The sequence below is a fragment of the Maniola jurtina genome, chromosome 10 (genome assembly GCF_905333055.1).
Source record: "Maniola jurtina chromosome 10, ilManJurt1.1, whole genome shotgun sequence".
Lineage (NCBI taxonomy): Eukaryota > Metazoa > Arthropoda > Insecta > Lepidoptera > Nymphalidae > Maniola > Maniola jurtina.
In genome coordinates, this window is record NC_060038.1 from 13,762,232 (window position 1) to 14,031,694 (window position 269,463).

A 269,463-nucleotide genomic window follows, 5' to 3' on the forward strand; every position below is an offset into this window, starting at 1 on the left:
GCAGTACCAGAGGAACCCGCGCCGATGCGTTGCTGACCTTTCAGGAATTTGTCTGATTGGAATCCCTTTTGCATCCAAAGATATTTTAACCCCCGACCCAAAAAGAGGGGTGTTATAAGTTTGACGTGTGTATCTGTGTATCTGTCTGTGGCATCGTAGCGCCTAAACGAATGAACTGATTTTAATTTAGTTTTATTTTGTTTGAAAGGTGGCTTGATCGAGAGTGTTCTTAGCTATAATCCAAGAAAATAGGTTCAGCCGTTTGAAAGTTATCAGCTCTTTTCTAGTTACTGTAACCTTCACTTGTCGGGGGTGTTATAAATTTTTAATTTACACTTGTGTCATTAGAATTTGTCACAAGTTAACAATGTAACCTTATGCCAACGTTATGTGGTTGACATTATAATAATTACGCCAGCCCTTATGTAGGAACATAATATACAGGAAGAAAGTTGAAATTATTAAAAGTATATACTTAATTTAATCCATCACTTCCGATGTCAGGTATTGAGGAAGGATGGTAATTGATCAAAAGTTCTAGTCTTTATAATAACCGGATTCTACTTGCCTTTTATGATTTTATGGTGTTTTATTTATTGTCTTTAAGTGTTGACCTATTCACTCTTGCTTTTAATGAACGAGTAATCATAGTGGATTCTTAAATACTTTGTGAGCACTGAAATAGACATATTATTCAAGTTATTTATGATCAAAATTTCGAAAAATCTAATTTTTAGGGTTCCGTACCTCAAAAGGAAAAACGGAACCCTTAGAGGATCACTTCGTTGTCTGTCTGTCTGTCTGACCGTCCGTCGTGTCTGTCAAGAATACCTATAGGGTACTTCCCGTTGACCTAGAGTCATGAAATTTGGCAGGTAGGTATGTCATATAGCACAAGTAAAGGAATAAATCCGAAAACCGTAAATTTCTGGTCCAATCATCAAAAAATTTTTTAAAAGAGTTTAAATTTTCAAAGTAAGAGTAATACCAAGTAGGGTATCATAATATGAAAGAGCTTTACCTCTACATATAAAAAACAGATTTTTATTTATTTTTATACATAAAAGTTTTTGATTTATCGTGCAAAATGTCGGAAAAATTACCCGAGTACGGAACCCTCAGTGCGCGAGTCCGACTCGCACTTGGCCGGTTTTATTAATGAACGAGTAATCATAGTGGATTTTTAAATAGTTTCTGAGCACTGAAATAGACATATTATCATACAAGTTGTTTATATTAAAAATTTCGAAAATCTAATTTTTAGGGTTCCGTACCTCAAAAGGAAAAACGGAACCCTTATAGGATCACTTTGTTGTCTGTCTGTCTGTCCGTCCGTCCGTCGTGTCTGTCAAGAAAACCTATAGGGTACTTCCCGTTGACCTAGAGTCATGAAATTTGGCAGGTAGGTAGCTCATATAGCACAAGTAAAGGAATAAATCCGAAAAACGTAAATTTCTGGTCCAATCATTAAAAAAAAAATTTAAAAGAGTTTAAATTTTCAAAGTAAGATAACTATACCAAGTGGGGTATCATATGAATGAGCTTTACCTCTACATTCAAAAACAGATTTTTATTTATTTTTATGCATAAAAGTTTTTGATTTATCGTGCAAAATGTCGGAAAAATTACCCGAGTACGGAACCCTCAGTGCGCGAGTCCGACTCGCACTTGGCCGGTTTTTTTTTAAATATTTTCTTTAATAATGAATTTTGTCCCCATAAACTACCACTACACGAAACATCACATAATTTTATTCTACAGTCCAAGACTCTATTCCGAAAACAATGTTACCTTAATCGATCGAAGCTAACCATACCTACATCAAACATTACTTTCCATTTAGTAGGATTTAGGAATTTAAGTCTATGACGAATGTTTATAATTTTTCCGTGATGGAAAAAGACATCAAAGTGTTCGAAAGTGGTTGGGTTTTAGTCTATAACCTTTTTTGCTAAAAGTTGAAACATGGAAGAGAGAATTTGCTGACGTCATTTAAATATAGTGACGTCTCAGTTAGATATACTATACCTGAGTGAATAGATGATGCGCCTAAGGCAAAGTTCACGAGAGTTAGGCAACTTCTAATAAAACATTTAGGCGTCAAAGTCACTTGCAGGCGTCAAATGTTAGAACATTTGACGCCTGCCAGTGCCATTTCCTGCGTCAAATGTTCTAACATTTGTCGCCCTATTATAGCCCTATTTTTCTATGATTTCCCGTCACCACAGTCTAATATTTGATGTATCGTCGATTCAGGGTCAAACCGAGAGTTCCCTCACTCTTCCTAAAGTACAAAGTATTCGAGCTGAAAGGCATTATACTTAACGGCATTCCGAACCAGTGGTATATTATTTTGACGAGTTCTTGTAAAAGTTTATTTGAATAAAAATATGTTCTACTAGAGGATGCTCCCGACCTCGTTCGCGTGGATTTAGGTTTTTAAAGATCCCGTAGGAACTGTTTGATTTTCCGCGATAAAATGCCAATGTCAATTACAGGGACGCAAGCTACCTCGGTACCAAATTTCATACAAATCGGTCAAGCGGATGGGTTTTTAGGAATTCCGTGGGAACTCTTTGATTTTCCGGAATAAAAAGTAGCCTATGTCCGTCCCCGGGATATAAGCTAACCCTGTACTAAATTTTGCCAGAATCGGTTAAACTGTTGGGCCGTAGCAGACAAACAGACAGACAGACACACTTTCGCATTTATAATATTAGTAAGTATGGAAGTATGGATTCTATTCTTGGGTAAACCTAGGTTCACTCTTTTCGTAACATAAACGTATTGATTTATATATACATTGCCGGTACCATATAGGCTTTGAGGATGTTTGCTTCGAAAAAAAATTACATATATCCCCGCTATTGACATTGATTTATGACTACTTCCGATTACCAATATTATTCTTAGTAGGAATGTTTTGATCGGCCTGCCTAGATTAGACTGTAGAGTTTAAGGTCGCGCTTTAATGTTCACAATGTCAAGTACATTTTTAGCGGTTGTCGTGATACACAAACAAATTGCGACGATATATTATATCGGCACTCGTATCCCGATGGCAACTTAGCGGTTAAAGGCCGATTCACACCAACTGCGTACACGTGACACGTGCGTAGTGACGCACGTAAACCCCTAACACACCGGGTTACGCATACGTCCACGCTTTACGCAAGCTGTGTGCCATGTTTAATACAGTTTCATACATTACAACGCAATGGTACGCTTTACGTCTACTCTTACGCAATGCTTACGCAGCCTGTGTGAACGAGCTATTAGCTGCCTACTGATTCGCACCGTGTCTCCTACACCAGACAGAGAATCGAAATTTTCACATAGGTCAAAAAATGGCATGGTAGGTTTTTATTTAATAACTAGATGATTACCGCGACTTCGTCCGCGTGGATTAAAGTTTTTTGAAATCCCGTGGGAACTCTTTGATTTTCCGGGATAAAAAGTAGCCTATGTGCTAATCCTGGATATTATCTATCTCCATTCCAAATTTCAGCCAAATCCGTCCAGTAGTTTTTGCGTTAAAGAGTAACAAACATACACACACACACACACACACACACATACAAACTTTCGCCTTTATAATATTAGTGTGATATTTTTTTAATTACTTAAATAATTTGTTATTTTAATTAGGTAACCATATATTTACGTAAAGCTGTAACTGTCAACAGCTCTTTTATTTTTATTTCTATAGGTAGTTTATGTATCAAAAGTGTAGGTAAGTAGGTACATACTTATTACTTAGTAATAAATGAAGTGGACTTTGGAACAGCTTAGGAACCTCCTACCTGCCTCTTATAGAGAACTAATAGAGTTACGCAAATTAATATCGCATAAAACCCTAAATATGGGAGATATGCTTTAATACACTTGCTGGCAATGAATACGATACATATCGTAACGTAATATCACGTTTATAATTATTATACTTAGCGTGAGGAATTTAGATTGCGCTTTAATATTATGTATAGGTATTATTTATCTCTTAATTTTGATGCGATAATAATTATTCGCGTTGTAAAAATATTGCCTACATAAAACTACATTGATTTTATAGTTTATCCCCATATCCTCTTTTTCCCGCGACTTCATCTGCGAGGATATAGGTTTTTCCTATCCCGGGTAAATCCCGAGGGAACTCTTTGGTCTTCCAGAAAAAAAAGTAGTCTATGTGTTAATTTAGGGTAAAATCTATCTCCATTCCGAATTTCAGCCAAATCCGTCCAGTAGTTTTTGCGTGAAAGAGTAACAAACTTACAGACACACAAACTTTCGCCTTTGAAATATTAGTCTTAACTGTGATAGCTTTTGCTCGCTAATTTGTCTTCGGCACATATCTATAGGTACCTATATATGGTGAAATTTTAGTGGTTAGATTTTTTTAAATCCTGTGAGAACTAATTGAATTTTCCGGATAAAAAAAAGCCTAAGTGAATGTCCGTCTTAGTGTTATATCTGCCAATACGCACTTGATCCGCGCGATAGACTATGGCCTAAATCCTGGGTCTAAATCCCAAAACCTTTCTCATTCTAGAGGAGACCTGTGCTTAGTAGTGTACTGGCAATGGCTTCAGATGTCAGCATTACTTAATATTTAAGTTATTTCATTAAAATCCACCAGTTACGCGATAAAACTGGCGTTATGATTATTATATTAGGTTTACAAACACGAGGTGGCCTGCTGTTGCAACTGGTTACGAAAGACACCGGTTAGCGCGATATCGTCAAACAATCTAACATGTTCCGAAGATAGGCTTCAAATACGTGGACGTATGTATAGCGGTAATAAATTAGAATAGAATAGATTTTTATTCAAATAAACATTTACAAGTGCTTTTGAATCGTCAAAACAATCTACCACTGGTTCGGAATTCCGTTCCTACCGAGAAGAACCAGCAAGAAACTCGTTGGTTGCTCTTTTCAAGTGTTCAATTTACAATAATATGCCATACTTATACCATACAAGCAATTGAAGCCCCGCGCATTGCTGGAGCGAGTCCAATCCATGCTTTTTTGTCATTTACATAATCTTCGATTGTATAATATTATGCTTTTTTCAATAGCATACTTTTAATATTTTTTTTAACTTGTGTAAAGGCAAGTCTAAAATTGACTGGAATTTTGTTATAAAATATTATATTACACAAATTGCGACAAATGACATTACTGAGGCGGAGCGTAGGATTTGCGGTTTCTAGTTTGCCTGTCGTGGAAATCACCGATTTTTTGTAAAATAATTGGTAATAGCCATGGATGTATAAATACTCGTGATAGCTTAGTGGTTAAGATCCGTCAGCCTCCTATTCGAGAGTTCGATTCCGAGCACCGATTGCCATTTCGACCTGTGTCGTGGACTATAGTTGCCAAGTCTTTGATAAGATTGATTGCCGTTACCGAAATTCGGTCGGGAGGATCACATCTTTCCGAATGTTGTGGTTGTAAACTTAAAGTATCGTTGTATGGAAGCGTATTTCTAGTACTATGGCAAGTATAGTGGCGTAAGTAAAGTAAAAACCCCATTAACGATGTCCTATGTACATGGAAAGGATGTGGAGTTTACAAACACTGCGCAATCTGAACGTCGAACGGTGGATTTACACAATTTGTCCTAGAATTTCTTAGATTATCACCCGTATCCCTAATGTTAGGATTTTAATGAATGAATTAAATATATTAGGTACCTACCTACATACTAACTAGCTTATAAATTATATGACCTAATTGTGTATGCACTATTGTTGGCAACACCTCGTTCTCGCGTTCGGTGTTGCTTGGTGTTGGTGGTTATGCTGTGGTCGTGACGTCAGAGCCCCCTCCATCGAGACGAAAAAGATGGCGCTAGGGCGAGGACGTGGCGCGGAACGACAAGCTTCAGTTGCTGTTTGCGCTCCGACCGATTTACATTGCATTATACGGGTTGATTTAACTATCTGAGAGTTTAATTGATAACATCAGAAGTGTGTAGTAACTTACGCTTTGAGGAAAAATCGGTCGAAACGCAAACGTACTTTTCCACCTAGAGGTCTTCAAGTGCCAGGACACCGTCGGCCGCGATGGAAACGTAATAAGGTATCTCGTAAAGATACCGAAACTGTGAGTACTTTGAATAATTATTAAAGATTAAGTGAATATGGTTTAAATTACTAAATCGTATTCTCAAACTTTTGTATAGTCAGGTGAGATAATTCGTTACTAAACTAAGTTGAAGGTATCAGCTAAAAGTCTGGCACGATTTAATATTGCGTACAGTCTATAAGTGGTCCTCGTGGGAATAGTGATCGGTAAACGAAATTGTCTTTTAGTTCCAAATTCAAAGGAATATGTTTTTTAAAATGGTTAATTTTTAGTTTGTTCGAATTTTATTTTGGAACTAAATGTTAAATTCACGTTTGTCTCAACTTTTTTTTCGAACAAAATATTATTTAAATTATAGTGGGTCAATTATTATAGTAGCATCAGTAATATACGCCCTTAGAAGATAATAATTTAAAAACGTGTGACGATTGAGCTAGTTATTTACATAGAAGTTTTTATAATAAAAATATTAAACATGTGGGTAGTATACGTGACGAACAAGTTAAAATGTTAGTGGTAGTGGTAAAAGTAATCGAAGAATGTCTTAGGTTAGTCAAACTTCACAAGTGAAATGTTAGCTCAGATATAAATCATGATAACCAATCCCGAACTCGTATACTGAAATGAAATGAAATTTATTTATTTGCTGAATATCAGTTGTTGAGTTCAAAATTATAACTAAGTAGCGACCTTCATATTCTACTTCATAAGTATGCAAATATTTAATACTCATCAGGAATAATCCGTACAAATAATCCTGATGAGACCAAAAAGTGAATTAATTTCTATGGTAACATGTCTCTTAATTAAATGTCAATATTAATATTATAATAAGAAGTTATTATATTAATTGTAAGTAAATGTTACATAATATATGGGGTTAAAAAGTGTATATTTTTGATACATGTCACGAGGCGTTTATAGATACCGGAAGTAGTTGTCCGCGCATATCAAAATCGTTAGTAAAAGGATTTCAGTTTAAAAACATTTATTTATCAATAAAGAGCATAACAGTCTTTTAGATATCAGGAATTACAGCTATTTACATTTACAATGGTAGGTACATTATAATATATTTATAATGGTAGGCACATGATATCAAGTATCCATTTTAGTACTTCATATTATCTACATTGAATAATTGTGTGGGTAAGTAATAACATCCATACGTTTATAATACTAGTTTTTAGGGAAGTTTTCGTAATTGTTCTTCTTTTAAAGCATAATTGGGAGTGTATATATCCCGTTATTATTTTCCTGATAGGAATACAAGTTTGAAGCGCGTACGAGTGACTTATATTTAGAATTTTCGTATCTTTATAGAGGTAATTCTTTATTCTTTCTTTATTTGCATTCATGTCTTACATCATAAATATAAAAAAAATCATAATATTACAACATGAAGCCCCGTTGGGGCGTTGCAAAGTAAAACATATGTAAATAATCAAAGGTAATATTACAATTCTTATGAAATATGAAATATGAAATATGAATAGCAAAAATTATGAATTTATTATATGGTCATTAAATAAAAATAAAATAAAAAGGTCACACATAAAGAAAGATTATGGGAGTTTTCAAATTATGTCCTATTATAACTAATCAGACTTTAAAAAAAAGTACTAACAAATAAAAAGTGGTTAACAAAGTTATTACAATCTTCTTATATCGTATTATCATATTATTGAGGTATATTCATTCAATAGTTCATGCACACTGTAGTAACATTTTTGGATAAGCCATTTTTTTTAGTTTTGTTTAAATATTGTTTCTTTTGTTTCATCTATTATTATTGCTATACAGGTTATTTAAATCAGTAAATATTTAAAAAAGAGCCTTTGTTGCAGTTTTAAATAAGTACTGTACAGGTTTACCTTAGTGCTACCTAAGTAAATAATTAATTAGATAGATAATAACTTTAAATTATTACAGTAAAGATTATTTACATATGAAGTTTTAGTTTTATTTTTTTATATTCTGCGTGCTCATCGACATAGGCATCCCCTTTTCGATATACTATTCAATATACAATAGAATAGAATAGACTAGACTAGAATAGAATATGATATAATAATTCAAGTAAACTTTTACAAATGCTTTTGAATCGTCAAAATAATTTACCATGCATTACAATATGATGTTTGACTAGATCGTTATAATATTAGGGCGTACTTTTGGCATACAAGATGAATAATTTTACGTAAGGTTTCTATTTAAAGATAAAGCTGAATTTTTTTGTTGATACAAGGGTTTTTAGCAGAATTACAAAAAGGTAATAAAAAACAAAATGTGTTAACATTCCTTTTGATTCAATTGCGTTAAGCGAATTTATTTTTACGTTATAGGTATGTACCTATTGGGTACTAGGGAGTAATAACTTGCTTGGACGGAATGTAACAGAGTGATCCGATTTGGTTTATCCCCGAGAAAAGTAATGTAATAGTAGTAGACTCGTATACACATTGACCTCTGAAAGCATTTTAGCTATTTTTTGTCCATCCAAACAGAGAACCGTTTTGTATACATGTACAAGTCGATTAGATTGAACTAGAACGAAGGTAAAAGGATTGTACATTATATTTTAATAAAATAGACACAGACAGACTAGTAACGATGAAAGTAATATTTCTCTTCAGAGTTAGAACTATTACCTGTAGTCTGTTCAATTCAAAAGTTTTGTTGCATTTGTTGGGTACCTGCTTCAAAAACAAATAATAATTACGGATTGTGGTGTGTATAATATGATAATGAAGCTTTATTTAGTTTGTAAAGTCATAGTATATCATTAATAATGCAAATTAGAATAATATTTAAAAAAAAAATAACTATGATTTATGTTGGTAGTTAATACCTAACATTACAAATTTGGGTAAAAGCTTCACATTTGCGTTGAACAAAGAAATATTCTTGTCCGGATAGCTAAGTGGGTATTATTAACTTGAGAAATTCTCATTTAAAAGATTACAATAAGAGGGTAGACAAATGCAACATTTTTATGCTCTCAGCTGCAATTCTGTGCTATAATCAGGACAGGCCGAAAATAATAAAGAGTGACAGTAAGAGTATATTGTGCGAATAGAAATATTAGATTTATAGCATACAGTGGCAGTAGATGAATTCCCTGCGTGAATGGACAGATGAATGAGTTAAAAAGAAAGTCTTGGTTTTGGCAGTGGCATGCATCGGTGTCGCTCATAATCCATGACTCTCTGTTTATCATTTTTAATTAGCCTAATAATTATTTGAGATAGCGTAATTAATATTTGCATATATGGAATATGAAATACCAATTATTATTATTGCTTGATACTAGAGTAATTCATGAATTAAAATAGTTTGTGGGTTATAAGATTATATTTGGTGACCAACCCTCGTAATTAATAATGCAGTGAACTAGTGAAATCATTAATATAACTGCAGTTAAGATATTAATTAGTTTAAAAAGTGATAGTTTTAGTATGATAATAATTATTTAAAGTTAACTTTGATAGCACCAGCTTTACAATCAAATGATCCGTTTATAATAATAAAGCATTGATAGTTAAAATAAAATGGATGAGATCAAATATGATTATTATGAGATCAAATACCTTGTATTATGGTGAACTAGGCACCGGTGATCCCTTGCGTGGATGCGCGGTAGATAAAGATAGTGTGGTGATTGCATACGTGGATGAATAGTGTCGGAGCACTGTGTGGGTGCACGATGCTATGGCATTGAGTATGTGTTCAGAATTTAGTAAAGAATTTTGAGATTTAGTAAAGAGGTATGATCTGATTTTAATCGTGAGTGCTAATGCATTGCTTCTTTAAAGAATATTCATGGAGTATTAAAAACCGTGTTGGCAAGGCTACCTTGTGTATTATGTTGAGTAATCTATTTAAAATTAAGTATGTATAGCAACATAATTGATACAGCGAGCCGTGATAAAATTTTGGAAGATTAATTAGTTGGAATATTGCACCATGGATATAAGATATCACACTGGAATACGAAGCTTGAACTTTGATAAAATATTCGAAAGATAATTGGGAATATTGTACCATGAATATAAAATATCACATTGGAATACGATGCTTAAACTTGAAGGCGAACTTGGTACGCTTAAGTGAGTGAAATGCTCTTTAAGTGCAAGTGGTCTTCAAGTGATCTTCTACGATGCTTGACCTTGATGGCGAACTTGGTACGCTTAAGTGAGTGAAATGCTCTTTAAGTGCAAGTAGTCTTCAAGTGGTCTTCTATAATGCTTAGAACTTGATGGCGAACTTGGTACGCTTAAGTGAGCGAAATGCTCTTTAAGTGCAAGTGGTCTTCAAGTGGTCTTCTATGATGCTTGGAACTTGAAGGTGAACTTGGTACACTTAAGTGAGCGAAATGTTCTTTAAGTGCAAGTGATCTTCAAGTGGTCTTCACCAACTTGGTACGCTTAAGTGAGCGAAATGTTCTTTAAGTGCAAGTGGTCTTGACCAACTTGCTGCATTTAAGTGAGCGAAACGCTCTTTAAGTGCAGTTGGTTTTCAACTACGACAAATCTGGTCCCCTAAGTGTGGCAAAGTCCCTTTAGATGCGGTTGTTTTGTTCTTTAAATTGAAAGCTGTTGTTGTGATGAGTGATAACGAATGGACAATATTCCTGGATCTTACGAGTACATAGTGGAGGTGTCTTGTTAAGTTGCGAGCTGTCGTATGATTGTGAAGTGATAAGTGACAATGATTGGGCAATATTCCTTAGGAAGTTAGGAAGGATCCTTACAAGTAGGTAATGTGAATCAGGTGTTAACGGTTGTTTATTTTGCAGTAATTTTATCCCGACTCGTGGGGTGCCCGGGGCAGGGCACCATGCAGCATGGCCGTGTTGGCAACACCTCGTTCTCGCGTTCGGTGTTGCTTGGTGTTGGTGGTTATGCTGTGGTCGTGACGTCAGAGCCCCCTCCATCGAGACGAAAAAGATGGCGCTAGGGCGAGGACGTGGCGCGGAACGACAAGCTTCAGTTGCTGTTTGCGCTCCGACCGATTTACATTGCATTATACGGGTTGATTTAACTATCTGAGAGTTTAATTGATAACACTATCCATATTCTTAAAAAAACAATTGCCAATTATTGTTAAAGAGTGTAGAATGGTTCCTATACTACCTACCTATATACACACACACACACACATTACACATACAAACACACACACACAGACACACACACTACACAAAGCTCTTAGAATTCTAACTATCTATCTTTGAATATTAAGTATATCTTTAATTATTATAAGTGGTTATATTATAATGTGCTGTACACTATATTATGGGAAGACACTGCCTCCTGAAACACAGTTTTCACTTCATCAGGAGGCAGGGCCTCACACCAAAGTCTGTAAATAATGTTCTGCTAAGATAATAAAGATTTATTTATTTACTAGAGGATGCCCGCGACTTCGTCCGCGTGGATTTAGATTTTTATAGATCCCGAGGGAACTGTTTGATTTTCCGGGATAAAAAGTAGCCTATGTCCGTCCCCGGGATACAGGCTAACCCTGTACCAAATTTCGTTAGAATCGGTTACACTGTTGGGCCGTGAAAAGGTAGCAGACAGACAGACAGACAGACACACTTTCGCATTTATAATATTAGTATGGATTTATTTATTTATAGTACGCGACAATGACATGGGGAATGAGGTGGGTGGAAGCCCCATACACCCGCACGTCACCTGCGCTATCCCGCACTGGGTGAGCGCAGGGGCTGTTCGGGTGTGCGGGACGTTACCACTCCGATTGCCATCTCGACCTGTTGCGTACTAGGTATTCAGTGTTGAATGCGTTTTATTTCAAACTTTATTACTCAGTTACTGGCTAGTGCAGACGCCTAACGCTTAATCTATACCGACTAAGCGTCGCCCGGATGTTCGGATGGGTAGTTGTGTGGTCAACAAAGTCAGTCAGTCATACATCAATTTTCAGGTCTTGAAAACTTTCGCATGATTGGATTGACGTAGCCTCAACGCTGAGCTTTCTTGGTGGTCCGACCTTTAATTTGTACCTATTTGTCGACCTCATTGTCGAATGTTGACCTCACAGATCAGGGAATTTCCCTTCTGTGGTCGACCTCTAACCATGAATGAGTCATTGGCACTCAGGATTGGCACACTTCACACAACTTTGAAAATATTATTGGGAACTCTCAAGCATACAGGTTTTCTCACAATGTTTTCCTACACCGTCCGTTCGAGAGACATTACATTCGAAGAAAGTGATATTTAATTGCCCTCAACCTTCCTAATAGGAGGCGGTGCATACCTACCATAAATTCAATCAATCACAACAAACGACAATTGCAATTTTTAATAATGATTGTTGCAGGTTTTCCGGGATCGACAACAGGTCGGCAATCGCAGGTCCAGCGTCTAATATTAGCAGAGGTCATTGTCAATAAATAAATTGTTTAACATGACGTCAAAGTTTTTTACGTCGAGAGCATATACAGTTGTCACTAAAGCCGTTGCAAAAAGATGAAAGATGAACTTCTGTTGTTTTCCATGCGATTAGCTTCGAGGACAAAAACTTGCATTAACCAAACACAATGTAACAATTCTAAGACTTCTTCTGAATCACTGAATTGACGCAATATGAATTTAGCCAGATTTTCCTACTGGTAGTTCTTAGGGATCCGTAATCCGTACTGAAGGGAGCCAACGGGACCCTATAACTAATCCTCCGCGTCCGTCCGTCCATCCATCTATCTGTCAGCGGGCTGTATCTCCTGAACCGTAATAGGTAGAGAGTTGAAATTTTCACAGAATGTGTTTTCCTATTGCCGCTATAAAAAAAAAATATTTCAAAATGGCCGCCATAAAAATTAAGAAAAAAGCGATATTGTATTATGCACCCGTGGTGTGCGAGTCCAGCTCGCACTTGACTGATTTTTTTTAGAGTTCCGTAGTAGCAATCCAGCTAGATAGGTCTAATTTCAAGAAAGAGGTTAAGCGCCGAATTCAGCTCAACTATGCAGCATTGTTTTATAGAACAGCTACCTAGTATATTGTAAATCGAATCTTTACAAAACTCTTTTCCACTGAGTTTCTTGCTGGTTCTTCTCGGTAGGAAAGGCATTCCGAACCAGTGGTAGATAGATGCATTTGACGATTCAAAGTACTTGTAAAAAGTTAATTTGAATAATAAATACTTATTTATATTCTATTTTACTCCATGAAAATCATGTACCTACTTAAATATGATAAATAAATTTTCATTTTCATTTTTTCATTTTCATTCTGATGGGCAACTACAGAACCCTACACTGCGCGAAGCCCGACTCGGAATTGACCGATTTTTTTGCAAGGAAATTCGCCTGAGTTAACGACAAACGTCAATTCATTCAGAACAATGAATCCATCACCATTCATAGATTTTTTAACCCCCTACCCAAAATGGGGGATGTTATAAGTTTGACGTGTGTATCTGTGTATCTGTCTGTGGCATCGTAGCTCCTAAACGAATGAACCGATTTTAATTTGGTTTTTTTTTGTTTGAAAGGTGGCTTGATCGAAAGTGTTCTTAGCTATAATCCAAGAAAATCGGTTCAGCCTACTGTGAGTTCGTTGGAATATTCTGAAACAACAACAGTTGTGACAGCAGTGAGACAAAAATGCGCTATTGGTGGACTTTTGTCAATGATTTTTTTTCACTTTCTTATTGAGCTATGACGTCACATTACTTGTCCCGTGAAAACAAAAGAGTCTAGCGGTTCTTTTATATCTTACTAGCTGATGCCCGCGACTTCATTCGCGTGGCTATAGGTTTCTTGAAAATCTCGTAGGATCTCATTTTTTCTGGACTAAAAAGTAGTCAATGTGTCAATCCAGGGTATAATCTATCTCTATTCTAAATTTCAGCTAAATCCGTCCCGTAGTTTTTACATGAAAGAGTAACAAACATATACACATACGCACAAACTTTCGCCTTTATAATATTAGTGTAAAGTGTGATAGTGTGGTTGGACCTTTATTATATTTACTAAAGTTCTTACTAAAAGAGTTTTTGTTTATTGTCTTCCCAACCAATGAATATAGAAACTTAACCTATTTTCCCTATGGTCTTTGTTATTTCTGTAAGTTCATTGGCATATCCTGAAACAACAAAATCGAGACAAAAAAGTGCTATTCTTTCGGCGACCTTTTGTCAATGAATTTTTTCCACTTTTTTATTGAGCTGTGACGTCATGCGTGATCCGTGGATACAAAGGAGCCTAGCGGTTTAATTTTATTCTATTGTACCTATAAGCTAGATTAAGGTTTTTCAGACGTACCTACTACAAGACTGTCACAATCCAACCACCACAACGCGTTGAAATTCTCTAATCACCCCTTCCAAAATTCGAACTTTCTACTTTTTCTATGCTTCTTCTATTTCAGTATGTATGTACTTTTTAGTACTATTTTTTTTTTCTATATACCTACACACATGTTATGTTTATTTACTTACTAGCTGATGCCCGCAACTTCGTTCGCGTGGATGTGGATTTTTTAAAATTCCCGTGAGAACTCTTTGATTTCCGGGATAAAAAGTAGCCTATGTGCTAATCCAGGGTATAATCTATCTCCATTCAAAATTTCAGCCCAATCCGTCCAGTAGTTTTTGCGTGAAGGAGTAACAAACATACACACACACACACACACACACACATACAAACTCTCTCCTTTATAATATTAGTGTGATAATCATATTTTTACGGAATAGCGGAGTCTTCTAGTACTTCATAGTGTATTTTTAAATGGGACTATATGGGTAAATCCAAAACCATAGGAGATACAAGGAAACCGTTTTAGGAAACATTGGTCTTTTTTGTGAAAACAATTTTGGCACAGACAATTTTTTAGTCAAGCGTGAGTTCTCTGAAAAATCTCAGACTCAGTTTCATGTTAAGGTTCCCAGAAGGAGAAGTCACATTTAAAAATCTGTAAATATAGGTAAAGGGTCCATTATACCATTACACACCCTAAAAGCTTTAGACTTTAGCTTTTAGACAAAGAACTGACCATGAATAACATAAGATATTTGTCTCCGAAATTCACTAGAATATATAGTAAAACACGTAATCTACGTCAGAGAAACATTTAACATTCATTCAGTTAAAGCTTAATTAATATTTAAACTACTAGGAACATGGCTGGGGAATATTTATGTATTGTTATACTTAAAGTTAGAATAACCACATTCTTAAAGATTTATCATGCTACGCAGCTACGTCAATGGGGAAGCATGGTAAAGTCATACTATATCTCTAAAAGTTTGTCAAGTTTTAACAGTTTATATACGATATATCAATGACATTCTGATTCAGTGTTTTGCGCGCGCGCAGTATGTTTGCTGCCTTTCGCTTAAACCGATGGTGGTTTAACTTTTAAGACGGTTTTGTATTTTGTGGACGGATTTTGTGTATTAGTGGGTTTATTATTGAACTGTGGTTTAAAATTAAATGTAAGTTGGATTTTAATTTTATGTGGTTGAATGGGTGGTGGTGTGGTGATTTTTTACCGTGGTGACAATTTTTTTATGGTTATTTAAATTTGATCATTTGCTTTGTTAAGTTGGGACAGAATTATATTATCTAGGTTAGATAAAATTAAAAAGTAATTATCGACGTAGGGTTAGTAAAATTAAATGTTATAATTTAATTCATGAATTTGATTATATCACCTAGTTTATTCGTTATTTTACGGTTATTGTGTAGCATGATATTTATTTTTTTACGCAATTAGAGCGTGCGGAAAATGATCGTTTATTACGAATAAAATAAAATGTTTTTATTCATTGATTTAATTTAAATTATATAGGCTTTATTATTTATTTTGAGTTTTCGTACAGATTTTTTTAGTATTCCGTATATTTAGTAATTGATGTTTTTTCTGTTTCTTCCTTTTTATTAATTATATCATGTTTTGTGTGCAATGAAGTTTTTATCTATCTATATTTGTATTTGAGTTAAGTACTCTAGTTTCTATCCATTTACGCATCCAATAAAATAAATAAATAAATGAATAAGGCATAGGACTTTTATCATTATTTACGTTATTAAAATGTAGGAAAATTAAATGCTGTTAATGCTGAAGCAGGTACTGAAACTTTAACACAATATTCTTTTTTCAATCAAAGTAAGTATGTATTTTATTTTGAATCTAGATAATTTGCTTTTGATTGATATAATCTGGATCATCGTTAAACAATAACATCATGAAAGTTGTTGAGCCTTGGCCAATGTACAAGGGCCATGTTGCCAAATACCAATAGTTATGAAAAATGTATGTAAATCAGAGTAAAAAAGCGGTAATAGCTCAGTGGTTAAGACGTTGGCCTCCTATTCGGGAGGTCCAGGATTCGATTCTCGGCACGCACTTCAAAATCACTTGCTTTAACGGTTAGGAATCGAAAACATCGTAAGGAAACCTGCATGCATCCGTGGTCTGTATCAAAGGTCTATGAAATCTGGTCACTGTGGTGGATTATGGCTTAAGAGGGCTCTCTCTGTCACTCGTTTCATACAATCGTAGTTCCAATTTCATTTGAATATTAAGCAACCAAAGTCCATGAAATTTTGCAGACATATTCTAGAAACTAATATCTATGTCCGTGGTTTTCCAGATTTCTGTTAAAATATTCGGTTTCAAAGTTACGCGGTCTTAAAAATTTTCATACAAATCTTTGAGCCCCTGTAATTTTAAAACTACATATTTTTAGAAAAATCTAAAACACCACAGACACAGATATTAGTTTCTAGAATATGTCTGCAAAATTTCATGGACTTTTGTTGCTTAATATTCAAATGAAATTGGAACTACGATTGTATGAAACGAGTGACGGAGAGAGCCCTGTTAAACCCTTTTAATGTTGAGAGATCCGTCCTCAATTGTTAGCCAGTGAAGGAATGAGAGAATGTAAGTTATCGCAAAACACCAACAAATCTTCCGAATGCAAGCTAAGATTGCAAGCAATATTGATGAAACAAAGTAAAGACGTACCTGTCTTTACTTTGTTTCATCAATATTGGTTCTAAGGTTTAGCCGTGAAAAGGCAACAAACAGACAGACACATATCCGCATAATTTACATTATGTAGATAAATAATAGTAGATACAGCTATCTGGTAAATCCAAGTAAATATACCAATAGTCATAATATTCATGAGGATTGCAACCTTTAACGGTGCGAAATGTATGACAAAACACAAATAGTTACTTAGGAATAGTATGCAGATTGTAGGTACTAAATAGTGAATGTCGGTCAAGTGCAGAGTTACTATTTTTAACGGGGATTTTTTTTTAGCGGGAAAAGCTAGTAAATAATTTACTAGCTTTTCCCGCTACTTCGTCCAAAGTCCACTAGCGAGTTCGTCTCTAGAACTTCTAGATTCTAGAAACTAGATTTCTAGAACATTAAAAATCCCGTGGTTGCCATACTCATGCAAAAAGCAACGTCAATTCGTTGCTTCGTTTCGACGTGATTGAAGGACAAACCAACAACCAACAAAAATACACTTTCGCATTTATAAAAGACGAGCCGATGCCCGCTACTCTGTCCTCGTGGATTTAGGTTTTGGAAAATCCCGTGAGAACTTTTTGATTTTTCAGGATAATAAAAACCGGCCAAGTGAGAGTCAGAGTCGCGCACTGAGGGTTCCGTACTCGGGAATTTTCCCAACATTTTGCACGATAAATCAAAAATTATTATATCCCTTTAAATCCCTTTCATATGATACTCCACTTGGTACACCTCCACATCTTTCTTTGAAAATTGAAATACGTTATTTTTTAATGATGTAACCACAAATTCGCGGTTTTCAGATTTATTCCTGTATTTGTGCTATAAGACCTACCTACCTGCCAAATTTCATGATTCTAGGTCAACGGGAAGTACCCTATAGGTTTCTTGACAGACAGACAGACAGACAACAAGACGATCCTTAAGGGATCCGTTTTTCCTTTTTAGGTACGGAAACCTAAAAAGTAGCCTATGTCTTTCTCCATAACCATGCAAAAAATCAGTTCGACTCGTTGCTCTGTTGCGACGTTGCATTTGAATAATGTGAGTAGTCGTAGCACTTGGGATAATGTAGATCAGTGAAGGAATTTCCAGAATTGTACCGTTAGTTCCAGCGATTACCTTACCCCTACATCCAAACATATACTTTGTTTTATCTCTTTGATATTAGTGTGGGTACATAATTTTATGGGTAAGCAATTAGTTATATTTAACTATTCCTAGCCATTTACAAAGTACATAAATGCGTTTCATATGTGTACAATACAAATATTACTAATTGATTTAAGTTTATAAATAGTAGGCAAATATTAATAAGTAATAGATAAGTAATAACTAAGTCGACTATACTATACTTACTCGTAGGTTGAAATCTATAGAGCGCGCTTTGACTTTGCTTAGACTTAAGTTTCAGTTAAAACGAGACAGATCTATACCAGCGGTATAACGCTGTCTCGTTTTAACAGTGTTTTAAGTCTGAGCAAAGTCAGAGTGCGGTTTATAGATCTCAGCCTTAGAGATTAGTCTAGACTAGAACTTGCGTTTGTAAATAGTAGACAAAGTAAGCAATCAGTGTTTATCCGTAAATCACTCTCCATGTTACAAGTACTAAATGTATGCCTATGTTTGTCCTTCAATTAGCCGCAACCTGCTAAAACTAAATATACAAGTGTAAATTAAAAATGTATAACACCCCCGAAAAGTGAAGGTTACAGTTACTAGAAAAGAGCTGACAACTTTCAAACGGCTGAACCGATTTTTTTGGATTATAGCTAAGAACACTCTCGATCAAGCCACCTTTAAAAAAAAACTCAAATAAATCGGTTCATTAGTTTAGGAGCTACGCTGCCACAGACAGATACACAGATAAACACGTCAAACTTATAACACCCCTCTTTTTGGGTCGGGGGTTAAATAAAAACATATGTACATCCCCCTGCACAGAGACAGCTTGCAGCCAAGCTGTCTCTGTACCAAAATCGGTTAAAGTTCAAAAAATATCGTTAAATGGATTTTTTTTTAATATTCACTATAGGCAAGCGCTTGACCACAATCACACCTGATGGAAAGTGATGATGTGGTCTAAGATGGGACACGTTTACCTAGAAGGTGCCTATTCACTCTTGTTTCAAAGATACCCGGATTGTAATTAGCTAGCATAGTACAAACAAACACACTTTCGGATTTATAATATAAGAATGGATTTAAAAATTATTCGAACCTTAGTTATAACCTAAAATTGATTTCAGTCAGCTTTTTCAGGGTTCCGTACCAGACGGGTGCCAATGGGATCCTATTACTCTGTCTAACCATCCGTTCGTCCGTCCGTCTGTCCGTTAGTGGGCTGTATCTAGTGAACAGTGATTGGTAGAGAGTTGAAATTTTCACAGAATATGTATGTAATGTATATAATCAAATAATAAAATTTTCCAAATAGCCGCCATGTAAATTAAGAAAAAAGTTCATAATCTTATACGATGGTACGGAACCCTTCGCATGCGAATCCGACTCGCACTTTCCTGATTTTTGTTTATTGTTAAAATAATATATTAGCACGTCCAAGTTATCTTGAAATGCATTTATTTGTGCATGTTACGCAATTTCACACGTACAGATACTACAGACCTTGATGTTTCAAAACTTATGCAAGAAACTGCAGACATGAATTCCTCTTAATGCATTTTAGGGTTCTGCAGTAAAATAAGGAGCCCTTACAGTTTCATCCATTTCATCTGCCCGTTTGCTCGTGTGTCACAGCCATTTTAAAAATCCATCTTAATATACAAAGGAAATGGTGACTGACTAGTCTATTAACGCATAGCTCAAACTACTGGACAAAATGTCGGAAAAAACATCCGAGTACGGAACCCTCGATACGCGAGTCTGACTCGCACTTGACCGTTTTTTACGTTACTGCCTAAGAAATAATGACCACCCAAGTTTTTAGCAACTATCTTGCCTTGTGGAGTACGGAACCCTGGCTCATATTATGTGTGTTTCGACACGTACCTACCTACTTAATCAGTTTATGTATTGCTGTAAAAGGCACTGAATTCTATTTTGCAAGACTTGGTTCCAAAATCGCAATAAGTACTAAATTTTATATTTTGGTATTTTTTTTATATTTTTCTTGTGCGTGCGTTTTCTATAAAGAGCATAAGTAATTACCTACTTGCACGATACAGACACTTCAAGGTACTTTATGGCATGCTCTCTTAAGATTTGTATAAATTGTATTGAAAACAAGTGTAAATTAATTTATAACACCCCGACAAGTGAAGGTTACAGTAACTAGAAAAGAGCTGATAACTTTCAAACGGCTGAACCGATTTTCTTGAATTATAGCTAAGAACACTATCGATCAAGCCACCTTTCAAACGAAAAAAAATTAAATTCGGTTGATTAGTTTAGGAGTTACGATGCCACAGGCAGATACACAGATACACAGATACACACGTCAAACTTATAACACCCCTCTTTTTGGGTCGGGGGTTAAAAAATCTCGCTTTATACCTAGATCTTTTATTTTTGGTTAAAAACCCCTTTGCACGCTACATACTTTTTCGTTTCATCATCATCATCACTACCCATCGACAATTCACTATTGATCACCAGCCTTCCAGAATGAGAAGATTAGGCCACTAAGATCATAGCCCACTACTGACTGACTGCACTGTCCAAGCGTGGATTGGTAGATTTTATATACCTTTGGAGACCATTACCATTATGGAGAGCTTTCAAGCATACAGGATGCCTCACAATGTTTTCCTTGACCGTTAAAACAAGTGATATTTATATTAAAGGGCCACTTAAACTTGTTGATATAATGATTTATATTATGAAGTAAGTATGATGAATGATTTAATTAATGATATCATACGGTACAAAATTCATACAGCGAATCTGCGATTATGCGTTTTGTCTTGTGGGAGGCTTCGGCCGTAGCTAGTTACCACCCTACTGGCAAAGCCGTGCCGCCAAGCGATTTAGCGTTCCTGTACGATGCTGTGTAGAAACCAAAGGGTTTGGGTTGAATGAAAACCGCCACACTCCGTCCAGGTTAGCCCGCTTCCATCTTAGACTGCATCATCACTTACCACCAGGTGAGATTGCAGTCAAGGGCTTGCTTATATGTGAATAAAAAAATATCTGCGATTGCACGAGCCACGTTGGATTCAAAACCGACATAAGATCGCCGTACAAACTGCACTTATCAACTATTAGTTGGTAATTATTACCTACATTCATTGATGATTGTTTCTCGCGTTATTTAACTGCAATTACGTTACTGTTACTTACTTATTAGATTACATAAACGGTATTCGTGTTATGCTACGAGACGTTACAATTATACATATTTCACACTAAACTACATATACTCGTATTTGCGTCTTCGTCCGCGTGGATTTCGGTTTTTTTATAATACCGTGGACGTGGGATGTCTTTGATTTTCCTGGATAAATATGTAGCCTAGGTATATATGAGTATCTTAATAGAGTTATAGATCTGTGATAATATTTATTGTTGCCGACGGGACTCTATTGTCCCGCTGTCCGTCCGTCTGTTCATCCTTCAGCAGTATTTCATGAACATAGATGGAGAGTTGAAACTTTCACAAAGTGTATATTTCTATTGCCGCTATAATAACAAGTAATAAAGATTTGAAAATGGCCAAAATGCAAATAAAAATAAATTAAAAAGTAGACACATAGTGAACCCTCCGTTGCGAATCCGACTCGCAACTGACCGGTAACTTAATCATACCAACAATTAAGTCAAGAAAGCACAAAATAATATGTAGTATTGTATCGCCTTCAAAGTAGGCTCTTTCCAAAACAAGTGTAAATAAAAAATTTATAACACACCCGACAAGTGAAGGTAACGGTAACTAGAAAAGAGCTGATAACTTTCAAACGGCTGAACCGATTTTCTTGGATTATAGCTAAGAACACTCTCGATCAAGCCACCTTTCAAACAAAAAAAACTAAATTAAAATCGGTTCATTAGTTTAGGAGATACGATGCCACAGACAGATACACAGATACACAGTCAAACTTAAAACACCCCCTTTTTGGATCGGGGGTTATTCAAATAGACAGTAGACACTAGAGAGGTTTGAAAACTAACTGTAAACTAAGATAAGTTAATGGACCGATTCTTAGATATATAAGTACTTTTATAAGTTTAGGGCTTATTAGCGCTATTCGTAGGCTAGATCGTAATGTTAGCAAAGTGCTGGCTCTGTCGTCAGCACTTTATGATATATATATAAAAAAAAACTAGACAGGTAGTAAGAACTTTATCCTCCTCACATTTTTGCCTACATTTCTACCTGCCTTATTTCTGTGGTTATTTCCGTCCAACAATTTTCCTCATGTTTCCACAACCGCTATGCCACGTGCTTACAGTGTAAAAGGCAGGCCGGGTGTTGCAGCAGACGGGTCGTTGACCGCAATCTTGGGACATAGGCATTGAGAAACACATATTAGAGCTCTTTCGTCTGTCACGCGCAATTTTGTTGTACCTACTTATCTATAATACTTACTAGATGATGCCTGCAACTTCGTCCGCTTGGATTTAAGTTTTATTTAATACTGTGGGAACGTTTTGATTTTCTTCTCCTTCTTCTTATCAACCCCTGATCCAAAAAGAGGGGTGTTATAAGTTTGTGTATCTGTGTATCTGTCTGTGGCATCGTAGCTCCTAAACGAATGAACCGATTTTAATTTAGTTTTTTTTTTGTTTGAAAGGTGGCTTAATCGAGAGTGTTCTTAGCTATAATCGAAGAAAATCGGTTCAGCCATTTGAAAGTTATGAGCTTTTTCCTAGAATTTTGAGTTATTGTCCTTTATCGCACGCTATGTAGGGTCTGCATAACATGTCTTTTTCTTCCACTCACTTCTGTCATACGTCAACGCATTTTCCACCCCTTTTAGACACATCTTCTTTCACGCCATCCATCTACTCTTTCTTTGGTCTTCCTCTCTTCTTTTTTCCTTCCACATGCATTCTTCTAGTGACATGATAGTCTTCCCTCTGCCTCCATTTGCTGTAACTGTTTTCACGATATAAGCTGTGCCCGTATCTTTCCTCAAATTAGGTTAAACGTATCAGATTTGATTGACAAGAATGTAGGCCACAGTCTGCCACGCTGACCCATTGCGGATTGGCAGACTACACATACCTATGAGAACCTTATAGAAAACTCTCACGATGTTTTCCGTTAAACTGTGAAATCAATTTAAGTTTCCCATTAGCTACTTACCAATAACAAATAAATTAGGTAAGCTACATGCAATAAAATATAATTAAGGTCTAGTTGCAAGACAGGCGGTTAAAGCTATGTTTCGGTAACCGGACTATTAAATATTGACAATCAATAAAAGCAAAATGAATTTAACAAGACAGGGTTTGCTAACTTAGGACATTTTTTTGACATTATAATTGAAGTATGAATACTGACTTATTAATTATCCAGTCCGTTCTGCTGCGTGTTGTGAAGTTGAGGTGTATTAGTGTGTAATGGTTAAAAAAAAAGATAGGGTCCCATGGGTCTAGAATGGTGACGTCACACCGGAAAGCGCAGCGGTGGAACCCCCCGACAGGTATACAGATGGGATCAAACGAGTCGCAGGGAGTCCCAGGGTTCAGTGATTCAGGCGACGCAAGACTTTGTCGTACAAAATCCCTTCAAGAGACCTCAGTCCAGCTGTGATAACGTCTATCACACTAATATTATAAAGGAGAAAGTTTGTATGTGTGTGTGTGTGTGTGTGTGTGTGTGTGTGTGTGTGTGTATGTTTGTTACTCCTTCACGCAAAAGCTACTGGACGGATTGGGCTGAAATTTAGAATGGAGATAGATTATACCCTGGATTAGCACATAGGCTACTTTTTATCCCGGAAATCAAAGAGTTCCCACGGGATTTTTGAAAAACCTAAATCCACGCGAACGAAGTCGCGGGCATCAGCTAGTGGGTTGATAATGATAACGATGCAGTCCACTCTGGTTTCATTAGTGGACAAAGTTTAATGGTAACCATAATGTAGCAACTTTAACTGTGTGTCAGGCTACTGGACCTCAGTAAAGATTGACTTATGCAACGTCTGTGTAAAGTAATAACATTCGTATTGTTCAATCAAACCGGTCGAGACGTGCTTCGTATATCAAGCAACAAGAGGCGGTTAAAGTCAACTTGAGTGCATGGTCCTCTCGCTACTAGGTGCTATAAAGCTCAGTGCACAACCGCTGCAACAAAAACCAGCTAAGTGCGAGTCGGCGTCGGACACACAGAGTTCCGTACCACGATACAAATAACAATATATATATGAAGGTGGCTAAATATAAGGTGCTAAAATAGTTAGCGCCTAACAAAACAATTTCGCCTGATAAAAAAACTCCCTCGGAGTATAGGATCGTAATTATTTGTTACTAGCTGATGCCCGCAGCTTCGCCCGCGTGGATTGGTCAGATCCCCTGCAGCATCAGGATTGAGGAGTTGGACTCCAAATTTTTTATGAAACAATGTCTCAAAGTTCCTCTATCGATTAAAAAAGAAATGACGCAAATCGGTTCAGAAATCTCGGAGATTACGGTGTACATAGGTAGAAAAACACAACTCCCTTTTTGAAAGTCGGTTAAAAAAGTAGCCTACGATACTCCCTGGTCAATTCTCTACTTGTCTGTGAAAATCCTGTCAAAATCGGTTCAGCCGATCCCAAGATTGGCCTTTTCAAACAGACAGACAGACAGACAGACAGACAGACAAAAATTTTAAAAACGTGTGATTCAGTTATAGTATCGTTCAAATAACCATATGACCTTAATATGCGGTAGTTATTTCGAAATTACAGACAGACACTCCAATTTTATTTATTAAGTAGTATATAGATTTATATGAAATTGACTACAACCTGAACCAAATCTGAAACAAAAACATGTAGATAATATTATGTAAAAAATGATATTCTCTTTTGTTTCAGCTTCATGTTAAAAACCGTAATTTATATGAATTCATATGTAGTAGGTACTTACTTAATATTATAAAAAGTGTTGAGTCTGTTTGTCTACCTGTTACATTTTCACGACACATGCGTTTAATCGATTTTGGCGTGAGTTGGTAAGAGTGGTCTTTTAAAATCAAAAAACCGGCCAAGTGCGAGTCAGACTCGCGCACTGAGGGTTCCGTACTCGGGTATTTTTCCAACATTTTGCACGATAAATCAAAAATATACATACATAAAAATAAATTAGTAAAAACCTGCTTTAGGATGTACAGGTAAAGCCCTTTTATATTATGATACCCCACTTGGTATAGCTATCTTATTTTGAAAATTGAAACACATTTAAATTTTTTTTAATGATGTAACCACAAATTCGCGGTTTTCAGATTTATTCCTGTATTTGTGCTATAAGACCTACCTACCTACCTAATTTTATGATTCTAGGTCAACGGGAACAACAGACAGACAGACAGACAGACAGACAGACAACAAACGGATACGGACTGACATAGGTTACTTTTTATCCCAAATTGGATGGATCGTGAATTTGACTTTTTCTAAATCAACGATTCCCACGGCATGTTTGAATAACTTAAACGAGATTTTTAAACCACCTAATTCTTCGTGGATCGAGTCCCGGGTGTCACTTCTAGTTAGTAATTTAAAGTATTAAAAAAAACATTTTTTAATAAAAGGCAATGTGTGATCACCCTAATTGCTAAAGTTCTTGACATTGAATAATCAAATCACATGTAGAGCTTCAACGCTGTTTGATAGTAGACTCGATTTGAATAACAATTAAGCAACTATTAATAACACAGTGGGTAGTTAAATTGTTAATAAGAGCGAATTTTTAGTAGTAATCATAAAACATAATCTATTATTATACTTATAATATAAATAGCATATTATAAATAACATACCTTTAATAACTAAAAATCATTAAATTAACATATTATAATAAACATTGATAAAATATTTAGTCGGGCAATAAAATCGTTAATCGAATTTTTGTAATAAACATCATATTTTTATCTCATTGCCCTCCCACTACCAAGTACAGGTCTCCATTTAAAATAGCCTTAGACCATACGCTGGCCAAGTGGAAATTCGCAGATTTTCACACACCTTTGAGGACATTCAAGATTCAAAATTCATTATTTGCAGAAACATTTTTTACAATGAGATGTTATTACATAGTCCAGTAAAAATGTTCCACCTTACACAATCAGGCATGCTAAATTAGTACTAAAACAATTTTTAACCCCCGACCCAAAAAGAGGGGTGTTATAAGTTTGACGTGTGTATCTGTGTATCTCTCTGTGGCACCGTAGCTCCTAAATTAATGAATCGATTTTAATTTAGTTTTTTTTGGTTTGAAAGGTGGCTTGATCGAGAGTGTTCTTAGCCATAAACCAAGAAAATCGGTTCAGCCGTTTGAAAGTTATCAGCTCTTTTCTAGTCACTGTAACCTTCACTTATCGGGGGTGTTATAAATTTTTAATTTACACTTGTAAAACTTAAAAACTTATTGAGCCTTTAATATCTTTCCATTAGCCACTATTTAACTCTTAATTTCTTTTCTATTCTCTAATCGCTTTTGGTATTTAATTGTAAACTATAATTTTACTACGCAGTTCTTTAATAGAATGGCACTTGTACCGGGCATTATTTTTTGTTTGGAGATTTTTTTATGGAAAACTCTAGGTTTCCTCGCGATGTTTCCCTTCATTGTTGAAGCAAGTGATATTTTAGTGATATAAGAAAGATTTTTTGTTCCAATAAACGTTTACAGGTGCTTTTAAATCGTCAAAAGAATCTACCACTGCAGTTCGTAATCTCCCTAGAATAAGGGGTGGCTCTTTCAAAATCAATGGTAATCTCCATCCTTCCGAAAAGAACTAGCAAGAAACTCGGCGGCTGCTCTTTCCAAATATTCAATTAACAATATTATTATAATTAGATATTCATTTAAGACACACCCTCCTCGTGTAACATATAATAAATATAACTGATTGAATTGACGTCTCAGTACTTTTAATTACTTTAAAATATTTCAAATAAGATAATGAATTAGTGCTTTAAATAATATTGCCTGTCAAAATTAGTTAATAGCTTTTAAAGGCATCTCAGATTAAAGAAAAAAATAGACGAAGCCGACGTGCTCATAGAAGTGAAGCTAGAGTCACGTACTTGCTTGTAAGTTTTGTAGATATCTATAGCTTAGGTATTTAAGATGAATTCAGAGGATTGTCTTCTTTTTGTTAAAAATTGGTGTTTCTGAAACTACTTAAACGCCTTTTCTGAAAGTATTTTGTAAGTGAAAAATCGAATTGTAGTGCACCCTTATTGTGTTTAAAGTTAAGGTTTTTTCTAATTCGATCTGATTGGTCCCCTGGACACTAAAAAAAGTGCTGCATTGCTATGGATTTCTTATTTTTATTCCTTTCTATGAATTACATAATATTAGAGAGTATTTTCATGGTAAGTAGATAGTTGTAGGCTTCCAGATGCTTCCACTTTTGACTCAATTAAAAGTACGACTACGATTTCGGTTCATATGTTTAACACAAATTGTATCTACGCCTCTAGTTTCTAGTTTCATTTTTTTTTCGGCACCTTCTATCCGTTACATTACGCCTTATCTGTTACAGTCAGTCTATCTTTATTCTCAAGTCTGTGCCGCCATGAAGGAGTTAAAACAAAAAGTAGGTATTTAATACAAGTTTACACCTAGTTACCACTTAGTATTACTATGACTAAGCAAATAAAACATGATAAAGATCTTAATTTGAATTCTTACTGATTTTTTATGTATATTATTTTAATTTAATGCAAATTAGTTTTTGCCTAGTCTATAAAAAATAAAATAAAAAATAGTTAGTCAAAAAAGACGTCTATTTAGGCGGTTTTTTTATTGCACTTTAAAAGTATTGATATATTAGTTTAGTCTGTTTCGGATGTTTTTTTATAGGTTACAGGATTTTTTAAAACAAACTTAATGGAATTTGCAAATCGGGCTTTTTTGCCATTGATGCCAACGCTTCACTAAGCGTCCGTCAGTCCGTCCGTCCGCTGTCTGTCACCGGGCCGTGGGCTAGTTTTTATCCCGGGAAATCAATGAGTTTTAAAAATGAGTTTGATTTTTGAAAACCTAAATCCACGCGAAAGAAGTCGCGGGTATCAGTTTGTTATAATATCCATGTATACTTGAATTGATGTCATATTTCCCACAAGTCTTCATTCCTGCCTGTAAACAATTAAAATAGTTGTTCAACCGACCCAAAAATTCTTGAATTACATTCTTGCTCGCTTATTAATTGTTCAGGATTGTTGAAGATAAGTAAGTACCTACTTAGTACTTATAACTATCCCGATCAATTAATAAATATAAATAAACTTAATAAAGGGTTGTAATTAATTTTCTCCGAGCTTGCCCTAGAACCATATCCGTCAATGGATGATAAGATAATTAATCATAGGTTTTTTGGATACTTCAAGGTGTAAACTCAAGTAACCTCCATTGTGCCATGTCAGTTGAGTAAATACCTGACCTTGAAACTTAAGCGCCATTAAAACTAGGAAATGTAACTACACTAAAATTAGTGTTATGTAGTTTACCTACTGTTAGATAATAAGTAGAGAAGTTCTTGTATAAGTTATCGTTTTTGAAAACCGGTCAAGTGCGAGTCAGACTCGAACACCGAGGGTTCCGTAATACAGTCGTACTTTTACGTTGTTTTGCACGATAAATCAAAAACTATAAATTATGCATAAAAATAAATAAACACCTCATACCACACATGATTAGTTATCTTACTTTGAAAATAGAAAATACTAATTTTTTTTTTTACATGAACATATTTTAATGTGTAATGTTACCGCAAATTCACGGTTTTCGGATTTTTTCCTTTACTTGTGCTATAAGACCTACGTACGTACCTACCTGCCTTTCATGATTCTAGGTTAACGAGAAGTACCCTAAGTATAGGTTTTCTTGACAGTCACGACAGACGGACAGACGGACAGACGGACAGACGGACAGACAGACAGACAGATAGACAGACAGACAACAATGTGATCCTATAAGTGTTCCGTTTTTCTTTTGAGATACAGAACCTTAAAAATTAAACAGTTTTGCTTTAAAGTTAGTACAAATAGTGGGAGTTCCAAAGAAATTTGTGAAGGAAAGGAAAACCTATTGGCATATAACTCATACCTCCTTGAAGCCTTGTATGTTTTGTTTGTTTGATGATTGACAATAGTGTTTGTACATATTCGTGCAAATTCTATTGCATCCTGAGCAAACGTTTGTTCTGTAAATATATTCTCATCCTTAGGGTTCCGTACCTCGAAAGGAAAAAAGGAACCCTTATTGGATCACTTTGTTGTCTGTCTGTCTCTCTGTCCTTCCGTCCGTCGTGTCTCTCAAGAAAACGTATAGGGTACTTCTCGTTGACCTACAATCATGAAATTTGGCAGGTAGGTAGGTCGTATAGTACAAGTAAAGGAATAAATACGAAAACTGTGAATTTGTAATTCGTTACATCATTAAAAAATATTTAAAATGTGTTTCAATTTTCAAAGTAAGATACCAAGTGGGGTATCATATGAAAGGGCTTTAGCTGCACATTCTAAAACAGAATTTTATTTATTTTAATGTAAGTATAATAGTTTTTGATTTATCGTGCATTTTGCACGATACCCGAGTACGGAACCCTCGGTGCGCGAGTCTGACTCGCACTTGGCCAGTTTTTTAGAATATTTATGTAGTTACAGTTATTTGACCGTGTTACTACTGTACTTCCTATTTCGGAAATATTATTAATTCGAGGTCAAGTACCTCTACAATTTTTATTTGTACATATTAATCAATTCTTTCATTCAAGTATAATATAATGCTTATATGAATATCTAAATCTATCTCTGTTTATGCAGTCTGTCTGTCCTTACAAAATTATCCTAAAATAGATTTTACAATGTATAAATCCATACTAATATTGCAATAAACGAGAAATTTGTTTATTATCTGTTACTTTTTCGCGGCTCAACAATACGGTATTTACTATTTAGGTACCTATGTCAAAAATAAATTCTTTCTTTGTGATTTTTAAATAGAGGGTCTTCCAAATTACGTAAAATCGACGTCCTTTGTTAGTTAACATTTTTTAGTAACCCAAAAAATGTAGTAATTTTGTAAAACACCCAAACGTTGTGCAGAACTCCCATGAAGCCATCGATATATAAAACCAAGATATTACGCGTTAAGTTTTAAAAAAGATGAAATTGTTTCTATTTAAATAAAATTAAGCTGTCAAATATTAAAAACCGAATAATTTTATCGTAAGCAATTTAACCTTCGCCACTTGGGTGCCTGGTGCACTTTGACCGCCCATTGTGCCAGATCCTTTTTTTCCTGTGTGTGGAATCAACTCCCATCGGCGGCGGTGTTCCCAACATGGGGTTATTCAAGGGGCGGACCATCAAACTCCTGAAAGACCGGCAACGCATCGGCGGTACCTTTGGTGATGCAAATGTTTTTAAACAAAATGACTGACATGCAGACAAACGAACGGACAGAGTGTACGCAATTATAACGGCTTAAAAATACGTTAATCAATTGTTTTATTCCGAAACATTAAAAACCTGGCTTATGTTGATCTTTGTTAAGCTTCAGCAACTAACCAAAACGAGTTTGCAATTCATTACAAGTATTTTAACATAGTAACATAGTAAGTTTCAAAATACATAATATGTAACTGGTTGTTTAAATGATCTAACTTGCAAACTTTTTTATAGATAATAAATTATGTTGTGATTTTCGCTACGGGTAATCAAAAAGGTTAACCACCCGTTTTAACAAGTCATCATACTCATATTCATATTCAATATAACATATTATTATAACCATGCCCTAATTTCCCTAAAATTAAAACAGAGTAGAATTTCGTTTTTTTTTTTTCAAATTCCTCACTTATGCTACGTCACGAGCTCTATTACTATTCGGTTCGGAAAACAAATTCCGCAGAAAAGACCCTGCAAGAAACTTTGCAGTTTCTCTAGCAGTATTTGATATTTGTATTTTTTTAATATTCATAATATTACACACTTCGTGACAAATCCAAAGACTAAATTTTTCTCTAGATATTCTATAAAATTTTGCTGCCAATTCCTATAAAAACAGGCCTTACATATATTTTTGTTTACATGCATTTATAATTTGATATTGTTTTTGCCAAACTGGTTGCCTTAAAATGATTTTATGAATGAATGGTGTTCTAGAATTTTCCTATGTCATTGACGACTTAATCCGACTGCTAATTAACTCATTAACCAAAATCGAGGTCCCAGCATCCATTTCCGTTAATCTCAAAACTAAGTTAATATAAATTATATTACTTAAATCTCTTTTGTTAACCCCCGACCCAAAAAGAGGGGTGTTATAAGTTTGACGTGTGTATCTGTGTGTCTGTGTATCTGTGTATCTGTCTGTGGAATCGTAGCGCCTAAACGAATGAACCGATTTTAATTTAGTTTTTTTTGTTTAAAAGGTGGCTTGATCGAGAGTGTTCTTAGCTATAATCTAAAAAAATTGGTTCAGCCGTTTAAGAGTTATCAGCTCTTTTCTAGTTTTCTTGTAGAAAAGAAGGTTAGATAACCGTTAGGTTCATAATATTATGTCAATAGACAACTGTCAAGCTGTCAAGATGGACGTTGCCTAAATACATAATTATTTATTTGAAAATGATGTTTTGGAAAACTCAAATACTTTGGATCGTCGGGGGTGTTATAAATTTTTAATTTACACTTGTTATTTTGAAGAAGTTCACTAACCGCTGCCACTGGTTAGTGCAAAATACCAATTTTATTCCGCATTGACGGAAGGATATCATTAGTTATGAATAAATTATCAATATTTTTAGAGAAACTAAAGTTATTCACCATTATGATTAAGTGAACTATGAATATATGAATAAATGTTTTTTTAAACAAAAAAGGTTCATAATATAGGCAATACAGTATTATCGTAAAACTGTGTGTGGTATTATTAATACTCGTATGTAAAATAAACAAAACTTAACAGAACAACGATTGCGTAGTTTTTATTTGAAATAATAGAACCATTAGGGCTTTTTTGATACATTAGGTATATTAATTAGTTCGAGGGGATTTTTTCCTCCCCCGAGGAAAAGAAAAGGTGTGGTTGCAACTTGCAGTACATCAAAAGCATATACCTATACCTAGTTTTAACAGGGCTCTCTCCGTCACTCGCTTCATACAAAGGTAGTTCCAATTTCATTTGAATATTAAGCAACCAAAGTCCATGAAATTTTGCAGACATATTCTAGAAACTAATATCTATGTCTGTGGTTTTCCAGATTTCTATTAAAATATTCAATTTCAAAGTTACGCGGTCTTAAAAATTTACATATAAATCTTTGAGCCCCTGTAATTTTAAAACTATATGTTTTTAGAAAAATCTAAAACACCACAGACACATGTATTAGTTTCTAGAATATGTCTGCAAAATTTCATGGACTTTGGTTGCTTAATATTCAAATGAAATTGGAACTACCTTTGTATGAAGCGAGTGACGGAGAGACCCCTCTTAAACCTGACTTATTGAACTGTTGTCTGTTACTAAGTGGTTTTGCTCGTATTGTCAAAGACGTAAGTAAGGTAAGTAAGTACTTGATAATAAATCAGACACATAATAAAAAATATAATAGTATCAAATTGCAAAAATTACATACCTACCTATTCATTTTCAAAAAAGTGTCCAAATTATACGCTGTTATATGAGTTCAATGACAAGTAAATAAAAAACTAAACAATAAATAATCGTAACTAATCGACGTGTCTGGCGCAGTATCCATCGTTTTCATTCTGTAAAGAGCAAAAAACCGCCAAAATTGCCTTCTTAATGTATACGTGCATTATCTTCGTCAAGTTAGTAGGTATCTCACTTAAATTCGTACATACTGTTTTATACTTATACTTAGTAACTTTTTCTCACGACTTCGTCGACATGGTTTCACAGTTTAGGCTGCGCGTTGATAGATCAGTCAGTAAGGACAATTTAAAGTCAAAATCAAAGTCATTTATTCAAATTGGGTAGGTACTATTGTACACTTTCTGAAGCTTCGAAGGTTCCAAACGCGTCCAAGTCTGAGACAAGTCAATAAATCAACAAGACAAGTATTTTTCAAGACAAGACAGGTCGACATGGCAATCGAGGTATGAGTGTGCGCATGTGCGAGGGCCGAGTGCCATGTCGACCTGTCGGGAACTTTAAGTAGGCACTTCTATAGAATACACGTCAGTTTTTTTTTAAATTTTGCAAAAACTTACCTAACATTTAATTTTTTGCTTACAATACTACAAAAACATGACATTGTTTTATCCTGTTGAATTATGATTGATTTGACAAAGATATCCTTTGTAATGCCACGGGGGCCGTAGGTTCATAATGTTTCGCCTTTGACCTGTGCAAAAACTTGAAGTTAATTATATTTTACCATTTTATAATAATAATTATTATACTCACAGTTTTATAATTTAAGTTATTATTCAGTAGTTACAAGCATACCTACTGGTTCTTCTTATTGGATTTTTTACATGATAAATTGATGAAGTCTTATATCTTATTGTTACCACCTAAGTAATATTAATGCAAATGTGAGTTTGTTTGTTGGTTCGTTGGTTGGTCCTTCAATCACGCCGCAACGGGCTAACAGATCAACGTGATTTTTGGCATGGATATATTTAATTAAAGACCTGAAGAGTGCTATTTTTTATCCTGAAAAATCAAAGAGTTCTCACGGGATTTTTGAACATAAATCTACGCGGACGGGATTATGAATTATTTAATCTATTGTAGTTATTTTACATAAAAGGAGAAACTGACTAACATATCAACGTACTGGTCAAACCACTGGCTGTTGAATCTAGATCTAGCAACTTAGGATTTTGCGTGTAGTATTTATTAGACAGATTTTTAACCACCGATCCAAAAAAAGGGGTGTTATAACGTGTGTATCTGTATATTTGTCTGTGGCATCATAGCTCCTAAACTAATGAAACGATTTTAACTTAGTTTTATTTTGTTTGAAAGGTGGCTTGATCGGGAGTGTTCTTAGCTATAATCCAAGAAAATCGGTTCAGCCGTTTAAAAGTTATCAGCTCTTTTCTTGTTACTGTAACCTTCACTTGTCGGGGGTGTTATAAATTTTAATTTACACTTGTTTCTCAACGTTTCATGATACAAACCGCTAAGCTGGTGTGGATTACTCTTCCGGCACCCGTTTTTCCTGCAACGTATAACCTAAAAACTTTCAAGGCAAGAGTGAATGGGTAATCTAGGCAAGCGCGCTGCAACCTCGCCTTCATCATTACTTTTTTATGTATGCTTGTCATCAAGCACAAACCTAGCTCGCAAAAAAAAAAACAGATTTCCGAACGTACGGTTCAGTGGGAATCCCTACAAATGACCAATGTCCCTATCCACGGAGAGAAGTTATTATAAGGCTTTCTCTGTTATGTTATCCCATACAAAGATAAACAAGTGTAAATTAAAAATTTATAACACCCCCGACAAGTGAAGGTTACAGTAATAACTAGAAAAGAGCTGATAACTTTCAAACAGCTGAACCGATTTTCTTGAATTATAGCTAAGAACACTCTCGATCAAGCCAGCTTACAAACAAAAAAAACTAAATTAAAATCGGTTCATTAGTTTAGGAGCTACGATGCCACACACAGATACACACGTCAAACTTATAACACCCCTCTTTTTTGGTCGGGGGTTAAAAAGTCAGAGGGCGTTAAGCATTTTGAGTGACCAATCAATCACAAATGAACCTAATAAGTTTTCAAATTGAATTTTGAATTTTTTTTTTTGAAAACATAGGTTCGTTTGTGATTGTTTGGTCACTCGAAATGGTTAACACTCACTGATTTTTCGTCTTTATCATTTGTATGGGATAACGTAACAGAGGGAGCCCGGTAGTGGATAGAGTAATAATTGTGGTAGTGTGGTAGACAGACGATGATTGATGAAATATTATCCTTGTTTCAGAATAAAGATGGTGCTGGGGGCGAAGAAGGCGATGCAGCATGTGCCTAGCAAGGGCAGGATATCTATTATGAGAATACAAAACTTTACAGTACAAAAAAGACGTAAGTTCAGCCACACAGCCTATCGCTGGCCTAGTACCTACTGAGTACAGGTCTCCTCTTAGCATAGAAGGATTACAGTAAGGGCATAGTCCACCACGCTGCCAAGTGCAGATTGGCAGTTTTTAGAAACCGCCGAGAACATTAGTTATAGAGAACGCTCAGACATTCAGGTTTCCTCGCGATGATTCCTTCACCGTTCAAGTAAGTGATGTTTAGCTGACTGTTCAAAAAGTCCGCAAAGTTAGATATGCATGCCCAGAATCGAACTCACCGAAGAGGAGCCCAATATCTACCACTAAGCTGTTAGGTATAATTTATAACAGTCATTATCATCATGATCAACCCATCGCTGCCGGCCAATTACCTACTGGGTACGGGTCTCCTTTAAGAACGAGAATGAATTAGGGCATAGTCCACCAAGGTCGCAAAGTTTAGTTTGAGTGACCTCATCCATCGGATCCAAACAATATGAAAAATCTCAGATTTGCAGGTTTCCTTTGCCGTTAAAGCAGGCCATTTTAATTGCGTTAAAAAGCACATAAATGCGAAAATTAGAGTTGCGTGCCCAGAATCGAACCCTGGGCTCTCTGAAGAGGAGGCCAACATCTCAATCACAAAGCTATCACACCTCATCATTAGAAACTTTTAATTTCAGGCAGTTAAAAACATCCTCTACGAAACTCGTAGGCCTCGTCTACGGAGTTAAGGCCAGGGTCAAATCTAACGGGAAATCGTTAGCGGGGAAACGCACGTGGGATTCCGCTTTTAATACTTAATAGAGCCGTGATAGCTAGTGTAAGACATCCAGCTCCTGTTCGGGAGATCGGAGATTGAAGCGATAGTGTAGAACTGGCATGAATTGGGTTGCTTTAGTTAGACAAACACGTCAGTAAGGAAACGTCTAACCAATCGTAAATGGTCAAGGCTTTGGCGTTACTGGCTCGCGTCAAATGTTAGTCTATTGGACGCAGGTAGCGCTGAGGTAGCCCTATTTTTCTATGATTTCACGTCACCATAGCCTAAGAATTGATATTACATCGTCGATTTAGGATCAAACAGAGAGTTCCCACACTCTAGTTGAATAGTGCATTTTTAGACCTCGCGAATCGCGATGCGTCTCTTTCTCTAGCGGGATTTAAAAAAATAATTAAAAGACAAAGTTAGAGGCATTGTCTTGTAATATATATAATTTTAATTTCTACACCCCTATTCAGGATTCCATGGTTTGAGTCGGACCCTAAAAATTAAGGCCAAATAAACCTCAAATTAAATGCACACTTATAAATCATAATACTGCTGTTACACAACTTAAATAATTCACTGTACGTTAAATAATTATGCAGTGTGGAAACCGCATGTTTATATTATCAAAATAAGCAGTACTTATATAATTTACAAAGTGTTTAATCTAATAATGTCTATGTACTTGAATTGCAGTTGCAAAGGTCATCCGTGCGCATTGACCTTAGCTGCAAAGGTCATCCGTGCGCATTGACCTTGCTACCATTACCTTACCTAACGTATGACAAATAATAAATTAACCCCCGCACGTAACGTACTTAGATATTTTTAGGTTTCCTTACTCATAGCTACACGAGGACAGTCCTGCGGCTAATCTCTCTCCGGTCATGTCAGATTACCGTTCCATCGGACTATGAGGGTGAGGGAATAGAGAGTGGATCTTGGCCTCACTCCCCCAACTGCCACCCTTTAACTCTTAAATTTTTTTTATATAAGGGCGGCTGGTTGCCACGACACAGTGTCTGGCAATGCATGACGCGATTTCTAATACTATTCAAAAATTTTACTTTATACTTGGACGTAAGATTTTTTACACCTTTATTACTTGTTATCTCCCAAAGCCACCATGATCCAAACTTTATAGTCGCTGATCGTTCCTCCCTGTGTTGAGGACAATACGCAGATAAACTTTCAGCTTTTCACACTAATATTATAAAGGCGAAAGTTTGTATGTGTGTGTGTGTGTGTGTGTGTGTGTGTGTGTGTTTGTTACTCTTTCACGCAATAACTACTTAAAGGATTTGGCTGAAATTTGGAATGGAGATAGATAATATCCTGGATTAGCACATAGGCTACTTTTTATCCCGGAAAATCAAAGAGTTCCTACGGGATTTAAAAAAATCGAAATCCACGCGGGCGAAGCCGCGGGCATCTTCTAGTATAAAATAACGACGGTCTGGCATACGCTGACTCTCTCTCTCTAAGAGTTCCCTCACTCTAGTTCATTCTGCCCTTACTCTTAGTCGATTTTTTAAAATTTTGTAAACGTTGTTGTTTTTTGAACACTAAGGCTTCATTCGCACGAGAGCTTTTTTATCGTCCGTTAAAAAAGCGTTCAAATAGAACAAATGCATTCCCAAGTATCTGTTCACACGTCAACGCTTTTTTAACGCGCACTTTGTTTTATTTTAACGCCGCCGGGTTTTAACGCAACGCTTTTTTAACACTCGTGCAAATTAGGGCTAAATGTAATTGAACTGTCGCCCTAAACCATTTCTTGGACGCAGTAACTAGCAATTTATTCTGCTCATTTAGGTATGAATATAAATTAACTGTTGGTATGTAGGAAATCGTTAATATATATAAATATTAACGAGTTATGACTTTTTTCAATTACATTCTTACGAGATCCGGCAGCGTGGTATCCTGAAGATGATACATAAAAATTTATTATACACGATCACTTTTTCATTACCATAACAATTTAGTGGCAAACAGGAAAGTTTATTGTTATAAATGTGCAATTACACTCACTATGAAATTATAATTTTCTGAATTGAGGATGTAGGGGCGGGACGGGCCAGGGTTCTGTCCCATGCACACACTTCTTATCTACAATTCGTAGCTATGTGTGTTTTCTTGGAAGCAATTAAATATTACTCGCTTTAACAGTGAAGTGAAAGATGTGAGGAAACCTGCAAGCCAGAGATCTCTCCATAATGTTCTCAAAGATGTGTGAAGGCTGCCAATCGCATTTGACCATCGTTATGGACGATGGCTTAAACTCTTCTCATGAAGGCAAACAGCATGAGGAAACCTGCATTCCTGAAAGTTCTCCATTATTATTTCCAAAGATGTGAGAATTCTGCCAATCGCACTTGGCCAGTGTGATGGACAATGGCTTAAGCTCTTATCATTCTGAGAGGATACTCAGAATGAGAAGGTTGTAGGGCCAACCACCAAACGGGCTTAACCCGTGTTCAGTAGGGAGCCAGCGATCGGTTGAGATGATGATGATGACTCTTATCTTCTAAAGGAAAAGACGATTGATTGACTGACTGACTGACTGATCTATCATCGTACAATAGCTTTTATTACGTAGACATCCGCTAAAGGATTTTTGAAAATTCAACACATGCGGACGAAATTGCAGGCATTAAATTTTGAAAGACAGAAGCTTCAATGGAGTCACGCCCATAAAACTATTTAATTAAAATGATGTTAGGTATAAAAGCTGCTAAATTAGTGGATTGAGTTGTTCCGTTTTACTACCGAGTTAAAATTAACATATTTATCGCATAACATTTACGTTGATATATGATTAAGTAAGTGCTCATAAAAAATAATGAATAGTTAAATAACGCGTTTAATTTTATATTTATGATTTTTTGTAATTTACTAGCATTTTAATGCATACCTAATAGGGTAAGATTTTAAGAGAGACTAGTGGAAAAAAATCTTAAATATTTTTTAACTAGATTATGATGATTTCGTTCGCATAAGAATCGGTTATTTAAAAATCCAGTGGGAACTCTCTAATTTTTAGGGTTCTGTACGTCTAAAGGTAGAACGGAACCCTTATAGGATCACTTTGTTGTCTGTCTGTCTGTCTGTCTATCTGTCCGTCTGTCGTGTCTGTCAAGGAAACCTATAGGGTCCCGTTGACCTAGAATCCTGAAGAAATTCTTGTAGAAATTTGGCAGGTATGTAAGTCTTAGAGCAGATATAAGGGGAAAAATCCGAAAACTGTGAATTTGTGGTTAAGTAGGTACATCACAAAAAAAAATTAAAAAAGAAAGTATTTTCAACTTTCAAAGTAAGATTAATATACTTACCGAGTGGGGTATCATATGAAAGGGCTTTACCTGTACATTCTAAAAGAAATTTTCATTTATTTTTTTGCATAACAGTTTCTGAATTATCGTGCAAAATGTCGAAATAATATGACTATAGTACGGAACCCATCGGTGCGCGAGTCTGATTCGCATTTGGCAGGTTTTTTAATTATCTTATCGTCGTTTAACTATTTCTCTTAAAAAGTCATTGCACAATTACATTGGTCACAATTTTTCAGCTAACGTTTTTTTTTCAGAATCTGTTATCAGAGCTGTATATGGATCATTCCTAATCGTCTTCGCGGTGGTGCTAGTGGCAGCCGACCCTGCCACCATAGTTACAAATTGGGTAAGATATTTTATCTTTTACTTATCTTTTTGGTCATCAATAGACACCAGGTGCAGGCACAAGTCAAGGGTTAGCAAATGGGATTAAATTTTTTTTTTAATACAATCGATATTATAAGAGGTATAGATATGTATAAGAGGTCGAATAAAAAAGAAATATAAAAAAATATTTTTTTTTTGAGTTCAGAAATATCAGTTACCAATTTTGACGCAATGACAAAGACGAAAAAACGAATAAAAAAGCTCTTAAATAAAAAAAGAAACCTGAGTCTTAGGAGGCGCGGTTTGAGTTTTTCTTGTTAATTTTTTCCAATTTTTTTCGTAAACAAAATTGATACACTAATCATAAATCATTAACGTTTTTTTTTTTTTTAAAGACGTCATAGAGTAATAGTTAAAACAATTTCACACGAGTATTATCTTTAAACTAAAACGTGACTGAATATTTTGAATCATGATATGATAATCCATACTTCAATCCTTCCGTACTAATACTATAAATATGATAGTGTGTCTATATGTATGTCGTTTGCTAGTTCAACTGCATCTTTGGCATTCCAAGCATAGCTCCCTCCATTGCTTGCTTTGAGCTTTCTTATATGGCCCATGATAGTGAACAACCGTGGGTTCGAATTAGAAACGAGTCGTTTTTTTTTAATTGACTGCAATCTCAGTCACTGTGAAGTTGCGGAAGATAGAAGCGGGCTAGCCTGGAAAATTTATTTATTTATTTTTATTTATTTATTATGAGGTACGCCCACGGCATGTCCACAAAACACTTAAAAAATACAATAGACAGTCAGTCTTATTCAGTGTGACACACCACTTACGGGCACACACAACTTATGCGGGTAACACAATGAATAAATGACCGATCGCATAATATTAGCATATAATAAATTTGGAAAAAATATATAGCTCCGAAGGATAATAAAACAAAAACAAGATAATATTAACAAATATTTCCTAAAAATAATGACTGAATTTACTTATTACTAAATATTTATTATCAGTTTTTAATTATTAACTATGCAAATAAATGTGATTGAAATAACTACAAAATTAATAAAATTAATAAAAATGTGTGACAGTTATTATTAAACCCATACTTACCTACCCTTTATCAGTTTCAACACGGCATCGTAACGGAACGCTTAAACACTTAGCGGTACGCAGCCGTGCCGATAGGGTGGTAACTAGCGACGGCCGTAGCCTCCTACCAAATCGCTTTGTACATGTCCGTGAAATCTCGACTACGTACGGGTGCAGACCTTGACGATGCCTTGCAGATCGCCTACCGGAAATCCTACCCGAGCGAAATCGGTGCGCCCAGTCAGGTTTTAAGATCGTAGCTCACTTTCACAGCTCCCGCGCGGTAAATGAATAAACATTCAAACATGGGTTTAAAGTCGTACTCTGTAATACATTTTACAGTGACAACATACAATTGCAATATGCGCGCAGCAAGCGAGCTTGCCGCAATCTAGCTACTCGATGGTTGACGTCTTGCTAAGGCTTCATTCGCACGAGCGTTAAAAAGCATTGCGCTGACAATACAAAGTGCGCGTTAAAAAAGCGTCGACGTGTGAACAGATACTTGGGAATGCATTTGTTCTATTTGAACGCTTTTTTAACGGACGTTAAAAAAACTTTCGTGCCTTACCAAGCGCTTTAAGCGAGCGCGGCGGTCTAAGACGCGTCTACAGTGTTGTTTACAAGCAAATTGTAACGTGTACAGTAGGGAAACGCCGCGCGCCGTACTGCTAGCTCTCATCGCGTGGACAGCGAGCTTTCTGCTAGCTGTCAGCGCGTGGGCAACTAGCGGTCACTCCGATTTGAAGCGGTGTCGTGTAAATGCGCTACGACCTTTAAAATTCATCAGGCTTGGCTTTTGTGCGTCACAAAACTTTAACTGACACAGACTAATGATAATTAGCAGTACGTGTTAACTCTGAACCGTTTATTAGTATGCGATTGACGCATTTTTATTACCTTCACGTTACCTTAGAATTGATTTAACAATTTTGTTTTTTGTGATATGATTTATTGCTTTAGGGTACGGTGCGTAATGAGCCGTAGAATTATGTTTTGTGTAAAAACCATAAATGATTAGGCGTGGCTTTGAAAATCGTGAATTAGTTAAGTACTTAATATGATCCACCCATGTCGGTCGACTACTGAGCGTATTAGAATAGAATAGATTTTTATTCAAATAAACTTTTACAAGTGCTTTTGAATCGTCAAATAATTTACCACTAGTTCGGAATGCCGTTGCTACCGAGAAGAACCAGCAAGAAACTCGGCGGATGCTCTTTTCAGTTGTTCAATTTACAATGATATTCCATACTATACAAGCAATTGCAGCCCCGCGCATTGCTGGAGCGAGTCAAATCCGTGCTTTTTTATCATTTACATAATCTTCGATTGTGTAATATGCTTTTTAGATTTGATTGCTGTTGCTTCTCAGAGTGAGAAGGCTTCAGTTTAGGCTACAGTCTGCCACGTTGGCTCAATGTGGATTGCCAGGCTTCACACACCTTTGGGTACATGGAGAACTCTCAGGCATGCAGGTTTCCTCACGATGTTTTTCTTCACCATTAAAGCAAGTGATATTTAATTGCTTAAAATTTAATAATCAATTACATATATTTAATTACTATTGAATACCCTTGAAATAGTGCCATGATAGTCACTCCTATTAGGAAGGTCGGGGGTTCGATCCCAGGCACGCACCACTAACTTTTCGGAGTTATTAGCGTACTAAGAAATTAAATAACAATTGCTTCATCAATAAAGGAAAAATCGAGAGGAAATTGCATGCTGAGTTCTCCAGAATTTGTCCATAATGTTCACTCAATCTCTATGACGTTTTTTTAAGGTGTACAAATAAAGAAAAAAAAGATGTTTTTAAAAAATTCTGAGAAGAGACCAGCGGTCTTGATGTGATCTTGACTTATAAGCGCACTTAGTTGGCTTATTGGCCTGTGTGAACTGAAATTTTTTTTTCAAACCATTATGACATTAATACTATGGGATTTGATTATTATCTATGGCTATGATTAGCTGTCACATTGTTGTAAAAAAGGCTTATTACAAAAAATATATTACTAAGTATGTTCTGTATCAGATCTTTTAATTTTTAAAAGCTTTTAAAAACTTGTTAAAGTCAAGCTATGGGTAAAAAGTTAAGTGGGTAGGTAAGTATGTCGAATTGCAATTCCATATTGAAGCAGACAAAAACTAACTTAATTTTGTAACATTAAATAAATTTTAGCCGTTTAAAACGCAGTTAAGTTTTTGTCCCGTGTCTTAGGGCTGCCACTTTACTATTTTTAAAAATCATATTATATTTACAGAAATATAATATTAAAAATAATAGGCTTAAACGTACATGGAAGTATTATAGTTATCAGGATTCAATGGTAAATCATTGAAATGTTTGCACGAAAATTTTACAAATGTCAGATATGAGATGTCAAATATGAGTTATTAATAACAGAGGGTAGGATTGAGTTCCTTGCTGGCTCTTCTCAGTGGAATCTGCTTTCCGAAATGGTCCTAGAGTCTTGACTTTTTCTTGTGTGGATATCCTTATGTTGGATACTACCATCTTCTTCTTGGATTCTTCTTACTGTGTTGTTATCCTTATATGTGTTTTTGTGTGCAATAAAGAGTTTCTATCTATCTATCTATCTATCTACCATGTCCGGGGAACAACGTAAGTTAGGGACAACGCCTGGTGGCTGGACTATGGACCAATACAAGTTAGCCCTTGACTGCGATCTCACTTGGAGGTAAGTGACGATGCAGTCTAAGATGAAAGTGGCCTAAATTGGAAGGAGAATGGTAGTTTCATTAAACCCATACCCTGATGGGGTTCTACGCGGCATCGTACCGGAACGCTGCACGTATTGAACGTTTTTCGCTGAACGTATCCTACTAGCAAAGCCGTGCTGCCAAGCCATCTAGCGTTCTTGCACGATGCCGTCTAGAAACCAAAGGGGTATGGGCTTAATAAAAATTATCATACCCATTCCAGGTTGGCCCGCTTCCATCTTAGACTGCATCATCACTTATCACCAGGAGTGATTGCAGTCAAGGGTTAACTTGTATCTGTATAAAAAAAAAGTGCCAACCCTAAGGTTAAGCGACGAGTGTTGATACTCGCAAATATAAAATTCAGCAAATCACTGGTTAATGATACGTTTGTATTACAAAACATTACCTCCATCTCAAAACAGAGGCTATTAAAAAGTATCATATTGTGATATTGAAACTAACCTTATCCCGTGACTTCGGCCACATGATTTCAAGTTTTTTTTCTTTTTGAACTTATAGTTTTTTTCTGCCTGAAAAACCGATCAAAATCGGTTCGAACGGAAAAAATCAAAAACGGTTATGAAGTAGGTGCGATAGTTTATAAAGTACTAAATCTATTCAATAAAGAAAAATAAAACCGACTTCAAAAACCACGAACACTAAAAAGTTAAAAAAAAAAAATCTTTCTACACGTGTAATGTATGTATGAAGTCGAGCGAGTTCACACTTGGATTTCTAGTTTCTTTTATTATGCTCGCTCGACTTCATACATACATTACACGTGTAGAAACAATAAATATTTTTTACTTTTTAGTGTTTGTGGTTTTTGAAGTCGGTTTTATTTTTCTTTTTGCACTATAAGCTCTCGGCGCATTCCTGAAAATTGCCTAGGATAATTGCGATACGCCCATGTTTCGCCTTTAGACTATAACATGATATAGGTACGAAATAATGAATCGGTTTTTAATAGCAGTTTATTATTTACAACTCTATTATAGTGTACCGGTATTGCATAAATTATCAATCGTAAACAAAATAATATAATGCTTGCCTAATTTGTATAGTAGTGTCAGCAAAATAAATAATTTATGACAGGAAAATAAAAAGCTCAAATCGGTAAACTGATTAGGTTCCTTAAATATTGATTTGTATTTCTAGAAGAGTCATCCACACTAATATTATAAATGTGAAAGTGTGTCTGTCTGTCTGTCCTACCTTTTCACGGCCCAACAGTTTAACCTATTCTGACGAGATTTGGTACAGGGTTAGCTTATATCTCGGGAACGGACATAGGTTACTTTTATCCCAGAAAATCAACCAGTTCCCACGGGATCTTTAAAAACCTAAATCCACGCGGACGAAGTCGCGGGCATCCTCTAGTAAAAAATAAAGCAAAAATATCGCTAATCTTAAAATTAACTATATCTTTATACCATATTATAAATGAAAAAGTGTTTGTTTGTTGATTTGTCCTTCAATCACGCCGTAACGTGATTTTTTGGAGACCTGAAGATTGACATAAGCTGCATTTTAATCCGCATAATAAACAGGTTTTTTTAAAACCACGCGAACGAAGTCGCGACCATCAGCTAGTCATATTATAAATGCGAAAGTATGTTTGTTTATTTGTTTGTCATTCAATCACGCCGTAACTAGAAACTTTCGTCATATAAAAATCGGTCAAGTACGAGTTGGACTCGCACACAAGGGGTTCCATTCCGTACCCGACGATAGTACAAGAAATAACCTTTTTTTTTAAATTTTCATGGCGGTCATGGTGAAATTTTTATTATTTACAGGGGATGCCCGCGGCTTCGCCCACGTGGATTTCGATTTTTTTAAATCCCGTTGGAACTCTTTGATTTTCCGGGATAAAAAGTAGCCTATGTCCTTCCCCGGGATGTGTACCAAGTCTGTACCAAACTTCATTAAAATCGGTTCAGCGGTTGGGCCGTGAAAACGTAGCAGACAGACAGACATACAGACAGACGGACGGACACACTTTCGCATTTTATTAGTATGGAAGTATGGATTGTTATAGCGGCAATAAAATACACATCCTGTCAAAATTTCATCTCTCTACCTCTTACGGTTTACGAGTTACAGCCCACTGATAGACAGACGGATGGACGAATGGAGAGCGGAGGCTTAGTAATAGGGTCCCGTTGGCACGCTTCGGGTACGGAACCCTAAAAAGATTTTACTACCTATAGCTATTGCTAGCTACTTTGTAAGGAATTTGTTTCCATGGGAAAATAAAAAGTAGGGTCACTTTATCTTCAATTACATGTAAAAATCTCTTTAATTACGACAGATAGTTAAGAATAGCAAAAAAAAATTTGAAGACCCCCACTTTTTTGGATGTAACATCCGTCAGATCGATTTTTTTCGTGTAAAATGTAGCCTATGTCACCCGAACTATAATAACAAATCGCTTGACACCTCGTTCATAAAAATCTACTCAGTAGTTAGGTACTACGGAACACGCATAAATTCAAACCTACATACATACATAGACTGCTAAAATCATAACCCTTTTGCCGCAGTCGGGTAAAAAATGCAACATTTTTGTCGACGGTACTAAAGTCGTCGTCCGTGACCTAGTGCAGTGCGTTCACTCACCTCTCTCAGATATTACGATAATTCCGTCTTTTTTGTATAAAAGGAAAAGTAAAGTAAGGTAAAACTTGCAACTTTTTATAATTTTTATCACAGTTTTTACTTTTTACGTCACTTTAAAGAAATTTCTAAATATTTTTTTAACACATATCAAAAATTGCGGAACCCGCAGGATTCAAACCTGCGTCTACCCTGGACCTGGAACTTGCAACTTATATCTAACGAAAAGGGAAAAGTTAACGTTAACTTTTAACTAATTTTTAACGGTGTGTAAAATTGTCATTTAGTATGAAGTATGGACGGAAAATAAATGGAAATACGTCGTCATTTAAATCTCCAAATCTGAAATCGGAATCATTTTAAACAATTAAAAGGGGCCATAATATCTCCTATCATCATCATCATCATCATCAGCCCATCGCCAGCTCACTACTGAGCACGGGTCTCCTCTCAGAATGAAAAGGGTTAGGTGGGTGATAGTCCACCACGCTGTCCAAGTGTGGATTAACAGGTTTCACACATCTTTGAGAACATTATGGAGAACTCTTAGACTGCAGGTTTCCTCACGATATTTTACTTCTTACAACATACACAACTCGGAAAAGTTAGGAGATGCGTGCCCGGGATTGAACTCTCGAGCCGCCGTTTCTTGAAAAGAGCAACCGCCGAGTTTCTTGCTGGTTCTTCTCGGCAGGAAAGGCATTCCGAACGAGTAGCATCTAGCTCTTGACGATTCATAAGTACTTGTAAAAGTAACTGAATAAAAATATTTTGAATTTGAATTTGAATTCTCTTATCCTTCTCCTCACCTCCTTTGGAGTGGTGATATGTGTTTTTCTCGAAAGAATCGCGGAAAATTTTCGTGATGTACCGAAGTCAAAATCCGTAAACGCTTCACACTTTTTATTGAAGTGTCAATGTGATAAGTTACATGCGGATATTATGAGGGCTCTCTCCGTCACTCGTTTCATACAATCGTAGTTCCAATTTCATTTGAATATTAAGCAACCAAAGTCCATGAAATTTTGCAGCCATATTCTAGAAACTAATATCTATGTCTGTGGTTTTCCAGATTTCTGTTAAAATATTCGGTTTCACAGTTACGCGGTCTTAAAAATTTACATACAAATCTTTGAGCCCCTGTAATTTTAAAACTACATATTTTTAGAAAAATCTAAAACACCACAGACACAGATATTAGTTTCTAGAATATGTCTGCAAAATTTCATGGACTTTGGTTGCTTAATATTCAAATGAAATTGGAACTAAGATTGTATGAAGCGAGTGACGGAGAGAGCCATGTTAAGCTTTGAAAAAATAGGCACACTAAAGGTGCTAATTTGTTGTATGGACGCATCTGTGTAGATAGCCTACATTCCGTGATGGTCATAATAATTTTATTTAATTATAAACAAAAACAACAAGTACTACTTAATTAAAAAGGAAGATTTTTTTCACATTTGCGTCATAACTCATACAGTCGCCATATTGAATTAAAAAAAATATCAGGATAATATAAGGATTCTATCGGCAACCCATACATCTAAATCTAGAATTTATGGTGGAATGGAATAATAACTCACATACGTGGACTTTAAAAACAAGAGCTTTGAGATCAAAGCTTTGAGAAGAAGAGATCTGTCTGTGGCATCGTAGCTCTTAAATTAATGAACCGATTTAGCTTTTTTTTAACCCCCGACCAAAAAAGAGGGGTGTTATAAGTTTGACGTGTGTATCTGTGTATCGGTGTATCTGTGTATCTGTCTGTGGCATCGTAGCTCTTAAATTAATGAACCGATTTAGCTTTTTTTTAACCCCCGACCAAAAAAGAGGGGTGTTATAAGTTTGACGTGTGTATCTGTGTATCGGTGTATCTGTGTATCTGTCTGTGGCATCGTAGCTCTTAAATTAATGAACCGATTTAGCTTTTTTTTAACCCCCGACCAAAAAAGAGGGGTGTTATAAGTTTGACGTGTGTATCTGTGTATCGGTGTATCTGTGTATCTGTCTGTGGCATCGTAGCTCTTAAATTAATGAACCGATTTAGCTTTTTTTTAACCCCCGACCAAAAAAGAGGGGTGTTATAAGTTTGACGTGTGTATCTGTGTATCGGTGTATCTGTGTATCTGTCTGTGGCATCGTAGCTCTTAAATTAATGAACCGATTTAGCTTTTTTTGTTTGAAAGGTGGCTTGATCGAGAGTGTTATTACGAGTAGGTATAGTCCAAGAAAATCGGTTCAGCCGTTTGAAAGTTATCAGCTCTTTTCTCTAGTTACTGTAACCTTCACTTGTCGGGGGTGTTATAAATTTTTAACTTACAATTGTTATACAGTGGACCCCCGGTAATCCGGCCCCTGTCTAATCCGGCACCCTCTGTAATCCGACATGTCTATTTTTATTGAATTTACTGACATACATAGTGAAGTATGATTTGTTCTTCAGAGTTGTGAATAACATATAGAATCTTATCATTGGATCTGTAATTTGTCGGATTACAAGGTACCCTTTTGTAAAAAATTCCGGACTATAGGGGGTCTTAGGCAGTACTCTATAATCCGACAAATTCGATAGTTCGACAAGGTCCTGCAAAACGTTTGTCGGATTACCGGGGGTCCACTGTATTGTAATTTTAATTACAGGCTTGTAAATTTCGCATAAAAAGTTGTGTGTGTTCTTTTAACAAGTTTGATTAAATCGTAATAAATAACATTGTTATTATTTATCAGGGGGCACGGCAGTGCCCCCGCCAAGACGAGCCAAACGGCGGCCGGGGCGCTACGTACCTTTTTCTCGAAGTGTTTCGCCGTATTTTCGACTCGTCATAACTTCGGTCTGGATGACGCTAGAAAGCTGAAATTTGCAGTATAAGGTGTCCTTAGCAAATTTATCAAATATACCAAGTATCAAATATCTAGCTTTTATGGTTACAGATTTATTGATACCTAAAATACGCCGATTTCGTCCCTCACTGATGATCATCAAAACCTCTACTCAAAACCTCTAAGGTACTTCCCGAAGTCCTAGAAGACTGAAATTTGGTATGTAGACTAAAAATTGACAACAAACTACAGGAAAATTAAGAAATTGGAAATGCCCCCCCTCTACGCCTCTTATGGGTGAAGCAAATTTGTAAATTCTGTCGCTAGAATGCTGATATTTTCAGGATAAGATGTCCTTGGCAGATTTATTAAACGCATTGAGTATCAATTGTCTAGCTTTTATAGTTTCAGATTTATTGACAGTCAAAACTTCTAGTCTAGCCCGGAATAGCTTGTGCGACAATCATGAAGAATAATATAAATTAGTAATTGTCGAACAAACTATTCCTTATGACCTTAATATTATAATATGTTATGACATGTAATAGTTTCACGAACATTAAACGGCCAAGCCGTACTTTTTTAACCAAGATTTAGGGTTTGTAAAATCAGAGCTTGTAAGTAGAGTTATTTGTTCTTTATTGTTATAAATGTGATATACTCAAGAGCATTTAAGAGCTATATACTTTGGACTTGGGATAGGTCCCATGGGCAGCGCAATTCTAAGCTCAGCTAGGGGCTTGGCTCTACTAGAGATCTCATAACTTTTTAACAGTGAAAGCATTATGAACTTGTGAGTCTTGGCAACATTTTACATGAAATGTTTTTGGTGGGATTTCATTTCTTTTTGGCAGGTGCCCTAGATTTTTTTTTTGGATCTATTTTTTGTAGGTACCTACATCATTTTCATGGCCCGCTCTCTATCGTTACCTCTTTTTTTAAAAGCTTTTATTCCACTTGCAATGTATGTAACTATGTTTGTTTGGGTGGAATCTTGCAACTCAATTTTAAAGCAGATATATCAAATTTCAGTCTTTTAGGACTTCAGGAAACACATTTTTTAAATGTACAGACTGGGAAAAGTTTATTTTCCTGTTGTTTGAATGAAATCCCTAGCCTACATACCAAATTTCAGTCTTCTAGGACTTAGGGAAGTACTTTAGAACTTTTGACTAGAGGGGTTGTGAATGGCAATAAATCTGAAACCATAACAGGTAGAGAATTGATACTTGGTACGTTTGATAAGTCTGTCAAGGACATATTATCCTGAAAATATCAGCATTCTAGCGATAGACTTTACAAATAATTTGCTTCCCCCATACGTGGGAGTGGAGGGGGAAAATTTTGAATTTCTTAATTTTCCTGTAGTTTGTATGCAATTTCTAGTGTACACACCAAATTTCAGTCTTCTAGGACTTCGGGAAGTACCCTAGAATAGCCTAAATGTCATATCAGATAAAAGTACCACGAACATTAAACGGCCAAGCCGTCCTTTTTTAACCAAGATTTAGGGTTTGTAAAATCAGAGCTTGTAAGTAGAGTTATTTGTTCTTTATTGTTATAAATGTGATATACTCAAGAGCATTTAAGAGCTATATACTTTGGACTTGGGATAGGTCCCATGGGCAGCGCAATTCTAAGCTCAGCTAGGGGCTTGGCTCTACTAGAGATCTCATAACTTTTTAACAGTGAAAGCATTATGAACTTGTGAGTCTTGGCAACATTTTACATGAAATGTTTTTGGTGGGATCAAGTTTACAAAAAATGTTTACGGCGCAATCAATACTAGTAATTTTAAATGTCGTAAAATATTAGATCCGTGAACAGTTTTTGACGTAGTTGGCTTTAGTAATTTTAATTTACATTTTTTAACAAACACCTAGATCTTTTGTTCCTGTGTCGTTTTATTGATCGTAGAATAAGCTTTGGAATAAAGATTTGCGTTTCTCGGAAAGTGGTGGATATTTTGCGTCAATTATAAGATACAAGATCGGAAAACGCACATGATTCACACTATTTAATCAAAGTATCAATACAATTTTTATGCGGATATATTTGGGTAAATTTTATTTATTGAAATTATCCCTGTAAATTTAAAATAACATTTTATAATTAATATTTAAAATTTACAGGCTAAGGCATATTTTTAGGGTTCCGTACCTCAAAAGGAAAAACGGAACCCTTATAGGATCACTTTGTTATCTGTCTGTCTTTCTGTCTGTCAAGAAACCTATAGAGTACTTCCCGTTGACCTTGAACCATGTGGTAGGTAGGTCTTATAGCACAAGTACAGGAATAAATCTGACAACCCCGAATTTGTGGTTACATCATTTAAAAAAATTAAAATGTGTTTCTATTTTCAAAATAAGATAACTATACCAAGTGGGGTATCATATGAAAGGGCTTTACCTGTTCATCCTAAAACAGATTTTCATTTATTTTTATGTACAACAGTTTTTGATTTATCGTGCAAAATGTTGGACAAAATACCTGAGTACGGAACCCTCAGTGCGCGAGTCTGACTCGCATTTGGCCGGTTTTTAGCCTTATTTCTACTATCTTAGACTGCATCATCACTTACCATCAGGTGAAATTGGAGTCAAGGGCTAACTTGTATGTACTTAGCTAATTTTAAAATAAGTTTGGCGCAAAAATTTCACTAATATTATTGTAAAATCGATGAGTAATAAACCCTATTGCTCAATTCGATTAAAGTTGTATAAAATCAAGCTTTTAAGAGGGCTCTTTCCGTCACTCGTTTCATACAATCGTAGTTCCAATTTCATTTGAATATTAAGCAACCAAAATCCATGAAATTTTGCAGACATATTCTAGAAACTAATATCTATGTCTGTGGTTTTCCAGATTTCTGTTAAAATATTCGGTTTCAAAGTTACGCGGTCTTAAAAATTTTCATACAAATCTTTGCGCCCCTGTAATTTTAAAACTACATATTTTTAGAAAAATCTAAAACACCACAGACACAGATATTAGTTTCTAGAATATGTCTGCAAAATTTCATGGACTTTGGTTGCTTAATATTCAAATGAAATTGGAACTACGATTGTAGGAAACGAGTGACGGAGAGAGCCCTGTTAAAAGTATGCAGTTGGAACTTTGGATCCGAGTCAAGGCGATCTCAGCGGACTGTGTGAGCCCTTGGATGCTTATACTAACATTATTTAAGCCTCTTACTTTGCCCTTGTTTACAATTAATTAAATATTTTCATTCTTGTGTAAGTGTATAAATGAATTGTTATAACATGGGATAGGTTAAAATATTAATGAGCATAATATGTTATTAGGTAGTTTTATTTTTTTGCTAGATTAGCTCAGATCCGCTCGGGTAAAATCTGATATATGTTTTACATAAATATATAATATACACACACACACTGTATGCGGACAGGTAGGTGCTCCGGTAGTAATAATAGGTAATTACATCAGATAGCTTGTATGGAGTGTCGAGGGTGTGGTGATGGAGTATTGAAGAGTCATAAATCGCCTAAATCACTCAAACATTTTTGATTTTTGAATTTCTACGTTTTGTTCACAGTATTTGGACGTGCAAGAAGGCAAGTTAATCTATCGGATGTGGAACAAGCCGACGTACGAGGTGTTTTCTGAAGTATTCGTGTTCAACTACACTAATGTGGACCAATACTTGAGTGGGGACGACAACCAATTGCAGTTGGAAGAGATCGGGCCATTTCTCTTTCGGTAAGTTTTTCATGCTCATATCACGAGTCGTGATAGCTTAGTGGTTAATACGTCCGCCTCCTATTCGTAGGTCAGAGGTTCGATGCATGGTATGCTATATGTTAGAATATAGCACTTACTAAGCTCTTATAATGATCGCGATCAATTTGCTGCTATCCGTTGAGGAGTTCCGTTCTCTATTTCTGAATTTTTTATCAAATCTTCACCAAACTTACACAGTACCAACCTGACAATACAACCTTTATAAAAAACCGGCTAAGTACGAGTCGAACTCGCGCACTGAGGGTTCCGTACTCGGAAATTTTTTCCGACTTTTTGCACGATAAATCAAAAACTATTATGCATAAAAATAAATAAAAATCTTTTTTAGAATGTACAGGTAAAGCCCTTTCATATGATACCCCATTTGGTATAGTTATCTTACTTTGAAAATTGAAACACATTTGTTTTTTTTTTGTATGATATAACCACAAATTCACGGTTTTCCAATTTATTCCTTTACTTGTGCTATAAGACCTACCTACTTGCCAAATTTCATGATTCTAAGTCAACACAACAAGTTTTCTTGACAGACACGACAGACGGACAGACGGACAGACAGACAGGCAGACAGACAGACGGCTAAGTGATCCTATAAGGGTTCCGTTTCCCTTTTGAGGTACGGAACCCTAAAAATCCCGAGCACCCACCTCTAGCATTTTGGAGTTATGTGTGTTTAAAACAATTATATATAACTAGCTGATGCCCGCAGCTTCGCCCGCGTGGATTGATCAGATCCCCTGCAGCATTAGGATTGAGGGGTTGGACTCCAAATTTTTTATGAAACAATGTCGCAAAGTTCCTCTATCGATTAAAAAAGAAATGACGCAAATCGGTTCAGAAATCTCGGAGATTTCGGTGTACATAGGTAGAAAAACACAACTCCCTTTTTAAAAGTCGGTTAAAAAAGTAGCCTATGTTACGCCCTGGTCAATCCTCTACTTGCCTGTGAAAATCCCGTCAAAATCGGTTCAGCCGTTCCAAAGATTAGCCTTTTCAAACAGACAGTCAGACAGACAGACAAAAATTTTAAAAACGTGTGATTCAGTTATGGTATCGTTCAAATAACCATATGAGCTTAATATGAGGTAGTTATTTCGAAATTACAGACAGACACTCCAATTTTATTTATTAGTATTAGTATAGATTCGTCGCTTTAACGTTGAAGAAAAGCATCGTGAGGACTTGCATGCCTGAGAGTTCTCCATAGTTACTGTTTTCAAATGTCTGTGAAGTCTGCCAATTCACACTGGACCACCGTGGCGGACTATATCAATTATCAAGCCTTTCTTAGTCTGAGAGGAGAGCCATGCTTAGTATGCCGACCATGGGTTGTTGATGATGATGATGATGATGACCATAGAGATTTGGAAGAGATTGATTGTCGTCACGCAGACGACTAGTGAAACATCACTGTGCTTTATGATAAGAAACACGGATTTATTTGCAAAGCCTTAGTTTAGAAAACTTAGCCACTTAAGTTTTCCAAGAATTAAATATGCTTGTACGTTTTAAAAACCTTCATGCACTTTGAAGTGCTTGGAATTTAGCAATCATTTTATCTGTATATTCCTGATGATTATGAACTTTGAAAGGTATATGAACCTATGTTATTAGACTGGTATGCAGTCGAAGGTAACGCGTGGAGGCCCTTTTACTAATTTGGCATTGAATTTTATAATCCTCATAATAATTTTATTATAGACTGTAATTATGAATTAATGACATAATAATCTATATTAATTAATAAATATCGAACAAAAGGTCAAAGTTTTAACCGCATTTTCGGCTGTTTTTTTTTCGACTCTAGGGCTTTAATAACCTAGCCTGCAAGCAGTTTAAATCTTCGTTTAAATTGAGTTAATTGATTGAATTTGATTTCTTAATTCATACCATGAATGTCTTTAATGAATGTCTTTAATTTAAACAAAGGCTCGTGCCTGTGTTTAAATTATAAATCCCCAAAAAGTTACTGTTGTAATTGCGATTGAGGAGATAGCAATGGCTACCAATTTTTTATTTTTTTCACAGAGAAATAAGAGAGAACGAAAATATTACAATCGACCGGGACCGGGGGGTGATGACGATGAATCCAACGCTGCGGCTGGAGTTCCTGCCCGACGAGTCGGTGGCCCACTACAAGGATGTGCAGATCATGGTGCCCAACGTCGCTTTACTTGTAAGTTACCTATTAACTCCATTCCATTAGCCTGTATGCGTCCACTGCTGGACATAGGCTTTTCCAAGAGCGCGCCACCAAACACGGTCCTCCGCCTTCCTCATCCACCCGCTCCCCGACACCTTCTTCAAGTCATCGGTCCAACGGGCTGGAGGTCATCACACACTGCGCTTACCAGTACGCGGTCTCTACTCCAGGACATGTCCCCCCATCGGGCGACTCGGTTCTACGACAGACATGGCCTGCCCATTGCCACTTCAGCTTGCTAATTCCTTTCAGCTATGTCGGTCTCTTTTGTTCTGCGAATTTCCTCGTTCCGGATTTTATCCCTGAGAATGATACCCAACATAGCTCGCTCTATAGCGCGCTGAGCGACTTTTAGTTTGTGGACGAGGCCAACTGTCATTGTCAACCTCTCTGCCAGATTTATACAATCCAGACGAAACGTAAAAACCTTTTGTCTTCCACAAATCAACACGAACTTTGGCCATAATAGATTTTTAGTGGGAACATGCGATAAATATAATCAGAAATATGTACTTTTAGACCAATTTCAACACAAAATTAGTAAATTTGTAAATGAACTTAAATTTTTTAAATAATACTTATAAAGGCGTGATTTATACTATATACATTATTCATAACTATTTTATAAATACTTGATAACATACTAACTTCTTGTAATTTAATTTTACTTAATTTAATTACATAGACTAACCTACTAACTCCCGCACAAAATTAAAATTATATAGATTATCAGTGAACACTTCATAGGCGAATGTACCATCTAAGAATAATTAGCTAAGTAAGATTGTAAATATGCTGTATGTGTTCCAAATAAAGAGAAAAAAAAAAAAAAATTCGGCAGAAATAACTTCGACAAGGAGGCTGATAGAAGAATTCAGCTGGGCTGGGCAGCATTTTCAAAGCTACATCAGGTCTTCGAATCGTCAATACCGCAAAGCCTTAAGTCTTCAATGAGGGTGTCCTACCTGTGATGACCTTATCAAATCAGTCCGCTTCCATCTCAGACTGCATCGTCAGGTACCACCAGGCAAAATTAAAGCTATTCGAGACCTAACTTGGTCCGTATGCAGTGTTGTGCAATGTGCATGGATGCGACCAAAATCTCCTCCCTTTTATCATTAAAACGTGTGTGTATACGGTCTTCTTGAGCAACAAGCGTTCTGTTGTTTCGAGACCCGGTCAGTTCAAGGGCTGTTGCGAAAACCATTACATAACTCTTTAAGGGCCATTAATGCTATCTGAATACATTTTATATTACAAGCTTTTATTTTACTTGTCGTAAGATATGACCACATACTACATACTTATTATTTTTAGACCAGTTACCAAAAATTGTTTTTTTTTTTTCATTATTGTAAATTCAATTCAATTCAATTTATTTATTTCAATTAATGCGAAAATGTGTCTGTTTATCTGTCACCTATTTAAGAAATTTGGTGCGTAGACAGCTTGCCCCGGAGATAGGTTACTTTTAATCCCGGATAATCGGAATTTCCACGGGATTTATAAAAAACTCTAAATCTGATTGAGTTAGTGAGTTAATTTGCAATAAATAAAATCAATTTTATTTGTCAATTTCTAGGATCCACGCATATTATTACTTAATTCTATTAGCTGATTCCCGCGACTTCGTTCGCGTGGATATAGGTTTTTGAAAATCCCGTAGGAACTCTTTAAGTTTCGGGGATAAAAATAAAGCCTATGTGTTAATCTAGGTGTAATCTATCTCCATTCTAAATCTCAGCCAAATCCGTCCCGTAGCTTTTAGCGTGAAAGAGTAACAAACATACACACATACACACAAACTTTCGCCTTTATAATACTAGTGTGATGCGATTCTAGGTCAATATCATGACATTAGTTAATGTTAGAAAAGGGCACAAGTTATGCCTACATGATAGACACCACAGCAACATAAGTGAAAGAGCCCTTCAAAGTTCAAATCGTTTCAAAATATAGTATATAAAAAGGTCAATATTCTATACGCAAGGTGATCTGGCGATAACCGGAACAGTTTCTTAACACTTGATTTATCATGTTATGAAGTTACGCATGCCATATGACTACTAAGATAAATAATATTATCAAGGCTTTAAACTTAAAAAAAAAAGTATAAGGATGGTCTAAAAATACTTCTCTTCACATAAACCAGAAACCTTGTATAAAAAAAGATTCACGCCGTCTGTACGCTTAGAGCTTTTAACAACGGATTTTGATGAGATTTTTAATAGAGTGATTCAAGAGGAAGGTTTATATGTATAGTTTAATAGTCTGTTGTGTTAATTTGTTGAAATATGACGATAATTGTTCAAGATGCCGAAAGGAATCAAGGCGATTGAGAGCTTTCATAGAATAGTTTTTAGACGTGTGTAAAAATAATTGCGAAAAATAATAGAAGTAAAGGTAATTGCAGCTATTAGTGATCCATCGAAATTCTGCAAGTATTACCTAGGTACTAGTCCAGTCATTTGGTAGTTTTAGATGGAAAGTTTTCCGGGAGTTTTGCAAATTGGTGGTTTTATAGATTTCGACGTGCTCTTTCCGAATTTTTATTTTGCCACCTCGTATTTTTGCCGCTCGCGCCGCCATCTTGGAAAAATGGCGTCAAAAAACAGTTTTATGACGATAATTTTTTTGGACTCATTTTACGGTGAAAATGGTTATGTAACAATCAAACTAGAGATGATTTCCTACAATTTATGAAGTCACATTTTTTTGTTTTAGCATACGAACGCCACAAAGCCCACTCCAACACTCGTCCCGGAAAACTTTCCAGATAAGCCCCTTTTTGAGCACCAAATGACTCACTATACTGACAAATTATATTAATTTGCATTTTTTTCGGTTTAAGCTAAAGTTAATTAAATTATTTACTATGCTTGTTTATTCATTAAATAATTAAACTTACGTTAGTGGACATGACAGTCCGGGAAATAGATATAATATCTTACAGTGACGAGAAATGGGTCGGTAATACCTGCATTTACCTTACCATTATAATATTTAGATCTATAGCGTAATTACTATCGTTAGCATAAACAATTAGTTTACATAATCGAAGAATTATTACAAGAATTAATTCTATTCTTCGAATAAAAACTTGCTCATAGTTCATGAATACGTGATAATTTGCGTCAAGGGTTTATCACAATTCAAACAAATTGTAGTTAAATTGTAGGAGTGATTTAAGATATGAATAAATAAATAATTGTATGATTAATATCCTTATCATCATAATTTCAACTCATCGCCATTCCACTACTGAGAACGGGCTCCTCTCAGAAATATTAGGAATAGTCCACATATAGCCTAGGTGGTACTCGATTAGCCAACAGGGATTCGACCAGGGTTTGTTTAAAACAACAAAAATGCTTTAAAACAATTTATTTATAAAAATCAGCTTTAAACATGTATTAACGTATTTCTTAAACAATAAATGTTTTGTTTTAATAAAGCTTTTTTTCCTACCCTGATTGCAACGCAAGGCATTACTCAGCATTCAAAATTGAGTCTTCGTTAATATTGTATGTTATAAGTTGAATACTCTTTCTTTCTCCTCTAATCCTCTTATTAATCTACTGACTAATTTTGAGACAGTGGTGGTAGTTGATAAACGGACACACCTAACTGCTCATCACTAGAATAATAGAATAGAATAGAATATATTTTTATTCAAGTAAACTTTTACAAGTGCTTTTGAATCGATTAAATAATTTACCACTGGTTCGGAATGCCGTTCCTACTAGACCTTTCGATAAACGGGAAAAGATAAAAGATATATCATACATCGGATCTTATTCTGTGCTTTTCTTCCACAGGCAATCAGCACGCTTCTCGCAGACAATACAGGGTACTTCGTGAACGTAGGGGCATACTACTCCATCACAGCCTTAGGGTCCAAACTCTTCAGGAATATGACCGCAGGAGAATTACTTTGGGGCTATGATGACCCCCTCGTCTCCCTTGCCAGTAAACTTCTGCCTGGCTGGATTGACTTCGGGAAGATCGGTATTTTGGACAGAGTAAGTAATTTTTCAAATATTTTTTTTTGTTGTTGTTTATTGGCTGAATAAAGGACATTTATTTATTTCAAAACGCAAAACGTGAACATAAATAGGTATAACTTGGGTATATAGCTACGTACTTATATCAATGTAACAAGGTATGCCTGTTAGTCCAGTCATTTGGTAGTTTTAGAAGGAAAGTTTTCCGGGAGTTATGAAAATTGGTGGTTTTATAGATTTCGACGTGCTCTTTCCGAATTTTTATTTTGCCACCTCGTGTCTTTGCCGCTCGCACCGCCATCTTGGAAAAATGGCGTCCAAAAACAATTTTAAATCTATAAAACCACCAATTTTCAAAACTCCCGGAAAACTTTCCAGATAAGCCCTTTTTTGAGCACCAAATGACTAGACTATGTGGGCAGTTGAATGAAAAGTCACTTGCTTATGCAACTTTATAATTAAGAAATTCAGCTTTTAAATATACCTATCAACTTTTAAATATCGTATTTTAGAATTTTCCTATACAGGCCTTTATTATTTAGACTTTAGCGGCATCGTCAACAATAATCAAATATGATCAGCTTTCTTCAATAACTGAAAATGATACAAGTGTAAATTAAAAAATTATAACACCCCCGACAAGTGAAGGTTACAGTAACTAGAAAAGAGCTGATAACTTTCAAACGGCTGAACCGATTTTCTTGGATTATAGCTAAGAACACTCTCGATCAAGCCATCTTTCAAACAAAAAACTAAATTAAAATCGATTCATTAGTTTAGGAGCTACGATGCCACAGACAGACACACAGATACACACGTAAAACTTATAACACCCCTCTTTTTGGGTCGGGGGTTAAAAATAACGATTTTATATTGTTCATTTATAATTTTAGAGTCGAATTCTTGGTTCGCAATAATTTTTGAAATGTCTGTAAATAAGCGTACCTACTTTTTTTTTTAACCCCCGACCCAAAAAGAGGGGTGTTATAAGTTTGACGTGTGTATCTGTGTATCTGTGTATCTGTGTATCTGTGTATCTGTGTATCTGTGTATCTGTGTATCTGTGTATCTGTGTATCTGTGTATCTGTGTATCTGTGTATCGGTGTATCTGTGTATCTGTCTGTGGCCTCGTAGCGCCTAAACGAATGAACCGATTTTAATTTAGTTTTTTTTGTTTGAAAGGTGGCTTGATCGAGAGTGTTCTTAGCTATAATCCAAAAAAATTAGTTCAGCCGTTTGGAAGTTATCAGCTCTTTTCTGGTTTTCTTATTACTTTTATCCCAGGGCCCCCAGAGGTTACGTATTTTCTGACACAGGAAATATGTACGATTGAGTAGTGTTAGTAAGTACTAAGAAAGCATGCCTAGCCTACGTGCTAGCTTGCTTAGACGGCCAATTTTCAGGTATCTGATAATCAAGGTACATAAAACCATTACTTACCTCACGTAAATACTCCAAACTGATTTTTACGTATATTTTAGGCAATATCCTTAAAAATATGTCGCCAATACTTCCAGACACTTCCGGCGTCGACCGTATTGCTTTGCAGACGCTTTAAAGCTCCCAAAATAAGTAATTACTTAACTGCACGTAAATTCTGATGCTCCATTTTTATATATGTCCACCAGACAACTATTTTAAAACCTTTTACAAGAAGACAGACCGACCGATCCAGATCCAATTATCCCCTAAATTCAATTTTAATGCCTCTGTGGGTTTGAGGGCGAGGGCATTATCTACGCGCATGAGACTGAGTAAGACATGTATTAGGATATATTGACTTCTCTCTTACTCTCTTATAGTTTACTTATGTCAATTAATTATTAATATAAAAAAAATCAGCTAAAAATTAAAAAAATTGGAGAATTTACATGACGTAAGTAATGTTTTTATGTACCTTGATTACCTGATACCTGAAAATTGGCCGTCTAAGCAAGCTAGCAGGTCTGTAGGCATGCGTTCTTAGTAGGTACATACTAACACTACTCAATCGTCCACATTTCGTTCGTCAGAAAATACGTGACGGCTGGTGTCCCTGGGATCTTTCACTATTGTAACAGAGGTTCATAATATTATGTCAATTGGCAAATGTCAAGCTGTCAAGATGGACGTTGCTTAGATACATAATTATTTATTTGAAAATAATGTTTTGGAAAACTCCGATACTTTGGATCGTAGGCGCGGAGTTTCTTATTTATAAAATATTATAATCACAGTTAAACGAGAAAACATCAATTCAATTATAATATCCAACAGTCAACCAAAGGCCACGAACAATCAACCCAAACCCAAACCATAGTCAAACTATTTTTAGGGTTCAGTAGGTATCTGTAGAAAAAAAAAGATGTAGTCGCGCAGGTGTGCATGGCACCATTAAATATCGTAGGAGGCGATGACCCTCCGCGCGGCTGAGGTTCCCGCATCGTAGTCGCTTTGTCGCGCAGGTTTGGATGATGCATTAGGCGCACCTTCTTTATATTTTATCTGCTTGAACTCAGCTTATTTACTTTGACAAAATACGTTTAAATTCATCATCATCAGGATCAACCCATCGCCGGCTCACTACTGAGCACAAGTCTCCTCTCAGAATGAGAAGCTACCACACTGGCCAAGCACGTATTGGCAGACCTCACGCACCTTTGAGGGAGCATTATGGCCAACTCTTAAGCATGCAGGTTTCCTGACGATGTTTTCCTTCACCACTTCGTTGTCTGTCTGTGTGTCATCTTTCAAGAGAATCAAAACTTATAAATTGGGTACTTCCCGTTTACGTAGAATCATGAAAGGCAGGTAGCAATATCTTATAGCCCAAGCACTCTACTCCTGTGGCCCAAGTAAACAGAAAAATCCGACAACTGAATTGTCATTACATAATAAAAATTAAATTAAAAATTTAAAAAACCCCCGACACATAAACCTCTAAAAAGTAAAAAAATAATAGGTAAGTATGTATGGGCCCTTTAAGAATAGTATAAATAGTAAAGTTTTATCCAAGCGCTCGTTGCGCCAGGGGACCGCTACCTATCGTAAACTATGAAAGTCATCTGTTGTAGAAAGAATAGTCTTTAGCGGTCCCCCGACGCAACGAACGCTTGGATAAAAACTTTACTATTTATACTATTCTTAAAGGGCCCATACATACTTACCTATTATTTTTTTACTTTTTAGAGGTTTATGTGTCGGGGGTTTTTTAAATTTTTAATTTAATTTTTGATATTTTTATTTTGGCCTGACGTTTTCGCACTTGTTCGGGAAAAACGTTAGTATTATTTTTAACTTTAGCATATTGTAAATTTTACTATAAAGTAATTTAATAGTAATTTGCAGTCAAATGCTACACTGGGATGAAAAAGATTAATCCATTAGAGTGCTACTTTTAACACGATTGTGTCAGACGTCATCAACCTTTTTATGACGTCATTTTTTGGCTAGTAAACTAAAGGCTGTTTTACGCTGGAGCAGCAACATGCGACATGTGGCATGCCACAAACAAAAGATCATGCTGTAGAATTCACATTACAGATATGACGTTACGGTATGACAGTCTACCGACCATTTTGCCAGTTTTATATTATTCCACCATGCGAACCTATGACATGTAACAGTGTCGCACTATGTTGCTCTGGTGTCAATAAAGATTAAGAGATGACTACAAGAGTGCCAGCAACGCTTTTTTAAATTCACACAATGCGTAGACTTCTTTAATAGAGTCGATCGCATCGTGCGCATCGAAAAATGACGCCAGCAGCGATCCGCTCTGACGTATACACTGCTCATGTATCATTCTGCGCTCTTAATGCCGTTGATCTCACTCGCGTATTCGTTACTCAAAAGTGCGCTTTTCAGAAGTCGATTCAAAGATGCTCAGCTCCACTGTACTCTTTCGGTGTGCGCTGTGCTTCTAGTGCCACTTTTAAGCATCGTTTAACCCTTTGCGACCAGAGCGACTACGAAGCCTCGCACACATACACGATTACTACATCTGCGTGTACAGGTTTGCGTCGTGGACGCTCCCCCATCGCGTCCCGCATTCCGCGTTCGTGACGCGAAGGTGTGACCGTAGCTTTACCATCATTGTGTCAGGTGTCATCAACCTTGTTATAACATATTGGGATATGGAGGCCAGATTTGCTAGGCCGTTTAAATTAAAACAGGTACTCTATTTACTCACAAACCTGCTGTTTGGATTACATAAACAATCTAACTTGTCATCCATCAAAAATAACAGGTTGTTAAATTCGCAGATTCATAATTAAACTTGTTTGTTTGCACTTGACAATGACATTTAGTTTGCAAACCAACAAACCACTTAATTATAATTTTAAAATGTATCCTGATTTTTTAATCTCAAATAGCTACTTGTTATTTGAATTCGGATTTGATCAACTTAAGAGCGGTGTGTTAAGATTAAGAGCGCGCTCCACACAAACAAAGTTTGATTTTTATATTTGAATAGATACTGGACTCAATGCTCGCGACTCCTTCCACGTGGATTTAAAGAGAACTTTTAATTTTTTCTAGTTTTCGTTTGCAGGATGCAAGCAATCTTTATACCAAATGTCGGTCGTCTAAATCGTTTAAACAGATAGACCGTGAAAAGGGCAGACAGTTAGACAAGATAGGCATGTATAGATACATTCTGAAATTATCTTATTAGTATGGAAACTTAATGTTTATAGACGCACTCTACAAATTAATTATTAAACTGTGTCGGTGATTTGATAGATTTCTCTTACAAAAGTTACACAGCGGCTCAAAGATACAAAAACTTTAAGCCATTGGAATTTTGAAATTACATATTTAATGGAAATCTGATAAATCACAGGCACAGATGTTAGAATTTGTAAGAGAAAAAGGAAAGAAAGAAAACCGTTTATTCCTTAAATTGGGCCACACATTACATTTTACAACTATGGGTTGGTCATCCCGACGCTTCTTCCACTTGAGCATTAGAGCTTGTGCAAATACATGATTGTGTTTGATTGGTTAGTATTAAAAAAAAGAATCAAACTTCGTTTGTATGGTGCACGCTCTATATACACTCCTCTTAAGATCGACTTAAAGGTTTATTCAATAGCCAAATAAACAAATCCATGCGTCGTGATTATCATTGCTAAGGGTCGTGATTTATAAACTCTTATATTTTCTACAAAGGCGGTTTAATGTGAGGCCAGTGTCACGTTTGTTAACTTGAATTAGTAAACTCAGGGTCCTGAGTACCAAATTTAACTATTTATGTTTTTTAGGTTCATTAACATAATATGTACACAAAAATAAAAAATAGTTAGTAATACATAGAAAAAACATTTAAGTACATTAAAAACTTACTAAGTACGAAATCATTTTTTACCAAAAAATGTACGCCATCCAAGCGGTCTTGAATGGGCATAGCGCACAATATACTGGCGCTATTCAGTAGAAAGGCTTAGCCGTTGAGCTAAAAAACTATGTTTTCAATTTCCATACTAACGTTAAGTGTGTAAAACTACCAAACTAAACTAAAAAAAAAAGGTTGTTTGGCATGTAAAACATGACGTTTTAGTCCATACCACCAATAAAAAGCAAAGTGGTTCGTAAAAGTATTCATACATCCTTAATTAAGATTAAATGTAAACTTTGAGTTGTTTAACAAGCGTTTAACAAACCCTGATTGTACATAACATTTAGCTTCTGAATTTTGCCTTGACACTCAAAGTTCAACACTAAATTAAATTTGAAAAGTTTCACTAAAGCAAAGGTCCCTGAGTAAAATTTAAATTAACGTATCATTCACAGTTCTACGCGCCAAGAAAAGAAGAAGTGGAGGTAGAACTAAAGAACTTGTCGAGGAAGTTTTCCATCAACACGTGGAACGGGCTAACTGGACTCCCGGAGCAGGGCTTCTCTGACTGGAATACCAGGTGAGGTTCATAAAATTTTTAGGCTAGCTTCATCATTGTCATGATTGCTTTCTTTGAAACGAAGTTTTGCGATCGTCATCCGAAAAGCTTCTCTATCTCAAGCCGCCTCTTTTAACATCGGGTAAAGTACCTGTCCAGTACACTAATCTTGGGAATGAAAAAGCGTACTTCGTGCGTAAATAAACCATCATGTAAGAAACTACAAAACTGCTCAATTATTGCCCTTAAGACAAACCTTACTTCCTATTAACTTCAAATTTCTATAGTTTATTACAAAATATTAATTAATTTGCAAAAAATTAACGTACTTAATACCAAACGTTGATTCGCGATGTTCTCGCGTCACACATCTCGCTTATGAGTATGCCCCTCCCGTAAATGTTGATCACTATATGATAATACTAGCAGATGCCTGCGACTTCGTCCGCGTGGATTTAAGTCTTTCGAAATCTCGTGGGAACTCTTTATGGATATTATCTATCTCCATTCCAAATTTCAGCCAAATCCGTCAAGTAGTTTTTGCGTGAAGGAGTAACAAACATACATACACACACACACACACATATACACACAAACTTTCGCCTTTATAATATTAGTGTGACATACACACAATAGCATGCTATCATTCTTGACTTGATGCAATCATGGAGAGCACTCTTAAATAACGGATACACCAGTTTAATATTATAATAAACAAATGAATCGTAAATTGAGCTCGTTGAACGGTTCAAGTCACACTTACCGTATTATTATTACCAACCTCTTATTCTCATTGAAATGGTTAATTTGCTCAATTAACTGATGTTAGAAAAGATACTGTGACTAAAAGGTTGTTATGATCTGTAATTATTACCTATAAATCTCAGAGATCAGGAGCCAAGGCGAATGGCGTTGACCTATGCCACTATTTATTACAGAAGTGCTCCTAATTGATCATTACTTGCTGGTTTTACGATTTTAGGGAAGTTCTAAAATATCTGCAGCTTAATTACGGTAAATTGAGAGCTATAGTGTGCCGATCGTAATTACTTCTGATGTTCTGACACTCGCTCACTATTGGTTACAATGCATTACTGCAAAACTATTTTATTGGCGTTTTATTTTATTACACTTCCATTTAACAGGGCTCTCTCCGTTACTCGCTTCATACAATCGTAGTTCCAATTTCATTTGAATATTAATCAACCAAAGTCCATGAAATTTTGCAGACATATTCTAGAAACTAATATCTGTGTCTGTGGTGTTTTAGATTTTTCTAAAAATATGTAGTTTTAAAATTTCAGGGGATTTGTATGTAAATTTTTAAGACCGCGTAACTTTGAAACCGTATATTTTAACAGAAATCTGGAAAACCACAGACATAGATATTAGTTTCTAGAATATGTCTGTAGAATTTCTTGGACTTTGGTTGCTTAATATTCAAATGAAATTGGAACTACGTTTGTATGAAGCGAGTGACGGAGAGACGATTAAGTTATCGTCCAATTACAGTTTCATTGTAACTATTATAATATGATAACTATAAATTATAGTATAGTATGGAAGTATGGATTGTTTAACTTATTAGAACGATTGTTTGCAGTATCCCTTGCAACCAAGTGAAAGGCACGTACGAGGCCCTGATGCTGACTCCTGGACTGAACAAGGACCTGGAACTCCCCGTTTTCAGGAAGCAAGCCTGCAGGACGTACCCTTTCACCTTTCTTGAGGAGGTTACAGGCCCTAGTGGGTTTAAATTTTATAGGTAAGTCCAAAAAAAATTAACCAATATAAATTCTTACAATCAATTGAAAAAAAGCGGGAGACACATTTCTAAAAACCTCATTTCTGGAGGTATTAGTAACAAATGTTTTAAAATATATTATATAATGTATTGTTTGTCTCACACATACGCACACACAAACACACACACACACACACACACACACACACACACACACACACACACACACACACACACACACACACACACACACACACACACAGATCCATTGCGGAGGTTTCACACTTTCACACATTGTTTTGGAACAAAAAAAACACTTTTGGAAACAAAAAAGTAGACATATTTTTTGCGTTTTATATAATAACTAGCGACCCGCCCCGGCTTCGCACGGGTGGACATTTATTTTATCTATTTTCCGGGATAAAAATATAGCCTATACGGATTCGGAAGAATCCTTCTAAGTAATGGTAAAAGAAATTTTGAAATCGGTCCAGTAGTTTTTGAGCCTATTCAATACAAACATACAAAAATACAAAGGTTTCCTCTTGATAATATTAGTATAGATATTTTCCAATAATTTGCGAATTAGTTTTTTCGGGTTGGGAGCCTGGTTGACTTTTCCTACAGCAACCAATCTTCCACTCTGCCAATTTAATAAACGAATAATTTTTTAATTTTTTGATATGTATTTAATCAGGTATATGATGGCTGAGTCTTCGTTCAACAAAACCTCACGCTACGCTTGCGATTGCACCAAGAATTGTCTACCGGACGGATTTGTGGACATCAGCAGCTGCTATTATGGTAAGTCAATGACTGGTAACGGGCCGTCATATTTTGAAGCATGTCCGTGGGTGTTGTTTTACCCAAAGGTGCGTAACACCGCGCCAACATCCATACAACGTGTTTAATAAATCATGTAGGGAAGTAGTATCAAATGAGTAGTTAGTGCCATAGATTCGTTGTCTTTGCTACTTGACAAACGCTTAATGGTCCTTCGAGTTACCTACTTTGCGGAAGTCCATTATATACAAAGAATCAAAAGCTTAATTTGCTATAATCCGCTGAAAAAGGCAGATTTGTGTGGCGGGTGGCCGCATGCGACATGCACCACCCACCCTTGGCTTTTCCTGGAAGTATGCAGGAAAAGCCAAGCCCCAGGTACCACACAAATCCATCAGAACACACGTTCCGACACCGGAGCATCCTAAGGAGATATGGACCTTACAATGCACAATTGCAAAGTCGCATCAAGATTCAAGATTATTTATTTGCGGAAACATTTTTTACAATGAGATGTTATTAAGTACATATTGTCCATTAGAAATGTTTCACCTTACATAATCAGGCATGCAAAATTTGTACAAAGTATAAGTAATTCATATTTAAACTATTCTTTGAATTTCAAAAATTCATCTATTGTGTAGAAGCACCTTTCTATTAGTCACCATTTAAGAAAAGTTTAATGTAAGTTCTCTAAACGCATCTCCTGCCCGGTTAGCATGGGCAGTAGATAAAAATTATATCCCCGATTATATCCACTGATTTGTATGACATCAGTGGATATAATCGAGGGATATAATTTTTATCTACTGCCCATGCTAGTCGGGCTGAGGAGAGCTTCTGTTGGACGTTTTCTTGCTTTTGACTGGCCGAAATGAATTGGTCTCTGATGAATGGCTTCGAAATATTAAATCCGCCAAAAACGATACGCAGTGATACGATACACATATAAGTACCATATTATACTTTGTATAATACATACAAATTATAGGTAGGTACATATAGCTATAAAAGCTTAAGTGTTGCCGGAAGGAACTCTATCGATTAGATAGGTAAAACGTAAGCTGCGTTATAAACCAGAACTGTATAATTATCATAAAATGGACAGTTTACTGGTCACAACATTATTAGCATCTAACCTTAGCTAAGGGTAACTGGTAATGCAATAAGTAAAGATGAAAAACCCAGTTATGACTTATACCACTGACCTCTAACAAGTACGCTGGAATAGCGATTGCCGATCTGTCTTTGAAGCTACTTGGTTTTTGCCATTTTGGCGCTGATTTTGTGCAGACAAGGAACTTTTGTCCGCCGAGGACAAAAGTCCTCAAAGTGTAGATAAGATGTCCGCCTCGACCTTGAGATGAACTGTCGAGCACTCAACGCGATTTTTTAAAAATTCGAGTTCAAGTTAGCCTTCACTGCGATCTCACCTGGTGGTTAGTGATAATGCAGTCTAACACGGTAGTGGACTAATTTGGAAGGGATAGGTATGGCATATTTTATTAAACCCATAGGTACTCTATATCGGTCAGAACGCTAAATCCGTTGGCGGCACGGCTCTGCCGGCCTTTGTTATTCATTTCATCAATGGAGTTTTTAAGAAGAAATAAATAGCATGCTTAAGTACCTTAAATACCTACTTATCTATAGTGAAACGGTATATCGGTATATCTACTTACCTTCACCAATAAATGAATTACTTAGCCTAGAAAAAGGCATTATTTTAAGTACTTTGTTATTCATTTCATCATGGAGTTTTTAAGAAGAAATAAATAGCATGCTTAAGTAGGTACCTTAAATACTTATCTATACTTACTTAGTAAAACGGTATAAATGAAGTGCTAAGTTTACTTAGCCTGGAACTTAGAAGTGGGTACTTATTACTTTAAGTACGTTTTCATTTATGTTATCATGGGTTTTTAAGAATTAAATAAAAAGCATGCTTAAGTACCTTAAATCAATTACTCATATTCAATAGTAAAACGGTGTACTTACCTATATGTTTATTTGTACAAATGAATTGCAAAGTTTACCTACTTAGCCTAGAATTTGAAAATCGTGGGCATTACTTTAATAAGTAGGTATCTACCTACCTATTAAACTAACGTGAGTTTATAAGAAGAAATAATAGCTTGCTTACCAAGTTACCTTATTCCTATTTATATTGTAATAATAATTTAAATGTAGGTACAATTCTAGAAATACTACAATGAATACTGATCAGTTATGTAAAAAAGATAAAACTATTCTATCAATAAATCATTAATAATTGTTTTGCAAATGATAATTTAATGTTCACGTTTTTGTTACACGCGAGTTTACTTGCAACTTTGTCTGCTATAGTTGATCTCATTGTGCATCAATAATAATAATTATTTATTGATACCCCCTACCTTTACTACCCTTACCCCTAATTATAATTAGGGGTAAAGGTAAAAAAACCGGTCAAGTGGTTCCGTACTCAGGTATTTTTCCGACATTTTGCACGCTAAATCAAAAACTATTAGGCATAAAAATAAATAAAAATCAGTTGATAAAGAATGTGCAGGTTTCATATAATACCCCACTTGGTATAGTTATCTTACTTTGCAAATTGAAACATACTTAGTTTTCAGATTTTTTTCCTTAACTTGTGCTATAAGACCCTACCTGCCAAATTTCATGATTGTAGGTCGACGGGAAGTAGCCTATAGGTTTTCTTGACAGACACGATAGATCGACAGACGGACAGACAGACAACAAAGTTATCCTATAAGGGTTCCGTTTTTGCTTTTGAGGTACGGAACCCTAAAAACCGGTCAAGTGCGAGTCAGTCTCTCACACGAAGGGGTCCGTACCATCGTACAAGAAATAAAACTTTATTTAAAAAAAAAATATAGCGATCCCTAGGAAAATGTTACTGTTTATTGTTGTAAGCCAGGGCGGGTGGCTAGTAAATTGTGAAATTAATTTCTGTGTAATTTTTGTCTAGGTTTTCCCATCACGCTATCAAAACCTCACTTCTTAGACGTGGACCCCGTCAACCAGGGGCACTATAGGGGCTTTTCGCCGGACCCTATCAAGCACAGATCTATCCTGGATGTGGAACCGGTGAGTCACCCAGTAGTAACATTCATATCATCATGATCAACCCATCGCCGGCTCACAGAGTACTGGTCTCTTCTCAGTATGAGAAAGGTCCATAGACCCTGGCCAATTGCGGATTGGCAGACTTCATCATGTATACTCTGGCATGAAGTTTTACTCACAAAGTTTTCCTTCACCGTTAAAGCGAGTGATATATACCTATTAAGGGCCGATTTTTCAATCGTCAAATAAGTTTAACAGTTTTTGTACAGAAAATCTGTCAAAACGTCAAATTCATTCCTCAGATGAAAGTTATTTGACGATTGAAAAATCGGGCCTTAATTTATTAAAATTACTCTAAAAAGATTAGTTCGTACATTCAACGCTCGTCTAGTAAATACTATTTCTTCTGTTACCGATCACATATCACGGATTCGATTTCTCGGAGCCATAGAGATGGTCCAACCTACTCGGAGCTTACCAGTGTAGAGACTACAGAGTTAGCTTTAAAAGTTACTAGCATACTAAGTAATCGATCTACGTCAAACCGGCCTAAAGCGTAAATTCCAAAAGCCTTGAATGTAAAACTAATTTGTTTACTATTTGGATTCGTCATAAATTTTTAGAAATCACACCTGAGTTGTACACAATGAAAAAAAAATGAATTTAGAAACAAAAAACTACCTACGTCAACATGGTACGAGAGATAGGTAGGTATCATTCTAACTATCTTGTTTTTCTTTCAACCTGGAAAGAACCTAGAATAACCTTTTTTCTGGCTGTGACATACAGACGGACTAAACAAAAGTTAGGCGAAGATGAAAGATGCGATGTTAAGACGCCTGCCTCCTATTTTGAGGGTTAGGATTTGATCCTGGGAATTCCTTAGCACGCTCTTTGTTGAACAAAAAACTGTGAGCTAGAGCAACGATGCAAAAATATAAAATTACAAAAACGTGATGGCGAATCACAATCGTTTTATTTTGAGAAATATATTATTGCGCACTAGTGTGGAAACATACCATTTAAGGCATAGTAGGTACGTGTATTTAATTCTGATAACCGCAGAATAACCGTGAGGGATTAAGCCAGTTCTTAGTATTTGTCTATTGGAACCTAATAGGAAAATAGTAACGCAACTTACCACTGTGTGGACTTATACGGCTTATAGGCTTTTATTTAGAACTAGCTGCTGCCCGCAGCTTCACCCGCGTGGATTTAGGGTCTGAAATCCCGTGGGAACTTTTGATTTCCCAGGACAAAAGTAGCCTATCCGTAATAGCCCGTCCCGAATTTATAACCGACAGTTTCTAAATCCCATCAGTATTGATGGTGTGATCCCCTGCAGCATCAGGATTGAGGAGTTGGAATCCAATTTTTTTATGAACCAATGTCACAAAGTTCCTCTATCGATTAAAAAAAAAATACGCAAATCGGTTCAGAAATCTCGGAGATTTCGGTGTACATAGGTAGAAAACCACAACTCCCTTTTTGAAAGTCGGTTAAAAAAGTAGCCTAAATGTAACTCCCTGGTCAATCCTCTTTGGAAAACTTTGTCAAAACCGATTTCGACAGGATTTTCACAGACAAGTGTCTGTGAAAATCCTGTCAAAATCGGTTCAGCCGTTCCAAAGATTAGCCTTTTCAAACAGACAGACAGACAGACAGACATAAATTTAAAAAACGTGTGATTCAGTTATGGTATCGTTCAAATAACCATATGAGCTTAATATGAGGTAGTTATTTCGAAATTACAGACAGACACTCCAATTTTATTTATTAGTATATATATAGATTATATTAACTATAAGCGTTATTTATCGTAAGTAATATCTCTCTCTGACGGATGAATTTACGTGATTAGTCATCTCCTTGGCGTAGCATGCCATGTAGCATGCCGCACTGTCGCATGCTGTTTCATCGGCGTAATACAGCCTTAATTATTGTCATCTCAACGCTCACTATCTAGTGTTAGTTTTTGGTATTTACAAATTGGGGTGAATAGGTTTTAGTTAGTTATAATATTAGTTTCTGTCCGATGAAAATCTCATCGGTAAAGATTTTTTATGACTGCACAAAAAAGGAATGTAATGTTCGTATGTGAGTTCATTTCCACCATAGTTTCTAAACGCCTGAATAGATTTAGATTTATGGGGTATCGTTAAATCCTTACATCATCCCAAAATGACACTGGATATAAATAAAAAAAACCAATATGGTGGATGATTTTTTATGTGATAATTTTTGATATTTTTTTTCGGCAGAGTCGACTGGTTTCGACATGAAAATCTAACATTTTGTCTCATAATGTGTCATTTTCTCTTCAGGTAAGCGGCGTAAACCTGGCGGTGACTAGTAACATTCAAATAAACATCGCAGTCCGGACTTCCGCGGGAAATCCCATCACGAAGCCTTTTAAAAACAAAGTCGTGCCCATTTTGTGGTTTTCATTGGTAAGTTACTTTTCACCGGTAGGCTTACTGAAGGTGATCACATTAATTATTTATATGAGGATGACGTCATCTGTAAAATGAACATTAGGTATGAAGAATTAAAAGGCATGCACTATGCAGTGTGCTTTGCTGATTTACCTTGCTGATGCTAGTGATTTTATACGCGTGGATTTAGATTTTTAAAAATTCCATGGAACTTTTAACTTTCCTGGATAAAAAGTAATCTACACCCATTTCCGGGATGCAAGATTACTATCATTGTAACTTTCGTCAAAATCATCTCTTCTATAGCTTTGAAAAGTCAGAGGTGCGTACCTGGGATCGAACCCCCCACCTCCCGAATGGAGGCCGACATCTTAACCACTAGGCTATCACCGCTCTTAGAAAAACTAAGTATTCTATTCTATTTCAATCTTCCACAGTACTGCAGAGAGGCACCTTCCGAGGTCATCAACCTGCTATGGCTGCGCCTGGTTCTCGCTCCACCTCTAATCATCACGGTTGCCGTTCTGCTCCTAGTAGTCGGCATGATCCTCGGCATCCAAGGGTTTTACCGTATCTGGAGACCAAGGTATACCAATTTACTAGTTGTATATGGGTTTCACCTGTAACTTCGTAGCAATGTAAAGCTTCTATTAACCTCAGAACCACACAATGCGATATCGCAGCATGCCATAGCAGGTAATTTTTAAATGTCGCAAGAATCGTTGGAAGACTGTTTTACCGTAATATTTGAATTCTATGCTTGCCGCATGCTGTAAATTAATGTATTTATTTGTAGCATGCCACATTGTCACTTTTTGTTGCTTCAGCGTAAAACGGTTAATAACTTTTCACTCACTTCTGATTGTGTACCGATTTGAAACTTATGTTTGAGTAACTCTGTAGACAATACAACGAATACAGTACCGTAAATCTTGTTGAAGCTGGGTCTACCCAGCGGTCCCGATGTCCTCTAGGACATCGGGACCCCTGAATGTGCCTGAATGGTCAACATGAAGTTTATCGAATTTCGGCTCATCGAACCATAGGCAAATGACTAAGCCTCGCAATCCTGAGGGAAAATAGCGCCAATGTCTTGGAAACTCTGCCCATAAATCACTATTTGGACGATGTATATTTTTGGTAAATATTTTTTTTTCATTTATTTCCAGGTACAAACTCGTCCAAAAAGAACAAAAGACAAGAAAGAAGAGCGTAGAGAAGAGAAGGAACAGTGTCGTGCTAAATATGTCAGACAACGACGGCTTTGATGAGCAAGAGTTGGCCAAAGAAGCGGTATCCTTACTAGCTATCACGGAAGAGGACGGAGATGGTACATCAGATTTATTGTTGAATGCTGATATGGACAGATATACCTAACGGATAAGTCTATTTAATCTGAGGATTTCTAAAATAAACCGGCAACAAACCAGGCGAGCAGCCTCGCGTGGAAAATGACCGTGTGGCAATTTTCCTGGTTTGGACGCGTCTCATCCAATCAGCCTTTTATGAGCCTTTGTATAACAATACTAGGTTTTGCTTAAGACTTCGCCTATGTAATATAATTTATAGCTTAACCCATAGCATTCAAGGGTAGCTATATTGTATCAGTCAAAGAGTTTTCAGAATCGGAGCATTAGTTCGTGAGGTTAGACAATTTTGTCTGTGTGTAAAATTGGTATAGTTTAAAAAAATGGACATAGTCTCGTATCAAGAATTTCAATTGATGTAGTCGAATATTAAAAATGCGTATCAATTTTTGTGTAATAAATGAAATGTGATTGTTATCAATGTTAACATGTAAAAATCACACTGAATCATTCATGTTTATTCAAAATAATAATCCTAGTTGTTAACGATAAATAGTTGTTAACAGGGCTCTCTCCGTCACTCGTTTCCACTCGTTTCATACAATCGTAGTTCCAATTTCATTTGAATATTAAGCAACCAAACTCCATGAAATTTTGCAGACATATTCTAGAAACTAATATCTGTGTTTGTGGTGTTTTAGATTTTTCTAAAAATATGTAGTTTTAAAATTACAGGGGCTCCAAGATTTGTATGAAAATTTTAAGACCGCGTAACTTTGATACCGAATATTTTAACAGAAATCTGGAAAACCACAGACACAGATATTAGTTTCTAGAATATGTCTGCAAAATTTCATGGACTTAGGTTGCTTAATATTCAAATGAAATTGGAACTACGATTGTATGAAACGAGTGGAAACGAGTGACGGAGAGAGCCCTCTTAAATATTTACATATGAAATGAAAATTCCAGACCGTATGCCTCCTTTCGTTGTTCCGGATGTACAAAACACAGCTGAACTTGGTATATTTTAGCAGTTTCATTGAATTTCTAGCTATTTTAATGAGGTTTACTAATATTTTACTTATATTTTGACCGACCAGTCAATTTGACTACACTGATATGCAGTTTGTACAATAACGGCAAGCTAGAGAGCTAAGGGAGCTACCCTTTACTATATAATTATAATAATATAATTGGTCCGAGGGATAAAAGATGTTGATCTCACTGACATGAAAAAATCATATTCCTTTCGACTTGTCAGTAACTTCTACTATTGGCTAAAGTAATTATATCAAGATAGAGATGATTAGGTACTTACATCGAATCATAGATGTATTTTACATTGTTTCAATTACTTTGAAGTATTTATTTATTATTTACTTTAAGAAGTTATTGCAGTCTTACTTAATACTTTTGTTAAGGAAGTATGGTTTTTCTTGCATGATTTTAATTAACAGAGTTACCAGCTAGTTACCAGCTATCAAAGTAATTTACCTATAATATCTAGGTATTATTTATTATTATGTAATATACAATTTATATTATAATACAATTTTAGACGTAACAATATCCTACTTTTCATGCTTGCCTGTAATTTTAATTTCGTGGTATTATGTACTGAAAATTCTAATCTGAACTTGCTCAATTAAAAGTAGGACACTGTCAGACAATTTATGAAACTATTAGTTTTTCATGTTTAAAAAAAAAATTAAACTACAAGTACATTCGTACAACTAATATTATCTATCCATCTGTCCATCAACTGAATTCGTCCCTGACATCCACGGCCACCGCACCACTCAAATACTGAAGGTAATGCCTAATTTATACAATGGCAGTTCCTGGACCTATAGTGACTTGAAATTTCTGATGAACAGTTACTATCATCGTGTAAATTAGCCAAAATACCTATATTGTGCAACCAACGTAACTCTGTTGGACTCATCGGCGGATTTTTTTTACCATAAATCCATTTAATTTTATATTATGATTCCGAATTCCAATCATTACCATAAGAACTTTGAATGTATCTAACTGTAAATTAAGTAATAATATGTTTCCTGTAGCCTTTGGTACGAGTATTATTAAACGAAATTCTTTACGCTAGAGCAAGCCAGTGCGACATTGAAGCATGCCACAGGGCATGCTGGTAATTAAAAATGCAGCAAGAATCGTCATCGGCAGATTGTCATAACCGTAATGTTCCAATTCTATAGCACAATGTTACCTCTGCATAAATTAGACAGTCGCAATTATTAATATTTCCGTTTGTAGCATGCTGTATTGTCGCATATTATAGTTGCTCCGGCGTAAATCAGCCTTAAATCGATAATTAACTTAAGCTTGAAATGCACGCGTACAAGCGCGCGTTTTTTTGTGATTCCTGCCGTATGATTTCGCCATGCGTCTTTCTTCTGGCATAATGTGTAATTATTATAATTATAGTTACTTACATAATTATGTTGTATTTCAACAATTCCTTAAAATAATCAATGTGATATTACTTTTAAATAATTATAACCTATACCTACTTAGTAAGATTTAGTTTTAAGCACTGTAAATATCTAGACTGAAGGTGTATTGTAAATAAAAGGATATTTTAGAAAATAATTTATTTGTTTTATTTTATAATGTACATTCTATCCCCTATTTTAAAATAATTTTAAACTAACTAAGGTAAACTTTGAGCTACGCGATCGCAACACGCGGCAGTGACGCGCGATAGTTTGCATACGTCGTATACTACAAAGTCTACCTTAAACTAGACTTTATGTTATGCGACAACAACGTGCAATAGCAATACAATGTCGCAGTCATGTAGCTCAGAGCTTATTTTTATAGTTCGTTTCATGTAAAAAGACCACTGGGCGATAGATGACAGTAGAAGACATGAATCTATGCGTAGGTTTGTGTTGTACTGCCCTAACTTCATCATTCCATTGTGCGACGACTATTGAGTACGGGTCTCCTACCAGACTGAGAAGGTCTTAGGCCATAATCCAACAAGCAGGCCAACAGCGAATTGGCAGACTTCACCAGCGAACATTATGGAGAACTCTCATTAAGATGAACAAACCTGCATGGTTTGTTCTTCTTAAGCAGGCAGATTTATTCTTCTCAGGCCTGGATGTTTTTCTTCTTCGTTAGAGAAAATGATGATGATGATGTATTAATCGCCTTAAAACATGCCTGACTCCGAGAAGAAACCGAGTCAGAAGGCTTTTTACGTGAAACTACAATATACATATATCTAAGTACTTATCTATTTGTTGCAAGTAACATAACAGACTAGAAATAATATTTACACTAAATGGTAATCAAATCAAAAATACTAACTAATGGCGTTCTCACAGAAGTTTTTTATGAAAAGAAAATTTTATATACGTGAAAACAATATAGATACAAGAATGGTGATATAATAAGGCTACTTTTGTAAATCATTTGGGTTGCTAATAGGTATATAGCGGATAACTGAGTAGGCTCCTGTGGTAGTGCTAAACTAAACGTTGTAAAGCTTTTGTGTAGATAGGAGATTTTCATAAAATCAAATGATTAAGGATCTTATTCCTTTATTATTTAATTTAATTGAATTGAGGATTTAATTTAATTGAATTTAATTTGATTTAATTTATTTTAATTTAATTTAATTTGATTTGGTTTGATTTAGTTTAATTTGATTTCATTTGACTTAATTTGATTTAATTTAATTTAATTTAATCACTAACATAGTTCATAAGGCCCTGTTACTAACACTATATGGATGAAATGTTCCGAAATAAATGTTTATTATTATTATTATTATTCAGTTCACTTTATTTACAAGAACTGCTGAAACTCCTATTCGGTACTACATTCTTTAAAAGCACACATCAATCTGGCAGTAGATACATCAGACTGGTATAATCATCTCACTCATTTTACAAAAAAAAAAACACAGCTTTTCTTATGATTTTCCCTAGATCGTTTTGATGTCTCTAACTAAAATTGATGTCTAGACCATTCACTTTCATTTTATAATGTAGACAACAGGTAGATACATCATATATACCCCCGACACAATTAATTTGATGATTTTGACTTGCCGTTATTTCTCGTCTCGTCAACCACGGTCAAAATCATCAAGTTAACCGTGGTATGTACCCGTTATCTACATTATAATAAGTCGTTAAACCACGAAATAAGTTTAAAATCATTCGCTTTCAATTTCCTATGCAACCAAAACTCTCAGCTAGCATAAACATGAGCGTAGATCCACGAGACATAATGCGCCACATTGGTGTAGACATCCGGGACACCCATCCTCGCGCAGCCGGACCCGAAGGACGTTAACCCTCGCAGCTCCCAGCGACCACCGGTCCTGCATTGAAGGGGACCACCACTATCACCCTGAAACAGTAAAAAATTAATGTACTTTTGCCACAAAAAAGTCTTTCTATATTAAGTACTAGCTGATGCCCGCGACTTCGTCCGCGTGGATTTAGGTTTTTCGAAATCCCGTGGGAAATCTTTGATTTTCCGTAAAAAAGTAGCCCATATGCTAATCCAAGATAATATCTACCTCCATTCCAAATTTCAGCCAAATCCGTTCAGTAGTTTTTGCGTGAAGGAGTAACAAACATACACACACACATACACACAAACTTTTGCCTTTATAATATTAGTGTGATCTTCTTAATATTATAAAAAGAAGAACTGAATGTCTATCAAAGTACAGCTCAAATAGCTAGGCCTAGAGATTTTGCATAATTTTATAGCTTCTCTCTATAACATAGACTCCCCACTAAAGGCTGTTTTACACCGACTTAATCCGGTTTAACATCATGCGACAATGCGGCATGCTAGAACTGGAAACATTAATTTTGCGGCCTAAAACAGCATGCGGAATATAGCCAACGTCGCACTATAGAATTGGAATATTATGGTACAACATATAGTACAGTTTCTTATGTATCTTGTATCGATTTTCTTATTAGGTATGTGATGCTGGCATGCCCTGTCGCATGCCTCAATGTCCCCTGTTATACCTGTATCACAAAATCCGGATTAAATATCCCGTGGGAACTCTTTGATTCTTCCAGGATAAAAAAGTAGCCTACGTCCGTTTTCGGGATGCTAAACAAGCAATCTCTGCACCAAACTTCATCAAAATCGGTTAAGCGGATGGACCGTAAAAAGGTAACGACAGACAGACACACTTTCACGGGAAGAAGTATTTTTTATTACGAAACACTGACTGTGCAAGAAAAACTTACACTTTTTCAGTATTTTAAAAGCGTTCCCACGTCATCTATACATATAATAAAATTGTAGAAAAGTGGTGTCTGTACAATGGAAATATATAAAAAAAAAGTAGCAGGGGTTGTTATTATATCGATGCCGAACCCGAAATTGTAATTAATTTTTTTTTTGTCTGTTTGTCTGTTTGTCTGTGTGTTTGTGCACGCTAATATCAGAAACGGCTTATTCGATTTAGATACGGTTTTCACTTATATATTGTAGTAAGCTTCACTTAGTATTTAGTGTTTATTTCATGTCAATCGGTTCATAAATAAAAAAGTTATGTCAATTTAAAGAATCACGGCGCCTCGCGCCTGAGCGTCCGTGGCTATATAAAGCGCGAAAAGTCACTATTCCACGCGAACGAAGTCGCGGGCACAGCTAGTTTTCTACTATTGCTATCACAAGCCGAACATCACTTTCGGTTACATTCAGTATTACGTAGCCGTTCGTTATCATCCATCACTCTTATTGGCACAATCAAATACTGAGTAACGTTTAATTGACACTTAGAAGATCATGATCTATTGAATTTAAAGGTGATCGCCCATTTGTCCGCAGCAAAGGTACCGCACGCAACGAATTTTCTGATGGTATCACAGATAAATAGTACTGATTCTGAGAGTAACTAAATTTTTGAGTATTCGCATCTTTTTCTTACCAATATAATAAGATAAGGACAAACAAATTTAATTTAATTTCGAAATACCAAACCTCTTGACTTTAGTCGCCATTAGTCGAGCCTATTGATTAAATTTGTAGAGTGCACTAAAATGAAGTATTTAGCGTCTATAAATTATTAAAATTCATTTTCCGTCCTTTTTTAGCAATATTAAAAAGAAAAAGATGTAACTAAATACTCTAAATTTTGTTTGAATCATTAGAATCGACGCCAATGGCTCTTTCTGTGCTGATGTCAGTTACCTATCCGCCGCCGCTGCGTTGATAACAACGATCGTCAGTGAGAATTAACATACTAATAAACTAACTAAAGGTCTCATGAGAAAGCTCATAACGGGCGATGGAGAGAGCTTATACTTGGAGTTTCTCTATGTGATCAAATCAGAAATGAGGAGACCCGTAGGAGAACCAGAGTAACCGATATAGCCCAGGGGTTGTGATGCTGAAGTCACAAATAAGTAGGGCATAGTTTTAAAAAACCATAAAAGAAAAGGAAACGGTAAATTCCAAGGTGATGGAATTACGACCTCGCACCTTAAAAAGCTAGAAGACAGACAGACCAAAGCGTATAGTGTGATCCAATGTGTACCTACCTTTAAACTACTTAAAGAATAATCTAGACTGCTGTTCATCCTAATATTACAAAAACGATCACAGATAAGAAATAATGATTTGTTTAATTATTGCATTTAAAATGTCTTAATTCGAAAGTTACAGATATGGCAATCAGTGTTTTAATAGATACCTGTCGATTCAGAGATTTCTGGGAATCGAATCACGTAATAGAAGAATATTAAAGCATAATAATTTAGTAATGAGTTCTTTTAGTTTTAATTGTTTTAGAAACTGAAAAACTGTACTCAATTGGCACTAAAATGTATGAGTGGCACTAAAACAAAAACTCAATTGGCACTAAGACAAATAAATATCTACTTTTTAATATTCTAAAGTTTATCTAGTACTTACCACGCATGCACCTGTACTGCCGTCCGTACTCCCCGCGCAAAGATGTCCATCATTCAATGGCAAAGTCAAAGAATATCTATCTCTGCAAAGTTGCAAAGGCAGAACCGGTACTTCCGCTTCCAATAAAACATCAGTCAAAGTTCCATTCGTTTGTTCCCTTCCCCACCCAGTCGCATAACATTCATCTTTGAAGTCTATACCATTATTATCATCTATAAATGGGTCGATTTCTTCACCAAACATCAGTTTTTTATCACTTCTTTTATAATTATTACTTTCTTGTATAGATTTGTCTTTAGTAACTTTAGTTTTGATAAGTTTGACTACGCTATCTAATGAAGCACTATCGTATATAGCGTCTCTATTTTTCTTTTCACTATCTTCTCTACTTGATTCTTCGTCATTCTTTCGTTCTGTCGATCTATTGTCATTAGAAACTCTTACATTATATCTAGTATTTTTATGGTATTTATTTCCTTTTCCTGAGAAAACATTTTTGGTTAGATTATTGAGCTTTTCTAAGTATTTCACTGCAGTGTTTGGGTTAGGTCTGGGTGGTCTTGGTTTTCTCCTTATTTCGCTTTCAGGTCGCCTGTAGAAGGAAGTGCTTCTCTCTGTGTTGTGGATGATAGGTGGTTCGTATGGAGGCAAGCAGATAGCTCGGATACGGCTGCCGGGACTCACGTCAGCGGATCTTATCATCTTCATCAGAGCTGGAATTTGAATGGATCAGAATTAAAACCCAATTTATCGCGATGTACGGTTACAAATTTTTGAATTTGGTACGGTTATAGATTTGGAATTTGGCATAGTAGTTCCTTAAATAACGTAGGTGGGAAACAGAAGGGCTGACGGGGCTTCATGTTGTAATATTATAATTATTTTCTATTATGATGTAAAACATGAATGCAAATAAATAAATAAAGAAAGAAAGAAAGAAGTTTCGAAAAGTAAAATTTTTTGAAAGGATATTAATTGTTGTTAATAATAATTAGGCCTCTATCGGTTAGGGTATAGGTAGTGCTTTTGGAAATTCATTTCATAAGGTAATAAAATAAGGGAAGGTAAAATAAGGGTTGAATTTTCGTTCGAAGCTAGTAACCTAAAGCTAAAAGTAGTCAAGGAGTAACTGAATGATCACAATATTACATACTTACTCAGTCCATTTGATCTAAGAAGTCTGACGCATATTATCGAGAGGAAAAACAAGAAGATGAGACAAGGGAGTGACTTTATACAATTTAATAATAATTACCTATGTCATGCTGATAATTGTGAAAGCGATGATGCAGAACTATCCTCTCTATTGGCACATAGGCACCTCGCTGCTCTGCTCGATCCCACTCGCCCAGCACTGCCGTCCATAGAGCCGGTACTGGTAAGTTGAAGAGCTCACTGGAATGTTAATATTGATTTGTTAAAAGAAGTTTATGGTATAGGTACACTCTTTATTTAGCATCTTTCCCTGGTACTTTAATAAGAAATAGGTAACTATTTCTTATTAAAGTTCTAACAATAATATTCATCCATATATCGCAGCGAAATGGCATAACTCAGTTGAGTTGTTAAAACGACAATTCAATTAGACCATTTCACTAAACAAATCTAGTGATAGCACAGATTACTGAGCATAGTGAAATGTAACGTTTGAATCCTGCCGATTCCGCAATTTTTGATAGGTATTCAAAAATTATTTAGAAAAAAATCCTTGAAGTGAAGGTAAAACGCTGTCATGAAAATTATATAAAATGGTCGAAATCGCACTGAGAATATAAAAAATAGTTAAGATATTGAAAATACCATGACATTACTTATGTATGCAGTGTGCGGTGGTTAAAAGCCATTGAGGGTGTATGAGGACTCCTCCACACCAGTGACCGATCAGGCCGTAGTTCGGATGCAGCAGTTGAAGAGAAACCTGAAAGATTACAACATAATATTTAAATACTTCACTAGCAGACACTAGTCTGAAAAACTTTATCGCATTATCTTCATAAAAGAGCATCGCAGATTAGTTCCTGACGGAAACGTTACTCAAACGTGAATTCGGTGTTAAATTACACTACAATTATTTTATATTTTTATGATCCTTGTAAATTATGAAATTATTACTACATTACACAATAACGCTATAAACATAATTCGTGTAGCTAGTGAAAGTTTTATCGTGAGACAATTGTTGAGATAGACACTTAACTACATCAGATCAAGCATTACCTATGACCTATCAACTTTCAATTAAATTCTTGGATCATTATTGATTTTAAGCTTTTTTCGTGGTTTAACAACATTAATCGTGGTATGTACCCGTTGTCTACATTATGATATGTCTTGGATCATTATTAGTTATAGTGATAGCAAATATTGCTATAATCTCTATTGTTGTGATTGGATGAATTTAGGGTATTATTGCTGCAACAATTCATTTCAGCCAATAGTAAGAGAGTGTCGGCCAATCAGAGGTTACTGTAGTCCTCACGCTGATCGATCCTAACCTCATCTTGTCGAGAATTTACTGATATGGTACCATCGATGTATGGTACTGATTCTATTCATAACAAAATTAGTATAGATTATTCGCATCTTTTTCGTACAAATGAAATAAGAAAAGGACAGACAATCTTAGTTTAGTTTAGAACTGTCAGACGGCGTGACTTAAGGTTGGCGCCAGTCGTGAGCCTATATTTTAAATTTGTAGAGTAGCACTAAAATTCTTCTTTCTTTAGTCTTTAATTTAAAATTAATTTTCCGTCCTTTTTTAGTAATATTAAATAGAAAAAGTTGCGGATACTCTTTCGCTTTAGAGAAATACATCAGAATCGACACCAACTATTATCTTATACCCTGTATATAAAAAAAAATCGAACCTGCCACGGCCAAGCACCTCTCTTCGACTCTCGTCCTTTGATGATGCGAAGTTGACCCACTGACCTCTCCCGAGGCTGTCTTGTATGTCTCCGTAGTGGTACTCCACATTCTGTAATGAAGAAAATCATTCTCTTTATCATCATTCATCATCATCATTTTCAACCGATAGACGTCCACAGTTGGGCATTGGTCTCTCGTAAGAACTTCCACATGCCACGGTCTAGGTCTCACGTAGAACTTCCACATGCCACGGTCTAGGTCTCACGTAGAACTTCCACATGCCACGGTCTAGGTCTCACGTAGAACTTCCACATGCCACGGTCTAGGTCTCACGTAGAACTTCCACATGCCACGGTCTAGGTCTCACGTAGAACTTCCACATGCCACGGTCTAGGTTTCACGTAGGAACTTCCACACGCCACGGTCTAGTGGCAACTGAATACAGCGGCTCCCTACGACTCTTTTTTCATCTGTCCACTTACTAGGGGGTCTTCTAACGCTACGCTTTCCGGGCGAGAGGTCGCTATTCTACCAACTTGGGACACCAACATCTATCAGTTTTTCGAACTATGTGCCCTGTTTATTGCCACTTTAGCTTCGCAACCCTCATCTATCATATCTAGCTATCATTAATAGATAATTAATTATTCAAATGATGAGTTACCAATTTCCTACAGCGTACCACAAGGTAGCATTTTAGGTCCGACTATCTTTTTAGTTTTTATTAACGATCTCTATTCTCTGTAACTTCCGTTTACCAAACCCCAAACAGTACTTTTGGCAGACGACAATGCCATAACTTTTTGTAGTAAGTCATGACCTGAACTATAAAAAAAATAATTAACGACTGGACTGGACATGGTGTTTGATTGGCTACTTTCCCATTCTTTAATACTTAACATCTCCAAAATCAACTTAATTACCTATTCACGACCCATTTAGACCAACCCATTCTGATCGTCTCCTCGTGCTCAGTAGTGAGCCGGCGCGGGCGATGGGTTGATGATGATGATGATATATTATTCTGAAAACTGTATGCTAAATAGGAAACAACACGTGTAAACCACAGGGCTACAATGAACCTGCAATCAGCCGCAATCACTATAATAATAATGATTAATATTCATATTATCATTACATATACGGAACCACGCCGCGCACGCGACTTCACGCTTCGCGACTATGTTGTATTAATGAGCTCCGTTTAGTATAATTTGTTTCCTAACACCACGTTTACACCCTTAAATAAAGTTGAAAACTAAAACCCGACTACGATCGTCTTAATAAACGCTGAAATATTATAGTAAAATTGTTTTTCTGTCGCTTGGTTATTTTAATGTTGTAGTACATTAATATTTTTATGAACTCAAATTTTCTCCTCTTTCATTTGACACCCCACTCGACACAATAGCAAAAAAAAAATTTGAGACCCCCCACTTTTTTTTTCATGTAACATCCGTTTGGTCAATTTTTTTTTTCGTATAAAATATAGCCTATGTCACCCCGACCCTTACGACGAATAGATTGACACCTCATTCATCAAAATCGGCCCAGTAGTTTAGGCGCTACGGTGGAACTCACAGAATCTGGATACAAACATAGATACATACCCACATACATACATACATACATAGACTGCTAAAATCATAACCCTTCCTTTTGACTTGGCCGCAGTCGGGTAAAAAGTACAGCTATTCTATAATATGTCATTGTCTGAATTTAGCTCTCCTCTCAGCATGAGAAGGGTTTGGCCATAAGGGCCGCGATGGCCCAGTGAGGATTTTTTTAAAGAATATTAGCCATTTTAATCATGACTAACATTCCCCTTTCCCCTCCAACTAAGCGTAAAGCTTGTGCTAGGTGTGGGTACGACAATAGTGTAACGGGTGGGGATTGAACCGCCAACCTTTCGGATTTCAGACCGCTTTTATAACTGCTGAGCTATTGAGGCTTCTCATTGGATTGGGAGATTTCACACACATTTGAGTACTGTAGAACTCTCTGGCATGCAAGTTCCATCACGATTTTTTTTTTATCTTTAAAAGCAAGTGATATTTACTAAAGACGCACGTTTTGCTTTTTATGCATTTTCTCTGTACTAATTTTTGTGGTGTACAATTGTAAAAGTACTAGGATGCGTGCGACTTCGTCCGCGTGGATTTAGGTTTTTAAAGATCCCGTGGGAACTGTTTGATTTTCCGGGATAAAAAGTTGCCTATGTTACATGGACGCAAGCTACCCCGGTACCAAATTTCATACAAATCGAGTCTTTAGGAATCCCGCGGGAACTGTTTGTTTTTCCGGGATAAAAAGTAGCCTATATCCTTCCCCGGAATGAATCCTAAGTTTGTACAAAATTTCATTAAAATCGGTTCAGCGGTTGAGCCTTGAAAGCGTAGCAGACAGACAGACAGACAGACACACTTTCACATTTATAATATTAAGTATAGATCTACAATCTACATATTTAAATTGCAGAAGTTAAATCTGTTTCCCGTATTTACGCTACACGGGAAATGTATCGATATATAATAATCTAGCGAGTGGCTAGGGAGGTACCTAGGTACCTATACTAATTAGGTAAGTACTATTATAACGACGTCAAAACTAATACGCCGCTGTCATCGTGTAGGTTTCACTTCCCGAAGTGAAATATTTACTGTGACCAGTGAGCCTACCGGAAGTATGGACTTCTATCGATTTTTCAATTTTTTTATACGATGTCGGCATATATTTTTTTCACTTAACGCCGGAAGGACAGTTTTATTAACATTAAAAATACCGTAAGTGCAAGACGGGCTTGTATACGAAGGGTTCCGTACTATGGTATAAGAAATACTTAACACTTTTTCACTTTTATACCATGGTGGCCATTTTGAAATTTTATTATTTAAAAATACACATTCTGTGTCATACAAATTTCAACTCTCTACCTAGGTATTAGGGTTCACGAGAAACAGCCCGCTGACAGACAGATGGACCGGACGGATGGACAGACAGTGGAGGCTTAGTAATGGGGTCCCGTTGGGTCTACGGGAAGTACCCTATAGGTTTTCTTGACAGACACGACGGACGGATGGACAGACAGACAGACAGACAAGACAACAAAGTGATCCTATAAGGGTTCCATTTTTCCTTTTGAGGTACGGAACCCTAAAAACACAATTGTGTAAAAAGACAAACTCAAGTCCGTAGTTTCAGTATTGCTCGTTAAATGGGTAATTGAGTAATTGCGGGCATGACATGAATAATTTATAGCTCATTACGTCATCCGCGTAACGAGTGTCACTGTGGCATAATGCGCTCGCGCATGATTCCTTTCTTCACTTCGTCTTTTATTTAACAGGGCTCTCTCCGTCATTTACTCCATACAATCGTAGTTCCAATTTCATTTGAATATTAAGCAACCAAAGTCCATGAAATTTTGCAGACATATTCTAGAAACTGCCTATGCCTACTACTATCTGTGCCTGTGGTGTTTTAGATTTTTCTAAAAACATGTAGTTTTAAAATTACAGGGGCTCAAAGATTTGTATGTGAATGTTTAAGACCGCGTAACTTTGAACCGAATATATTAACAGAAATCTGGAAAACCACAGGTATAGATATTAGTTTCTAGAATATGTCTGCAAAATTTCATGGACTTTAGTTTCAACATTCAAATGAAATTGGAACTACGTTTGTATGGAGCGAGTGACGGACAGACCCCTCTTAACTGGCAGAGAACTCGCCAATCTTGATAGCCGCTGTGAACATAGCCACTAGGGTTCGATTCCCGGCTGGTTTTGGAATTTTTAAATCACTGGTCTGGTCTGGCGGGAGGTTTCGGCCGCGCCTAGTTACCACCCTACCGGCAAAGTCGTGCCGCCAAGCGATTTAGCGTTCCGGTATGATGCCGTTTAGTAACCAAAGGGGTATGGGTTTAAAATGAAATTGCCATATCCCGTCCAGGTTAGCCCGCTTCCATCTTAGACTGCATCATCACTTACCAGGTGAGATTGCAGTCAAGGGCTAACTTGTTATCTGACTATATTACGGCATTCCGAACCAGTAGTAGATTATTTTGACGATTCAAAAGCACTTGTAAAAGTTTTATTGAATAAAAATATTTTGAATTTTGAATTTGAATATAAAAAAAAGTATTTCTTCATTTCTAACCATTGACTCATTGTTTCTAACCGAAAGTCCAAATATCGAAAAACTTTACAGATGTCCATTGTTATAAATTAACGATGCAATCCAAACAAAAAATGTATGAACCCCATAAAACTCCGGTTGTTTATGGTGTCGACCGCAAAGAAGTGTCACGTTTTATGGTTTTTATGAAAGAAAGCAAGTTACGCCAGAGTTTAGCGTAATTCACATAAAAATGACTTTTACAAAAAGGTTACACTGACAGAATGCTTGTTTTCATATTGTTATGCAGTTTCACTGATTTAAGTTTGGGGCGTTTGGGATTAGCACGTATTTGACCTGGGACCCTTAATTGCTGAGAGATTCAACTTTTTAATTTGGAAAGGGTATGGCAGTTTTGTACACCCACACCCCATATGGGTTTCTACAGGCATCGTACCGAAACGCTAAATCGCCTGGCGACACGGCCACGGCTGAATCTTCCCACCACACCAGACCAGTGACAATTCTAAAAATTATGAATTCCGTAATTGGTACATATTGGTATCATTTTGGTACCACACACCACGCATCTCATCTTATTTCGAGCCTATATAATATTATCTTATCTCTGTGACACCAAATAAACAGTTTTTCTTTCTTCTCCTTCCTTTCTAATTGCCCCTGCCGGGAATCGAACCGTGGACCTTTCGCTGATAAGAGATTCGCTCACCACTGCGCCAGAGGGATCGTCAAAAGAGATTGCAGATGTGAAAGAACTTAAAAAAAGGTGTAAAATGATCTGATTCAGAATAAGCGTTAATCCGGAACCGGATGTAATAGTTCACGTTCACGCAAATTACGGTTTCAGCAATAATAATAAAGTTACATAATTGACCGCGAAATTTCGAGTTAAGTAGTGCAATTGCAGTAATAAATGATAATGACCAAAATGACTAACCGACAGTGTGGCGAATTCTGTTGTAAACAATCTCTAAAATTAATTGTTTACATAATTAGCCACACGGGCAGTTATTTAATTTTATTCTATCCTTGTCGCGCTGGAAGCATTGAGAAAGGGATAGCAATACATTTAGACCTAATTTTAAAAAAACAAAGCGATAGTATCCTATACATTAAAGGTTTCGACGTTCGGCTCGGTCTCTTACTCGGGGGGTCTGGCAGCTCTAACTTTCGGAAAAACCCTGCTTTGTATTTTTTTTTACTTAAATATAAATAGTGAGCAATAGGGTCACCTGACGTTAAGTGATTACCGCTGCCCATAAACGTTAGCAGCACCAGAGGTATTACCAATGCGCTGCCGGCTTTTTAGGAATTTGGTGATCTACCCATAACCCAGTTAAAATCTAGTGGGAACACCGCCGCGCCGATGGGGGTTGGTTCCACAGTTTACATGCACCTACGTGGAAAAAGCTCTGGCACAACAGGAGGTCGAAGTGCATGGCAGGTGGCGAGGGTTAGACGTGATGAAAGATTGGCAAATTTCTCATCAAAATTGCAGATTTTATAAAAAAAACCGGCCAAGTGCGAGTCGGACTAGCGCACCGAGGGTTCCGTGCTCGGGTATTTTTTCGGCACGATACATCAAAAACTATTATGCATAAAAATTAAAAAAAAATCTGTTTTAGAATGTACAGGTAAAGCCCTTTCATATCCCACTTGGCGTAGTTATCTTACTTTGAAAATTTAAACACATTTTAATATTTTTTTAATGATGTAACCACAAATTCACGGTTTTTGGATTTATTCCTTCACTTGTATTGTAAGACCTATCTACCTGCCCATGATTCTAGGTCAACGGGAAGTACCCTATAGGTTTTCTTGACAGACTTGACAGACGGACAGACAGACAGACAACAAAGTGACCCTATAAGAGTTCCGTTTTTCCTTTTGAGGTGCGGAACCCTAAAAAAGATCTGGCACAATGAGTGGTAGAAGTGCACCCACGTGGAATCGTTACAGATTGACAAGTTTCTCATGGTTTCATACTAGTACAACGTAAACTATTTTCGGGAGCTCTTGAAAATATCCAAGATTTCAACTTAGACATGAAAAAAATAAACCTGTAATGATTTATTAAGTTTTCAATCGACTATTCGTCCGTAATAATTTCGATTGCCCAACGAATTCCGGCGTGACGGACCGACGGACCGGACGGCCAATTAAGATGTCTCTGATAACAATTACTTACTTATGATATTGATTGACGCATCGATAAATAACAATCTGCGCCATTGAGAACTGCCGATGCGGCCAAAGCGTTATTAGTTTTTTTTTTCCAAAAAAATTCTTAGTAGCAGACCGGAGTTGGGAAGTTGGCGCGGTGTTCATCATCATCAACCCATTACCGGCCCAATACTTGGCACGGGTCTTTCCTCATAATCAAAAGGTCTAAGGCCATAGTGTACCACACTGGCAAAATGCGGATTGGCAGACTTCACACACTTTTAAGTAAATTATTGAGAACTCTTAGGCATGCAGGCTACCTCACGATATTTTCCTTCACCGAACATCGGACTCCGGCTCTTCTAAATAAGAGGTCGACATCTTGTGTCTTAACCACTAGGCTATGACCGCTCAGGCAAGAAAATCGCAAATTATACCGAGAAACTCTACCATTATGAGATAGGGGTTCCAACCCTCAAAAATGGGGAATCGGAAACAGAGTTTGAATAGTCGGAGAGAGGATGAATCACACTAATATTATAAAGGAGAAATTTTGTATGTGTGTGTGTGTGTGTGTGTGTGTATGTTTGTTACTCCTTCACGCGAAAACTACTGGACGGATTGGGCTGAAATTTAGAATGGAGATAGATTATACCCTGGATTACAACATAGGCTACTTTTTGTCCCGGAAAATCAAAGGGTTCCCACGGGAATTTTAAAAAACCTACATCCACGCGAACGTAGTCGCGGGTATCAGCTAGTAGGTAAATACCTAGCGCCAATAGACCTCTATGGCTATTGAAGGTAGTTAATAGATTTCCTCAGTAGTTAGTCGGCAACATCAAAGCGTTGCCACCTCATCAGCATCCCATCAGCGGTAATGGTGACTTTCACTGCACCATTCTTAGCATTATGCAACAACTAACGGTTGACGCTAATTATGATTTATCGGTCAAATTCACAGAAGTCCACTCCTTTGTAGAATGAAATCCAAACTCCTGAAGACGATAAATCACAAAATAATAAACAAAAATCACTCCAACGTATTCCATAAACACCTGACTATTGGCTCAAGTTCTAGTCCAGTTGGATGCTTCGGCCGCGAAAGAATACCAACCTGTTCATAAATAGATAGACGACCACAGCTGAGTATAAATTCTTGACTCATCATACCTACTAATTGTCAACTAACTGCCCACTCTGCGCTTTCCCATCATTTCCCATCGCTTGGGATCGCAACATCTATTGGTTCTTTGAACTCTTAATCTGATAGATACAATAAATCTATAACACTTTATAAAAATTGGTTTTTATTTGCGTTTTTGCTTATTTAGAAAAAATTACTTGGAAGAAATCAAGTCCCGTCTTCTAAAGAACATTCCGATTTTTATTTGGTTTATATGACCCATCTAGTGCATAATAGAATTGGTTGCTTTCAAAGGTTGCCTGGTGAAAATTTCTCGGAACAATAAAATCGCCTAGGCGCGCCATACAAAGTGGATTGGTAGTTAAGTTAAGTCAAACTTGCTCTAAAAAGCACTTAAATGGGTTCAGTAGGTATTTCAGTGAGGAATTCTAAGCTTTCTCGCTGCATATCGAGATGATATCGATTAGGAGAGCAATTAGGCGAACGGAAGTCCGCGCTACTGTTAGCGATTAGTATCTACGAAACCAACAATGTCATCGTTACTTGAGCAATGCTTGAAATGTATTAGGTGATATAAAGTTCCCTCATTCTTGTACACTCTGCTATGGGTGATGTGAAATCATGGTGAAATCATAGATACCTAGTCGTTTCATAGTTAACAAGTGTAAATGAAAAAATAACACTCCCGACAAGTGAAGGTTACAGTAGTTCTAGAAAAGAGCTGATAACTTTCAAGGCTGAACCGATTTTCTTGAATTGTAGCTAAAAACACTCTCGATCAAGCTACCTTTCAAACTAAAAAAAACTAAATTAAAATCGGTTCATTAGTTTAGGAGCTACGATGCCACAGACAGATACACAGATACACACGTCAAACTTATAGCATCCCTCTTTTTGGGTCGGGGGTTAATAAAGTTTGGCGGTACTTCACGCCGGAACAGCTTCTAACCTTATAACAGACTCAAATTCGATCGTGCATGGAGGACTGCAGGTACTTACAATACAACGTAGCATGGCTCTGCCAAGTAGCAGCTTGACGCTTTTGACTGGCCACCAAGCACTGATCAATTCTTCAAAGGAACATCGGCGCAAGGTTGCCTGTCTGTCGGTTTTTTACAAAATATATTTCGGAGAGGGGACTATTCAACCTAGTTCCCCCCTCGCCATTTAACAATCGAACCACTAGGCATAGCCAAGGTCAGCATCCCTACATAGTCCAAACCCATGGACCCGTACGAAGCGATTTGCTTCCTCGTTTCTAATACGCACTGCTAGAATATGGAATGCCCTTCCGGCTTCCGTTTTTTGCTGCTAGCTATAATATTGGTACCTTTAAAAGAAGAGTGAATAGGCACCTTCTGGGCAGACGCGCTCAACCTTAGGCTGCATCATCTCCTGCTTGATATGATTGCAGTCAAACGCAAGCCCATTTAGTTAATAAAACAAGTGTAAATTAAAAAATTATATCACCCCCTACAAGTGAAGGTTACAGTAACTAGAAAAGAGCTGATAACTTTCAAACGGCTGAACCGATTTTCTTGGATTATAGCTAAGAACACGATCAAGCCACTTTTCAAACAAAAAAAAAACTAAATTAAAATCGGTTCATTAGTTTAGGAGCTACGATCCCACAGACAGATACACACGTTAAACTTATAACACCCCCCTTTTTGGGTCGGCGCCGAGGTTAAAAAAGCCTTCCTAGCGTCATATATGTAAGGTAAGTAACATTTTGACCCCTGCAAGTGAAGGTGAAGCCATGTTTTGTATAAGTTAAAGAGAAAAAAAAAAATTGGTTGTCTGTAAAGTCGGTTTACTGACGATAGTTGAACGTGTCAACAAAGGCCGATTGTGCTTCTTTGTCGCTCGTTCCGCGCTCTCGCTTGCACTTCAAGCCTTACGTGGAACGCCTCAGAGCGAGGTAACGCCGCATGAGTCATGTTTTTTCGTCTGTGCAGCCGGCTCTATCGAATTATAAGACGTTGTCACGTCAAAAAAGTTTCATAACTGTAGTGAACTGTGATAATAAGTACGTAAGGTTTGATGCGTGTTCCTGTTGAGCGCGGGTTACGTAAACCTTATAGAAAAGCCCGGGTTCCGTACACGTGTAGCAGCGTGGAATGCATTTCACTACCTTAATTATGCCGTGCAAGTTATAGGCGGTAGCGGTTTAAGTGAAATCCTAAAATGTGGTGTAATTAATTTAAACTCAGATTTACCTTGATGGAAATGTTTTCATTGCACTTCACAATCGTATTTTCCTTTTAACAATTACTAAAATGTTTATTGGCTGCAAATAAATGATTAATTGATTGATTGATTGATCGTATAAAACGAGAATTATAAGTAGAGGACTGATCAAATTAAAATTGAACGATCTTCTCAATAGATCGATGAAGGTATGGAGTGATGGAAAATCCCATCAGGTACATGGTTAGTATATAAATTGACTATTTTTCTCATCAGGCACACGGGAATTATTATATCAATTGATTATATTTTTTGAGTCCCTGTAAGAGAGCGTAACTTTACAATTTTTTTAGTAATATTAGAGATGCGAATATTAAAATGTTAAATCAAAGTAAATATACTACTTAGATAAGCGATTTGTAAAAGATAATCAGATTTGTTATGTTTTACAGTTTCCATACAAAAAATAGTTAATATTATTCGTTAAGACAGACGTTTTTAATTTCAGGATCGTAGGAGCTTGTTTCTTGAACCATACTATAATTGCATCACACTGGCAGTAGTTTGTGGTAGCCTTATTATGTTGCTTATGGTGCTTATAGGGTTGCGTCAGATTCCATGGATAGAATACTTGATTGTCTGTCTATTGATGCTAGAGTTGAATGGATTGTACGTTATTGTGAATTGTATATATTTGAGGAGCTGGCGAACAAAACTGTGTAACTACACAGAATTGAATTTTACAGGAAGCTGTTGAAACTTTACTTGTACCGTTTTGAAATTGCGAATTCTGGACTCAATTTCAGCAAAGTTTCAGGCCATTTTGCTAAACCCAAAAAGATAGGTGTAATAAGTTTGACGTGTGTATCTGTGTATCTGTGTATTTGTCTGTGGCATCGTAGCTCCTAAACGAATGAACCGAGTTTAATTTAGTTTTTTTTGTTTGAAAGGTGGCTTGATCGAGAGTGTTATTAGCTATAATCGAAGAAAATCTGTTCACCCGTTTCAAAGTTATCAGCTCTTTTCTAGTTTTTGTGTCGGGGTTTTTTTTAATTTTAAGTTATATATCGAAAAATCAAAGAGTTCTTACGGGATTTTTAAAAACCAATAAATCCACGAGGACCAAGTCGCGGCCATCATCTATTAAACTACTAGATGATTATAACTATAATATTAGTATGGATGGATGGATATTGAAACTGAAAGGTCTAGTTTAGAAAGCGAATATGAAAATTATTACGGCATTTGCTTAATGTCTTTATTAATCCGGTTCTGTAAGGGCTAGTCAACAACCTAGTAAGGACATCCGGTTTGAGCTGCAAACTAATAAAACTGTAAATATAATTTATAAACATTAGATAATTCTATACGTAAAGGTTTCTTGGTTTGTCCTTCAATCACGCCGCAATGGAACAACAGATCTTCGTGATTTTTACATGGTTAAAAACCTGAAGAGTGAGATAATATGTTACATTTTATCCCGGAAAATCAAAGAGTTCCCACGGGATTTTAACTCGCGGAATTGAAATGAAAACAATACCTCAAAAACGAAAGAATGTCACACCATCCAAAAAGAGGGGTGTTATAAGTTTGACGTGTGTATCTGTCTGTGGCGTCGTAGCTCCTCAACTAATGAACCGATTTCAATTTAGTTTTTTTTTGTTTAAAAGGTGGCTTGATCTTATTCTTAGCTATAATCCAAGAAAATCGGTTCAGCCGTTCGAAAGTTATCAGCTCTTTTCTAGTTACTGTAACCTTCACTTGTCGGGGGTGTTATAAATTTTTAATTTACACTTGTAGTAGACTTTATTCTCTTATTGAATCTGAAATTCAATAGATCAAAGAATAAAACAAGAGAATTAGAGAAGTTTAAATTACTTTATACTTTTATGTAATTGATCAAAATCGGTTTTGTTTGAATAATTGATCCGTCAGAGCAGAACAAACCGCAGAATAAATTGTTATTTGTTACTTACTCAATTGCTAAAAGGAATCGAAATAACAAGTGATATAAAGGAGAATTTACAATTATTTTTTAACCACGCGGTTTGATCTGATATATTTTTTATTTTAATGGAGGGCCGTCAAAGTTGTCAGTTTTAGACCATTTTTGTGACGGTGTCTATCTCAAAAACTAAACCAGTTAGGAATATGAAATTTCAGTATATTATCACACTTCACACTAATATTATAAAGGCGAAAGTTTGTATGTGTGTGTGTGTGTGTGTGTGTGTGTGTGTGTGTGTGTGTGTGTGTGTGTGTGTGTGTGTGTATGTTTGTTACTCCTTCACGCAAAAACTACTGGACGGCTTGGGCTGAAATTTAGAATGGAGATAGATTATACCCTGGATTAGCACATAGGCTACTTTTTATCCCGGAAAATCAAAGAGTTCCCACGGGAATTTTAAAAAAACCTACATCCACGCGAACGAAGTCGCGGGCATCAGCTAGTCTACCATATACTGTATTTAAACAACAAATACTGAAAACAACGAATTTTAAAATAGTTTGCAAGCTGTGACCAAAACATACGAACATTTCTTGGGGTTTTCTTTCACGGTTTACAGAGACGAACTCGGAAAAGAAATATTTCCTACAACCAAAATATGATGGTGTTCATGATAATTGTGTTAATTTTTGCATCTCTACATTTTATTAAGGGAAATAAAATGTAGTATTTGACGTCGTCTCAGTCTAGTTTCTTCAATAACATTTGTCCATTAGCAGTCGTTTGCCAATCAAATGTAAATGGCACTTTATATGTCGGTTGGATTGAACAGTGTCCGCTATCGCATCATCTTGGCAGGCGTCGAACCCACGACCCTAGAGTGAAAGCCATCTAGAGTTACCGGAGAGCGGACGGAATTGAATTGATATCTTCCGTAACATCGATCTTGTGATATAAACTGTTTTCCTTACTGCACCATGACGTATTAGGTATTTGCCTGTAGACAGTCGTAGGTAAATCGTAGACGTAGACGTTTAACGAACATCAGGGTATTTATTGCTCGTATTCGATTCGTATTCGTTTTCGTAAAAATACGATACAAAGTGGCCGTCATGCAAAATGTACGTACTACATACTGTGTCAGGTTGAGGTGGCAATCGGGGTATGAGGCGGGGAACGCTCCGCACGCTTGTACGTCACTTGCGCTTACCCGCACCGGTAAACGCGAGGGCTGTGCGGGTATACGGGGATTCCCCGCCCCGGTTGCCATCTCAGCCTGTCGCGAATATAGTATGCACGCTTGTATACTAATTTGATTCGATTTGCACGGATCCGCCACAATTCGTAACACAATCGCACAATTACACAAGCGCACTGTCATTTTGTCGGCCACTTTCGTATTGTACTTTACGAATAAGTACTAATACTTATAATCGAACACGAACGAGTGTACAAATGTCCTTATAGTACGAGTAAAATTCGTGAGTTTTGCGTAAGGTTCCTACTTCTTAAGACTTAGGTCTTCTATTTAAGGGGTCCCGGCATTGATCTCGGGCATATATTATTATCACACTAATATTATAAAGGGGAAAGTTTGTGTGTATGTGTGTGTATGTTTGTTACTTCTTCACGCAAAAACTACTGAACGGATTGGGCTGAAATTTACAATAGAGATAGATTTATACCCTGGATTAGCACATAGGCTACTTTTTATCCCGGAAATTTAAAGAGTTCCTACGGGATTTTTAAAAACCTACATCCACGCGAACGAAGTCGCGGGCATCAGCTAGTGATTACATAAATAAGTATACGGAATTACGAGCATTTTATGCAATTAAAATATAGGTGTCACTTGCTTTGACGATAGAGAAAATAATTGTGAGGAAAAAGGTGTGTAAGTCTACCAATCCACACTTGGCCAGCGTGATGGATTATTATTGGCTTTCTCATTTTGAGAGGAGATCTGTCCTCAGTAGTAGGCCGGCGATGAGCTGCTCATGATCATGCGCATACGTTTTATCGGAAAAATCATAGCAGTGTTAATATCATAGAACTTTCAATATCATCAGTTAAATTCCTTCGATATGCAGTTATGCCGATTATTACGGAAAACACTCAATCGATTCACATACATTTTCACTGCACGCGTTATTTTTGCTGGCTAGGCATGCTGTTATAACAAAAAAAGAATATTATAGGCCTAGAGACTGTTGAAAGATTTCATAGAGAATAAATACCTACATCGAAATACTTAAGTCTCATATTTTGTTGATTATTACAAATAAATATAATTTTTTTATTGAAAAATGACAAATAAGCAAACAAACCAGGTCTAACCATGCCTATTTACGAATTTGTAATAATAGGTAATACTAACTAAAAAAATCGATAGATTTGAGATAGGCTAAATAGGAAGGAAGGAATCATTCCCAAGATTTGTATTGGAAGGAACAGTTAAAGACACAAGGGCTTCAGGTCACCAAAGACACAAATAATTTGGCAATGTAAGGAAGCCAAGATTATGTGTCTTTATATTACAAAACAAGAATGTCATCCAAATCACTGTAACGAGGCAGAACGCTGACTGCGTTGATTGGCCAGACTAATATGCTGACCAAGGTAACTGTTAGACCTCTGGTCCTATGGGAGTAAGGGAGTGAGTTTTCGAAATTCCTATGGGAGAGTCGCGAAGCTTTTGGTAATGGTCTGTAAAAACCTCTCTTGTATAATATTAATTTTGAAAACGATAAGGCATGTTCCAGTGAGAGGTACGAGGTTTGGAATTGCCACGTTTTTGAAGGCAAAGGTCAATTTAACAAAGTAAAGATATTGTTACGTATACTTCGATATGAATCGTAACCGCTGTCTCTCAGTCTAGAAGGGGAAAGGTGTTGTTGTTATTATAACATAGTAGGTAATAATATTTCGAACAATAATCAGATAAATCAACGGAATTGGTATAGAATTCATGTATTAACGTTGCCATTCATTTGTTAGAAACATCTTATAGGCCATTGTTGAATATTATACACATTGTTTAGTTTAGGCTCTTTACGCACTGCAACCGATCCGAATCTGAGAATTATGCTCGATCCGAAGTAGCCGTACTTAATACCTATGTAGGTACTAATTACTTATTTGTATGACGAGTTGAACACTAGGTCATAAATTCCTATTCCAAACCCAATATATCTCCAATTCGGAGCATGATTCACAGAGTGAATTAATAACAATATTACATGACGTATGAACGCTAGTTTAATTTTTTACGTTTGTAGAGTTCAGCGCTTTATCTCGCATTATTTCTATCGCCTTGTCCCAATTACCAAAGGTGTTCTATAAGAGAATACCTCTTGGTATTAAGTTCGCCTCTGTACCTAGGTCCTAATTTTTTATGTGCAATAAAGAGTTTAAAAAAAACAAACGCTTGTGCACTGCATCCAATCTGAATCCGAGCAAGAATACATAAAAAACATCGAAAGTCGGAACCAACGCAGTGTACCTATAAACGACATCTGAATGACATTCGATCCGAATAAATAAATTGATTGATTGGTTGATTGAATTCTGAGTTTACTAGATCCTTACTAGATCTGGATTTTCTCGGATTCGGAGCGGTTGCAGTGCGTAAATAGCCTTTACATTTTATTCAGTAAAAAAGGTTAATCCGATGTCAAAGCACGTTTAATGTGTTAATTTCTACGTCCAGTTTTTCATAATTTAATAGATTAGCACTCGATTTCAACGTCAATTACTGACATCGTAACTCTCTCTAAATCATATTCCTCATTGCTGAGTGTCTTACCCCTTTTCATTATGCGTAAGAATTTTCTTGGGGTAGTAATGCGGTGAGTTCCTAGATGACCTTGAATACAACTGCGCTAAAAGAATGATAATATTGATAATAATTATTTCGAATTTTAGGTTTAATGGGTAATAATCGCCAACTGGGACCGACGGCAGGGATTAGCATGCTCTCTGAGGCACGGAGGAAGGGAAAAGGCAAAAATTAGATCACCCAAATGTCGGCCACCCATCCAGCTACCAACCGGGGTCAACGTTGCATATGCACTGTCACAACAGCCAGGCCATTGGTTGACGATGATGATGACATAAACGAGTTTTCTTTAAAAAAATGTCAAATTCAAAAATTCCACACCAAGAAACTATTTTCATTTTTAACTGAAGGGACCTGTTTTTCATTGCAGTAAAACAGTGCTCCGAAATTATTAGAACAGAAAATTTCTGTACGAGAAAAAGTCACCCAAAACACGAAAATAGGAACAGGAAAAACGTGATGCAATGCATAAAAAGGTAGAAAAGATAACCACGAACCGCGTTAAATCCATTTTTTGTCTGTTTTTGCCAGATTAACTGCATAACTGACCGCCAATGAGATCGAAAACATGAAGCGACGGTGACGCTCAAAATAATGGATTCGTAAGAGTTATGGTTCCATTACATCTATTATGAAAGAGAGATTACTTTACCGGATGAAAGCTTGGATCTGCAAAAAAATGGCGTAACCGCAATGGTGGATGACGTCACAATATTCTCTAAAATTGGTGCCTCGACCATGGAAATAACTATTTTACCTTTTAAGAATGCCATGACATGAGAAAAATCTCTTTTCATGAGAAAAATTATTTTGGCCCAACTTGGCGGAGATCCTGGACAATAAAATTATGCCTTTCCATTTAATAGCAAAGAGAGTACACCAAATAGGAATGCAAGCGCAGTGAGCGCAAAATTATTTGTCTAAGACAGAAAAAATGCTTTCATAAACAAAACGAAAATGCGTTTATTTTAGGTTTTGTTTCAGCCATCGCGAAAATCAAATCAAAATCTTTTGTTTCGAAGTTTTGTTGCTAGTTAAGGGAAGAGACGCCACAATAATATTTTAAATGTGAAAGTGCGTCTGCCTGTTCGGTTGTCTGTCTGCTAACTTTCCGTTTAACCGAATTTGATAAAATTCAGTGCATACATACATAGATAGCTTGCATCTTGGGGAATAAGCTATTTTTGGTCCCGAAAAATCAAAGAGTTCCTACATAACATTTAAAATAAAATCCAGGTTAACCGAAATCCAGGTAGATGAAGTCGCGGTCACCATATTGTCTACTTAGTATTTTCTATGTAAAAGTGTACATTTCAAGGAAAGAATAGTTGTTGTGGGACCTAACAATGTTCAAGCTATTGTTTATCACATAATATCTAAGCTGTATAAGTTTCAACTGTGGAAAGCTTGGGCGATAGTCAACATTATCCACAATAAATTCACGGCTGCAGGTGCTATGGATGTAATGATACCATTTCACTCTGTTTATAACAATATGGAAACAATTTCTAAATATTTGCTTACTACTATGACTAGATTAACATAGTAGGTTTTAACTTTTAATATTTGTATCACGGGAAAAAATAACAATGTGGCTAATTTTGTCGTACACATTCTTTAGAGATAGATAATTTCTTTATATTTTAAATGGAGGATGTCCGCGACTTCGTCCGCGTGGATTGAAGGGTCTTCAGGAATCCCGTGCGAACTCTTTGATTTTCCGGGATAAAAAGTAGCATTATGTCCGTCCAAGGGATATAACCTAACTCTGTACCTCGTCAGAATCGGTTAAACTGTTGGGTCGTGAAAAGCTAGTAGACTTTCGCATTTATAATATCAGTACGGAGTAGGGAAGTATGGATTATTATTAACAACTCGTTGCAACTTTTTTATCCATTGTAATTTCTACACCCACTGATACAGTGTGACTCGTTGGGAGAACATTTTCGAAAAATTCCCAACGAGTCACACTGTTACTCGTTTTTGTGTGACTTGTTGGGAACCCATCAAATATAGAGCTATGATTTTCAATATGCAGAGAAGAATAGCACCTACATGTCAATTTAATTATGAGAATGTGAAAAAAAATTATGAGAATGTGTACAATGGAATTAGCCACAACTATTTTACATAAAACTCCTGGAGCTTTTTTTTTTCTCTCTCGTCTGGCTTTTACAATGATTAGCCAATGTCAAGTTTGTAGTTATTTGTAACAAGTTAGCTAAACTATACAAGTATGGACCCCGTCTGTGCCGGCGCTCGCCGACATACGCACGGCACCCCCTTAGAGTTTCTGTGGATTCACCCCCTTAGAATTAGTTCTGTGGATCGCCATTTATTACTCTTCAACGTATATATGCCTGTTGATATAGAAGATAATTTGCCAGAGTTCACGGACATTCTTGGCAGGATGAGTGCGGTGATTGAAGAATGTGGGATTGAGACCGTATTTATGCTTGGTGACTACAATGCACACCCCTCAGCTAGATTTGGCAAAGAGATGCTGTCATTCTGTGAGGAGCAGACTTGGGTTTGTGCAGATATAGATGTATTAGGAGCAGACTCTGGAACGTTTTCCTTCCTAAGTGAGTCCCATGGAACGACCAAGTGGTTGGATCATTGCCTGACAACTATTGCCGCAAAAAATACAGTTGTGTGTGTGTGTGTGGATAATGGTGTTAGTTGGTCTGACCACTTCCCACTATTTGTTAACTGTGATATTAAGCTAATGACTAAAAAAGTAGATAATAAGGAGTGTAATAATGATAACTTACATAGAGACATAAGATGGGGACAGAGAAATGCAGATGAAATAAATATGTATACTAATTTATGTACTGAAAATTTTAATAAGTTACTCGAATCTAGTCACTGTGATACAAACGACTTAGATAGTTCTAACGATGTTTTAGATTTTATTAATAATTTTTACAATGATGTTATTGGTATTTTAAAATATGCAGCTATTAATAGTAAATATTCGGGATCTGGTGTACACAAATTCCGCCATAAAAAACAACTAGTTGGCTGGAATCATCACGTAAAAGAGTATTATCAAACTGCAAGACTGTGTTTTAAGTTTTGGATAGACTGTGGTAAGCCCAGTAGTGGAGAAATATATAATGACATGACAAAGACTCGTGCTATATTTAAAAAGAAATTAAAATGGTGCCAGAATAATGAGGAAGCTATAAAAATGGACATTTTAGCGACGCATAGAGCTGACAAAAATTTTACACAGTTTTGGAAAGCGACTAAATCATTAAATAAAAAAGAAAGTAGGCCAGTGAGTGTCAGTAACGTACAGGACAGCAGGGAGATAGCCAACATGTTTGCAAAACATTTCTCCGTGAAACCATTAGACGTTGCACATGTGCTCCACTCTCAGCCTTTGTCACCATCACCTAAAACAGTACACTTTAGTCCAACTGATATATTCCGAACGATTAAAGATATGAAACGTGGTAAATCACCAGGCCATGATGGTCTGAGTGTTGAGCACATGTTATACGCTGGAAACAAATTGTATGAGGCCTTGTCAACGCTATTTAATATGTGCATTAAACATGGTTATCTTCCTGCAGATATGTTAAAGACGGTAGTGGTTCCTGTGCCAAAAAACAAGACGGGCGATATGTCCAGTATAGCTAACTATAGGCCCATTTCGCTGGGGACAATTGCCGGCAAGGTACTTGAGCGGTTGTTGCAGCCTGAACTGATGAAGAATGTACAGATTAGTGATGCTCAGTTTGGTTTTCGTCCCGGTCTCTCTACAGACTCGGCAATTCTGTCTCTGAAGCACATCGTAAATTACTATAAAAGTCGTGATACATCGGTGTATGCGTGTTTCTTGGATCTGACTCGCGCATTTGATCTTGTTAATTATAATATATTATGGAGAAAAATGCGCGACTCAAATGTACATAGCAGTATTGTCGGGCTGATGAGATACTGGTATGAGAACCAAACGAACATTGTGCGTTGGGGCGACACAGCCTCTAGTGAGTTTAGACTAGAGTGTGGTGTACGTCAGGGCGGTTTAACCTCTCCGGACCTGTTCAATCTATACGTTGATGACCTGATTGAGGAGCTAAGTGGTACTGGCATCGGTTGTCATATTGACGGAGTTTGTTTTAACAACTTAAGTTACGCCGATGACATGGTGCTGCTTAGCCCCTCAATAAACGGTCTCCGTAAATTAGTATCGATCTGCGAAGGTTACGCCTTGAGACATGGATTAAAATACAATGTACGCAAATCAGAAATGTTGATTTTTAGAGCTGGTAAAGGCCCGGAGAGGATACCACCAGTTTTGTTAGATGGAACACCAGTTCAGGTTGTGCAACAGTTCAGGTATCTCGGACACATGTTAACGGGATCCCTGAGCGACGATTTTGATATAGAACGAGAGCGAAGGTCACTGGCAATACGGTGCAACATGCTCGCTCGCCGATTTGCTCGGTGCTCTGAGGATGTTAAAGTTACATTGTTTAAAGCTTATTGTATGAGTTTTTATACTTCACAACTATGGATTAATTACACCAAAAGATCTTTTAACATCCTCAGGGTACAGTATAATGATGCCCTTCGCATTTTATTAAAAATGCCAAGGTATTGTAGTGCGTCGGGCATGTTCGCCGACGCTGGAGTCCCGGACTACTACGCCATTATACGAAATAGAATTGCGGGTTTCTGGGAAACAGTCCGCAATTCTAAAAATAAGATGCTTAAAGTCGTCGCTCAGGCGTCCCCTGACAATGTGTTCTATAAACACTGGCTACGGGTACACCAGATCCCTAACGTAAAATGACTAACTATTTCATTTTAAACTATTTTAATTTTTATATTATATTTTGTATTTTTTACTGTTTATATGGGTCCCTAACCTGCAATAAAACGATTTTATTTATTTATTTTATTTAGAGCGATTTCCAGTCAGTTTTAACAAAAAAAAAAAAACACTCCAAAAAGTCACAACACGCGCGCCAGCAAACGCCACCACAGACGAAGTCCCGAGCATAAAATCTCTCGCAGTAAGTAATAAGTTGTGAGAGTGCCGCTTATATATAAAGCACTTAAGGAGGTATATTGTAAAAAACTCACCTCTAGGACTGTAAGCTTCACAAAATATAACAGCGTACAACACCAAAATGAAGACACAGTTAAGTACAACTGAATGCCATAACACTGCCATGATTCGAAAGCACCAAATACTGTTTGGTTTTAAACCATCACACCATCAGTCGATAAAGTTTTATAAAGTTTTCAGTGCACTAGGATTTTTCTTGAAGCTGCGTAACTTTCGTGAACTTTTTTACGTAAGCATAGCTTTTATATGCTACTTTTATAAAGGTATGGGTGATACTTAAAACTTTAAGCTTCCCCAAAGCTTATCTCATAGATAAGTCAAAAGTATTCTGCGGACTTTTTGACGGACGCACGTGTTTTTCTCAAACTCAAATATGATTTTGCAAAATAAAAATTATACAACATTTTCAGTCACCAACACGCTGTGCATTTTATCACTTTTTCAGTACTTTTATTGAATTTATAAAAAAAATGTTTTTGGTTCGTCAATTTTCAATTAATTTTGACTTATATTAAACTTATACTTAACACAGTATATTTCGTTCGTTAAAAAATACTGTCGAAAACAAAGTGTTCGTAATAATAGAGTTAAAAAATATTGGATTTTTTCGATTTTCCTATTGGGACGTTATTACACTGGCTTGGTTATTTAGAGCAAATAATTAATATATTTTTTCGCGTTTTTTACAGTGACGTCCGCAACGTCCGGTGTCCGAATAAGAAATGGCAGGAAAAAAGGCGCGCGCGCACCATTGTTGTTATTGGCTAACGAGTTTGTTTTTACTTTTTTCCGCGACGCCGGCGCCTGTATCCCCACTGGGAAATCTGGTCGCGCTCGGAGGCAGATGGCGTTGCCAACCTTCGGTATAGCATTCAAATCGATTTGAAAATGAAATGTCTTTCTTTCATGTACTTAAGTGGGACAACTTATGACAATTACAAATAGTATTATGTCCGGACTCTACCACCAGTTCGGAAAGTAGATTCTGCTAAGAAGAACTGGCGATTCAAAATAAATAAAAGTACTATGCAAATAATGAAAGTAGGGAATGTCATGGATAATAATTTATTATTATCACCGTTGTAATGGTAATCATATCCTTATGGGACACTTGCTTTAAATATTAGAATGAGTGTAATATGTAAATGCTGCCCATTCTAAAAAAATATATGATTACTTACTTAATCTAATTTAAAAAATACGTAAAAGTATACTTAATCTAAATGAAAATTAACATAAAATATATAAATATACAGTGAAATAATCAATTTCTTACTAATAATAATTATAGTATGTCAACGTTGTCAACCCCTGCCTAATAAATGAGAGTGAAATGATGCAAATGGGTGCTTGCAGATGAGTATATTATGTGTTGCAAATATTACGAAGCTGCACTCAGATAAACATGGCAAGGTACATTCAATTATTTTATCGCTGACGCGGACGTCATAAATATGAAAAGGTTGTCATTCCCTGCCCATAGAGAGTGAAATGACTAAGGTAGCGTAGTGAGTGTATATTATGTATTATAGTTGCAGTCTTCAGGTAAACATGGCAAGGTCATTAGACTAAATTGTGCCAAATTATCAAGAACGTCATAAATAAGACAAGTGTAATATATACTTATAACTTTCAAACGGCTGAACTGATTTTCTTGGATTATAGCTAAGAACACACTCTATCAAGCCACCTTTTAAACGAAAAAAACTAAATTAAAATCGGTTCATTAGTTTAGGAGCTACGATGCCACAGACAGATACATAGATACACAGGTCAAACTTATAACACCCCTCTTTTTGGGTAGGGGGTTTAAAATGTTGTCGATCGTAGCCAATAGAGAGTGAAATAACTATGATCGCGTGGGGAGTGTATTATGTATACAGTTGTAGTGCTCAGGTAAACATGACAAGATTGTTAGACTAAATTATGTCAAATTATAAAAAAATGACATAAATATGAAAATGTTGTCAACTCCTGCCCATAGAGAGTGAAATGATTGCGGATTTGTGGCGAGTGTATAATGTGTTGCAGTTGTTATGAGACTGCGTAGAGGCAAATATGTATATAGCAAGGTCGTTTGACTAAATTATGTAAAACTATGTAAATAACAAAATCTTGTTATTATGGTAGAGTCAAATCTAGTAACGAATATCGAGCCTGCCTTTGCTAAGAGGTTTTCGTAGTGTACTCTTAACATACGTAGTTTGGTTTTCATTTGAATAATCACCAATCAAACTTAATAAAAAAAATTGTAGATAAGTTCTAGGAATTCATATATTTTTCTATGATTTCCCAGTTCTCCGTTAAAACATCCAGTTTCAATAGGACATGGTTTCAAAAATTTATATACAAATGTTTAAGCCAGTGTAACTTTTTAAATTACTTAGTCAAATTAGGTAGCTATTTTTACGAAAATTTGGCGAACCAAAGACATAGGATATTTGTTTTTTTTTTTTTCAAACCAACAAGCAAATACACTTTTGCATTTAAAACTTAGGTATGTTTGTGAAGTAGATATTTTATAACTGGATCAAAAAGAAAATTCAAAAAGGTTGATAGCACCTGATTAAAGAGAGTGATTCGATTGAACAGCCGTGTTTAGGTCTAAAGGGGACGCGCATCAAATTATCTCAATAAGACGAGGTCTTTTAGGATTTACTTAGGAAAGTTCGCCTGCTGGGTGTAAAAGTGAAATGAATTAAATTAAATCTATGTTTATTCATCTAAATAAGGGAAAAGATATATAAAATAGATATAAGTACTTAAATGTTGGGTGGCAATGTTGGAAAGGTTGGAAAGACGTTATTTTGCGGACATTTCATGCGGTAGGGCGTCTACTAAAAAGGTTTTTTTTTGGAAATTTCACCCCTAAAGGAGTTTAATAGGGGATGAAACAGGATTTTCACAGGACAGGGTTCGTGTAAAAATCCATCATTTTTCAAGTTATATTTATTAAAATTGGTAGGTATTTGGGCTTTCAGGCAAAAATGAAGAAGTACGTGTTTCGGGATTTTTGGAAATTAAAACCTATTTTATTTTTAAAATTAATCTCGAAGCCTTCTCGAAGCTAAGCAGGGGCGGGTCAGCTAGTACCTATTTAATAAAATCACCATAAAAATAATATTAATCTTTCTATTGTGGCCAGATCATGAACTTGCGTATTTCAGAAAGGATACTTATTTCATGATATGGTGGCATTTCATGAAGTAATCAATAACTGGTCATTTGTTTAATCGCAACGTTTATGTTTTAAAAAAGCATTATTTTATTTCTGACCCAATTTTATGCACCAGTGACATCTGTATCACATATGACACACTACATTTTACTTTGAACAACGCCATCTAACGGAAACTTAGCTTACTTTAACGTAGATCATGGATTATGGGTCAGATGCATCAATACTTAACTGTCACGTTAGTTCTTCATACCACCGCTAGTGCTATGAAGCACTTACTTGACACCCCTGTCTATCTCTTTCGCTCACTTATTAAAAATCAATGAGTAAGTGCGATGGAGCATATCGATGGACTGAATGCAACTTGAAATGAACTTGTTATGATGTCAGACGTCAGTTGCAAACGAAATACCATCGTGGTGAGTTATTTAAGCGAATATTTCGCAATTTACAAAGTTTACGCGTGTTACATTGATGAAAAATAGTTACAAATGTGTCAATATTGATGTAAAAGTGATGAGTTTGTTAGTTTAAGTTGTTAGTTGATAGTTTTTCAAGTGTTTTGTAGTGATGTCAGTGATCTTATAGCTAACGGGATTCCGGTATTGAACTTTTGTCTGAATTTTGAGTTGAGACACACCTAGATGTAGGCTGTAACGCGGAAGGAGCCGGATGTTAAGCCATGCGTGAATTTTGATATTTTACTTTACTTAACGGTAAGCTATGATGAGTTATACAATTTTGGTAATTGCTTAATTTTTATAAAGTTATGCACATTTACAAGATGTGTCAATCTTACAGTAGTGTGGTATGCGGAACAGGAGTTTTATTGTATTTTTAGCTTATTTAATGCATTTAGGTATTATGTATCTTTTTTACCCGACTGCGGCAAAGCCACAAGGAAGGGTTATGATTTTAGCAGTCTATGTATGTATGTGTGTATGTTTATATCCAGATTCTGTGTTCCACCGTAGCGCCTAAACTACTGGGTCGATTTTGATGAATGAGGTGTCAATCGATTCGTCGTAAAGGTCCGGGTGACATAGACTACATTTCATACGAAAAAATTGACCTAACGGATATTACATGAAAATGGGGGTCTCCAATATTTTTTTTGTTATTGTATCGAGTGGGATGTCAAATGAAAGAGGAAAAAATTCTGAGTTCATAAATATAAATGTACTACAACATTAAAATAAATAACTGAATTAGGTAAGTACCTATAGGTGTAGCGATTTTTATTAATAATATTAATTTGAAGGCTTTTATTTTACCTTGCTAAATAAACCACTTATTCTTGTTTATTATAAGTATGACTTTTATGCCTAGGTAAATATATTAAGTTCCTACTCTTATGTTATTTTGTTTTGAATTAATTCTAATAAACTTTTAGGTAGGTACTTTACGATAGAGCTAACTAGGCTTAGATAAATTCCTATGACTCAATAAGTTTTTTTTTTTTCTTCTCTCGTCTGGCTTTACACTGATTAGCCAAGTGTGTAGTTATTTACAAGTTAGGAAAACTATATGTATAAGTATGGACTTCGTCTGTGCTGGCGCCCGCCGACATACACGCGGCGCCCCTCTAGAGCGCTTCTCAGTCAGTTCCTCGGTCAGTTCCACCACCAATAAACACCAGCGGGACACAAAAACCGGCCACTTCTAACAAAAAAACACTCCAAAAAGTCACAACACGCGCGCCAACAAACGCCACCACAGACAAAGTCCACTCAATAAGTTAGAGATTATTTTTAAATTCCATAGAGTAAGCCATAGAGTTTATGTAAGACATATTTCCTTAGTGGCCTGCCTCTATCATGGAAGCATTTTGCATTAACGCTAAGCAAAGTAGATAACTACATAGTAATATCTACTAAGTAGATACTAGATGATTATTATGTACAGACTTAAGGTGCCCACGCACCACAACTGCACTGCAGCGGAACTGCGCGTCGCGTCAGCGCCCCGCACGATTTCTCTCCAGCCGCGACGCGCGTATGTCACTGCCGCGCGGCGCGGCTGGAGAGAATATCGTGCGGGGCGCTGACGCGACGCGCAGTTCCGCTGCAGTGCAGTTGTGGTGCGTGGGCACTTTTAGTTACCCATCGTCTAGTGCATTATAGCAAGCCAAGGATCACTGGTAGAGATCTCTTATAGAGATAAGTGCTTCCCTGTCCACTTTTTTTTTCTTTTTGTCTTTATTGTTACAACTTTCTGGTACAAATAAAAATATCTATAAGTAGAACTTTTACGCGCGATTACAGTAAAACTAAAAGCGCGTGGGATTCAATTTTTGAAAATGTGTCTGTAAAAGATTTTTATCATATTATTATAATGTAGTTATCTAGTACTCTACCTACCTATGTACCTAGTACCTAAGTAAAAGTAGAGCTTTTTTTGTGTTGGACATACCTACCTATTCGGGCTTCGCTTCAAATAAGGCCGCTCCGTTTTTGGCGGCAATTTTCGGCGTAAGTGACGTAGGTACTCGTATGAACAGTGTTTTTCACCCGAATAGGTAAGCAAGTAGGTACTTAGTTACTTACCTAGCAGATAGGTAGTCCAACCTGAACACGAGGAGTATGATTGTACAAAAGCAAATCCCAGTGTGGCGCGTGTATGTTATCCTGTCTATGATCTTTTTTTTTTTTTTTTTTTTTCTCTCGTCTGGCTTTACACTGATTAGCCAATGTCAAGTTTGTAGTTATTCACAAGTTATAAGTATATGTATAAATATGGACTCCGTCTGTGCCGGCGCCCGCCGACATACACGCGGCGCTATTTAGAGCGCTTCCCAGCCAGTTCCATCACCAATAAACACCAGCAGAACTCAAAAACCGGCCACTTCTCACAAAAAAACACTCCAAAAAAGCACCGCACGCGCGCCAGCAAACGCCACCACAGACGAAGTCCAAATGAAAAGTCTATGATCACAGTTTAACGATAATTTAGTAGGTCTAGGTATATTGTTAATCTGTGCTATGACCTGCGCAGACCGCCATGTTGCAACTTCGCATTGGATGTTGTGATCTCACTATTATACCCTACTAGATGCCCGCGACTTCGTCCGCGTGGATTTAGGTTTTTCGAAATCCCATGGGAACTCTTTGATTTTCCGGGATAAAAAGTAGCCTTTGTGCTAATTCAGGATACTATCTATCTCCATTCCGAATTTCAGCCAAATCCGTCCAGTGGTTTTTGCGTGAAGGAGTAACATACACACACACACACACACACACACACACACACACACACACACACACACACACACACACACACACACACGCACATATAGTTTTAGTGTGATTACTCACCACGAAAAACCACTGGACCGATTGACACAAAACTTTCGTTGTTAGGTAAGTCGAAAGCGCTTAAGTAACTATAAGTAGAGTAGGAAGATATAGATTGCTAAACTTTCAATACGGCAAGACCTAAATTGTGTTCGAGGGTCAAATAATTTCTTTGGGACAGATAATCTAAACTAGGTAACCTAACTAGGTAAGTATATTTAAGTACTTCATCAACCAACCAATCACTGGCCCACGGTGAGCTGTGAGAATTGCAGCTCGATTGCGTTAGAATGACAGCTACAATGTCATGATCGCAATCACCTCTGATTGGTTGACGCTCGCTCACTATTGGCTACAATGCATTGTTGCAACAAGAATAGCATAAAAGCCAATAACATTTGCGATTGTATTAATGATTGATGCAGGTGTTACGGAATCAAATTCGAAAACGTATATTAGAACTCTTTGACCTGGTTCCTCCTTCACCTTTCTACCATTGTACTGCAAGGCATCGTCAAAGATTGCATCCGTACGTAGTTGAGATTCCTCGGACACGTACGAAGCGATTTGCTTCCTCGTTTCTAATCCGAACCGCTAGGATATGGAAAGCCTTTCCGGCATCAGTTTTTCCTTCCACTTTTAATATGGATACCTTCAAATCAAGAATGAATAGGCAACTTCTAGGCAAGCGCGCTCCATCTTAGGCTGCATCATAACTTCAAGCGCGCTCCATCTTAGGCTGCATCATAACTTCAAGCGCGCTCCATCTTAGGCTGCATCATAACTTCTACGTCTATAAATTTAAAAAAAAACTTAGTTTTATTAAAATATCGCATTATCTGAGTCCGAGTTTGAAATGCAGAAAGAGATGAAAACGTGTCATAACGTCAAATCGACGCGAGGTCGATTGGGCAACGCAAGCACGAAAGAGCTATTAATTATTCTTCTAAACAGCAGTTGTTCTCACGCGACAAGGCTTTAGTTGTGGCTAGGCTTCTTGCAAATATTTACTTAGGTACTCGTAAATTAAGTAGTTACCGGAATTTGTTGGCTAAGCTAATTTTATGGTCGCAGGGTGCCGCTTGTTTCAAATAGATATCCCTACAGGAGGGAAGCTTTCTATCAATGTCCAATACCTATTCTGATAGGGCTGTCGACTATTCTCACAAATTAGTCGATACTAGAGCTAGTTTCTTAAACTGGACCGTTTCAAGCAAAGATTTTTATATAAACCTGTGAGGATGATACTGCCATTGTCGCAATTAAAATACCATAAGCCTACGTTGTCGTATTAGTTTACAAATTGCGAAAAGTCAAATTTAATTTGAATTTCGCGGGCAGGCCCGTCGCTTCCCCCTTAAGAGGGCTCTCTCCGTCACTCGTTTCATACAATCGTAGTTCCAATTTCATTTCAATATTAAGCAACCAAAGTCCATGAAATTTTGCAGACATATTCTAGAAACTAATATGTGTGTCTGTGGTGTTTTAGATTTTTCTAAAAATATGTAGTTTTAAAATTACAGGTGCTCAAATATTTGTATGAAAATTTTTAAGACCACGTAACTTTGAAACCGAATATTTTAACAGAGCCCTGTTAAACGGATAGGTTGTGAAAAGCTAGCAGACAGACAGACAAACTTAGTAGGTACGTACCTACGCATTTTTAATATTAAGTATGGAATGAATAAGAGGCATTTATGTAGTAGGTACCTTAGTGTCTAGTTCTACAGGTTAGAGTCAACAGACTATCTATTAAGAGGATATTTATATGCAGGCGTATGTAGCCTTCCGGTTGGAAAGGTCGTCATTGAAATTCTGTAGTAGTTGCTCACTTCCTGTAAGCTCTACAAGACGTCAATCCAATGACCTAGTTCCTTCACTCGCTCAAATGCCTGCCAGTAGGTACCTATAGGTACATATACTTTCGAAATTCATCCACGAAAGTGTATGTAGGTAGGTAATGTAAATACAAATCTAAATCTATACTAATAAATAAAATTGAAGTGTCTGTCTGTAATTTCGAAATAACTACCTCATATTATGCGATATTATATTATGCCTCATATGTTGCGATATTATGGTGTCGATTCGAATGCATGTACTTGGTTTAGCTCGTTCCTCCGTTGCAGGAAACAGTATGTGGTAGTTGACGAAGACGTGAAAGTACCGTTGTTATCTCAGGTAAACACTGTTCCACGGGGTACTCCACAAGGGTCGAGCCTTAGCCCTTTACTATTTATAATTTATACTGCCGATATTATCCAGAATATACGACACTGCCATGCCCACCTATATGCTGATGACACTCAAATTTACTACCATTTTAACCCGGAACGAACAGCAGAAGCGGCAGAATTAATAAATAAGGACTTGGATTATATTTCTAAATGGTCGGAGGAAAATAGACTAGTTCTTAATGCCAAAAAGACGAATTTTATGGTGTTGGGAAGTAAGCATCAGAGAGCTATCATAAAAGGGAGAAAACCAAATATAGCTATAAAAGGCGAGCCTATTGATAATGTGGCTATCGCAAGAAACTTAGGGCTATATATGGATGAAGACCTAAGATTCATTGAACATCTTAACACTAAGATAAGGAACGCTTTCTACAAGCTAAAAGTACTATACGGTGTAAGGCGTTTTTTGACGGTCGGAGTCCGGCGGATACTCGTGGAATCTCTTATTTTGTCAGCTTTTAATTATTGTGATACTATATACGGACCTAGACTGCTCAAAAAGACTGAAAAGGCCGTTCAACGCATACAGAATGCATGCATTAGATTCTGCTTTGATGTTCCAAGGAGAGGCCATATTACACCTGTTATCAATAGCCATAAAATCCTTAGTATGAAGTCACGTAGGAACTTACACATTGCAATGTTGATTCACAGAGTAATATTTAACAAGCGACCGCCGTACTTATATGACAGACTACACTGGCGAGTTGACAGAGGCACGACTCGATTTCAGCAAAAAAAGAAGCTGGCTATACCTACTCATAAAAAGGCAGGATTCAGGGGCTGTTTCCGTTTTGCTGCAGCTAAGGTTTGGAACGATCTCCCGCCTCCGCTTCGGGAATGGAATTATCCTACTAGCGAGATCACAATAAAAAAGAAATTAAGGAATTTTTATTTAAATGACCAGATCGAGGCAGCTAAATTTATTTACACCTAACTTACTTATTTACACGTCTTAATAATGAAATTAAGGCTAGATATGCTAAATATTCTATCCTAGTCTTATTTATATCCATATATCTGACTAGTGCATAATGTAAATAATTTTAGTTATATAATACATAGATACTTGATTAATTGGAACCATACTATTATTATTGTTGTCTATAATACTACTATTTAAGTTATTAATAATATTATTCGTTAGGTCTAGCTGGGAAGGGACATCTTGTTTAAATCTTATCTTGTTTAGTTTTTATTTTTATTTTTTTTTGCTTGTTATGTGTATGTGTGTGCTTTTTTCTCCTTTTCATTTTTCTTTCTACTGTACGGTTTTTAAGGTTCTTTTTTGGGTTGTACTGTATTCATTTTAATATTGATCAATAAGCAGGGAACGCAACGGGCGCGGTGCGTTTTTATTTTATTAATCAATATTTTTGGAGCAAACTGAAAACCAGCGCTGAGCATTGCCATCAATGCTCGGCCATGCTGAGTTTGCGGCCTATTGCAATTGTTAGTTTTTTTTTAAAGATTTAATTTACTTATAACATATTATGTATGTTTGTCACTAGCAATATGTAAGCAATAAAGCCTATTTATTATTATTATTATTATTATTAAGCTCATATGGTTATTTGAACGATACCATAACTGAATCACCCGGTTTTAAAATTTTTGTCTGTCTGTCTGTCTGTCTGTCTGTCTGTCTGTTTGAAAAGGCTAATCTTCGTAACGGCTGAACCGATTTTGACGGGATTTTCACAGACAAATAGAGGGTTGACCAGGGCGTAACATAGGCTACTTTTTTAACCGACTTTCAAAAAGGGAGTTGTGTTTTTCTACCTACGTACACCGAAATCTCCGAGATTTCTGAACCGATTTGCGTCATTTCTTTTTTAATCGATAGAGGAACTTTGCGACATTGTTTCATAAAAAAATTGGAGTCCAACTCCTCAATCCTGATGCTGCAGGGGATCTGACCAATCCACGCGGGCGAAGCTGCGGGCATCAGCTAGTACGTACATAAAAGGAAAAGGTGACCGACTGACTGATCACACAGTTCAAAGAACTGGAGGGATCGGGCTGGGCATACAGATAGCTATTATAACGTACCTACCTAGACATCCACTGAGAAAGGATTTTGGAATTAGCCCTGACTGCAATCTCATTATTAATCACACTAATATTATAAAGGCGAAAGTTTGTATGTGTGTGTGTGTGTATGTTTGTTACTCTTTCACGAAAGAACCACTGGACAGATTCGGCTGAAATTCAGAATGGAGATAGATGATATCCTGGATTAACACATAGGCTACTCTTTATCCCGCAAAATCAAAGAGTTCCCACTAGATTTCGAAAAACCTAAATCCATGCGGACGAAGTCGCGGGCATCAGCTAGTATTGGATAAATTATACCATCCATCCATAAAGCCAAAATAAAAAACTTTAACAAGCTCTTTTTCTGTTTTTATTCAATTTTGTTGAAAGGCAAGGTTCTCTCCGATTTGATCCATTGTTAATGAATCTGATACGCTTTTGAATTAATGTTCCTACCGAAAAATTATTAAGGTTATGGAAAATAGATATTTAGTTAAACAATGGTAGATACATGTAACTACTTACCAGAAAGTGTGCCTATAATTTTAGTTTGGTAGGTATCTACTTACTAACCCACTTAGTTCTGTTATACAATTACACGATCTGTAAATCATAAAATACATGGAAACTGTCTTAGAAACCTTTACCTAGGTCCTTTTAGGGTTCCGTACCTCAAAAGGAAAAAGGGAACCCTTATAGGATCACTTTGTTGTCTGTATGTCTGTCTGTCTATTCGTCCGTCCGACCGCCTGTCTGTACGAATAATATTGTTATTCGTAGACAATAGTAAGTAGTATTTTTATAATCCTGTTACTTGCAGAGAAGGAAAAGTCTTTTAGATCTATCAATTTGAGATTAGGTAGCTGTATCTACAATCAAAATTAATACGCGGTCGAAATATCACACTTAATATTATAAAGGCGAAAGTTTGTGTGTGTGTGTGTGTGTGTGTGTGTGTGTGTGTGTGTGTGTGTGTGTGTGTGTGTGTGTGTGTGTGTTTGTTACTCCTTCACGCAAAAACTTCTGGACGGATTTGGCTGAAATTTGGAATGGAGATAGATAATATCCTAGATTAGCACATAGGCTACGTTTTAGCCTGGAAAATCAAAGAGCTCCCACGGGATTTCGAAAAACCGAAAAACCTAAATCCACGCGGACGAAGTCGCGGGCGTCAGCTAGTAGTAGATAGTTCCTTTCATTCAAGAATCATTACTTACCTATACCCAAGAGTGGTCTCTATTCTCAGTCTTTATTAATACTGTTCAAGGCTTATGAAGGCAGCTAGGTATTGTAGCGGTGAAAGCAAGCGACCTTGTGACATGCGCGGAGGTCTGAGTTGACATTCAACTGGCTATGCGACTTGCATTACCACTCTCTGCTTCAAGCTTTGAACATCATCATGTTGTAATCCCTATTCTATTACCTATTGAACTACTATTAATAATACTATAGATAATGCTGCAAAATAAGTATTACGATCTCACACTATAAATGCGAAAGTGTGTTCGTTTATTAGTTTGTCCTTCAATTACGCCATAACGGAGCAATCGATCGAACTATTTTTTCTGCCCTGTATACGAGTATACCTACTTCAAGGCTCTGGAGATATAGGCTACTCTTTGTCCCGGAAGATCCTAGGTTCATAATGGTAGGTAGGGTGACAATTCAATGTGATCAATCACTACTAGTACCTACCAACTGCCGTCGTGTCCCGTTACTTCGCCTGGTTTTTGACAGTTTTTGTCTTCCCGCCTAGAGAGTGTTTTTTATTTCAAGTCCTGCTTTTAATATGTGGTGGCCTTTAGACATGACTATAAATTAAGACTGTTACGAAAAGTAATGCAGTTTTTAGAATGCCTCAAAAACTGTTTTGACTGAGCTAGGCGAAGTAAGGGCACAATTCCTAACTTCGCCTAGCAGCGTTTCTATGTTTATTGTCTATAATAACTGTCTCTGAAAAAGCGAAAGACCTATAGATTATGCCGCAAAATCATCTTGAAACGTATATGGCAGAAAACAAAGTTCATTTTAGAAAAAAATTATCGGTAGGCGAAGTTAGGAACCCAACTGCCGTTGTTTCCATACATTTGTTCTTTTTTGCTAAGGGTTGTCAAAAGAAAGGAATCATAAAAAATACATATTAATACTGAACATGGTTTTCATTAAAAAAAAATACAAATCCTTAAAAGTTTTTATGAAATTTTTAATGAGAAAACTAAAACCAAAATTAAATCTAAAAACTAAATCAGTAGAAGTACCATAAAAAATCAGACTTTTTTAGAAGGTAGGAAAGCGCACAAAACAAAAAATGTTGCAATAACAAATACAAACAATAATTTTTGAACAAATTAAGTGTATATAACACAATAAAAGTAAGTAGTAATGATTGCCTTTATTTTATATACAAACAGAAATAAATCAATATTTTTTCTTCTTGAACAGTACAAAGTACGAACCCACGAGACAGTTTTTTTACAGTTTTTTTTAAAACTAAGATTTGTTTGTTCAGTTGTGTTGTTGTATTCAGTTGGATAAGTGCCTATTATTATCTATACTAATCTATCTATACTAATAAATAAAATTGAAGTGTCTGTCTGTAATTTCGAAATAAGTACCTCATATTAAGCTCATATGGTTATTTGAACGATACCATAACTGAATTAAAATTTTTGAATTGTCTGTCTGTCGGTTTGAACGGGCTGATCTTCGGAACGGCTGAACCGATTTTGACGGGATTTTCATAGACAAGTAGAGGGTTGACTAGGAAATAACATAGGGAACTTTTTAACACACTTTCAAAAAGGGAGTTTTGTTTTTCTACCTATGTACACCGAAATCTCCAAGATTTCTGAACCGATTTGTGTATTTTTTTTTTATCAATAGAGGAACTTTGCGACAATGTTTCTAAAAAATTAGCATTCCAACTCCTCAATCCTGATGCTGCAGGGGACCTGACCACCAAAACTGATAGGTACAAATGAATTTATCAAAGATTAAGTGACAACCCTAGGGTTAGGCGAAGTACGGGACCATCATGGTGGCCGCAGTTACCTTGTTGATAAATCTTGATGTAACTCATTATCTACATAAGATATATTGAAAACAATTGTACAACATAAAAGACGATAAAGTAGTGATTTTATTTTACAATAAAATTTTGCCATACTTGTCGTAGATTCTTGGCGGCACGTAAAGTTTTTGACGGGTAGAAAAAAACATCTCACTTCCCGCAGCAGATAAATGGCTCTGGTCGCTATTGTTGTAAAGTTAGTTACAAATGGTCAGGAATAGTATTGCCGTAGATAACACTAGTATTGTATTTGGTAGGTTTTGAGCTGTTCGGTTCCCAACTTTAGCAGATTTTTCGATGTTTTTAAAATTAGGCGAAGTATGGTTTAGCAGGCGAAGTAACGGGACACGACGGTGCTTATTATAAACAAGTGTAAATTAAAAATTTATAGCACCCCTGACAAGTGAAGTTTACAGTAACTAGAAAAGAACTGATAACTTTCAAACGGCTGAACCGATTTTCTTGGATTATAGTTAAGAACACTCTCGATCATGCCACCTTTCAAACAAGAAAAACTAATTTAAAATCGGTTCATTAGTTTAGGAGCTACGATGCCACAGACAGATACACAGATACACACGTCAAACTTATAACACCCCTCTTTTTGGGTCGGGGGTTAAAAAAACCTTTTATGCAGAGTTTACGTTCGGAACAAAATATCGATTCGATTTTGAATTTGTATGAGTAATCTCAATAAAATGTTTATTTAATCACAGTATCCTAAATCGTAAAGGTTAAAATACTTACGTCAGCATTCAATTAATAAAACAAATCGATTTAAAACTTTATCATAAAATGTTCTGCATAAAGAAATCCTTGATCGGGCTTTAAAGCTTTTTTAATAATAATAATAATAAATAGGCTTTATTGATTACTTATTGCTAGTGACAAACATACATATGTTATAAGTAAATTAAATCTATAAAAATAAAAATAAACTAACAATAGCAATAGGCCGCAAACTCAGCATGGCCGAGCATTGATGGCAATGCTCAGCGCTGGTTTTCAGTTTGCTCCAAAAAAATATTGATTAATAAAATAAAAACGCACCGTGCCCGTTGTGTGTTTAATAAAAACCAGACTATTCTATGCATCTTCTGTTCATTTTCATCAACTAACGGTTGATGAAAATGAATGGTCTATGAATGATGTACATACAGGTCTCTTGAGGGACTTACACATGCCAAGCTCTAGCGTTGCCTAGGTTACCTAAGGGTAATTCACTCTTCTAATGGTAAGAGAGGTTACTCACTAATCCGATCTCTGATCCAAATCCAAGCTATTCAGTGGACATCTTTGATATATCTACGTCATATTATGTCCGATTTGAATCCGAGGCACATCCGAAATATTCTCACGGATGTCGGAGAGAACTCGGATGACGGAAGTCGGAGCTAGTGCGTAAGCTACCATACTAATAGTTGTATGATTACTTCGGAACGTTCATGGATTCGGATCGGATGCAGTGCGTAATCGCCCTAAACCTGCACTGCCAATCTTCACCCAGCAAAATCCTATAACATTTATGAAAAAAATACGTGCGGGCGGTTTCGTACAATTTCCATATCATTTAGGATCCTGACGAAAAAATCGCACGGCTAAATTTCGCAGTGCAGGCTTGCCCTAAATGTTAAAGAACGAAAAGAAAATGTTACCAACTTTACGAAATTATGAACAAATTTAAGAATCTTATTTTAACGATTACAATATGTCGGTAAATAATGACTCTACCAGACTCTATCAGTAATCTTTTAGAACTTCTTTTGACATGTTAAACAAGCCCAGAAAGCCTTATTTCAGGAAAGATTATGTAAATTCAGAGTCTTAATGTCCGTTTTCCAGTATTACAATAACAAAAGTGGCAATTATTATTAGAATAACAAAAGACAAGTAACAAAGTCAAACAGCTCAGACCAGATTTCTATTACTCTCTTCACTTGTAACTGGTCATACGACACCAACTGTCCGTTCATATAAAACAATACCCAAGAGTTTCACTTTCGTTTTAAATGTCAAACGGAAAACAATATGAGAAATGTACACCTTCCCATTTAATACACATTAGGTAACTACCTTATTATGTACGTGATTAAGTGCACAATTGTGTAACTTAAAGTGATTAGCAAGTTGTGCTGCTGACTGTATAGGTATAACCAAGCGGTAATCGGGTAGTGTATCGGAATAGGAATTACGCATTGCTAAACTGTCTACCGCTCATTAAAATTCCTGAATCATAATATTATTATTATTAATTGAAGAGTTATTTATGTAACCTTTCAAGGTAATCAATAATAATTAATAATCGTACTTATACGTATAAACGCATAACTTATTCATAACTAACTAATATAGTTAGGTAAATAAAATATATAATATAAGTAACTTGTATCTACTGACGTATATAATAACGTAGGTACCTACCTATCGAACCACTGGTAAATTGGTTTGACGATTAGAATCGTCAAAACAATCGTTTTTAAGTGCTTTAGAAAGCACTTAAAAAGTTTACTTGAATAAAAATATATTTTGTTCTATTCTATTCCATTCTATTCTACTCTACGCTACCTATTCTACTCTACTCTACTCTAATTTACTCTATTCTACTCTACTCTCCTCTTCTCAATTCTATTCTATTCTGACTGTCTTAGAATAAGTAGTGTACATGCTGGCTTTGTAATTGGGTGTCAAGGTGTCAAGGTAGTAATTATTTACGTATATGTGACTAGCTGACCTGCCCCGGCTTCGCACGTGTGGAGTTTTTGGAAATCAGGAGGGGGGTGGCACTTCTGTAAATCCTGAAACAGATTCATTTTAGCCCGAAACCCCAAATACCCTCTGCACACAAGTTACATTTTATTAATTGACACACGTCAAATAATAAAATGAAACTTGAAAAATGGCGGACTTTCATACAAACTTTGGTCACCCATTTAAGCCCTTGGGGGTGAAATTGCTAAAAACCCTGAAACACGCTTTAAGTAATTAGAAATTAGAGGTATTTCTTAATTTTTAAGCAAAAGCCCAATTTCATAGATATTATTGACGAAAGCATCTTTTTTTTGCATCATTGATTTTGCATATCTATCTATCGGCAGTTCGCCGGTAGTAGTCGAGTTTTAGTGCTGTTTAATTTCATCTTATACATAGTAGTCATGCTGAAATATGAAATATAAAAGAAAGTCATGTAATCACCAGATATGATTGGTAAGTAGCTGGTATAAGGAACAATACCTACTTAATCTCCATTTCTAAATCAATCTTGCAACCAATCGCTCTTAGTTTTGCCTCCATTGCTCAATGCCTAGTGTTGATTGTTGATGTAATTAGATTACATAGGTACATTTCAATTGTAGTGATAAGTGGTTGCTTGTGTAAGTTGCATTGTGATTGGAAAGTTCTCGAATCAGTGATAAAAACCGAAAAATATAGTTTCCTGAAAAATTAAATAGGTACCTGCTTAAAACTAAAAGTGCCTCCGTTTTCTTTTTAGGGTTCCGTACCTCAAAAAGAAAAAGTGATCTTATAAGGGTTCCATGTTAAGATCACTTTGTTGTCTGTCTGTCTATCTGTCTGTCTGTCCGTATGTCGCGTCTGTCAGGAAAACCTATAGGGTACTTCCCGTTGACCTAGAATCATGTAATTTGGCAGGTATGGGGAATTTTTCCATCGTTGTCCGTGTGTTTGTACATCACAAAAAAAAATTAAATTGTATTGATGAACAAATAATTTAGTATTTTTTATTTTCAAAGTAAGCTAACTATATCAAGTGGGGTATCATAATGAAAGGGCTGTGCCTGTAATTTTAAAACAGATTTTTATTTATTTGTGTGCTAATAGTTCATGATTTATCGTGTAAAATGTCGGAAATAATACCCGAGTACGGAACCCTCGGTGCGCGAGTCTGACTCGCACTTGGCCGGTTTTTACTGTAGTATATGATAGGTAAATAAGATTCCACGTAGGCGAAGTCGCAGCTAACACCTACTTCGACTAAGTCTCAACATCAAGATCTAGATTGTATTATGCATCTAACTCTTAGCAATGCGAACAATGCTGTGAAGCGGGTTACCCATTTGTAAACATGCTGCTGGCTCGCTCTAATCTAACGAATAGGTAATTATAATTAAGTAGCTACTATAAAGTAAGGAATGTTACGGCTATACTCATGTAAGCCCGACTAGTTTCAAACCAATCCGAGGTCCATTTTCATAGGGATTCCACCGACGCGCAGCGATCTTAGTCCCTATGAAAATGGACCTTGGATGGGTCCGAAACTGTGGTCCGAAACTAGTCGGGCTTACATCGACTAATTACGTGAGTAGGTATTATAGCCGTAACATTCTATACTTATAATAGAAATCACTTACGATAGTATTGCAGTACGGATAAATTCCTTCTTGATAAATTAATTTATTATTAAATATAGAGGCATGGCTTTGTGCTTGAAATTTTATTTGATAAACTCCCTAGTACAATGATGAGCGCTATGGTTTGTTTGACAATAAAATCATTTACCGACCGAAGCGAGTCTCAGAGTCTACTTGGATGAATTTTCATTTGTCTGTCCGTCCATTCGTCTGTACAGAGTTATAAAAGTTCAGAATGAATGCACATAATTAGGTCATAATTCTAGGTCAACGGGAAGTACCCTAAAAGGTTTTCTTGACAGACACGACAGATGGACAAACGGATAGACAGACAGACAACGAAGTGATCCTAGAAGGGTTCCTTCGTCCTCTTGGAAACGGAACCCGATGCGGAACCCTAATAAGAAGAGAAGTACAGGTAGTAAGGTAGTTATGAGATTCTAGCTATACTTACTCACCTACTCCATACATATTATAAATGCGAAAGAGTGTCTGTCTGTCTGTCTGCTATCTTTTCACGACCCACCAGTTTAACCGATTCTGACGTTTGGTACAGGGTTAGCTTATATCCCGAGGACTCGAGTCGAAAATCAAAGAGTTCCCACGGGATTCCTAAAAACCCACCCGCTTAACCGATTTATATGAAAGCTACCGAGGTAGCTTGCGTCCTTGTAATTGACATAGGTAACTTTTTACCCCTGAAAATCAAACTGTTTCCACGGGATCTTTAAAAAACCTAAATCTACGCGGACGAAGTCGCGGGCATCCTCTAGTCACACTTATCACACTAATAATATTATAAAGGCGAAAGTTTGTATGTGTGTGTGTGTGTGTGTGTATGTTTGTTACTCCTTCACGTAAAAACTACGGGACGGATTTGGCTGAAATTTGGAATGGAGATAGATAATATCCTGGATTAGCACATAGGCTACTTTTTATCCCGGAAAATCAAAGAGTTCCCACGGGATTTCGAAAAACCTAAATCCACGCGGGCGAAGTCGCGGGCATCCTCTAGTACCTCATAAAATGCCATAGCGTGTAGAACTAGATTTGTTACGCAATGTATAAGTACTAGACGAGATGTCGACGGCGCGGTCGCGTCGCAAGGCAAGTTTTTACGCTTACTTCAATCATGGGTTTACGTGTAAATACGACATTATTGTAGCTGCAAGCAGAGATCTGTCTCTTGCGTAAGATAAACTGGTAGAGTGACAAGAACTATTAGGTATAATATTTTTTCTGAAGCACCTACCTACCAAACTACAGGTACATGAGTAAAGATCCCATAGTGTAGAGCAGGTTTCATATTAGCCTAGGAAAAATCTACATAAATGTATGATGTGTGGCTTAATGCTAAAAAATCTACCCAATTTTCAGAATATGTAGGTATTTTGTTAAAATTAAAACAAAGGTACATTCACGGAAGTATAATACTTCTATTTGCCTAGATTTTATCCTAACTTCTAATTATAGAAAGAGAGTCAGTGCGGGCCAGACCTTCGTTATTTTATAAAAGCTGAAAGTTTCTCTGCGTCCTCTGCGTATTGTCCCCAGCACAGGGAGGAACGATCGCCGACTATGCATCGTGCATCACGTTATGCATTGCCAGACACTTAGTATCACTCCTTACCAGACGCCATTAAATTTTAAAAGTTTTAAGAGTGTCTGGCAAGGGGTTGCCACAAAACAAAGTACCTGGCAATGCATGATGTGATTTCTAATACTATTCCGAAGAAAATATTAATAAAAATATAAGTACTCTAGATTTTTTACAACTTTATTACCTGTTATCTCCCAAAGTTACTCCAAACTTTATAGTCGCTGATCGTTCCTTCCTGTGCTGAGGACAACACGCACATAAACTTTCAGCTTTTATAAAATAACGAAAGTCTGGCAGGCGCTGGCTCTTGGTCCATTAGGTTTATGGATCGAATAACAATCTAATCGCGTGACAAAATTTTCGTTTCATGCACTAGGTAATGTGCTAAACTGTACAATGTCACACTTTACTGGACCGTATAATCTTTGGGGCAGCTGTAGTAAAACTATGTAATTAGAGCAGTTGTAGCTAATGGAGGCATGTATTTGCGTCTTTAAGTAGGGTAACCTTGAGTTGTAGGTTACTACTGAGACAGGCCTGATTTAACATACGTGAAATATTTATCAAACTACGATTATTTAGCTTTTTACAGTAATAAAGCTGAAACCAAGTCATTAACACGATATTATAAATTCGAAATATGATTTTGTATGCAGATTTTCTCTAATAGAACTTAGAAGGATGTTTTGAAAGATCTTTAACTAGATCTATGTAAATATTACGCCAATCTATTGTTCTAGAGCGAGGGCCAGACCTTCGTTATTTTATAAAAGCTGAGTTTCTCGGTGTATTGTCACCAACACAGGGAGGAACGATCAGCGACTGTGACTGTAACAAAGGTGTAAAAAATCTTACGTCAAAGTTTAAAGTGTACTTAACTTTCACGTAAGATGTTTTACACCTTTGTTACCTGTTATCTCGTTCTTCCCTGTGTTGGGGACAATACGCAGAGAAACTTAGCTTTTATAAAATAACGAAGGTCTGGCCCTCGCGGGCTCTTAGTCCATTTAGTTGCGGCATGATAACCAACTAACCAACAAAGAAACACAATTTCGCTTTTATAGTAAGTATTAGAGAAATTTTCACAGTGTGTCGCTTTAACAACAAAATTAAAACTTCAAAATGGCTGCCATTCAAATAATAAAAATACATAGTACCTTATACGATGGTATGGATAACGGAACCCTTCGCATCCGCTTCGCACTATACTGGTTTTTATGGTTAGATCTTAATTCCTTAACTTTGACATAGTTAAAAATTACGCATTGTGTTGTTAGACTTTTTATATTTTTGTCGTCCATTGTTAAGAAACAATAAAATCATTAAAAAATAAAGCAGAATATGAACATTCTCTCACGCTGGTCACCCCAGTGTGAACACAGCTCACGTAGAGGTCATTTGCGCGTAACTGTACGATAATGGTGGATTCTTGCTGGATTAACGGTCCGGGTCAACCTCAATAATGCAAAGTATCGTCATTCGTCACAGATTCGCTACTGGCGATTTCGTAGTGTCGTGACAGTAGGCATGTCGGGGGTTCGATCCCAGGCAATTTGAAAATTCAACCACTAAGGGGGTGTAAAATAGGGGTTTGAAAGTGTAGTCCACGCGGTTGAAGCTGTGGGCATAAGCTAGTGTATGTAAAAATAAAATGCTTGATAAACGATTAAATTAAAAATCGGCGAAGTGCGAGTCAGACTCGCGCACTGAGGGTTCCGTACTCGGGTATTTTTCCAACATTTTGCACTATAATTCAAAAACTATTTTACATAAAAATAAATAAATATGTATCTGTTTTAGAATGTACAGGTAAAGAAAGCCCTTTCATAATATGATACTCTACTTGGTATAGTTATCTTACTTTGAAAATTGAAACACATTTTTTTTTAAAGATGTAATCACAAATTCGCGGTTTTCAGATTTATTCCTGTGCTTGTGCTGTAAGACCTACCTACCTGCCAAATTTCATGATTCTAGGTCAACGGGAAGTACCCTATAGGTTTCTTGACAGACACAACGGACGGACGGACTGACAGACAAATAACAAAGTGATCCTATAAGAGTTGCGTTTTTCCTTTTGAGGTACGGAACCCTAAAAATTAAGCATTGACCTATAACCCTGTAACGTAGTAAATCGTAGTTTAGAATAGGTAAGCATTTTTTCACAGGGCACCTACCACCGGACTTACAGCATTGTTCTATTTCGTGATTCAATGGCTACGCTTAGATCTATATCATAGCGACATGGTTGCACAACGTATTGTTCGCGCTTGATCTGGTTTCGGAGTTGCAAGGTTTTTTTAGTTTGCGGTTACTTGCAATTTTAAGCTATTTTTGTGTAATGACGCATGGAACGGACGTTGGCTTTGTCCACAGAAAAGTCGCTCAGGCCAACATAGCTCGCTCCATAGCAAACCATGTTTGGTATCTCTCTCGGGGATAAAATCCGGAACAAGGAAATTCGCAGAACAAAAGTGTCCGTCGACCGATACCATACCGGTTTTTACTCCATATCGGTTGTCCATCCGTGGAGACTACGTGTTACGTCCCAGAATCAGAATGAGGGGTCTATACCACAATGGCCAAATGCGTGCGCACTCACTCTACCACATCGTGGTGTGGAAATGAGTTATTTGGCCAAAACGAGTGTTGGAGTGGGCTTTGTGGCGCTCGTACGCTAAAACTATTGAGTCTACAAAAAAAGGTGATTACATAAATTGTAGGAAATTGTCTCTAGTTTAATTATTACATAATTATTACATAGCCATTTTTATCGTAAAATGAGTCGGAAAGAAGTTTTCGTCAAAAAACTGTTTTAGGACGCCATTTTTCCAAGATGGCGGCGCGAGTGGCAAAGGTACGAGGTGGAAAAATGAAAATTCGGAAAGAGTACGTCGAAATCTATAAAATTAATAATTTGCAAAACTCCCGGAAAGCTTTCCGGATAAGGCCCTTTTTGAGCACCAAATTACTGGACTATTATAATATATTGGCCCAGTAGACAACAACTATCGGTTGAAATGACGCGGACGCGCGACTATGACATGTTTAATGTGACTCTCAAATCGTCATATGAACGAAATCTACACTAAACATGCAAATTAATATCACAGTTTAAAGCATTATTCACGCAACAGCTGAATTGTGTCGTGGGATAATGTTTTGCAACCAATTAAGTGCTGGTAACAGAATATCCAATTTGGTTAGACACTAAACGGCTATAAAATTATTTTCTCAAATATAGTAGCGGCAGGCAAACGAACTTCCTGACCCCGACACTGCCATTTCAAAAATTGTTTTAATTTTTTTTTTTAAAGAATATTACCCATGTTAAATGACTAATATTCCCCTTTCCTCTCCAACTAAGCGTCAGGCTTGTGCTAGGAGTAGGTACGACAATAGTTCAACGGGCGGGGTTAGAACCGTCTACTTTTCGGTTTTCAGTCCACTCCTTTACCGGTTGAGCCATTGAGACTTAAATGGTTAGTCAGCAGGTTATCCAAGACAACAACACAAGATAAATCTAGAACAGAACAGCAAACAATCATAATAACTTAGTTGCTACTGATATAACATTATAGTCTACGTAAAAGTATAAATATTACATAAAATTTCATAACTGATTAGGTCGGAAGTCGGAACCAACCAAGTTGGTGCGTCTGTCGACAGCAAAGACCGGTTCGGTGTATATTACCGTATTAAACGCCAATTAACCTTAGCTCGTTGTGCAAATATATTTTTTCTAATTTTTAAGTAATTTTATCCATTTTAATATCTAGAAATTATTTGCACGCGGAGATAAACTCTGTTGCAATTACGAATTATTACGCTTTATAAATATGTATTGCCTTAGCATAAAAATTGCTAGATTAAAGTATAAAATACCTAGCCGTTTCACAAGATATGAAATTATTTTAGTAACTAGTTTAGTAGAATTGTAAGTTAGTACAGAAAAGAGAAATTGCTGAATTTTTTTTTGCGTAGTATACAAATATCTCTGTACATCTATGGCTGTTTAACCTGTGCTTAATTTTAACTTAACAGCTTTAATCTTATAGTTTATCTTTGAAAATGGCCGTGATACACAGACAGACAGGACAGACAGACAGGAAGAAAGTATAAGGTTTCCTTGCTTTACTATGGAACCCTAAAAAGAAAGTATTCGTAACTAGCTGATGCCCGTGACTTCGTTCGCATGGATATAGGTTTTTAAAAATCCCATAGAAATTAGTTGCTTTTCCGGGATTCCTATGTTAGTCCGTGTAAAATCTATCTCCATTCTAAATTTCAGTCATATCCGTCCTGATTGCGTGAAAGAGTAATTAAATAAACATACAAACATACACACAAACTTTTGCCTTTATAATATCAGTGGGGTTAGGTTACTAAGTTACTGAAAATTCTTTATTACGTACAAAGAAAATATAGTAAGTAAGATAATTGATTGCATACATAACTAAGTCAATTTACGAAACACTAAACTAATTAACCAAGAAACAACCTATTATGTAATTAAAGACAAAATCTAATGTTTCTCGGCCTTGTATTAATTGACCCTAGTAATTGAAGGGTCGGTACTCGGTAGTATCTTATTACCTGTCGAGCTGATTGCAGCAAATTTGCGAAAATACTTAGTTATAGTTTATCAAAATGTAGGTATAGATACTTACCCTATTATGTATCTAACTATTCGGCAAGTGGGTGTCATTTCCGTAGAAGCTTTTATAGTACCTACCTAACTGCATATTTCGCTCATTAAAAATAAACTGACCCTACCCGAAATCTGGCTTTTTCAATGTGGCCATATTTTAAAGATTTTCGTTTATCAATAATTGAGCTTAAAACGGTCATCTACCTAGTATAAATTTACGAGACATGAATCTATAAGGGACCGTTGTTTTCTCGCAGAACTACAGCTAATTCTAACTCAGAACCATTGAACTACTAATGCTCAGAAGCATAGAATTAGTCTATGCTCAGAACTGCCAATTTTTGGATAGTGCTCTTTTTATTTACAATAGGCGATTTGCTAAAATAGTGAAGTACCTACTAAAGGACGTAAATGGGATTGGGTAGGTCATTACGATTAATATGTGCCGTATGCTAAAATGACTTGTAAGCAAAATCTTCTGGCGTTGATGATTAGGAAACAGTAGATTTTTAACCAGGCACCTACTTATAGCACATTGTAATACAGTGGGGCCCTAAACCTAAATAGCTTTCTTGACAGACAGACAACAAAGTGATCCTATAAGGGTTCCGTTTTTCCTTTTGAGGTACGGAACTCTAAAAACCGAACGCGAGCATCATCTCGTTTCTGATAACATGTAGCCGGCCTAATGATTTTGACAACATTCGCTCAATTCGAACGAACTCTAAGTTTGTGGAGTTCGTAAATGATGTCGATTTCAAAAACATCAGTCTGGAAGAGCCCGGATAAATATAGACAGTATCTAATAGTACCGTACGCCCTTGGAAGCAATTTAGATGCAATTGAGTACCTATTGACAGGAAGCCCGTATTTCTGTGCTTACTATCAGGCGATCATGCAATCTATATAGTACAACTAGTTGCCTCTCTATGCAATCTATAGCCTGCGAGTTTGTTCAAACCCCTTTTTTAGCCCCTTAAATAAATAAATAAATAAATAAGCAGGTCTGCTGCACAGACAAAATTGCGACACCCAAAACTGGGTATTCATAATAATTCTACCTTGTATAATCATAGTATTTAATCCAAATGTTATATTTAACAGGGCTCTCTCCGTCACTCGTTTCATACAAACGTAGTTCCAAATTCATTTGATTACTAAGCAACCAAAGTCCATGAAATTTTGCAGACATATTCTAGAAACTAATATCTGTGTCTGTGGTGTTTTAGATTTTTCTAAAAATATGTAGTTTTAAAATTACAGGGGCTCAAAGATTTGTAAGTGATTTTTTAAGACCGCGTAACTTTGAAACCGAATATTTTAACAGAAATCTTGAAAACCACAGACATAGATATTAGTTATTAGAATATGTCTGCAAAATTTCATGGACTTGGGTTGCTTAGTATTCAAATGAATTTGGAACTACGTTTGTATGAAACGAGTGACGGAGAGAGCCCTCTTAAGGAATGTATTTATGGAATTGCAATAAATTGATTGAAATTTGAAATAAAATAAATTAAAATAGCCATTTATTCTACTACCTTATTTCCTAATTACCCCTTAGGTTTTCAAAATTCATTAATTAGCGGAGGTCTACGTCATAATAGAGCCTATCATCTGCATGCAAAATTCAGCACGAAAAGTCCAATAGTTGTGCGTTGATAGATCAGTCAGTCAATCCTTTTATTAACCCCCGACCCAAAAAGAGGGGTGTTATAAGTTAGACGTGTGTATCTGTGTATCTGTCTGTAGCATCGTAGCTCCTAAATTAATGAACCGATTTTAATTTAGTTTTTTTTGTTCGAAAGGTGGCTTTGATCGAGAGTGTTCTTAGCTATAATCCAAGAAAATCGGTTCAGACGTTTGAAAGTTATCAGCTCTTTTCTAGTTACTGTAACCTTCACTTGTCGGGGGTTTTATAAATTTTTAATTTACACTTGTATACATTCACATTGGCCCACAACTCCATCCGCGTGGATTTAGGTTTTATGAAACATCCTGTACGAAATTCTTGTTCAGTGTCCCAATTTGATACCATTTTCTTCCTTCCAGGACGCAACATGGCGTCGGGATGGCTCCCAGCGGTGGTCTGCGTCTCAATAATCTTCTGCTTTCAACATGGTAAGTAGTAAGCAATGCAATTCAAATGATCATGATGACAATGGAGTCATTTTATTCCTTTGTGGAACTTAGGGCTAGCAGCATTCGTTGATAAACTTTTAAGTTTTTCTTCGATGTCACGTGAATCGAGCATTCTAACGGGCTTTAAGGTTCATCATCATGATCAACCCATCGCCGGCCCACTACTAAGAACAGGGCTTGGCAATTCATCAATTGGCAGACTTTGTAGCGGTTGCCACATTCACAATGCGTACACTTCATACACCTTTGAGAATATTATGGAGAACTCTCAGGCATGCAGGTTTTCTCATGATGTGACGTGACGTATGTATTTTAGAACTAACCAAGAGTGTGATGAGATATTTCCAAAAGTAAAAGTTGCTAAACTCAGTCAATTAGACCTCTAAGCACAAACTACGAAGCCAGTGTTCAGGTTTAAATTAACACCAAATCGATGTAAATTGTTAGACGAAGATCACGGTTACCAACTGTAATATAGACAAAACGAAGGTTCTGTAATAGAATAGAACTAATCTTTGAAAGAATAGTAGAGTTAGTTGTTCGAGTGAGACGCACGCACGCACGCAAGCACGCACACGCGCGCGCGCACACACACACACACACACACACACACACACACACACACACACACACACACACACACACACACACACACACACATACACATGCCGAGTCGAAGATGACTATTTACTTTTGAATACCGGCGATGCAGCGTTAAACTTTTAGGTACCTCGTACCTAGGTTAGGTATTCTGGTGCTTCCGCTATATCAGTGTCTGTTAATTTATTCTAATAGCTTTTATGAAAATGTGCAGGTTCTGCCAACAAGTTGCCAGTATTCACTCAGGACACGGATAAACTGACGCTGTCGGAGAGCACGCTGGTTGGCACCATCGTGTACACACTACAGGGGACAGATCCTGACGGATTGCCAGTAAGTACCAACTGTTTAATTATATTATGTAAAGTTCAGTATAGAATGACGCCAGCCTGCTAGACCATGATAGAATAGAATATATTTTTACAAGTTAAATGACAATAAAATCATAATAACTTATTTTATTTCTGTTTCAGTTGCGGTACGGATTGGTCGGAACGGACAAGTTTTCAGTCAATCCGATGACCGGGGAAGTTACCCTAGTCCAGCCATTAGATAGAGAGGTAAAATTAACAGCGTTTTGTCTCGGCAAGAACCATAGACCACCAATTTTTGAGTACTACAAAAATCTGCTTACTCCTTCAAAATTCTATACATATCAAGAAAATACAGTTAAAAAAAATTTAATCGTGTGCCTGAATGATTCATATTTTTTTTCTGTTACAGAAAGAAGACACCATAAAATTTCTAGTCTCAATAGAAAACGTCCACGAAGACGAATCTAAGAACTTGGTACAAACACAACCTTTCACGGTCATCGTTTTAGATGAAAATGACAACCCACCTATTTTTAAGAATGTAAGTAGAGTAGATATATTACCCCGACACTCCATACAAGCGAACTGACTTATTTACCTATTACTACTACCAGAACACCGGCCTGCCCGCATACGAATTTGAGCGAAGCCAATGCAGCGGGACAAAGACAACGCTAAATATTTTGACTTCGTACGCATTACAACATTTTGACCATATATCAAAACCTCTAGATATCAAAAGCTCATACATTCATAAAGTGAAGCAACTTCGTAAGGTTGTGTGTGTGCTCATATGAGCATCGTGGCCAGACTTCATCTGATAGCTTTTTGTTTTTTAGGGTTCCGTACCTCAAAAGGAAAAACGGAACCCTTACAGGATCACTTTGTTGTCTGTCTGTCTGTCTGTCCGTCCGTCCGTCCGTCCGTCCGTCATGTCTACGAAAGAAACCTATAGGGTACTTCCCGTTGACCTGGAATGATTAAAGTCAGGTAGGTAGGCATTAATAACACAAGTACAGGAATAAATCTGAAAACCGCGAATTTGTGGTCACATCATTAAAAAAAAATTAAAATATGTTTCAATTTTCAAAGTAAGATAACTATACAAAATTAAAAAAAAAAAACTAAATGTTTTAGAGCCCTTACGAAGTAGACGTGCCAGAAGATGAGGAGATCGGGAAAACTGTTTTGAGCAACATCGAAGTAGAGGATAGAGATTCCGTCGGAGACAGCTTGGAAGTTGGCTGCGTACCAAACGATCAGGTAATAAGATTTTTTTTTAATAATTCTAGTCTAGTGAGGTGGACGTCCGCCTCCTAATCGGAGGTTGGGGGTTCGATCCCGGGCATATAGGGAAATTATCCTTCCGATCGGTGTTGCGCTCAGGTCACCAGCTGGGCCAACGGTTGTATTTCAAAACTTCTATATTATATAGTGCAGATTTCAGAAAACTCTGTTAGTGTGATTCAGATTTGCGTGTTCTACTTTGAATTCCGATGAGTGTACCCGTGCTGCCATCTGGTGCAAGCGTCGCTAGTAGTCTACATCAAGAACAGTTGTTGTTGATTGATTTCTTCGTATGAGTGAGAAGCTCCATTTGCTTGTAAATTTGGCGACTTCCACACATTTAATTTTTTTTCATGTTTTTACTTTATTTTAGTGGCCAGAAGCGTGCGAGATTTTTGAAGTCGTGAGCCTACAATCTACTGCCAACCAGTACAGCGGCGCGCTGGTGCTTAGAAGACAACTTGATTACAACGAAAAACAATTCTACCAATTTCAAATCTATGCCACGGTAATTAGTTGCATATTATTATAACTATTATTTATACGATATCCAGTAAAAAGGACTTACTTGAGGAGAAACATACTAGAGTTCTGCTCCTATAATAATATGTTTGTAGGAGGTGGATATATAAAAATCTTTTTGATTTTTATATATCTACCTCCCTAGATCCCTCCCTAGATTTTTATATATCTGTCTACCTAGATTTTTCTTTGTGTCCCTTAGGATGGCACGCTAAACTCTACAGCCCACGTGGAAGTAAAAGTAGTGGACGTCCAGAACACACCGCCAGTGTTCAGTGGCTCACTGAGTGGCTCTCTGTCCGAAGACGCGCCAGTTGGAACAGTTGCTCTCATCATAAAGGCTCGTGACGCCGATCGCGCCCAACCCAGAGATGTCAAACTGGAGCTTATTACTAGTAAGTATTACGTAGGTGTACAGAAGCAGGAGATTTAGACTCTACCGTAGTAATAGAAAGATCGACGGTTGTGAAGTCTAGGGACACAGCTGGTCTGACAGTTAGTGACAGAACTTGTATATACAGGGTGTAACAAGAACGCTAACAAAAACGAAGACAGGTGATAGTACTCATGATTACTGATATTAGATACCATATGAAAACTGTGATTTTTTTTAAAATCCTGTATTTTTAAAAGCTTACAATATATTGCAAGTAAAACACCCGACTGACGCTAGAGGTTAACGAACGTTGCGTAAGTAGGCCACTTGGATTCAATGCCGTGTCGTAGGTGTCTATCTTAGAACTTGTATATGTGCTCCGCAGTGAAAACTTCCTTTGCGCGATTCAGCCTCTATAGAGAGCAATTGAAGATACCTTTGGCGCCATCTATTGTTGGTATGTGGTGCCACATACGGAAGTGCCTACTCAGCCCACGTAATCAAAATAGTGAATGCCCAGATCCAATGTCACACACACTGTATTGCTCTGGTGTAACAGCTTAATTAGCAGAATCTGGTGTATGCCAGACTAAGCCAGGGAAAGTACAAGAGATCTAACAAAAATGTTCTTATTCACAGATCCCCTAGACTTCTTCTGGTTAGACAGTAATTCTGGTGAATTGAAAACAGCAAAGCCCTTGGACAGAGAAGCTTTAGCTGATCCATCTTCACCTCTTAACCTCACTGTTAGGGTAAGTTACTATTTCTTTGTTGTTTATGTAACTAACATGTTTCAAATGAGGTGCCAGCTTTCCATTCAGGTATTTGTTTATTTGTTTTGGGATTGTATAATAATGAGGGACTTACCAAGTTTTATATTTTGAATATCAAACCTATTCACCCCTTTGCAGTAAAAGTAATATTGCATCAAGGATTTTGAACCTTTTAATTGTTTATTTACAGGCCAGCGAAATAGTAAACGGCGTGCCAGTCATCTCCAACCTAACCTCCACACTAGCCACCGTCACCATCACAATCAAGGATGTGAACGATGAACCGCCTCGCTTCAACCGGCGCGAGTACAGTGTGGAGTTACCAGAAAGCCTGCCCTTTGGTACGCCGCTACCCAACCTGGATATGGTCGTTACTGATACTGATGTGGTAAGGCCTTACTTTTTCCGCTTGAAATTTTGTGTTTTTCATCCTCATCGTCGCCGTTTCAACCACTAGCCGTCCACTTCTGGACGTAGGCGTGTAAGGATCTCCTTCAGAGGTTATTTATTGCTTTATTTTTTATAAAAAATATCAAATATGCTTTTTCCTACTCTCTAAATGATTTATTTCAGGGTCTAAATTCTGTATTCTCTCTTCGTCTATCGGATGAGATGGGTGCATTCATTGTGGAACCATCTACAGCAACTGGCAGCGCCACTGTTACTTTGCGGCTCAATTCAAGCTTGGACTACGAAGATCCGAATCAAAGGAAATTTATCTTAGAGGTAACTTTTATATTTGCTAAAACTGTATTCGTTCTTGTTTAAGATTCGTTTACGATGAAATATTCCCTTTCTTGTCACCTATTTATTTCTCTTGTTAATTTAAGTTAGTATTTCCTCTCTTTTTGATATTATTATCATCATCATTATTATCATCATTGATGCTAAAGCCCATTCTGTGCCTGGGTCAACTACATTTAAAAGTTGGGTCTAAATTTGACCCTTGTGGCACTCCAAATATTTTAACTATAAACTCATAGAGAAATAAAATTTTAGTCGAATACCTAATCTTTTAATCCAAACATCTATTCATGTAAATAACTGTTAAAGAAAATCATAATTTTGTATGATAAATAGCATCGGATGCCTTTGAAAATTCCAGTATCACGATTGTATACTTAGCGAATAAAACAAAACAAAAACTAAGAGTTAATTGATTTTCATAGGTAATAGCAGAAGAACTACACACATCCCCGCGGCTATCCTCAAAAGCAAGTGTGACAGTATCATTGACAGATGTCAACGACAATGCGCCTCAGTTTGCTGATGAGCCATATTCCACCTCAGTGGCTGAAGCGGCACCTGCAGGGACCAGAGTGGCGGCCATCAGAGCTACTGACAGAGACACTGGAAGGTAATAATCATCTTCGATGTACGACTACTCCTCCAACATTAATTCAATACGTCATCGTCGTCATTTCAATACAAAAATTATTAAGACAGGAGAAGAAAAGCTTTAAGATTATCCAACTTTCTAATTTGGATGTATCTACTTATGTCTAGTTTATTTGAATAAAAAACAACAACGATTTCTATGTCTTACTAGACAGTACTAGACTTAATTTTCTTCTAAAATAGTTTAATTTGCTAATAAACTTGCATAGAGAACCTCTTGCGAATGACCGTTGAATACCATCCTTTGTCTTTTTAGAAGATAATATTTTAAAGTGCTTGTGAATAAAAAGCTTTCTTTTTTTCTTTTTAAAACTCTTTTTGCAGTTACTCTTAGCTTTAGGCAAAGACTAAGAACTAAGACAGAAGAAAGAGACAAAGGACGAATTTTAAAATTACTAATCATGTATTTTTTTAGATTCGGTACCGAAGGCATAGTTTACCAGCTATCAGGCAACGGAGCAGATCTCTTCAATGTGGACAACCGGAGTGGAGTTATCACAGTAGCGCCCTGTCCTACACCTGGGCAAGCACCTTGTTTAGATTATGAAACTAGAAAGGATTACTTTTTGCAATATAAGGTAAGTTCAGATTAATGTTACCCAAGTTAACTACCAGTTTTTGCATTCATTCTGTATTTATACGCTAATCTGAAGAAAACGTTAACCTTGATTTGTCAAAATATCAGAACTTAGTTTGTGACTTAACCCCACTAAACATTTTGTTTAAAGAATTGAAATTGGATGGAACTTTTCAAACGCATGTTGGAAACCTAAAAAGATTCATTCAAATACTACCATCAAATCTGACGAACAACCTACTACCTACAAGAAGAAATCTAAATAGATAGATCAAACTTATCAAATGGGCATTGTTTTAGGCCACAGACGATGACGGAGCAGGACAAATGACAGTGGTCTCCCTCCAGATATCTCTAACCGACTCCAATGATAATCCACCAATTTTCGTCACGCCGGTCTACAGAGCTTCTATTGATGAAGATGCTGTTAAGTTTGAACCGGAGTTATTGGTAAGTAGTCTTATCTGCAGATTGACAGACTTCTCACGCCTTCGAGAACATTATGGAAAATTCTCAGGCATGCAGATTTCGAAGGATCTTTGATTGCATCAAACGCCCATAGCTCCAAAAAAATTAGTGGACCTAGGATCAAGCCTCGAATACCCCGAATAGAAGCCTGTCGTCTTGACCACTAGGGCTATCATCGCTTTTTTTTTTTTTTGGAGGACTTGCTTGAACAATGTCAATACATAGCTTTAGTGTTCATTCTTTTTCCGCAGGTTCAAGCCCGCGATGTAGATACAACATCAGATATTCGTTATTCAATCGCCTACCCTCCAGATTCCCCATTTTGGATCGAACCCATAACCGGCAGAATTTCCGTTAGAGGTGGTGCTATTTTAAATTCTACCGAGGAAAATCGCATCGTGCTAACCATAGTGGTAAATGATACAATTTATTTTTATCTTTTCAATTTTTTCATGGCTAAAAATAAAAATAAAACCTATTAAAACTGAAAATTGCCTAGTTGAACAATTCCCCATTAATATCAGCGTCGAAGTAGTTGAGACATTAGAAAGAACCGAATAAACTTTATTTTTGGATTTATAATTAAGTTAGGATAACTTTTAGGCTACTGACGGCGTACATAATGCAACCTGCAAAGTTGAGATAACGATCCGAGACGTAAATAATCACGAACCAGCTTTCGATACCGATAAATACGATGCTAGTATTGCAGAGGATGCAGCTATTGGTAAGTATTGATTGTATTATTTTATTTTGAGATTTGAATATTATAGAAAGATATTATTTCATGCATACGTATATACATATCAAGATAGTAAAAGCATGTTAAATATGCACTAAAAAAACTAATATTGTTATAACTTTATCAGGCACGGAGGTAGCAGCAGTGAGAGCCACTGATCTAGATAGTGGTATCAATGCTGAGATCAAGTATGGCATACAGAAAGGGGCTTTAGAAGCTTTCGTCATAGACAATGTAACTGGAGTAGTTACTGTGGCCTCTAAGCTTGACTACGATAGAAAGAATACGTACTGGATACGGATCGTTGCTACTGATATGGGTAAGTGAGCTTAAAAATGTTAAGACTATACCTGCCTGCTTAAATGGTGAAAACTGTTGTTCTGTCCCTACTCAAATATCAAAAGTACAAAAAACATTGACATAATATCTCAACTTTGTATTTATTATACTTGCCAGAATAGTTGACAAGTATTACTTAGTAACACCAAAGTCATTAATATCTAGCAACATCCAAATGGGATTGAAACTTGTCGATGGACATTTTGCAATTTTTATTTTTATTTATTATTAAAATTTATTTGCAAGCAAACAAGCAAGTTTGTAGTAAGCAAACGGTCCCTTCTCCTAACAAGAGGAAAATAATTTATGGTTGCTTTCTCGATTTAAGCAAAGCCTTCGATAAAGTGTCACACAAAATGCTTGAGCTAAGCTTCAACATGGACAGTAATTTTACCAGAGTGTAAAATTCGGAAATTAATAGTCAAAATTATCTAGTATAGGAAACAAGTAAATGTTATCATATGGGGTACTTCTACTTACCCGTATGAGCAACGGAGTTAGACAAGGTGGAGCCATATCGCCTAACCTGTTCAACGTCTATAACATGTTCAGTTACATACATTTTTATTAAGAACGTAATAAATTATCTGAATCCAGTAATTCGATTGATGAATCCTATATTTTTAGGTATCCCAAGTCTGACCGGTACAACTGAGCTAACCGTCCACATAATCAATGTCAACGATAAGAAACCTAACTTCACTCCAAGCATTCAAAGGGCTGAAGTTTCCGCGGACGCTGAAGTCGGGACCATACTGCACAATCTCATAGCTGTGGACCCGGATATTACGGACGATGGACAGTTAGTGTACGAATTGGCTAGGGATAGAGTCATACGGGCTGTTGACAAAAATGGAAAAGAGGTGAGATCTTAGAATTCAATACACTGTTACAAAGTAAAGATTTGTTTACGTTCTTGTAAGGTGAATTGTAATTATTTTTGCCCGCTTTCGTAAAAAATAATAAGTTATAAAAAACCGGCCAAGTGCGAGTCAGACTCGCGCGCGGAGGGTTCCGTACTCGGGAATTTTTTTCGACATTTTGCACGATAAATCAGAAACTATTATACATAAAAATAAATAAAAATCTGTTTTAGAATATACAGGTAGAGCCCTTTCATAATATGATACCCAACTTGGTGTAGTAATCTTACTTTGAAAATTGAAAATAATTAATTATTTGTTCATGAACATTTTAATTTATTTTTTGTGATGTAACTACAAATTCACGGTGTCCGGATTTTTCCTTTACTTGTGCTATAAGACTTACCTACCTACCAAATTTCATGATTGTAGGTCAACGAGAAGTACCCTATAGGTTTTCTTGACAGACGAACAGATGGACAGACAGATAACAAAGTGATCCTATAAGGGGTCCGTTTTCCTCTTGAGGTACCTACGGAATCCCAAAAGTCATATAAAAGTCATTTATCCCCCAGGTATCAGAAGAAGGTATATTCGGGTCGTGGTTTAGCGTATCACCAAACGGCAGCGTATCAGTATCACAGCATTTGGACAGGAACCGAGCAGCTGTCATCACGCTACCAGTGGCTGTTACTGACGCTTCAGCGCCTACCTTACAGAGGACTGATGGTAAACAACCATACTTATCGTATTGTTAAAACAATCGGGCGACAGGCATCACATTGGATAAAAGCAAGCGTTCCTTTGCGTGAATCTGTGATAGTATAAAGAAGAAATTAAATGGACTAATACAAACAAAAATGAGCAAACTTGACACTAAGTGGTTTAATTGCTAAGAAGCGATCTCTTCGTCGCAACATAAAAAAGGAAAGAATAACAAACAAACAAACTTAATTTACTGTAGGTATTGTGAATTTTAGCAAACTGGCTGATGCTCACGACTTAGTTCCAATAATATAGGTTTTAAAAATCCCGTGGGAACTCATTGATTTTTCGGGATAAAAAGTAGCTTATGTGTTAATTCAAGGTATATTCTATCTCCATTCCACAGCCAAATCCATCGAATAGTTTTTGCGTGAAAGAGTAACAGACATCCATACATACAAACTTTCACGTTTATAATATTAGTAGGATTAAGCAGTTGGATAGAAGCAAGCGTTCCTTTGCGGGAGTCTCTGAGTATATAAGGAAGAATGAGGTGGAATATAAGTTTTTTAGATAACTGGACAATAGGCGGCTAATTTTCACCATGCCCAAATAAGGAATTATCATGATTTATCTTTCTAGCTTTGGTATTGCTTTAAAATTCTGCAATCTTAATTTTTGGTTAATTTTCAGGGGAACTAATAATAAACATCGTGGATGTGAATCGGCACGCGCCAGTGTTCGGCCAACCGGCATACGTGGAGAAGATTCTAGAAGAACAGCCGATCGGCACCGTCCTCAATACATACACGGCGACAGACAAGGAAACTCCCATAGCGGCTATTGTCATCTATCCGCCCAGTCCATACTTCCAAATCGACAATGTCACAGGTAAGACAGCCATGCATTTATGGATTTAATTTTCAGACTATTTAGGGATTTGTCGTCCAATATTCTTCAGAGCCTGAAGTCCAAAGTCTCCGAACAGTGCGTGTTACCATATATACCGATCCAAAACAGCCGCTAACTATGGGCGTCATAAGAAATCTTAGAGTCGCTCAGCGGGAGATGTAGGGAGAGCTGTTATGTTCGGAGTTTCTCTATGTGACCTAGTCAGAAACGAGATCCGTAGAAAAACCAGAATAACCAACATATGAGGTTGCGAAGCTGAAGTGCCATTCGGTGGGGCACATAGTAGGAGTCTCCGGGTGCTGAAATGGCAACCTCACACAGGCAACCGTGATGTTTAGCAGAAATAGAATACCTACGCATCGAGAATATTTCTATTAATATCACCGGATAGAATCTCAAACTATCGTTTTCTGGTGCATTAGAAAAGGATTATTAGGATTATTCTGTAACTTATTCAGGTTATTTATTATTTAGGTATTGCAACAGTTCGTATCACTGGACTCAATATTTCGTATCGTGTCGCTTTACATTGGCACTGAATCGAAGCGAATTTCTGTCATATAGCATTTTTAACTCTATCTCTATCTATGTAAAGCGCAAATTCCTTTTTCAGGCGTAGTCAAAACAATCCAGCGGATAGACTACGAGAAAGTCCACTCGATAAACTTCACTCTGGTAGCATACGACTCGGGAGTGCCGCAGCTATCGACATCGGCGGGAGTGTTGGTGGAGGTGGTGAATGTGAATGATGAGGAGCCGAGGTTCCTCGCTGCGGAGTACACTGCAGTACTGGTGGAGCATTCTGAACCAGGAACTGTGGTGCTTAATGTTACAGCAGAAGATGATGATGAAGGTAGTGTATTGCTCATGACACTCATGATATATTTTAAATGCCTTTGGGAAACCAATACTCCTGTTCACCCTTGAAGATACCTAGGTTAGTAGATTTACAACCTCTCGCACTGCCAAGGGTTAGGGTAACTGGTAGGTCTCTTATATGTATAGATAAGTGCTTCCCTGTCCAGTGCCCACTTTTTCATTCTTTTTCTCTTTATTGTTACATTTTTCTGGTACAAATATAGATATCTCTACGTGACAGGAAACACGGATGTCAAAAGAACATTCCAAACCTTAGCGGTTTGTATCCGTTGAAAAAAAAACGTTTCATGCGAGTAGATTGCATTGCAAGAACACTCGTAGTTTTTCGCTATTAAATGGAGAGGAGGGACAAGATTGTGAAATTTTTGATAACTCTCCGAAATCTGGTAAAAGACTGATAGTCAGGCGACATTTTAATACAACTTAAGTACTGGAGTCTTGAAAGGATACTGTAAGTCCTGTTTAAAATCATCATAAGAGTATGTACAAATCTTCTGTCTTTCAGGGGAATTTGGCAAAGTGACCTACAGTCTATCGGGCGAGCAATCATCACAGTTCAACATAGACCCAACCACAGGCATTATAACAGTGGCAGAAGGTTCCATCATAGACCGTGAAATAACCTCAGACCTGTGGTTCCGTGTGGTAGCCACTGATAATGCTTCTGATCATTTGAAAAAGTCTGCTAATGTGCCTGTAAGTATTAAAATAACTACTTACATGTAACAGTTTTTGATTTTTTGACTTGTGGTTAAAACGTGTTTCAGAAAATTTCAGATTTTCTGAAATAAGACATATACGTATGTGCCCCGCCCATTGCTATTTCAGCCTCGCAACCCGTTGGGATATTTGTTTACGTACTCTTCTACGGATCTACCATCCCTGATTTGAAACAGAGAAGAGAAGAGAAGAGAGAGTAGAGAAACAGAGCGCAGCTTTCTCCATTTCATTATTCATTATATTCATGTTAAAAGATGCAACTAGTGGGCAAGATGTAAAAGGGTGGATGGGCATAGTTACTCGAATTTAAAAAAAAAGAAATGGCTTTTGGTGGGCTCTTCTCAGACTTGGACGCGTTTGGATCTCTTGTAGCTTTAGTTTTCTTCTTCTTCCTGCGTCGCTTCCTCAATTTTGAGGATCGTGGCTCCCCTTTGACGCAATCCTTGCTACGATGTTTTTCCATTGCACTCTGTTTTTTGCCGCATGGAATGCATCACAGATGGGCGTGTTGACCGCTTCTTTTATTTGGTCTGACCAACGTCTCGGGCTACGTCCGCGGAGTCTCTTACCTTCGATCTTACCAGTGACCATGAGTTTTTCAATATTGCTGGCGTTTTAAGCTTAAGCTTTAGTTTTAAGTTGACGTAATTAATTATCACCACTATATCTTACAAATCTAACAAATCTGATCATTAAAAGGAGTACAATAGTACCTACTTTGAATAAATGATTTGAGTTTGATAGAAAAGCTTTTCGCGTGGTGACCGCCAAACTTCATTTTCAAAAGCATATTATGTTGAGGAATGTTCTGTTTCCAAAGGTCCACATAAAAATCCAAGACATCAACGACAATCCACCAGTCTTCACCCAGAAGGTATACAAGAGCACGATAGCTGAAAATCTACAGCTAAACCCTCCCGCCGCCATATTGCAAGTCCTGGCTGAGGATAATGATGAGGGGATCAACGGGAAGGTTATATACAGCATATTGGAACAGACTAAGGCCGGTAAGAAGAAAAAAGTGATGTTAGAATTCAGCAGTTTTAAACTTCTTGGCACTTTGAACATCATGGCGGCCTCATAATGGCGCTGTTCTGTTTTGCGGTCATTTTTAACCCCCGACCCAAAAAGAGGGGTGTTATAAGTTTGACGTGTCTGTGTATCTGTGTGTCTGTGTATCTGTGTATCTGTGTATCTGTGTATCTGTCTGTGGCATCGTAGCGCCTAAACGAATGAACCGATTTTAATTTCCTTTTTTTTGTTTGAAAGGTGGCTTGATCGAGAGTGTTCTTAGCTATAATCCAAAAAAATTGGTTCAGCCGTTTAAAAGTTATCAGCTATTTTCTAGTTTTCTTGTAGAATAACCCTTAGGTTCATAATATTCAAGTGTCAATTGACAAATGTCAAGCTGTCAAGATGGACGTTGCCTAGATATACATAATTATTTATTTGAAAATAATTTGTCGGGGGTGTTGAAAATTTTTAATTTACACTTGTAAATATACACATAGGGTTGTGCCATACCTACTGATAGCACATCTCTGCGTGTGTATGTACCTACTGACACAATGACATTGCGTCATTTTATATAATGAGTATGACTCTTGGTGTGATCTTTATCAGATTAGTACGTCTCCCTCACTCTAACACACTTGGTTTCTCCTTTCACCAAAGGTTGCCTGGTGGAGATTGCTCTGAGCAATAAGACCGCCTTTGCATTCAATTTTTTAGTTTTTAGCTTCTTTGTTTTGTCTTGGTTATTTCATGTTTTGTGTGCAATGAAGTTTTTAATCTATCTATCTATCCTGCTTGGTAGTACTATTATTTTTGGATATCTTTCTGATTTCAAATTATCTTTTGTTTTGCCAACAGGAGTATTTTCAGTGGACCCAAACAGCGGTATCATATATCCAGCCAAACCAGTTACCGGTGATACCACCTACCATCTAACGGTATCAGCTAGAGATGAAGCTGGAAAGGGACATCACGACACGGCCCGGGTTGATATAACTGTTCTGAGCGTGAACAAACATAGTCCCGTGTTCGTTCAGCCACCTCCTGACCAGAGAACAGTGGAGATACCAGCGGTAGGTACACTCATCAACTGCAAATATCAGTCAGCGGTAACTGCTCGAGATGATCTGTAAGGGTCAGCATGACACGGCTCGAAGTATGTGAAGATGCTTCTAATCCTTTCACTTGTTTAAGCCTGAACTTAGGCAGACATACAGACAAAAGTATACTGTTTTGGGTTCTATAACGATAATAAAGATTTCAAGATCAAAGTTTTCAAAATATATTTATTAAAAATTTATTGGATCTTCTTTTAGCCTTAGGTAAAGTTTATAAGAATCATCCACATTATTTGTGTTCAAGAAATCATCGGTAGCACTTTCCTATTAGTTCAGTCAATTTGCAAATTGCCCTCCGAAAAAAGACCTACCGTAATTTGACATAATGAATCGTTAGGGGGGCATGTCAAGAGGTCACAGGAAAAATAAAAAGGTCGCGCTGATTGCTGATTTTGAGAAATTCAAAAATGAATAAAAAAAATTTGAAATGCTTTTTTCTTGGAAACTATTAGTTTTAGGAAAAAGTTTTTTAAATAAAAATGTAGAGGGCATTGCGAACTACATTTTTTGTCATTGGAGTGACGTCATCCGACTTGAAATACAAAAAGTAGAGGGCGCTAATGGATCAAAAAAGTGTTTCAACGCTATTTTCGATAGGAAAAAATGATTTTTCTATAATAATGTAAATTGAAAAGTTGTTCGTCACAAAATTAGCTACAACTTTTATTTAAACAAAATTTTTATAAAACTTACCGTTCTCGAGGTACAGGTGAAAAAGTGCAACGGAGCACAGCTAACGGTTCTTTTGTTACTAAATGAAAAAAACAAAATTGTCGAATAAATGTGTTTGTTTCAAAAGAAAGAAATAAACGTGATGCAAAACATAGATAAATTCACCTAAGTTCAAATTTTTGTTAAACAAAAGTTCAAATTTTTTGATAAAAAAGTAAGAAAACAATTACTACTATTTCATTTGAATTAAAAAAAAGATAAAAACTGAATGGCATGAGAACTGTGCAACGGCACGGTACATAATGTACAATTTGTACACTTATGACGTCACTCCAATGACAAAAAATATAGTTCGCAATGCCCTCTACATTTTTTGTCATTAGAGTGACGTCATCCGACTTGAAATACTAAAAGTAGAGGGCGCTAATGGATCAAAAAAGTGTTTCAACGCTATTTTCGATAGGAAAAAATGATTTTTCTATAATAATGTAAATTGAAAAGTTGTTCGTCTCAAAATTAGCTACAACTTTTATCTAAACAAATTTTTTATAAAACTTACCGTTTTCGAGCTGGAACTTGTCGAAGTGTACAAATTGTACATTATGTACCGTGCTGTTGCACAGTTCTCATGCCATTCAGTTTTTATCTTTTTTTTAATTCAAATGAAATAGCAGTAATTGTTTTCTTACTTTTTTATCAAAAAATTTGAACTTTTGTTTAACAAAAATTTGAACTTAGGTGAATTTATCTATGTTTTGCATCACGTTTATTTCTTTCTTTTGAAACAAACACTTTTATTCGACAATTTTGTTTTTTTTTCATTTAGTAACAAAAGAACCGTTAGCTGTGCTCCGTTGCACTTTTTCACCTGTACCTCGAGAACGGTAAGTTTTATAAAAATTTTGTTTAAATAAAAGTTGTAGCTAATTTTGTGACGAACAACTTTCCAATTTACATTATCATAAAAAAATCATTTTTTCCTATCGAAAATAGCGTTGAAATACTTTTTTGATCCATTAGCGCCCTCTACTTTTTGTATTTCAAGTCGGATGACGTCACTCCAATGACAAAAAATGTAGTTTGCAATGCCCTCTACATTTTTATTCAAAAAACTTTTTCCTAAAACCAATAGTTTCCAAGAAAAAAGCATTTCAAATTTTTTTAATCATTTTTTGAATTTCTCAAAATCAGCAATCAGCGCCACCTTTTTATTTTTCCTGTGACCTCTTGACATGCCCCCCTAACGATACATTATGTCAAATTACGGTAGGTCTTTTTTCGGAGGGCATCTAATTATTCCTTACATATTTACTGAACTATATAGCACCGTCTTCCATTTTATTTATGCGTTATTATTAAAGTACTAACAGTAACATTATGTTTTATTCTAAAACTAGCTGATGCCCACTTTAATTTTCGCAGATAAAAAGTAGCTCATGTGTTAATCCAAGGTATAATCTATCTCCATTCTGAATTTCAGCTAAATCCGTCCAGTAGTTTTTGCGTGTAAGAGAAACAAACATACACACATACACAAACTTTAAACGCCTTTATAATATTAGTGTGATTGTTTCGTCAGAATGCAGCAGTACCTGACTACTTGATAACGACTATCCAAGCAACAGATGAAGACTCAGGTGAAAACGGACGGGTTTCCTATCGCTTGGATGACCAGAATGTAGCACAGTTCAGTCTGGATCCCAGTACTGGAGAACTCAGGACTAAAACCTTCTTGGATTATGAGCAACAGGCTGAATATCAGGTAGATACATTGGTCTGGTCTGGTGGTAAGCTTCGGCAGTGGCTAGTTACCACCCTACCGGCAAAGTCGTGCCGCCAAGGGATTTAGCGTTCCGGTAATATGGCGTGTAGAAACCAAAGGGGTTTAATTAAAACTGCCACACCCCTTCCAGGTTAGCCCGCTTCCATCTTAGACTGTATCATCACTTACCACCAAGTGAGATTGCAGTCAAAGGCTAATTTGTATCTAAAAAAAATTTTAACCGCTAGGATGTGGAACGCCCTTGCATCATCAGTTATCCCCTCCAATTTTAGTATGGGTACCTTCAAATCAAGAATGAATAGGCATCTTCTAGGCAAGCTTTTCTATCTATACAATGAAATGATCCTTACATGAAACTGAGCTTTTTAAAAAATTTTAGTCAATTTCATTGATTTTTATGAACAACTCACGCTTGACCAAGAAATTGACTATGCCAAAATTGTTTTCACAAAAAAAGACCTAAAGTTTTCAAAGACAATTTTCCTGTATCACCTATGGTTTTTGATTTCCCCGTACTGTTCCAGTTAAAAAAAACACTGATATATTGTAAGGATTGCCGTACTGTCCCATTTAAAAAAAAAAAACACTGATATATTATAAGCCTTGTAAGAGCCTATTGGTTAAAACTTCAGTCTCCACGTTGAGCCCTTCAGGATTTGATATTGACCACGCACCTCTAAGTTTTCAGAGCTAGATATATGATAAAAATACCATTTGCCATTGTAAAACTATCCATATTCCCTCCAGATAAAGTTCTCTATCGCTAAGTGGCTGTTTATTTATCTAGCTTGCAATAGTAGCGGCAGACAACGGTACTCCAGCACAATTTGAGACACTACGCTTGTTGACCGTTGTACTAGTTGATGATAAGGATAATGCGCCAAGATTCCTTCAGAGGCATCACCAATTTGCTGTGCGGGAGAATTTACCACCAGGAATTATTGTTGGTAAGATATTTTTTTATTCTACGACAAGATAGTGCTTGATAGCGACATGACCTGACAAAAAATTAGAATAACATTAAAAAGACTGCGTTGCCAGCGTCAGACTATTCTGGAATTCCTATTCCAGAATATTCTGGAATTCCTATTCCAGAATACCTTCCATCCTTGGAAGGTAGAAATCCTAAAAGGGAATAAATCCAACAGACTGAAATGTATCTTTGGTAACAAGAACCAAAATCACCGGAGAACAGAGAAGGACAATTTAAATATACGTGCCCATCAATTATTATTTATTATCCTTTCCAAATTGATTCTTTTATTTGACTTGATTTAAAACTCCTTCGCTAGAGAACTCTCTGGAATTTCTCATACTAAATAGTTGGTTTTTTCTTCGAAAATGGCTAAGATGTTTAAATGATAAATTCACAATAACTGATTGCGTTTCAGGCAATTTTAAAGCAATAGACAAAGACTCTGGTGAAAATGGCAAGGTGTACTATCACATCCTCGAAGGAAACCAAGAAGGGGCATTCACTCTTGACAGGACTCAAGGCATTATTAGAGCTAATATGACTTTCGACAGGTGAGGAAGTTTTACCACGACGTATATACTATTTATCTCATTGAAGCCAATATGGTTAAACACCAGATTAAAATCTAACCGTTCCTTTTTACAAAGAAAAAAAAATAAACCTACAAATAATTATATGGTGATTGTTTTCAATAAATTATTTTCAGGGAAAAGCAAGACGAGTATTCAATGACGATTTACGCAAGCAACAATCCTCTGCTTGAACACGCGGCGGCCATCTTGAATTCCATAGACAACAGCACAGATAGCCAGGACATCAGCGTCACCACAGTTAAAATAAAGATACTTGACGAGAACGACAATGAACCGAAGTTTCAACAGAAAATATACTACGCAGGTAAATGACTTTGGCAGGTAGGTAGGTCTTATAGCACAAGTAAAGGAAAAAATCCGAAAACCTTGAATTTATGGTATGTAACCACAATTTTTTTTTCTCTCTCTGGCTTTACAAAGATTAGCCAATGTCAAGTTTGTAGTTATTTGTAATAAGTTAGTTAAACTATACAAGTATGGACCCCGTCTGTGCCGGCGCTCGCCGACATACGCACGGCACCCCCTTAGAGCGCTTTCCAGTCAGTTTTAACAAAAAAAAAACACTCCAAAAAGGCATAACACGCCCGCCAGCTAACACCAACACAGACGAAGTCCAACCACAAATTCAAGATTTAGAATTTCAAGAATTTGAACAATTTCAAGAATTAAAAAAAAAATGTGTTCATTCATGCACTTGGCCGGTTTTTTTTAAATAATTATTATTTACTTATCCATACTATTTTTCCCTTTCCATAGGCATAAAGCACACAGCCCGTGTCAACGAACCTATCATATCGATCGTAGCCGAAGATCCAGATCTAGATGTGAACGGGACCTTAATCTATATGGTAGCAGCTTCCAATCTGTACAAATTCGGTGACTCCAAGTCCAGTGGCAGTGTTGTGCCTTCGCCCTTTAATATCACTCAAGATGGTAAGTGGTTACACTTTTTACTTTGATCTAAAGTAAAGAATGGTGCTTTAGAACCCTCACTCACTCCTTAGAAGTATCAGAAAATTCAAACATAAGACTTGCCTGTCATGCACACATCATTTCAGTAATGTTTTATGTATTACTAGTTAATGCCCGCGACTTCGTCCACGTGGATTTAGGTTTTAAAAATCCCGTGGGAACTCTTTGATTTTTCGGAATAAAAAGTTGCCTCTGTCCCTCTCCAGGTCTTTATACTCATGCCAAAAACACGTCAATCCGTTGCTCCGTTACGACGTGATTGAAGGACAAACCAATAAACCAACAAACAAACACACTTTCGCATTTATAATATTAGTGTAAAGACATAGCGGAATTACTGACTCACCTCTCCACCAGATAGCTATTATACAAATACTTATTCCAATTTTCCCAGGCATCCTCACCACAGCGAATTACATGTCAGAGTACAATCAAGACAGATTCGTCCTCGACGTCATCGCTCAAGAGGTAGCTGCGCCGTACAGACAAGCTAAAGCGCAGGTTTATGTAAGTACTAGCCGACCCACTCCAGCTTGCTTGAATGCTATGCTATGAAGGTGCTATGCCCCGTAGACCATAACCAATATCTGTTATACAGAATGCCAGAACGCTAGCAAAAACAAAGACAGGTAATAATACTGATGATTACTGATAAGATACCATAAAAAACTCCGAAAGAAAAAGTTCACAATATATTGCAAATAAAACATCTGACTGACGCTAGAGGTCAACGAACGTTCAGGGCCAGTCATAGCAAACCCTGGTTACCTTGATAATATATAAGATAAAATTCCTATTCCTTAAACATATCAGTAATCGTGTTTTTCATCAGCTCTGGATCATAGACCGCTCATCCCTTATCCGCATGGTGGTGTCTAGAAGTTGTTCCGCGCCGGTGGAGGGCGTGCAGCTGCGGCTGGCGGACGCGGGACAGGCGCTGCTCATTGCGGGCAGGAAACTGCCGCTGGTGCAGGCTGATAGGCGGTATGATGACTGGTGAGTGCGCGCTGCTTGCTACGTCAACTCTGGACGATGTAACATCAGCATTGGATCATAGATCATTCTCCCTCATCCGCATAGTGGTGTCTAGAAGTGTGGTGGATATCCACCATACTTGCGTATGAGGACTGGTGAGTCACCTCCCTTATGCGCATGGTGGTGTCTAGAAGTGTCTGGTGGATAGGCGTATGATGACTGGTGAGTGCACGCTGGATGATGTAACATAAGCGTTGGATCATAGGTCGCCTCCCTCATCCGCATGGTGGTGTCTTGAAGTGTCTGGTGGATAGGCGGTATGTTAATGAGTGAATGTGTGCTGGGTATTCAGTGAGAAATTATATAGTATCAATACTCAACCGTAACCATAAAAAGATCTTTAGCCAGGCTGGTGTCCGGGGATCCAACTGATCGAATTATTGTATTTTGAATACTACAATGATGGTACGTAAAAAAAAATTTTTCGTGGATAGACTTGCTGGCCAGTTGCGGAAAAGTTGCATCAATCATTGATATAATCAAAATTTGGGGATTGGTTGAATTGATGGTATTCTTGCTGCGACAATGAATTTTTCGTCAAAAGCGAAAGAGTTAGCCAATTTACCCCCTGGAAATTTCAATTTGAATAGGCAGCAGACACACAGACAGACACACTTTCGCATTTATAATATATTATTACCATGGATTTTAAAAAAATGTTCTATTTTCATAGGTGCGAGATCCATCTACACGCGGTAGACCCAACGACATACCAAGTGTTGCCAGTCGATAGAGTGTTGGAGACGATAGATTCCAAATATGACCAGCTCAAGGATGCGTACCAGGAGTATGGAGTGGAAACCCTCATTGCTGCTAGTGCTACTTCTAAAGGTGGGTATTCTAGACTAAGTAATTTCTCTTTTTTAATTAAATATACTCATAAAACTGTCATTTTAGGGTTCCGTGCCTCAAAAAGAAAAACGGAACCCTTATAGGATCACTTTGTTGTCGATCTGTCTGTCCGTCTGTCGTGTCTGTAAAGAAAACCTATAGGGTACCGTTGACCTAGAATCATGAAGGCAGGTAGGACGGTCTTATGGCACAAGTAAAGCCGAAAACCGTCAATTTGTGGTTACATCACAAAAAAAAATAATTAAAACGTGTTCATGAACAAATAAATAATTAGTACTATCAGTTTTCAAAGTAAGATAACTATACCAAGTGGGGTATCATATGAAAGGGCTCTATCTGTACATTCTAAAATAGATGTTTATTTATTTTTATGCATAATTGTTTTTGATTTATCGGAAAAGACACCCGAATACGGAATCCTCGGTGCGCGAGTCTAACTCGCATTTGGCCGGTTTTTAATCCCAAATATGGTACAGTGCCAAAACCCATGACCCATTAACAAAGGGCCTTTTTTATCTAGGCCAGTTCGGGTCTCTCCTTCACCCCACACTTACCGTACGATTGTTATCTAGACAGCTTCGTCGGACCTCTATATGTAATATCCTTACTCTATGCTATAGTGGTGGTTTTTCATTTTAAACTTTTTGTTTCAGCGCCGGACAGTTTTGATCCAGCACTTGCAGCGTTAATAGCACTCCTTATCGTTCTATTCACGGGCATTGTCACTTTTGTGGTGGTGTGTGCTTGCCTCAAACATTGGTACGTATTTTATTAGCAGACTTTCACTAACCTTTTCTTGATAATCACTCTTGAAATGATAATAAGGATAAAATGAAAGTATTCTTTTGGATTTGGTGTGTGTCACATTACAATATACGCCTCTGATCCATCTTTACAGATGAATTTTTTTGTTTCAAAATTTTAGTGGCCCCACTGTATTAAAATATGCTGATTGCGAGAATTCACTCTTATCCATTGCGGAATTCTGTTCTCCATCTCAGAAGATATTCATCAGATCTTGAACAAATATATCTGGGACCACCTGAGAAGTATACCCTTCCAAACAAAAAAGAATTTTCCAAATCGGTCCAGGCGTCTTCAGGCGAACACATTAAAAAAATCCTGATGAAAATTCCAGCCCTAAGCCGATAGTCCATTATACAAATCGCAGACTTTTTTTAGGAAATACGGGTGCCGAAGGACTATAATTATTTTAGCTTACCAACGTTTCGAACCTGACGTTTTAGTAACTGTACCTATTTTTCCTTATCTGGAGGAAATTATGATAAATTGTCTTTATTACGATACAAGCCATACATACTAAACAAAAGCTCAATTTATAGGGCACCTTATTCCAGGGTGATACCGCCACCGTCCCTGCAGTCCAGCAAGGGAGACAGTCTGGCTCGGAGACGAATCCTCGAGGAGCTCAGTACCACAGAAAACCCTCTGTGGCTGGAGACCAAGCTCCGGCCGTATGAGGAACAGGAGCTTACTATGAACGTGTTCGGGGATCAGAATGAGCAGAACGCGGAACAGCCTCCTGTGATGGTAAGTATTTTTTTAAAGATCAATCCCGTAGTTATGTTTGTATGTTTTGGTGGATTATAGCGAACTGACTTATGCCCGCGACTTCGTCCGCGTGGACTTCACGACAAACCCGTATTTTACCCCTTTAGGGATTGAATTCTCAAAAATTATTTCTTAGGAGATGTCTACGTCATAATAGCTGTCTGCATGTCTTTCAAGCCGATCCGTCCAGTGATTTGAGCTGTGCGTTGATAGATCAGTCAGTCCTTATCAGGCCAGTATTTCCTTTTTAACCCCCGACCCAAAAAGAGGGGTGTTATAAGTTTGACGTGTGTATCTGTGTATCTGTGTGTCTGTGTATCTGTGTATCTATGTATCTGTGTATCTGTGTATCTGTCTGTGGCATCGTAGCGCCTAAACGAATGAACCGATTTTAATTTAGTTTTTTTTGTTTGAAAGGTGGCTTGATCTTAGCTATAATCTAAAAAAATTGGTTCAGCCGTTTAAGAGTTATCAGCTCTTTTCTAGTTTTCTTGTAGAAAAGAAGGTTAGATAACCGTTAGGTTCATAATATTATGTCAATAGACAAATGTCAAGCTGTCAAGATGGACGTTGCCTAAATACATAATTATTTATTTGAAAATGATGTTTTGGAAAACTCAAATACTTTGGATCGTCGGGGGTGTTATAAATTTTTAATTTACACTTGTACATATTTAGATTAAGCTTGTTGTTCCTTGTGTGTCATGGGCTTTCGCAAAGTAATGCCTGCTCCTATTATCATAAATATTACTCGGTCGCGCTAAGTTTGCACCTCGCTGGAATGCGGCGCCTCTCCTAATTCCCCTCTCACCTCCCCGCGGTCGTCTTGTTGCGTCAGTGCGGTTCGCATAACGTACCGTAGCGTCAGTGTGACGTAATCGACGTGAGGTGCAAACTTAGCTTGACCGAGTTGTCACACTAATATTATAAAGGAGAAAGTTTGTATGTGTGTGTGTGTATGTGTGTGTGTGTGTATGTTTGTTATTCCTTCACGCAAAAACTACTGGACGGATTGGGCTGAAATTTAGAATGGAGATAGATTATACCCTGGATTAGCACATAGGCTACTTCTTATAACGGAAAATCAAAGAGTTCCCACGGGAATTTTAAAAAACCTACATGCACGCGAACGAAGTCGCGGGTATCAGCTAGTAAGTAATATTATGTTGATTTTAGCCGGACAACACATACGCCACAATCCAGGGCAGCCGCACAACGGAGCGGTTTGGGGACTACGCTACGCTGGCCGGGGACTCGCCCACGCCCCTTGAAGCAGCCCTAGGATTCCAGGTACACTTGTCACTGGTCACCTTTTTTACCCGACTGCGGCAAAGCCAAAAGGAAGGGTTAGGATTTTAGCAGTCTATGTATGTATGTAGGTATGTATGTGTGTATGTATGTTTGTATCCAGATTCTGTGTGTTCCACCGTAGCGCCTAAACTACTGGGCCGATTTAGGTAAATGAGGTGTCAATTGATTCGTCGTAAAGGTCGGGGTGGCATAGGCTACATTTTATACAAAAAAACTGACCTAACAGATGTTACATCAAAAAAAGTGGAGGTCTACAATTTTTTTTTTGCTATTGTATCGAGTGGGATGTCAAATGAAAGAGGAGAAAATTCTGAGTTCATAAATATAAAGAACTAAACTACTGTGTCAGAAGACACCGCTCTTCCATAACAAATAGTACATAGGCGCATGTAGTTGATGGATGGATGGACTATATTCCCTTATGGCGAGGCTTATGGTAAAATATTCTTCTTGCAGGGTAGTACATTCAAGCCGCCATCCCCAGATACACCAGAGCCGCCGCCCAGACCGGCCGGCATGGGACCCTTATCATGGTGAGACAATCAATAATATTATTGTTTTATTATACTTTTTAAAATTACAATAATCCATAAACTACTTGTGATTAGTTAAATTGGTTTAATCTCCTCTTTATTTTGCAAACAGCTTTGCAAACTTGAAAGGGTTCAAAAATATATTTTTAATCTACATTTAATAGGTTAGGGATATCTGTGTGGGCATTGAGTATTATTTGAAATTGTAAAACAGTTTTAACATTATTGTTTTATTGTTGCAGATCGGACGTTTTCCTAGAAGATAAAATATCAAATAAATGTAAATATAAAAAATCTAGTTACATGATATTTTAACGCACATGTTGACGACGTATTACCTATTATGATCATCGATGTATATGATTTACCTGATAGATATTATTATACTGTGTGGTACTAACTAATTAAGTATGCACTTCAAAAATACAGATTCTAAGTGGTCAGACATATCTAATTTTTCCTTTGTGACTTAAATTAGAGAGTAGTTAAACAACTCTAGATAAATCGATTTATAGTGCCTTTATACCCAAAAAAGGAATCTTTAGTAAGATACTCGTAGTTTCTAAGTAGTAAGTAGTATTTACATGTCAACTCAAGTCAAATCATTTATACAAAGTTGGTCTGCACTCATTTTGATGGACAGAATTTGTAAGATGATAATTATAGTGGTGATAATTACTTTCGTAAACTTAACACTAAAGCTACGAAGGTTCCAAAAAAGTGTATAGAGTCTTTTTTAATATGTGCAAATTATAAGTAGAGGTTAATACGTCGACAACGTCTGCAGTAATAGGTACCTAACCACATTATTTTTATTTTCGTAAGTAATTTTATTTCTAAACCATATTCTTATAAATGTAGAAAAAATATTAATCCATGAATAATTATTGTAAATACGCATTATTACATATAATGGCATAGCTGAAATATATTACTATTAAAGGCGTTGTATCAATTATTGTTGTAAGTAGGTATGTGCCAAACGTATTTTATACAAAAAAAAAAAATATTATTCCTTTAAATGTTTTGCGTATAATGTAAATATTCCTTAGAAAAAATATTTTAACTAGAATCTCAAGTAACTTAGCCAATTCAAATATTTGAAACTAATTCCGTCCATTTTAATATAGGTATTCCAAAAAGTTATCTTGCGAAATGAGCTATATTTTTTATTTATTATCGTTTTCTAGCGTTTTTACCAATAAAAAGTGCAACATTATGTCATATTGCCAATATAACTTATATTGGATATCACAGCCCGTTCCCACTTGTCGGCTGTCGGGTCCGGATTTTAATCGGATGTTCCAGTGACAGAACATTTTGAAACAAAATCGGTTTCAGACAAGTGTGAATAGCTTCATATAAAATGTTCCGCCGCTGGAACATCCGATTAAAATCCGGGCCCGACAGACGACAAATGGGAACCGGCTGTCGTCACTCTGCACACACGATAGTTTAAACGCTAAAACGTACTGTCATTATTGTTATTTTAATTATAATATTTACCATTAAGTATTGCCATAGTATAAGTAGTATTTTTGTACAAATTAGTAATTTTTACGTAATGACTTAGTTTTATAATTTTAACCTTTCCTTGTAAATATTCGCTTTAATTGACAATTTTGTATCGAATATAAATATACAACGAAATTATTCTTTATACTTTTTATCATTTTTGTTTTATTTCATCACACCACAGAAACCTAGGTAGTCTAATCTCTAAAATCAGTTTAAAACAAATATCGATGGCGATATTTTGTATGATTGGAGCCGTTCGTGAGCAAGTCCGTCTCGAACTTGACCGGATTTTTTAAAATTCTAATACAAGTTAGCCCTTGACTGCGGTCTCACCTGATGGTAAGTGATTACGTAGTCTAAGATGGAAGTGGGCTAACTTGGAAGGGCAATGGCAGTTTCATTAACCCCCTATCGGTTAGCGGTAAATTGGCGGCTTTGCCGGTAGGGTGGTAACTAACCACAAACGAAACCTCAGTAGGTAAGTACTATTTTTAATTTAATTTTATAATATTTTAGTATGAAAAATTCTAGGGTTTTCACACGTGTTGCTAGTTTGTAATATCATAACAACGGTGTAAATTGTTCATAATTAACCTTACATCACCCAAATAACGCGATAGAACTGTCTTCAGACACACTTCTAAGGTTCTGAGTGAAGACAGAATTTGGTTGTACAGATCCGACATGGACTCTAGCTTGAGAAGTATCAGCCTTTGAAATGTTATGTGGTAGTTGTCTTTTTGCATCTGAAATGAAATAGGTATATATTCATCAAGGAACAAAAGCTTAATTCGCTATAATCCGCCAAACGTAGAGCCTCGATAGCTCAACGGTTGAGGAGCGGACTGAATTCCAAAAGGTCGTCGATTCAAACCCCACCCGTTACACTATTGTCGTACCCACTCCTGGCACAAGCTTTACGCTTAATTGGAGAGGAAAGGGGAGTATTAGTCATGATTACCATCAATATACTTTAAAAAAAAAATACTAGACGATGCGATATGCACACCCAACCCATGTAGGCACGTTTCACTTGGACACTGGACCATCCTCTACAGTGCACAATTTCATACCTTGAGTGTGAGAAGATTTGTGTGGTATTGTGCTGTGGTGGTGCATAGTGGTTTGATTGATTATTTTTAGGGATCTTTAGCTCAAAAGGAAAAACTGAACCCTTATAGGATCACTTTGTTGTCTGTCTGTCTGTCCGTCTGAAAAATACCCGAGTACGGAACCCTCGGTGTGCGAGTGTGACTCGCACTTGGCCGGTTTTTCATGTATAGGATAGGAGCGGGCGATGATGACAGGAGAGTATCGCATACTGCACGTTCGTTGTACCATACAGATTTGGCTGTCTTGGCGGATTATAGAGAATTGAGCTTGTTGATATTTTGGTATGAATGGACTTGAACAAAGTAGTCCAGGTTTCTGGTACAGTGAGCCTAGGAAAACGATAATTTTGTTCATATTTGCTGGGATCAAATGGGACGAATGTTCAAGGACTCTACAAAGTCATTAGAAAGATGCGTTTTATCTACTCACATATTCAACTAAGCACTCCCCAGCAGCTTCTTCGTCACCTGGGTTATTAATATTGCATTGATTTGATAAATATCTGTAGCTTTTCCGCCATTTTCTGATCTATAATGAACATAGTATTTTTGGTACATAAGTATTTTTTGTATTTTTTTTTTGGAAAAAAGTAACATTTGGTACCTACTTGGCTGCAAGCGATCTTTGCTTGGCGTCTTTTGATTTGGTATTATTATTACCCTGAAGTCTCGCGGAAAGTCAAGAACAACGCCTAATTACGAGTAGGTATCTATATGTATAAACTTGAAAAGTTAAACATTACAAAATTGATCCTTATTATTATAGCCGTTTTCGAGGAATCAATTAAATACATACACATACAGTTAAATAAAAAAATCACCTCTTTTTCCATTTGAGTAACAGAATGCTTTTTCCTATCCCCCTCCTCGTTTGCAGTCTTTACACATTTGCTTTCCTTGCCATAGTAAGTTGTTTCTGCTTTGTTTATTTCGTTCTGGTGCAAGTCCATACATTCCTTCCACTAAAAATATAACCTAGAGTTACCTACCTTAATGTCTATAGGTACTTCAATTGTAAATTATTATCAATAAGTAGATATTAGGAAACCATGAGTAGGTATCCCTAACTCCGTATTAGGGGTAAGAAATAAATTATACAAAAATCATCCTAAGTCAAAGTCAAAATCATTTATTCAGCACCAGAAGTGCCGCCGATACATGCCGGTTAGATGTTAAGTTTTTGGTAGATACCTACAAAAAAAAGTGACGGCCTTTAATCGATCCCACTTCTGATGTTGAGATCGACCAATATTCTCTACAGTGTTATTTAGTAAGGATTTAGTACTTCGATTTTACACCTAATTAACGTTGAATGAACTAATACAATGACGTTAGAATAAAATGGAATCAAAAATTCAGTAACACTGATTTTAATTTCGCCATGTTTCCGTTTGGAGCGCTGACTGTAGATGGATGGAAGATCTTATTCTGAATTATTTCAACGCCTGAATTCTATTAAATAATGAGATGTACCTATAAGTGTTATATATTAAAGCAGGTCTTTATATGTATAGTTGCTTACTTTAGGATTAGATTTAATACCCATAAAGTTATGCTCTTTATGCCTCGCCATGTCCAGTCTATAATGTGATGTTATATTGACAATCTGCAGCAGGAAATCTGATGTCCATTCCTTCATCATCATTCTGTCACTCTTGTCCAGGTCGTGGGAAGCATTTATGTAGTTGCTATAAGTTTCCAGTAATTTCTGTGTACCTTCTGTAGTGGCCTGAAATTCGGAAGTGGTTTAGAATGAAATGGAACATTGTAAAGTACCTAGAATGTGACGACTTCGCGTGAATTTAGGTTTTTTAATCCCTTGGGAACTCATTGACTTTCCAGGATAAAAATGCTCTAGGTATATCCGTCTCCAGGATGCAAGCTACGAGTATTTCTGTACTTACCAAATAGGTGATGCCTGGAATTCATCTAGGTACGTGGAATTAGGTTTTTTTAACAATCCCGTGGTAACTTTGATTTCCAGGATAAAAAGTAGCCTATATCGCTCCACGGGATTTGTACCAAACGCCAAAGTCGGTTAAATAGATGGTTGGGATAGGAAAAGCTAGCAGACAGACGGGCAGTCATACAGACACACTTTGGCACTTATATTACCAGGATCTCACGGCCATCATTATTCCAAATCACTTACCTCATCATCACAGTATGCACTACAAAATAATACTGCAAGGTATATAAAATAGTAATAATTTAAACACATCATATTCTTGAGGGAGACTCAATTGAAACTTAGTTCAATAATATGCACTTGTCTAATGTCTGTCATAAAAACTAATTAGCAATGAACTAACAGTACCTAATGATCTGTTCAGACCCTAAAGTCAAGTACGATACACAGTTAGCAAAAAAAATTAAATTGGAATTTATTTTAGTTTTCGTGTACCTATTAGAATTTTACACATATTATGCTGCAAAATAAATAGCTAACTAATTAATAAATTTAATATGTGAGTATATCAAAATAATAAGTATAACAAAATATGTAAATATAAATACTAGACAGGTTTTGCATAAAAATATATAAAACCTGTCTAAGGCACTAGATGAAAATATTCGTGATAAATAAGTCTGATTTATAGAAATAGAAAAAAAAACTTTTGTTCAAATAAATTTTTTACATGTACTTTGAAGCGTCAAATGCATCACTGGTTCGGAATGTTTTTCCTACTGACCTAACAAGCAAGCATCTTTTAATAGGAGTAACTAACTTTTTAAAATACAAGTGTAAATTAAAAATTTATAACACCACCGACAAGTGAAGGTTACAGTAACTAGAAAAAAGCTGATAACTTTCAAATGGCTGAACCGATTTTCTTGGATTATAGCTAAGAACACTCTCGATCAAGCCACCTTTCAAACAAACAAAAAACTAAATTAAAATCGGTTTTTTAGTTTAGGAGCTCTACGATGCCACAGACAGATACACAGAAACACAGATACACACGTCAAACTTATAATATCCCTCTTTTTGGGTCGGGGGTTAAAAAAATTATAAAAAGTAATGCAGTAGGCTAAATTAATTTATTTGCTGACCATGCATTGTAGCGCATTGCATGCTAATTGATAACCTTTATCATTGCAATGGATATTATGTATCTACCTACCTTTATGTATCTTTATGTACCTACGAACTATTTTATTATAGATTAATTAATATTTATATTTATTTTATACTTTAATAAAAATAAAAATATAGCAACAACAGGCGAAATCAATGAAAATAAAATCTCGATTATGATTTTGTAATTGTTAAAATTTATTCAAAATATTCATTTGGTTAAACTTAAAAACTACTAACAACAATAATCCGGTAAATTAAAATATTAATTGTATTTACTTCCAATTAAATTTAATCTAAAGATTATTGGATTAATTCAATAAATTAATTTATTACGACTATCACAGTGAGGCTAATGTACGAGTAATATGTTATATTTTTCTATAATGAACACAAAAAAATTATACCTACACACAATTAATGAACAAAATGGCCTCCATTTTGTTTTTTAATAAATTTTTAGGGTTCCGTGTCTGAAAGGTGTGAACGGGACTGCCGACTGTCTGTCAGCGTGCTCTATCTCATGAACCATAATAGGTAGAGAGTTTGAAATTTTTATAGAATATGTATTATGTGCCTATTTCTATTGCCACTGAATTAGAATTTCAAAATGGGCGTCATGTAAATATTTTTTTTCTAAAAGTACCCACATAATATTGTACGATTTTATGGTACGGAACCCTTTGTGTGTGGGTTTTTCCTCTTCATGAGACTGATTTAACATTAACCTTGCTAAATTCTTAGGTTAATACTTACTTACTTTAAAAATAATAAATTAACGTCACGCCAAAAAATATCATTTTGAAATCCTTATAAAAAAATTATAAAAAAACAAGATTTATTTGTACAGTTTTCGGCTTAACGTAAAAATATCAAAAATCAATAGGAACTAACAATAATTAACACCAATAATCATTTTTGTTTCATTAAGCACCTACTTAATTTATTTCTTATACAATTTTCCACTCCCTACTCTATGGTGGGAAAATAGGAAAATTACAATTGAACACAATTTTAAACTTTTCTTATAAATATAAATTCATCTTGGCAATTATTATTAATATTTCTTTATTGTAGTTTTGTACTTATTTTCATCATACTTATTTTCATGAATACAGTAATAATTTTTTTTACAAAAAGAAATAAAAACTTATACATTTTTAAGTATATTCTTAAAACTAAGAAATATGGTTTTTGTACTTTAATGTTATTAAAATATTTTATTAAGTACCTACTAATTATTTCTTGAATTTTTTACGTTTATGGTATATTCAAAATCTTGATTCCAAAAATGATTTGAATGTACTACACATTGTTATCATACCTAAGTAGGTATATGTCTATAACAGTAATTTAATATTTTTTAGTAAATTAATTAGTAAGTATAGTTTCCCAACAAAAAAATCTTGAATGAAATAATTTCGCGTTTTTTAACATATTCAAATTAAATTGAAACAAAATAATACTACAAATAAACTTAAGCTAATTAAGTATGGTAGTGCATTTTTCTTAATATGGCACTTTGATTTTTTATTACTTTATGCATTTTCGTACCCTAGTCTGTACCTAACTTTTATTTCCGTACCCCAAGGATGCCAACGGGACCCTATAACTAGGCTTCTGCTGTACCTACGTCCGTTTGTCCGTCTGTGTTTCAGCAGGGTGTATGTCGTTAACCGTGATAGGTAGAGAGTTGAAAGTTTTACCGAACGTGTAACAAATACTGAAAATTTCAAAATCGCCGCCATGAAAAAAAAAGTGTTATTTCTTCTACGATAGTACGGAACCCTTCGAGTGCGACTCTGAGTCGCACTAGACCGATTTTTTATATTTGAACCGTTGCACAGCGTTGGGATGGACATCAAGCGAGTTGCAGGGAGACAGTGGATCAGCAGTGAACGTCTATCGGTTTCTTTTAATAAAAAATAGCGAGCAAACGAGCAGGCGGGTCACCTGGTGTTAAGTGGTTACCGCCGCCCATGAACATTTGTAGCACCAGAGGTACTACAGAGGTACACCAGAGGTACTAGAGGCCGATGCGTTGCGTTCAGGAATCTGTTGGTCCACCCCTTGAATAAATAATCTATCAGGAACACCGCCGATGAGAGTTGATTCCACAGTTCGCATGTGTGTTAATAAAAGTATCTGGCACAACGGGTGGTCGATGTGTATTATGCACCCAGGTGGTGAGAGAAGGGTAGAATGAGGTCAAACAGCTCGGCAGAGCACTCCCCATTATAAAGTCGATAAAATACGAAAAGAGAGCTAATATCTCTGCGGCCAAACGAGCCAGTTAGTTTGGGATCGTCCACAATTCGAACAGCCCGCCTTTGGATCCGATCAAATGGAAGAAATGTTGATGATGGATACTGGTTAAAAACTAACACTTGGTATTCTTCACACATTGTTCTACCGCCGCGATGGCGGTGTTCGCGCGCAAGTGCGCCTCCTGCCGCAAATGCTTCAGTTTCCGGCGAGAGTGTACTAGCAGGTCCTTGTACGAGCGGCGAGAGTGTTGGATGTCATCCTTTACACGATTCATTTCTAGTTGAGCCAGCCGCCGCCATCGTACCATTCTTGGTGTGGTCTGAAAAAGAAAGAAATGAATATTTTGAATAAACTTCAACAAACTTTTATTTTCATTGATTTCACCTGTAAATATTTTTTAGTTATATTAAAGTATCAATTATAGGTATATGATATAATATAACGAACTATTTTATTATTAAAATAAATCTTCTTTTTAATTTTGGTAAGAAAAATTCATTTTTAAATTTTATTCATTGTAAGTATTTTACTTACTTCACAAGGAGTACCACAGCCTCTATTAATCTTTTGACATCTTTGCACGTAATCTTGACTCTGAAAATGAAAGTAAAAAATTTCATTTACATTATCACATAGTATTCTAGTTTAACACAAAATTCAATTAACATATGTTAATTGAAGAGTTTCTCAAAATATCTGGGTTGTGTACTCGAGTCCCTATGAAAAAACCGGTCAAGTGCAAGTCAGACTCCCACACTAAGGGTTCCGTAAAAGATATACCTAACACCTTTATGTAGAGCTCTGCAAGTTAATAACGGTCTGCGCCATCTATATAATATGATTTTGTGAACTAAATTTTTCGTGAACACATTTTAATTTTTTTTTCGTGATGTATCTAACTACTAATTCACGGTTTTCGGATTTTTGCCTTTACTTGTGCTATAAGACCCTACCTAACTGCCAAATTTCATGATTCTAGGTTAACGGGAACCCTATAGGTTTTCTTGACGGACAGACAGACAACGAAGTGATCCTATAAGGGTTCCTTTATCTTTTAAGGTACGGAACCCTATAAGGGCTTCGGATAGGTTCTAAACTGGTCGAGCTTACATCGACTAAATACGTGAGTATAGCCGTAACAACCAATACTATCTTACCTTATTCAGATGCATTCTAAACACGATCATATGCCCCAGAAAGAACTTGTGGTGGTTCTCTCCGCTGAACACAGCGGCGCGATGGGCGTCCATCTCTATCTTCTTTATGTTCCTCTCAAATTCGTCGCGGCAACGTCGGTTCTAGAAGGAAAAAGAAGGAAGAATATAATACCATCTTATTTTCTACCAATCGCTATTCCACTATTGAGGAAGAACCTCTTCCAGAATAAGAAGGAGGCTTAGATTTTTTGGTGGGAGACTTCGGCCGTGGCTAGTTACCACCCTACCGGCAAAGCCGTGCCGCCAAGCGAATTAGCGTTCCAATACGATGCCGTGGAGAAACCAAAGAGGCATGGGTTTAATGAAAACTGCCATGCCAGGTTGGCCCGCTTCCATCTTAGACTGCATCATCACTTACCACCAGGTGAGATTACACTCAAAGGCTACCAGTGATCTGTCGTTTGACGTTGCCAAGTGCGGATTGGCAAACTTTACATAGGTATAGTACGCGACAGATCGAGATGGCAATCGGGACGCCCCGTGCGTGTTAACGCGGGTGACCTGCGGGTGTGCGGGGCGTCCCCCCGCCTCATAACCCGATTGCCATCCCGCCTTGTCGCGTACTAGTCTAATTTTACAGAATCACGACGGCAAACGTGGATAAAAATAATAAACAAAATTATTTTATTTTACGTCAATGGTGAATTAATAAAAATAGTACCTAAATACCTACAGTTAATGGCTGATGTCTGTCTTTAAATCGATGCCACTAAATTGGCGTTTACGAACATTTTAAAAAAAATTATCTTGTCTGACTTGTGGACAGTCCCAGATTAACCAGCTCGTTGGAAATCTTGAAGCACCGCAGAGACGTAAGCTCCCTTTGCGTGTTCTATCGCTATTATAATGGGGAGATGTTCCAAGGAGTTATTTGACCTATTCCTCCCTTCTTTTTTAGCTGCAACGCACGGCTTGGGACAGACTTGGGATAAATCCCGGGGAAGGACATAGACTACTTTTTATCCCGGAAAATCAAAGAGTTCCTACGGGATTCCACGTGGGCGAAGCCGCGGGCATCCTCTAGTATATTATTATGCTGAGCGATTGAGCAACATAATAACAAATATTATTATGTTGCTCAATCGCTCGTCTCATAGCCTACTATCGTCACTGTCAAGGTTCAAGATTACGCGCGTTAAATAATAAACTGTGCAAAATACGTATAGTTAATGGTAACAGCTGTTCTCTGTGGTAACGGTTAGAAACTCATCTCAACACATTCACCGGCCCACTACTGAACACAGGTCTCCCATCAGAATGACAAGCGTTTATTCCTTAGTCCACCACGCTGACCAAGTGCGGATTGGTTTACTTTACACACCGCCGAGAACGTTACGGAGAACTCTCGGGCATGCTGGTTTCCTCAAGATGTTTTCCTTCACCGTTAAAGCAATCTTAATATTTCGATCTTAGGAAAATAGAAGTTTCAAAAAGAAAAAAGGAACCCTATAGGATCACTTCCTTGTCTGTCATCTGTCTGTATGTCTGTCTGTCGTGTCTGTCAAGAAACCTATAGGGTACTTCCCGTTGACCTACAATAATGAAATTTGACAGGTAGATAGGTTACATCACAAGGAAAAAAATTAAAATGTGTTCATGAACAAATAATTAGTATTTTGAACTGTCAACGTAAGATTACTATACCAAGTGGGGTATCATAATATGAAAGGGCTTTACCTGTACATTCTAAAACAGTTTTTTTTTTATCTACAACAGTTTTTGATTTATCATGCAAAAAATACGACTATAGTACGGAATCCTCGGTGCGCCAGTCTGACCCACACTTGACCGATTTTTTATTTTGAGGTCTAAGATAAGGTAAAGGTAAACTTAATAGGTAAGTACCTACACAGATCAATGGCTTTAGGCTTACGAACAACAACTTAAAACTTTATAGCACGTCTTTTCAACGGCTCAGTGGCTAAGAACAATGGCTTAAGAATCAATGTAGCGTGTTCATTACCATACTTACTATCACTAACTACTTTAGTAAGTACATTGAATATAAAGTTTTTCAGGTTCAAATCCGTGTCATTACATAGTAAAAATAAAGTTCTAAACCAAATCCCGACTAGGTATAAATATAGTAAAACTAGAGGATGCCCGCGACTTCGTCTGCGTGAATGTAAGCTTTTAAGGATCCCGTAGGAACTGTTTAATTTTGCGGGATAAAAAGTTGTCTATGTCAATTACAGGGACGCAAGCTACCTCGGTACCTTTCATACAAATCGGATAAGCGAATGGATCTTTAGGATTCCCGTGGGAACTCCTTGCTTTTCCGGGATAAAAAGTAGTCTATGTCCATCCCCGGGATATAAGATAACTCTGTACCCAATTTTGTCAGAATCGGTTAAACTGTTGGGCCGTAAAAAGGTGGCAGATAGACAAACAGATACACTTTCGCATTTATAATATTAGTATGGATATGGATTGTTTCCGTCGTCGCCCGGGATCGAACCCCCGACCTCTCGACTTTTTCGTCTGTCGTGACCTGTGTGTCGTGTCTGTCAAGAAAACCTATAGGGTTGGTATTTCCCGTTGACCTAGAATCAGGCTTGGCAGGTAGGTGGTATTATAGCACAAGTAAAGGAAAAAATCCGAAAACCGTGAATTTGTGGTTGTGAATCATAAAAAAAATTCAAATGTGTTGTTCATGACAAATAATAATAATTAAGTATTTTCAATTTTCCAAGTAAGAAAACTATACCAAGTGGGGTACCTATATGAAAGAGCTTTACCTGTAAATTCTAATACAGATTTTTATTTATTTTTAAGCATAATAGTTTTTGATTTACCGTGTGATTTATCGGAAAAAATACCCGAGTACGGAACCCTCAGTGCGCGAGTCTTCCTCGCCCTTGGCTAATTTTTTAATTTTCATACAAGATACAGGTTTTGATATATCATAAGTGCCTTTAAATAAATACTTATTAGTAAATACAACTATTGAACGAGACGTCAGTCAGTCTGGTCGAAGGAAGTCGGTCGTTCACATTCTTAGCATTTAGTATGTACGTGCAAGCACGGTAAATCTAGAAAAACCGGCCAAGTGCTAGTCGGACTTGCACACGAAGGGTTCCGTAGTATCTAGGGTTCCTTAGGTCATCATGCAAGGTATATTTACATAACTAAGCGTAGGTAGGTATCTACCGGGAATTAAAATTGACACTTCGTCTCAACTGGTCTTCGCGTTGACACTATATTGACAGACATCACAAACATTTGGGCTCACATATCGCTCACTGCTTTTATCAGCGCCAAAATGGAGAAAATCAAGTTGCTTCAAAAACAGAGCGGCAATCGCAGGTCCAGCGTAGTAGTAGTAGAGGTCAGTGCCTCCATAACTTCTAAGCCTTATAAGTATAACAACTAATTGCATCAATTAATTTCCAATCGAAATGCACCTAGCTGTGTTTTTTAACTGGATACATAACTACGCAATTGCATAATATGCAAGTCTAGTTGTGGACGTAAAAAGTTAGACAAGCTTATAAGAAACAACTTGCATTTGGTAGGTTATTTTAAAGACCATAGACATATTATTATGTATCAAGGACTTTTATATGGAAGAATATTGTATAATTCTATCTTCCTTGTACCAACTTTCTTGCAAATGAATGAATCTGTCTATCCGTCTGTCCATCTATTCATCTGTTCGTCTGTCTGTTTGTCCGTTCGTCGTATCCGTCAAGAAAACCTATAGGGTACTTCCCGTTGACCTACAATCATGAAATTTGGCAGGTAGGTAGGTCTATAAATACATATAATACGTATCTATCTATAATTATAGTACGGAACCCTCGGTGAACGAGGCTGACTCGCACTTGGTCGGTTTTTTCCTCTTGAGGTACGGAACCTTAAAAGAACCCCGGATTGGTTCGAAACAGCCGGGCTTTCGTCGACTAACCATAGTAACCACACCTGGGTATGGCCGGGATCATCTGTACTTTTTTACCCGACTACGGCAAAGCCGAAAGGAAGGGTTATGATTTTAGCAGTCTATGTATGTATGTATGTATGTATTGTAAAGTATTATTTTTGAGAAAAAAGGCGGGTTCGATAGCTAAGCCTCTAGTGAGTTTGCCAGCCTATTACACTTCGTTAGCAACGCATTATAAATTGCACATAAAATAAAGATTACTTCATACATGCTTGCATATTTTACGACATAATAAACGCGCCATTAACAATACAACGAGATCTTTTCTTCTGTTGTGCTCACTCGACCTCGGCAACGGTATAAAATACAGCGACCTTTAGATTTTCAAAACAGGCTTCCTGTTGTAGTTTCATCTATTTTACATACCTATTACCTACTTAGATAAAATAAAAAGACCTGTGTTAACTGACTGACTGATCTATCAAACTTTCATCGCCTACTTAAGTATTTAACCCACTTGACGGTGGGATTTTTCAAAATTCTGAACAAATCTGAAACACGTTTATGTAGCTACTTATATTTTTTTAACCCCCGACCAAAAAAGAGGGGTGTTATAAGTTTGACGTGTGTATCTGTGTATCTGTGTATCTGTGTATTTGTAGCTCCTAATCTAATGAACCGATTTTAATTTAGTTTTTTTTTGTTTGAAAGGTGGCTTGATCGAGAGTGTTCTTAGCCATAATTCAAGAAAATCGGTTCAGCCGTTTGAAAGTTATCAGCTCTTTTCTAGCTATAACTGTAACCTTCACTTGTCGGGGGTGTTATAAATTTTTAATTTACACTTGTTCTTGTAGTAAACAAATATTATGTAATACCAATAAAACATGACTTAAGTATTAGTTATTAGTATTCAATTTGTTCTTTATTACTTGCTTATTAGTTATTTCCAATCACTAATCAGTTGAATACGAGTCCAAGACAGTTAATCAACCACGTAGAGACAATTTTACATACATTTGTAGAGTTTCAGGAGCCAAACAAAATGTTTGGAATACTAACATAGCTGAATAATTGTGAAAAGTCCCCATCGAACCCAGATTTGCAAAAAAAAAAATTCAAGTTCAAACTTCTCAAAAATGGATTTTTTACATTTTCCAGCTAAACGGTAAGTTTTATCATAAAATATGTCGAACAAAATTTGTAGACTATATAACTATCTACAAAAAAAAAAACAACAAAAAAAATTTATAACCCATAGTGAAAAAACAGCTTACGCAAAAACTACCTGACGGATTTGATTGAAATTTAGAATGGAGATAGATTATACCCTGGATTAACACATAGACTACTTTTTATCCCGAAAAATTAAAGAGGTCCTACGGGATTTAAAAAAAACGAATCCACGCGAACGAAGTCGCGGACACCAGCTAGTATAAACTATATTTGCCGCACCACCTCGCGCAACGTACCTCAAATGCGTGACCTGGAGTCCAGTTATTTTCGAATTACATAGCTGCCTTGTAGTACCTAGTAGTAGTAGTACAAGCATGTTTAACGCAAATTGTGTTGTGACTGAAGCCGCATTTGGCTGGAAGTTGGAGCGGAAATGAGTTTAATCGGTTCATTGGCTGGGCTTATTGGCATGAATGCTTGATTTAATAAGCTTTATGTAGTGATAATACCATGATAACACGAATCATTTATTGATTTAACGGCACCACGCAATGCTTCTGGTTTTTTTTTAAAGAATATTAAACACGCTAATCATGACTAATACTCCCTTTTCCCCTCCAATTAAGCGTAAAGCTTGTGCCAGGAGTGGGTACGACAATAGTGCCGCCGGTTTGAACCGCCGACCTTCCGGAATTCAGTCCGCTCCTCAACCGTTGAACTATCGAGGCTCAATATCGAGGTTATCTATGTATCGAGCATGGTGTCTAACGGTTAAAGGAAAACCTGCATCATTATCATCATCATCAACTCATCGCCGGCTCACTACTGAGCACAGGTCTTCCCTCAGAATGAGAAGCATTTGGGACATAGTCCACCACGCTGGTCAAGTACGGAATGGCAGACTTCAAACAACTTTGAGAACAATAAGGAGCTCCCACATTCATGCAGGTTTCCTCTCGATGTTTTCCATCACCGTTGAAGCAAGTGATATTTAATTAAAACGCACTTTACTCGGAAAAGTTAGAGGTGCGTGCCCGGTATTGAACCCCTGACTTGCCGGATACGAGGCAGAAGTTTTAACCATTATGTCAATTTTCTTAATTTTTTTTTATTTAGATACAAGTTAGCCCTTGACTTCAATCTCATCTATCGTCTAAGATGAAGGTAAGTGGGCTAACCTGGAAGGGGTATGGCAGTTTTTACCCTTTGATTTAGTGACACGGCATCGTACCGGAACGCTAAATCCCTTAGCGGCACGGCTTTTGCCGGTAGGGTGCTAACTAGCCACGGCCGAAGCCTCTCACCCATAGACTTCCCACCAGACAAAATCAATCAATCAGTAAAGTGACATTCATTAGAGTTCATTGCATTTTTATGACATAGCTGACATAATAATCATACTCCGTCACTTTCATTCGAGATTAATTCGTATCCGGCAATCTGCCAATGATAGTCGGATAATTATAATTATCCCAAATTAAGCTTATTGGTCATTATAAGTAGGGTTTATTAATAAATTATTGTTATGTATCATCGGCAATAATTATTACATAACGGTTTACATAACGGTAACGTTTTTAGCGGTTAAGAGCCCGCTACATCAAAGCGGATAACTCGTTAGCTGGTGGAACCTTAAATAGTGCTGTTTCGACAGATGACGGAAAAAATTTGCCTATCACCTTTTCCTTCTAACTGAATCTGTCTTCATCTAGTGATACTAGCTAATCGACGTTTGGAATCACGCCTATTTTTGGCAAAAGAAAACGTTTTAAGCAATAGAATATCACTTGCTTGAAGGAACACATCGTGAAGAAACCTTGCCTGAGAGTTCTCCATAATCTATATACATATAATAAAATTGTAGAAAAGTGGTGTCTGTACAATGGAAATATATAAAAAAAAGTAGCAGGGGTTGTTATTATATCGATGCCGAACCCGAAATTGTAATTAATTTTTTTTTGTCTGTTTGTCTGTTTGTCTGTGTGTTTGTGCACTCTAATATCAGAAACGGCTTATTCGATTTAGATACGGTTTTCACTAATATATTGTAGTAAGCTTCACTTAACATTTAGTGTTTATTTCATGTCAATCGGTTTATAAATAAAAAAGTTATGTCAATTTAAAGAATCACGGCGAACATTTTTAGCGTACAGAGTACGTATTACACGCCTCGCGCCTGAGCGTCCGTGGCTATATTATAAAGCGCGCTGAGAGCTATTCCACGCGAACGAAGTCGCGGGCACAGCTAGTATTCTCAAATGTGTGTGATGTCTGCCAATCCGCACTTGGACGGCGTGGGAGACTATGGTCAAACCCTTCACCTTCCGAGAAGAGAATCATGCTCAGTAGTGGGCCAGCGAGGGTTGACCATGATAAGGTAGGTACATGGGTAATCTAATAATCTATACATATAATAAAATTGTAGAAAAGTGGTGTCTGTACAATGGAAATATATAAAAAAAAGTAACAGGGGTTGTTATTATATCGATGCCGAACCCGAAATTGTAATTAATTTTTTTTTGTCTGTTTGTCTGTGTGTTTGTGCACGCTAATATCAGACACGGCTTATTCGATTTAGATACAGTTTTCACTAATATATTGTAGTAAGCTTCACTTAACATTTAGTGTTTATTTCATGTCAATCGGTTCATAAATAAAAAAGTTATGTCAATTTAAAGAATCACGGCGAACATTTTTAACGTACAGAGTACGTACTACACGCCTCGCGCCTGAGCGTCCGTGGCTATATAAAGCGCGCTGATTCCACGCGAACGAAGTCGCGGGCACAGCTAGTAGGTAATATATATCTAAGAGTTAAAGGATGCAGCTTGTAGACATAATCTTGATTATTATTTAAAAATCTTGATTATTATGTAAAATATAAATACTCATTTTATTTTAATTGCTCTCGTAGATGTAGTCATCTTATTTCGCAAACAAATAGTAAAATGCAATATGACTCATATTATGCAGCACGTATTGACAGGTTTATAGACATGCTAATTAATCAGTCGACAATACACCGAATGCCAAAGAAAGATTGTGTCATTATACGATACACAAGTAACATCTGTGACTTTGGCCTTGCGAAGGGGAATGGGTAAATGCAAATTTTTGCTAGTAATTAATATGTACAGACATCGATCTATACATATAAACCTTGTTCACTGAATAACATAAGACGCTATCTCTTGCTCTCTCGTTTTTGAAGAGAAAAGGATGCACTATTACTGTGATTGCGGTAAATGGGGGGAATCATGCGGCAATCGCAGATCCAGCGTACCTTAGGGACTTGAATTAGTAGAGGCCAGTGGTTTTGTTCCAACGACGTAAAAGTGAACACACATTGTTTACAAAACAATATTATGGATATTAGATAAGCGACAAGCATCCTACGAGTAGGTACTTTGGTAGGTAAGTAGTAAGTACCTACTTACGTTTCGTTTCCTTCTCTTGGAGAGCACTTATCAATCTGCATATCTGATAACACTGAAATAGACTACTCGAAGGGCGTATTACAAAAAATTACTCCCGTACCTATTTGTTTGGTACTTAAACAAAATCTTGTACAGTGAAAGGATAGACATTTTTCAGGCACACCTCCGCCTTCCTCATCCGTTCCCCGCCACCTGTTTCAGGTCATCCGTCCAACTGCGCTTGCTAGAGTATACATACGGTCTTCACTCCAGAACGTCAGAACAGTAACCCTTCATGCATTCATAGGAATAAAATTATTATTTATTTCGTGGGTGAGTCTGACTCGCACTTGAACCATTTTCTAGAGATTCTGAACTCTAAATAGGTAATGCCAATGTGAGGATTTTACCATCATCACAACAAGTGTAAATTAAAAAATAACACCCCCGACAAGTGAAGGTTACAGTAACTAGAAAAGAGCTGATAACTTTCAAACGGCTGAACCGATTTTCTTGGATTATAGCTAAGAACACTCTCGATCAAGCCACCTTTCAAACAAAAAAAAATCTAAATTAAAATCGGTTCATTAGTTTAAGCGCTACGGTGCCACAGACAGATACACAGATACATAGGATACACACGTCAAACTTATAACACCCCTCTTTTTGGGTCGGGGGTTAAAAATAAACTGTAGATGCTAGGTCTAGGTTCTAATTAATAATAATAATAATAATAATAATAACCCTGTCGACTGGTGGCCAGTGCCACCAGTCGACCGGCGCTGCCACCTAGCCGGTCGACATATCCATCATCCCCACCAGATGGCTTGGCTCCGACAGGGTCCACCAGGGCCCAATCTTCGGCGCCCGCCGCTGGTGGTGTACGCCGCATGCGCTGGACTTCTCTCATGAACGAGAATGTCATGCGTGCGTACTACAGGGCGACAGGAGGGGAAACCGGACGGACTGGCTACCGAGCGGCAATGTACCGCGAGTTCCTGCTGCTCGAGCCGAACTTAACTGTCACGGAACAAAACCTGGCAGACCGGGCTCGGTATATTCAGCGTTCTAACATCTTCAACGCTACCGAGCTCGAACGATTACGACGTGAGGCTGTCCCGGAAGTCTCAGCACCTACCGCAGAGCAAATCGTCTCCCAGGCGGCGCCTGTCCGCGAGGAGACAATTACCACGTCACAAGATTTGCCTGTGGAGGAAGACACTGAGGGAACAGTCTCCCTTGATATAGAGCGGATGAGAGGGATTCTAGAAGAGGCGATTTCTGAAATCCGGAGCGCTCCTCTAGAGAATCGTCCGCGGCTCTCCCGACTTACACTAAATGTAGCGACGCGGGATGTCATTGAGGCCATAAACAAAATGCTGCCACAACATCTGGAGAGCAGCACTGGCCTGGGTGATGCGGCTTCTATTCTCTTCGGAGCGGCGCTAGCCGTACACCGATTCATCGGTGCCAAGACTCCGGGACTGGGGCGTGCTGCTGCCACAAGGCGCAGCGCGGAACCGGCCTGGAAGAAGAGAATAGAACACCGTATCACTCTTGCCAGAGTCCTCATTGGCAGACTGCAAAGCTTCAGGTCGGGCAACACTAGGCCAAGGATTGTGCGATCTGTTAGAGTTGCGTTTAACGGGTGTGGGGTCAGGTTGGACCAGCCCGATATTGCGCAAAAGCTAACAGAGCGCATCGACGACCTGAAGCAGAAAATCGCTGCATGGGGGAACCGCATCCGACGATACTCGGCAAGAGTTGAGCGATTTCAGCAAAATCGTCTCTTCTCGAGTGATCAGAAAAGGTTCTACAAAAGACTGGAGTGCCCAGCAGTCTGCTCTACCTCTCAGCGACCGGACCCGGCCGACCTAGTCGCTTTCTGGCGGGGGGTGTGGTCGAGAGAGGTGGAGCATGAGGAGGGCCCTTGGATTGCGGCGGTAGAGGAAGCATGTGCCAGAATAGAACCGATGAACCCGGTCGCCATCTCTGCGGAGGATGTAGCTGGTGCAGTAAGGCGGGCCCCGAACTGGAAAAGCCCGGGACCCGACGGACTGCATCACTACTGGCTGAAAGGTTTTTCGGTTTGCCATGCGACCTTGGCTCGACAATTCCAAGAGGCTCTCGAGCAGAGGGCGCTCCCGAGCCTTTTCACTACCGGGGTCACTCACCTAGCTCCAAAGTCCACCGATACCACCGATCCGGCTAAGTATCGTCCCATAACGTGTCTTACTACCATCTATAAGACACTGACGTCCGTTCTGAGCCTCAAGATCTCCCGTCACATAGACGAGAATAACATCATGTCTGGGGCTCAGAACGGATGTCGGGGCGGTGGTCGTGGTACTAAGGAGCTCCTTCTCATCGACTCCGTTGCGGGCCAACTGGTCAAGCGCAACCGTCGGAATTTCTCCGCCGCCTGGATCGACTACAAAAAGGCATTCGACTCGGTGCCTCATTCATGGCTCTTGAGGGTCCTTGAGCTGTACAAAGTTGACAGTGCAGTTCGAGACTTCCTTGAGGCATGCATGGGGCAGTGGAGCACGATCCTGTGTCTCCATGGTGAGCGGTTGGCGGCTGCCGATGACCGGATAAGGATAGGGCGGGGTATCTTCCAGGGTGATTGTCTGAGCCCGCTATGGTTTTGCCTGTCTCTGAACCCGCTTAGCACCCTGCTGGAGGGCTCGGGGACAGGCTTTCAGTTTCGGAGAGGAGGGACAAAAGTACCTCACCTTCTGTACATGGATGACCTCAAACTGCTGGCACCCAATGCCACCCGCCTGAAGGAGCTGCTGAACATCACCACTGAGTTCAGCAATTCCATCAGGATGGAGCTTGGACTGGACAAGTGTGCGGTCATACATGTGGAGAGGGGACAGGTTACTCATTCGGCCGAGATTAGTCTCGAGCCAACCAACATTAAGACCCTCTCTGAAGCTGAGTCATACCGGTATCTGGGCATGTCACAATCCCTAGGTGTAAAAGAGGCGGACATGAAACAGTCTGTTTGCGAGGCCTTTTTTGGCCGTCTGACAAAAATCTGTAAAAGTTATTTGTCAGGCGCCAATAAGGTCCGAGCTTATAACGGCTGGGTTATGCCCGTCCTCATGTACACCTTTGGCGTGCTCAGTTGGACTCAGACCGAACTTGACACCCTGGACAGAAAAGTCCGCACGACTATGACTCTCTATCGCATGCACCATCCAAAATCGTCTGTGATGAGATTGTATATCCCCCGGAAGTGTGGAGGTCGAGGCGTATTAAGCGTCAAGACCATGCATAACCGGGAGATATCCAATCTCAGAACCTACTTTGAGACGATGAGGGGGTCCCCCATGCATAGAGAGGTCATAGAATGTGATAAAGGACTCACTCCACTATCCTTAGCCAAAACCGAGTGGCAGAAACCGGTGGTACTTAGCACCTCTGACCGGGAGACCGTATGGAAGGAGAAGGAGTTGCACGGACGCTTTTTTAAAGCTCTTAATGAGCCACACGTAGATAAAAAAGCGTCCGTGCAATGGCTGCGCTTTGGTGACCTCTTCGGGGAAACCGAAGGGTTTGTCTGTGCGATACAAGATCAGGTGGTCAAGACGCGGAACTACCGAAAATACATTCTGAAGGATGGCACTCACGACATCTGTCGAGCTTGTCGCCATCCCGGTGAGTCACTCAGACATGTGCTTTCGGGATGTTCGGCGCTTGCCAACACTGAGTATCTGCACAGACACAACCAAGCAGCCAAAATCCTTCACCAAGAGCTTGCTCTGAAGTACGGTCTCCTGGATGAGAGGCTGCCGTATTACAGGTACACACCGGTGCCGGTACTCGAGCGCGACGGAGTCCGGCTCTATTGGGACCGGTCCATCATCACGGACAGGACTATTCTAGCGAATAAGCCTGACATCGTGGTGGTGGACCGAGCACAGTCGAGGGTGTTTTTGGTGGACATCACCATTCCATATGACGAGAACCTCGTGAGAGCTGAGACGGAGAAAAAACGCAAGTATCTTGATCTGGCTCACGAGGTTTCCGACATGTGGCATGTGGGGTCCACTGAAATCATCCCAATCGTCATATCTGCAAACGGGTTGATCCCAGTCAGCCTCGCTCACCATCTGAGGCGACTGGGGTTCCGTGGCAGTTCGCTCGCAGCCAGGATGCAAAAAGCGGTCTTGCTAGACTCGGCTAGGATAGTCCGCCGCTTTCTCAACCTGTCGCCCTGACCCCCGGCCGTTTGGTCTCCCCTGCCGGGGCGTAATCCTCCGCCCGGTACAAATATGTATTTATGTAAATGTATATGTAGGTTTATTTATTTTTATGTATGTAAGTATATTATATTCCCTTTGGCTTTTATATATATATCTATTTTGTAACCGGGCGTGAGAGTAAGTTATATAGATAATAATAATAATAATAATTTATTTATTTAAGAACAAATTTTTACAAATTTTACAAAACAGGTGTATTCATAAACTTTATCAGTTTTTCCGCACACCTGTCGTCGACAATGTGTAGTGCACGTAACAATAATTTAATCTAGTATAACAATTTCTACTAGTACTTACAACTAGACTTATAAACTAACAACATTAGGCTAAATATGGGTTATCAATAAGAATTCTAAATATATGTAGGTAGATAAAAAAAAAAAGTTGGTAGGTAGGATGGTGCGAATAGCGTAAGACGTGGTAAAACCAGTCGACGCTCACTCACACTACTTCATGTAATATGATATCTTACTAACACTACTTCGTGTGTGATTTATAACTTTGGTACAGGATGATTTTGTTTTGTGTAAGTGCAATGTTTAGTTCAAGTAATGTAACTATCAAATATGATGCTAAATATATGATTGATATTATTATATGTTAGTAGTAAGTTAAGTTGTTAGTATTATTATAAGTATTATAGGTAAGTTTAGTTGTTAGTATTATTAGTGAATTAAGATATTACTATTATTAGTAAGTGTAGGTTGTAGTAACAAGTGGATACTTATTTATCAATTCAATATTTCGATATTACTGGCACGTTATTTACAAAATTAAATAGGTACAATAATTAGACTGTAGAATATACAGTTTAATTATTATACTTCGATATTATAATTTGTTGATAGTATTCCTTTAATTTAACTTTTATATTTTTTTGATTTATTACGTCGGTTAATGACTTAGGGAGCTGATTAATTAAGTAAGGTATGACGTAATTCAATCTTCTTTTTCCATATAAGTTGTTATATTTAGGTAATAAGAGTTTAGGGTTGTCAATTCTTCGGGCTGAATATGGGGTCTGCACTTTTCTTAAGTTTTCATTAAAATATTGCTCAAGTAATAATGTCAGTTCTGTTTTTTCATGTACTGGTATTATTTTGCAGAAAGCAAATAGTTTACGATAATCATCTTTATGAGCTAATTTGATTTTATTTGGAACTATTTGCTTTAGGATCCGTATTTGAAGTGCGAATATTTTATCAAGGTGAGTTTTGTATGTTCTTCCGTAGCTTGACAACCCATATGATATAACCGATTCAGCCAAAGAAATGTACAGTAATAAGAGAGTTTTGTATGGTATTCTAGATTTTATTAGCGAAAATTTTGCTAATATCCCTCTAAGCCTGTCACACACATGGTTAACGTGGTCTGTCCAGTTAAGTCGACTGTCGATGACAAGCCCAAGATAGGTGTGCTTGTCAACTACGTCGATTGTATCACAGGTACAAGGTGTCAGATTCTTAGCGGTATTCACATGAAGGCAATGGTGATTATGCGCTATTAGTTTAGGCTTGTACGAGCTTCTATTGTGGCTGGTGCTAATGTATATCAGTTTAGTTTTGCTGGCATTGAGCACCAGCCCTGCGTCGTGAGACCATTTTGCCAGCGAGTCGAAATCATCTTGAAGTTGCGTGAGCGCCTCTTCTATATTGTCGGCCGCGGCAACTAAACAAGTGTCATCTGCAAATTGGTAGATCTCACACTTCTTTATGGTGTTGGACAGACTATTTACGTAAGTAAGGTAGTGCAAAGGTCCTAGTACGGATCCCTGTGCCGTTCCTTCCGTTACCTGAACTGGAAGACTATCATCGTCACCAACTCTAACCCTGTAAGATCTTTCTTGCAGGTAGTTTTCACACCATGTGAGTAGCTTACCTCTAATTCCGCTGTCCTCTAAGGTTTGCAACAGTTTATTATGTCTTAGTGTGTCAAAAGCCTTGCTGTAGTCAATGAATACGGCCAAAATATGCTTTTTACTGTCGATATGTTTGTATACACTATCTGTGAATGCTGAAAGCAATTGAGTAGTGTTCTTACGTGGTTGGAATCCATATTGATTGTTTGTTAGTATGTCATTGCTATCATAAAAATTGTGTATTTGATTACTAATGTATTTTTCGACGATTTTGTCAACCGTAGGTAATATCGTTATCGGTCTATAATTATCACAATCGAGCCTACTGCCTTTTTTATGTATTGGTCTTACAATGCCAGTTTTTAGTTCAGTAGGATACTTACCTGTAATTACGCTTGCATTTATCAGGTTCGATAGGGTTGCTTTAATTTTTCCACATAGCATTTTTATGTCAATAGCTCTTATTCGATCTACTCCTGGTGCTTTATTACTGTTTAGAGATTTGATTATTTTTTCTACTGATTTGGGATCTGCAGGCTTAAAGCGCATGGTGACATTTGCTGAAGAGCTATATGTTGAATTGTCGAGCAATGGTTCGGAGCATTTAGGAATTATCCGTTTGACACTATTGTTAAACGTATCCGCAAAATTGTTTGCAATATCTTTGCAATGACCACCAAAAGTACTTTGCAGTATTTCGTCTATTGAAGACTTCATTTTGCCAGTTAGCCTATTCAATATATTCCATAGATTTTTAGGGTTATTTTTGTTTGCGATAATGTCCGACTTTGTGGTTTTATTTTTAGTTTTTTGAATTAACATATTGGCGTAGTTTCGGGCTTTATTGTATTTTTGTTTTGCGATTAGATCATTCGTGTTTTTTATCCATTTTAAGAACAAATCATCCCTATACTCACATGCTTGTATAATTTTTTTATTGATCCATATGTTTTGACTTCGTACGTTGTTAGGTTTTATTTTTATTTTATATTCAGATTTTTTGTAGCATTCCGTAAGTCTAGTCTTTAGGTAATTATATATAGATATTGGACACGTCATGTTATTTGTAGGCCCCCAATCTATCTGTTCTAATGATGAGAATAACTTTTGGTTGTTAAGACAAGTTCTGTATTTCGGAACATCCTGTGTTCGAGCGCCGAGGCAAGCGAGTATCACCGCCCGGTGGTCAGCCAGTGTCGTACCGATCGCCGCCGTATACAGGTCTTGTGTGCGGGATCGAGCATAAATGTGATCTATACACGATTTGCTTATTTTGCCATTACATAATTCAATCCTAGTATGTGCAGTGATCCCGCACATAAGGCCTAGGCTGTGCAGCATGTTACTGTATTTATGTTTTATAGGGTTGTCTAGTCTCAGATTTATGTTAATATCTCCTAGAAAGTAAAAATCTGTGGTTTTTGCGAATTTATCAATAGTGGTAAAGAGTTCGTCGATAAATAGGTTTTTACTTGTATTAGGAGGACGGTAAATAGCACAAATGTTCGCAGTGTAGTTAGAAGGGGTGGTTATTGTAAATAATATATTTTCGAAGTAGGTTGTTCTAATATTTTTTATGCTACATTTGTTTTTATTACGTACATAAACGATAATGCCACCGCCCCTTCTTGACTTTCTTAGAGCTGTGAACATTTGATAGCCATTTATATGATAAAGGCAACTTATTTTATCAGATATATTAGCTTCGGTGAGGATAACTACGTCAATACATTTATTCGAAGTAAGTATACACTGTTCTAGCGTGGCGAAGTTTTTTATAAGAGATCTAATGTTGAAATGTACACACAATAAGTTTATATTAATATTAGAGATATTATTTAAAAAGTCATTAATATTTATACAGTCCGATAATTCGTAAATTTCGTCTAGTGAACTGTCCATATTAAAAGGCAGGTATATAACGCAGGTATCAAATAATGCCTTACGTTTTGTTCTTTAGTAGGGCGTTTACATCCGCCATGGTTCGTAAAATATAGGTTTTTGAACCGTCGTCTTTGCGTGCCTTTACGAATCCTTTTTTAAACCATACGTACTTGAATTTCTGGTTAATCTTTAGTTCTTGCTTAGCCTTCCACAGTAAGGTCTTGTTGGTTTTCGTCATTGCTTCACTGATGTAAACTATATCCTTATTATTTTTCTCGGAGGGGCAAAGGTCCACTACCATAGTTTTGATGCTTTTAGCAGCCGTAATCCATTGTTCTTGAGTACTTTCGTCTTGTAATTCCACTCTAATGTTCGGCGGTTGTTCTTTCTTCCCTTGGAGTCTTCGTGAGCTTTTTATACCTCCAATGGGTAGTTGGAGTTTCAGGGCCACCTTTTCCAATATTTTACTGTCCGCTTCTGTGCTCTGGTATGGTACATTTGCAATTTCCACTGAATTTATAAGCTTTTCTTGCTCGATTTCTTGTAATCGTTGCTCGAGGGCTCCGATACGAGTTTCTAGGTTATTATTTTTATTCGTTAGCTCCACATTCTTCCTTTCGAGTGCTTTAATAGTTTGTTTGAATGCGTCCATACACTCCACGACTTCGTCTAGCTTTCCACTATGAAACTGCAATGCCTCATTAAGTTCACGCATCTCACTTTTAATCGCCTTTTCAATTTCCTTGGAAATGTTGCTCAACAGCTTCTTTGCGTCGATTTGAACAGGTGTGTTGTCGTCTTCGTCGTCTTCTTCCGGAATAATGATTGATGAATTGCGTCTTGGTGATTCCCGCTGGCATTCAAGGCAAGTCCACTCTAAGCTGGTGGCCGCTTTGAGGGCGGCGATTTGCTTACCAGTCAAACCACTGCATCTGGTGTTAAGATGCACAACTCTGTCACACTTACTGCATTCTAATCCCGGTAGTGATTTTGTAACCGTTCTTTTACACACATCACACTTAGACTGCATTGTAGTTAGGTACTAAGTAGGTACTATGAGAAATATGTATGTGATCGCTTAACGAGCGTGCGTGCGTTACGTGCGACCGTTAGTCGACGACTGACTGAAAAACCAGTTATTCTAACAGCATTGTGATTTGTACTCGCGTGTTTTATTCATGAGCTGACCCGCTGAACAGATGTTCCTGGTTATCGGTGTGCGGTGTAGGTATTACGTCGGAATCCTAGGTAGGTATCTAACCCACTTCAGAGCAGACCAAAGTGGTGATAGCCCAGTGGTTAAAACGTTGGCCTTCTTTTCGGGAGGTCAGGTGTTCACTTCCGGACATGACCTCTATCTTTTCGGACTTATGACTTAACTGTGCGTTTTAAGCAAATAAATATCACTTGCTTTAACAATGAAGGAAAACATCGTGAAGAAACCTGCATGTCTGAGACTTTCCATATCTCTAAGGTGTGTGAACTGTAAAGTCTACTAATCCGCTCTTGGCCAGCGTGGTGAACTATGACCTAAGTCCTAAACCCTTCTCAGTCTGGACTCCCGGCTGCGGGCGATGGTAGGTAACTATCATATTCGTATTTCGTACCTTCGACCTATAATACTTGTACCTATGGTCTAATTCAAGCCCCGAGATAATAAGTATAGCCACCTTTGTCCGTATTTAATTCATGAACTGACCCGCAGTTAGTCAGTTACAGATGTGCCAGTTATCGGAGCGTCTTACGCGTATCAAATGCTTGCACGTTCGGAATCCTAGGCGTAATCTAACCCACTTCTGCTAACACTAATGGTACCTAGAGTTTAGATACGGATTGCAATGGATTTATGATTTGTGCAACTCATATGTGATTCCTGGGATTCGATTATTTTCGTAAATTGTATAATTTTCCTCTCAAAAGAACTCGAGTAAGTAATAAATAATGATTTATAGAAAATCCCAGAAATCGGAAGGACCAAGAAGAAAATTAATAAGAGGTACTTACTAACATTTCGTATATTTTTGTTTTGGAAGAAAACAGCAACAAAATAGCCAGAGTTGAAATAAAAACAATATTATCGAAACCATCAAAACTTTTAAACCAAAATTTTAAAGCCATAAGTATAGAGAGATTAGATATAGCAGATTTGAAAGATAATGATAATAGCATAGAAACTTAAATGAATTTCAGAAGAAAGATGTACCTACTATGGAAAGAAAGTTAATAATAATAATTTATTAAATAAATTATAATTTATTGCTTAAAGTGCACATAGCACCAAAAAGTTAGAGATGCCCCGGACAGAATCACGAATAGATAGCCGACGATCCTCGGTCTAGGCTAACACCAGTATCATGTAAACAAACATATAGTATAGAATAATAAGCAGAGCCTGGGAACATACTAAGACGAAGAGAATACTAATCTATGTAAAATAACAAGAATTTAGACCAGATCCTGGTCAATATAAGAACAGGGGTATGCAAATAGCAATTACCTACAAGTACAAATAACAATAATTATATTTCAACTTTGAAAACTGTTCAAGATTGTTATTAACCCACGCAAAAGGACAATTCACTATTTTTGCAAAAAAAAAAGGAAATTTACACGCATTTTTAAGGTTTTATTCTATCCAGTCATAAGACGTGGTCAATGGAAATGAACATGACTCTCTTCTTTTTCTAGTGCTATCTGCTATCGGAGGTTGGCAATCATTGAGGCTAACTGGATTTTGTTCACCGCTGCCTTAAACAGTGACCTTGTACTCATGTGGAACCACTAGCGAAGGTTCTTAGGCCAGGATGTTCGTCTACAGCCAGGTCTATGTTTACCTTTTATCTTGCCCTGTATTATAAGCTGTAGCAGGTTAAATGGCTCTCAGCAATGAGAAATATGTCACAGAGAAACATTTTACAAGCTTTTTTTCAGGTCCGCCTATTTTCAGTACCTCCGCTAGTTTGGGAAGCAGATCCAATACAGTTTTCGTATGATAGTATTAAAACGTTTTGCCAAAATTAAATTCGACTAACCGTTCGGGATTCCAACTAAGTCAAGGTTTATTAGTTTTAACATTCTGATGGACAGATGGATAATCTGCATTTGATTAGATAAATGCATAGAGCTCTTGCAATTCAATGTATTTTATAATTACAACTAGCTTATGCCGGCGACTTCATCCACGCGGACTACACACATTTCAAACCCCTGTTTTACCCCTTTAGGAATTGAATTTTCAAAAATTCCGTCTCAGCGGATGTCTGCGTCATAATAGCTATGTGCATGCCAAATTTCAGCTCTATCAGTCCAGCAGTTTGAGCTGTGTCTTGATAGATCAGTCAGTCAGTCAGGTCAGTTTTTTCTAATACGTTACAGATGACCCATAGCGGTCCCCGCGATTGATAAAGTCTACCCACCTACTGAGGGAGTCTGCTAATACTGCGCATTCCGGCCTAGATTGCAATTCCAGCAACTTGGAACAACAACGTATATCAGTTCTCTAGTTCGACGCCATAAATCAAGTGTGGAGAAAAGAAAACTCACCGCCAGTTGCAGAACCCTGGTCTCCATAGACCTGATAGTATCCTGCAGTAGTGAGGTCACATTCTGTATGAACGCCTTCATATCCCCAGCAGCGGCTGAAGTGTACTCCGTGTACAGGAGGAGAGCATTGTCCTTCGTGGCTTGGAGTTCTTGCACCAGCTCTGGGGTGTACCTTTTCTCCACATCATCGCTTTCGAAGAGATGAGTGGGTCTCGGTGTTTTCGTTCTTGATGATACGTCAACGTATATTCGCGCTGAGGGCTGGAAAGGGATAAAATTGTTGTATTAATCGATTACATATAAAAATCATGATTCACTCAGTGATTTATAACAAAATCTTTTATAACAAAATTCCTCAATCAATTTTGGACTTGCCTTTACACAGTTTCAAAAAATCTATTAAAACTTTGCTCCTGGGAAAAGCATATTATACAATCGAAGATTATTTAAATGATAAAAGAGCGTGGATTTGACCTGCAGCTCGTTCCAGCAATGCGCGGGAACTCGATTGCTTTTATACATGGCATAATATTGTATATTATCAAATCTTTGAAAGGAGCAACCGCGGAGTTCCTTGTTGGTTCTTCTCGGTGCGAAAGGCATTCCGAACCAGTAGTAGATGCTTTGGTGATTCAAAAGAACTTGTAAAAGTCTAATTGAATAAAAATATTTTGAATTTTTGAATTTTGAATTTCTTTTGGTCTGGTTGGAGGTTTCTGCCATGGCTAGTTACCTTACCACCCTACCGGCAAAACCTTGCCGCCAAGCAATTTAGCGTTCGGTACAGTTCTGTGTAGAAACCAATAAGGGGTTTACATCGATGGGGTTATAGATACTCTACATTATGTTTGCAATTTTAAAGTTTCCTGTTGGAGATTTTGAAGAGGAGGCCTTTGCCCAGCTGTGGGACGTTAATAGTCTGTTACTTTAAAAACCGGAAAGCAGTTTATTTATTACGTTACGCAACACATTTTATGTTTCCTTTGTGACATCATGAAATAATAATTTTAGTGAATGCACGGTTTTATGGCCGCCATTGCTCCTCGAGGCCGCTGAGAAATATTGAAAACCGTTTCAATCTAGCTTTATTGTTTTTGACCTCTTTGGCTCAGTTACTCTGGATACTCGTGGACTGGTCCGTGGTTCGGTTCTCCCTACTACCTTACCACCCTACTGGCAAAGAAGTGCCGCCAAGCGATCTAGAGTTCCGGTACGATGCCGTGTAGAAACCAAAGGGGTATGCGTTTCATTAAAACTGGCATACCCCTTCCAGGTTAGCCCTTCCAGCTTAGACTGCATCATCACTTGCCAGTGAGATGGGTTGCAGTCAAGGGCTTAAAATAAAAAAGTGAAGGAAAACATTGTGAGGAAACCTGCTTCCCTGAAAGTTTCGTTTTCTTCTTTGTTTAGAGGTAGTCTTTACTTAGAGAGAGGTAACAGTTTACTGTGAATATATAATTTGGTCAAGTCTGATCATAAAATCGGCCACGGGATAGCTCAATTGATCAATAGGAACGATTTGTTTAAAATTTAAGCGTTAAGAAATTTCTCCCTTGTGCTATTATTTTATCATTTTTTTAGCTAATTTTCAATTTATTTTAAAGTTTTGTACATCATTAGATAGCTGAGAATATGTAGAAGCTTTGCAAATAATTTGCAGGCCAAAAATTTCTGTAACTTTTAAAAAAAATTGCATTTTTGGCAAAGTAACCCAATAGAAATTATAAAACTGGTACAGTCTTGGATCCCTAACCGGGGAACCTACAAAGATTATTTTTATTTTAGTATTCACAGTTATTAATTGAGATGTCTAGTACTTAGAAATTAAATAAAAAGTCGCCAATATGCCTAACTTTTTTTTAATGAATTTTAAAAGAAACAAATACGTATTTTTCTGAAAACGATCAATAACTCAAAAACGGGCGATTTTTGCCCATAAGTGTTATGAGGTCATTTGTAGCATTTGACTTCCTCTACAACTTCTTAAAGAGAAGGTAGCGTTTTTCTGGACTTCGTGTATAAATATCGCACATATGGATAAAAAAATACTAAAAATTATTTCCCCGCTTCAAAACGTTTTTGATTTTAAATAATGTATAAAAAACAAGAATTTAAAAAAAAAAACATCAAAATCGGAGCTGTTTCTGAGGACTTCCGACGAAAATGCTTCGTTTACTCCACTATAAGTAAAAATAATCGTTTCAATAAAATATTAAATGCTTAGAATAAGAACCCAAATTAAATGGTATATGGTATCGTTACGAAACGATATTATGTATATTAATTACTATGTGGTAAGGTATGCGCGGTATGCACAAACAATGTGTATGATAAACGAGTAGGTAGGTATATTGTAGGTAAATGGTAGGTAACGTTATACTCTTGAATCTTGAGCTACATATTATAATACCGACTGCTATGTAATCTACATAATGATGACATTATTCTTTGATGTTTCCGATCCAATAGGAACATTCTTGTGTAAGCGATTTATAATAATTTAGTATTTTCAAATACAAGTAGCTTGTTTTTAACCCCCGACCCAAAAATAAGGGTGTTATAAGTTGTGTATTTGTGCATCTGTGTGTTTGTGTATCTGCTTGTGGCATTGTAGCCCCTAAACGAATAAACCGATTTTGATTTAGTTTTTTTGTTGAGGTGGCTTGGTGGCTTGGATATACTTATGGCATCGTAGCCCCTAAACGAATGAACCGATTTTGATTTAATTTTTTGTTGAGGTGGCTTCATGGAGAGTAACTTAATCCAAGTAAATCTGTTCAGCCATTTGAAGATTATCAGCTCTTTTCTAGTTTTCTTATTAAACCGGTTATACTATCCGAACAATACATATTAGTATCCAGCAAAATTAATTTCAAGGATGGAATTTTTAAAAATCCGGTCAAGTGCGAGTCGGACACGAAGGGTTGCGTATCATCACACAAGAAACTTTTTTTGTGTTGTAATATTCACGGCTATAAGACGGCTATAAGGCATTGCTACGGTATTTTGATTTCCTTAATATGGCCGGGTCTTGATAGACACGACAGACAGATGAACAGACGACAGATAGATAGACAGATACAGACAGACAAAGAAGTGATCCTAAGGGTTTCTTTTTATCTCTGGAGATGCGGAACCCTAAAATGATCGTTGCATAAGGCCCTGAGATGAGTAAAGAAGCATCCGTAAAAACTAGTATTGTAGTCGTAGTTTCAGCGTGAGATCACTAGTATTTGTAGTTCAAGGTCGGTGTCACTAAATGCATTGTGACGTCGGGTGCATTCATGTAGTACAAGAGTCCATGACTATAACTGAATAAACAATAGACAAGATATACGTCATAGACAAGATAGAACATAATAATAAATAGATAACAATAGACAAGATAGAACATAGCTCAAAATTTAAAAGCCCCCGACACAAAAACCTCTATAAGAAAACTAGAAAAGTGCTGATAACTTTCAAACGGCTGAACTAATTTTCTTCGATTATAGCTAAGAATACTCTCGATCAAGCCACCTTTCAAACAAAAAAACTAAATTAAAATCGGTTCATTCGTTTAGGAGCTACGATGCCACAGACAGATACACAGATACACACGTCAAACTTATAACACCATTCTTTTTGGTTCGGGGGGGGACTTCTACCCGCGAAATTGTTTTTTCTGTCGCTCGACATATTTATTCTATATTCAACAAACATTCTACGATATTTATATTCATAAATTTTTTCCTCTTTCATTTGATATCCCACTCGATACAATAGCAAAAAAAGAAAAAATTGGAGACCCCCCCCACTTTTTTGGGTGTAACATCCGTCAGGTCAATTTTTTTCGCATAAAATGTAATCTATGCCATCCGGACCATAATAACGAATCGATTGACACCTCATTTATCAAAATCGGCCCAGTAATTTAGGCTCTACGGTCTACACATAAATACTAACAATTCATTTCTAACAACACAACCTATTTCATGACAGTCATTCTGGTTATGGATAATTTTATTAGTTTCCTAACTAAATAGTTGTTGCCCGTGATGAAATAATAATTGGTAGCCGTTCCGGAGATCATCTTCTACATACAAACTTACAAACTTTACCTCTTTATAAGATTTAAGTTCGTTATCTCTTGGCCTATATGGATGCATTCGACGTCATCCTTGCATTATGACGTATACAAGCGACCTTGGTCCGCAAATACACGTGTTTTCAGCCAGAATTGTACATCTATGAAAATATTAACTGCATGTCTGTGGTGTTCTCTTGAAGTGATGTGTTTAGACCACGTCTAGTATTGGCCGACTGACAATTTGTACGATAACATTAACAGGGCTCTCTCCGTCACTCGTTTCATACAATCGTAGTTCCAATTTCATTTGACAATTAAGCAACCAAAGTCCCTGAAATTTTGCAGACATATTCTAGAATCTAATATCTGTGTCTATGGTGTTTTAGATTTTTCTAAAAATACGTAGTTTTAAAATTACAGGGGCTCAAAGATTTGTATGAAAATTTTTAAGACCGTGTAACTTTGAAACCGAATATTTTAACAGAAATCTGGAAAACCACAGACATAGATATTAGTTTCTAGAATATGTCTGCAAAATTTCATGGACTTTGGTTGCTTAATATTCAAATGAAATTGGAACTACGATTGTATGAAACGAGTGACGGAGAGAGCCCTCTTAAAATGAAAGCGAGTTTTGACTAATTGACGCCTAATTGCAACTGCATTTATACAAACCTACTAGGTATATACCTAAATATAAATATAAAGGAATAAAGAGGAAAGATTTATTTGTTTGTAATCGATAAACTATTCTACCCTATCGATTACTATTCAACCGATTTTAGTAATTCCTTCACTATTAGAAACCCTTGAGGAAATATCTGGCGTAGCCTGTTTAAAAAAAAACTGCAAAGTGCGAGTCGGATTTGCACACGAAGGGTTCTGTACAATCGTACAAGAACCAACACTGTTTAATTTTCATGGCAGTTATTTTGATTATTACTCGTTGCTATAGCGGCAATAGATTATACAAACATATTCCCACTCTCTACCTATTACGGTTCAAGAGATACAACCCGCTAACAGACAGACGGGCGGACGGATGGATAGACGGACAGCGGAGGGTTAGTGATAGGGTCCCGTTGGCACTTTTCCATCTACGGAACCCTTAAAATTGAAGCTGTAAATCTATAAAGAGAGTAGGGTTGGTTTTGGTCTGAGGAGTAGGTACCTATTAGCACGTGACAAACGCATTATGACATAATAAACCTACACCGGCCTTGAGCATCGTACACAAACATGATCACACCCAGACCGACATACATCCCGTTATATTTATAGTTTGACATGTGTCTGTATGTTTGTACTATTTATTTACTTATGGAATCTCTGAACTAAATCAATATAGCACAACAAGATGATTGTATGATGTGGATTTTGGCTTTTTGATAATCCCTTGTTTTTCAGATACAAGTTAGCCCTTGATTGCAATCTCACCTGGTGGTAAGTGATGATGCAGTCTAAGATGGATGCGGGCTAACCTGGAAGAGGTGTGACAGTTTTCATTAAACCCATACTCCTTTGGTTTCTTGTCTTTCTACAGGGCATCGAACGGAGCAATTTATTATTCCTAAACTGCTCCCGCCAGGAATCGAACCCGTGACCTTCCACTTGCAAGACCACAGATTACTGTCAAGGGCTCAACTTGTATCAGAAATCAGAATAAACCAAAAAAAAACCAGCCAAGTGCGAGTCAGACTCGCGCACCGAGGGTTCCGTACTCGGGTATTCTTTCCGACATTTTACACGATAAATCAAAAACTATTATGCATAAAAATAAATAAATATCTGTTTTAGACTGCATAGGTAAAGCCCTTTCATAACACAGTTTTCGGATTTTTTCCTTTCTTGTGCATATGAGACCAATCTGCCTGCCAAATTTCATGATTCTAGGTTACGGGAAGTACCCTATAGGTTTTTGACAGACACGACAGACGGACAGACAGACAGACAGGCAGACAGACAGATGATCCTATAAGGGTTCCGTTTTTCCTATTGATATAAAGAACCCTAAAAAATCGAATACACAAAAAGTCAAGAGCAACATTGTTTCATAAAATATATGTGATCTAAGCAGGATGTATATGGATAAGTGTAATGTATTGTAATTTTTAACCCCCGAGTCCCCGGGCCCCGATCCATAAAGAGGGGTGTTATAAGTTAAACGTATGTATCTGTGTATCTGTGTATCTGTCTGTGGCATCGTAGCTCCTAAACGAATGAACCGATTTTTATTTAGTTTTTTTTTTGTTTTAAAGGCGGCTTGAACGAGAGTGTTCTTAGCTATAATCGAAGGCAATCGGTTCAGCCGTTTGAAAGTTACAGCTCTTTTCTAGTTTTCATATAGAGGTTTTTGTATCGGGGTTTTTTTAAATTTTAAGTTGTTGTTATCAAAAGTCAGCAAGTGCGAGTAGCTAGGTAATTGTCCCACGGCAAGCCGCAGCTTGGTATTCCGTAACACGAGACGTGAAGGCTCCAATGTCGACTCGCAAGCCGTTCTAGCTCGCAAGTCGCAAGTCATCTTATTTTTAGTCGAGTAGGTGACTTCTAATAGGTATATTAGGTTGATGAGCCACGCAGGTTTTGCCTGCGTTTTTGTTTTTTTGAGTTCCGTGTGCGGTATGACCGTATCTCTAGAGAAAAAACCGGCCAAGTGCGAGTCAGACTCGCGCACCGAGGGTTTATACCATTGATTTTGAAAGAGCCTTTAATTTTTTTTTTGCGACGTAACCACAAATTCACAGTTTTCGGAATTTTTCCTTTAAGTACTTGTGGTATAAGATCTACCTACCTGCCAATTTTTATGATTCTAGGTGAACGGGAAGTACCCCATAAGTTTTCTAGACAGACACAACAGACGAATAGACAGACAGACAGACAGATAGACAACTATGTGATCCTATAAGGGTTTCTTTTTTACTTTTAAGGTACAGACCGCTAAAAAGGACCCTTCTAGGATCACTTCGTTGTCTGTCTGTCTAGATCCGTCAAAAGAATCAAAACATATAGAGTACTTCCCGTCGACCTAGAAGTAAGTATCTAAGAATTTAAGAAGATGGCTAGTATCTAAGAATTTTCTTATTTTGTAGAGCTCAACCGATAGTTATAGGTTTTGGTAAATACCTAGATACTCAAGCTCAAACTATTTATTCAAATGTAGGTACATTTTTTGATCGTCAATTATGAATTTGTGAGACACGATGCAATAATTAAATAGTGATAATTAATTACGTAAAGCTACGAGGGTTCCAAACGCGCCCTGGTCTGAGAAGTTATTACGCTAGTACTACTAGTACTACCTACGCTTTACGTTATACCTTATTATTTTGATAAGGTTATAATATTATCTACCACATATTATTATTGTTAAGTAAATACCTACTTGCTTACCTGAATTACTCATAAATAATAATGAAGCTTTCCCGCAAAAAAAAATTTTGCTGCCAATTCTATTGCAAGCCAAATTCGTCTTAGTCCAGCATAAAATATAATTAATAAATTTATTAATAAGTAAATTATAATTGTTATTATTTATTACTAACCTTTATTGTTTAAAAAAATCGTCTTTTTAGCATGAGATAATACTTTTTAAATTCTATAATACAAACTTTTATTCTAAAATCACCAATATTTTTTTATGCTGCCATCAATTTTAATGTAATTTATTTCGTTGTGTAATTGAATCTGTTTTTTAAATATTACCAAAATTAACTACTTTTTAATTATATTACAAAATAATCTAAGTATAATAATAATTTATTCTAAAATCAAAAAAAAAATTATGCGCTTTCCATCCATTTTAAATTGAGGATTATGTACCTACTATTTTTTCGCTCTGAAAATAAGGCTACTTTTTTAATATTCAATCGACGTTCACTATTTAAAAAAAAACACCAACCTGGATAGCGCGCGCAGCCGTGATCGCGCAAGCGCAAAGCGCGACGACCGCGAAGGCGCGCGCGCACATACTGCAAGCGCGAACTGCACTGTCCGTTACATGCGCCTGCAACTCCTAGCCGGCCTAGCCTAGCTACCAGATTTTTGGTAAACATTATGACGTGCTGAGACAGCATAGCCGTAATAGCAGAGTGGACTAGAGTGAGTGAACAGCTCTCGGTTTGATCCTGAAGCAACGATATCCATACTAATATTATTCTTCTTCTTCTTCTTCTTATTTTACAATGTACTCCGCCAATGTCACGTAGAAATAATATTATAAAGAAGTAAAGTTTGTAAGTTTGTTTGTAGGAATCTCTGGAACTAATAAACCGATTTAGAAAATTCTTTCACCTGTAGAAAGCCACATTATTCTTGAGTAACACAGGTTATATTTTCTTTAAAAAAATAGAGATCCCTATGAAAATTGTAATTAGTTACCCATGATAAGCCGGGACAGGTCGCTAGTGTCAAATATTAGGCTATGGGTGACGTGAAATCAAAGAAAAATAGACGATTCATAGATTTATTAATCTATGAATCCCTATGCTTATGGTATATGGTAGCCTATGGGCTACCTAGCGTCAAATGGAGAAAACATTTGACGCCTGCCACATGACGTCGAAGCCTTGACGTTTTGTTCTAAGTTCTCTAATTTTTTTGAACGTGGTGACATCCTCCTATTTGGGAGGTCGGAGATTCGATTCCAGGCACGCACCTCTAACTTTTCAAAGTTATGCGCGTTTTAACTAATTACACATCAATAAGCTTTGGGGAAGGAACTCATAATGCCTGAAACGATTTCAGAGCTATGACTGGAGTGTCTTTACATGGAGGACAACCAGAGTAACCGACATAGCTTATCGGTTTGCGAAGTTGACCTGGCTATGGGCAGGACACTCAAATATAGTTCGAAAAGCTGATAGATTAGAGGTCGCAAGGTCCTAGAATGAAGACCACGCACCGGAAGGCGCAGCGTTGGCAGACCCCCACTGGACGGGACGGGCCGCGGACGATACCAAGAATCTCAGGGTGCTGCTGAATTCAGGCGGCTCAAGACGTAAGGAAGTCCCTACAAGATACTCAATTGAGGTTCATGATAATGACTTGAGAATAACTCAGATATTTTTTCAGACGAAAAAAAATATATCCGGTTTAAAAATATTTAGAATTTCACTGAAAGTTACTGCCCTTAATATAATTATTGAAATCACGTAATAATTATATTTACCGTATTAATGTCGATTAAGTAGTTATTTAATCATAGAGATAATAAAACCATTGTATATTTTGAGACCACTTGAAATTCAAGTATTTATATAACAATGCGATATTGAAAAGTTAACTTATCAAAGGCGGAAGAAATAAGGGCTTACAGTCAGAAAATGAATTCATATAGGTACTTACTTACTGAAGCTCTTATAAATAAAATTGAAATGCTGTATCTATCTACTTGGTCGATATTTTAAGATAAATAATAATATTGCTAATAATTATCTGCGGGATCTACATAAGTTGCCAAAACTTAGAAAGACATTTGACGCTTAGGTATCTGTGGACTACTATAGTACAGATTATAGTATGGAATATGGATGGCACCAATGCGTCAGTGGAAATGCACCCCGCGTTTCCACTGACGCGAAGATGGGCGGAGCGGAGCGGGGAAGAGCAGGGAAAAGTGGCAAGTATTTACATGAAGCGTAGAGGGGTGGAGAGGAACTGAGCTGAGCGACTAGAGTTGCATTGAGCCGTGTTCCGGTCAGTCTTTTAATGACAAGTCTATCCTACCGCGCCATACCGCTACCCTCCGCTGAGGCCACCCAGCTCAGCGCCACAGCCTGCTCGACTCCGTTCTGTCCGGCTCAGAGCTACGTGTTCATGTACCCTATTTGAAAGTCCACTCCGCTCCACTTACACAGTTTCCACCGATGCGGAGTGGAGATTTCGAGCACTGTGATTGGCCAATTCACGGTCCGCTCCGTTCCACTCCGTCCAGCTCCGCGTCAATGGAAACGCATCCTCACTTTAGTTTGGATGCATGTAACTTTCACTACATAGTTTTCATTGAGTTACCCTAAATCTATCAATGAGCTAAGTGCATTCCAAAATACTGATGTTTGTTATGATTCTTGGCCATACCTACGCGTTGGAACGTGAGATTTCAGTTTCTCTGTCAAAAGTATTCTCCAGTAAACTTCAGTGACGATAGTTCGCGTGGGAGATCTTTGTAAACATTGAAAAGTGTTTGAAAACATAATATTATTTGTTGAAATAATCCTGAATTTGTTTTACGCTGTGAGAAAGTGTTAAGCTTACTTTCGTCATAGGTACCTAGTACCTAAGTAGTATGTACTATCACACTAATATTAAAAAGGCGAAAGTTTGTGTGTGTGTATGTTTGTTACTCCTAAACGCAAAAACTACCGGACGAATTTGGCTAAAATTTCAAATGGAGATAGAATCCTGAATTAGCACATAGGCTATTTTTTATCCCGGAAAATCAAAGAGTTCCCACGGGATTTCGAAAAACCTAACACGCGGACGAAGTATAATAATATATTCTGTGTTTTCGTGGTTAGTATTTTTTGTTGGCATTGCATGTCCCGGTGCGGTAGTAACCTAGTGGTCCCAAGTGATATAACGAATCCATTATCATCACATCATTAGGTACCAGTTTTAATAATTAATTGATTCTTCATTTTGTATGTAGGACGTAGGTATTGTATGTAGGCTACCTATCCCTAAAATAATTAAAAAAATAAATAATCTGATACAGTACTTTTCCTTTCAATACGTAAAAATAATATTTGTAAAATGCTATTGAATAAACTAATCGATATACCACGGCGAGTTTACACAGACAACATACACCTACTATGTTTACCGACCTTATACTACTAGGAAGATACATACAAGACATAGGCAGAGTAAATCAACATAGGGGCATGGCAGAGAAAAGCCAAGTTCTAACTTTACACACGATTTCAGAATTCTTTTTACCCATCTTCGGCAAAGCCAAAGGGCAGGGTTATGGTTTTAGCAGTACATATATGTTTCACATATGTACGTACAATGTTCACATGTTTTTATTTATCTAGGTATGTTCTAACGTAGCGCCTAAATTAATGAATTTACTGAATTTTTATTGAAATCCAAGTTCTAACAATTTACACAATATGATTTCAGAATTCTTTTTACCCGACTACAGCAAAACTAAGCGGCAGGGTTTTCATTTTTTTTATTTTAGCAGTCTGTGTATGTATGTACTTACTATTTAAATAGTTGGATGCATGTTTTCGTTTATAATATAATGTTCCACCGTAGCGCCTAAATTAATTAATTTATTGATTATTGTTTTTTGAATGAGGTTTCAATCGATACGCTAATTTTCTCACTAGGTACCTATATATACTTTTAATATAAAGGTTTAAATAATTTTGCAATGGACAAACTAATCAAATATTGGATAATAGTAGCCCGCGGCGATGCAGTGCCCTTTACAGTATCACTACAATCTCCTGTATAGAATAGTATATTATTTCGTTATGGTGTATTATTATCCAATTTGCGGCTATTTTGCGGCCCGTGTATTTTACGTATAATGTGATTATTGATTGATTTATTGTGTCATTGTTTATTCATAGGTAAACTGCTTTATTAACTCTAGGTAGGTTAGGTACCTACTTGGCACCGCCCTATTACGACTAAACTTTGAATTTTCAGTAGAATTTCTAGCTTGGCTTAGGTCTAGTCTGAAAAGCTGCGTAGCCGGCAAAATAATACCACCAAGCTATTGTCTTCATTATGATCAACCATTACCGACTCACTACTGAAAACGAGCCTCTTCTCAGAAGATAAACAATCAGTGAAGGACAAAACATAGAAATCACGTTTCTAACATTTATTTCTTAGAATGAGAATCATTCGAAAACAGATGTCTTTCAGTCTGTTAGACACGTAAATTATTAATAACCAATTAAATTAGGGTAAATCATAACAACCGGCATATGATTGTTTCTTACTGTATGTCATAATATGACACTGGCCGCTTTCGCGATTGGCCGACTCGAAGTGACAGTTACGGAGTCATCTGTATAATCGAATATGTATTGTACAGTTGAAAAAAGCAACCGCCGAGTTTCTTGCTGGTCCTTCTCGGTAGGAACGGCATTCCGAACCAGTGGTAAATTATTTTGACGATTCAAAAGCACTTGTAAAAGATTACCTAATGAAAATATGCTCTATTCTATTCTAATTGAAGATGCGAACGGCAAAGTATAAATTATTATGTTCACCGCCCACCATGGTAGAGATTTTGTTGCGCCATAATGGAGGATATTTCTATGCTTTGTCGTTCATTGCCATGAACCTTCTAACTTTATAAAAGTTTACCTAGCCATGAGATAATATTATTTACCTACATAAAATTTGTATTTGATATATTTAATAAATCACCTTCTGCGCAGGTTCAAGTTCTTTACTTTGCGTCATGGTGGCTTTAACCTCCATAAACCTTCTTCTTGGATGCTTACACACATAACCACATAGGAATTTAATGAATAATATCAAAATGAATGTTGTGAAATTCAAAATCTAGTGCACTTGTTCAAACATTATGAATGACTGTAACTCCGTGTATGGAATTCATTAGAAACTTAGTAATTTCTACTCAGCAGAAATACCTACATTCCTCGTAATATTGTTCGCAAGAGGTCGACATGGAAAATGGGATGCACCCGCACTATCCCGCAACGGGTTAGCGCGGGAGCTGTGCGGATGTGCGGGGTGTCCCCCCCCCCCCTCCCACTTCCTCATACCTGATAGCCATGTCGAGCTGTCGCGAACTACAAGAAATCTACATATCGGTTATAAATAGGTAGAGTTTGTTATAGATAGGTAGAGTTTCTTTTCTAGACAAGGCTAAACATTTTGGCGATCATTTTTTTTTTTCAAAAACTCTCGTGCAAAGGCTCGAGGGTGAGTTTACTGAAATACTATTTTTTTTTTACTTTGGCTTTCATGTTCAGGAAGTAGGTAGGTAAGTATATTTTTCTACTTTGTGGGGAAATATCTACCCTGGTTTTTTTTTCAAGGGTTTCTGGTCGGAACTATGAAGGTTCCTTATAATTTTACTATGGTACCCTAAAATAAGTGTTTGCATGGTAGTATTTAAAATAAAAAGACATGTTCTAAAATGCAGCCTTTACTATTTTCATATTATTGTTAGGTAGGTACAATCGTGCAATAAATGAGGCTATAAATTATAAATTGATGTAAATTACTGAAAAATTACATTTAACTTTTTAATTCAAGAATTAATAGGAACAATACCAGCTTGATAGACTGAAATGATAAGGAACCCTATTGCGTAGATAAGAAGGACTACGTCCATAGCAGTGGCGAATATGTCCCTTGTGAAATGACTATGAAATAGGCTTTCAGTGTTACACCGCAGGCGGCTACATGCTCTAGCCATTTGAGACGATATCAACTCCATGAAGTTCAGTACAGCACTAAAAACAAAAAAAAAATTACAAAGTAATAATACAAGTGTAAATTAAAAAATAACACCCTCGACAAGTGAAGGTTACAGTAACTAGAAAAGAGCTGATAACTTTCAAACGGCTGAACCGATTTTCTTGGATTATAGCTAAGAACACAGCCACCTTTCAAACAAAAAAAAACTAAAGTCGGTTTATTAGTTTAGGAGCTACGATGCACAGACAGATACACAGATACACACGTCAACTCAACCCCTGTTTTTGGGTCGGGGGGTTAAAAATACATTATATTATAATTTAATCAAAAATGTATTTAAAGGTAACGCGACATCTAGACAGAACAGAGCGTACTTCTACGTAGGCACCTAGCTGTTTCCTTAGGGAAAAATATTTCTTGAAGAAGTTTAGAATATTTTCACTAGATGGCGTTAAGATTACTTAAGGAAGATCTCAAATCATGTAAAATATTATTTTTTTATGAGAATTTTTTACGTAAATCAAAATAGGTACTTTAAAATTTAACTATTAAATTACTTTTGGGAGCATCTCCACTGGCTAGTGGCGGCGATGTTGAGTAGCTGTGTCATGAGAGCCAGCATGTGCCACACGCTGGTGTCAGGAAACGGGGCCTCCATGTCTGTTACCAGGGTAGAGCGCTGCATCAACGTTGGCCTGGGCAAACATCACATTTACCTTGAAGGTAGGCACTAGGCAGTAGGTCTAGGTAGGCATAGAAATGTAGGCAGGAGGTAAATTGGCCAATCTACCTAGTGACTGACTAAAATATCAAAATCTCTGTTTCTTGATTTGTTGGAAATTCAATTCAACTAGGCTCAGAAATCGGAATACATACATAATAGTACAGGTGTCTAAGAGACGAAAATTTGTATGAAAATCTGTCTTTGAAAAAGACTAAAAATTCTTTTAAAAAATCGATTCAGGGTTTTCGGTTTAAAATGAAGAAACAGATGTTTCTGGATTTGGAAATTCCAGCCCTAAAGGATTTTCAGAAATTGTACCCTAGTGACGAAGGGGTGTTAGTTTATCTAATATGTAACTGTTTCGTTGTTCTACAATCTACATCATTGATTGTGGTCTATGAGATCCTGGGTTCGATTCCCGAGTCGGGCTTAAATAGTCGGGTATCGAGATTTTCGTTTTCTGTTGATAATTTTCAGTATTATCCTGGGAGTTAGAAAGTTGATGGTGTTTCAAGCCCCGTGTCTCAGAGAGTATGGTAATCTCTCTCTATAGTCATGTCGGATTGCCGTCCCATCGGACTATGATGTGAGAGCAGGGAATAAAGAGTGTACCTGTATAATAAGAATAAAAAAAAAGTTCACACACACGAAGAGTATTCCAAACCTTAGTGCAATCTCACGTGTAGATGGCTACAGGCTAATCTCTGTGGAGATTTGCCACGGTGGGTGAAGTTTGGTCAGGAGGGCATCTGACTTCACACCTTACCTGCTCCCTTGGATTCCCGTGGTTTGTGTGGGCGAGAGATTGCCCATCCATTGCTCCACCTGCCTATTCATCAGACTCTCGTCACACGCCATTGTGTAGATAGACGAATTTTGCGGTCTGTTTGACTGTAGGAATGTATTGAAATTGAAAGGTAAGGTATGCTGTGATAGTCTAGTGGTTAGAAGTTAGAACGTCCGGTTCCTAATCGGAAGTCGAGGCTTCGATCCTGGGCACGCACCTGTAACTTTTCAGCTATGTGCGTTTTAGCCAATTAAAATATCACTTGCTTTAACGGTGAAGGAAAACATCGTGAGGAAACCTGCATGCCTGAGAGTTCTCCATGTTCTCAAAGGTGTGTGAAGTCTGCCAATCCGCATTGGGCTAGCGTGGCAGACTATGGCCTAAACCCTTCTCACTCTGAGAAGAGACCCGTGCTCATTAGTGTGGGCCGGCAATGGGTTGATCATGTCAATTTATTGTGAGTTAAATAGTAGACAAATTAACCGACATAGTTCAACGGGTTGCGAAGTTCGAAATGGGCAGGATGTGGGCAGGGTACATAGTTCGACGTTTTAGTTTGTGTAGTAAACATTGGGGTCCCAAGATGCTAGAACAGTGAGAGCACTAAAAAACGAAACGCATTGACCACTAGATGGGCAGACGTCATCAAGTCGCAGGCAGCCGCTTAATTCAGGCGGCGCAAGACGATTATGCGGTGTGACAATATAGAGGGATAAGTATTAGAAACCTGAGTCTGACTGGTTTCATCATCTAGCAGTTCAATTATGGGCACCTTAGGATCGGTCACGTTATCCCCCGGCACAGCATCCAAGGCATCTTCTCCCAATACTCTCACCACTTCCATAGTTTCAATGAGTTTTGCTACGAATTTGCCAATTCATTGATAACAGGTTGATAAGATTTCTGCTTGGAGCTGTAATCAAAAGAAAATGGAGTGATAGGCTGCTTCAACCTCCTATTTGGACTATATTTCTCCTGTTACCATTTCACTCTAAGTATCGCATGTCAAAAATAAACCTTTTTATGGCATGGCTACGTGAAATTAATCAATATTTTCGGTATTTTATATGCTTTGAACATCTTTGATTATGATTAATCAAAAAACATTGAATTTTGTTTTGGACATTTCAACTGACTTTGATTGACCTGAAAGATCTTTGAAAGCTTTAAACCATGAAAGACTCCTAGATTTTTAATGCTTCGGCTACACGCTCGGTTTTGCCTGCCCAAGACCGAGTCTGCGCAGACCAATATCTGACTGAGGTATTGGAATAGCCAGCATATTCTCGACACTTCATCCGCGTATAGATTTCAGTGTTTAGTTCTTATTTTAAAGAGCAATCGCCGAGTTTCTTGCTGGTTGTTCTCGGTAGGAAAGGCATTCCGAACCAGTGGTAGATGCTTTTGACGATTCAAAAGTACCTACTTGTAAAAGTCTAATTGAATATTTTTTTTTTGAATTTAGTTATTTAATATTTATTTTATATTCACGAAAAAATGCTGCATCGTACTGGCATAAATGCGAAAGTGTGTATGTTTGATGATTTGTCCTTCAATCACGCTGCAATGGAACAATGGATCGACGTAATCTTTAAATGAATCAATGAATGAATGAATGGATATTTATTTATTGTACACCACAAAATGACTACAGAAAACATGTACAAAGCAAAACAAAAATATAGACAGGTACAATTTGGCAGCCTTATCGCCTACCTAGCCTTATACCTAGCGATCATAGTTCTCACGGTATTTTCAAAACCTAATTTAACGCGAACAAAGTTGCAGGTATAATCTAGTATTAGATAATAATTAGCTACACTTGACTGGCCAGTTAAATTAAATTATCATCAGATATCCACAAACAGCATTAATTTGTTAATTCGGTAGCCCGCGGCGGAATATACGCACTACAAAAGTTACCTTTTTTCAAACCACTTTATTCTATTCTTTATGTCATTCTTTGTGTGGTCTGTGTAAAAAGGCGCGAACCGCTGGAAGCCATTGTTCGAACACGATTTGAATTTGGAACGCGGACGTCCCGCCGTTTCATTATTCGCGGGTGCCGATGTGAAAAAAGTTTTTTTTTATTGTCAATTGATTTGGAACTTATTTTTTAAATTAGGTCTTTTATCGTAGCAAGTTCGATTAGATTAAATAATAACACTAAAAACTAAACAAAAGAAATATAATATAAACACACAAGCCCACAATACCGAAAAAACTAAAGAAGTTAATTAATAGTGTCATAAGAATGTTGTATTAGAATCAGGCCTTATTTTGCGAAAGTCCGTGATATAAAAGCTTAATTTGTTATAATCCGCTGAGTCAGATAAATCTGTATGGTGCAACATGCAACATGCGATCTGCACCATTTGCCCTCCCACTGCTAAACATGCAGAGAAAGCCAGGCACCAAGCAAGCAATACGCATGTTGCATCATACAGATTTGTCTGTTTCTGCGGATTATACAGGGTGTTTGGTAATTAGTATATCATGACGACACGTACCCATGCTACTTTGATCTGATAAATACAATGCTGAAGTATAATGACGAAATAAAATTATTAAAAAGATTCATGCAAAATTTAAAAAAATAAAAAAAAATAAAAAAACTTTGACATTAAAAAAAAAAAATTTGTGGGTCTTCTTTCCATAATGCGCCTGGCGATAAAAAAGGATAGCACTAGATTAAGACCTGCTAATTTAAAGATTGTGTACAAGTTACAACAGAATTCGCCGCAAGCTTTACTGTTAAATCACATAAAATAGCAGGTTACTATGGTAAACCTTGTCACCACTTGATGACTTAATCAGGACATCCTGTGATCGCGTTAGTGTCAATCACGGTCATAACCATAATCATAATCACACGATGATCATACCATAATAATCGCGCGATAATCATAATCACACCATAATCATCATTTCGCGAATTTGCGCCTTAGTGTCATTTTTAGGGTTCCGTACCTCAAAAGGAAAAACGGAACCCTTATAGGATCACTTTGTTGTCTGTCTGTCTGTATGTTTGTCTGTCTGTCTGTCCGTCCGTCGTGTCTGTCAAGAAACCTATAGGGTACTTCCCGTTGACCTAGAATCATGTTTGGCAGGTAGGTAGGTATTATAGCACAAGTACAGGAATAAATCTGAAAACTGCGAATTTGTGGTTACATCATTAAAAAAAAATGTGTTTCAATTTTCAAAGTCAGATAACTATACCCAAGTGGGGTATCATATGAAAGGGCTTTACCTGTATATTCTAAAACAGATTTTTATTTAGTTTTGTGTATTATAGTTTTTGATTTATCGTGCAAAATGTTGGAAAAAATACCCGAGTTACGGAACCCTCAGTGCGCGAGTCTGACTCGCACATGGCCGGTTTTTTTTCTTCTGACGCGTCTGTATGGTATATTATGTTGCAGTGAAATGGCATAAGACCGGAGGCCAGGGACTTAGGTTCTCGTGGGCAATATTATCATTATCAATTAGTGTTTCACTAGACTAGAATCGAAATCTGATCATCCCGAGCCCATGCAGTCTTTTCTATCCAACCGCTTGAGTATTTTCGTGAAGAAGAAAGGTGGTCAGTTCGGTACGACGCGTTATCAGTGGCGTGCAGGTAATAGAGGCACAAAAGCGCTGTTTACCGTTATTCAAATACTCAATGCTCATTTTTCATCATGACTCCATTAAAGAGAAGACTAGCTTATTTGTGCTTACCCGGGCTATAAACCCTGTGCACGCCACTGCGCGTTACATTTCATAAACTATGCTCAGTATTCTATGATATCACTACATTTGTTTAGTAAAATGTAAATTAAAAATGTATAACACCCCCGACAAGTGAAGTTTACAGTTACTAGATAAGAGCTGATAACTTTCAAAAGACTGAACCGATTTTCTTCGATTATAGCTAAGAACACTCTCGATCAAGTCACCTTTCAAACAAAAAGAACTAAATTAAAATCGGTTCATTAGTTTAGGAGCTACGGTACCACAGACAGATACACAGATACACACGTCAAACTTATGACACACCTCTTTTTGGGTCGGGGCTTAAAAACTGATGTTGATCTTTGTTAGTAGGACCAAACTATCCAGTGGGCAATTCAATGATTTGAACGGAGTGTTCGCGTAGGTAGAGAAATAAAATAAATAGACCTTAATCAATTTATTTTATCACTTTTTCAGTATTGACAGATTCTGATGTGCGAAGTGCAAAAATTAAAAAAAAAAACTGTGGCAGACTTCATCAATATCCCATCCAGTAGCGACGCCCCGCGGCGACCTGCGTCGGCTTCCGTGGTCAAGACATTCGTGATCAAGTGTGATCGATTTGTGTGAAAAAAAAAAACAACTTACGATGAACTTTCGATTTTTCACGCCCACTCGATGCGTGCAAAAAAGGTTGACGAGGAGCGACGTTTAATATTCAAGGAATTTAATGTATTTGATGACCTGCCTGGTGCAGTGGTAACCGCTGTGGTCTTATTAGTGGGAGGACCCGGGTTCGACTCCCGACTGGTGGGAGGCTTCGGCCGCGGCTAGTAACCACCCTACCGGCAAAACCGTGGCTAATTCTGTTGCAGCAAAGAATTATAAGTTGGGTTCTAAAGCTTCGAACCTACGATTTGTCCTATTTGCATCCCTTACGCCATTGAGCTATTGATGTAACCGGGCCGCCTCTAATGACAACATTTATCCTATCATCCCATTTAATAAAGTAAACAGCCAAATATTTGACCGAATAAAAAACCCCCATATGTTAGCTTAATAAATTCGGAGTCAACCCTTTATTTGCCGGCGAGGTATCGCTTAGACCCCTATTATAATATTAATGCTAAACAAACAAGGAATTTTTGCCTCGGAATGACTTCATCGAGCTTTAGACCCGTAATCTGTTTAGACAGAAAAAATGCGTTTTTTGTTTATGGGCGTCGTAGATTTAAAAAAAAAAAAACATTTTTTTTGGTAATTAATAAGTACTTTTGAAGACCAAATCCATAAAAAAATACCTAAGTAATGAAACATGGATTCGAGACGTGGTCACTAAACTATTGGGCCTCATTGCGATAAGGAGAGCTGTGTTTGGTGTTTCTTTACATGATCAAATCAGAAATAAGGAGAACTGAAGGGAAACCAGAGTAATTGACATGAGGTCAAAGGTTTGCGAGGCTAAAGTGGCAAATAATTCAAAAATCGATGCACGTTGGAGTCCGAAGATGCTAGAATGGACATCGCACCGGAAAACGCAGTTTTCTTTCAGCTTTTTGAAAAGTTAACAAAGTAATAAGATTAATCTTCTTCTTTTTCTAAATATATAATAGGAGAAGCTGGCTGACTAACTGACTGACTGATCTATCAACGAACAGTCCAAAGTAAGGCATGGATCGGGTTACAATTTGGCATGCAGATATAGCTATTACGATGTAAACATCAGTTGCAATTTGCATGCAGAATAAATAAATAAATAAATAAATCTTTATTATCTGAGCAGAACATTATTTACAGACTTTGGTGTGAGGCCCTGCCTCCTGATGAAGTGAAAACTGTTTCAGGAGGCAGTGTCTTCCCGTTCCGTCAGAAAACAGTTAGTTTAAACTGTAGTTAAATGAAGTGTGTACTAAGATTTATGTAAATAGTTCAGTCTGTTCAACCCGCACACATCCCTGATTGATATAATTATGTGTCTTTTTTACAGCTAGGCGGGTTAAAAAGGGTTAACTCTTTACTATCGTTTAGTCCACTATACTTAGTTCGCGCTTCGATTTATGGAAATTAACATTTCCAACCGGAGCTTTGATCTTTGATCACGTCATTTCGGTTTTTTGTCCCATTTTGGTGAAATTGTGACTTTGATTCCAGGAAATTAAGTGATTGTTTGATGTTTCTGGTTTAATGGTGTTTTAATTTGTGGGAAAAGTAGAAGATAGAATTAAATACTACCATAAGATAGTGCTTGCTCATAATATTATTTTTATGCTCAGATTATAAGAAACTTTTAATAGTCCTTTGAAAACTTTAAATAGAACAAAGCAAGAGGCGATAGTAGCCGAATGGTTAGAACCTCAGCCTCCCGTTCGGGGGGTCCAAGGTTCAATCCAGAGTTCGCATCTCTAACTTTTCATTGTGAGTCATTGTGAGTTTGAAACATTGCTTCGGCGGTGATGGAAAAGATCGTGAGGAAACCTGCATGCCTGAGAGTTCTCTATGCATTTCTCAAAGGTGTGTGAAGTCTGCCAATCCGCACTTGGCCAGCGTTGTAGACTATGGAAAAGAAAGAAAAGAAAACACATTTATATTTGCCTGTGCCACACCATTATCAGTTATACCTGGGTTAGGTTATCCTGGCACCTTTAATACTTGAGCATTAAAGTCAAAAGATCTCAAGCAGAAGAAAGGACGGACAAAACCCTTCTCACTTTGAGTGATCTGAGTCTGAGAGGAGATCTTGTGCTTCATAGTCACCCAGCGATGAATTGATCATGATGATGATAAAATATGGATTTCTTTAGAAAGTATACCCAATCGATGACGGGACACCGCGGCGTAACGATTCGTTCTCAGATCACAATTTCCTGCAATAAACTACCAACTACACAAACTTGAAACAAAAATCCACCATAATCCATATGTTATTCGAAAAAAAAAAACAAAAAGCCCCTATAGATTTCCAATATCCGGTACGAACTGACAAAATTTCGAATTACCTTCGCCTCCGCGTCAAAGCCTACCACGTGCTTGCGCACGCGCACAAATACAACTTTTTTTGCAATACAGCATTCAAATAATAGTACTACCGACTAATGAGAGTTTCCCTCTCTTTCCCGTAAATGGATTTATGTGTTTGGGTGAAGGGGAGCAGGGATACGACAGTTGGTTTGGCGTCTGCCACTACCATATGTTGTTGAGGTTTCCAGAATTACGGTTGAAAGATGGCGATTTTCTATATTCGTGTCTCATTTGGTCTATTCATTTTTATACCATTTGCGAGTGTAATTTTTGCAAAACTGTCACGCAAGGAAGTTCAGGGATGATTTCCTAGTAGGATCTGCTTGGAGGTTGATAATAATATGTCAAAAATGATGATGTCGGGAGTTGAGTAGGTTGCGTTAGTACTTTGTTTTCGTGAGAAAAATCCATCACCAAACCATCTAAAAACCTCACGAAGTTCCGGAGCACAAGGGACCGACACCTCGTTACTCTGCCAGTGGATATCCGCCGCAGCGGACCCGCCACTCTATGTGCCCCTAGGCTACGTTAGTCCTAATGTTTTTGAACGTTTTTGACGTTTAATGAAAATTGACATCCCCGAACCCCTTCCAGGTTAACCTGCTTCCATCTTAGACTGCATCATCACTTATCACCAGGTGAGATTGCAGTCAAGGGCTAACTAGTATTAGAATTTAAAAAAAGTAACCTAACCTGTTAACCTGTTAAGATCTTACGTCACCTTTGAATATCAAGTACCTACTTAGAGTAAAATGTTGAACTAAATATATTTTTACTGGGTTGTTCGATTAAAAAAAAAATGAAACCTCCCGCTCCCTCAGGTGCGAGGGCTGTCGGGACGTCAAAGGGATGCGCATGCGCACGAGTCGCCTGCGCCTGCGCCATATGTCGCTCGTCCTTCTGGGTGCCCCACCCCTTCAATGTTTGTTATAGTATACAAAGGTATATTTCATTCGCATCAATATAAATAATTATGTACCATCATCATGATCAACCGATCGCTGACTCACTACTGAGCACGGGTCTCCTCCCAGAATGCGAGGAATTTGGCCAAGAGCGGATTGGCAGTTTTCACACACCTTTGAAAACATTTAGGAGAACTCCCAGGCATGTAGGTTTCTTCGCGATGTTTTCGGTACATTTAATTGCTAACAAGTGTAAATAAATGTATAACACCCCCGCCAAGTGAAGGTTACAGTAACTAGAAAAGAGCTGATAACTTTCAAACGGCTGAACTGATTTTCTTGGATCATAGCTAAGAACACTCTCGATCAAGCCACCTTTCAAACAAAAAAAAAACTAAATTAAAATCGGTTCATTAGCTTAGGAACTACGATGCCACAGACAGATACACAGATACACACGTCAAACTTGTAACACCCCTCTTGTTGGTTCGGGGGTTAAAAAGTACAAAAAGTCTACAAGTTTTGTCTTTGCCCAAAATAAAACGGTATAAGCTTTTTAGCGACATTTTGGGGCAGCGGAACCGTTTTGATTTTTTGTGCCAAATTTTATGGGTTATTAAAACAAATTAGTGCTAATGTTTTGTGTGAAAAAAGCTGTACAATTTATTAGTTTCCTAAACAATAAAATTTGTTACTATCAACTGATCTAAATGGTTGGTAGCGAAATACTGCAGAGGCAGCGATGTCGTAAAGATAAACAGTTTCAGTTGTAAAGATAAAGATTGCATTATGACTTCCACATCCGAAAGTGTTTCTGTTTGTTGGTTTAAAGTTTTTAACTTCTTCAGGTTTCAATTACTCAACCGACTCCAATGAAACTCTGCACTAATTATAGAATTTCGGATACTTATTATTCCGGGAAATAAAGGAGGTTTGAACACTTTAAATCCATATATAATAGATGAATTCGCGGCGTTCACGGTAGTTAAAAAGTCTATAGTTAGATAAAAAAATTGACTTAGATTTTCAGTTTTTCTTAGATAAATTGTATGCAAGTAAGGTGCTTATTATTTAAGATTTTTGCCTAAACAGTAAGTATTACAAAATCAGTTAAATTTACTTATCGCTGGAGTTTTCTTTTACTAAAACATTGTCAACTAACTTAGCTGGTCATTTAGAATTTAGATACGAGTATCATTTTATGAATGTCTTGAAAATGAAAAAATTTCTCACCTGGAAAACAGATTCAGGACCTGTTGTATTAACTAAAATATCAATCTCTGTAACTTTCTTCTAAGAAAATGACCAACTTATCAGTCCAAAGAAACAATAACTTAACACCTTAACGTGTTAATAAGTGCCGTACATGGTTTCAAACTAACGTAACCTTGGTAACCAAAAGTAAACTGTAAGTTTTAGGTTGTAAGACTCAAATTTCTTTGACTTTATCCTGCTTAAGTATAGTGCGAGAAATTTAACGAAAATATATCTTATATCTATATAATTAAATTTCATATTTTAAAAACGCATGGTTATTAAAGAGCTGTGGACACATCTATTGTCAAATAAAATGACTCCACTCGTTTTGTGAAGCCATTTATCGGCGCGTGGACACAATAAATTGTGTTTTATTGCCTACTTTAGCGTCGAACTATTGATATGGTCAGCCTGTTGACTACTTCATTTGGCAGCCGTATTTATGGTGACGCGTCAGAACCAAATGAGATGAAAAAGACTACTCGTGTGCATGTCAGAAGTCAGAACACAGATAAAAACGGTTCCGTAGCCATCATCATCATCATTAACCCACTACCGTCTCACTACTGAGGACGAATCTCTCCTCAGGATGAGAAGTGTTTTTAGGCCATAGTCCGTCACGCTGGCTAAGTTTAGATTGGCAGAATGTTACAATTTTCCAAAAAAAAAAACGTATTATGTAAATTATCGAATACATTAATTAGGTATACCTAAGTACTTCTATGGGAATTTCATGGCTTAATACAATCAGAAATGGCGATGGTGATGGGTCGGGTAAATTTTACGAAGAGAGGAAGGAACCGCCGCTCAAGTGACGTTTTAATGGCAGCCTGCCGGTCGAAGAAGACCTGGTTGACCAACCATGAACCAACCCTTGGATTGAAGTAGACCTTAAAAAAGTGGGATTCTCATGGAGCCAGCAGCAAAGATGGGCCAACAAAAAGGGAGACATGAAGAAAACAACTGCTGCTGCCCTAAGTTCCACGAAGGAATAAAAAGACTCTATCATCATCACTTCTATGGGAAAATTTTATGCAATCAGATTCGCGTGCACAAACGAGTTATTAATATCTACCATATCATTGTGTTACTCAGAATGATTGATTGACAGACTGACACAATATTGCTGGTTTGCATTCAATATTAAACGGTAGGTACCTACCTAAATGGTAAGCATTAGACGAAACTAGCAATCATCTATTTCGATACGGGCTGTGTATAAAATCGCTTACTTAAACAGTTATATTTCCTCTAACTTCTAAAATAAGCTTTATTTTTAACTAAAATAAGGTGGATTCTACAAAACACACTTATTTTTGAGTTAGGTCACTTTGTCTTTAACTGCTTCAAGTATAAAAAAGTATAATCGATGATTCTATTGATCTTTCCCTCTAAATACACTTTTAATTACTGGTTTTCTTCGCAACCGTGTATTAAGTGGTTGCGAAGTATCAAAATACATTTTTTGAAAATAGGTTTTTGAAAAAGGGCGGGTAGATCGTCCCAGAGCGGGTCTAGTTTGAAGATCTATTTCAATTTTTAAATTCTTCCCTAATGGGTGGCATACTGATTATAAATGACTATAGGTAGGTAAGTAGGTACTTATGCGGTAGGTATGAGTAGAGTCGTGCTAAGTTAGATTATATGTATAATAATTTGTCTAATTAAAATAAGTAGGCAAAGATATAGATTTTTTTAAACTGAAATTTTTACCAAAAATTGTGCAGACGTTTTAAAATTTTATAGCTTATATATATTTACTTGGTTAATATCAAAATAGAATCAAAAAAATCTTAATTGTTTTATTTTCATAGAATTCTTTATTTTTTACCTCTAGTGCAATTGTGCGATCTTGATACTGTTTTAATTTTTCCTAACGTAAGTAAATATAACGCAAACTATGAAAGGATTTTCAGATATTCCTCCTAAGTAAAGCCGGGATCATCTAGCTTGTATTATAATGTCCAAGTTAGAATTACGCTAAAAATAAACTTTTTATATTAAAATTTTGACCATTTCACGTAAAATTAAAAAAATACAAGGGTTTGACCCAATCGATTAAGTTTTTGCCACCAACGCGCTCTCAAATAAAATCATAAATTTCAACATGGCGGATGGTAGCAAAAAATCACACGTTATGATATAGGTATGCGCTTCGGGCGTGGTGGTTCTCGATTTATGACTATATCGTACGGTCATTTTTGACCATAAATAGGTAATTCACAGTGTTATGGTTTTTTGTTACCATAAGCTGTGTGAAGTTTACAAAGTTACCAATTTATATCTCTTTCAAATCCAAGATATTCTGGACTTTGAGATCGCAAATTCGATTTCAAAACATTTTATTATACCGAATTAAGTAAATGTAGGTATGTTTCAATTGTATTGTGAGTAAAAACGTTCCATATCCCTACTAATATTTTAAATGAGAAAGTGTATCTGTCTGTCTATCTATATCTGTCTGTAACCTTTTCACAGCCCATTCACTCAACTGATATTGAAATAAGGTACCTAGTACCAACAGAAATTGTTTTCCATCTCGGAGACAGACATGCTACTTTTTATCACACAAAATCAAAGAGTTCCCACGGGTTTTCAAAAAAAAAACCAAAATCAACGTGAACTGACTCGTGGGCATCAAATTCTTTCTGGTTACATAGTTTTAACAAGATTTTAACTGATACTTCAAGTTATTTCCAATATGAGTAGTTAACAAAAGCTTGTTGCATCTCTACATTTACTCTTACCTTGATTTCGAAAAGTTGATACAACTGAGAATGCACCAGGAAGTATTATTGCTTAATGATCCATCCCTCATTAGATGGATTAAATTGTAGGTTACTAAATTCCATTAGTAATTCGGAACGCTTCCAAAAATATAAAATGTCATCAAGCATATGATTTGACACGATTTGACACGACGCGATGGCATCCTTAACCAAGAGAAAATCGCTATTAGTTGCTATCGGCAAAGGTGGCGATAGATCTTTGTAACGTAACATTCACAACGAGCGTGTATGTTACAGTGTCTATTATAAATGCAACGTAGTGGTCATTTTTTGGCTCGCTGTACTGACTATAGTAGATGCTCACATTGTAACATCTTACATTACATGTAACATATCAGTTGTTAGGTTTAGAAAAACTGCGAGGGGAATAATTTATAATTCTTATTAGTAGATATCGTCATCTGATGGTACATTACTGAGTTAATAGCATCTCGAGTTTCTGCATCTTGAGTTTCTTGTTGGTTACTTCTTAGTTTAAAATGATATTACTAACTGTTAAACAGTAAAAGTGCCATCAACGAAAAGAAGTGAAAGACAAAATAAGTTGAATATCTAAATTTCACGCTTATTTTAGACTAGCCGATGCCCGCGACTTCGCCCGCGTGGATTTAGGTTTTTCGAAATCCCGTGGGAACTCTTTGATTTTCCGGGATAAAAAGTAGCCTATGTGCTAATCCAGGATATTATCTATCTCCATTTCAAATTTCAGCCAAATCCGTCCAGTAGTTTTTGCGTGAAGGAGTAACAAACATACACACACACACACACACATACAAACTTTCGCCTTTATAATATTAGTGTGATAGTGTGATTTCAGTAAGGAAAGCATTGGTAGACCGCCACTAAGTGGACAGATGACATCAAACGGGTCGTAGAGTACTCCTAGCTCCAGGTGCTGTAAGACTATGTTTGACTGTGTGTGGCTTCTGGATATAGAGACTACAAGAGAGCTATGTCCAGTAATGAATGTCTCTCAGTTGACACTTGGCAACAACGACAACAAAGCTAGAACAAATGTTCGCTAGCGACTATCCTTCTCTCGAAAATCAGCTATTAGCTAAACCACATCTAATTCAATTAGAGATTCGCAAGCATTAGGACGGTGCCGCAAAGTCTAAAATTATACCTTGTTAGTTCTAACCATAATAGCGAACTAATTCGACATAATACGTGTGCCATCCCATGATTCCAGTTATTAGCGTCATGGCAACCATGTGACGAAAAGGCCGGCTAATAGAATAAAAAGTTTTAAAGAAATGGCACAAAAAGTTACAAAATATTGGCTTCGTCTTGGTTTTCGTGACCACAGCATGACAAGTGTTGAAAAATCACTGCTCAAAGCCGCTGGTTTAAGATTTTTCTATGTCCTCCTATGTTATCTCTTGGTATTCCGTACTTATCGATAGTAATATGTTCTGTATAGCAATCAAGAACTTGATTTTTAATGGTTTGTAAAGAATGCTCTTGTAAAGGATACTCTAAATTCCACAAACTATACCTACTATTTATGAAAATTACATCATTATCTTACAAATTCCACAATTATTGACAGTCAAAACGGGTTTAATTTGAGTAAATGGTTTGAAAGGATTTGAGTTTGTGTTTTAGATCCTAATTTTAGTCGTGATTGTAAATACAAAAAGAAACAGACAGGGTCAAAATAGGTTACAATAATTGTTTAACAAATTCTCATAGTAGTACATATAATAACTTCTATAGTACTTCTATTGTACCGTATAAGAGGAAAATATCAGATTCGGTAGGTCGTCGTGTTAAATAATACATGGATGACGAAACGCCAGTCGATTCAATGTAAAACTACGTTATATTCAATATCAATGCAGGCATTGCTTGATTTTGTTCAGAATCCGTATTTTGACCTTGCTCTATTCAAAACTACATGCCAAGTTGGCAAAGTTTTGATGCAAATATATTTACTTATTATCGTTCGCTTACATCATCTCATATTATTTCAATGAAACTATTATTTTTAACAATAATTGTAATTTCTTTGCGATATATCATCAATTATTATTAATCCCTTGTCATTGTGTCATTTTGCTTTGCAAAATATGTAAAACACTATCTTTTCTTATAATATCTGAAAAGAATGTCGTATGACAAAGAAACTCACTGAGTCGAGAACTTTTTCCCTTTGGAAATTGGTTTAAAAAGCATCCCTATTTCTATCCGTGACAAAATTATTTCGTCTTCTCGCGCATGCTCCAGGCGTTTCTAAAATTTATAGGAATGAAGTCATAAACCTTACACGGTAGATCACAAGATTTGCTTCGAGCTAACCTAATTTAGTTTTAATGTGCGGGTCAATTTCTATGATTATAAATTCACCCATTCGATTTGTTCTGCAAAATGAAAGTTGGGTTAATGGGTTCTTCTAAATCTTATGTGATTCGATTTAGTAGTTTTGTAGTTACTATAATTCTGCCATTTACTAAAAAGCTGTTAATTGAAATGGTACGTAGGACGTAACGTAAACTTCGTAGGACCAAGGGTTCTATTTAGTGTTTAGTTTGGTCCCGCGTAGCATTCTTTTATAGAAACATCAGTTTTTGAAAATAGTCACGTTTTTTGGCGATAACTCAAAAGTAATGTTGCAGTAACCGGCATTTTAATTAATCAAGATGGTTTATTCGTCCATGGAGTAGGTATATTTTTGTACCAGTTTGTCTGAAACTGAATTTGATAGTTTATAGATTTAGGGTCCCTATATTTAAGTGCTCTACTCTCTAGCGTTAGTTACATAAGAGTTACTGATTTCAAGTCTTTATGCAGTAGGTGTTTCATTAATTATTATGAGGTGTACCTGCTCATATTTTCTAAATAAACCCATGAGACGAAGTTAAAATTATACTTTACACACACAATTACAGTATTACACTTTAAGAGCACCTTAACTCAGCACTCGATAAAATATTGTAGGTTGGTACTTAAGTATATTTGTAGATATCGACGATATATAATCGTCTGTAGCTGTATTTATATTCAATTTTAAAACTCATGCCTGCCATGTTAATGACTACTTTCGCTTGTTTCTAACTTATGGTCAAGTTATAATTACGGTTAGTTCCGACAATATCCAGTTCATTGGCGCGTGCAAAATGTCATAGCGTGGAAGTCCAGAGATGTGACCATGGGGCTGCTTCCGCAGACCAGTCTTGATACTTGTGTGTTCTAAATACTTGACAACATATTCTTTTTGCGTCAAATTCGTAATTGCTACGGGTCACTTCTTTCCATTAATCAAGGTTTTTTGGTGATGATAATGCGGTGGGATCCCTGATTTTTTTGCAGACGACTCGATTTAAAGGATCATTATCACAATTATCACGTACTGATTACAGTGATAAGAACCAGGATTGATAGCTTAACGTGCTTACTGAGATGCGGAGGAAATTAAAAAGCCAAATCTAGAACTCCAAAGTCAAAAACCCATCCAGTTACCGATTAAGCCTCAGTTGGTTGTTTAACTAGTGTTACTGAACGATATAACACTATCGTTACTTGGCCATACATCCCTCGTCAGCCAGCTAGAATTTACAAAAAAATACTAACTGACTCACTTTATCTTCACTTCTTCAAAATTGGTTCAAAATGTTGCTTGAGGAAGTGAGTATTGTTTTTTGTTACAAAGTATTTTTTTTTTTGTTTTTGTATTTTCCTGTTAGCTTGGTTTAAGTTGAAATATATAGAATAGAATATAATAATTTTTTATTTAAATAAACTTTCAAAAATGCTTTTGAATGGTCCGAATAATATTTTACTAAAAATAAAATGAATGTGATTTTAGAAAATTAAGAATTAAGTGAATAAAAAAATCTAAGTATCAAAACGTTTTAACCGCACTACACAGTGACAATATTGGCTATTAAACGGAACTGCGATATCTTACAAATTCCGCTTACTTCCGCTGAAACCTTTTCGGGAATTATGGGAAGTGTCGATTCTGTACGCCCCATGGAAATCATCCCTCGCCTACCCTCCAAAATTGAAAATTACACCCTACGTTTCACAGAAAAGATACCATAGCTCACTAATTAGGTATCAATTTGATATGCCTGAGTCAACGATATCTTAGAATCAACGATTATTTTAGCAAGAAGTCCTTTAGATAGCCCCTATTTTATCTTCGTGGCAACTGACAACAGCATAACAGGCATCTATTGTAATTTGTATGCGATAGGTCGAGATGGCAACCGGGGTACGGACGCCCCGCACACCCGCACAGCCCCCGCGCTGACCCAGAGCGGGATACCGAGGGTATCAAATAAATTATTTTTCGGGGGTTCCCATACATGAAAAAGAAGTCAATTTTTTCCACTCTGGCATGTAGGAAACTCATTTAGTACCTAGAGTATGAGTATATTTTTTATTCTTGTTTATTTAATAAAATAAAGAAATGGAGGGCCGTCAAAGCTGTCGTTTTTAGACCATTTTTGTTACGGGGTGTTTCCGAAAACCTAAACTAGTTACAAAAATACAAAAAAAAAATCATTTTTTGGAGTTTTCCTTTCACGGTTTGTTGCGATGTCTAGCTCGGAAATGAAATATTTCAAACACCCAATATAATTATTATGTTGTTCGTGATTATGTACGGAACCCTAAAACAGCGAGTCCCGACTCGCACTTGGCCGGTTTTTATAGAGATCGCTGCAAGTAGGTAACAACCATATTTTGTATGTAGACTACGGCCTACATGCCTACTGTTGACGTGAAAAAGTGTACTACAGCCAATTGCAAAACACCTGGTGGCGCATGCGCAAAGATGGCGCGAAGCCTCTCAAACGCCATTGCGGTCGATTCGTAGCAACTGTCACTTTTGGCGCCTTTTTCTTATTTCTCCAAAACAGCTCAAAACAGATGGCGGTTTTTTTAATGAAATCTCAGCAAGTAGGTAATTAACCGATTAATTGGGCATGTAATTAGCGAGGGAATTTCAAAAATTCGTGTGAATAATGTGACAGTAGGTTAGTGTGAGAATCTGTGACAGTTATTTTTCGCAGGATGTTTCGGTTACAAATATCTTGAAAGTTTGAAATATTGAGAAAATCCTACTAATATTATAAACGCGAAAGTTTGTATGTATGGATGGATGTATGTTTGTTAATATTTAACGCAAAAACTACTGGATGGATTTGGATGAAATTTGGAATGGAGATAGATTATATCCTGGATTAACACATAGGATACTTTTTATCCCGAAAAATCGATGAGTTCCCTTGGGATTTTTAAAAACCTATATCCACGGAAACGAAGTCGCGGGCATCAGTTAGTAATTGATAAAAAAACGGTGATAACCACTAGGTTAGATATTATGTGTCGTGGCCCCGTCATCAATCTATACAATATTATAAAGAGGTAAAGTTTATAAGTTTGTTTGTAGGGGGTAATCTCTGGAACTACTGAACCTGAAAATTCGCCAGTATAATGCTACATTATTCCTGAGTAACATAGGCTATTTAGAGATCCTTCCGAAAATTGTAATAAGCTAACCGTGCGAAGCCGGGTGGGGTTGCTAGTGCTAGATATAACCAGGCCTTCTATTTTGGGGATCCGAGGTTATGTCGAATTCCAGTCAACTAGATGCCTCTACACTAACTTTTCGGAATTACGTGCGTTTGAAATTAAACATCACTTATTTTAATGGTGAAAGAAAATACCTACTATCCAACACACCTAGTTTCTCCTTTCACCAAAGGTTGCCTGGTGGAGAGTGCTGCGAGCAATAAGGCCACCTTTGCATAGAATGGTTTTTAGTTTCTTTGTTTTATCTTCATTATTAATTCATGTTTTGTGTGCAATAAAGTTTTCTAATCTATATATCTATCGTGAAGAAACCTGCATGCTTGAAAGTACCTCATAACGTTCTCAAGTCTACCAATGTGAACTCTAACAATCCGCAGCGATTTTTTTAAATTATAATATTTAAAGATTTACTAGCTATTTCACGTAAACTTAATAACTGATTTTTTTTTCATGCTCAACTATGTTAAATCATTTAAAAATACGAGCTATCTAACCACTATAGACCACTGGGTACCCATTTGAGCTGCCCGCAAGTAAAACCAGTAGGCGGGCTACACACGGCGCGGCAGTAGGCCAGTGGGTGAGCGCGTAAGGCTTCGCCGCACGCACCCATTACACGCTCCGTTAGCTTGATGCACCTTTGTTGTGATTTACAAGATTGTGCTATTTTTTAGGGTTCCGTACCCGAAGGATTCCAACGAGACCCTATTTGTTCCGAAAAAAAAAATATTTGTTTGTTGTAAAAAATAAAAAGAAATACAAAAGCGGTAGTCATAATAATATGTAAAAGGAAAAGGCTACTGACTGACTGACTGATCTATCTACATACTACTAAAGACGAACGGGCTGAAATCGGTCATACAGATCTATAATGACATAGACATCCACTAAGAAAAGAATTTTGAAAACTCAATCTCTAAGGGGTTAAAATAGGGGTTTGAAATTTGTTTTAGGGTTTGAAACTACTGGTCAAAGCCATACAGTTAGCTTTAATGTCGTAGACATCCACTAAGAAAGGATTTTTGAAAATTCAATTCCTACATGGGGGTAAAATAGGGGTTCGAAATTTGTCTATACCCGGGGACAAAGTGGCAGGCATAAGCTAGTCTGTAGGTATTTATTTCTTTATGTCGGCCGAGCTTTCTCAGGACATATAGTAAAAGAGACAAATTACGCATCCCAATACCCGTCGCCTCTTGACTCTCACATTCTGTGGGAAAGGTTTTTTTTAAGTAAAAAAAAAAGAAACACTTGTAATGATTATAATAAATGTAGAGAAACGGAAGAGTTCCGTGCGAGCATCCGGTGATAAAGCTTGTGGCTCACCGAGATAAAGTCACAAAAGCTGTGTGATTGATTCATTTTTATTCTTTTCTTTTATTGGAGGTCTTGTAACTTACCTGCTCAATATCAAAGCTGATGGAATCACATTCTCTGTTTTAAAATATTTTTAGTCATAGTCTATCTAATCCTGATTAGCATCGCATTTTTAGTAACACTTCATTAATTAATTATTCTTTTTATGTAAGTATTTCTGTTGATATTTGTTGTAATGATTAACTTTTTTGGAAATGTTATGTTAACTTTAAGTGGTCAATACATTTAACAAGCAATATTTTTTAGAATACGTGTAATTTTGAGTATCTATTGTATATATCTTTTAGGCCTATATTGTGGCCCAAATAAAAAAAAATGCTTATTGTATATACCATATATATAATGCCATAAATACTTTTCAATGATACTGCGGAAAATCGTTTATATTCTTCGACAGATTTCAAGATCTGTGTGTCAAAGCTACGAAATGCCCTACAAGTTCCTCTTCAATAGATTATTTATATGACAATGCAGACGCAGTTCGAAACATTAACAAAAAATAGTTTCAACATGGTCTCATGTAAATGTTTCGTTAGTGAAAACTCAAGGTAGGTTTTTACTCAACTTTTCTCGGTGCATCTCAAACCTAACCCCATGATACCTGTTCATAATGATCTGTATCCAAATTAAGGATTAATATCATCCGCTTGATCTTCTTAGAAACGCGCTACCAACAATGGTATTATTATTTTTGAAACTTTTAAACTTTTTCTATTATGATAATATTAATAAAATATGATGTTATGAGCCTTCTGAAAAAAAAAAACGGTAAAGGTGCCCTATTTTTCTTTGATTTTACGTCATCATAGCCTAATATTTGACATATCGTTTCGTCTCATTCAGGAGAGTTTCAGCACTCTATTTCACTCTGGCTATGTCAGTTACTTTGAATCTCCTGCGCATCTCCTCATTTCTGGTTTGGTTAGGTAGAAAAACTACAAACATAGCTGTAAAATGACTTACATTCAAGTTTTTAAAAATTCCCGTTTAAAAAGCGTGAGAAAAATTCTGAGGCCACCGGGAATTTTACAAAAACCTCTACTTTATTAATCTAAATCACAATAAAAGTCAGAATTTTAGCAGAAAAAAGGGTCAAAAAGTGCGATTTTCGGCGCCAAATAACCACTAGGCTTTTACACGGTCATTTCACAAAATTTTCAAAAAAAAATAGATAACACTTTAACACCCGTTCGATGTTAAAAAATAAATGAAGATTATTAAGTTATGACCAAATTTTGAAGGGTTCTAAAACCTATAAATGATTGCATCTCTCTCCATTGATGTTGAGTAGGAAAGAGACGAACTTATTCGCGGTTAAAATTAAAATGTGCCAAGTGTCGGCCACCCAAATTTGTAAAAAAAAACCTAAGTTTGAGCCCGCTAGTTTTCTAGTGGTTCTGTAGTACAGATAACAAGAGTGTTCTGTAGACACCTGTGTCGTGACCCAGAAATTAATTCACGCGTTAGGAGGTACCTAACTAGGTACCTAATCTTGGGCAACTGCCTTATAGGTAAGCTGTACTTCAATACTCTATTCCGATTTTTTTTTAAAAATCCAGCCTTATTCCTTGTCTATAGTAGGTACTTGAAAGAGTCGGTCATTGAGTGAGTTAGGATTTATCTTCACAAATGTATTGATTTAATTATAACTCAAAATTTGAAAAAAACCCCGACACAAAAGCCTCTATAAGAAAACTAGAAAAGAGCTGATAACTTTCAAACGGCTGAACCGATTTTCTTCGATATAGCTAAGAACACTCTCGATCAAGCCACTTTTCAAACAAAAAAAACTAAGTTAAAATCGGTTCATTCGTTTAGGAGCTACGATGCCACAGACAGATTCACAGATACACACGTCTAACTTATAACACCCCTCTTTTTGGGTCGGGGGTTAAAAATAAGAATTATTTCAAAAATTCCGACATAAAATGGGGAATCCCAATTCACCCATAGGAAGGAAGCTTCTTTATCGAGTGCCGACGCTGACTTGCAATCGTGGTTCAATAAAAAAGTTCCCAGGGAGTATCGACATGAAAAAACACCTCGCCATGACTTGCCGAACAGTTTGCTAAAAAACTGTGACACCTAACAAGACTACCTGATGTATCAATCTGGATGAATTTCTTTATTCAATTAATTTTTAAAGTACGTACTTTTCATGTATTTTTGAACGCCTTTTTACTTTGATTTTAATATTTATATGCAGATGGAGGGAGATATACTCGGAGTTCCTCTACGTGATCAATCAGAAATGAGAAATCCGTAGAAAAACTAGAATAACTAGAATAACGACATACTCGTAGCTCACCGGATTGCACCTCAGTCCCCAAGGTGCTAGGGACATTCCACCGAAACGCGCAGCGTTGGCAGACTCCCCGTAATAGACGGACAGACGATATCAAGCGAGTGACAGGAAGCCGCTGGATGGCGGCGGCACAAGACTGTGGCATGTAGAAGTACAAGAAACCTATGACACTAGCTTTACCTACGTTAGCTGAGGGAGAAATCATGGGTAGGCTAGTAACGAAACTAGAGGTCGGAGGTTCGATCCAGGGTGGGACCTCTAACAATTCGGAATTGTGCGTTTTAAGCAATCAAATATCACTTGCTTTAACGATGAAAAAAACTATCATGAGGAAACCTGCGTGCCTGAGAGTTCTCAAAGGTGTGTGCCAATCCTACTTGGCCAGCGTAGTAGGCTACATTTAAAATAATTCTCCTTCTGAGAGAAGGCCCGTGGTCTGTAGTGAGCTGGCAATGGGTTGATCATGATTGACGAAGCCCTTGCGTATCTTACGGGTTCTTTACGACCCATGTTCCCCCGCTTCGACGTGAGTGGTCATAAAAAGTTGTTATTAACAAATATTTCAAGTATCTTCCAGACGAACTGATATCCCCAAAACTCAGTAGCAAAGCTAAACACTTGACTCAACTCAAGTATTTTTATGTTCAGAAAAGTTTAAATTAATCATGAAATTCTATAGATGAAAAATGTTGTGCTCAAAACTTTCGAGGAATAAAAATGACAGACGAGTTTTTAAACTGCATTTGACTAAAAATCTACTGTTGACTATTTAGGAATGTTTTTTTTTAAAGAATATTAGCCATTTTAATCATGACTAATATTCGCCTTTCCCTTCCAACTAAGCGAAAGCTTGTGCTATGACGAAGGAGTGGGTACGAAATAGTGCAACGGCTGGGGTTTGAACCGCCGACCTTTCGGAATTCAGTCCACTCCTACGAGTATAACCGTTGAGCTATTGTTTTTTCTTTGAGTTAGGTATATATTTACCAGGATTAGTAAGTAATTTATATATATTATAATATTTTTTGTTAAATAAGTTAGTTTAAGTTTGATGGTGTAGAGTATAGACTGTAGGAAATAGATTAATTACGGTTAATTAGGTAGGACAGAGTGTTAACTTGCTAACAAACTGGACCGCTTGTTTAGCGAGAAGATTATACCTACAACTATTTTTTATATTGAGTTTGTTGTGGGCTCTCCTCAGACCTGGGTGCGTTTGGAACCCTCATAGCTTTAGTTTTAAGTTTACGTAACTAATTATCACCACTGTATCATCTTACAAATCTAAGAATTCTGTCTATCAAAAAGAGTACAATAGTTCCGACTTTGAATAAATGTTTTAACTTTTGACTTTTTTTTGAAAATAAAAAAATAAGATAACCAACCAGTTTTACCTACTTTTGCGTAAATTAATTCAACATTTACAACTTTTTCTGCGGCTAAATCATTTTGAACAGACTTCCAAATAAAAAGGAGGTTCTTAATTCAGCGCGTATTTTTTTCTATCATAGCGTACATATGTTAGATTTATTATAACAGATTGATAACAATAGCGTTTATCTGGTTCTATAGTAAAAATTAATCACTTGAAAAACCGTTAAACTTCAGGTTTAAACCGTAAAATCGGCTCATTTCGAATCCAATTCAAAATTAAAATTCACAATGAACATAATTCGCTCACTTGACAAAGGGGTATCAAACAATAAAGGAAAATAACAAAACCGCCTTATACCACTGTAGTCTAGATGCAATAATATTTCAGTACGATTTTAGACCCTGTGCTGTAGTCAATAAGCTTTAAAATTGTAGTGTTATATAAATCAACCCTAACACCCCGCTGTGAAAAACAAGTGCAACTCAAAAAGATCACTTTTTGTTTCCGCGTGGCTGATGATAGGCGGGGGAGGTCTTTATATTATTATTTTGAAATTTTTGATTTATTACTTTTATATTCTTCCGGTTTGACAAACAATACGAGCTTTTTTTTAAACTAATGAATTTAATTCAGGTATATTGAACCATCAGATTAAAAAATTTGTCTGTTCCATCGAGATCCGTTCATTGTCCGCCCTGCATCTACCAAAAAATCCGCTAAACCAAGGAAATCTGTATGGTGCAACATGCAGCATGCGATATGCACCGCCCGCCGTCCCACTACTAAACATGTAGGAAAAGCCAGAGCCACAATTGCAAAGATCTTTGTAATTGTGTATTGTAAGGGCTACATCTCCTGAGGATGTTCTGGTGTCGGGGTCTTTTCTTATTTCGTACTTATTTTGTTTTTTTTTTGCGAGCATTACGCCCGCAAAAAAGGAAGCCCACAAGTAAAGAAAACCAGTCTGCGAAAAAAATATTTTTCCGCACAGAATAATGCATTCAAAAAACCGATTGACCTCTCCCCACACATATCAAACCATCCCCCGCTGCGGAGCGCCCATTGTGAAACGTTTTACAACCTTGATTTTACACTAAAGGGCCGTTTATTGCCAGTTTGCATAAATTCCCCGCTCAGAATTGATATGTTTTCCAAAAATATTCACTTTTTACGATTTAAACTGTTATGATGTCTTTCTTTTTGACTTTGGGGGGTCTAGGGAGATTTATGTAAGCAGAATTTTTTGAAACAATTAATTAGAGAACCTCATCATCATCAACCCATTGTCGGCTCAGTACTGAGAACGGGACTCTTCTTAGAATGACTTGGGCTTGGCTTGAAGGGCTTGGCCATAGTTCAACTTGGTAGGAAAGGCACTCCGAACCAGTGGTAGATGCTTTTGATGATTCATAACTCAAAATTTAATAAAAACCCCCGACACAAAAACCTCTATAAGAAAACTAGAAAAGAGCTGATAACTTTCAAACGGCTGAACAGATTTTCTTGGATTAGGTATAGCTAAGAACACTCTCGATCAAGCCACCTTTCAAACAAAAAAACTAAATTAAAATCGGTTCATTCGTTTAGGAGCTACGATGCCACAGACAGATACACAGATACACAGGTACACAGATACATACGTCAAACTTATAACACCCCCCTTTTTGGGTCGGGGCCCCCGACTCGGGGGTTAAAAATTATAATACATTACACTTATCCATATACATACATTATACATCCTGCTTTAGATCACATTTACAAAACAATGTTGCTCTTGACTTTTTGTGTATTCGATTTTTTAGGGTTCCGTACCTCTATAGGAAAAGCGGAACCCTTATAGGATCATCTATCTGTCTGCCTGTATAACACCCCTTTTTTGGGTCGTGGTTAAAAAGTATTTGTAAAAGTTTAATTAAATAAAAATATTTTGAATTTTGTCTTGCATAGCCAAGTGCAGATTGTCAAAGATACAACCCTGGTACCTACTCCATAGAGAACCTCAATGGGATTTTGTATCTCGCAGATTATAATTACCTGCTGGAGTTAGCCCGAGCGATACCTAATATAAAAACTTCAACATTTACTAACTAAAAATTAAACAGATATGCCTGTTCATATTATAAACTTATTTACAAGTTAAGAACTTCTCAAAGCGGATGCACCACTCCGGAACAATCCAGATATCGAAGCAATCAAAACAAATTCGAAATTAAACGGAAACCTCCCCACAATAAGGGTTAATCTCAACCATAAACATATGGTAAACATCCGAAAGGGTTGAACAATTACATAAATTAATACTAACATCCTTTTTATATAAAGAAATGTTAAATATATACGCGTAAAATCACTTCCTCTATCATTTACAGTGTTTTTTCCCACCATATGACGCCATTTTTTCTCCAAGATGGCCGCCCCATATGTCGTCGGCATAGCACGTGTTAGACCTATTAAATGTTTGCGGCTTGTCTCATTATAGGAATTGGAGGAAAACAGAATAACATTATGATTATTATTTGTATGCAAACAACCATATGACACTTTCTTTTTCGTTCATACCTACAGCTTTATTTCATCTTTTTCGCTCTTTTCATCTTTTGCATTGAATAGCTATCTACTTACTATTTCTTTGAGTTTAGCGGCAGTTTATTTTCAACAGATACTGAAATTCAGAGCATCTTACAGGTATACAAAACCAGCCAATGTGCTGAGGAGGGTGTTGGTGTTACTCATTAGCCTGAGCATCATGGACGCAGCACGCTTGAGCATGATCTTTTTTCTAATTCTATTACAAGTTATAGTTACTTTTCTCTCCTGTTCAAACACACGGCACTCAAATAGAGCATGCTGTGGAGTATCCTTTTCTCTGCAGTATGAGCAACCCTCGCTTATAGCTTTTCAAATATGTGTTGAATACAACGTGACCTGTTAGAGCGTGTTCTTTTGACGTGACAAAGTCTTATAATTCGATAGAGCCGGCTGCACGCACGAAAAAATATGTTTCATGCGGCGTTACCTCGCTCTGAGGCGTTCCATGTAAGGCTTGAAGTGCAAGCGAGAGCGCGGAACGAGCGACAAAGAAGCACAATCTGCCTTTGTTGTCACGTTCAACTATCGTCAGTAAACCGACTTTACAGACAACCAATTTTAGCCTGTAATTAAGCCTTACGACTTAAATTATGATAAAATTCGAGAGTTTACCCCGAAACTGAAACTCCAAAGTTCCGAGAAACTCTTAGTAAAATGTGATAATTTTGGCGTATTGTTTGTTTACCAGCCTCAAGCCTTTACCTTGTTGGCCCTTCCATTTGTCTTTGCTAAGTGAAACAAATTATCACGTCATGTTCTCAAATCTGCTGACGTATCATTATCAAAATTGTCGCCCTAAAGGACGTTTAACATAATTAATACGACTCGAAGTATTTTAAGTGAAAGAATTTCATACAAACAACTCGTCTGAAATCATTTTTCGGGAAAATCAATTATATAGGTAATAACAAAGCAATTAAGTTTGTAGCCTGTAGGCTGTAGGTATTGTGCACTAAACGTTTTTGGTAATTTGTTCTTGGATTTTTGCTATCTTCCATTTCTGAATCTTAAGTACTTAACGATCATAAATATTATGGAAAAACAGAAGAACTCGAAACCATAATAATATCATCAAATCGGCAAAGCCAAAAGGAAGAGTAATAATTTAAGCAGTCTATGTATGTATGTATGTATGTATGTGGGTATGTATGTTTGTATCCAGATTCTGTGTGTTCCACCGTAACGCCTAATCTACTGGGCCGATTTTGATGAATGAGGTGCCAATTGATTCGTTGTAAAGACCCGGGTGATATAGGCTATATATATAAACGAAAAAATTGACCTAGCGGATGTTACCTCAAAAAAAGTGGGGGGTCTCCAAAAATATTTTTTGCTATTATATCGAGTGGGGTGTCAAACGAAAGAGGAGAAAATTCTAAATTCATAGGTATAAAATTACAACAACATTAAAATACTTACACAAAAAGACAAACAATTTTACTCTAATATTCAGTGTTATTAAGACGATCGCAGTCGGGTTTTAGTTTTTAATTTATTTTGTATTCCGTAAAATCCATGGATCCTTCGGGATTTTTTAAACATATAAATGTCCACGCGGAAGACATCATCTAGTCATTTATATATTGTAGTCCCTTGGATGGAGAGTTACATAATCGCGTGTTGTAAATTGTAAAACACATACTTTTGAAACTTTCCATGGACTGAGGCGTTGAATTATTTAACTTTTCGACACTTGCAAATTATGACTTCACTTAAGGCTATCGTTGTCAACGATCCCCCGTCGATTTCCTACGTATGATATTATTGTTCTCATCTCTATCTGCCCTGGTTCGTGCATTCTCGGTTCCTAGATCGGTACATTTGTGATAACCAAATTTCAAATTGCTGTGATTGGCTGAATTTACCATGTTCTTGCTGCGACAGTGAGTTTGAGCCACTAGCGGAACAATGTTAGCCGGTCAGAAATGATTGCAATTAGTCAACCTGTTTGACGTCCGTGTTCTGTTTTCGATTACAAAAAAGAAAAAATTGTTGTTGCAATCATCAATTTTAGCAAATAGTGAAAGAGAGTCGGCCAATCAGAGGTCACAACTACCGTCACACTTTCTGTCACACTATGGCAGTAGGCATACCGAGTAATGAAAACAATTTTTCATTCTGTCTAGGTCGAAGTAGGGTTGCCACCTGGCTCTTTTTGATTTACAGGCTACCACCATCAAAAATACGGGGTTTAGATTTGAAGAAATTTGAAATTTTGAAGTATTTGAAGAATATATATATATAGGCGGTGGTTCTCTCTGAAATGCATGGAAAGCCTATTTAGATATTTCAGTTTATTTATAAGTTTTGTATTTTTTCTCTGTATGTTGCCGTATCTTGATTGGTGAACTGTGTTTGCAATGTGGTTTTAAATAAAAGATTTATTTATTTAAATAGCTTTTAAAAACTCTTAGTGTTGTAAAGCAAAATGTTATACATTTCATGCATACAATCTTCTCATTTCAACTTAAAATTACATTTAATTTGTAATTCCACCTTCACAGTATCAATACTATGGCCGTAGCCAGGAATCGATTGCGGGAGAGGTTTTATTAGGGCCGGAACTGAATCCTGTCATGAGGAAAAAAACATTCGCCCAACTTTATGGGCTAATTACCTGATTAGTGGAATTTCGCCTTTCAATTTGACAGTGAGATAAAATACAACAATAAAAAAGCGCGAGCGCAGTGAGCGTGAGTGTTTTTGGTTCAATACAGAAAAAATTAAAGTGAAAGGGAAACGAGTGTAGCCATAGCAAGATTTTATTTTTAAAGCTTCCTATCCATACTAATATTACGAATACGACAGTAAATCTATTTGTTACCCTTTCACGGCCCATCTTCTTTACCAAAATTTTGGTACTTACTATTCAGAGGTAACTTGCATCCCAGACATTTTTTTTAGGCGGCTTTTTAGCCCGGAAAATCCCCCACGGAATTTTTAAAAATCTAAATTCATGCAAACGAAATTGCGGGGTTTACACCAAGTAATAGAAATTCAAAGCGCGAGTGAAGTGAGCGCGAAATGTTTGATATATTTCCAAAAAAAAATTGGTAAGCAAATGCAAGAAATAGTGTAAGTATTATTTTAGGCTTAGGTTTTTGACGGCTTCCCAGGCGCAGTCGCCATTTCGAAATTTCTGGTCTGGTGGGAGGCTTCGGTCATGGCTAGTTATATGGTTAGTATGGCCCTAACGGCCAAGAAATTAGACTGCATCATCACTTACCACTAGAAAAGATTAAAGTCACGGGCTAACTTGTATAAAAAAAGGCTTACATCCTCAAACCAAGCCCCGCCGCCTTGGCTACGACCATGATCAATATCGAGTGGGTTTCGGCTACGCATTGCCGCAAAAGGAAAATATTCTTTCTACTGGACATAACGTCAGTGTTGGATTTCGCCAGCCAGCTCCTGCTGAATTTGTAAAAAACCGGCCAAGTGCGAGTCAGACCCACGCACCGAGGGTTCCGTATTCGGGTATTTTTTCCGACATTTTACTCGAGAAATCAAAAACTGTTATGCATTAAAAAAATATGCATAAAAATAAATAAAAATCTGTTTTAGAATGAACAGGTAAAGCCCTTTCATATGATAACCCACTTGATATATGTAGTTATCTTACTTTGAAAATTGAAAATACTAATATTTGTTCATGAACACATGACAGACGGATAGAAGGACAAATGGACAGACGAACAGACGGAAAGACTGACAGACTGACAGACAACGAAGTGATCCTATAAGAGTTCTTTTTTGCTTTTGAGTTACGGAACCCTAAAAATATTTAGTTTTATTTGCCCCGTATTTTATTTTCATAATTACAGGTTTCTGTATCCTGAAATACGGGGTAACCAGTAAAATACGGGGCCTCTGGCAACCCTATTCGGAAAACACTGTCACATTCAAGTTAATGTCAAATATTTTGTTTTCAATTACAGAAAGCTGCATCAATCATTATTACAATATTTTCTTTGTTGTGATTGGCTGAATTTTAGAGTTTCAGCCAATAAAGAGACTATTTGCCAACTAAACGTCATAACAATATAAATGCCAGAAAGTTTAACCAAATAAAACAAACTTAATGAGAACCTAGTGAGAATGCAAACGGCACACAATTTATAATACATATTATGTTAGTCGTATATAATAGATATTATAGTAGTCGTTCACTTTGGTAATAGTCAGATTGTCATCAGTTAAATTGATATTGGTTGATGTATCGTAAATTATTGTTTCGGTGACAAATATTTTTATTATCTATTTATCTTTGAACAGAATGGAATAGAATGAAATGGAATGGAATACAATGATAAATTTTTATTCCTGTAAACTTTTAGGTAAACTTCAAAGTGTTTTTGGATGGTCAGAAAAATTTACCACTGGTTCGGAATGCCGATCCTACGTTTTCTAGGGTTTCGTACCTCAAAATGAAAAACGGAACTCTTATAGGATCACTTTGTTGTATATCTCTCTGTCTGTCGTGTGTGTCAAGAAAACCTCTAGGGTACTTCCCGTTGACTCAAAACCATGAAATTTGGCAGGTAACCTAACTGCGTAATTTTGGGTAGTTTTTTTAATCGATAAAGAAAGTTTGCGACATTGTTCAATAAAAAATTTGGATTCCAACTCCTCAACCCTGATGTTGCAGGGGACCTGACTACTAAAGCTAATGGGATTTAAAAAGTGTCGATTATTAATTGATATTGAAGGTATCTATACCAAGTAAACACTTTGTCGTTGACCTCAACCCTGATGCTGTAAGAAATTGCATTCCTAAATCCTGGTGATCCCTCGGGATTTGAAAAGGATCATCCGTTTAAATATTCTTACGTGATACAGAAACAAGTTGCATCCCGGGGACGGGCTATTACGGAGAGGCAACTTTTGTTCTGGGAAATGAAAGGATCGGGATTTTTAAAAACCTAAATCCACGCGAGCGAAGCTGCGGGCATTAGCTAGTTGTAAATATATTTAGAAGCTACTATAAGATAATAGATAAGGTACTTATTTCCTTATATTTTTATTGTATGGCAGCGCGCGGTTTTAAATTATAAATTGCACGTCCTGTCCTTTTCTGTAATACATTTTTTTCTCAATATCTACCGCTTTATCTCATAGCAAGAGTCCGTAAGACATAATACAGTGAAAATAAGCAAAATATACAATTTTTGCAGTTTCCACGTCAGTACCTGTCGAATTTTTCTAACAGTGTAAGCAGCAGAGCTGAGTTTACCATCAAGTGTTGATATGTGGGTGTTCCATAGAAGCTTTGCATCTAACATTATACCGAGAAACACGGGGTTCTCCTTTATTTTCAACATATGATTATTTATCAATGAATTTATGTCATTTAAGGTCCTGGTATTGGGCAGTGTGAATTCAACACACTTAGATTTCTTTGCATTTGGAAGTAAATTGTTAGCAATAAATCAGAGAGTGACCTGTGATATGGCATTACATATAGTATACATTGTCAAAAATTATAATATTAAAGCTGTGCGTATTGCGTGAGGAATAGGTTGCAAGAGAGTTGCAACTTGCAGGGTTTGATGCATGCGCTATTGCCAGCAAACATGAGACATATTTTTATCTACAGGCAACGTCTGAGTAGGTAACGCATACGTCTAACGCAAGTTGAAATGTACCAGTGTATTTAGTTAGACCTATCGACAAGTTTGGAGTTGGGTGCAGTCTAAATGTGGCCCGTGTGTTTAGACTGTCAGTTTCTGTCAGTTTCACGTGTCGTCCCCCGCACTTCACCACCCCGCTTGCACAAATCGAGACAGCACGAAATTTTCAAGATTTCTGGGTGTAATTTCTGGTTTTCGTAGTTCCCACATAATTATAACAATATAAAATATATAACGATAATTTTTTTACTACATAATATTCATTAAATTTTCTAGGTCTGTGGTTTTTCCAAATTTCATTAAATTGCTTCGTTGTCTAGAAAAACGAGCACAAAGTTGGGCCTTTTTTTAAAGAAAAATACAAATCTTTGAGCCCCTGTAATTTTAAAACTACATATTTTTAGAAAAATCTAAAACACCACAGACACAGATATTAGTTTCTAGACTATGTCTGCAAAATTTCATGGACTTTGGTTGCTTAATATTCAAATGAAATGGGAACTACGATTGTATGGAGTAAGTGACGGAGAGAGCTCTGTTAACAGCACTGAGTATGGTGTTTTACAGAATATTTCGCACCTTTAATTGTTTTAAATTTGGACGGTCTGGACTCTGGACACTCTGACTGTAGTCAACCAAAAGCAGGTAACTGCAAAAAGTGTTTTTTTAGAATACTTTGTATTTTATATCGTATTTGTATCTTTTTAACTTTATTACTTTACTAAATTATGCACGCGACTTCATCCGCGTGGATTACACAAATTTCAAACCTCTATTTTACTCCCTTGATTTTTCAAAAATCCTTTCTCAGCGAATTTCTCGTCATAATAGCTATCAGCATACCAAACAGCCCAATCCGTCCAGTAGTTTGAGTTGTGCGTTGATAGATTAGTCAATCTGTCAGTCAGTCAGCTTTTCCTTTTGTATATTTAGATTTTTTTACTGAATTTTTTTTTAATTGAAAATATTACAATAAAACTTAAGCCTTATCTAATTAGATAGGTACTAATAATTACTAGTTACTATACAAATAGGTGTAGGGTAGGTACTCATCGAAAACTCGGAACGGACCATGCAAGACTTAGTTGTGTTTAGTGAACGGACATCACTCACTGATACTCCGACACTTCGTCCAATTTGGGCGGGAATCGAACCCGGGTCTGTGGTTATGACAGCACGCGACTTCCGCACTCGCGCGCAATTACGCGCTGTGAAGCGTAGGAGATCACGCCGAATGCATTGCAGTGATTTGCTTATTTGCGTACAGGGTGCTCAAAAAAACCGGCCAAATGCGAGTCAGACTCGCGCACTGAGGATTCCTTACTCGGGTATTTTTTCCAACATTTTGCACGATAAATCAAAAGCTATTATATAACCCATTTTAATTTTTTTAATGATGTAACCACAAATTCGGGGTTTTTAGATTTATTCCTGTACTTGTGCTATAAGATCTACCTACCTGCCTTTCATGATTCTAGGTCAATGGGAAGTACCCTATAGGTTTCTTGACAGACAGACAGACAACAAAGTGATCCTATAAGGGTTCCGTTTTTCCTTTTGAGGTACGGATCCCTAAAAAGATTTCGACGAATTAAGAACCTCCTTCTTTTTGAAGTCGGTTAAAAAGGCATTTTTAAATTAAACCTATCGGCTTAAAAATTTGTATGTAGGTTATCTACCCTTTTTTCCGCTGGTAAAAATGCAGTTACGCATCCCGCACTAAAGCGGGTATGTGAGACTTTCACGGTCACAGAATGTGTACTTACTTATTTCTATTGTAGAAATACAACAACAAATAGTAAAAAATTCAAAATGGCCGCCATGAAAATTAAAAAATCAAAACTGTTACTTAGATATTTCTTAAAAGATGGTACGGAACTCTTCGTGTGCGAGTCCGACTCGCACTTTCCAATTGTTTTATTAAGTTTTATTGTGGTGATCAAATAAAAGGTTTTCTTTCTTTCTTCTTTCATTATAAACACCCTGTACATAAGATGTTGCAGCTCGTTAGCGTGTTGACTTTGGAAGGCGAGGTGTGGATATGTGATTATAGCAGGTTCGACGCCTGCGCGGGGCGTCACGTGTGATTGTGCGTTTGTTCGCGTTACTCGGAATTTTGGCGGGAAAAATAACACAGTACAGAGAGACTTTAACGAGGCTTTTATCACTGCCCTGTTACATTTACTAAGGTCCAGTTGTAGTTTAAAAAAAGTTTTTAAGGTTCTTGACGGCTCTTCTCAGTAGAATCTGCTTTCCGAACGGGTGGTAGAGTCTTGACTAGGCTATCACCGCTTCGAACAGTATGAGTGCAAAAAATTTCTGGCTGATTCCATAATAATGCAGGTAATATACCTATTTGCAATGTTTTTATATCAGATGAATTTTTCATGATTTAGCCCTAATTCACATGAGCGTTATAAAAGCGTTATAAATTATAATGCGTACAACGTCATAACCGCCGACGCCAGGGTTTTGACGCAACGCTTTTTTTTTAAATTATATAGACTAGCGCTTGGCTGCAATCAGACCTGCCAGCAAGTGATGATGCAGCCTAAGATGGAGCGCGCTTGCCTAGAAGTTGCCTATTCACTCTTGACTTGAAGGTACCCATATTATTAAGTGGAAGGGAAAACTGATGCCGGAAGGGCGTTCCATATCCTGGCGGTTCGGATTAGACGCTTTTATAACGCTCGTGTGAATTAGGGCTTATGTATATTTCTATGAGATCGGATAGAATGTTCTACATGACAAAATGAAAATCATCAAATAACCACTAATTTTCTAAAAAAAATTAGTAATTTCCCGAGCGTCCGATGTGGGCCAACAAAGGTTGAAAAATTCATGCTCGCGCGCTCTCTTCACAAAGGCTTGTTAGCCGAGCCGATGACGAAACGGGATCATGTCACATCGCGCTGTTTGCTTGAAATGTCCGCATCACGTATTAAGGGGAAGCTGTAGTCTCTACCTAGGTTTTTAAACTTGTACGGGAACAGTGTGGTGTGGGCTACGACCGTAACAATAGGAAGGAATTTTTTTTAACCCCCGACCCAAAAAGAGGGGTGTTATAAGTTTGACGTGTATAATATCTGTGTATCTGTTTATCTGTCTGTGGCATCGTAGGGCCTAAACGAATGAACCGATTTTAATTTAGTTTTTTTTGTTTGAAAGGTGGCTTAATCGAGAGTGTTCTTAGCTATAATCCAAAAAAATTGGTTCAGCCGTTTAAAAGTTATCAGCTCTTTTCTAGTTTTCTTGTAGAAAAGAAGGTGAACTAACCGTTAGGTTCATAATATTATGTCAATTGACAAATGTCAAGCTGTCAAGATGGACGTTGCCTAGATACATAATTATTTATTTGAAAATGATGTTTTGGAAAACTCAGATACTTTGGATTGTAGGCACGGAATAGCTATCTAAGTAGGTATAATCCAAAAAAATCGGTTCAGCCGTATGAAAGTTATTAGCTCTTTTCTAGTTACTGTAACCTTCACTTGTCGGGGGTGTTATAAATTTTTACACTTGTTGCGTAAACTCTTATTTCTCTCTCTCACCGCTCTTTCACCTCTTTCACCGCTGAAACCGTCGAAAGTTCGCGCCGCTGGATGAGTATATTTCTCGGTTTACGTGACTAAGCGACCTGGTAAAACTTCAGTCTTTAGGGCACTGTGCAAAAAGACAGTGGCTTCATGGTGGCTTCAAAATGAAGGTACAGGGTACAGTTTGGCCTTAATTCGTGTGTTTATATTTTCAGCGGGGCCGGAACAATGTTTGATGAGCGACGCGTCTGTTTATCGTGCTCTGCACATTCGCGACTGAAGCGCACACATTCGGATTTGTTTGACCAAATAGAAACTAGGCAATAAACCCGTTAATTTCTTGCCTTTTATCACTACTACTATCGATTATCAGTATCACTACCCATATTATAAATGCGTAAGTATGTCTGTTTGTTGGTGTGCCCTTCAATTCCGCCGCAACAGGGCAATGGACTGACGAGATTGGCATGGGTAGATTTCTGGTCTGGTCTGGTCGGAGGCTTCGGTCGTGACTAGTTACCGCCCTATCGGCATACCCGTGCTACCAAGCGATTTAGGTTTCGGTACGATGCCGTGTAGAAATCAAAGGAGTATGGGTTTAATGAAAACTGCCATACCCCTTCCAGGTTACTGCAGGGAGTAGACTGCATCATCACTTACCACCAGGTGAGATTGCAGTCAAAGACTTACTTGTATCTGAATAAGAAAAATATTAAAAATACTTCCCCTATCCCATTACTATCCCATTCTATCATCCCAACTGCATATCAATAAACAATAACAAGTAAATTGGCTGCATATTGGCTCGTATGAAGCAGGGATGGCACACGCCAGTCGCCAGATGAGGGTAGCTAATCACGAATATTATTAGCACGGCCACCCCTCGCGTGACGACATAATGATATTGGATGCACGTGGGTTGATTACGAGATTCTATACAGTATTCATTATGGTAGAGTCAACCAGATAATATCTAAACACAGTTTACTTTACAACTTTAACTTTATCTTAGGTAAGTAGGTACTTATTCTAATCTATATTAATATCATAAATACGCGTTTTGTACGTCTTAATTAGTTAGTCTTAATTAAATATCGTTGCTTTAACGGCGAAGTAAAGATCGTAAGGAAACCCGCATATCCTGAGGATTCTCCATGATGTTCTAAAGGTATGTGAAGTCTGCCAATTCGTATTGGGCCAGCGTGGCAGACTATGGCCTAAACCCTTTACATTTTGAGAGGAAGGAATGATCGGATGGGTTGTTTCTGTCTGTCTGTTAACTTATTCATGGCTCGAAATCGATTTCGATGAAATTAGGTATGGCTTGCATTCCGCAGATGGATGTAGGCTACTTTTTATCCCGGAAAATCAAAGGATACCAACACGTGCTTTGAATAACCATCTACGCGGACGAATTCGCGGGCATCATCTAGGCATTATAAAAGTGGAAACTGACTGACTGTCACACAAACCACAAACCACAACGGCAAACGGCGCGGGTGTGTGTGTAGAAACTTGAGATTTACATGTAGGTTTGTTAGAGGTTATCCTTCTCTTTTGAAAGTGAAGGGCAGAATAGGATCTAAATAAATGTAAAAAAAATACTATTGGCTAATAAAGGTAGGCTAGGTATCCTACTCCGAAAGAACAGTGTTTGTTTTTTTTTAGGGTTCCGTACCTCAAAAGGAAAAACGGAACCCTTATAGGATTTGTTTGTTTGTTGTCTGTCTGTCTGTCCGTCCGTCCGTCATTCGTATCTGTCAAGAAACTTATAGGTATCTGTCAGGTAGGTAGGTAGCACAAGTACAGGAATAAATCTGAAAACCGTGAATTTTTGTTTACATAATTAAAAAAATAATTAAAATGTGTTTCAATTTTCATAGTAAGATAACTATATCAAGTGGGGTATCATATGAAAGGACTTTACCTGTACATTCAAAAACAGATTTTTATTTAAATTTATACATAATAGCTTTTGATTTATCGTGCAAAATGTCGAAAAAATATCCGAGTACAGAACCCTCGGTGCGCGGTTAGCCGGTTTTTTCAAAATAAGTATTATTCCCAAAAGGAGGTTTAAAGTAACCGTAAGGCATATAACCCTAGTGCAATATGGTTGACAATTAATTTCAAATGAAGGGGATGCTACCCCATAAGTTACGGAGCGTATCGTTTATGCTATGTACACACTAGCGAACCAATGAGCCGGCACTAATGTGCGCACGCCCTTATGGCTGGTAACGATGATGTGATGATTTTATTTATTGATTTTATTTAGGAGTATCTCGATCTTCTCTGTGTATTTAAAAGCCGACATATTTCCGCACCCAAATTCAAAAAATCGGTCAATGCAAGTTGGACTCGCGCGTGAAGTGCTATTTCTTGTATAATCGTACAAAAAACACCTTTTAATTTTTAAATTTTCATGGCGGCCATTTTGAAATATGTATTTTATTATTTATTGCTAAAGCGGCAACAAAAATACATAATCTGTGAAAGTTTCAACTCTCTATGGTTTACGAGAACGAGATACAGACAGACGGACGGAATATTTTACATTCAGCCATTAGTTAATGAAAAAGTGATAGTGGTGACCAAAATTACTTTAATTAAAAAAAAGCTATAAGTAAGTTTTTAATGCTATAAAAAACCTTCATAAAATATTCACAAATCGATATCTATAACTCGCATCAACAAATACTAATTCTATATCGATCGACAGTCACAACGGGTCATAAATTTAATAAAAGAAAACTAAAAAAAATAATTCAATGTAAATTTCAACGTATCGGCATTCAAATACAACGGTCACCAACAACCGTGAATTAGTTCTAAATAATTAACCTCTTAACGGCGCGTGCGCGGTTCAGAACGACCCTCACCCCTCCGAAAATAAAATAAAGAAAAATAAAATAAAAATTGTCTGAGTGGACTAGGGTTCCGTAGTTTTGTTATTAACAATGAAAATTCGGAATAAACCTCAAAATTATTATAACAATATTCATAAAATAATAATAATAGTAAAGCCCTTTATTTACTGAACTTTTAACAAAAAGGATTAAAATATTTAGGAAAAATAAAATTAAACTCGGTTCCGAGTCGGTTTGAGTGAAATCTCGGAATAAAACTCAATATTTGAAATATTTTCGAGTGCGTATCTATCTTTACTTTACTCTTTATGCACACTCTTATTTTTTATTTAAGTACTTTTAATATTAGATATAATTTATAATATTATTTATCATGTACCGGTAAAACAAACTGCTAGAACATGAAAGGCACTTCCGGCTTCCGTTTTCCCCGCCAGCTACAATATTGAGACCTTCAAAAGAAGAGTGGATAGGAAGGCGCGCTCCAACTTAGCCTGGATCATCACCTACTATTTGATGTGATAAATTAGTGTGGTATGATACCTAAATTATTAAAAAATACTCTTTGATTAAAGTGACTGTGACAAACAGACGTAGCGATTTGAGGTTTCCTAATTTAACAAGAGAACCTTAAAAAACGCACCCCGTATTCAAATTAACAAAGCAGTACTGTGTGTTCCGAAACAATTATTTTATTCGTGACTAAAAATACACCCTATTCTGTTTAAAATTAACGACAAAGTCCGTTAAATTTCAACCTTACGCTTAATTACATATGGTTGAAATTTGTGTGTGATGTAAATAGGTCGGTCGGTTGTAAAAGTGATGTACGTGTAATCGAAGAAAAAAGGTGGCACGCGTGCTGTCGTACGCGCAAGTACGGGGTATCTTCCCTTGCGATCGTAGGGTTACTAGTGACGTAGTGCTACAGTTATCGATATTATTTTATTATCTTGTATTTCGAACGGTTGTATTCGTGTAGATCAGCCAAAATATGAGGTCTTTTATTTTCTTAAAACAAGTCGTTAAAAAACAAGTGTGCCCTGCCAAAAACGAAAAAGTAATAAAAAGTAATAAATTTTTTATTTATTTATTGCCAGTATTACTTGGGATGGTGTAAGGATTCTAACGATATCCCATACATCCAAATCGGTCCCGGCATTTAGATTATTACATTCCAAATTAGGTGGATTAGAGAAATTCACATGCAATTCACACACAATATAGCTACTTACATGAATCCTAAAAAGATTAGAACACTTCTTTTTTGGGCAGTAGAGTAAAATTAGATAAGCAACTAATATTTCATGCTGAAATCCTTAGTAGTACATTGTGATACGAGGGTGGTAAGTAGGTTATTACAAACGAGGTGACGTTTGTAAGCCCGAGCCGTAGGTGAGGGTTTACCACCGGTCGTGAATTTGTAATAACCTTAACGCCTGTGTCATACGACGTTTTTCAATACAGTTGTGAGAAAACAGATTATGGATTTAATTTTCTTGTAAAGCCTGTACCACAATGCATCTATGTCCCTGCACCAGCTTTAGGGCTTTGCCCTGTTAGAAATTTAAAAATAAAATAAAATACCCGCTACTGAACTACCCATATTATAATGCAAAAATGTGTTGCTTGTCGTTGAGCAACGGATCAACGTAACTCGAATAATCTCGCTAAATCTATGGGAATCAACTATAGTGATGCATTGTAATAGAGGTCACAAAAATAACGGTCAAAAGTCAATATTCATAACAATTTTTATAAAAATATCGATAGAGTGATTCCCCGCCCTCAAGTCAGCGCATCCCTGCGCGAGTGGCGCGTGCGCAGGTGCCGGTTCCGCTCCGCTCGCCGCTTATCGCTCACACCTGGGAGATGGCAGATTACGCTTTGTGCTAATCTACCTCGTACCTATGCCACCCCTTAGATATAAAAGATATAGATGCAATCTGTGTCTAGGTTCTTTGCTTTTAGAATTTTACTTTTACTAGGGTAAGTTACTTTAAATACTACTAGCCGATACCCGAGACTTAATTCGAGTGGAATTGGAAAATAATCTGACGTTTAATGTTAGTCGTAATTCAATAACTCTACTATATTAACCATATTATTTAGTACAATAATTTTCAAAAGGAAAAGTCTAAAATCACAGTCATTTATTCAAATTGGGTACCTACTACCTACTGTTGTACACTTTCTGATTATCAAACAATGATGTAAGTAGTGGTGATCATAATTAATAACGTTAACTTAAAACTAAAGATACGAGGGTAGGTACCAAACGCGCCCAAGTCTGAGAAGAGCCCACAACAAACTCAGCCAGGTATTCTTTTTTTTCATTATCATCACTTTACAAAATCACTTATACTTATTAAAACTATCAAAGCTGTTTGGCAACTCGTTCCCAAGCTTTCTTATCATTTAAATAATCCTTTACATTGTAATAGGATTTTTCAATCAGTTTACGTTTTATGAAAAAAACTTTACCGGTTTCTTCGCATTCAAGTCACGCATCATCATAAAAATTATCATTTTCATTCTCGTTTTGAGCGAAAATTTTCAAAAACCGTGTTTTCTGTATACTCGAAATGATTTAATATACAATAAGCATCCGGTGCCGTGTTCAAACAATGACTAATTGGGCTACAAGCAATGGTTACATGCTGTAATCGATTGCCAACAAAAGAGGCTGTTTGAGGATGTACTGCCAGAAACTGGACGTAATTAAATGAATACATATTACTACCTAGTGGTTCGCTCCGAACCGAGACCTCGCGGAATCCCATAATTCCCATAAGATAGTTTTGACTATTATATTGTAACAGAAAATAGCGCCATCTATTTACATTCGGCGACAGGGTCTATCTAGGGAACAAGTGTAAATTAAAATAACACCCCCGACAATATTAGTGAAGGTTACAGTAACTAGAAAAGAGCTGATAACTTTCAAACGGCTGAACCGATTTTATAGCTAAGAACACTCTCGATCAAGTCAACTTACAAACAAAAAAAAAACTAAATTAAAATCGGTCCATTTCTTTAGGAGCTACGATGCCCCAGACAGATACACAGATACACACGTCAAACTTATAACACTCCTCTTTTTGGGTCGGGGGTTAAAAAATATGTCGCAAGAAAGCCTGTAACGCTAGAAAAAATATTTTATTTCTGCATTCGCTTCTATGAGAGCCCCCCTGAAATAAAGATTTTACAATTTTTATACAATATTTGGCTGAAACCCATCAGTTATATTATGTTTAATTACGTTCTGTAATTCAGAAATAATAATTCGGAAGGACGGATGGACGGACGGACGGACATAGTGCAAATTCACTAAAGTAGACTCAAAGACCTCGCTTCGCTCAGTCAATTATATCCACGTATTTCCAGGGCTTTGTCCGTCGTGGATTTGAAATTTTTATAACTCCCGCATGAACTTTTCATAACTCGTACAACGTCTTGCGTCACGTTTTTTCAGGAAAGCTGAGGGTCATCTAGAGAAAACCTATACCTATATAAAGTCTGAAGTTTTTAGGTTAGGTGTACCTTATGTTAATAAAATATGTGTCAGTCACCCCGCCTCATACCTCGATTGCCATGTCGACCTGTCGCAAACTATAGGAACATCCAAATCTGTGCTACAGATTCTGACATGTGGCGGTACGTGTGCGGTAATTTTATTATTTCATGAATTGGCGTGATAACGGCGGCGCCGCGAGCCGACTCCATGCCGACGCGTGTCGATGGACTACTTAGTAGACACAGAGTAGCTTGCAACAGAGCTTTGCTGTTGTGAAGATTTTTTTTTTAAGAATATTAGCCATTTAATCATGACTAAGATTCCCCTTGCCCCTCCAACTAAGCGTAAAGCTTGTGCTAGGAGTGGGTACGACAATACTGCAACGGGTGGGGTTTGAACCGCCGACCTTTCGGATTTCAATCCGCTCCTCAACCGTTGAGCTCAACCGTATTAGGTAGGTCTAAGGCTGAGATTATAATAGAACGCACTTTGACTTTGCTCAGACTTAAGACACTGTTAAACCGAAACAGCGTTATATAGCTAGCATAAGTCTGTCTCGTTTTAACTGAAAGTTATGTCTAAGCAAAGTCAAAATGCGGTCTATATATTTCAACTTAAGTCTGTCACCCAGCTGGGAGCGGGTGCAATGCCATTCTCTCCGACCCGCTCTCGATTAGGACACAATCCACGCGTCTTCCCTCCAATTTCTTGTAAACATTAAGAGCTTGTTCTACACGCTGGCCACCCCGCAGGACGCACCCGCTCCCACCTATCAATGCCCAACAACGCCATAATTATCGCGATAATCAACGCGTTAAACTAAGTGGCCACACTTAAACGGTTAAACGTCTAATTATCTAACGCCAAACGGCATTGTGAATGTCGCTGTGCGTTGTTCGAGGCTACATCTACGTTTAACGGGAAACGCCGTTGAACATCGCGTTGTTGGCCGTTAATGTCGCCGGGACATCCGAATGGGAGGCTGACGTCTTACCATTTGTCTATCATTTTTGTTTGTATCATTTGCATCAGGTACTTTATTTATTTTAGTTAATCCTGCATAGGTACGTTACCTAACATGTCACATTACTCTGTGCAACTCAAATGAATCTTACAACGACATCGCTATCCTCCAAAATTACATAACCCTCTTTTCCATGAAATACAAGAAGCGAAAGGTATTTTTAAATCGAACGGGTTATAAAACATTAGAGGGCCGAATAAAGTCGGCATCCTTTGTAATGCGGTTGGTAGCTAATTTGATTGATTTCGTGTTCCCTTTGAGCTCAGTAATTGGCGCTAAATAGATATTATCGAGTGATTTCAGTCAGATTAGCTAATGATCTGAATTTGATGTAAGTGAGTACCTGTTTAGCGCTATAACACGAAAATATTTGATTGATCATCATTAGCCATTTCGAATCAGTGCTAAAAAGTGCATAAGTGCACTTGCTACTTTATTCTTAACTAGATCACAAAAACATAGTGAATTTTAAAATTTTCGTGTCCATGTTTATTCCATTGTATAGTCCATGATATACAAGGAACCAAAAGCCTAATTTGCTATAATACGCCAAACCAAAGAAATCTTGTATGGTACATCATGCAGCATGCGACATGCACCCCCCGCCCTCTCACTGATAAACATGCAGGAAAACCCAGCCACAAAGCAAGCCATACGCACCAGTACCACGCAGCACCACCACACAGCACCACACAAATCCCAAGACGCACGTTTCGCCCCGACACCGGGGCATCCTAAGGAGATACGAGTAGACCTAATAATTGCAAAGTCCACCTTTTCCAGACCTTTTCATTCGTCTTTCTTACCTTTCATTATTTCATACCGCTTTTATATGAGATTAAAAGTATAATAAGGCTTTAATTTGGCATTTAAATATTCCATCCTTATCCCTCATCCCGCATAATATCCTATAGGACATGATACTCTGAAATCGCGCAACAAAAGCCACTATAACTCATTGCAAATCAGAATAGGGATACCATTCTGCCTGATTCATAATGGGATATATCCTGGTACAATAAAGGCCACTCTAATAAGAGCTTAGAGCAGGTTCTTATGTAGGAAACAAAACAATATTGAAAGTTAGCTGTCGCTTGCGATTTTGTTTGCTACATTAATTATTTAACTAGATGTTCTTTCCTTTCTCGTTAACCTCATTGCAGAACAAACCAACAAACAAACACATTTCGCATTTATATATCTATTGGTATAATAGGAAACTCAACGTTTTGTAGACAAGGTGGTTGTTACATTTTTTGTAAAAAAAAGTAGTTTGAAAACGCGGGTTCAAAGATTTTAGGTACATACGATCGTGTTCAAGGCCAAAATATTATGCGTCGTCAACTGCTGGATACAGACCGTTTAAAGGTATAGTCCTGTTGAATTTAGATTGAGTTTTCAGGCTCATAAATGACGGTCCCGGTTTAAAATCTTGGCTTGTGGTCGCCCCACACCGGACGCATCCTCGCGCTGGATGAGGAGGGATCGAGCAGGTTTACATTAAAGCGGAAGTCGTCAGATAGATGGGCGTAAGCCGACAAATTGGGCTTCCGGGCAAATTTCCCACTAGCCAGAGAAATTACTGAATATTATTAAAAATATGTTTACAAAATACTAGCTGATTCCCGCGACTTCGTCCGCTTGGACTTAGGTTTTAAAAATCCCGTGGGAACTCTTTGATTTTCTGGGATAAAAGGTAGCCTAGGTCCGTCCCCGGGACATAAGCTAACTCTGTACTAAACGTCAGAATCGGTTAAACTGTTGGGCCGTGAAAAGGTAGCAGACAGATAGACAGACACACTTTCGCATTTATAATATTAAGTTTGGAGATGGATAAGTTTCCCTAGTTTTATGATAATGTTTAATGAACCTTTTATTAATCGGTGTCTTCGTGGCGTCCTTATCATTTCTGAAATTTTTGGCTCCAACAAAAAAACTATTTAACTAATGAAATTTATAAATTCTTGCTTATAATACAGCATTATTAGCATAATTATGTCGTCCATATCAATTTCGTTATGGCTGACAAATGGTTGATACTTAAATATGAAATAATGCTTACCCCTTTCACGAACCCTTTTATATTGACTCCCGGATTTTAGGCGTTTTTATATTTTTTGAGCATTAAAATGCAATAAATTATGTATTTATGAAGTTTTATCTGTATTTAACAGATATGGGGATGATATTTTGGAGCAGGTTCGTCCTTTCTGTTGATCATTGATAGCAAAGCGGCTATCGATTGTGTTTAATGACTAACCTTGTACCGTGGCTTTGGTCGAAATATTCTCAAAAAAACTGCAAAATTCTAAAATCACTCAGTAGGAGAACTGCTGACAGGAATGAAAACTTAAAAGTATCAAAAAATGAAGAGCTGTTTAGGTACTCAGACTACCGAAAGCATCATATCAAAGCATAACACAATCTCGAAATACCAAGGTGTCTTTGGTTGAAAAAAAAAAATCTACAAATTTCTTTATTGAAATGCCGGATTTTTTAACCCCCGACCCAAAAAGAGGGGTGTTATAAGTTTGACGTGTGTATCTGTCTATCTGTGTATCTGTGTATCTGTGTATCTGTGTATCTGTGTATCTGTGTATCTGTCTGTGGCCTCGTATCTATGCGTACTTTCAACGTTATTGCTATAATTATAGTTGGCTAGTTAATATATACGGCTATGATATACAGACAGATGGCTGAAGGACAGACAGACGGACAGACTGACAGATAGACAGACTGGACGAATCTATGAGGGTCCTTGTTTTGCTATGGAACCCATAATACTCTTATTTACCTGCCTAAGCTCTAAATACTAGATATCTCAGCAAGTTCTAAAGTTAGAGCTTTCTCTTCTCTAACTTTATCAGAATTTAGATAGAGGATACTTAGTTTTTTTTTTACTTACGAGTATTTAGGGGCTTTTATATCGAAGGACATGCTTGTAGTAAAAATCTCTGCAAACTAAAAGAGTAAACTTAAAAATTCATTTTTTATACCTAATCAAAAAAATTATAAATATGTTAATATAGATATGAATAATCAGAGAAAACAAAAGTGCGAAAGTAAAGGAAACTGAAATAAATCCCGTGTGACCGAGATAATGATCGAGTACCGTCAGATTTATGCCTTGCCTTAGCATTGGTATCAAGATTATAAGCTGCGAGTTGAAACAGATGCGACAATAAGCATAAAACTACATAATTTACCTATTTGCAGGGATTGAGTGGTATTTGATGTCGTGAAACTCTACCAGAATTTGCTGAGTTATTATTTTCTTGAGTGATGAAATGAAACAGAGTTCTAGCTACTTGAAAGACACGCTTTACATTGGTCGTAAAAAATCAGTCACTTAAAAGTTTCTTTCTATGTGGTAAGATTTCAGGAAAATGTGTCGCAAAGTTTTCAATTCATTCAAAGACTACACAGTTACATTAGTACACAATGTACATAGTAGTATTACATTTTTAAATTTCCTGGCAATATGAATATTAAATTAACTGAGACAGAATTTCTGAGACACGTTATTTAAAAGACTGACCATTTTTCATGCAGGTATAAAAATAAAACGCGTGTTTAATAATAGACTTATAATAATTACTAATAGCATAGAACTCTTTATAGTAAGAAAAATGTTTTATCTCACACACGTATTGCTTAGTTTACTGGTTCCTGCTAAGATACAAAAACCAAAGTCAGATTTTATTAGATAGAGCTTGTTACGCTGATACTCAAATTTATATTTAACTTAAATCAACCAAAAAAGGACTTATTACTTTTATCAGCATGTAGCAAGGATTTCCTAACCCAAAATTATCCAGTATCAAATTCAAAGTTACCGACTGCTTTGATTTGTCGCATCTGCGCTACCCACTCTATGCCCAATATCTCGTCGTATCGTCACCGCATTATTTTCGTATAAATCACGCGTTTTTTCCGCGACTTTATCAAACGACAAATATAAAACTGTCAACCGTAGCCGCTGAATAAAGGATGTCGATATTTAAAAAGCCGTTTGAATCATTTCGTATAAAATATACCTCGGTTTTCAAATTCGGAATAAATTTCGTGTCACCTGCGCCGGCGCATCCGGAAGAAGTGCGCTGTTTTGTCTCTGTCATTTGTATTGCTCTGTCCTTTTCTTTCGCGAGCCTTTTTACATGTTTTATTGCTTGTTTCGATATGGCTAAAGAGATTTAGCTAAAATTAGAGTAGCTATTGAGTCAAACCATTCAAGCGCTATTTTTTCAAGTTTAATAGTGGCAACCTCTGTCACAATGTTTCTATATTCTATGACCTTATAATGAGTGAGAGATTCTAGTTTCGATCAGTTTGTTAAGTTTTTTTAACTTAAGTGAGGCTTTGACGACAGCTATAATATGGGTAAAGAAATTAAGGGTCTTGATATAGCAAGCGCCCCGGGTGCATGAACGGAACGCTGTAAAGACAAAATGTATCATACATATACATGTAACACTCTTCTTGGAACGAAATACAAGGACAACAAGCGTCCGCTTTTTACACCCGTTACATAGATACCTTAGAACGTCATACATTTTGTATTTACAGCGTCCCATCCACGTTTGCTATATCAATTTCCAGTATGATGCATCGTTTAAACAGATTTGTATTGTAGGTCTATTAAACTATCGGTACCAATACCTTAGTATAAATGGTATCATTTAAAATGCATCGTTATTCCTCTCTGATCTCTGACATCCAATTGCCATCGAGAAGCAGCCAAGTGGCACTTTTTGTTCGCTTATGACTTTATCCTATCTGTCACTAAATAAAGTTTTTAATATCCTCAATTTCGGCTCCTGTAGAAGATTTGTGTGGAGATAATTTTGGTGGGTTTAAATGCTATAAATTACCGTACGATATGTTTTCATAGATAAGTCGTTTGATAGCGCATGGCAATTTGTACGGACACTGTTGACAGGTGATCTAGGCTTATACTAGGCCCAGCTGAGTCGTTTTAGATATTCGTATATATTTTACCCGCGGCCTCGTCCGCGTGGATTTAGGTTTTTAAAAATCCCGTGGGAACTCTTTGATTTTCCGGATAAAAAGTAGCCTGTGTCACTTCCCTATGCCCATGCAAAAAACAACGTGATCCGTTTTGAGCTGATTGAAGGACAAACCAACAAACAAACACATCTAACTTTTCGGATTTAAGTATATGCCTTTTAACTCTTGAGAACTTTAATGATGAAGAAAATCTCATGAGAAAACCTGCCTACCTAAAAGTTCTTCTAAATGTTTTGTGAAGTCTGCCAATCGGCACTTGGCCAGCGTGGCGGACCATGGTCTAAGCCCGTCTCATTCTGAGAGGAGTCCTGTGTGACGTATGGGGATTAGAATTTGGAACAAACAGGTTGGGCCAACGATTCGCAGTGGTTTGCGCGCGCACGGTGCCAGTTGATACCAGCCGGGCGATTCAGAACACTCGATTCGGTAAGTTGTCGTTCGATAAGATGTAATTCTCAATGAAAAAATACATCTTATCGAAGGATAACTTACCGAATCGAATGTTCTGAATCGCCCGGCAGGTTCGATTACGCGTTATTAAAAAACACGTAGTAACGGCTTTCACAACGTTACACCTGTGCTCAGTAGTGCGCCGGCGATGGGTTGTTCACACAGCCTAACCACTGATCCATTACGATTCAGAAAGTTGGAACATACAGGTGAGAATTTTTACTTAGCGAGAAATTAGTAAGTCGAAACAATTCGCAAGAGGGGCCGATTGAACAATTACCGCGCCGAAGGTCAATCAAAATTGAAGTTAATCTTAAATCGGGTTCACGAGTTACGAGCGCACAGACGGACGGACAGGATGTGTCGCAATTACCCTGTCGGCTAAACTAAAGCAAGTAAAAGTTGAATTTAGAACCAATTTGTTCGGGAGTTATTTTTGCACCGTGATGCGAAAATCGGTGTAGAGGTACCCCAAGTACCTACCTACCTTTTTACTTATCTTTTTTTGGATTAATTAGTAGTAGATATTATAGTAATTTCAGTTTAGAAATATTGAAATTAAATTTATTTATTTACCTATTAGTGGTTCGTACCTCTTGCAAAAGTAAAAAACTTGCAGTGTTCTACATAAAAGTATTAGGTACTAGCTGACGCCCGCGACTTCGTCCGCGTGGATTTAGGTTTTTGAAATCCCGTGGGAACTCTTTAATTTTTCGGGATAAAAAATAGCCTATGTGCTAATCCAGGACATTATCTATCTCCATTTCTTTCAACCAAATCCATCCAGTAGTTTTTGCGTTAAGGAGTAACAAACATACACTCACACATAGTGTGAAGTGTGATAAGTATCTTTTCCGATGGTAGAGAACCTTTCATGTGCGAGTTCGACTCGCACTTGACCGGTTTTTTATTTATTCAATAAAATTAAATATACTTAATAACAACAACTTAAAAGTTAAAACTTAATCATAGGTGTACAATAAAACGACGCGCACAAAGGGCAACTCACCTCTACTGGATAGGTTAGACGGTCAAAAAATCTTACTTTTTATGGGTCTGCCAAAAAATACAACATTGGTGGTAAATCGTAAAAAGTGAATCAATTAAAAAAATAAATGATGACCTCAAAGCAACACCCATTCGGTAGTCCGAATGAGTTATAACAACATTATTACAATAAATATTCCGTAGGCGTGGTCAAACTCATCAATTGAAACAAAATGCTAGTTTTTTCCCAAATAAACTAAATTTTTTAAAGAAAAATGCGTAAAAAACGTCTTCCGGATGCGAAACGAACTTCCATACAAGGGTTCCGTAACGTTTTATTAATTAAACATCTCGTAAGAATTTTAAAAAATCTTATGAGACTTTTCACCGTGCTTTACCACGCCTCATATGTTGACAGGAGGGCTGGCTCATTTTTTGCGCAAAGAATCAGCTTGGCTGTTCAGTATGGAGACGCAACCAGTTCGCACTATTTCACACGAGCATGATTCTTACATTAAATTAATAAGGTTTCCTTTCATTTTTATTGTACTATGTAATACTGTCAATTTAAAAAATACTACCTGATGGTTACCTGCCTGGCATCAGCGATGTAAATGTAAATCCATATATTTTCCTGGCATGCATTACAACGAAAGTTAGAAACCTTCACGTAAGTGCCAACAACAACATAGTTTCCATTCAGATGAACAATACGCGAATAAGCTACGTCTGTAAATCTACCACCGCACCGTTTCGGAATGTATATTCTACTGAAAAGAGCCGGCAAGAAATTTAGCAGTTGTTCTTTTTAAATCATAACAAGTTACAATATGTAACAAGTAAAGAACACACTATACCATCTTGTGGGTTGTTTCCATGCAAAGTTCTCGAAAGCTTTCATCGAATATAGGTTAGTTAGTTTAATTTTTCACTTAGTTAACGAGGAACCCTAAAAATCTTTAGCAAAAAGTTCAAATTGTATTATGATTCAAACCTCTCAATTAGTTTGAAGAATTATTTCCTTAATCCAATTGTTTTAAACTGCCGTTTTTAATTTGTTTTATATTTCCTGATAAACAACGAAAAATATAATGTTATTAATATAGGTACCTAATTTAGGCCTATATCAATCAGCTTGAAAGGTGATTTGGGGGGGTTGCGGGTTCGATCCTGGTTACGCTAACTTTTCGGAATTATGTGCCTTTTAAGGTTATATTAATGTACATGTAAAGACCGAGATCTTTACAGTTATTATCAGCAACATGTAGTGATAATGACCGGGACCAACGCGATGGCAACATGTTTTAAGTAACCGAAAGGGCCAAATTCGAACCTCCGAAGTCGGTCACCCATTCAGTTACCAACTTGGGCCAACGTTGCTTAACCACCGCAATCGATGGATATACGTTGTAAAAAAAACAAAACATGCCAAATAAATTAAAAATGTTCCTCAAGGGTTGAAGTGCATTCACGTATTATACGGGTCCGTAAATATACAAATGCGTTTATTGTATGTACATCTAATAGGCAATTGCCTATGTACGCGTGCGTTATGCCTCCTCGCCTATTGGTCGCGGGTCCACCAATCCGGTACTTTTGTTGGTACTCGTACTTGATAGTTACGCATGCGCATTGAATAGCTATGAGTTTCCTTTTTTTTTTGAGTTCCGTGCCTGTGGGAACCGCGGCTTTTGTTGCTTTTTTTTGCTTTTACCGAAACGTATATTTCTGGAAGAGATATTTATTTTTTGTGATCTAATTCTGCCGTAATTATTAACTAAAAATAATACGAATTAAGTAGTATTTAGGGCTTTCGAATACCGGATTTTTTCAATTCCGGTACAAAAAAAAAAATTGATACCGGGGTCCCGGTATTGGTTTGTAAAAAAAAATGAAATTTCAAAAAAAAATGATTTTTAAAGAAATGTTTCCGTATAAAGTAAGTAGGTACCACCTATACGGAACTATAAAAACTAAGAATTACATCAGCCTATATATAAATGTCCACTGCTGGGCATGGCCTTTCCAAGAGCGCTCCAGTGCCTAACTAAACCTACATAAACTAGGAAATATAAAAAATAATATACTGATAAAAGTAGAGTAAGGTAAAAAAAATTGAACATGTTGATTCGTCGTTTGATGGCGGTTAATATTTTTTTGCAACAGAACGTAACAACTGCTATTCACTATAGGTAACACCGTGGCGCTAACAAGACATTTAAAATTCACACTAAAAAAGCACACGTCATGCAAAAAATCCACAATTTACAATGCAAAAGACAATAATAACACCCTAATAACAAGTTATCACACTCTCAAACGAATCGCGTATGACTCGTCACGAATTTGACAGCTGTCAAAAGTGACAGATCCCGCGTATTAAGACGTGTCAGATGTACGGAACCAATGATTATCCCCGCGCATCGCGCTTTAATTATATAGTAAGGAGGAAAAGGTGTTAATAACTGTATTTTAATATTGATAATGATATGACGTCTTGAATTTTTAAGGATTTTTTGGTACAGTTTTTACGAAATGGGAAGAAATTTTTGTTTTAATTTTGTTTTTAGTTAAAATGGATTAATTGTGAGGGATGTAGACTAATTTTTAAGAGTATAATTAAAATCTTAGCGGTAAAGGAATCGTAAATGCCGTTATTACGGTAGATTTTTAACAAAAAAATTGTTAAAAAAGTATGGATTATTAAGGTTATATTCAAGTATTTAGTTAAAAAATAGAGAAAAGGTATTTTTTTTTAAAGTAGAGCTTATTTTTCTGTTAAAATAATCTCTTTTGTCTTTTAGATTGAGCTGCGGATATTATGCATGAAAAGTACACCTTTTTAATATTGATTTGATTGTATTTTAAGGGGGTAAGTAGAAAGGAGGGTGCAGACATGTGCAAAATTAGCATACCTCTGACGGATTGTCCTGTCACTCCGCGTGATATGTGATCCGGCCTTATTTTAGTTTGCTGTAGGTAAAATTATGGTAAAAATCGGTCAAGTGCGAGTCGGACTGGCACACGAAGGGTTCCGTACCATCACACAAAAAAAACCTATTTTTTTTATTATCTGTTGTTATAGCGCCAATAGAAAATACACATTCTGTGAAAATTTCAAGTATCTACCTATTACGATTCAAGAGATACAGCCCGCTGACACAGATAGACGGACGGACGGACGGACTTAGTAATAGAATAGGGTCCCGTTGGCATCCTTCGGATACGGAACCCTAAAAATCGGGTAAAAATCCTCTCGCAGTCTAGCAGTTGCGATATCGAAAGCTGCAATAGCTGAAGGATGAAATGAAATTAAGGTAAAAACATTTTTTTTTAAACAATTATATACTTGTATCCTAATATTTTTTTTTTTAAACAATAATAATAGTAGTATCCTAATACTAGTATAACCATAGCTATGTTGGTATAGGTACCTAATGAAGTCGTAAGCTAAGCTAAATTTTTTTTGTAAGTAGGTGCTTATATAACTAAATATTTTTTTCAAAAATCATCAAAAATTATCACCCTAATCCTGATCTCAATTATTTGTAGTAGGTAGGACTAAGTAATTAGATATTATAAATGTGAACGAAGTTAGGTCGTTTGTTAAATAGATACATGGGTACTCCTTAACGCCACAATGCCTTAACCGATTAGGCTTTTTGGAATGGAGCTTAGACCCTGAATTAGCACATAAGCCACCTTTTATCCTCGAAAAATCAATGAGTTTTCGCGGTATTTTTAAAACTTATTGGTACCTAAGTATCCACTCGAACAAAGTCGCGGACATCATCATCAATTGAGACTAAATAGGTATAAAGCCGTGATAGTCTAGTGGTAAAGACGTCTACCTTTTATTCGGGAGGTCGGGGATTCAATCCTGGGCACGCACCTCTAACATTTCGGAGTTACTTATGTGCGTTTTAAGTACTTAATTAAATATTTGCTGTAACGGTGAAGGAAAACGTCGTGAGGAAACCTGCATGCCTGAGAGTTCTCCATAATGTTTTCAAGGGTGTGTGAAGCCGGCGCATTCGCACTGGGCCAGCGTGGCGGACTATAGCCTAAAACCTTCTCATTCATGGTTGATCATGATGATGATGAAGTATGTATAGCTTAATAAGCCTCGTTGGTATACCTAGTGGCTAGCTTATTCGCCTGATACTCATGTGGTGCCGGATTCGAGGCCCGAGTCGCACCTAGAAGTTAGATTTTGGGTCTGAGAAACCCAAAAAATTCTCAGCAGGTAAGTAGTAGGGGATGTACCTGTATCATCTACTTAAAATTTCGAAGTATTCTAGAAACAAGTGTAAATTAAAAAATTTTAACACCCCCGACAAGTGAAGGTTACAGTAACTAGAAAAGAGCTGATAACTTTCAAACGGCTGAACCGATTTTCTTGGATTATAGCTAGGAACACTTTCGATCAAGCCACCTTTTAAACAAAAAAAAACTAAATTAGGAGGGGTCTCTCCGTCAATCGCTCCATACAAACGTAGTTCCAATTTCATTTGAATATTAAGCAACCAAAGTCCATGAAGTTTTGCAGACATATTCTAGAAACTAATATATGCCTGTGGTTTTCCAGATTTCTGTTAAAATATTCGGTTTCAAAGTTAACATACAAATCTTTGAGGCCCTGTAATTTTAAAACTCCATATTTTAGAAAAATCTAAAACACCACAGGCACTAGTTCACAGCAAAGGCATATTAGTTTCTAGAATATTTGGTTGCTTAATATTCAAATGAAATTGGAACTACGATTGTATGGAGTAAGTGACGGAGAGAGCCCTGTTAAAATCGGTTCATTAGTTTAGGAGCTACGATGCCACAGACAGATACCTACTACTAGGCCTTTTGTTTCTAATTTCATTAATTCACCTATGTAAAACATTAAAAAATTTACTTTTTTTAATTAAGTTTTCATTCATTGCTATTTTCTTAAGAATATAACTAAGTAGGTATCTAATTAAAAAACTGTGACAATTAGGTAGGTTATTATTATTTACTTATGTTATTTTATTTAAATAAATTCTATTTAAACAAAATAACACAGGAAATGAAAGGAATAAGGATAAAACAATTCAAAATACAGATTTTACTTTAGCAAAACAAACTTTTTATTTACAAAACATCTTTATCATTCTATAAACAATCTATCTACTAACTAATAGCTGCTTAAATTTAATATAATTAAACTAATGCTTTCTGATGGAATGTAAAAGTTACAAATAATACTGTAGCGGCAAGATGATTAACAAAATTAGTTTAAATCTACTATTTTACACAGTACTAATTTTCAAACTACGAATAAATAGTAGTATTATGTAAAAAGCAAGATAAAATACCATTTCTTGTTTATTATTTAGTCTAATTAAAACAAATAAAATATCACTAAATAAATAAATCGGTAGGACGGATTACATTCACTAATACTTTGAAAAAACTAAACACAAATCGATTACAAATTAAACAAAAAGAGTAGGTAATTAGTAAGCGTAAACTTTTCTACGAATACTACACAGCTTTTCACTGAAGTTACTTGAATTTCGTATTAAAAATGGACGAAAAGGATTAAGGTACAAGATAAACCCTAAATGGTAACGAGTATTACGGTACTTAATTAGTTAATAGTTAATACTAAGTATAGATAATAAATATCCCTGTAACTAAATACTAACAGATAAAAATTTGGCAATATTCTCTTTCAAGTTTCAACATCGAATCTCTAACTAAAAAGTAACACTATTATTAGACAATAATTCATAAATAATAATCGTCACATTTTACATAACCTACTAAAATATTAAAGAAAACTAGACATACCAAATTATTGTAAAAGTTCATATAAAGCTGCTATGTAAGTTTGCGCCATTTGCAGGGTCTCGTATTTGGACAGTTGACGATCAGCACCAAGCGAAGGTAGGTGTCCACGGAGTCTATCGAAAGCTTTGTTCAAATTCTGCATCCTTCTCCTTTCCCTTGCGTTTGCAGCTAAGCGTCTCCTTCTTAATACAGCTTGACTGGTTGCTCTGCCTCTTCTTTTCCCAGAGCCTTCTAATTCCACGTCTTCAGAACTGTCTTCTAGAACTAGATCGTTTGATAATCCTCTATAAGCTATGTGATTTGATTCTTGATTGCTCCCGTCCATAGATGGTGTAGGCTCCAAACTTGACCGGCCAGAGTCGGGCGACCTAGGCCAGGCCAAGTAACATTCTTCAGTAGAGTATTCCAACATTACATCAGTTGGGAAAATATCCTTTTCGGTATACATAAGACGATGTCCGTAAGTTTCGGCGGCCATTATGAAATTTCACTACACAGGTGTTCACGCTACGAATTCCCGTAGGGTTCTGGCGCCCCCGGTTACCTGTTCCGCTTATATATTTTCCAGGGTAGTGGGAAAGGGTGAGGTGTAGGTTTTTACCTAGGTGTGCAAGGGATGCACGGAGGCTTCGAGAGGGTAATTTGAGGCCAATCATCATTAATTATTTCTTCCCTGGGGCAGTGCGTGTGCCGCCTTTGCGGTATTGTCTGTTACACTTTAACTTCGCAACCTATTTTCGGGCTTTTGTAACAGTTATATAACAATGGAGTTAATGATAATATTGAGGGCGAGTTACAACGCGTATTGATATTATTTCTAGAGGTTACAAAAATGTATTATAGCTACCTACTACGAAGTTCAGACGTCATATTATTTTTTATTTTAAAAAGATTGTTGATTAAAATTATAAACAACTTGAAAAACAAAATTTAGGTAGCTGCTGTTGTTCAGCTGGAGTTTAGTTTAGTTTCAGTAGATTTAATCGCTGGCTTAAATAAATACAAAACCAACAGGTGGTAATTAAAAAATTTTCAAAAGAAAAATAAAACCGACTTCAAAAACCACAAACACTAAAAAGTAAAAAATAATTTTTGTTTAGCTACACGTGTAATGTACCTAGGTATGAAGTCGAGCGAGCGTAATAAAACAAAATTAGAAATCCAAGTGTAAAGCTTGCCATGGAAGAGTTATGGCAGTTTTTATTAAACCCATAGGTACTCCTTTGGTTTCTACAAGGCATTATACCGGAGCGGCACTACTTTGCCGGTACGGTGGAAACTAGCCACGGCCGAAGCCTCCCACCAAACCAGACCAGTGATCTAGAAATTATAACATTCTCAACCCTGCCGGGAATCGAACCCGGGACCTCCCACTAATACCTAAGACCACAGCGCTTACTAGGGAGGTCATAAACTTTCGTTCTTAGAACTTGCTAAGCTTTTGTTCGCTTTTCAATTTGCATCAGACCTGTAAACTAAAACTTTTGTAAAACATAAAGGGGTAAGACCGACGTCAAACTCATTAACCCCCGGAATTGTTTTGACAATCGGAAGTGAACCCGGAACGGCGGGATAACGGTTCAACCCTTGCGCGCCGTGTACTGTTACAATCGGTCTCATGTTTTGTTACTTTTTTTTTTCTTTTTTTTTGTGGTCCAGGAAATTATTACAGTCGACTTATTTTATTGTATCCCGTTACGTCTGGAACAGTTTTTCTGCATTTTTGATTGCGATAAAACTTTGAAGAGTTCCGAACGCGAGATCATTTGCGAGAAAAGAAACTAAGGAATAGAATGAAATAGAATTTTTTTAAATGGCGCGTTGGGCAATTTTGGGATTGGGAAAACTTCAAGGTCGCATCACCGACATGCAAATTTTTTTAAGCTTTTAAAATTTCAATTTTTAATAGAAGAAGAAGGTAGGTATGCTTTCGGTAGACGGAGTAGAGACCTCCTAATATTTTTTATAGATTTAAGTGTTTTTGAATAGTCATGTAAATCTACCACTGCTGGTTCGGAATGCCTGCACAACCGTGAGGAATCAGCAGGAAGCTCGGCATTTGCTTTTTTTCAAAAACTCCTCTACCATGTTCCAGTGCCATCTTCTTTCTTTTTATCCTGGATTTCTTTTTCTCAAAGACGTTGAGAACATGCATTTTGCTCACGGTGTTTTCCTTTACCGTTAAAGCAAATTATATTCATTGCTTAAACGCACATAACTACGAAAACTTATAGTTGCGTGCCCGGGATCGAACCCCATACCCTCCGATTAGGAGACCGACGACGTCTTAAGAAGGTATTAGGTTATCACTGCTTTTAAATGTTTCTGCAAATACCTAAATCAATTTTATTTTCATTTCATTTCAGCGCAAGCCATTCAGTCGCTAGTATACTTACCTTAAAACAACTTCTCTACAAGTTACAACTATACTTTTTTTAATTGCCATGTACAGTTTAACCACAGAAACAGGTCTTTAAGACCGCTTACGTTTTTTATGTGGGCGCGTAACCCGAGCCGCGATGGAGGGTTAATGGGGCGTGAAGCGATGCTAAAACAGTCAACCCTCGCAACCCGACCACTCGACGAGCAATATTTAGACGTATGACGATTCGCTGTCAAAATAAGATTAGTTTATTTTTGTTCTCATTTTATTGGATTCTCTCAAGATTCTCTCTTGATTTTCTATATTCTCTCTAGATTTTTTTAATGATGTAAAAAATAAAATACGTTAACACTTACCGAAACAATATATCTAACCACATGAGCTTTGATGGTCACTAAAACGTAGTCGTTTGTTAAACTAAAAAAAAATTAGGGGTGGAATTTCCAAAAATCCTGAAACACGTACCCTCTTCTTCAGTTTTACTCGAAAGCCCAAATAACCATTTTTCATAAAATATATACAACCTTGAAAAGTAAGTCATATAAATTTTCATCCCGTTTAACCCTCTTAGGGTTGGAGTTTCCCAAAATCTGTCTTAGTCAGCACCTAAGTTATAAAAGGAACCTACTGTCAAAAATTCAGCTTTCTGACCCCAGCGGCTGTGCATTGATAGATCAGTCAGCCAGTTAGGACAATAATTGTTTTTTTATATGAATCACCAGATTCCTAACACAAAGTTCTAAAAAACTAAAGTCAGAATTTGAACTCTCATGGAACTCTATCTTTAATTTTGTCTATAAAACCTCGTAAAGTAACTTTGTATAATATTATTTGATTAAAGATAACTTTGAATCTTTAAAAACTAATTCAAATTCAACCTCATGAACTGTCGATGTTTTTTTAAGTTAGTCTTCGAGCCCGGGTAAGGCTAATCCAATTAATAATACCTACTTTAACAAAAATCCGTGATTTCGCGTACATGTGAACGAACTTCTGAAAAATATCAGACCACCTGGGAAAGGAAGATGCACTGCATACAGCCACGAACTACACGGTTGGAATGGATGCGGCATTTTTTTTTTACCCGACTACGGCAAAGACAACACGAAGGGTTATGATTTTAGCACTCTGTGTATGTATGTAGGTTTGTAATCTATGTGTATTCCACCGTGTCACCTAAACTACTGAGCCGATTTTGATGAATGAGGTGTCATTCAATTCAATCAATTCGTCATTATAGTCCAGGTGACACAGGCTACATTTTACAAGAAAAAAAAAATACGATCCAATAAAGTGGGGGTCTCCAAATGTTTTATTGTATCGAGTGGGATATCAATTACCAAATGAAAGAGGAAAAAAATTTGCTACCTGCCTTAGAGTTCGCTATAATAATATATAATGTGTGAATCGCCAATCCGCACTTGGACAGCGTGGTAGACTATGACCAAAACCTTCACATTCTAAGAGGAAACTCGTGCTCAGTAGTGAGCCGGCGATGGATTGATCACAATGCGCACTATTTAGTTGAATTTTAGACGACATTGTTCTCGCAAGAGTAAAGTCGCCCATTATAAATGCCACATCCATTGTTCCTGCATGTGCGTGCCAAAGGGCCACCTACATTCGCGGGTACAGTTTCACCCACCTCTGCGCGCAGTGAGAACTGTATCAGTGGGTTCGGTTCCCGGGCCGGCGCGAGGTGTCGTATGCCGACTGGTTTGCGAGGGAACAAATCTTTACTCCACTTTTTAAAAAAAACGGCCAAGTGCGAGTCAGACTCGCGCACTGAGGGTTCCGTACTCGGGTATTTTTTTCCAAGATTTTGCACGATAAATTAAAAACTATTATGCATAAAAATAAATAAAAATCTGTTTTAGAATGTACAGGTAAAGCCCTTTCATATGATACCCCACTTGGTGTAGTTATCTTACTTTGAAAATTGAAACATATTTTAATTTTTTTAAATGATACAACCAAAAATTTCAGATTTATTCCTGTACCTACTTGTACTATAAGACCTACCTACCTGCCCAACGGGAAGTACTCTATAGGTTTCTTGTCAGACAGACAGACAGACAGACAACAAGGTGATCCTATTAGGGTTTCGTTTTTCCTTTTGAGGTACGGAACCCTAAAAATCGAGGTTGCATGTTATAAAATACTAGATGATGCCCGCGACTTCGTACGCGTAAGTTAGGTTTTTCAAAATCCCGTGGAAACTCTTTGATTATCCAAAAAAAAAATAGCCTATGTGTCAATACAATATACATGGTATAATCCATCTCCATTCAGAATTTCTGGCAAATCCGTCCAGTAGTTTTTGCGTGAAAGAGTAACAAACATACATACACACAAACTTTCGCCTTTGTAATATTATTAGTGTTGTGATTACACTGATATTGCTAATCAAATGAGCTGAATTAATTTTCATGTAACCTACATTTTTTAACGAAGTACTCGATCATGCCCGCGGCTTCGTCCGTGTGCATTTAAGTGTTTAATAATTTTGTAGGAAATCTTTGATTTTCCGAGATAAAAAGTATAAGTTGTACCTACTAATTATTATTATGCCTACTTCTTTGTTTAACTTTTCCTCGAAACGAAACCCTCGTCTAAACTTCTAGAATTCTTCTTGTACTAAAGCTTGTTCCAGAAAAAATAACTTAAATCTGCATTAATCTTTCGCTTGAATGAAAAATTGCATGCCATAAAATTTATCTAATAAATAGCCCCATAATCACTCAATTTGTTACCAAAAATTATACATTGTTTTCAAACAATAGCTTAATTAGTTATAAATATTCATATTTCACAAAAAACGGCTCCTGATTACCTTCAAACCACGGAGATTGACATGAAGGGTAGAGCGGCTATTGGGAATATTTTCATTGCTCTACTGTCATCATCGTCATCATCGTCAACCAAGCAACAGACAGCTGGACAGCTGGATATAGACAGCTTGTAAAGACGTTCATAAGAAAGATTAGCTGGCCATAAAGAGAACTATGCTTGGAGTTTACGTGTTCAAAACGGAAATGAGGAGGTCCGTTGGAGAACCAGAGTAACCGACATAACTCAGCAGGTTGCAAAGAAGAGCAATGGATTGGGCACATAGTTCGGAAAACAGATAGAGTTCGGGTCCCAAGGAATGGCGACCTCGCACGGGAAAGTGCAGTGTTGAAGACCCCCCCACTAATCAAACGAGTCGCAGGAAGCCGCTGGATTTGGGCGGCGCAAAACCGTGGCGTGTGGAAGTCCCTACAAGGGACTTATGTCCAGCAGTGGACAAAGTCACAAATCAGTAAATTGTGGGCAACCGAACGCAAAGCCGGTTCAGCCTGCTGATTCGCTTACTCAGTATCTTACTGAATGATATCTATCAAGCTCATTCAATTTAATCCATTAAAGATTTTCTACAAAAAAAAAATTAATGTCACTAATAGAAGCAGCAATGGAGAACCTAAGAAAATTAGAAACTTCATTATCAGTAGGCAGGTATCCCTTCAAATATCTTTGCCAGTACAAAATAATATGTAACAATTCATATTATTATGTTAATTTAATAAGAAGAGGACCGCACACTGAGAGGATGTTCAGCGGATATTAAACGATTTACGAGCTATCAGTTGCTACTACATAATAATTATATACTAGCGTCTGCATTTGGTTCCCCATACTAGGTATATAAAAAAAATAAAGATTCCAACGAATTAAGAACCTCATCCTTTTTTGAAGTCGGTTATAATAGTATATCTATCGCCGGTATATTACTATCAAATCCGTGTTATTATAATTGCACTAGTGTTATTATAATTAAACGTTAGGATTGTCAATCGACTTCATTTCTCTCTCTAGTGCAATTATAATAACACGGCTTTGACATTATATACCTGCGACATATCCAAGCCGTGATAGTCTAGTGGTTAGGACGTCCGCGTCCCATGCGGGAGGTCGTGGGTTCGATCCAGGGCACGCACCTCTAAACTTTTCTTAACCCTTCCTACTTAAACCTAATAGATAAAATTCAAAGTGATTTTTTAACTTTACCTACTTATTTGAATTTGCAATATATTCTTATTTTATGAGTAGCTACGACTTCCATCCATACAATCTATGTCAAACCTTATTGTCTTATGATCCTCAAAAAACTCATAAAACACCGGAACAGTGTGTCTCTACTGATAACTATAATTTCCGTCGTTTTCCATAAACCTCCCAAGTAGCATGGTGTCAAATCTAACAGCTCCTGACTGCCGCCCTGTAATTTCTCTAAACGTTGCAACAGATTGAGATATTTTGACAGTAATGTATCTATTATGGGTTTGAAAATTCCCATTTCCTAAAAATGTTTTATTTTTAACCCCCGACCCAAAAAGAGGGGTGTTATAAGTTTGACGTGTGTATCTGTGTATCTGTGTGTCTATGTATCTGTGTATCTGTGTATCTGTCTGTGGCATCGTAGCGCCTAAACGAATGAACCGATTTTAATTTACTTTTTTTTGTTTGAAAGGTGGCTTGATCGAGAGTGTTCTTTGTGCCTAGTGGGAGATTTTTAACCTATTCGATCGCGTAAAAGTTAACTGCGTTTTGTATGGAATTGAAACAGCGCCATCTAGTGACAAGAAGATGGCGCTGTTTCAATTCCATACAAAACGCAGTTAACTTTTACGCGATCGAATAGGTTAAAAATCTCCCACTAGGCACACTTAGCTATAATCCAAAAAAATTGGTTCAGCCGTTTAAGAGTTATCAGCTCTTTTCTAGTTTTCTTGTAGAAAAGAAGGTTAGATAACCGTTAGGTTCATAATATTATGTCAATTGACTAAATGTCAAGCTGTCAAGATGGACGTTGCCTAGATACATAATTATTTATTTGAAAATGATATTTTGGAAAACTCAGATACTTTGGATCGCAGGCGCGGAATAGTCCAAGAAAATCTGTTCAGCGGGTCTTTTCTAGTTACTGTAACCTTCACTTGTCGGGGGTGTTATAAATTTTTAATTTACACTTGTTATTATTATTTAAAATATTTTCGAAAGTTAAATACTAAGCAAAGTTAAATACTAGTTAGGTCTAATATTAACTAAGTAATAAAGGTTGAACCAAAAGTGGTAAGACGGACGAAATTGCAGCTTGCTTGTGAGTAAAACTTCAGCTTCAGTAATACTTAATTGTATGTTTCAGTGAATCAAGTGAATCAGGAAACAGGAACAAAATACTAAATTAGCCGTAACTCGATTACTTACTACCTAAGTATTTTCTAGATTTCCGCGCGCTCGAGCCTTGATAGTGTTCGCTAGCCAAGACTTTCGCTACGACAAGTCAGAGTATCGCTAAGACGAATTTTACCTACACTTCGTTTAGTTTGACTTACCTAATATCTTAAATTTTACCATTTCCTAGGTTAATGACTTATTATATTTTACGAAAGTTACTTACGCTAAGTTTCTTAAGAATTAAAAACCCTTAGTTAAAAATCAAAGAAAACAAGCTTCGACTCTGTACTAATCTCGTGAGAAATATAAAGTTTAAGTCGATAGCATACCTACCAGCCTACTTTTACTTTAACACAAAACTCATTGACTTATTCATTATAATAATTTAAACCAGTTCCAATAGTCATAAGGTCTATGACTCTACATTGGAACAACTACAAAATATAACAAAAGTATTTCACAGATCTGGGGTAGGTTCTACCTAACCCAATATATAATATATAACAATACCTATTTATTTGTAGGTATACTCTTTTATCTTCTTATCTCTACTGTTAGCTACCTACCTTAGCTAATTACCTAATTATTTCTGGCACTTTTTAGCCTAACTATTAATTTTTAGAGTTCCGTACCTCAAAAAAATACTCGTTGTCTGTCTGTCTTTCTGTCTGTTTGTCTGTCTTCCTGTCCGTCCATCCGTTCACCGTTTCTGTCAAGAAAATCTGTATACTATAGGGAACTAACCTATTTTTTTGTTATTACATCACAAAAAAATTAAATTCACGAAAAAAACACCACAAATATGGTGATACCGACTCGCAATTGACTGGTTTTTTTTATTTTTATAAAAGATTTTCTATTATTATTTTTTCCTCTGATCTTTATCTCTATCACCTAATTATTTTATGGTGATTATCGTTTTTTATCTTCTTACGAAGGCTTAGCGAACATTCGCTTTTATCGACATTGCAAGAATTCAGGCTAAGTCTACTTACGTCATGGTAAGTTAACTTCAAGTGCGTGGCGAGTACAATTTTTCAAGAATGTCATTCAGCAATTGCAATGCTACTTAAAACGGGATCAGGAACTGTTAAAGGGACATTTTATAAGAAACTAGCTGACGCCCGCGACTTCGTCCGCGTGGATTTAGATTTTTCGAAATCCCGTGGGAACTCTTTGATTTTCCGGGATAATAAGTAGCCTATGTGCTAATCCAGGATATTATCTATCTCCATTCCAAATTTCAGCCAAATCCGTCCAGTAGTTTTTGCGTGAAGGAGTAACAAACATACACACACACATACAAACTTTCGCCTTTATAATATTAGTGTGATAGCTTTTGTCCGCGACTTTTTAGGGTTCCGTAGCCGAAGGGTGTCAACGGGTCTTTATTACTAAGCCTCCGCTGTCCGTTCGTCCGTCCGTCCATCCGTCTTTCCGTTTTTCTATCAGCGGGCTGTATCCTGTGAACCATAATTATAGGTAGAGTTGAAATTTTCACAGCATGTGTACGAGTATTTCAATTTCCGCATTAGGAATTAATTATAAGAATAGCAATTATTTCTTATACGATGGTACGGAACACCTTGGCTGTGAGTCCGATTCGCGCTTGATCGATTTTCTTAGAGTTCCGTATTCAACTATGATTAGTACCAACCATATAGTAGTTAGGACCGACGCTTTAAATGATAATAAAGCTAAAGAATGAGTTGCTTTAACAGCTTTGGTAGTTCTTATAAGTTTTAAGTGATACTGGGAAATGGAGATAATAAAAAGAATATTTTGGCTGAATTTGTTCTGGGCGCTTTTTCAGGCTAGAACGCATTAGAACCCTCGTGGCCTTGTACCCTACATAGCTGTGCCAAATTATAAATCAAAAATTCCCAAATTTACCCTGTCGGAAATCGAACTTGGGACCTCACCATTACACCACAGAGGTCAAAATTCTGCTCGAAGCGATTATGTTTTAAAAGCCATCAGGTTAGCGTGTTGCACCCTCGAGCTCGTGCGCGTGATCATCACTTACCATTAGGTGTGATCGCATTAATACAAACAAAACAAAATTAGAAATCTAATCTATAGCATTTATTGAACTATCGAGGGTAGTCACGTAAGCTGTGCCAAAGGGCTTTACTTTTTTTCTTAATTTTATTTTCATTTTAGCGTGCGCTTACACTTGCGACAGGTTTTTCCTCGCCAAAAATGCTATACCTATTAAAATATTACCTAAACCAGTGGAGTGCACAGTGTTTGGTAGTTTTAGATGTAACGATTCCCGTATATCACTAGTATGATGAGTGAAATGGTCTAATAGAGTTGCCGTTTTAACATCTCACGGGAGTTAGCCATATCACTAAGGGATATGGCCAACTTTCTGTTTATGCCATTTCGCTGCAACATACTAATATACATATACAAAAGTAAAAACTGATGTCCCCGCCTGCGATAGCCTTTACCATTGCATTTTGATTAAAAAATTTCGTCTCAGACGGATTCTTTCTTTATTTTCCTTTTTGATAAACGGTAAAAAAATCGAGCAAAAAAGTCCGATAAATCTCAAAACCTATTTAGCTACTCGAGAGTGATTTTTTACTTTTTTGGCTTGCTATCTAATTTTTATAGGATCTGTTTGACTTTTACACCCTACAGGAAAGTGGCAAGTCAAATTTACACCCTACAGGAAAGTGGCAAGTCAAATTTACACCCTACATAGGCTGCACTAAAAGTATCGGGAATGGAATATTTCCACTGTCCCTGTCATATTAAAATCTTTTTAATTGAAAACTCCTTGGTTTTGAAAATCGAATACCATTTATTTATTTAAAAAAAGATTTTCGGTCTTTTCACAATGTCTTGTCAAACTTGTTTAGTCGTTGAGAAAATGGAATTGACTCGAGAAAATTCTAGAGCGATGATTTATTATGACTTTCGAAGTGGTTTAACACAAAAATAGTGTGTTGACCGGATGATTTCTGCATTTGGTGATGAAGCCCCATCCAAAACCACAATTTATCGCTGGTTTGCTGAATTTAAACGTGGACGTGTCAAGCTCTGTGATGATCCCCGTCAAGGTCGTCCAAAAACTGCAGTCATCCAAGAAAACGTTGATGCTGTGCGTAAGCTGATTGAGGAAGATCGACATGTGACATACCGCGAAATTCAGGCAACTTTAGACATTGGTATGAGTCAAATACAAATATTCTTGCATGAACAATTAGGTGTAAAAAAGTTGTTTTCCCGATGAATACCGCATTTGCTCTGTGAAGAGCAAAAAGCGGCTCGCGTTACTTGGTGCGTCAGAACTCTCGAAAGATTCCACGCAGGATCCTCAAATGCTGTATACAACATCGTATCAGGTGACGAATCCTGGATATACGCGTACGAACCCGAAACAAAAAACCAGTCACGAGTTTGGGTGTTCGAAAATGAGTTAAAGCCAACAAAAATTGTTCGTTCACGAAGTGTTGCAAAAAAAAAATGGTGGCCACGTTTGTCTCCAAAACCGGCCATGTTGCGACTATTCCTCTTGAGGGACAAAGAACGGTTAATGCAGAATGGTATGCTAGCATTTGTTTGCCACAGGTCGTTTCTGGACTTCGTAAAGAGAACTGCAACCGCCGCATCATCCTCCATCACGACAATGCGAGTTCTCACACCGCGCACAGAACAAAAGAGTTTTTAGAGCAAGAAAACATAGAATTATTAGACCATCCGCCGTACAGCCCCGACCTAAGCCCTAATGATTTCTGTACTATCCCTAAAATAAAGAATACATTGCGTGGTCAGAGATTTTCATCACCTGAAGAAGCTGTGGACGCCTACAAAACGGCCATTTTGAAGACCCCAACTTCCCAATGGAATGGTTGCTTCAATGATTGGTTCCATCGTATGGAAAAATGTGTCAAATTTCGCGGAGAATACTTCGAAAAGCAATAAATACATTTTTAAATAGTAATGTTGTGTCACTTCCTTGATTCCCGAAATTTTCAGTGCCGCCCTCGTACAGGAAAGTGGCATGTCAAATAGTTTTGAATTTCAAAGTCGCAAGTGTGTACACATTCTACATCCTATATCTACAGTAGTTAAACAACGATTTGAAACAATCACAATCAAAATAATCACCTGAAATTGATTCGAATTAATTCCGATTTGTTTTTATGATTGGTGCAGGAGTGTTGATTTTAGCCCGCGGGTGCAATTCACGCCCTTGTCTTAACATGCGTTGTATTTACGTTTCTAACGCATATCTACCTATCAGAGTAAACTACAGCTGTTACTAGATGTACAGTGGTTATGTCGGACTTCTACCGATTAAAAACCTCATGAAATTTCATTCCACCGCTGACGACGGAGCACAAGGGACCGACAACGCCTTGTTACTCCGCCAGCGGAGGTCCGCCTCAACAGACCCACCACAAGGACTCTACGTGCCCCCAAACACCGTTAGAGGCATGCCGGAACCACAGCACATCAACCAACTCGAGGACCACACTGTGAACGACGGACCGCCTCGTGTCTATCAACCACAGGTCCTCCCGAGGACTAGAGTTCGCGAGGCGGGCGATTCCCTTTCCACGTTCCCCATCCTCACCCGTCACCAAACTCCGATAGGGCAGCCAGTGATTCGATGGGTGATGCAACACTCATCACCAACCACCCAGCACAACCCTCCGCTCCTGTGGCTATGCTCCATGGGTGCGTCTACTGCGCCCTCTGCTCAATATCCCATGAAGAGATATTGTTAGCCATGTTACCAGGGTACACCCACAGTTTTACGATACGAGTACATCGTAAAACTGTGGTACACCGGTCTAAGCGCTGTTGTTGCCGCAACACTCAGACAAACGCAGAGGTTACCTGGCTCGTACCCCAAACTTCAAACCCCTATTTTATTCTTTTAGGAGTTGTATTTCAAAAATCCTTTCTTACCGGATGTCTTCGTCATAAAAGCTATAGCATGCCTTTCAGCCCAATCTGTCCAGTAGTTTGAGCTGTGTTGATAGATCAATCAGTCAGTCAATGAGTCAGTCTGCTTTGCCTTTTACAAATTTAGATGAAAGAGTGTCAATGGTGTCACTGGCTACACGCACTTTTTCCATAAGGGCTGTTAAACGGGAGCACTCTTTGTGATGCAACTTTGCACAAAACATACTCATAATTGCAGGCAAGTACAATACTGAACAATCAAAATTAGGGCACATCACAAAGGGGTCTCTTTAGCCTCCAAAAGCCAGTGAACGGTTTACGGTACCTCGCCCTTGCCACAGTTGATCTTAAATTATTATTATATTAATAAGAGAAAAAGGGCTTTTAATGAAAAAGATCCATTTATTTCCTCTGACAAAGATCACGCGATGCTGGATAAAAGATTTTATTTCAATAAGTATTTTTTTGTATGATTATCTCTTAGTGTAAGAGACGGTGGGCGATTATGATTATAGAATATCATTTTTTTACAAAAACACAAAACAATTTCACAATCTAAACCTAATTGATATAGTATATAGTGTAGATACCCCATTATGCCTATCTCACTGTATATCTAACTAGCTCATGCCCGCGACTTCGACCAATAAACCAACAAACAAACACACTTTCGCATTTATGGACAGTGGTATTAGACATACTATATGTACATGCAGGTACAGCAAGTCACAGTAATTAGAGATGAGATTCATTAGTGACACTAACTTTTGTACACGTCATAATGACGTACCCACCTGTAGGATATTTCAGCTGTGTCCCTTATGATATCTACATATTTTTTTTTAAATTCATTATAGGCAAGCGCTTGACCACAATCACATCTGATGGAAGGTGATGAGGTGGCCTAAGATGTGACGCGGTTACCCAGAAGATGCCTATTCACTCTTCTTTTAAAGTTTAAAGGTTATTAATTGAAATACAAAGAGTTTGACCCTCAGTTGTTTTCGTATAGCGTTATTTTTACTTATTTAATCAAAAATAAAATTTAGCTACCTATTTGAAACCGTCAAAAATACTTTAAAAAATTGATGGCCAACTCTGAGCCTATTTCCATCGTTGTTCAAACTGAAGTTTTTTATAGTCTTTATTTCAACGGTATAAGTGCTATTTCGTTTCATTTTATAAAATACATTGTAGTATGTTGCATTTTATTCAAGGCCAAAATAAAATGGGAAAGGAGGGTATTTTATAAAAAAATAGCTATTAATGTCATTGGGAAGGGTCTAATGATGGGTTTATGATAACATACATTTCGCCACTGTGAAATTTTTGCGTTTCTTTCTGTGGTTAAAAAATAACCTTCGAAAAGATTTCGTACGTTTACCTTTTTTTATCGAATACGAATTTTCAAACTTATTTAGATTTTTTTTTTAACTTGGTTTCGTACTTTAGTTACCTGTTTAAAAAAAAATCATCATCATTGTCATCATCATTTCTACCGGCCGGCCCACTACTGCGTACAAATCTCAGGATGAGAAGGATTTAAGGCATTGTCTATCACGCTGGCCAAGTGCAGATTGGCAGACTTCACGCCTTTGAGAACATTAAGGAGAATCCTCAGGTATGCTGGTTTCCTCAAGATGTTTGAAAAACATTGTGAGGAAACCTGCAATGCACTCTTGGTCAGCGTAGTGAACTATGGCCTACACTCTTCTCATTCTCAGCGGAGCGGCTGGCCATGGGTATTTATAGAAAATCAATAAATTAATTTATTTATTTATTTATTTCATTGCTGTCATGTACTAATAACTATATAACTTAAAGCTAGATAAGTATAGTTACATGACGCCCTGTCAGGGCATCGCAATTTACAATATATTAATTACATTTATTATACACAATCATTTCAATCATTATAAATTAAGATTAATTTTAATGTTACATAATTATTAAATTATTAAATTAGTAACGCTAAATAAATTAAATAAATAGTTTCTATTTGTAGGTATGTCATGTAGTGAGTAATAGGTATGTCAAATTAAAACTAAGTTTACAGATTCAAGAACAAACAGTACATAATTTATCGTGGAATTGAGGTCATATACGTAAAAGTAGGTGCAGTTAGTTACGAAAAAAGTTCATTTATGTTTAATTTGCCTATTTAAGAGGGGTCTCTCCGTCACTCGCTTCATACAAACGTAGTTCCAATTTTATTTGAATATTAAGCAACCAAAGTCCATGAAATTTTGCAGACATATTCTAGAAACTAATCTATGTCTGTGGTTTTCCAGATTTCTGTTAAAATATTCGGTTTCAAAGTTACGCGGTCTTAAAAATTTACATACAAATCTTTGAGCCCCTGTAATTTTAAAACTACATATTTTTAGAAAACCCTAAAACACCACAGACACAGATATAGGTTTCTAGAATATGTCTGCAAAATTTCATGGACTTTGGTTGCTTAATATTCAAATGAAATTGGAACTACGATTGTGTGAAGCGAGTGACGGAGAGAGCCCTGTTAAGTAAATGAATCGCTACAAAAAACTACAAAGAATAGCCGCTTACCGCAAACTAGATCAACTGTCAAAAATATCATCCAGTTATGATAATTACCAAAAATAATATTTGCATTTTTTCACAAAAACCACACCGCATGCATCGCATTCTATTTGACAAAATGCGGAAACAAAATTTGAATTTGCGAGTCATTGCGCAGGCGCCGGCCCCGCACGGATGTTATCTACTAAAAAAAATGCAAAAAATCATAAAAACACAAAAAAAAAAAAAACAAAAAAAAAGGTGTCTTTGTCGCAAACCGCAAGGAGATTCATAAAACCAAATTATTATTGACATTGTAAAAATTACAAACTATCAAAACTGAGTCATACTCCGTTGACATAAGATCAATTTTTCGATATCATTTGCATTACCGAATGCTTAAATATCTTTGTTTTGCGATCCTCTTAATACAGTATTGCACCTGTAATACTGCACGGTTCAAATTGTATGCCTTATTTTGACAGTAATAAGATTTGTTATTTAAACATGATAGAAAATTTAATTTTGTTTTTCCGTGGCTAATTACAGTCCACTTCATTAAACAAATACTGTTTTGTCATTGCAACAAAAAATGACCGCCTATGAATTTTGTGGTTGGCAAATAAGTAAATAAGTATTGGTTTTAATAAAATAATGGGTATCAATAATTTGATAATTTTGAGTACAATTTTGGGTAGTTTTTGTTCTCATTTCTTGTTTTGTTTGTATGTGCCTACATACCTAGAATAACAGGATTATTGTATTATTTATCACAAAAAAATTAATTAGCTACTATCAATGACTCGGCATAATATTACAACATCAAATCAAATACATTACAAACAAAACAATATTGTACATCAAATCTTTGAAAAGAGCAACCGCCGAGTGTCTTGCTGGTTCATCTCTATAGAAAAGGCATTCCGAACACGTGGTAGATGCATTGGACGATTCGTATTGATTAATTAATTATTATTTGTCAAAATTCAAATATCCAATTTCTTATCTTCTGAAAATCAAAATTCGTAAAGCGCTCACAAAATGATTACAAAGTCAAAATTCAAAACAATCAAAACTAGCGGTCAGGTTTTTTTGTTTCTAACATTTTTCTAAAAATTGCGCTGAAGTGATTATGGTGCGGTCTGATTATTGGGTGCCTGTTCGATTCCCGATTATACACATTGTGCCGATCGATTTTGCGGCGTGTAAATAATGAATGTTTGTTTTCGTTTTTTCGATCGAAATTTCGTAGCTTGTTGACTTTGTCAAAAAAATTTGGAATATTTTTTATACTTATTATTGACACTAACAATCGCACAAATTCTAGCAGTACCAGAAAACGTACAGTTATAATACTAGAAGTTTGTATTTATCTAGATACTGTGTAAGCTTTATAATTGTATATATATGCATATACTGTAGCAAACAACTTTTAAAGAATTTTTTTATTGCATAATTTGAGTTCAAAACTAATAATTTATAA

General features: G+C 36.9%; 8 protein-coding genes and 1 long non-coding RNA gene across 16 annotated transcripts; 2 read left to right on the plus strand and 7 right to left on the minus strand.

Annotated features, from left to right (window-relative positions):
• The first annotated feature begins 15,416 nt into the window (after window positions 1–15,416).
• Window positions 15,417–74,725, plus strand: LOC123868899 (scavenger receptor class B member 1-like). Of its 2 annotated transcripts, none has more exons than XM_045911565.1 (13): window positions 15,417–15,636; window positions 35,196–35,296; window positions 39,630–39,721; window positions 52,535–52,698; window positions 54,769–54,916; window positions 58,762–58,965; window positions 64,724–64,848; window positions 66,431–66,592; window positions 67,269–67,375; window positions 70,329–70,447; window positions 72,751–72,876; window positions 73,299–73,447; window positions 74,031–74,725. In XM_045911565.1, the coding sequence occupies exons 2-13, from the start codon at window positions 35,203–35,205 to the stop codon at window positions 74,236–74,238; spliced, it is 1,698 nt and encodes a 565-aa protein (XP_045767521.1). In that variant the 5' UTR covers window positions 15,417–15,636; window positions 35,196–35,202; the 3' UTR covers window positions 74,239–74,725. The 2 variants fall into 2 exon arrangements, with proteins under 2 accessions (XP_045767521.1, XP_045767520.1); XM_045911564.1 differs by having other exon boundaries at window positions 15,417–15,558.
• A 3,254-nt stretch (window positions 74,726–77,979) lies between these two features.
• LOC123868900 lies at window positions 77,980–105,241 on the minus strand. The gene is made up of 6 exons (XM_045911566.1): window positions 104,490–105,241; window positions 83,963–84,072; window positions 82,907–83,013; window positions 82,351–82,490; window positions 81,096–81,808; window positions 77,980–78,557 (listed from the first exon to the last, which is right to left on the minus strand). The coding sequence occupies exons 1-6, from the start codon at window positions 104,578–104,580 to the stop codon at window positions 78,396–78,398; spliced, it is 1,323 nt and encodes a 440-aa protein (XP_045767522.1). The 5' UTR covers window positions 104,581–105,241; the 3' UTR covers window positions 77,980–78,395.
• A 2,792-nt stretch (window positions 105,242–108,033) lies between these two features.
• On the plus strand, window positions 108,034–156,623 carry LOC123868894 (cadherin-87A). 4 transcript variants are annotated; one of them, XM_045911553.1, is made up of 37 exons: window positions 108,034–108,369; window positions 130,961–131,029; window positions 131,865–131,983; window positions 132,124–132,210; window positions 132,374–132,505; window positions 133,102–133,227; window positions 133,625–133,759; window positions 133,976–134,168; window positions 134,789–134,901; window positions 135,113–135,310; window positions 135,496–135,648; window positions 136,092–136,279; window positions 136,736–136,898; window positions 137,198–137,347; window positions 137,617–137,778; window positions 137,969–138,092; window positions 138,235–138,426; window positions 139,074–139,309; window positions 139,885–140,038; window positions 140,708–140,905; window positions 141,540–141,779; window positions 142,311–142,501; window positions 143,346–143,532; window positions 144,398–144,612; window positions 146,909–147,091; window positions 147,900–148,059; window positions 148,504–148,639; window positions 148,795–148,985; window positions 149,438–149,614; window positions 150,048–150,160; window positions 150,486–150,649; window positions 151,362–151,519; window positions 152,194–152,299; window positions 152,884–153,091; window positions 154,289–154,402; window positions 154,880–154,956; window positions 155,199–156,623. In XM_045911553.1, coding segments are annotated over exons 2-37 (5,505 nt in total). In that variant the 5' UTR covers window positions 108,034–108,369; window positions 130,961–130,968; the 3' UTR covers window positions 155,200–156,623. The 4 variants fall into 4 exon arrangements, with proteins under 4 accessions (XP_045767509.1, XP_045767510.1, XP_045767508.1 ...); XM_045911554.1 differs by having other exon boundaries at window positions 152,899–153,091; XM_045911552.1 differs by lacking the exon at window positions 155,199–156,623 and having other exon boundaries at window positions 154,880–154,960.
• On the minus strand, window positions 155,984–159,901 carry LOC123868908. Its single transcript, XM_045911575.1, has 5 exons — window positions 159,739–159,901; window positions 159,109–159,315; window positions 158,408–158,548; window positions 158,017–158,115; window positions 155,984–157,220 (listed from the first exon to the last, which is right to left on the minus strand). Exons 1-5 carry the CDS (start codon window positions 159,808–159,810, stop codon window positions 157,023–157,025), a joined length of 717 nt encoding a protein of 238 aa, XP_045767531.1. The 5' UTR covers window positions 159,811–159,901; the 3' UTR covers window positions 155,984–157,022.
• Window positions 159,902–162,243: 2,342 nt separating this feature from the next.
• LOC123868907 lies at window positions 162,244–192,281 on the minus strand. The gene is made up of 5 exons (XM_045911574.1): window positions 192,146–192,281; window positions 184,179–184,439; window positions 164,091–164,231; window positions 163,468–163,527; window positions 162,244–163,252 (listed from the first exon to the last, which is right to left on the minus strand). The coding sequence occupies exons 1-5, from the start codon at window positions 192,212–192,214 to the stop codon at window positions 163,046–163,048; spliced, it is 738 nt and encodes a 245-aa protein (XP_045767530.1). The 5' UTR covers window positions 192,215–192,281; the 3' UTR covers window positions 162,244–163,045.
• LOC123868914 lies at window positions 167,306–183,206 on the minus strand. The gene is made up of 3 exons (XR_006796761.1): window positions 183,196–183,206; window positions 182,166–182,172; window positions 167,306–167,486 (listed from the first exon to the last, which is right to left on the minus strand). It is a non-coding gene; the product is annotated as an uncharacterized LOC123868914 (long non-coding RNA).
• LOC123868904 lies at window positions 178,757–181,751 on the minus strand. Its single transcript, XM_045911570.1, has one exon. The coding sequence runs from the start codon at window positions 181,663–181,665 to the stop codon at window positions 180,694–180,696; it is 972 nt and encodes a 323-aa protein (XP_045767526.1). The 5' UTR covers window positions 181,666–181,751; the 3' UTR covers window positions 178,757–180,693.
• A 5,170-nt stretch (window positions 192,282–197,451) lies between the features above and the next one.
• Window positions 197,452–200,303, minus strand: LOC123868910. 4 transcript variants are annotated; one of them, XR_006796758.1, is made up of 5 exons: window positions 200,155–200,303; window positions 199,945–200,085; window positions 199,152–199,276; window positions 198,219–198,321; window positions 197,452–197,696 (listed from the first exon to the last, which is right to left on the minus strand). XR_006796758.1 is itself a non-coding variant. In XM_045911577.1 (5 exons), the coding sequence occupies exons 2-5, from the start codon at window positions 200,014–200,016 to the stop codon at window positions 197,492–197,494; spliced, it is 585 nt and encodes a 194-aa protein (XP_045767533.1). In that variant the 5' UTR covers window positions 200,017–200,085; window positions 200,190–200,303; the 3' UTR covers window positions 197,452–197,491. The 4 variants fall into 4 exon arrangements, 3 of the variants coding, with proteins under 3 accessions (XP_045767533.1, XP_045767534.1, XP_045767532.1); XM_045911577.1 differs by having other exon boundaries at window positions 198,219–198,356; window positions 199,900–200,085; window positions 200,190–200,303; XM_045911578.1 differs by having other exon boundaries at window positions 198,219–198,356.
• A 52,570-nt stretch (window positions 200,304–252,873) lies between these two features.
• On the minus strand, window positions 252,874–253,416 carry LOC123868851 (protein atonal-like). The gene has a single exon (XM_045911494.1). The coding sequence runs from the start codon at window positions 253,389–253,391 to the stop codon at window positions 252,918–252,920; it is 474 nt and encodes a 157-aa protein (XP_045767450.1). The 5' UTR covers window positions 253,392–253,416; the 3' UTR covers window positions 252,874–252,917.
• Window positions 253,417–269,463: the final 16,047 nt, after the last annotated feature.

Excerpts from the sequence above, each read along its gene's own strand:
- LOC123868900 (XM_045911566.1), bottom strand. The coding sequence starts at position 104,580 with ATGGCAGTGTTATGGCATTCAGTTGTACTTAACTGTGTCTTCATTTTG. Across the intron at positions 84,073-104,489 it reads TGAAGCTTACAGTCCTAGAG|AATGTGGAGTACCACTACGG; the intron begins GTGAGTTTTTTA and ends TCTTCATTACAG. Across the intron at positions 82,491-82,906 it reads ACCGCACACTGCATACATAA|TGAGCTCTTCAACTTACCAG; the intron begins GTAATGTCATGG and ends TTAACATTCCAG.
- LOC123868910 (XM_045911577.1), bottom strand. The coding sequence starts at position 200,016 with ATGGAAGTGGTGAGAGTATTGGGAGAAGATGCCTTGGATGCTGTGCCG. Across the intron at positions 198,357-199,151 it reads ACGGGAATCCAAGGGAGCAG|GCCAACGTTGATGCAGCGCT; the intron begins GTAAGGTGTGAA and ends ATGTTTGCCCAG. Across the intron at positions 197,697-198,218 it reads CAGTGGAGATGCTCCCAAAA|TGCTGTACTGAACTTCATGG; the intron begins GTAATTTAATAG and ends TTTTGTTTTTAG.
- LOC123868894 (XM_045911552.1), top strand. The coding sequence starts at position 130,969 with ATGGCGTCGGGATGGCTCCCAGCGGTGGTCTGCGTCTCAATAATCTTC. Across the intron at positions 132,506-133,101 it reads ACCCACCTATTTTTAAGAAT|AGCCCTTACGAAGTAGACGT; the intron begins GTAAGTAGAGTA and ends TAAATGTTTTAG. Across the intron at positions 149,615-150,047 it reads CTTTAATATCACTCAAGATG|GCATCCTCACCACAGCGAAT; the intron begins GTAAGTGGTTAC and ends CAATTTTCCCAG.
- LOC123868907 (XM_045911574.1), bottom strand. The coding sequence starts at position 192,214 with ATGTGCGCGCGCGCCTTCGCGGTCGTCGCGCTTTGCGCTTGCGCGATC. Across the intron at positions 164,232-184,178 it reads CCAGGGTTCTGCAACTGGCG|AACCGACGTTGCCGCGACGA; the intron begins GTGAGTTTTCTT and ends TTTTCCTTCTAG. Across the intron at positions 163,528-164,090 it reads TTAGAATGCATCTGAATAAG|AGTCAAGATTACGTGCAAAG; the intron begins GTAAGATAGTAT and ends TTTCATTTTCAG.
- LOC123868904 (XM_045911570.1), bottom strand. The coding sequence starts at position 181,665 with ATGCAGTCTAAGTGTGATGTGTGTAAAAGAACGGTTACAAAATCACTA.
- LOC123868851 (XM_045911494.1), bottom strand. The coding sequence starts at position 253,391 with ATGGCCGCCGAAACTTACGGACATCGTCTTATGTATACCGAAAAGGAT.
- LOC123868908 (XM_045911575.1), bottom strand. The coding sequence starts at position 159,810 with ATGATGTGTTTAAATTATTACTATTTTATATACCTTGCAGTATTATTT. Across the intron at positions 159,316-159,738 it reads GTGCATACTGTGATGATGAG|GCCACTACAGAAGGTACACA; the intron begins GTAAGTGATTTG and ends TCCGAATTTCAG. Across the intron at positions 158,116-158,407 it reads TTACTCAAATGGAAAAAGAG|ATCAGAAAATGGCGGAAAAG; the intron begins GTGATTTTTTTA and ends TGTTCATTATAG.
- LOC123868899 (XM_045911565.1), top strand. The coding sequence starts at position 35,203 with ATGGTGCTGGGGGCGAAGAAGGCGATGCAGCATGTGCCTAGCAAGGGC. Across the intron at positions 67,376-70,328 it reads CATCAGCAGCTGCTATTATG|GTTTTCCCATCACGCTATCA; the intron begins GTAAGTCAATGA and ends ATTTTTGTCTAG. Across the intron at positions 72,877-73,298 it reads CCATTTTGTGGTTTTCATTG|TACTGCAGAGAGGCACCTTC; the intron begins GTAAGTTACTTT and ends AATCTTCCACAG.